Source organism: Peromyscus maniculatus, chromosome 6 (genome assembly GCF_049852395.1).
Source record: "Peromyscus maniculatus bairdii isolate BWxNUB_F1_BW_parent chromosome 6, HU_Pman_BW_mat_3.1, whole genome shotgun sequence".
NCBI lineage: Eukaryota > Metazoa > Chordata > Mammalia > Rodentia > Cricetidae > Peromyscus > Peromyscus maniculatus.
Window position 1 is genome coordinate 132084939 of NC_134857.1, and position 288358 is coordinate 132373296.

Consider the following 288358-nt stretch of genomic DNA (forward strand, 5'->3'; position numbering starts at 1 on the left):
GGCTCTAAAAGAAAACTGTTGCATTTTTTTCTCCTTTTCTCATACACAGAATCTAAGGGACATGAGAGGAGGAGGAGGGACGAGAGGAGACAGAGAGCAGTGGAGGAAGAGATGGAGAAACAAAGAGCTGTATGCACGAAAATGCCATAAGGAAACTCATAACTTTGTGTGCTGACTTTAAAAGGGGAATTGTAGTAGGCATGGCATTCGGCCACATTCTGGTAACCACAGCCTGTGACTTTGTCTCCAGGGATTTATACAGAAGTCATCCTTCCTCGACTTCCCGGTAAAGGAACTCACAAAACCTTGCGAGTCTGTCAAGTCCAAACGCCTGAGCCAAGCCCTCAGCACCTCGCTTTAACCTATTCATTTTGGAAGGAGAGCTTTCTCCTGTAAGCTTCAACACTCCCAATTTCTTTGTTCCACGCACTTAGGGAAACTCAGTCCTGCCCTTCAGAGAGCCGAATCTATTCACTGAGATGTGTGTGCACTCAGTTCCCCATACTTGTTAGTAACTCTATCCACCTCATGTCTCTAAGCTCTGAAGCAGTCTTTCACCTGACCCATCTGATTTCTACACTCAAGGCTCTTTAAAAAAAAAAAAAAAATGTGTGTGTGTGTGTGTGTGTGTGTGTGTGTGTGTGTGTGTGCGCGCGCGCGCGCGTGCGCGCATTCCTATGCACACCAGGGCATTTGGGACAAGAGTTTCTGAGGTTTCTCCTTCTCCACCTCCCATCACAGCCCTCACACTTGGACAAGTGCTTTACCCGCGGAACTATCTCTCCAGCCCAAGGCTGCCTACTTTTAAGGTACCTATTGATTTATTCCTCAGCTCCTGGGGCCACAGATGATCAGAACCACATTGTCCTCCTAACCTTGCTGTTCCCTCCAGTGACTGGTTTTTTCCAAGGAAGCATTTGCTGTCAGCCGATGAGCAGACTGTGCCCCACACTCCCTGAGACTGCGCTCCATGTACAGTCAGCCTGCGTCATCACCTGTCTACCCACCAGAAGCCTTAAGCGATCTGGCTTTGCCCCACCTCCACTTTTGCCAAGTTGATGCTTTCTAAGTATCCCCAGACTTATTCAGCCGTCCTCTCCCATCCCGTGCTCTCCCCTAAATGCCTGCACTTACTCTCAATTCCACAAATAGTGTTGGCCAAACCATGTGATCTGCAGTTCGGTCCAATAGGAAGGGTATGGTCTAAGGAAACTCTTAAGACTGTGTCAAACTGACCTCATTCTTTCTAGTGAATGTTTTCTCTTTATCCCCAACTAAAATGAATAGACCCAACATGCACTATGGTCCAAGTCAAGACATTTTTGAGTCATCAAACCAAATTTTTTCATCTCCTATCACCTCTCCTAGAAGCCCAGCCTTGAAAATCCTTGTTTCTCCAGGTAAAGTTAGTAGATGTTCTGGGGGGTAGGGTGGGGTGGGGAGAGAAAGGAGTCTGTGATTGTGACGTGGGAGTTGAAGAGATGGCTGTTAATAGTGTTTGCTGTGTAAGCAGAAGGACCCAAGTTCAATTCCCAGCACCCATGTAAAAGCAGGCCATAGAGAGTTTGTAACCCCAGTGCTAGGAAAGCAGAGAATGGACGATCCTGCAGCTTGTTGGCCAGCCAGTTGAGACAAATTGGTAAGCTTCTGGTTCAGTGAGAGACCCTGCTTCAAAAAATGAGGTGGAGAGCAATTGTAAAAGACACCTGACATTGACCTAGCCTTTGGATGCTAGGTCAATATACACACACATAGGCACACACACAGGGTATTGTGAACATATTGAACATTCTGGTTCATCTAAATGACTGAATCCAAGATTCTGCCACATGATCTCAGAGTTTGAACTTGCCTTTGAGGCTCTGATTTATACAGCACCAAATAGTATCATTTGGTCTTGGCCTAATAAGAAAAGAGGAAAGCCAGGCATAGTCGCAACACCTGTAAACCTAGCACTTCAAAAGCTAAGGCAGGAAATGTCTCAAGCGTGAGGCTAAACCAGGTGAGAGAAAGTGTTGTTGTTGTTGTTTTTTTAAGTAATAAGCAAAGCAAAGTCTGAATAAATGGTGCACCCCGTTCAAGTGAAAGCTGAAGAACTTGTCATTGCACAGCATGAAGAGTGACAGAGAAGTCTGATTTAATCAAAGCAGGAAGATAAGTCATCCTGGGGCGTGTGGTAGATGCATAGTGAGGATCTGGGGACATGGGATGTGAACCTCAGAAAACCTTTAAGGAGAAAAAGGTGGGTGTTTCTTTTCTTTTTTGCCTCTTACTCACAATTCTCCTGCCTCAGCCTCTGAACTGTTAGAACAGCAGATTTTTCTACCACACCCAGCAGAACAGGACCATCCAATAAAACACCAAAAGAAACAGGGTAAGGTGTTGGTGTCAGGTGGTCTGGGAATGTAGTTCAGTTGGTACATTGCCTGCCCAGCATACACAAGTAGGTAAGCATGCAAGCACACACACACACACACACACACACACACACACACACACACACACATATATAAATTTTAATTAGATGTTGGTAGCTGTGTGGGTTTATTTCCAGGTACTCTGTTCTGTTCTGTTCTGTTCCATTAGTCTAGATACCTGTTTTGTGCCATTATCATGCTGTTTTGGTTACTATGGCTCTATAGTGTAATTTGAGATCAGGTGTTGTGTTATCTTCCACATTGTTCTTTCTTTTAAGGATTGCTTTGGATACTTAAGATCTCTTCTGTTTCTATATAAATGATAGGGGTTTTTAATACTGCAAAGGATTTTATTGATATTTGCATCAAGCCTAGATTGGGATATCTATGAGAACACCATATAGCTGTTCTCACATTATTAATTCTGACAATCTATGAGTAAGGGAGGTCTTTCCATCTTCCAGTGTCTTCAATTTCTGTCTTCCATGTCTAAAGTTCTCATTGTCTTCTGTCTTTCCCCTCCTTGGTTTGGTTTATTCCCATGTTGTTTGTTTGAGGAGGGGTGTTTGTCTTGAAGTTACTGTGAATAGGTTACTGTGAATAGAAGTTTTTCCTTGATTTTTTTTCTCAGCATCCTCATCACTTATAAATAGAAAGGCCACTGGGTTTTGTATGTTGATGTCATATCCTGCTACTTTGCTGAAACTGCTCATCAGGTCTGAGAGTTTCCTGATGGAGTCTTTATGTTTATATACCCTGACTTTTCCCATGCTCCCTGCTAGATAGTTCTCAGTGGTAGAAGGCATTTCATATTTCTCTTTAGTGTCCTGTTTAAATTTTTATTGTGTTACATGTATAATAGATAACAGTAAGTATAATTGAATAAACTAGATTTCCCTTTGGTATGGCCTAAGATGAACTAATAAAACACAACTGAAAAGTATCAGGCTAGGTATATGGCTCAATGAGAGAGTGCTAACCTAAAATGCTGAGGCCCTCTGCACAGTAAAAAAAAAAAAAGTATTGGGTTTTCATTTTGCATCTAGGATTAGAGTGCAGCCCAGACCGCCCATCTTTGTTTCTTCCATTCACTGGCATTTGGCATTTCTAACAATATTAAAGTACCAACTGTAGAATCAAATACAAGTGAGTCATTAAAATTCTCAAATTAATATACTCTTATGTCTGTCAAAAGCAATATTATCTCATTATAAGGCAATATATGGCTATTAAATGAATCATAAGATAAATTTACTTTTTTCCCCAGAAAACATAGCCTCTGATTAAAACATTAGTTTTGAAGAAGCACACATGGTCCCCACCCTGTCCCACATGCCCACTGTGGATGGGTCCAACAAGCAAATACTTAGGAAAAAATAAACACAGGATTTGTTCAATGCCATGCAGCTTTCCTTGGCACTAAAGATAGCATGTTTTAGAGTTGCATGGCAACAATGAGCAACCAAAGATGACAACTAGAGGAAAAAATAACTCAGCTGAGATTCAAATAAAATTTGCCAGGAATGGTTGTAAATAGCAAACTGAGAAATGGAGGAAAGAGGGAGAAAGTGATGGAATGTGAAGAATGAAGTCAGAGAATGGATAAGCAGGTGCCTCGTGGGCCTACTGGGAGCTTGCTCTGGGTCACCTTTGTTGTGGGATAGAATATTTGTTTAACCAAGGAAAGATGAGTTGCATTTGTGTTGCAGAATAATTGTTTAGCTATGTAAAGGTGTGTTGCTTTTGTTTATGCTGCATTTGTTTAACTATGTAAAGATGTGTTGTTGTTTCACCTTGCCTCCTAAAGTACCTGATTGGTCTAATAAAAAGCTGAACAGCCAATAGCTAGGCAGAGGAGGGATAGGCAGGGCTGTTGGGCAGAGAGAAAAGGGGAGGTAGGCAGCCAGCCAGGGGCCAGAAAGACAGACACAGAGGAAGCAGGAAAGCAGGATGGACAGTACATAGATGAGGTAAATGAGCTCCAGGACAGCACATAGATGAATAGAAATGGGTTAATTTAAATTTAAAAAGATAGCTGGAAACAAGCCTAAAGTTAAGGCCAAGCATTCACAATTAATAATAAGTCTCTGAGTCATGATTTGGGGGCTGGTGGTCCAAGAAGACCTGCTTCATGGCTTAGTGCCAGAACTTAGTATGTGTCATCTCAGCCATGGCTTTGTGTTATGAAATATTAGTTTAGAATATGCTACATTTGTTTACACTGTGCAACATTTGTTTAATGATGCAAAGATGTGTTGAATTCTTTTATGTCGCATTTGTTTAACTCTATAAAGCTATGTTATTGTGCCTGTCTAAAACACCTGATTGGTCTAATGAAGAGCTAAACAGCCAATAGCTATGCAGGAGAGGGATAGGCAGGACTGCCAGGCAGAAAGAATAAATATAAGGAGAGAGAGAATAAGAATAAGAATATATAGAGAGGAATAAGAAAAGGAGAGAGGACATCAGGGGCCAGCCACCCAGCTACACAGCAGACCATGGAGTAAAAAGTAACAAAAGGTACATAGAATAGAGAAAGATTAAAAAAAAAAAGCCCAGAGGCAAAAGGTAGATGGGATAAATTAAGAAAAGCTGGCTAGAAACAAGCCAAGCTAAGTCCAGGTAGTCATAAGAAGGAATAAGTCTCCGCCGGGTGGTGGTGGCACACATCTTTAATCCCAGCACTCAGGAAGCAGAGGCAGGCAGATCTCTGTGAATTCAAGGCCAGCCTGGTCTACAGAGTGAGTTCCAGGACAAGCTCCAAAGCTACACAGAGAAACCCTGTCTCAAATAAACAAAACAAAAGAATGTCTCCATGTGATTATTTGGGAGCTGGGTGGCTGTTGGCAGAAGTTTCTGTCCTGCAAGCCACTCCCAAGTAACCACATAGAGGCTTAATATTAATTACAAATGCTCAGCCAATAGCTCAGGCTTGTTACTAGTGAACTCTTACATTTAAATTAACCCATATTTCTTATCTATGTTTTGCCACATGGCTTGATGCCTTCTCTCAGAACAGTATGCCCATCTTGCTTCTCTCTGCATCTGCTTGCGACTCCTCAGACTCCACCCTTCTCCCCCAACCCCAACCAGCATTCTCTGTTTGGCTCTCCTGCCTCACCTTATTCTGTTCAACTATTGGCCCATCAGTTTATTAAACCAATCACAGTGACATGTATTCACTCTGTGTAAAGAAATATTCCACAGGTGGCAGGCCCCCCAAAGAGTAGAGTGAAACAAACAAACAAAACTACATCTTTAGAGATAATGCTGGGACATGGAGTCTAATTACTCTGCTTCTCCGATGTTATGGCAAATAAAACATTAAAGGCAAGAATAAATGTTAATGGTGAACTACTTTTTAAAAACGTGTGTGTGAGCACACACCCATGTGTGTATGCGCAGGTGTGGGGCATGCATGTGGAGATCAGAAGAAAACTTCCAAGAGTTGATTCTCTCCTTATGGGATCATTGGGTGGAATTTCACTCATCAAGCTTGCTGGCAAGTGTTCTTACCAGCTGAGCTATCTCGCCAGCCCAAAGGGTAAGCTACTTTAATACAATGTGTCCTATCATAACAGACATAGGAAAAGACAGACATCCTCAGGGGAAACATATTTCAGCTATTCAGGATCAGACACAAAATTGAAAATAGAAACACTAACTGGTTGATACACAAGTCTTGGATGCCCCCGAGTCAGGCAAACGGTTTCCTTTATGAAAGCCGCAAACAGTAGATCGAGTAAAGCATTTTCACTGAAGGGCCGGGGAGATGGATAAGAGGGTGAAATATGGTGAAATGGATGGAGGGCAAGGGGTCCTTGTCACACAGATGAGCACTGGAGAAGCCAGGGAAGGTTAAACATGAAAGCTTATCTCTTCAGGGAAGGAGACGTGTACCTGTCCTCCTGGAATGCTGGGAAAGGACGCAGTTTACAACCTGTTTTGTTTATTCCAGACCCTTCCCCCTAAATCTGAGCGTTCCTTCCAGGCTGTAAACCCATCCTTATGAGAGATGTCACTTGTGCTTTACAACAGCCTCGGAGACTTCTGTGCTATCTTAAGGCCAGGCCAGTCCTGAGTCCCACAGGCCTTATGCTCACCTCGGTCCTTCTCCATGGACCCTTTTCTTAGGCACTATCTCTGCATCAACAGTGCCCATTTTTGTGGAAGAGGCCAGATGTGCTTTGTAAGGAATTTCAATGTAAGCATATCTTAAGCTTTCTTATACTCATGGGACTGAGTTAATTGTTATAAGAAAACTGTTTCCAAAATTGTACTGTGCTTAAATAAGGCTAGAATAAATAACCTAGTGTCTGACTCCAGAAGTCTGAACAGTGATGATGGCTGACAAAGTCAGCTGAACTGAGTTTCATTTTTACCTCATCCAGGTTGTTTCCCTGTCTGCCGTAAGGACTGCAGAGACTCCAGCGTAAAACACTGGGTAAGCATGAAGACTTGAATTTGAATCCCAGTACTCACATGAAGCTGAATGCGATAGCACACAGCGTGATTCCAGCACACCTCACAACAAGACAGGAGGGAACAACAGGAGAATCCCAGGAACTTCACAGTGCAAACAGGTCCTCTGTCTCAAGCAATGTGAAAGGTAGGACCAGCATCAGAGGTTGCCCTTTGACCTACACATATGTGCATGTGCTCATACATGCACCAGCATGCATACATGGATGGACACACACACACACAAACACACACACACACACACACACACACACACACACACACACGCAGATAAAATATTTTCAGTGAAAAGAACTAATGATTCTAAACATAACCTATACAGTGATTTTCAATTTATTTTTGACACAGTCTCCCATATACCAGGCTGGCCTCAAGCTGACCATAGAGCTGAGGATGACCACAAAATTTTGATCCACCTCCCTCCACCTCCCAAAAGCTGGGATTTCAGGCATAAGCCATGCCTGGTGTGCGCAGTGGTGGAGATTTAACCCTGGGTTTCATGAATACTAAGCAAGCACTCTGCCCACCAAGCTACATCACCAGCCCCATTGCAGTGAATCGTGAGGACAAGATACAGCCATGACAGAAAAAGAATGATGAACAGCCATGAGAAGAATTTCTTTAGCCACTATATTATGGTGCTTAAAATGTGAAATCTGAGGACAGTTACAGTAGTGCACATCTGCAATCCCAGCACTTGAGAAGCAGGAGCAGGAGGATTGCTGTACGTTGGAGGTCTCCCTGGTCTACACAGCAAGTCCCAGACCAGCCAGAATTACACTGTGAGACCCTGTCTATCAAAAATAGCAACACCCTAACGTTTCACATGAAATGCGGCCAACCCACTCTCCCTTTACTAGAGAAAGGGACAAGACTGCCAGTGACTAAGAGGTGTTGGGAGTGAGGAACGGAGAGATGGTTTTCTTCAACGATTCCACTTTAAACTTGAAATAAATATAAATGGCTAAGTTCTCAAATGCAGCCAAGTATGTCTCACTATATTTTCTGTTGAGGTTTTGTTTTGTTTAATCTTTTTGTTGTTTCAGGGCCTTTACCTGTGGCCCACGCTGGCCTTAAACTCCACCTCCCAAACGCAGGGGTTACAGGCATACACCATCACCCCAACTCTTCCATACTTGCATTGGAAAAACTGTACTAGTAAACATTATCCAAAAATATTTTTGCCACATTTGGTAATTAATTTTAGAACAGAAAATTTACCCAGTAAGCTTCTAAAATTAGAATTTGACCTGAAAATGAATCCTTGAAACCTCAGTAATTCAAGGTAACATAATTCAGATTTTGTAGTAACTTTGGTGATGTCAGAGCTCAGCTTGGGTCTGTCAATCAGAGTGAGAACAACGCTGATTTTCATGGGGTAGAGACAATCCAAAGGTCCAAATGGATTCCCAAAGGACACCCTACTCTCTGCTCTGTAGTCAGGCATAGAAAAAAAAATTAACTAGTGAGTACTTGGTTGCCGTGGGATGTCTTTCTGTATGCTGTGAATATGTGTTGCTCTCATTGGTTGATAAATAAAGCTGTTTGGCCAATGGCGAGGCAAAATAAAGTTAGGTGGTACATTCAAACTGAAGACGGAGATGAAGGGTGGAGTCAGGCAGACTCCATCCAGATGTCCAAGAAGCAACAAGATGCCAGCAGACCAGTAACTCCACGGCCATGTGGCAACATATAGATTAATAGAAATGGGTTAATTTAAGATAGAAGAGCTAGCTAACAAGAAGCCTGAGCCATAGTCCATACAATTTGTAATTAATATAAGCTTCTGAGTGTTTACTTGGGACTGAGTGGCTGCAGGACCAGGCAGGACACAGGGAAATGTGGGTCTACACTTGTTTTTTTTGTTTTTGTTTTTTATGTACGAGTGCTTCCCTACATGTATGTCTTTGTACCACATATGTGCACAGTGGCGGGATGGGGGCAGAATAGGGTGTTGGATGCTCTAACACCATCAGAACTAGAGTTACAGATACTTGTGAGCCATTATGTGGGTGCTGAGAACCAAAGACATACATGTCCCCCGTAAGAGCAGCAAATGCTCTGTACTGCTGAGCCGTCTCTCCAGCCACCCAGTCACTTTTTTAGAAGAAAATGATCAGGGATAAGAGAATAGTGCCTAACCAACACACAGTTGTTCGTTTTTAGTATTATCCATGGTTTTTTTGTTTTTGTTTTTTTTGTTTTTTTTTTTTTTTTGGTTTTTCGAGACAGGGTTTCTCTGTGTAGCTTTGCGCCTTTCCTGGAGCTCACTTGGTAGCCCAGGCTGGCCTCGAACTCACAAAGTTCCGCCTGGCTCTGCCTCCCAAGTGCTGGGATTAAAGGCGTGCGCCACCACCGCCCGGCTATCCATGGTTATTTTATTGAGGAAATCTCTCAGGATACCAGTTAGGAACATGGCTTTCAGTCAGGCACAGAGGCACATGCCTGCAATTCCAGCACTTGGAGGAGGCTGGCAGTAGAATTTCAATCAGCCTGAGCACATAGTGAGACCCTGCCTCAAAACAGTAAAATAAGGGGGTGAAGAGATGGCCCAACCATTAAGAGCACTTGCTGATCTTCCAGAGGACAGCTTCCCAGACTCCACACTGGGCAGCTAACTGTTATTCCAGCTCCTGGGGATCTGACATCCTCTGGCCCCTGAGGGCACCTATACACACACACACACACACACACACACACACACACACACACACACACACACACAAACACTTAAAAACAATGAAACATGATAGATTCAGAAACTTGCTCAGTCATCATGCTGTGACTTAAACCATGCACTATAATCTTGAGAATTCATCTCTCCGAGCTAACAGTTTCTGAGATGTTATATGAGGATTTATAGATCTGGTGACAGAGCCTCCAGCACATAGTAAATGATTAAGAAACATTAGTGCTAGGTATGGTGGCACACACCTGTGATCTAAGCACCTGAGAAGTGAAGACAGGAGGACCAGGAGTTCAAAACTAGCCTGGGCTACACGAGAGCCTGTCTCAAGAATAAACACAAAAAATATTATTATTGCATAATAGATGTACATAAGCAAATGAACAAACAGCATACGCCAAGATTACTGATCCTCTCTGAATCAAGTGCAGGTTCTGTGCCCAATCTATCTTTGATGACATTTCACTGCCGTTGGCTTTTTGTCTGTTTCTATGCTTTGAGTCAGGGTCCTGTACAAACCTGGGCTAGCCTCTAACTCACTCGGTAACCAAGGCTCATTTTGAACTCCTTGATTCCCCTGCCTCCATCTCTCAAGTCCTGGGATAGCAGGCATATGCCACTGGCCTAGCTTTCCCTACACTCTGAAAATAGGTTATCTGAACCTCAAGAATACACATAGTGCCAGTTGTTGGGAGTAAGTTCCCTGGACACTAAGCATATAGGTAGGATCTGGTATGCTCCAATTGGAAAAATACAATGTAAAATGTGGGATGGATGGATGGATCTTTACCATACACAGGAGCTTATATTGGTGGAAGAAGTGTGGTACAGTGAGATGGGAAAGGAGTGCTTTGTCAAGGTCTGACTTTTACAGAGATTGAGACATGGGACCCTCTTTAGCAAAGGGAACTGTACAAAAACATATCTTGCAGACATGAAAGAATTGTTTGGGTTTAAATATTGTCCTTAAAAGGATTGTACCCATGTCTATGACTTTGTAACTTTGTAACCACAATCCCTGCCAGCTGACATCAGTGCTGCAGAGCAGGAGGTGTGTTGTGGAGTAGTACTTTAAGGTGTGTTACTTCGGCTTATGTTGCATTTAACTCTGTGAAGCTGTTACTGTGCCTAAAACACCTGATGGCCCAATAAAGAACTGGCCCATAGCAAGGCAGGAGAAAGGGTAGGCAGGGATGGCAGGCAGAGAGAATATAGAGAGGGAGAAATGGGGGGCGGGGAGGGAGAAAGAGGTGGAGGAGTGAGGAGATCTAGGAGCCAGAGAAGGAGGAAGACTCCAGGGGCCAGCCACCCAGCTACACAGCAAGCCATGAAATAAGAGTAAGATTTACAGAAATAAGAGAATGGGAAAAGCCCAGAGGCAAAAGGTAGTCAAGATAATTTAAGTTAAGGAAAGCTGGCATTTATAATTAAGAATAAGCCCTCATGTGTTGTATTTATTTGGGAGCTGGGTGGCGGGGGCCCCCAAAAAGACCGAAGACCAATCAACAACAGATGTGTCTGGCTTGATAATTAGTTAAGGCTGCAAAAATGTATTACATGTCTAGAAGAAGGTTATGTAGGGGTGGGAAGGTATATTTGGGGAAGCATAAGGGGAAACAGTGGAGGCTTTCATAATGATCATAATATATTCCTTAAATTATGATGTCTTTCTTAAAGTCAACAATAGAAGCCAATAATAAAGCTGTTCATGTAACCTTGGTAAAGAAAAACTCTGTTTAAGTATAAATAAAGATGGCCTAAGCTCTTCAGGGCCATTTTGAGTGCAATCCACTTGGTTAGAATTTTTCCTTGCACCGATGCCCCTTGCCTGCCTTAGGACCTGAACCCGAGCCACGGCTGCACCCCAGCACACATAGGAATTCATTGGAATAACCTACAGGCTGCAGTCCAACAATCACTAGTTATGAATGGAAAGTCCAAGATCTAGGAGCCACTCAGTCCCACGAGGCTGGGTGTGTCAGCTGGTCTGCTGGGATCTTGAAGGAGAGATGATGGGCTGACGGAGGTGAGAGCAAGCAGGCAAAGAACACCCTTCCTTCTTCCATCGTCCTTATATAATAGTCCAACAGAAGGTGTGGACCAGATTAAAGGTGTGCTTTCCAGCCTCGGTCTGGATTAAAGCCGTGTGTCACTCAGCCTCAAGATCCGGATCACAAGTGTGCCCTTCATTTCTTGGATTATAGTTCATTCCAGATATAGTCAAGTTGACAACCAGGAATAGACACCACACTCATCCTATCAGTTCATCTGTGGAACACACATGGTGGACTTGCACACCACAGTTCTTTGTCAGAGGAAGTCAGGATCCTGGAGACAGGAGCTGACGCAGAGGCCATGGAGGGGACTTGCTTACTGGCTTGCTCCTTATGGCTTGCTCAGCCTGTTTTCTTATAGAACCCAGGACTACCAGCCCAAGGACGGCACCACCCACCATGGGCTGGGCCCTCCCCCATCAATCACTAATTAAGAAAATGCCCTACAGGCTTGCTAACAGCCTGATCTCAGGGAGACATCTCAATTGAGTTTCCCATCTCTCAAATGACTCTAGCCTGTGTCAAGTTAACATAAAATTAGCCAGCCAGCACATACACACATCCTCTCTCTCTCTCTCTCTCTCTCTCTCTCTCTCTCTCTCTCTCTCTCTCTCTCTCTCACACACACACACACACACACACACACACACATACATACACACATGCACACACAATTTAAAAGAAGTAAAAATAAATGTTAAATTAATAATGGACAAAAAATTCTAGCAACTGAGGTCTAAAACTAGGATTTTAATTCAATCCCTTTCAAACAAAGAGAGATGAATAACAGCAGCTGGTGTTAGTAACTGAGTCAGACCCTATTATAGTTTCTAGTGTCTGTAAAGGAGGTACTATGTAAAAAATGAAACTACAATCTCCTCCCTTGCTCTGAGTGGGAAAAAGAAAAGAAGCACACTTTTTTTTTTTAAATGCCCAATGCTGTTTATTGAAGGGGGTAGGAGGTCTTAAATACAGGCTTACAGCACAATGGGAGAACCCCAGAGGGCAGAAGTTTGCTACTGATGTTTACAATCTTGCATCTAAGCTGTTGACACCCATTATGCAGGATACACAGACAAGGAACTTCCCTTAAGCATTCAGGAGGGTGGAAACCGGCAGGGAATTAGCATAGGGAGGATATCAATGTCAAGGTCAGCAACCAAGGCAACAGTTACCCAAAACAGGGAAGAGTTCTACAGGTCCCCCTTTTACTAAAAAGTGAGAAGAAGCACACTTCTTTACAATGTTCACTATGTGCAAGGACTTGGCAACTATACCTAATGCCAAATATGTGCAGCCAATTTGTGAAAGAAAAGTAGTTTTCTCAGAGTCTATTCCTGTCACTTTAGGGGACAAGTAATATACACATACACACCACTTCATATAAATAAATTTTCTAATACGTTTTTAATCTTTAATTATGTTCTTTTGTCTTTATTGTTCACTTGTTTGTTGAAGTCAGGGTCTCACTATGCAGCTCAGGCTAGCCTCAAACTCACAATCCTCCTGTCTCAGCCTGGAAAGTGCCGAGACAGCAGGCATAGACCATCAATGCCAGCTCCAAATTGTTTAACTTTTCTTTGAACTGTTATCGGACTATTTCTTCACTGTTGCCTTGGAGACGGATGCATTTAGCCCATTTATTTAGATCCCAGAAGTACACTGTACTGTACTGAAATAGTGTTGATAAGGAGGACACTTATCTAATGGCCTCTGAATCCCAGTGTATAAATACTAAACAAAACGCTAATGAAAACCACTGAATGTAGGGCCAGCAAAATAGCTTCATGGGTAAAATTACTTGTGGCCAAGCCTGGTGATCTGAGTTCAATCCCCAGGATCCACGTGGTGGAAGGAGAGAAATGGCTTCTGCAAGCCACCATGGCACATGCATGCCCACACAGGCATAGATGGATACATGTAATAGTAATAAAGAAAACACTGGCCGGGTGGTGGTGGCGGCGGCGGCGGCGGCGGCGGCGGCGGCGGCGGCGGCGGCGGCGGCGGCGGCGGCGGCGGCGGCGGCGGCGGCGGCGGCGGCGGCGGCGCACGCCTTTAATCCCAGCACTTGGGAGGCAGAGCCAGGCGAATCTCTGTGAGTTCGAGGCCAGCCTGGATTACCAAGTGAGTTCCAGGAAAAAGGCGCAAAGCTACACAGAGAAACCCTGTCTCGAAAAACCAAACAAACAAAAAAAAAACAAAAAAAAAAAAAAAAAAAAAAAAGAAAAGAAAGAAAGAAAAAGAAAAAAAGAAAGAAAACACTGAAGGTAACAACTCCAGGAGACATATTTTTCCTTATACTACATTGGTGGTCACTGGTGGTGACCATAAAATTAATATGAAAATTCTGCCTGACTCTGTTTCCTAAGCCCTGGCATTAAAGGCATGGTAACACACATTACACTGTTATATTTATATCTTTATGTTGTGTGCAAAACACACACATACTCACCCCAGATGAGGATCCCTCAACAGAACAACGTACGGGTACCAGCAAAGGCCAGCTTGGTGAACCAGTGAGTTTTGTTGGGGTTATTTACAGGAATATGGGTGAAGGCTTCCTTACAGGAGCAGAAATGACTCAAAGTCAGCTGCATCAGCAGAGCCCACCAGGCACAGGTGACAGCTCACAAGAGCTGGGAACCTGGAGCACACTGCACAGCCTGCAGGCAGCTCAGCAGGTTGGAGAGTGTCCTTTCCAGGTGCCTCAGTTGGTCTAAACCTCCTCCAGGCAGCTGGAGAGGTTTCTGCTTCTTTCAGGCAGCTGGGCTGGTCTCAGTTTGAGAAAAACTCTTGGGTTTGTCTTCTTTTCTCTGTCAGGGAGGGGCTAGAGAGTCTGCTTGGTTTCAGGCACTTCCTGGGGATACTTTGAGTTGTTACCTTCCTGCTTGATATTGCTCATAGATAAAATTTTCATGGGCTAAAACATTCAGATAATTTGGGCATTAGATGTAGCTCAACTACCTTGTGAGCATGTATTTACATCCACAGCCAAATGCCTCGGTCAGAGAAGCCTCTCTTTGTGGCGAACAGAGATGTTTGGCTGCTCAAGGTGCTGAGGATAACTGACAGCTGCATGCTCACCAGGAGAGGTAGACTGTGCCCTCTAAGGCTCAGTGAACATTACAGGACAGAGGCAAAAGAACACAAGTAGACAACAGGAAGGGCTATAAAGTGCCATCTTCTGGGCACAACACAGCCGTTGCCACCATGAACTCACAGCAGCTATGGTCACCTTTACTGAGCCTGCCCAAGACTGGCCGTGGTCATAGTCAGTCTTGAATGGGGGTGGGGTGCCTACCTGCTGAACCATTGGCTACTGATGGATTCTGGGAGATCAGGAGTCATCGTCTTTAGTTATGTGCACACTGTGAAGCCCGCCAGCCTCTAACAGAGAGCTCCAAATCCATCGTCACACAGACAGCCTTGGTTAAAGCCAGTGGTTCTCAAAGCAAAACATGGCATGAACATGGGAAATGGATCTGTAGGGAAGAGGAGCCTTAGCAGGGGCAGGAGGAAGATGAGGGTGCAGTGAGACTAATCGAAAAGCATTAGAGACATTTATGAAATCCTCAAAGAACAAGTTTAATTTTTAAAAAAAAATTAAAAGGAAGAAAAAGGTGTCAATAAAAGGTTGAAGGATATTTGAAACACAGGCAAACTAACTCTCTAGTTTTATTCCCTGTATCAATTTTACAAATCATCTGCCGAGTCCTCTCTCCAGTCCCAGCCTTAAACTCTTGATCCTTCTGCCCCAGACTCCAAAGTGCTAGGATTGCAGATGTGCATGGCCACACTCAGTTTTATGTGGTGCTGGGAGTCAACCCCAGGACTTGATGAATGCCAGGCAAGCTCAAGTTACAGCTTCTGCCCACATTTTCTGATTTTCAACTGCTAAAATGATTAAATGTGGACAGTGGCTATGGCTCAGTGGTAGAGAGCTCTGCCTTGCACGCATGAGGCCCGGGGTTCAACCTCCAGGGCTACAAGCATTCCCCACAGGCAGAGAGCAAATGCTGCACCCCCCCCACTCCCCTCCCCCAACTCAGAACCAAATTCTTGGCCATCTCCCCCACCCTGCTTCACTACATCTCCTTGGTTTCCTCTTTCTAAAATGATCTCAGAGCTGTATGGGGTGGCTCACTCCTGTAAACCTTGCTAGCTCTTGAGAGCAGGGGCGACTGTGTTGAGTCCAGATGAGCATCACCTCCAGACACAGACTGTCTCAAACAAAACAAAAAAATTATCTCAAGAATGAATCAGCAATTACAACCACTCAACTCAAATTCTAGCAGCTCACCAACAAAGGCTTTGCTTTGGAGGTGTTACTGTACTGGCAAGTTACCCCAGCGCCTCTGCACTAGGATTGTAAACTTCTCTGGATAAAATCTGCAGGAGTGTTTCTCCTTCTCCCTTCCCATCCCTCACCCATTTCACATGGCATCTCTCACCTTCAAAATGGTTCACTGTTTATGTCCTGTGTTGGGGTGTGTGGGTGCCACAGCTTCAGTGTGGGAGTCAGAAGACAACTGTCAGGAGCTGTCTCCTTCTACATAGGTTCTAGAGATCAGCTTAGCCCATAAGGCTTGGCACAAAGTGCTGTCACCTGCTGGATCTCACAGACCCTTCTAAAATCTTAATTTGTATAGTTTAATAAAGGTTTGGATACAACCTTATAGTATGTTGAAAACAACATTGGAGTACATTTTATATATCAAGTTCCAGGCCAGCTTGAGCTACACACTGAGGTCTTATAGCAGAAAAAGTGTAAAGGGTTGAAATATTTATATTTATGAATTTATATTCTCATATTTTGAACTATTTAAAATATAAGATGCATTTTCCTATATTTCTCCATAAAGGGAAATCTCTCTCCTCCTCCTCCTCCTCCTCCTCCTCCTCCTTCTCCTCCTTCTTCTCTCTCTCTCTCTCTCTCTCTCTCTCTCACACACACACACACACACACACACACACAATCTGTAAAGATAGATAGCCATACTGCATTATATATTACTGAGTAAAAATCATGTTTGCTTTGACTCCATGAGACAGGGGAGACCATTCCTGAAATAGAAGTAGTCCCATCAAGGCCATTTACTGAGTCCAATCATTTATACTAATTTTGTTTTATCCATCACAACTATTCCAATGACAGCTTCCTAAAAACAAGAGGGAGCTTGTTCAACCCCTTGCTTACAAGTCAGACTAATAATGGCCCGGGGGATGAGCTAATGTGGACGTCAGAGCCCTGATGATTTCAAGGCCACAGGTGCTAAGGAGGGGAAAGGTGAAGCACAAGAGTGTGTATCTTGCTTAGAAACATCCTAAGAAGACTATTCTCAAACTGTTGAGCTGACCAGACTAAACACTTGCACTAGCAAGCCATAAGTATCCTTGGATATGTGTGTTCTTTTTAACATACCAAACTCATGCTTTCTTTTTGTAGAAAGGATGAACATCTTTAATAAGTAGCTTTCCTGGATTTGTTATACTGTAAAATGATTTTAGCTATACAAGGACTAGTAAATCAAACATTTCTTAAAGATTTTAACAAAGTTGTGTGTGTTTTGTCTGCATGTATGTTGATGCACCACTTGAGTGCCCGGTTCCCAGAGACCAGAAGAGGGTGTTCCCAGAACTGGAGTTACAGATGGCTGTGAGTCGCCATGTGAATGCTGGGAACTGAGCAAGGTCCCCTTGCAAAGAGCATCAAGTGCTCTTAACCTCAGAGCCCTCTTTCTAGCCCCTAAAAGGAACATTTTTAAAATCAAAAGTACTCTCATAATTTAAATCAGAAAAATTTAACACTTTACTTACTATTAATTCAACATTTCACAAACAGAAATTGGGCACTTGTTGCGCTCTGAAGCATTATGTCTCCTCTAAACTTATATAGCTTTGTGATTTATTCTACCATTGATCACACCCCAGCCCCAAGAGCTAGCTATGTACATTACTTTACTACTGGAATAATTGTCTACTAAAAAACATTTGCCTAAAAGATTGCTCATGTTTATAAACTGTTTGCCTTGGAGAAACGTTTACTCAGTAAGACTGTAATAACTGTTGGTTCAAGGCAGATGTGTGAGCAGTGCATGCCTGTCATCCCGGCACTCTGTGAGGCAGGAAGAAAGACTGCCATAAACTTTACACCAGCCTGAGCCTCACAGGAGCACCACATCAGTCAGGGCTAAACAGCAAGAGCCTACCTCAAAACAGACAAAATAAAGTCATAACAATGGTTACATGCTGTGGGTTTAAAATGTGAACTACAACACCATTACCCCAAGACTTGAGCTCTTTACATTTGTAAGAGAATTTCCATGATGTTCATTCATAGAGACACTGATTACCTCAACTCTCTGGCATTTTTTAATTTTCCATTTGCAACTAATGTATGTAGCTATTTTCAACAACTGCACTCTCAAGTATGGACCCCAGAGAATGTAGTCAGTTCTGCCTACACAAAAATTTGCTCACAGATGTTCATAGAATCATTCATTATTCATACAAGCCACCAAGTAGATATAACCCAAATGCCTAAAACACCAATGGAGAGGTAAACAAATGGTATTCCACCCAAGTACATGATCTGCCACAAAAGGGGACGCAGTGACTGATAGAGGCCAGAGTGGACCTTGAAAACAATGCTGTGCTAGGCGAATGAAGTCACATGAAAGAGCCATATGTTGATTGATTCTGCTTATATGGCATACTTAGGACAGAAAAATCCATCACGGAAAGCAGATTAGTGTTTCAGGACTGAGAGGGGAGAACAGGGAGGGTCACCAGCTTTTCATGGGAATCAGACAGTGGTGATGACTGCATGATTGCATGAATATACTAAATCCATTCACCGTACACCAGAGTCAGGGCACAGTGCCATGGCAGAGGCACTTCGTGCAGGAGGCTCTGCATGCGGTCACCAGCACCAACAAAACTGGGAGGACGGTTAGCATGAATTTTATCTTATGAGAACTCCATTTCAATAACACCACAAGGGGTCAAGATATATACTTCTTATGTTTACACCAAATTTCTAAATCACTTTACATTCTACTAAAAAGATTACAGGGCCCAGTATACCATATTTGTTTATGTATGAATATGTAATATTCTGAAAGTTGTTTTACAAAAAAAACCTCTATCTCATAACATCACTTTTGATAAACATAAAACAGAAGACAGAATAATTTTTAAATGTAAATATATTTAAAAAATTAAAACACCTAAGAAACACAATCTATATACATGAAAAAAGTAAGATATTTATATGCATAATAACTAGTAGCAACATGACCCATGAGGAGCAGCAGCGTCTATTCTGTCCATATTCTGTTTAATACCACAGTGGTAGCTCACTGTTCTTAGGAAAATTACGTAAGGTACATATAGCAGAGACTGTAAATAGAAAATTAATGCCAAGTAACAGTGTTTTCTCTATAAACAAATGTTATTAAACAAATCATCATAATCTAATTAACAACAAAATGAGCTTACTGTATTCAGTTCAAGATATTTAGTCAAACTTGCATAAAAGTACAGGTGGCCATTTAAAAACGGTCTGTTGCTAACCTATCAGTAACTCAGGCTATTGGGATTTCCACAGGAGATGAACTGTCATTCATTTTCTTTTTATGAAAAGGGCTGCTTTAAGAACACTACAACCATGCTCTTAAGAAATGCAACGGCATACTTGAGAAGTTACAATGGCAAAGCATATGCATCAGTACATTCTTCACTGGTACCAGCCCCAAAGAGCATTTCTGAAGGTGACCTAGATGGCATTTCCACGTACTTTGACTTTTATTCTCCTCCACATATTACATGTCCAGGTAAGGATTGTAATTTCTACTAAGGGAGTCTATCACATTGGTCATTTAAAGACACACACAATAAAGTACTTGGATGATCTAGTACTTTACTAGAAGTATATCTACTGACCACAAAACCAGCTTTCACTTATAAATGAAATACTAAGTTTCTGATTTGAGAGAAATGAAATACAATACAGTGAGTGAGGTTTTTTTCTTCATCTCTGCTATAAAAATCCACTTTGCCTATTTGACCCGTCTCTATCCATGCAATTTAATGAATCCTCAGAAGAGTTTACACATCTTTATACAGAAGTCACATCTGTCCACTGCCATTCCTTTTATATTTTCAGTGTCTTATCAAAATACGGGTAGCAAGGTTCTTCCTATTCTATGAGGCAGGGAGATGCTTCCTAAGGATCTCTTTGGATGATGAAGATATGGAATCTGGGAAGGACACATCAAACTCTATTAGCAGGTCACCACGTTGTTCAGGGTTTTTTGGAAACGGCAGCCCATATCCAATAATTCTTCTCCTCATCCCAGGCTTCACAATATCACTGATTGACATAGGTATGTTTCTTCCATCCATTGTTGGCACATTAATTGAGCAGCCACACAATGCCTAAAGTGGACCAAATAAAACAAAGTTAATAAACTCCCAAACTGAACAATATAAGATCTTGCTGGGTGGTAAAGAATAATACCATGAAGGTGATATTTTAACGTCCAAAAGGATTACAATAGTTTTAAAATCTTTTTCCTGTTCCAGAAAATCTGTTCAAGAGAAGCATAATCAGATGTTACTAGAGAGAGAAGAGAGAGGAAGGAAAAGAAAGAAAAGAGAAGCCAAGGATGTCTTTCAGAGCGCCTTAGGAAGTAAACAGTTTGCGGCTGTCAACACTCAAAGTGCAGGAATTTGAAGGGAGAAAAGGAAGAGCTCAGAACTGAACTGAACAAAAGGAGGAGCAAGACCTCCTTCTCTAGAAGACCTGGGAGTGTCTACTAGATGCCACATAGTTCTTGGTGAACCACTGAGGGATCATGAACCAAGACTTCCCCTCCAGAAATGCACAAGGAACTCCGAAACGTACACATGAATTAGTGACTTCAACAGAGCAGAGCATGAACAGAAAGGTATGGCAGAGGTCTCTCTGACAGACAGGGCACATGGATCATCCCCTCATTGACTGGAACTACCAAGTACCTACACTAAACTAAACAAGGTCTGCTCCAGTGAAGGCTGCGAGATCACAGAGGGTAGCTCTGACACACAGAGAACTATACAAAGTAATAACAGCAAATTCAGGAAAAGGAAAATTTGGGGGTGGGAGCCAGATTTCTACCTTTTAAGCCAGTTTGAAATATATGGTAGGGATATATTGAGCTATTTAAGGTTTTTTTTTTCCCCGAGACAGGGTTTCTCTGTGTAGCTTTGCATCTTTCCTGGAACTCACTTGGTAGCCCAGGCTGGCCTCGAACTCACAGAGATCCACCTGGCTCTGCCTCTCAAGTGCTGGGATTAAAGGCGTGTACCACCACCGCCCGATATTTAAGAATTTAAACAGGGACATGACCTCACATCATGGGTTACAACTGAATTTGCGAAGTAGTACAAATAAGGACTTGAGGGCTATAGTAAAGTGGTGGTATTATACACCATGTATACACTTGTTATATTTTAATACTTGTTATATAAATCTTACTCCAAACTAATCATATCAAAACTATATAAACAATTGGTTCTCAACCTGTGGGTCACAACCCCTTATGGGGGGGGGGGGCTGAAGGACCTTTCACAGGGATCTCCTGAGACCACTAAAAAAACACAGAGATTTACATTAAGATTCATAACAGTATCAAAGTTAGTTATAATGTAGCAACAAAAATAATTTTATGGTTGGGAATCACAACAACAAGAGGAACTGTATTAAAAGGTTGCAGCAACCTATTACAAAGGTTGAAAACCAGTGGTATAAACGGATTTAAGAGATGGGATTTCCAATGCAGATCTCACAGAGCACAACCGAAAACCAGAGCAGAGCTAATCCAACATGGCCGTGGAGTGGCTAATCAAGCCTGCACTTCAAACTGACAGTTAAGTTTAGAAACAATGATGTCATCCATAAGAGATGCAATAGTAGCACTTCCAGAGACCTGTTATGAGAAAGAGAACACTGGAGCAGAGCGCTGGGGAAAAGCAGGCTCCTGCTCAGACAGTTCCCTACCAGTAACCCACAGCACACACCTCTACTTACCTCCCGCAAGCTGATTTTAGCGGTATAGACTATATTTGATCCATCTCTTTTGAATTTGGGATGCTCTTTGTCTTTAATAATAAAAACAATGTCTGCTGGGATGCTATTTGGTGTTTCGTCCCCTTCCCTCGGGAAAGTAATTTTGGTGCCTTCTTTCCACCCTTTTTTAATCTCAATGGTGAGAATTTTGTCCTCAGATCTGTAACTCCTTCCATCAGGGTTTAATCTTTTCCGAGAAATCTTCATCCGTTTGGTGCAGCCACTATAGATTTCTTCAAGCGACACTCTAAGTTCATGAATAACAGGAGGGTCTTGTTTGAGACGGGAGGGTCCCACAGAATTCCTGTCTCTTGGATAACCATTCATGCTGAATCCAAAGGCACTGAAGGGATCTCCATCTATTTCCATTTCTTCAGAATCTCGACCTCCACCCATCCGTCTTCCAAAGAAAATTTCAAAGGGATTGGAACCCCCAAAAAAGGCTGCAAACGTGGCATGAGGGTCACCGTGGAAGGTGTACCTGAAGGTGCCTCCCTGTCCATCAGTGCCTCCTGCTCCTCCTTTCAACCCTGGTGAAGAGATAACATGATCAGAAAAAGGGCTGTAACTCTAGACAGTTGACCATTTGCTAGCTGTACCGCCAATAACCTTTGACTATCCCTTACGGTCAGAAACATTATAATTAAACAGCATGGTTACACAGCTTCTGAAGAGCTACCCTAAGTTAAAGGTTTAGCTTGCAAATCACTCCTCCAAATTCTTAGCTTTAATAATTTCTTCTTGAATCTGTTTCATAATAAATATGAAAAATAAAAGGAAACTGAGATTCTTTACCTCAAAAACTACTATTCCAGAATACTGTATTTAAACTGAAGAGTTTTAAAGACACCTATTGAAAGCAACTGAATAGTTAAACAAAGAATCTAGATCCTTAGGTGCCACTATAACTAATTAATGTGATCAATAGTAAGTAATATATCCATACTAAGTAGCTTTATTCTTTCTTTTGCTGTCTTCTAAAGACTTTCATTACTTTTAACTCTGTGTAGGCATGTGTGTCTGCACACGAGTGTAGGTGCCCATGAAGGCCAGAGGCATCAAATCCCCTGCAGCTAGAGTCACAGCTGGTTGTGAGCCTCCTGAAATGGGTGCTGGGAAATGAGCTCAGATCCTTGGACAGCACAGCAAGGTTCTTCTTAACTGCTCGGCCATCTTTCTAGCCCCCACCAGGTCTTTTACTGTTCAAGAACTAAACAGAACTATTTCTTAGCAGCAAGGGAAAAAGTTCTAATAAAGAGGGCAGTATGGAAAATGTTTCTGTGGACACTAGATTATTATCATCTTCGATAGTGAGACTTCTTAGGTCTACCTTTTCACATCCTGATTCAAAGCATTAAAACCAGACCTGAAATCGAGAGCCTCGGGTCTTTTTAGCATGTAACCCGGACCAGTTATTTCTGTCTGACAGCAGAACTGTGACCTTTTCCCCAAAGGTTCAACAGGACAACATGTGGCTGACAAAGATTATATATATTTGACATAGCATGTTCTACCACATCCCAAAGGAAGATCCAACTAAAATCCACAAAACAGTATCATGATGTTTTAGGAGGCCAATCTTGGCAAAGATTTCTATCATTATAAGGAAGCTTCTGGAGGCGCCTTAGAGGAATTCCTGACCAAAAAGTAAGGTGGGAAATGAAGATTACAGAACTGGGAAAAACTAGTTTAAACTGGAAGATTCTTATATCCAAAATTGAGTAATTTGAGGGCAGGGAAAGTATGTTACTAATTTTTGCATTGCTCATGCATATGGGGTTAATTAAAAATGACAGGCACTCCAGTCTACTGAATGAAGAAAATCAACTAACTCTTAAAGTCCTCCTAAGCTGAAACTAAAGAAGGTGTTTTAAGGGTCAGCCTAAAGACAAAGCAAAAGAAAAACAACACAGCAACATGAGACTTAATCACTGTAAACTCCAAGGAGACTCCACTTCCATATCTTGCTATATAGTTGGTTCCTATTATTAAAGGACGGACACGGGGACGGGGACACACACACACACACACACACACACACACACACACACACACACACACACACGCACGGTTAGGGGTGGAGGGGATGGATATGCACGGTAAATCCAAACAGTAGGTGGGTTTCCTTGCAGAAGGGGAGAGCGACAAAGCTGGGGAGGGGGAGCATGGTCAACAGGCAGCTCCTTCGGTTCTTCCTGACAACTTTCGTTAGTGCAACTGTAACTCCAAACGTGGAATAGTTAATGACAGACTTTCTCAGGTGACAGAGGAAGTCTAGAACTCAAAGTGAAATAGTTAATGACAGACTTTCTCAGATGACAGAGGAAGTCTAGAACTCAAAGTCATGACGAGGTAACTAAACGAGTACTTAAGTTACTTCAATAATTGTATCCTTCTTCCCACGGATTTCATAAAATAGAAGAATCTACCAGTTGGGTAAATGAGCTTGCCTACCCTTAGCTCTCGAAAAGGCAAAAATCTAAATGCTTTGGGCACAGAACAGAACAGAAAGAATAACATTTTCAGGATTACATCATAGGTTTGGCTTTTCCCTAAAACCTCTTCCTTTGCTCCCAAAAATGGTAATTCAGCCAGTATTATAGTCTGTGAGAAAATTTACACACAGCTCAAGTGACTTACTCATCAGAGCCGACAAAAATTCAGCCTTGAGATTTTCCTAGACATAGAACGGTCAGCTATGTAGGTCAGATAAAGAATGAAGCTACTTTAATAATGAGAAAATCCTACCAAAATGCCGCTGTAATATGACATGAACTTCTTCCTGTCTAACAAGCACATCATTTGCTAGATAGTCAGCCTTAATCCTGTACACTGCAACTCCCAATAAAAACAACCAACATCCAGCTGGATTCTCTCTGCTTTGAAATGTTTTCTAGACACCGTCTAGTCAGGGGATGGACTCTAATTCCACTTCTGCCTGAGCTTTAAATCAACTAGCCAATTTAACATGCAAAGCAAACACATTTTGGGGACACTATTCACAGCAATGACGTCTATTCATTATCTGACAAAAAAATTATGAAAAGAAACACAAGAGAAGAATTAGATTTGCAAGGAAAAATGATAAGACTTGCTAATTCTTACTTTAAGGAAATGGAGGGTGTAAATGTTTTGATTTGTAGCAAGGGTTCAGAGTTGTAGAAAAAGAACCTTCAACAGTTCAACTCACAAGAAGCTGAGTAGCGTATGTCTTTAGAACACAGAAAACAAAGAGGTGCGGCTGACTAACTGCATTAAAGAGAACAGCAAACCACATGAATGTTAATATACCAAATACTTAAGTCTGAAGACATAAAACTGCTTTTAGCATCCAAAAAAAAATTAGTGAGTAAGCAGTAATCAACAGGCAAAGTAAATAAAGGAGAAAAAAATGTTAGAAAACCAGAACCTTCTAAGGTGTGTTTTGAGGGAGATTTTTATTTATTTATTTTCCATTTTAAAGTTGCATTTACTGGTGGTCAGTCGGTCTGTCTGATGCCATGGTAAGCATGTAGAGGCCAGAGGACGACTTTCAAAAGTCAGTTCCCTCTTTCCACCACAGGGGTCCCAGGGACTGAACTCAGGTCACAAGCACCTTTACCCACTGAGCCATCTCTGTGGCCCAATAGAAAAAAAAGAGTTGTTTAATACAAACTTCTCTTCACGTCCACTTAGCCAAGCCTAAAACTTCAGGGCAGAGAATATGTCAGAATCCAGTCTTAAATTTCTGTAGCTGCATGGTTATTTTCAAATGTTTCAGTTGTGGAGAAAACTGATCTATTATTTCACATGTGATTACACTACAAAGCTGACTTCTAGGCAGTTCAACTGGAATGACTTACAAAGGTTTACAGTTTGTCACCACCCTCGTCCATCTGCGGAACATGCCACCGATCTGAAGTCCTCTGCTCCTCACAATGTGCCTATCTCTCCCTCCAGCCCCAGGAAAGCTGGCTCCGCTATCTATCTCTCCAAAGCTGTCTTGTCCAGACATCTCACAGAAACTGCATTACATAATTCTGCCTTTAGATCTGGGTTTCCACCCAGCGTATTTTCCAGGTTCATCCAGTTGTGACATAGTCCATTAAATGGGTATTTTTAACTGCTGAAAGGTGCCCACTGGGACATACACTTTCGTTTCCCCACTTCGTAAAGCATGTCACTCTGGCCTGTCTTGACGCAAGGCCCTCACTGGTGCTGCCTCAACAGTCAGGCACATGTCTCTGCATGAGCAAATGTTTTGTTTTGTTTTTCCGTTTATAGATTCCTAGGAATAGAACTACTAGATAACATAGTAACTTTAAAACATGGCTATTTAATTCATTAAAAAAAAAAACCAAAAGCATTCTAAATTTCAAGTGTTAAAAGAATTTCACAGCATGAACAAACAAGATTAATAGTTCTCTTAATTCCCACATACAGACATTCAGCATTATCTCACAGTTCTTACTTCTGCTCCCCTAGCCCCAGGAGGAACAATGGGACAGGGAGGGCGCTCTATCTAGTGCCTTAGTAGTTCCACCATCTCAGAGTTCAGTGTTTTCTTACTACTGGAGAGGCCTGTGCACCCAGGACTGTAAGCACAGACAATGAGAAAAGTGAGAGAAAAAAGAGCCTTCCTCATATTCTCCCACAGTGTACCTACCGGAGATTTCTGGGGGAAGGTGCTGAGGATCGAGAGCAGGGCTCCCACACTTCACAAATGCTATGACTCTGAGCTACACTCCCGCCCCTAGAGGGTTTTAAACAACTGTGTGCTGTTCTACCAAAAGGTAAATAAACGAACCACTTTTCTGTGAAGGAAGAATTCTAAAAGCTTAGTAATGTTCCTTCTCCTGTATTTTCAAATAGCTTATAAATGCACAGTGCCTCTGAATAATGGCCTGCAATGCTGTAAGAAAAGAATCCTGCCTCACGCTCCTTCTCTTGCTCACAGCACTTATCTGGGCTAAGAACACCAAGAATAAAAAATAAAAAATAAAGATTCAGGGCACACAGACAATCATGATTTAGTTTTTGGAAAGTTTAAGTCATTGGTAATGATTATTAAAAAAAACTATCAAAGTAATGTGACGGGGGAATTAGTCAAGAAAACACCGTCAAAAGGACTTAAAGAATTAAGTGTACCATCTGGTGACTTGAAAACTCTATCAAGTCAAACACGTTTAACAAACCTGACTCCTATGGCTTAGTCACAACAGAGATGCACCTGGGCCGTCCATAAGATGGAAGGAACCAAATCACCTGCCTTTACTGAAGCAGCTTTTACGGCAATTTAGGGAACCTCCCACTTCTCAGGTGAGGCCAGAGTCTGGCAATGTCTGAAGATGCTGCTGGCTCCTGAGACAGCCCCAGCATGGCATCAGTGCGACCACGGGGAGCAGAGAGGGGGCTGTCCACTACTTGCTGTTTTCAGTTACTCCATTTGTAAGAACCTGGCCGGCAATGCAGGTCCACCCCACCACTACCAAAGGTGGCAGCACAAGAAAATAAAGACAAGAACCTCCACACGACTGCACTGAACTGCAGTTTAGTTTGCTGACTGCAAAGCGAGTGGGCACTTCGAATAGGGAATCTGATGTTTAAATGCTATAAACAGAGGGGAAACAAAACTGTTTCCATAGCCACAGTGACTCGAAGACATTTGGGGAAAGTGATGAAAGAGTACGTTAGTCCCAATTTTTAGATTTGAAAACCCCAAACTCACATGAAGTGAAGCACTGCTGTCGCTGCTAATCAACAATGTACAAGTCCTACCGTACGTCCACATTTCATGGAGATGCTGGACAAACCTGGGTTAAGGTCCATAACATAAAGGAGACTCTCAAAGGTCTCCCCTTTACTGAGCTCACTAAGTTCTGGTCTCAGGAGGTTAAGGAAAAAAGTATGGCCGAGGAAAAAGGGAGGCTGTCACCTCTTCACGTATATAGTAAAATTTCTGAAGGGAATAGTTAACTAAAAGAAAATCAGTCATTGTTCTAACTAGGTGGCCATTTTAGGTTAAAAAAAATTCCCAGATTTTTCTCCTGGCACACAATCGCTATTTACAATTAAGCTGAGAAACTTGCTCTGGTATTTCATGACATCAGGAAAACTCGCTCTTCTCTAGGCAGATTGCCAAAAACAACTAGAAGCTGAACGCCTATGCCTTCTGCGGCTAAGACACACGACTGACTCCGTCTTGTTCAGTCTCAATTAGCGTTGCTCTAAAAAGGCAAAAAACTTCTTGTTTTTCTGAATAAAATATAAATGACCCAGAATTTGAACTGCCAGTCTTAAGATTTTAAATGATTGAAGATTCTATTAATTTTGGTCAAAAAAATCCATTAAAAAAAAAAAACAGGTTGCATAAGACTTTTAAACAATTCATTCCTTGGCACAGGAATTTAATGTTTCTTTTAAAATATAAGATGCTAAAACTGTAAGTATAACAGTAGAATATGTATAATACAGTATTATTTTTTAAAAACCCAAAAGACAAACATGAACATTTCATTCGTAGCTCACTCAAATGATCAAGAATTAGCCCTTGTTTTTATCTGTTATTTTTCTTTTTATTTTAGGTTTGTCTGACAATCTAATGTAATGATAATCAGAAGACTGAGAGAGAAAAAAAAGGAAAGATTCAGAGCCAAAGGAACAGAAATGTGCAGCTTACCTTCTTCCCCAAACTGATCATATATCTCTCTCTTTTTAGGATCACTCAATACTTCATAAGCTTCTGCGACCTCTTTAAATTTTTCCTCTGCTTGAGGGGATTTGTTCTTGTCCGGATGAAATTTGAGGGCTTGTTTTCGGTAAGCCTTTTTAATATCTTCATCTGTAGCTCCTTTTTCAATTCCCAAAATGCAATAATAGTCTTTCCCCATTTCGAATGCCTTGAAATGAACTTAGCTTTCCCTTTGTAAAAGAAAAGAGTGTCCCCAGTCTTAGCAAGACAATGATTCTGGGAAAATCAAGCAAGCTGGCTATCGTAGAAGTTAAAGCAATCAGCGAGCCGGCTCAGCTGTCTGGAGGCAGCAGGCAGCGTCTCTATTTAATTCCTTCCCCAGCAGCTCACTTACGGATAAATAGACACCACAGAGCCGGCCTCCCTCTAGACCCTCCCATTTCACTACGTGTCTCCGTACTTTCTAGAACAGCAAATGCTACAGGACGTCACTTTCCCAGCGGCCTCTAGGCAAAGGACTGAGCTGCGTCCCTCCTCCTCCATGATTAACTCTTCCCTTTCCTCTGGCTCTACCACTTTATTTCCTGTGGATTTAGCAAAGCAGTATTTCAGTTTTGTCATAACTACAAACGTATTTATCCATTAGAGGTAAAAAGGCAACAGAAATAATTATAGCCATTAGGTAACCCATCTTAAAGTAATTATACAGATAGAAAAGGCTTGAGCTTACTGTAGGTATTCCAATTTCAATTTCAAGCTACCTAGTTGTCAAATATGCAGAACTAAAATATGAGGTGTTTAAATTTAAAGTCTTCAAATAATTTGGGTCATTTTCAAAATTCCAAGGTCTACAATCTGAAAGGTGAGGAGGTCACTATATGAAGTTTCACATGGTACAAAGGCTACAATAATACAATAAAATTGAAAAGCAGTATTTTAACATAAATGACTTGAGAGTGATTTTTAACTAGTTTTTGGTAATATTTAAAAATTTATTATCTGTAAAAGCTCACTACCTGTGTTCATTACCAGGAGTGAACCAGAAGATTCCATTCGGAGGGTCTGTTTTCCTACTCTGGGAAGGTTGGGAAAGGATCAGATTTCAGCGTGCTCAGTTCAGAGCCAAACACCTGGATCAACTTAAAATCTGGATATGTACGTTCAAGGGGCAGCAAGGTAACTACTACTTTAAAACACATTTTCCCTCATTTTAAATATGTACTTACAAAGATTTTTGAAAACATGGGGGGAAATTCTCCCTCTTTTTGTATTCCCTGTTACTATTAGTATATTTTCTTTTAATTCTTTTAAAAAATATTTGTTGCTATTTGCTGTAATTTTTTTAATTAATAAAGTTTAAATCACCTTTACATTTATATGCCATGTGATGCTTTCTCCTACAATGTATCTTGAATAAATATGAGAGTATTTTGAATGTATGTAACTCATCTTTTCTCTCTTATATGGATTGTCAATCTGTTCTCAGCTGTTCCTGTTTCCAGGTGAGTCCTGACACTCAAGGCCTTGGATACAGTTACGAGGCAAGTTTTCCACCACTGAGCTGTGCTCCAGCCACCACTTCTGATAGGATATTGAAAGACAGATTACTAAGACGATGTCCAAAGAAATGCACTCACTTCACACTGCATTTAAAACCCCTGGGTGTCTGGAAACTTGAGGGGGTGTTCAGGTAGAAGAAAGAGAAAATGGACACACACGCTAAGAACATACTGAGAACCTGATGGGACAGAACTGCCCCCCCTCTGCCTGCCAACACTTGGATGACTCGGCACTTGGGAAGGCTTCCTTTTGCTCATGGCCATGACTTCCTAGCTCTCAAGGTCCCTCCCACAGCACCTTGCTGCGGGAATCTCCCACACTTGGCTTCCTACAGACAGAGGTTAGTGAACTGGCTCATTTTTTTAGTCTATCAACAAACATCAATACCAAAAGACTTTTTTCAAATCCAAAGAATCTGGGAGAAGTCAGTATCAAAAGTCACTTGCTTCTAGAAGTGTGTAGCTATGTGAGAGAATACAAAAAGAAGAAAAACAACAATTGGAATTGACATACTTTTCCCCTTCAAATGAAAGGTTAACATATTTTTGTCCATGTATTAAATAAGGGCTTGCACTTAAGATTTTTATTTTACTATTAACTAGTAAGATGCCACGAAGCTATAATTCTCTTTTTATTAAAAGTAGTGAGGCCAGATGTCCCACACCAGTAATTTCCATACTCAGAGCATGAATTGATTTTCCAAGTCTATCAAAAAGCTTAAATGTGATTATTTTATCAAGGTTAACAGCAACCAAGTTTTTGTGCACAACAGCATGTTAAAGGGAAATGTCACTTTGTCTCTTATCAAGCTTCCTTGATTGGGATATTATGTTTTAGTAACTATCGAAAAAGTATTTGTACACAGAAGATAGCAAACCCCCAAAACATAGAAGTATAACCATCAGCCCACTGACCCCATCTTCTTCTTCTAATTTGGTATTTCTACAAAACAGAAACAAGCCTCAGCTGTTGTGATGGTTCATGCCAAAATCCTAGCACTCGAGAGACAGAGGCAGCTGAAGGTCAGCCTAGGTACGTACACAATGAGCTGGAGGCCAACCTGAGCTACAGAAGAAAACACTTTTTTTTTCTAAGTCACAAATCAGTCTCAGTTTGTGGTAGATTACAGAGACTAGCAGGACTGGGCTGACTTCTAGGATTACTCAGAAGAAATTAATTTCAAATTAGGTCACTAAGAAGGCAGAAGGAGGAGGGTAGCAAGTTTGAGGCCAACCTGGGCTACAGAGAGAAACCCTATCTCAATAAATTATTAATTCAGATAATCTCAAATACTTTAGAACAAATTCTAGTATTTTACTGATGCACCTGTTAAAAACTTTTTTCTATCAGTATTTAATTTTTGACCAGGTCATGTTCAGTTCTGATGTTAATTCAGAATTTTTTTTTTTTTTTTTTTTTTTTTTTTTTTTTTTTTGGTTTTTCGAGACAGGATTTCTCTGTGTAGCTTTGCACCTCTCCTGGAACTCATTTGGTAGCCCAGGATGGATTAAAGGCATGCGCAACCACTGCCCCTGATGTTTCTCATAATGAATTTGTATCAGAAAATCATGACCTCCAGTCCCCCACACTTCCTACTCAAGATTAAGCAATTTTGGGCTATTTTATACTGTGTTCCTAGTGCTTCTGATAGCTGAATACCTAACCTCAAATCTAAGTGTGTCCAATAGTCATTGAATCTGCTGAGGTAGCCAGGTATGGCTGTGTACTGTAATTTCACAACTTGGCAGGCTAAGGGCAGAACAATTACTATTGAGCATTAGAATAGCCTGGGATATAGAATGAGTTGCAAGCCATCCTGGGCTACATGGCAAAACTAAACTTAAGGGAAAAAAAAAGGAAAGGAAAGAAGAATGGTGTAGGTCTCAGTGAGTGGTAAAATACTTGTCTCCCATTCATGAAAAAACCCTGGGGTTAAACCCCAGGGGAGGGAAGGAAGGAAGGAAGGAAGGAAGGAAGGAAGGAAGGAAGGAAGGAAGGAAGGAAGGAAGGAAGGAAGGAAATACAAGGTGGCACTAAGGACTATCTACAATGGTTTAAAATAGTTGTTTAAAGCACGGATTCTGGAGTCAAGACTTTCTGGATTCAAATTCTGATAATCCCACTTACCAGCTGTGTGGCCTGGGATCTAAACTCTGTGTCTTGGTTTCCTTATCTGTCAATTGGGGTTAATATCAATATTAACTTTGTAGAGCTACCATAAGGATTAAATATGATGTGCAGTGTATTTAAATATCGACACTGTGAAGATTAAAGGTGTTAGCTACTTTTATGATTTTATTATATGAAGACCAACAACTTTCTTTCAGAAAACAATCATGCCATGTGTAACACTTTTACTTATAAAATTACACACACATAAATGCAAACAAGGTTATGTTTCGCTCTTTCCAAATATTCCTGTTAAAATATGCTTACACACCTTGAATTTGTTAAAAATAAAACCATGCTGGTGATGGTGATGGTGCACGCCTTTGATCCCAACACTCCAAGGAATGAGGCAGGCAGATTTCTAAGTTTGAGGTGAGCCTGATCTACATAGCTAAATTCTAAGCTAGCCAAGGCTACAGTAGTGAGACCCTGTCTAAAAAGTCAAAATCATTAAACACTTCACACAGGTAGTATTTGTCATACTTTAAATCTGATTTATTGATTTATAAGGAGGGGTTTCATTGTGTTACCCAGTCTGGTCTCAGGGTCCTAGAGTCAGTCAGATGCAGTACACACCTGTACTCCCAGCACTTGGCAGAGGGAGGCAGGACAATCAGGAGTTCAAGGCCAGTCTTGGGTTACACAGCACGTTTGAAACCAGTGTAGGCTACATGAAACCCTGCCTCAAAACAACAACAAAAGCCCACAAATCAAACTCCTTTCTCCTCAACCTCCTGACGAGGTGAGGTGATGGAAATACATATTCTCAAAATTCTGGAGACAGGATCTTCCCAGCCTTGATTTCTGTCTATACTCCACACAGCTCAGTCATGATGGATCCCTTCACAGCTGTCCTTCCTGGTTAGAAGACAAGCAGAAAGAAGCTACAGATAAAGCTTCTTTATCTGATGTGGTGGTGCAGACTTTAATCCCAGGCCCAGGAGGCAGAGGCAGAGGCAGAGGGATCTCTGTGAGCTGGAGGCCAGCCTGGTCTACAGAGCAAGTTCCAGGGCATCCAGGGACCCCCCCCCAAACCCCCAAACTCCCCAAAATAAAAACACTCTTGAAAACACTGAAATTTATGACATATACATTAAAACTTTACACTATTTTAAGCTGTACAAACTACTCTGCGACAGTAGAAGTCTGCCTTTACTCTGGACTGTAGTTTGCAAAAACATTAAGCTACCGAAACAAAGAACTGCCAGACTGACCCTCAAAGGAGTCAGACATTCCCCATGCTATCATGCAGCAAGCCAAGGATCCTTTTCAGACTTTTATATCTGAATTCCATTCTCTTACACAGAGGAGCTCTTCTGAGCCTTTCTGCTAACAGCAATTATATAATGGCAGTTTAGAATAAAAACGCTTTCGCATGCTCTCTGCTGTCTATGCTCTGTGTGCACATGTCTGGTACTTAAACAAGAGAGAAATTTTCATGAAGCTTTTCTATAACTATAGTCTAACAACAAGCTAAGACATTCTTTCAAAAGTTTTTGTTTTGTTTTTAAGACAGTTTCCCTCCATAATGTAAGTGGGCTCTGAACTCAATGATCCTGCTGCCTCAGCCTCCTGAAGGTTGGAATTTCAGGCAGGAGCCATGATGCCCAGCTGCTATGATAACAATCCTTAAATAGACATTGCTTCAATATTAGCATAAAAAAGAACATTGGGCTGTGTTTTCTGCTATTTCACTCATTTCGGGGGGGTATCTAAAGTCTTCTATAAAATCAAAACTACTAGCCATCTAATAATGACTATATTTTACGTGTACATTTTATACTTTCCTTAAAAGCCTATAAACACTAGAGAACTGTTAAGTTTGAAACTCAGACTCCAAATTTTCAACATTATGGAAAGGTTTCAGACTTTCATAATGGCTAAAATATCAATAACTTCTGCCATGGTTATACTTACAGCTTTATTTTAAAGGAAAAAACAAATTTTAAATTATTTGGTTTTTCAAGACAAGGTTGCTCTGTTTAACAGCCTTGGCTGTCCTGGAACTCCCTCTGTAGAGCAGGCTGACCTCAAACTCAGATTCACCTGCCTCTGCCTCTCAAGTGCTGGGATTAAAGGAGTGTGCTACCACTGCCCAGCTGGAAAAATGAAATTTTAAAGAGATTCACCAATACACGCTGCAGGTTAGGCAAGTGCTCTACTACTAAAGGCCGCATCTCCAGACCTTACCTCATTTAGGTCACAAGGCAGAAGACAAACTTAAAGCCAGCGTCATTAGGACACTAACCCCATTTACTTAAGATTAAATTCTTTCTAGCAGGTGGTGGAGGCCAACTTTGGCTACATAATAAGAGCACCCATCTAAAAAATGTAAATTGTTCGGGAAATCCTACCTTCTCCTTATCTACAAATGCCCTTCTTTAGGTTACTGAAGTAGTTTGGAGTCCTTGTTAGCAACATCTAATCAACATTTCTTTATAGAATTTGGCGGGTACTCCAATTTTCTTTAAACATGTGATTGTTGTTAGGTTCAATTCCCAGCACCAGCAGAAAAAAGTAATTGGCCAGGTTGTGGTGGTGGTGGTGCACGCCTTTAATCCCAGCACTTGGAAGGCAGAGGCAGGCAGATCTTTGTGAGTTTGAGGTCAGCCTGGTCTACTAAGTGAGTTCTAGGACAGCCAGAGCTATTACAAGAAAAGTTTGCCTTGAAAAACAAAAACAAAAGAGAATAATTGTTAAAAGTCTACATTCCCCATAAAATATGAGCTGCTTAGCAAATACTTCAAATGCTCATTATGTGTTCCACATTGTTCCCAGTGCTGCAGAACATACACCACTGTTGCTCTCTCGTTCAGTGCACACTCCCATGGGGAAGACAGACAGTACACAGAAAAGAGGCGGGCCAGTGTCAGAGGAAACAATGTTACTGAGATACTAGGGAGAGGGTTATACTCCATCCAATAAAGGCTCTCCTTGGTTCTCTGGCCTAGCACACGACTGTACTAAGATGGGCTGGCATTTTTAACTGAAGATTGGGTATCCCACTTTTTGAGGGGCCCAGGCTCATTGTGACACTTTTGGAAAGAGAGACAGCCTGGTAAGCAGTGCTGACTCCTTCCTTGCATTCTGTTGCCTGTGTGTCATGCATCAAGGATGCTTCAGTCAACAGACTGAATCACACAGACCACAGCAACTGCATAAGATTTTATCACCTAGTAATATCACAGCCATTTTGTGTTGACACATTGACATTCACACAATGAAAAATCACCCATGTCAAGAAGAAATGTGTAATTCTGTTAAGAACTGTATTTAATTTTCATCTTTCCATCCTTTACTCTGCACAAATATAAACATATTTCAAGTCTATAGTTGACAATTAAGTTCAATAAAGTGTGGTACAAAACAAGTGAACAATTCAATTAATCACAGATAAATACTACTCAGTTGGGGCTGGAGAAGTGGCTCAGTGGTTAGGAGTCTTTGCTCTTTCCAAGGACCCAAGTTTGGTTTCCAGAACCCACATGGTGATTCACAATTATCCACATCTCCAGTTCCAGGGTATCCAATGCCTTCCTCTTGACTTCCATGGGCACCAGACATGAATGTGGTGCATATACATACATGCAGGCAAAATACTCATGAACATAAATTTTTCAAAAATACTGTTGTTATATGGGTTGAGACAACTGCAATATAAAAGAAAGAGCACACGATCTGAAATGAGGAGCTGGAGGGATGGCTCAGTGGTTAAGAGCACTTGCTGCTCTTGCAGAGGACCTGGGTTCAGTTTCCAGTACCCGCATGATGGCTCACAACCACTTGTAACTCCAGGTCCAGGGGACTCAACACCTTCCTCTGACCTTGGTGTGTGTTGCACACATGTGGTGCACATACATACATTTAGGAAAAGCACTCATATGCATAGAAATAACAAGCTGGGCATGGTGGCACATGCCTTTAACCCTAACACTTAGGAGACAGAGGCAGCCTTGAACTCTATGAGTTCAAGGCCAGCCTGGTCTACAAATCAAGTTCCAGGACAGACAGGGCTGTTACACAGAGAAACCCTGTGTCAAAAAACAACAACAAAATAGAAATAAAGTAAAATAAAAATAAAAAAATCTTTAAAAAAAAAAACAAACTTGGAAAGGAGTTGGTTCTGTATACTTAGCTTTGCCACTTAGTTTCCAGTATGAGTTCTAGAAAAACCATGTATCATTCTAGGTTCTGAATCCCTCATTTATACATTTGCTCTAATGAGGCTAACATTTTTTGCCTCATTAGAATGACCTAAGAATTAGAAAATAGGGGCTGGAGAAATGACTCCATAGTGAAGAGCATAAACTACTCTCTCGCAGAGTGCCTGAGGTCAATGATTCCTTGCAGCAATGCTGGGTGACTTATAGCTGACCATAACACCAGGGAGATCTGAAGTCTCTGGTATCTACAGGCAGATGCACTCATGTGTCACACACCTACACACAGATTCACATATGTGATTAAAAAAAATAAATCTTAAATGGTTGTGAGCCACCATGTGGTTGTTAGATAATAAATCTTTTTTAAAAAACCTTTAAAAGAATGAGAAAACCCATGGAAGTGAAGTGCTGCACAGATAGTAACTGTTATCCTCCCTTTGGGCTGACTGGTTGGTCTCGAAAAGGCTTCAGAATGCAAGGGCTGGGGATGCAGCTCCGTGGTAGAAGGTCCTGGGCTCAATCTTTTGGAAAAAAAAATAGGAGTAGGAAGAGAATGTGAGCAATGACTTGAAATTCTGATAAATTCTGAAAGAGTGGGAAGGGAGAAGGCTTAAAATTTGTATCAGGAACAAAAATCCAGGCGAAAAGATCACAATGTTACTCCACAGAGAAAGAGGCTGGTCAGGTAAAAATACAGGGATGAGAAAGAATGGTCAGACTCTTCAAAGTTTCAATGTTATTTTGACAACTGGACATTCATGCTCTTCAACAGGTACTACACTTCAGGGGCTGGAGAGGTGGCTCTGGGGCTAAGAGAACTTCTGCCTTCTAGAAGACCTGAGTTCCTTTCCTACCACCTACATCAGTCAGCTCACAACCAGCTATAACTACAGCATCAAGGGTCTGACATCCTCTTCTGGCCTCTTCAGGAACCGGCCCATGCACGCACACTCGCACACACCACAAATAAGTAATTAAATAAAACATCAATCTTGTTTTAAAAATGCCACTTTAAGGCCAGCTAAATGGTTTTTTGGTAAAAGCACTTGCTGCTGAACCTGAAAACCTGTCTCAATCCCCAGGACCCACACTACGGAGAACAAACTCCTGCAAGCTCTTCTCTGACTTCCACAAGAACGTGGTGGCACACACCCACACGTGTACACAAACACAGATGTGCTTTTTAAGTGCTAGGTCAAGTAGCTTGCATAGCATAGAAGAGGCTCTAGCTTCTATCCCGAGCTGAAAAAAGAAAAAGAAATCGAATTCTGTTCAATTGTTGGGTCATTCAAATATTAAATGACAATTTATTTTGAAGCCTGTGAAATTATTTTTTGGTTTTCTTAACAATGATTTTTATAAAAGTTTTATTAATATTTTTTAGCCACCCAAAAAGCACTTATAAAACAAACCCATAATGGTTAACAGGAGACAGAATTTTATCAGGAGCAGTTCTCCAGGGACTACTGTTCTCTTTTGTCTAAAATTTTCAGTCATCTACCACCATAGCTATGTAACTCCCAAAATTTTTAACTTTTGATACTATGTTATTGCTCAATTTTATACTTTCCTTATAAGAGTAGTTCTCAATCTTCCTAATGCTGAAACCCTTTAATACAGTTCCTCATGTTGTGGTGACTCCCAACCATGATTATTTTCATTGCTATTTCATTAACTGTAATTTTGATACTGCTAGGAATCATAATGTAAATCAAAATGTAAATCTGTGTTTTCCAATGGTCTTAGGTGACCCCTGTTAAAAGGGTTGGTCAACTCTCAAAGGGGTCATGACCCACAGGTTGAGAAATGCTGCCCTATACAAAGTGTAATAGAATATATACATTTACAATGATTGATTTAATTATCTTCAAAAAAGATACAAAGTAAAATTTAAAAATTTTTAAAGAACAAGCCTTTTAAAAATAAAGTAAAAATAAAATTGTTTTAAAAAGCTTACTAAGTATTAGAGTACTCAGGAGTGGTGGCACACACCTTTAATCCCAGCACTCAGGATGGGGAGGCAGGCGGATCTGTTTGAGGCCAGCCTGGTTTTACTGGGGAACAGTAATCAGAAATATTTCCTGCTTCAAGAATTTCTTTAATGGGAATAAATTTACTTTTCTTTTTTTAAATTTATTTTATGTGCATTGGTGTTTCACTTGCATGTATGTCTGTGTGAGGGTGTCAGAAGGCCTGGAACTGGAGTTACAGTTGTGAGCTGCCATGTGGGTGCTGGGCATTGAACCAGGGTCCTCTGGAAGAGCAGTCAGTGCTCTCAACCACTGAGCCATCTCTCCAGCCCCAAATTTATTTTTCTTTTGGGGAGTACAGACTGTATTCAAACTGTGACATTTAAATGTTTCCTAATACAATTTCCAAGTAACAATTAGCCCTTCTTTATTTCTCTCTTTTATAGGAAGTCCCCAAAAGTTTACTAGGAACTTCAAAACAAAAGGAGTTCTAGCATCTTGTGATCCAAATTACAAATCAAGTTCCTGGGGCCAGGGGGCAGGACTCAGTGGGTAAAGTGCTGAGCAGATAGATCCCTAGCACCCACATAAAAGCCAGTGGCATGTACCTGTAAGCTGTGGAGTGTGGGGGGGTTGCAGAGAGCAGATTCTGGGTGCTTGCTTGCCAGTCAACCTACCTAAAACAGCTGGCGTCTAGCTCCAGGTTCAGTGAGATTCTCTGTCTTAAAATATAAGGGAGTGACAGAGGAAGACATCGGCATTCAGCGCTGGTGCTTTGTCTTTAAGGTAGTGGCAATGGCCGTATTTACACATGCTCGGGCTGGGGGTTTAGCTCAGTGGCAGGGTGCTTGTCTAGCAAGAACAAGGTCCTGGGTTCAGTCAGTTCAAGGCAAAGGGGAATGGGGGTAAGAGAGAAGACAAAACTACAAACAAAACAAAACCCAACAAAGAACCAAGCAAACTCCATATGCTTAACTAGACATACTTGCATAGGTTCAGAGTAAATTAACACTAGGAACCAAACTGGTGTGGTTTTTATTGTCGTCGGTTCTAGAATTTCCCCCCGTCAAACAGGTAGAGAAGGAATTGAGTGGCTGTGCACAAAGTAAGAACTGTAGCTTCACAGGGTAGTAGTGGCACACGCCTTTAATCCCAGCGCTCAGGAGGCAGAGGCAGGGGGGTCTCTGAGTTCGAGGCCAGCCTGGGCTACAGAGCGAGATCCAGGACAGCCAGGGCTACACAGAGAATTCCTGTCCTGAAAAACCAAGAGAGAGAACTGTAGCTTCTAAGACAGTAGTACTTTAATTTAAATCAGTACCAAATTTTACTACAAGTCACACTGCATCCATGCATGCATAATCAAACTGATGCCACTAGGAGACTTCAAAGATTTATTGACAGCTACCAAAAATAAGCATTATGATATTCATAAAAATAAGCAAACCTATGCTATGGTATTCACCAGCTACTATAAAACTGGATAACTGATTGCTTAATTCCAAATACAATGAGCTCAAACTCTGGTGTTGTCTAAAAGACGGCTCAGTAGGTAAAGGTGCTTGCTACCAAGGCTGACGGCCTGAGTTCACTCACCAGAACTCACGATGGGAGAAGAAACAGCACTCCCACAAAACTCTTCTCTGACCTCCGACATCCACGCCATGGGCCCATGCATATAAACATACACCACATAAATGAATGTAATAAAAAGTAAACAGTCTTTTCGGTCCCTGGACTAAGTCAGCATATCAAGACATACTTAGGAGACCCCACTGGATGAAACGGTTGTCTGTGGACGACAGTGTAGAAGGCACAGTCACTGGCCCACAAGAGGCTTCTACTGGAAATACGTAAGGTACTTACTATCCTCGCTTTCACCAAGTAGTGGTAGAGGTGAGCAGTTGACGCCAGGACAAGATGGCTGATAATGCCTACAATATTGACTGGCTGGCCACTAACAGGAAAATGTTTGCTGTCTCTCACTATGTACAAGTTATTTCTCATGAAGGGACAGGGCAGCCTTTTAAAAAGCACTAAACAAAACTAAAAACAAACAAAAAACTCTAAATTCTGCAAAAATTTTTTTTAAAAATATACTTTATATTATAAACTATCAGCCTGGGCATGCCTGCCAGAGGGAGACATATATATTTATGTGTGTGAGTGTGAGTGTGTGTGTGTGTGTGTGTGTGTGTGTAGGTATTTGGGGTTTACGTAAGCTGGGCTAGTCTCAAAAGGTAGTGTATGTGTTATAAAAGGCTGAGAGGGACTGCTTCACAGGCAAACTTCTGGCCATTTCCCCCAAATCAAATCTGCTGTCTGTAACACTGCAGCAGATGCTGAGTTAGCAAATTCTGAGTCATTATCCCTAGAGGAAATACAGGTTCCTGCTAGCCTCTGGTCATATTTTCATAACCACCCCAATACACAGCCTCTTTTTTATACATACTCCTACTTAAAGATCCCTATTTTATATTGTTGATTTACTGACATTCACTCATGGCCAATAGCAGGTTAAGTCATGCTGGAATGAACTTACCTAACACATTTTCTCCATTAGGTATATCATAACCTCGTACTTAGAGATAAACCAAGAATGCACAGGACCTTGGGCTGGATAGCTGGCTCGAGTGCTGTGTAACATGAGGACCTGAGCTCAGATCCCCAGCACTCACACAAGGCTGCAAGGCTGTGTGCATCTTTAATCTCTGTGCTAGCTGCCACAGCTGATGCTCACCAGCCAGCTAGTCTGGCTTCAACAGCAAGCTCCAGGTTCAGTAAGAGGTCCCAGCTCAAAAAAGAAAAAGAAAAAAAGTACAGAATAAGAGAGGGAAGGACTCCATTTTAACCTCTGGCACATGTGCACACATGCACGCACACAAATTAAGAAAATATTTTGCTTGTTTTTCGAGACAGGGTTTCTATGTGTAGTTTTGGTGCCTGTCCTGGATCTCACTCTGTAGACCAGGCTAGCCTCGAACTCACAGAGATCTGCCTGGCTCTGCCTCCCCAGTGCTGGGATTAAAGGCATGCGCCACCACCGCCTGGCTAATTTTTTTTTTTTTTTTAAAGAATGTAAAGCCCTACTTGTTCAATTTTAGCTGGTTCATTAGATTCACATTGCTACTCTGTGTATGTGCATCTTCAAATGACCCAAAATCATCTTGAGTATTGATCTGGGGCTAAAAATAAATTTTGTGAAGAAGGCAGATTTATAAATACAGAATTGGCAAGAAATGAGGCTTAAATGTATAATGATGTGTCACTACCAATGACCCATGACCAGCTTTAAAAAGAAAAATTCTGAGCAACAGCAATATTACAAACCCTGCACCAAATGGTATGCTTTTGATATATTTGTTATATATAAAGCAAGTATGTTATCCTTTACTCCAGAAACCCTCCACATAGTTTAATTTCTGCTTTGAGGGCAGCTTCTGAGGACTGTGCTGTTGTGGACCCCAAATGAGGGTAGGCACCTAATCCACATTTGTCTCCAGAAATCAGCTATCACTTATTACTGTATAAATGAATGCCTTTCCCACTAGGCTGCAATCTCCCAGACGGTTACCTCCTCCCTCGTCCTCCCTTTTTTCCTCCATCCCACTTTCTATACCAGAACAAAACCATTGCACAACACAGTGATGAACTTTTGCTGAATGAACAGAAATGGTTAACTATAGGACCTAAAGTAGGATGTTTATGATATCAAGAGACAAATGGGAAATTTTAAATAGATTCTGCACAATTTTCCAAGCTAAACATGCAGATTAGAAAGGGTATCGGATGCTGGTTTCTGGGCTCAACAAAGGTGGGTACAACTGATACTCATCAAAGATAATAAAATGTTTGAAGGGAAAGCCAAGTTCATTACATACATGCTATGGTTCTATTAATAACCCCCAAATGACTAAATCAAAAACAATGCCCAAAGGAGTTCAGACTGGAGACAACAGGACCATAAGTGAAGTACTAGAGCTTCCGCATGTAAAGAGTTTGGGGCCAAAATGACCTGACAGGAAGTCCCCACTTGTGACTTGGCCAGGACTGAGCTCTTTACTCAGGGTTAAAAACAGAGCCTAAGCATTGAGATAACAACAATGAGCAGTCACGAAGTTATTTAAATACTGTAACTAGGAGATTAAGTGTTTGCTAAATGAGTGACTTATCTGATCATTAGGCTTTTCTGATCCCAATCTTTCAATCCACTGTCTACTGAACTACAGACTCTTACTACTTAGACTGATGGAAATACCTGTATGAAAGGGAGAATCGACAAAATGACTCATGATTTCACTGACATTGTGGATTAAGAGTATCTTCATGAAGATGGCATTTTTACTGTTTACTCTGCATGCCCAGACTCCAGAACTATGCCCAGCTCTTTTATGAATAAATTAAAAGTATTACTGAGTACCTACTAGATGTCAATCTTATCAATCTCAAGTTCAAGGTCAGCCTGGACTACACAAGATCCTGTCCTGAAAAGAAAAAATGAAAACAAATACTACCATTCTATTCTGAAGGAAAGTATTTATATCCTTAGTTGCTACAAGTAGGCAAAATGGCATAAGAAATGACTATGATAAAATCACAGGAAAACAGTAACTTAGATGCTTTGTGTAAAAAGTTTAATTCCATTTTCCTCTCAAGTATGTCTCTATACATTTCCAAAATGAAACGAGATTATCTATTAATATAAAATATAAAATCATAAGAGAATCAGAAGGCAAATTCCAGAATGATCATAGCTATAAATAGAAATGGAAATGTCATCAGAGAAATAAAATTCTACTAAAAACAAAACTGCTGTCCCAAGTGAATTTTAAACCTCACACACACCCATCTTTTCTTAAGGGTTTCTCTGGTTAAGATCTTCAGTTTTCTAAATCTATTTCCAGGAGGAAATGTTATAAAGTAAAAATAGAGGTCCTGATTACAAAACCAAGCCTTTGTGAACCCATAGTTACCTAAATATTAAGGCATGAACCTTTGGGAAAGTAGTCCTTTTTTAAAATTAAAGTTTTATAATTATTTCAAAATCTTCTCTTAAATTGCCTAACTGTTCTTTCTAGGACTCAAATATTATGGCATTTAAAAAAATATTTTCATATAAAGTTCAGATAAAAAACCAGATTTAATTACATGCTGCCTCCTTAAGCAGTACAGCTAGAACTCATCTTTAAAAACCAAATGTTCAAATCCTAGATGTTGAATAAATATGTATAACTCTGAGCAATATTATCAAAATACATGTATGAAAATGTCAAAAAAGATATTTTTTAACAGTTTGAACATAATGTATTAGGAATGTGACTTTATAACTGTACTTACTATATTAAAATATTTCTGCAATAAAGAAAAAAAACACTACTCTACCTTAAATTAGGAAGCTGGTAAGAGTTCTGATTGACTATAAACTTTGGCACATTATAATGGATATAGCTCAGTGAGAAAAGTAGATCTTTGCACAGGAGGCCCTGCTTTTGATCTTCAACATGGATAGAAGAAAAGCTCTTTGGCACTTTAAAATTTTAATTTACTTAAGCAGATAGTGATTCATGAACTAGGTAGCTTTACCTCAAAAGTGGTTCAGCACTAAAGGGGCAAGGAACTCAATTGGCAGCTTTCATAGGATGAATTCCCAAGTTCAGGCTAGCCTGGTCTACATATTGAGTTCCTGACTAGCCAGAGCTACCTACGATAGTGAGACCGTGTCTCAAACAAACAGGAAACAAACAAAAACAAATTACCCCAGAACAAAACTTCTCTGTATATAAAAGGTCTTATTGAATCTAGATTCATTATATTAGGACCAAGATCAGATTCTTTTCCACTACACTGGGCTACCTCCAGTTTCAGACACTGGTTATTAAAGTGCTTGCTCTTTTTCTGGCCTGTTGCATTTAACTTTTCTTAATTTAAAATTGTGCATGCATGCACATGTGTATAAATGCACACGTGCAGAGGTCAGAAGAGGGCATCTGGTATTGTGCTCCTCTGCTCTCTGCCTTACTCTCTTGAGACAAGCAATCTAGAACTAGGCTGGGTAGCCAACAAGCCCACGTGATCCTGTCTCTCCCACCCCCGGGATATGGTTTTAGGGGCCTGTGAGTGACTATGCCCAACTTTTTATGTGGGTTCTGTGGATTTGAATTCATCTTCAGACCAATGCAGCAAGAGCTCTTATCTGATGAACCAATCTGAATTTTACCAAGATTATTTGAACATAGCTATTTAAAGTGTACTATAATCCATGGAATTCCTTCTTGATCTTGAGAATACCAGATGAATTAACATATTTTATAGTACCAACTCCCATTTACATAGTACGATATGATTACTGAAGAGTTCAGAAATTCTTCTGAGGGTGATCACTAAGTAGATGAGAAATCTGAGACACAGATCAAAAAATGAACTAAAAATGTAGTTTTGGGTCAACATTTATTTACTCAACAAATAACCAGACTGTCAACATAGTGCTAGGAACTGATAATGATGGAGACAAAGTCACTGCTCTCCAGTTTACATTCTAATTTAAGAGAAGAAAGTAAACAAAGAACACAGACAAATGCTGTAAGGCACAGTAATAAGTTAGTGGTTGCAGAACGGCATGACCAGCCATCAGTGGTCCAAGACAGGTGAGGCCTGAACGAGGCAGTCAAATCCTGCATGCCAAGGGCTACAGAACATCCAGCAGAGGAAAAAGCAAGACTAAAGACTGAGGCAGGAAATGCTTGGATAGCAAAGTGGACAAAAAGCTAGAGGAAGACTAGCAGGAGGAAGAGGAAGAAATGTATAGAGAAACTAATTACATGGAGCTTTTCTAGGGAGAAGGGTTTAAAGTGTAATTGGAAATATATAGGTGAGAACTGTTTTCAAAACATCATGAAATGATGGACTACAATACAGTCAGGAAGAAGAGACACTTGAGCTATAAAAAGGCAGATATAGTATAGTTCTTGGATGGTATTCCTCTACACTGGGTACATTACTTTTGAATCCTTTTTTATATTCTATACATCTGTACAAATGTTCCTAATTTTTTTAAAGATTTTTTTTTTAATACATGTTCAAGTGATTTGTCTGTATGTGTATGTATCATGTGTGTGTCTGGTGCTCACTGAGGTTAGAAGAGGGTGTTGGTTCCCCTGGGTCTGGAATTACAGATGTTGTAATTACCATATGGGTGGGAGGAACTAAACCCTGGTCCTCCAGAAGAGCAGCCAGTGATCTTAACTGTTGATCCATGGCTCCAGCTCCACAAATTCCTTACTTTTTTAAAAAAGTGAATCACAATAATAAACAGGAAGGACCAAAACTAAAGTGTCGCCCTTTTGGTCTGGAATACTTGGGCCAAGGCTGGAAGCAGCAGAGGTAAAAAAGTAACTGACCTTAGAACATACATTGGCAATATAATCAATAAGGTCTTCCTGGTGGCCAGAGAAAAGGCAGGGACACAAATCAAAGAAACCAACGGCTCTCAGTGACTAAATAACTTTGCTTTTCAAGATGTTAAGCTCAATGTCTGAAGATATTTTCAGTTATCACAATTGGTGGTGCATGGGAGGGATGTGATTGGCATTAAGGGCAAGTATAGGCCAACAATGCTGCTAAGTAGTATAGCATGCAAAGTATACAGCAAGGGATTAAAATCTCAATAGCAGAGGTTAAGAAATCTTAGTCCACACTGATTCCAACATATTTGATTCTTGAACACCCACATTTCCAGTATATGTTTTTAAAAATTAGAAATGGAGGCCCTTTCAATACTTAGAAAAAAACTAAACGATGGTATATATGGATTAAGTTGTAGGAGAGTAAATAATACTCTTAATTATCTTAATCAGAACATCTAATTGATATAAACCTAATTAATAAATAAAAAATAATTACTGGTGAATAAATGCTATTTGCTGGGCAAACTTTCTTAAAAATACGACTGAAATTTTTTTTTTTTTTTTAGCAACTCTTCAAGAATTTTTACACCCTGGTATGATTAAATCTGTAGCCCAATACCTTTACTGTTTTCCCAAATCCACGAACATTCTGAGATAACTATGAACACACGTAAAAAGGACGAGCTAGCTATAAAATGGCTGAGACAGAGCTGGTTAAAAGAAAACCACTGGTTTTATCGGTAAGCACGTGACTTAACTGGTCTATAACCGGTCTTGGAAGTAAGGGGCACACTAGCTTCCGGCTATCAGGAAGGTGGAAGCATGTATTTCTCTCATTCTAAAACTGGTGATAAGAAAAATGCTTCTCAGACGGAGGAGAGGGGGAACGCCATACAAAATGTCATTCTTTCTTAGCTAAAGTGGGGACGGGGGTCATCGTGGGAAACTAAGTAGAAACAGAACAGGACTTAAGAGCCCCCACTGACCCCAGTAATTGTTAGCCTTAGGCAGACTGTCTCGGGCATGCTCAGGGACGGTCTGGAGAAATGCGTAGTTATGGGCACATAAAGCAAATATTAGAAACTGCTTCCCCAAATCATCTAATCCAGAAAACTACATTTAGCTGAGTGCCCGCAGGGGGTTGGGAGAACCAAGTCAAGCCAATTTGGGTCAAGAACACGGCACTGACCACTCTAAGGGACACACACCACGCGGCGTCCAGCGCCGAATCTCACAACACTCACGTTTTCAAAGGACAAAGGGCGGTCATAGTTTCACCATCCGCTCGCCCTCATTATTTTACACAGACACCCGGTAGGCAGAAACCAGCTCGAGAACTGAGGGCCCGCGCGCGGCCTGAGCTCATGCCCACGTGTGACCCGACAGCCTGCAAGTGCCAGGCGGCGGCAGCTCAGCACCCCGAGGGATGCCGGGCTCCCGCCGGGCCGCAGACGGTTCCGCAGCGTCGCCGCGGAGCCCCGCGCGCGCGGCCCGCCCTCGCCCTGGGGCTCTGCGGCGGGGCCCCGCGCGCGCGCTCGCGCGACACTGTTGCGTGACGCCCACGCCCGGCGGCGTCAGGCCCCTCGCACTACGGACCCAGGAAGGGGCGCCAGCCGCGAGGCCGTGGGCCAGCCACGCGTCTCGGTTACGCCGCGGCCCTCACGGTAGCCCCAACCCCGGGGGAGGGAGGGGAAGCAGCGGGGACGGCCAGCGCCGGGGAACAATAACCCGCCAACGCGCGGGGCCGGCCGCCAACGTGAGCCCCGCCCTCGCAGGGCCTCAGTCAAGTCTCGCGAGGCAGTCTCGACCCGGAGCCCCGGTCTCCGCACACGCCCCGCCTCCTCCGCTCCCCCGCGCGCCCCCCGCGTCCCGTTAGCTCTGAAACATCGCGGGACTTCCGCCTCCGAGTCCCCGCCCTTTTACGGCACGATGGTCGCACAAGAATGTGATCGCGCCTCGACGGCCGCCATTTTCTCCCTTTCTTAGCAGTTAGCGGAGAGGGGACCTCCGCGAGGGCACGGCCGCGGCTGCTGGAGCGCGGGCATGGCCGACTACTCGACAGTGCCTCCGCCCTCGTCGGGCGCGGCGGGCGGCGGCGGCGGCGGCGTGAACGACGCCTTCAAGGATGCCCTGCAGAGAGCCCGGCAGGTAGGCGTGCGGCGCGCGGCTGCCCGAGAGCCTCCGTGGACTAGGCCCTGCGGCCCCCCGGGCGGCCGCCCGACACGGCCGTCGGCCCCGGGCTCGCCGCCACTCGAGCCGGCCTCACGGGCCGGCCTGAGCCTCCCCCCTCCCTCCACACGCGGCCTCCGCGAGGCGCGCGGACCCCGTCCCCCGCGAGTCGCCGCGTGTTTCCGTTTCGCCAAGTGCGCGCCGCCGGGGTAGGCGGCAGCGTGGCGGGGTCTGGCGGCCAGGGCGAGCGCGGGGTCGCCTATCCCGGCGGTGCTCGCCGCGGCCGAGCTCTCCCGCGCCGCCGGGTAGCGTTCACCGTCCCGTTGACCGGGGAGACCTGCCCGGCGTCCTTCCTCGGGGCGGGATTGGTGTCTCCTTCCACCAATCCTTTCTTCCTCCTCAAAATGGCCTCAGGCCCCTGCGACCTGAGCCTTCCGTTTGAATCTGCCTCTCCCGAGTCGCAGCCCACGACCTCTTTGTGTTACGCAGGGACAGTGCTGTTGCCCCGAAGGCACCGCTTACCCAGATGGAAGGGGATGGAAAACAAAAGTGCTTCTCTTCTTCGGGAAAAATCCCTTCTCAAGTCTGAGTTTTTGTGTCTTCCGGGTAGCCCTGCCATTTCTTTGTCGCTTTAAATGTTCCGTGTTGCCTTGCCGGGCATGGTGGTGGAGGTCGGCTTTAGTCCCGCAGAGGCAGGCAGATCTCTTGAGTTTAAAGACTACTTGTCTCAAAAGTATGTTACGGAATTTGTATGTAAGCTAAAGTCTTCTTATGGCACTCTATTGAAGTTGTTAGACATTTTATAATAGTGTTAAACAAATGGTTATTAAAGTCGGTTTTGACTGTATTAGGAGTTTATTTTCTAATTTTCTCCCCTCAAGACTGAAAGATTACTGAGTCAAAGTTGATCAGCTCTACGGTGATGTAGATTGACTAGTCTCTCTCACTCACCTAGCATAATTAACTATGTAGTACATAGATAGTTTATTTACTCATGGAAAGGGCTCAATGAGTGCCATGGTGTGTGTATAGAAGTCAGGATAACTTGGGGGAGTTGATTCTCCTAACATGTAGGTCCCTTGAGTCAAATGAGAGTGGGCAGGCTTAGAGTCTCTTTACCTGGCCTCTGAGAAAAATGTTTTGATACAGGGTTTTTAAAGCACAGACTGGCCTGGGATTTAAGGCATCCTGCCTAAGCCTTGATAATAAGTGTTTATTATAGTGTCTATCTCACCTGGATTTGCAGTGTTCAGAGTATGCAGTAACTCCTTCGGGACCTTGCCTTGTATAAGGTACATGGTGTATTCAGCTGAATCAGTAAATATCCTTAGTGTATTATGATAGATAGTAAGAAGATTAAGGTCTCACTGCGTAGCTCTGGCTGTTCTGGAACTCACTGTGTAGACCAGGCCTGCCTCTGCCTTTACAATTAAAGGTGTGTGCCACTCATGTCCAGCTAAGATTTTGTTTTGAAAATAATTTTCTTTTAGGGTGTATTGTCTGTGGCTATGGTGACTCCTAGAGATACAGAGGTATCCTTGCTATCCTGTTATCCTCCAAGACTTTTCTGAGTCTTTGGGCCTAAGCTTCCTGAATATGGAATTGGAGGCCTGCACTAGTATGACTGGCGGAAGCACATTTTTCATTAAGTATAGTACAGCTTTGTCTTTGAGGATGGATAAAAACATTGTTAATTTTCCAAAACACTTCCAAAGCCACCCCAAGACAGAGTTTCTCTGTGTAGCCTTGTAGAGCAGGCTGGCCTCGAACTCAGAAGTTCACCTGCCTCTGCCTCCTGAGTGCTGGGACTAAAGGCATAGGTCACCCAAAACACAATTTTGGAGTGTTGCTGTGGACCCTGCTTTAGAATTGAATTACATGCTGTGATGAATTAGTGAGAGTATGGTATATGTTAGGATCTGTGCTAAACATGTCATGAGTTGGTTTCGCATAGTCTTCGTAGTCATCCTCTAAGGGAGGTGTGTAGAAGTTTCCCATTTGTGAAGTTGTGATGATCAAAGCTCAGAATGCTTGAGGAAATTTAACAGAGACACAACTCTAGAGCACTAGAAGTAGATTTGTGCCTCCAGCTTTAGACTACTAAGGAAAGTATGGATATTTTCAGGTCATTATCTTCTGAGAATCATTCCACTCCAAAAAGTATAAGGATGGATGGGGTCAGGGAGGAAGGTGATAAGTGCTGGTTTTGTTTGCAGTAAGAAAGTGCAAAAAGCTAAGTGGGAAGCCTGAATTATACCTGTGGATTGAAATCAAAGACATTACCCACACTTAATATATGCTTAATAATTTATCGTTGGTGCCGGTGGTGGCCCACGCCTTTAATCCCAGCACTCGGGAGGCAGAGGCAGGCGGATCTCTGTGAGTTCGAGGCCAGCCTGGTCTCCAAAGCGAGTTCCAGGAAAGACACAAAGCTACACAGAGAAACCCTGTCTCGGAAAAAAAAAATAATTTTTGTTGGTAGAGGTCGTAATTCCAACATGGGAGAAGTTGGGACAAGAAAGGCTAGCCTGGGCTACAGAGTGAGACCATATTATATTGGGAGTTGATATTCAGGGATTTTTTTTTTCCATCTTCGTGGTTACCAAGAAAATGAATTTCTGAAATTAATTTTGGAGAGTTATCTGCTTGGTGGTGTTCTGTTGTTTTTCAAGTTTTACTTGCTCTTTTCAATGAACCAAGTACCAACTTTGATTTTCTTTTGGATAGTTGTAGAAATAGTTAGTACATGGATGGAATATGCATAAGTGTACTTTCTTATGGATGTTTATGAAAGCTAACTGTAGAGAGTAGTCACATTCTACACCATTTTCCTCTAAGTCAGTATCTTCTCTGGTACCTGATACTTTTTAACATCAGTATCTGTCAGTCCCAGACAGTGCACTTACATCCCTAAGGTACGGTTTATAAATGCTATATTTTGAGGTCAAAGGGTAGGAAAGATTGGTTTACAGGTATGCTTAGAAAAGAGATTAGGCTGGGCGGTGGTGGTGCACACCTTTAATCCTAGCACTTGGGAGGCAGAGCCAGGTGGATCTCTGAGTTCAAGGCCAGCCTGGTCTATACATGGAGTCCCAAGACAGGTTCCAAAGCTACACAGAGAAACCCTGTCTGGAAAAAACAGAGGGGGCGGGATTGATTAGAGACCCACACATGAATTAGGCTTTTAATGGGGAAATGATGGGTAATCATTGATCAACACTGTACCACTGTAGACTTAAGAGCATTAGATTGTAGACAAGAGGAAAATCTAATAACCTGGGAGGTATAGTTGACATGTAGGATATGATCCATACTGACTAAACAGAGACCCATTTTTGATCTAAGGCCTGAGACCTTGAATATACCATTACCCTTCACTAGTTTCCTGGATATAATAAACTGATAATTGGGTTAGCTCCATATCAGTGTCTTAGAAATATACCAGTTTTCAGAAGTTTGGTTTTTATTTTTATTTTTTTCCCTTTTTGTGGTTTTGTTTTGTTTTTTGTTTTGAGACAGGGTTTCTCTGTGTAGTTTTGAAGCCTTTCCTGGAACTCACTCTATATCCCAGACTGGCCTTAAATTCACAGAGATCCGCCTGCCTCTGCCTCCCTAGTGCTGGGATTAAAGGTGTGCGCGCTGCAACCGCCCAGCCTTTTTGTGGTTTTTCAAGACCAGGTTTCTCTGGCAGCCCTGGCTGACTTAGATCCTGCCTTGTAGTCCAGGCTGGCCTCAGACTCACAGAGATCAGCCTGCCTCTGCCTCTGGAATGTTGGGATTAAAGGTTTGCACCACTGCCCAGTTTCTTGCATATATTTTAAAGAACATTGCTCAGTAGTAATATAAGCTATATACTTGAACTCCAAATACTCAGTTATATTTTGGTATGTGTTGAATATAGTTTCTTTGAGATGCTTTCCATTCTTCTGTTTGTTCCACATTTCTTGTGTCCAGTGCCTATTTTACAGAAGTTGTAAATTTGGAGTAGCCATGTTTCATGTAACCACGTATAATTTGACTGCTAACCATCTTATTTAGCAGTATAGTGTTAGCATCTCAGAATTGTCACACTGACCATATGTATCCTTGAAGGAGGTAATGTGACATGGAGAAGATAGAATTAGGATCGAGATTTTCGTCAAAGCTTGTTTCTCTCCTAGAGATGCCCTGGTGATTACTTTGTTGATTTTTTTTTTTTAATTTTATATAGAGATGTATCATGAACTTATACCAGACCATTATTAATTGTTAGCTCCTTAAGGTACTAATGGTAGTTTGAATTAATCTTAACACGTGAATATTCATAATGTATTTTTAAAAGAACAGTGTGTTGTAGGAAATTTAGTGTTGAGTAGTACATAAATGTGTTTGTATAGTAACCTTTGTGATGATTTTTGTTTTTTTAAGATTGCAGCAAAAATTGGGGGTGATGCTGGTACATCATTGAATTCCAATGACTATGGTTATGGGGGACAAAAGAGACCCTTAGAAGATGGAGGTAAGTTATAGCCAAAAATAATTACAGTTATCTCCCACAGTATTCAGTTGATGGGATTTTTCAATCTTATTTATTGAAATAATTTATCAGAATATTACTATATATTGGTCTCAGAAGGAAAGGGGGTCAAGGACAGACCTAGAAAAAAGGTAGGTATAATTTGAGTCTAGCAGAAAGTATTATTGTAATAGAAAAAGAGTTCATTTTCCCCCCCTGTTTTAGGATTATGGTTTGCCTGAGTTCCCACAGGTATCTTGTTAATGCTAAAAGTAAAATATAAATTGTTTAGGAAACACTTTCCTGAGTTTTCTCAATTATGCATGAGTCTTTGATATGCTGTTTCATTCATTTACTTGAAAATTCACTTTAAAGGCTAAGGTTTGCTGCAGGTTTCCTTTTTTTATATTATTTTAGTGCTTTGTTTTGTGTTTCAGATTTAACTTTAAACATGGACTAAAATGGTGGACTTATAGTGCTTTTTAAAAAACTGACACTTAGAAGTGTGTACTTTTTGTTTTAGATCTGGTGTGTGTGTAAATTTTGACACTTTTTGTCCTTTTTATAAAGGATTCTGATTGAGCATATAGAAATGTATTTGTAGCCCTGAGTGGAAATACGTAGTTTCCTTTTAAGTGTGTTTATATTTGCAAGTGAGGTTATTAATATGCAAGAAAAAAATGAGCTAATGATGCTTCAGATGTTGTGTGTACATGTGTTTATATTTGCAAGTGAGGTTTTTAATATGCAAGAAAAATGAGCTAATGATGCTTCAGATGTTGTGTGTAATGTATTCTTTTTATTTTATGTGTAGATGGCTCTTGGACAAATCCGAGCAGTACAACACACTGGGAGGGAATGCCCTCTCCTTTTAAAGGCAGGAATTTTTATTTATTACCTGTGTTTAGTATGTAAACGTGAAATGAACGAACCAGTGGATTCTTAAGTGGACACAACTATCTCTTGGTTTATGTGTCTGAATTTTTGCTACACAAAAGCCTTGAAGTGGGGAGAATAATAATAGTGCTTTGAGCTACAGGCTGTCTATTCTAATGTTGTGTGAGTTTTGTGTATTTGAGAAAGGCAATCATGTAGTTGCTTTGAGGTTTTGTTTTGTTTTGTTCTTTTTGCTAAAGTCACGTAGTGAAATGTTTCATTTGGGAATAATAGAGCAGTTTAGATTGAAACTGTCTTGTAATACGAGCTTTCCTTTTTGGTAAAGCTTTGTGATCAGATGTACTCATCTTTTGATATGTCAGATTTTTATCAAGTTACCCTGATTGTCTTTTCTTACAGTAGAAGAAGCATCATTAGCTTTTAGCATATGGTATTCACCAGCATGTAGCTAAATACTTTGTCTTGTATCATTCTAAAATATTTAAAGTGTCTGTGCATTGCTTAAACAAGAAGAGAATGAAAGAATTTAGGTTTTGTGGGTTGTTGGTTTTTTTTTTTGTTTGTTTGTTTTGTTTTTAGAATTTTGGGTCAGGTTGAATTGTGGCAATTTTGGTTCAAGTGGTAAACCATTATATCAGGTATTTTAATAAACATTGGCTTTCTTGCTTGGGGGGAGCTTTGTTTTTAATTGACAAAAAGTAAAAGACATTTAATTTTGCAGATCAACCAGATGCTAAGAAAGTTGCTCCCCAAAATGACTGTAAGTATTTTAAGCTGAGGTTTTGTTGCTACTTTTAAAATTATGTGTTTATTTATATTTATATATAAAATTATGTATGTATGTGCACATCTATGAGTTTATGTGCACCACTTGTGTAGGTACCCAGGGGCCAGAAGATAGTATGGGAATTCCTGAAAGTGGAGCTCCATGCAGTTGCAAGCCACCACATGAGTGCTGGGAATCCCAAGAGCCTTATGTGCTCTTACCACTTAGCCACTTTCCAGCCAGTTGTTCCTACTTTTGAGTGGATTGTGGGGTTTTGTTTTAGGGAATTATTGTTTTTGAGCCAGGCTCACTATGTAACCCTGACTGGCCTTGACCTCACAGACATTCACCTGCTTCTGTTTCCCCTAGTGCCTTGCCACACCTAACAGGGTAGGTATTAATAATGTCTAGTCAGAATTCGCCTTTTTCTTTTTAAAATAGTGATTCTCTTTTCATTGTGGCCATGAATGTATAAACACTGATTGACGAATTATATACATAATTTAACTACTCCAGTTCTTATTATGCATGTGCCACTGGAAAGAAAAGTGGTTGGTACACCATTGGTAGTGTAGTTGCCCCTTTCTTGGCTCTCTTGCCACCATCAGTGATGATTTGAATAGTCTGAAATTTTTTATTCTCTGCAATGTATGCATCAGGGAAAGAGTTTACAATATTTGATGTGCTTGTATTAAGTAAACTTGAACTTTGAATTTTTGTTTGAATTTGTTTTTTAGCTTTTGGAGCACAGTTACCTCCGATGCATCAGCAGCAAAGGTATAGTCGAAACTTTTTTTTAGTCTTAGTTGAATTGTGTATATAGCCAACCAAGTTTATATTGAAAATGTCTGCATACAATTTTGTGTGTATAGTTTATTTCTGTTCTATTGGGAAGATGATATAGAATCATCTTTTCAAGTAAGAAATTGATACTTCAGGAAATAGGTTGAAATTGACACATTTTAGAAAAAAAAACAAGGTACAGTGAATGATAAAGTGGCATTCACTCTGAACTCTTTCACAGATAACCAGTTCACTGTCTTGCTCACTTACACAGGCTGCCCTGCATACCTTATCTTTCCTTGAAGAAAAGATTAGTTTCTGTTGTTTCTTAGCAGGTCTGTAATGACAGAAGAATACAAAGTTCCAGATGGAATGGTTGGATTTAGTAAGTAACATCATTTTTAAATTTTCAAAAAACATAAACCATACTTCCGAAATTTAGAGTAAATAGTAACTTTTCTCTTTCTCTCCCTTACCTAGTAATTGGCAGAGGAGGTGAACAGATCTCACGCATACAGCAGGAATCTGGATGCAAAATACAGATAGCTCCTGGTAACAGTCTGCCTGTGTGTGTGTGTGTGTGTGTGTGTGTGTGTGTGTGTGTGTGTGTGTGTGTGTGTGTGTTTTGTGTGTTTTGTGTGTTTTGTTTTGTTTTGTTTTGTTTTTGTCCCCAGACCCCTTTATCCAGCCCTTGAAGTTTTTTGAGTGGCAAGAAAACTTGAGTATTTAAGTTTCTGAAGATGATGATGCTACTTTTAATCTATTCTTGACCTAAACTTTCCTTTTTAATTGTAGATAGTGGTGGCCTTCCAGAAAGGTCATGTATGCTGACTGGAACACCTGAATCTGTCCAGTAAGTTTAAAAATGTGAAGTCTACTTAAAGTAACAATGTGAAGACTAAACTTTGTTTCATTACTTCTGCACCAGCTTCTGCTGGTGGCCTTGAAAGTTTCACTTTGAAGTTTCTGTATCATGCCTTTCTTGAATAGGTTTCATCATCTAACCTCTAAGACACAACATTGTTCAGAACAGGGACTAAGGTGGTAACTCGGACATCCAGGTGCTTTTGCTGTTCAAGTAGGAAGAACTGAGCTTGAGCCTAAGATCTAAACCAGAACGCTTGGCCTGGTAATAGGAGCTTGTGCTCTCATGGCTCGGGTGTTGGGAACAGCAGGTTTGGGACTTGGTAGCCAGCCTACACTCGTTGATGGGTTCAAAGCCATTGAGAAGATGTGTCTCAAAAGGTGCATGTTATGAACGAATGGCACTGCTGGTTGTCATTTGGCCTACACACATTACATGAGTTGTGTGCACAGACAGACACAAGAAAAGTGCTAAAACTGAATTGTCTTGCATACAAATACGTTGAATAATGTCACCTAAAATGCTACTCAAATCTTCTTGAACACTCACCGTCTTTTTTGTTCTGGGGGTTTTGTTTGGTTTTTTAAGAAAAGGCTTCACTGTGTAGCCTGGCTATCCTGGAACTCTCTGTAGGCCAGGCTGACTTCAGAGATCCACGTGTGTGCCACCACTCCCAGCACCAGTGTCTTCATTACTTCTGTTGCTGTGGCAAAACACCATGACCAAGGAAAACGGCTTAGAAAGAAAGTGTTTTATTGGGCTCATGGATTCAAGCCACTATACCCACTTAAGCTTATTTGTTGAAAACTTAGAAACTATGAGAAATGATGACCTCATCCCACACTGAAATGTAACAGTTTCCTTTGTATTCATTTGCCATTTCTTCCTATTTCAAGGCATCATCTCTATGACTGAATTACTGTCTTTCTTTTTCTTTTTTTCTTTTTGGTTTTTCGAGACAGGGTTTCTCTGTGTAGCTTTGTGCCTTTCCTGGGACTCACTTGGTAGTCCAGGCTGGCCTCGAACTCACAGAGATCCATCCACCTGCCTTTGCCTCCCGAGTGCTGGGATTAAAGGTGTGCGCCACCACCGCCCGGCTGTCTTTATTTTTCTTAGGGTCACTTCATTACTGTCCCTTTCACATTGCTTTTGTTTTTGCTTTTTTTCCCCCCCCCCCCCCCCCCCCGCCTTTCAACATGGAAGTACATCCAAATTGAACTGCTGTATAACATACATGATTAGGAACAAACTGCTTGACTATTACATTGCAGTTTTAGGTATGATTGGTTATGCTAAACATTTTCATTTGAATATTAATATGTTAACAGATCAGCAAAAAGATTACTGGACCAGATTGTTGAAAAGGGAAGACCAGCCCCTGGCTTTCATCATGGTGATGGACCTGGAAATGCAGTTCAGGAAATCATGATTCCAGCCAGCAAGGCAGGACTTGTTATTGGAAAAGGGGGAGAGACTATTAAACAACTTCAGGTACTATTTATTATATTATAAAAGTTATTAATAAGTCTTTTAAAGCCACTTACTATTTTTTTTGTTAACTTGTATTATTTTCATGGTTTTAATAGGAACGGGCAGGTGTTAAAATGGTTATGATTCAAGATGGGCCTCAAAATACTGGTGCTGATAAACCTCTTAGGATTACGGGTGACCCATACAAAGTTCAGGTAAGCCTCACTTTGTCGTTTATATATAAAACTGCTGAGGGGGTAGACAAAATAAGCATTAAAATGTTTTGAGAATTTTTCTAAATTGGACAACTTTGTATTTTAGCAAGCCAAGGAAATGGTATTAGAGCTAATTCGTGATCAAGGTGGTTTCAGAGAAGTGCGGAATGAGTATGGCTCAAGAATAGGAGGAAATGAAGGGATAGATGTAAGTAACATACTGAATCAGGAATGGTTGTGTCCTAATCCGTGAGTGCAATAGTGTTCTGTTCTGGGTTGGGTGGACTTCTCATAACATCTGTCCCTTTTCTCAATTTCTTCCTTGGGGTATTTTTTTTATCTTGTTACTATTTGACATGATCATTTGCTGTATTTACTTTTATGATTTGATGAAGATGAATTTTTGAGAAATTTTTTTTAATATACTTCATCTTTTACTTGCTTAAGGTCCCAATTCCAAGATTTGCTGTTGGCATTGTAATAGGAAGAAATGGAGAAATGATCAAAAAAATACAAAATGATGCTGGTGTTCGAATTCAGTTTAAGCCAGGTAAGTAAGTAAGGTATATTTAATGTTCTCAGAATTAATAGCTGTTAATCTTGACTCATAATTGGTTTGTCATAATTCATTTTTTTTTTGGGGCGGGGTAGACGATGGAACAACACCTGATAGGATAGCACAGATAACAGGACCTCCAGACAGATGTCAGCATGCTGCAGAGATCATCACAGACCTTCTACGGAGCGTTCAGGTTTGAGAGGAAATTAACATTTTCGGCTCGCGTGAAAAAGTGCCCCTCCATGTTATGTCAGAATCTGTTGATTTAATAAAATGACAGAACATTTACATTGCTTTATGGTAAACATCTTAGGGTAGAAGAATTGCTGCACAAACCCTGCGGGGAAAATGATGTCAACGCTGTGTCATCACAGCCACAGGCAAGACAGCACAGGGACAAGTGTTCATGAGGGGGAGGAACAGCAGGGGCAGCGGCAGATGAGGGGTGTTCACAAAGATCACAGTTGGGATGTAGCCCCACGGGGTGTAATGACACATGGAGGGCCTTCTTAAATACATGTCACAATTCTGTGAAGAGATAGCCCGTGCTACACAGAAAAGCCCTGTCTCGGGTAAAATAAATAAACAAATAAAAACAAGCAAATAAGTAAATGAAAATTACTGCTTAATTGGATATTTTTGACAGCTAATTTATCTCTTAACTTCGTTGCTGAGAAGTATGAAAGTTGGGAAACAAACCTAATAATTTTATCAAAGAGTTTCTTTGTTCATTTTATTTGCTTGTTTTTTGTTTTTCCTTCCTTAGGCTGGTAATCCTGGTGGACCTGGACCTGGTGGTCGAGGACGAGGTAGAGGTCAAGGCAACTGGAATATGGGACCACCTGGTGGACTACAGGAATTTAATTTCATTGTGCCAACTGGGAAAACTGGATTGATAATTGGAAAAGGTAATGTATTTTAAATTCATTGTTTAATATAACTGATTTTTCTTGACACTTTGTTATAAACAATAGTGTTGCTTTATTTTTATTTTTTGAAGTGTTTTAGTAGGAAAGGGATCTTACTTGGCAATTAAAACAAGAACAATCTTTATGTTAAAAATGGAATTTGTGTTTCATTGGCTTCTAGGGAAAGGGAACCAGCACAGTTAATTATCAAAGAAATATAATAACTTGATCCTAATTAAAATGGCTTTTTTTCCCTTTTGTATTTAGGTTAATTTTTTTGTTACTTACACAAGCTGCTTATTGAAAAGTTTTCTGTTCTAACCCACATTAGGGTATGTGTATATATTTAAATAGACTTGAATTGAATGTGTTTGGTATGAGTTGTAGATGGAAGAACAGAATAAGCAGAAAATCCTAACATGTATTGTCCAATGGAATGCTACCAAACTTTAATGGCCAAATTAAATAGGTGCTTTTTGAAAATGTATTTCTTACATTCTTTAAACTGTGGAAAACTTAGTATCTTTTGATTTTAGGAGGTGAAACCATAAAAAGCATAAGCCAGCAGTCTGGTGCAAGAATAGAGCTTCAGAGAAATCCTCCACCTAATGCAGATCCTAATATGAAGTTATTTACAATTCGTGGCACTCCACAGCAAATAGACTATGCTCGGCAACTCATAGAAGAGAAGATTGGGGTGAGTATACTTGAAAGTTCTCATTTAACGTAGTTCCTGGTGCTTAATTCACCTGTACTGTGGGAAAATGTATAATTTCTAATCTGGTTATTGAGGTGTAGCACATGTGCATGTAACAACATAGGAAAGATGTCCAAAAATGTGAGTAACTTGATTAAGCATGCAATTACAAGTCTGTGAAGAGCTACCTCCCATTTGAGTGTGCCTAGTGAGTGTCCCTGGATCAGAGCTAGTGTTCGAGTTGACAGTAGTTGGAGAACCTAGCTAGTTACAGGAATTCAGTATTTCCAAGGTCCAAACTACCCATCCCTGCTTAGTCAGTATAGTGAGTTAAGATGTTTATCTCCCATTCTGCTGAAGTAATTTATAATTCTGGCTTTGGGGCTGAGTGCCTATCATCACAGATGAGAAATATAGGTTAGTTGGATGGTTCTTCTGGAGCTCCTAGGCCACCTAGCCCAGCAAAATTAATGAGCTTTGTGTTCATCGAGGCCAGTCAGTGAACAACACTGGGGTCAGTGATAATCCTGACTTCTGCAAGCACATGTGCCCTAACACCCACACTAACAAGTCACATGGAGACAACACACTCCGTAGACAGGTGCCTTAGACAGAAATGAAGTGAGGGTAGGATAGAGCCCGTTCTGCCTGCCTGTGGTGGCACACGCCTTTAATCCCAGAACTTGAAGAGACAGGTAGATCTCTGAGTTCAAGGCCAGCCAGGGCTACACAGAGAAACCCCATCTCCAACAAAACATAGAAGCAAAGATATTCCAAGTGATTTTGGTACATGATCAAATTTGGAAAGTTTTCTGATGGTACAACAAATAGAGACTTGACCACTATGGCTTTATAATGAACAATGCAAATTTTTTAAATGTGAGGGCTTTTTAAGTTAATAATCCTGTGGATGCATATAGTGGCAGCACAATTGGGTTTGATGAGTTATTTAAATAGGACACAAAGGGGGGGGGTGCACTTAGAGGGAGGTTAGGCATACAGATTGAATAACCAAGTTACGAAGTTATCAAAGAATAAAAGTATCTTTAAATTACTGATAATGATCAGATCTTCTTAGGAAGATTCTCCTTGGATGCTATGAGTGGGCACAAAGGAAGTTTGAAAAATGTCTTGAGTTTTATCATTGTGATTATTCATAAACTGAAGATGTTTGTAAGTTTAGTAATGTCAAAAGTAGACACCAAAGTGTGTCAAGCACATTTTGGTTTTTCATTTTCTTATTTTGTTTTTTGCGACAGTGTAGACTAGGCTGACCTTGAATTCAGAGGTCTGCCTGTTATTCCTCAGTGGTGGAATTAGGCACACACCGCTATGCCCACCTGGTCATTTTCTTAGCCTAATATACCTAGATCAGGGTTTCTGTTGGATCATTGAGAAACAGTATATGTTAATCTAATAGTTGGGTTTGGTGCTTAACTAAGCAAGCATAAATGGTTGAAATAAATGATGGGAAACATCAGTAGTGAGAAAATTGATCACCAAATATAGTTTAGATATTTTGTCAGGTTGCTGAGTTGACTTAATGTATAAAGAACTGATTTGCCACCAGAACTTATGTGGTTCCTGGAATCCTCATGGTGGCAGGAGAGGACCAGATACCAAAAGTTGCCTACACATTCACAGTGTGGCACGTGCATGTTCATACACAAAAGAAATACTTATTGGAGAAGCATTTTGTGCGGCTGTAGAGATGTCTGTCACAGCAAATAAAAGCACTTCTCTTCTAGAAGACCCAAACTGAGTTCCCAGAAAGCCTGTAAGATTTATTATGTATTACAGTGTTCTGCCTGCAGATATGCCTACATGCCAAAAAGGGGGACCAGATCTCATTGTAGATTGTTGTGAGCCACCAGTTGGTTGCTGGGAATAGAACTCAAAAACCTCTTGAAAGAGCAGCCAATGCTCTTTAATTGCTGAGCCATCTCTCCAGCCCTTAAAATAATTTTTAAAAATTGTAAGCATTTTGTTCACAGTGTTAACTTTAGTTGTTAACTTAAAAAGAACAAACGTTTTATTTAGGACATTTATATCTAATGGTTCTTGTAGGTTTCGCAGGGTGGCCTATCAGAAAAGAAATGAAGCAGGTATACTAACTAGCACATGTTTTTAATCCTAGCACTTGGAAGGCAGAGGCACACCAATCTCTTGAGTATAAGCCTGGTCTACATAGTTCAAGGTTAGCAAAAGCTAGGTAGTAAGACCTATGGTGATATTTTATTTGTACTGAAATGTTATTTTAATTTTATGTTAATAAATAAAGTTGCCCTGGGGTCAGAGCTATTAGAGCCATAGCAAGAGCGTGGTGGTTAGAAGAGCTAGGTAGATTTCTGTGTGTTCAGGGATACAGCCAGTATTGGAGACATATGCCTTTAAGACCTGGAGGGCGGTACTTACAGGCAGTGATGAGGCAGTCATGTGGTTGGGTTTACAACCAATGAGAAGGCAGAACAGAAAGACTATTTAAACATAGACAAACAGGAAGTAGCTCTCTCTCTCGGAAGCTAGGAGCACTGCAGGAGGTAAGGTTTTATCTCTGAGCTCTGACCTCTCGGCTTTCTCTTTTACATTGGCTCTGTGTTTCTTATTTTAAAAAGACGATTGGTTACATCTACAAAGACCCTATCTCCAAATAAAGGAAAAAGTGATAAAAAGTGTTGTGAAAATGTTATATAAAATAACCCCACCAGGCAGCGGTGACACACACCTTTTAATCCCAGCACTTAGGAGGCAGAGCCAGGCCTCTGTGAGTTCAAGGCAGCCTGGTCTACAGAGTGAGTTCCAGAACAGGCACTAAATAGCCCTGATGTGTTTTATCAACTGTAAAGGAAAATTGCATGCCATTTAGAATGTTGTAGTGGGCGCAGCTGGGGACAGTAATGTAAATAAATCACTGGTTTAAATGGGATTCCTATGACAGAACAGTTTGCTCAGGAGACTTTAGGTTGAGAGTTACATGTTGTGTTCCCTAGACAGCATACATACAGTTGGAGAAACAAATTGTCAGAAAGGTTGTCTGACACTAGAAAAGTAAAAGAACTAGGCAGTCTTATTAAAACAAAAATGAGAAATAGCATTGTTTGAGAACGAGTAAAAAGCTAAAGGGAATTTGATAGTGCTCATTTTAATGAATGTTACATTTCAGAATCTGATTTTATTTTTTGTAACATAAAGGAGAAGGTACATTTAAACTTGTTACTTAAGAGTAGAAATGAAAAAGAAGGTTGGCCTTTGAGTTTCTCAGTCATTATACTGAGTGTATTTTGTATGTTTTGAGTGTCTTTTTTGTTACTGTTTGTTTTTTTTCTTTTTGCAGGGCCCAGTAAATCCTTTAGGGCCACCTGTACCCCATGGACCCCATGGGGTTCCAGGTCCTCATGGGCCTCCTGGGCCTCCAGGGCCTGGAACTCCAATGGGACCATACAATCCTGCACCTTACAATCCAGGACCGCCTGGCCCAGCTCCGCAGTAAGTACTAAATTTGCTTAGTTCTGTGCTTTCCCTAAAGACCCTAGGTTTGGGGGGCTGGAGAGATGGGATTTGGTTCACGACTATCCATAACTCTGGTTCCAGGGTATCCAACTCCAACACCAGGCATGCATATTGTTTTTGCACATACATGCAATACATATACAGGCAAAACCCACACATAAATAAGTAAAACTTTTTTTTTTTTTTTTTTAAGATTCTGGCTTTTGGTAAGTGGTATTTGTGTTTTTTTTCCCCCAGTGGTCCTCCAGCCCCATATGCTCCCCAGGGATGGGGAAATGCATATCCGCATTGGCAGCAACCAGCTCCTCCTGACCCAGGTAGAAGAAGATAACCTACTGTTAATACATTGTCTGTACTGGTCGTCTACTACTTACTGTTAGTCTTGAATTATCTATTGATTCTGCATTTATATGTGTTATCTTTGCTGTATTTCAACAGTGTTAGGCACAGTGTAAGACTGATACAATCTATTAAGAAAAATATTTCTGTCTCTGCATTTTTTGAGATAAGGTCTTAGCCTGTAGCTCAAGGTGCCTCTCACCTTCTCTTAGAAGTGTAGTCCAGGCCAGGCAGAGGTGGCCCATGTCTTTAATCCCAGCAATGAGCTCTAGGTTCAGGAAGAATCCTGTCTCAAAAAATTAGGAGGGTGCCAGACCAAGTGGCTTAGCAGTTAAAAGCACTTGCAGCTCTTTCAGAATGAACGTTCAGTTCCCAGCACTCAGGTCAGGCAGCTCACAACTACTTAGAACTCCTTTTCCAAGAGATTCAACACCTTCTAGACTCTTCACTGACCTATACATTGTGTAGACACACACATAACGCATAATTAAAAGTAAAATAATTCAATTATGTAAAAAAAGATGAACAACTTAGGAGAACATCCAAAGTCAATCTCTGGCCTCCATGCCCATGTATGCACATGAGCAGACATGCTCCCACACCCACAAGGGTAAGCTTTTGTGCATACCGTATCATGGAAGACATTGACAGCAGAGGCCACACCTGTTACAGCAGTAATTGTGGCTTTTGTGTAATATAGAATCTTTGTTTCTTGAACAAATTAGCCTGAGGAAGTATTGCTCTTTGCAGCTAAACTTATTTTGGGGGTGCTGGTGGGGTGTAAAGATACAGGATTGGACTGAGACATACATTGGATTTGAAGCCAGAAGATCATCCCTTCATATCCTGGTTCCACCATTCACTAGTTTTGTAATCTGAGGCTCAAGTTTGTGAACTAAAAGCCAAGTGTTGAGAATGATAGTTTTAGAAAAAGTTGAAAGTTTCCATTTTGCTGTTGTTAATTTTTCAGTCTGTCAGGGATCCTCAGAAAAAGATTAATTTTAGAGTTTACATATAAACCTTGAAACTTTTCTTTTCTTTTTTAAATTCTAGCTAAGGCAGGAACAGATCCAAACTCAGCAGCTTGGGCTGCTTATTATGCTCACTATTACCAACAGCAGGCCCAGCCCCCACCTGCAGCTCCCACAGGTGCACCAGCTACAACCCAAACTAACGGACAAGGTAACTACGGTAATTAAACACTTTATTCTTCTATTTTAAAGCTTGTGTTTAGATTTGTGTATGAAATATATTAGTGTGTCATACCAAAACTTTCTTTCTTTTACTTTCAGTCCTGGGAATTGAACCCAGGGCCTTGTGCAGGCTATGCTAACACTATATCACTAAGTTAGATCCCTAGACCTAAGATTTTGAAGATTCACTTGTGACTGTGGGTAAGCATACTAAGTCACTTTGAAATAGTAACAAATTTTAATAAAAATCTGAGAAGTGGTTAATAAAAATTAGAGAAATTGCCGGGCGTGGTGGCGCACGCCTTTAATCCCAGCACTTGGGAGGCAGAGGCAGAGGCAGGCGGATCTTTGTGAGTTCGAGGCCAGCCTGGGCTACCAAGTGAGATCCAGGAAAGGCGCAAAGCTACACAGAGAAACCCTGTCTCGAAAAAACAAAAATTAGAGAAATGGTGCCCAAAATACCAAAACCGTCACTGTTTTGTCCCGTTTATTCCATTACCCTGATAGGTCTGTTACTAATTATGAAAAAGAACTAGAAAACTGCATTTGGAGACATGAAGTCACATTATCCTCATACATACTGTGTACTCATTCCAAAAACCATAACTAACCATCGTGGTCTTTGAAGTCAGGTACTCAGTATTGACACAGCACTGCTGTACATGGCCCCTGCTTATAGTCACCAGTTGCCCCAGAGTTTTCATCAAGATCTACCTAGTAACAGACAACATATTTATTAGGTCTGTTAAGTCTCATCAAGCTGGAGCAGTTCCTCAGTCTTTTATGTCTCTAATAGTATAACTCAGTTGTTATCTTAGGTCCCTTGACTTAGTTTACCCTGAGAACTTGGTCATACTGCTACCTGCCATGTTTTTTGTTTGATTGTTTTGTTTTTGGGTGTGTGTGTGGGTGTGTCTGTGTCCGTCCGTCCCCGTCAGTCCGTCCTATGATACCACCACTTATTGTATGAATTAACTAGTATTTTTGGTACATTTTGCTGAATTATGTTACTAGCGTGTTCATCAGACTTCTCCCTCTGCCTTAGTCTGTATTAATAAGCCCTGCCTTAGTAAACTACTATTACTATAACTGTTGTTGGTTGCTATCATTGTATATTAGTTGCTATTTTACTGCAAGGAATAGCTTTTCTTTTTTTTTTTTTTTAACTGCTTTTATTATATTGTCCTAGATTTGGGTGGTTGGGATTATCTTCAAGGTGGCTCTGGTGTCTTCTGACATTCATCAGGTGCTTCCTTAGTACCTAAAACAGTAAGATACTTTGTCTTCTGAGCTCCAATCAATGATTCATTCTTTTTTTTTTCAAGGATAGACTTTAGAAACCAGACTAAGTAATACTGATTGCTATATTTAAGTGTCACTGATCATAACCCTTTCCAAAATAGAACTAGAAAGTATGTTTTGGGGCTGGCTGTTAATAGTACTTGTTCCTGCAGAAGAGCCAGGTTCGATTCCTAGCACCCACATGGTGATTCACACTGTAACTAATTCCAGGGGCATCCCCTCTGACCTTTGAGAGCACCAGACACCTCCAAATAAAATAAGCATGTGGGCAAAACTGTCATACAGAAAATAAAACAATCTAGAAAAGTTTTTATAAACATACAGGACCACACATATCTACTAAAAACCACATGACTGCCTTTTTTTTAAACATTCAAATTCTATTATAATGCTTCAAAACTATTCTTAGCTTTTTAACTCTTCATATATAATAATAGCCAGAAACCTCGTGTCCTGTATTTCTTTCATGTGTGTTTACTTAATAGCCCATGCCACTAATTTCTCTGTGCACCCCTTCTGTACCTACTGTTGTGTGTCCCCATACTAGTGCACTCTAGTATACAGCTCCGTAGTAGACAGTGCTAATTCCCATGTTCGTGGTGCAGAACAAAAATTGCCTTCGAAAACTTAAATCTTGTTTTGTTTTTATTTTTTGTTTTGTTTTGTTTTCTTAACAAGGAGATCAGCAGAATCCAGCTCCAGCTGGACAGGTTGATTATACAAAGGCTTGGGAAGAGTACTACAAGAAAATGGGTATGCTGTATATTTAATTTCATTAATTAAATTGAAGAATTTAGTAAATATACATTAGAAGGCTTGATTTTGGTTTAAAAGGCATTTCTTCTGTTTTTAATACTTTATATTTTTATAATATTAAAGTTAAGAATATGAAACTAGAAAGGTGACATTCTAAAATCATTGGACTTATATAGCATATTAAGGGCATTCTAGGAAATTCTTAAAGTAGTGCTTATATGGCAAGGAAATGTTCATTTGTCAGCAAGTTAGTAATTACAACTAGAAATTGCCTTACTAGGAAATAATAATCTGGCTTTAGTTATTACTATACTTTGGTGTAGTGGTCTAAATGGAATAAGGTTACATTTTAGAAGCCCAAGCAAAGCAGTTGTATGTGGTATCACTGGTTTTACTCTACATTGAGCAGGAAATTAATGTTTAATATTAAACATTTGTATGGGTGCATTGAAAAGGAAAAATGATGGCCTTTAAGAAGAAACTTGCATTTGACAACTATTGAATGTATACCCGACGCAGCCGAAGTGACTGTGTCTAAGTGCTTCTAGTTGGAGATACAGCTTTCCACAAAGCTGCTTTCAGATTCAAGAGGTTTTCTACTTGAACAGCTATTTAGAGAAGTGATGTGTCATCATACTCCTAAGACTAGCAGATGTGCTAGCTTAATTTTTTTTTAACCTCACTGATTTCAGGTTATGACAGTTAAACCTTTGCACTAGAAACTTTTAACCTTAAAAGAATGTTCTATGTGATTGGCATGATTAATTAAATAACTTATTTCAACTGAGATACTTTAGAGAATGAATTGAAATGTATTAATCATTCTGTGATAACCAGTGGTCAAGGCAGATAGCCATCATAACTGCTGAAATAACTACTTTTTTATTTAAATAAGGAATTTAGCATGATGAGGCCAAAGTACATTAACTCCAATTTGTATTTTCACCATGTGTAATATACCAGATGTATCTATGTATTGATTTGGTAAAACCCAGGCCTGCTAACTGACGTAGATAGTCGGGGTGGAATGAGTTTGGCGTCTCTGCTCAGTTATGTCCTGTTGTTTGTTTAACATGACATAAGTTTTGTTTAGGTATTTGTCATTCTGTATGCTTAAAATGTTAATTGTAGCTTTTATTGAACATAGATATTTTAACTCACTTTGGATTTAGTGTTTTACTTTGTAGTACTTCACACACACAAAGTAACTCTTTTAGTAATGACTTTGGGGGCCTGTTTTCTTCATTTGTTCTGTAATAATTAGCAGGAGGAGCCGGGCGTTGGTGGCGCACGCCTTTAATCCCAGCACTCGGGAGGCAGAGCCAGGTGGATCTCTGTGAGTTCGAGGCCAGCCTGGGCTACCAAGTGAGCTCCAGGAAAGGCGCAAAGCTACACAGAGAAACCCTGTCTCGAAAAACCAAAAAAAAAAAAAAAAAAAAAAAAAAAAAAAAAAAAAGAATGTTCTATGTGATTGGCATGATTAATTAAATAACTTATTTCAACTGAGATACTTTAGAGAATGAATTGAAATGTATTAATCATTCTGTGATAACCAGTGGTCAAGGCAGATAGCCATCATAACTGCTGAAATAACTACTTTTTTATTTAAATAAGGAATTTAGCATGATGAGGCCAAAGTACATTAACTCCAATTTGTATTTTCACCATGTGTAATATACCAGATGTATCTATGTATTGATTTGGTAAAACCCAGGCCTGCTAACTGACGTAGATAGTCGGGGTGGAATGAGTTTGGCGTCTCTGCTCAGTTATGTCCTGTTGTTTGTTTAACATGACATAAGTTTTGTTTAGGTATTTGTCATTCTGTATGCTTAAAATGTTAATTGTAGCTTTTATTGAACATAGATATTTTAACTCACTTTGGATTTAGTGTTTTACTTTGTAGTACTTCACACACACAAAGTAACTCTTTTAGTAATGACTTTGGGGGCCTGTTTTCTTCATTTGTTCTGTAATAATTAGCAGGAGGAACCTTAATGTTACAGACAAAACAGACAGCAATTTTCTGTTACATAATTCTTTAAAGACACTATCTTAGGTAATTTAGATACGTACTAAATAATACTTTTAATTGTATGATAGTTAGGTAAACTAATTTTCCCTATAAAAGTTCTTTTTACACATGTTTACTATAATCTCTTTTGAATGTATTGTCCTCAATATCTTTTTAGGATAATCACAGATAAGAGACCTTAAAGCAAAAAGTTCAGTTTAGGGGCTGAGGAGTAGATGAGTAATAAGAGTGCTTAAGGACCTGGGTTCAAATCCCCACTACATCTTAAAACCAAACATGGCAAGTTGCATGTCCTGGTAGCCTCCGTTGGAAGTGTGTCCCCAAGGGGCTTGCTGACCAGCTTTAAGTTCAGTCTTTGTGTGTTTGAAATAGAAGAAGGGAGAAGAAAATTGGGGAGAAAAGAATCTTGAAAGCTCATGGTCTAGTTTAGTTAGCGTGCTTGGCTAGCATACACAGGCTCTGGGTTCAGTCAGTGGTGTAGGTGTGTGAATTTTTATCTCCAAAGCCATTTTTCTTACTTTCCCAAGTAGCCTGACAAGATATCCTGGTTCCTTGAGTGTAGTTCTTGTTCCCAAGTCCCTTCTTCACAAACTAATAAGCAAGCAGAGCTGTTGTTGTTTTTTTGTGATAAAAGCTCACGTAACTCAGGCTGTGGATGCAATTGAAGCTATTGTGTAGCAGAGAGGATTTTGGACTCGGATACTCCTTTCTCAGCTTGTGCCAATATGCCCAATTTATTCCCATAGATTTGGAACCCTCATTCTACCTTTTACTCTTCAAAGCAAAAAACACTTAATAAACTATAAATTTGTCATCATCTCAGTAGCAAACCTCTACTAAAACATCTGAATTTCCTGAGAATAACACTTTGAAAACTTCTATCACAACTCCTCTCCCCCCAGGGTTTCTCTGTGTAAGTCTGGGAACTTGCCTTGTACCTTGCAGACCAGGCTGGCCTTAAACTCACAGAGATCCGCCTGCCTCTGGCTCCCGAGTGCTGGGATTAAAGGTGTGCACCACCACTGCCTGGCAACTCCAAAGATTCTTATAGATGATAATCTAGTTTGAAGGAAAAGATGTTTTAAGTCATGAGGAAGAGCAGACTATAGAGTGGTAGAGGTTGCAGGTAGAAGAACTTCTGTATTCAGTAAAGAATTATACATCAGAGTTAAAGGTAAGGTAATTCCTGTTCAGAGAAGAGTAAGTGAAGCCATTTTGGGTAATGTTTTTAAGAGCCCTTGTAGGACATCGAGATGGCTCCGTGGGTGAAAACACTTGTGCAAAAGACTGACCTAATACTGAGGAAGGCATATACTTATAATTTCTGACATCTACATACACATGCGTGGCTTGTGTGCCCGAACACACATAAACCATATACAAAACTATTTTTTTAAAAAAAAAACCCTTACACTGTTAAGGACTGATGGTGGATTCTGAAGGCATCTAATAACTTGAAGCTGTAGAACAAATGCAGATCTGTCGAGAGATAATTGAGCATTGGTGATCTGTTTAATAAGGATGGCTCTTACGCTATTCTATTCTAGAAATAGTAAACTTTCTATTGAGCTACATGTAAATGATAGGTAGTGTCCTTTTAAAACATAGACCAAACAGGTAGAGAGACTAAAGGGTGGGACATGGGGATGGGCTGATGCAAAGGATATTGTATGCTTTTGAATTCTATCTCCTTATGAGGTCTAAATGTTAAACTCTGAGAAGTTATTTATGAAAAGTGAAAATAAGAATTTTTGTAATTCTGGAAATGTTTTTACATTGCCCAAACAAGCCCCAACGCCATTCTAAGTTTGAGTCATAGATCTCAGTTTTTATTCACATAGCTAGGCTTTATTCTGTGAGCAGTTTTACAGTGTGAGGCTGCTTTCTGAAGCTATGAAATGCAAAAGGTGTCCCTTTGTCTTCTCTTAGAGCTCTGTGTTCATATAGCCACATACGTATAGCACGAGTTCTTTCTTTAGTTTTTGCTTTCTTTGGCCATTTCAGAAAATTGGGAAATTATACACCAGTCACAGGTTTGGCCAGTGTGTTTAGCCAAATGTATTTCATTTATATTTTATGCCTGAGCCATTAAAAAGTAAGTTTGTTTTAAACATATTGAATAATACCCTCTGTACTTAACTGTTGTAATGTCCCTATCAAGAAACTGTCTTCTGCAATTAGCTTGTTTTTGTTTACAGAATCTGTCCAGCATTCCTATGATTTGATGATTATATTTGTCATTTGATAACTCAAAAAGGTCACTCTTCTCAGAAACAAAACTACGCTTGGAAGCTGAGTTTTACATGTTTCATTGATCTTGTTCTCTATGTCAGCTGTCATATTTTTAGCAAAACTGTACTTTGATCTGAACATAATAGATCTTTTGTGTTGCGGCATATGTGTTTGTTCTATAAATATCTTTATAAAATATTAAATATTTATAAATATCAGTATTTCTTTATTGTAGTTTAGACCAGTAGTATAACTGATGACCAAAATGGATAAAAGCCAGGTATGGTGGTTCAAGCTCAGGAGGCAGAGGCAAGTACATCTCTGAAGATGAGGCCAGACAGACTGCATAGTGAGACCCTGTCTCAGTTTCAAACAAACAGAACAAAACCCCCATGTTGGTGTCACGCTCCTTTAGTCCCAGCACTGGAAAGGCAGAGGCAGACAGATCTCTGAGTTCAGGACAGCCAAGGCTTCATAGACCAATTGAACAAAAGAACAGTCCTTCCTTGTCAAAAAGTATGTCTGAATCTTCACCTTTGTTTAAAGCTATGTGAATTTGGATTGTTTTGTCTTTATGGATAGGGTGGTGAACTAAAAGGCTGAAATTTGTGATCAAGATGAAAAATAGCATTTTTTTCTTTGTGTGCTGCACTTTTTTCTCATCTTCCCTCCCTCTCTCTTTAAGGCATACTTAAGATAAACAGTAACTGAAGGGGCAGTGATACACACATGTAATCCCGGCACTTGGGAAGTTGGCAAGAGGATTACAAGTTCTGAGCCAGCCTGTGCTGCATAGGTGAAACCCTGACTTAAGATAAACAAGAACCTCTATGCCTGTCGTTATAAGCTATACAGACAGTGGATGGAAATTTGTATTAAAATTCAGGGGGTTTTTTTAGGTCAACATGGGCAGACACAAGGCTTGGGAGGAATATTACAAGAAGCAAGGTATTATCTTTACTAGACAAGAGATTCTATGAGATTTTGAATTATAGTTGAGCAATAAAGTTCCTCTGTTTTCCTGAAGGTCAAGCAGTTCCTGCTCCTACTGGGGCCCCACCAGGTGGTCAGCCAGATTATAGTGCCGCCTGGGCTGAATACTATAGACAACAAGCAGCATACTATGCCCAGACAAGTCCACAAGGAATGCCGCAGCATCCTCCAGCACCTCAGGTATAATACACTTGCTAATTGGTTTTTGGTTGTTTGGTGTTTTTTGTGTTTCGTTTTTGTTTTTTTCACTCCAACCATGTTTTCTGCATGTTTGTCTGGGAATGTTTTGCTTTTTATTTGGTAAAGTATAACTGCGATATTGTGTGTTTGGGGATTTGGTTTTTTAATAATGCTTTCTGGCATCTGAATGCTATTCTTATAATGCCTTTGATTTTAAAAATAAATTTTCTTCCCCCAGGGATTTGCAAATCATGCAAGAAGCCACCATCATTTATATTAACCAGTTTTTCTTTCTTAAAGGATTCACTCCTGAATTAGCTCCATTTAAAGGATTTTCTTTAACTTTTTGTGTATCTCTTATGTATCTCTTCTGCACAGGGCCAATAATAAGAAGTGGACAATACAGTATTTGCTTCATTGTGTGGGGGAAAAAAACCTTTGTTAAATATATGGATGCAGACGACTTGATGAAGATCTTAATTTTGGTTTTGGTTTAAAGTAGTGTTTTCCTCTCCTTTTTTTTTTTATTTTGAAAATGTACAAAATATCTATCACTACTGATAGGAGGTTAATATTTCTGTGTAGAAATGAAAATTGGTTTGTTTTTAGTCTTTAGTGTAGATGTACACATTCCAGCAAATGTATTTGCAACTATTATGTGGTCAATGCTTTGTGATATAAATGTACTTTTTCAATGTATACTTTCACTTTTAAAATGCCTGTTTTGTGCTTTACAATAAATGATATGAAACCTCCTGTGTCGGTAAGTTGGATATGTGGGTAAAGGATTCATAATTTCTTAGCAGTGATAAATTAAGATACATATACACAAATATATAAGCTTTCCCCGTGAATTACTGAGTTTTTAAACACTGGCATGTTTTTCCCCCTTGCAGTATAGTGGTAGATTGGAGGATCTTTTCTGTTGTATTTGGCTATTTCAGCACAAGTAATCCTGATATCTTCATTTTTTTCCCTTCTGTTTGATTAAAAACTGCATGTGTATACAATGATCTTTAGTATACTTCCATTGCATTAACAGTGAAATTTCCTTTTATATATGAGCACTGTTTCAGACCTGTACTGCTGCTACAACAGTTAACCTTTCTGTTCTTCACTTATTTCCAAGACTGTTTCAGCATAACTAATTTTGAACAGTTTTCAGACAGTGATTTGAGTAGTTTCTAAGAAGCTTTTTGTTTTTTCATGTAAAGCAACTCTTTCAATGTATATAATAGTGTGTTTCTTTCTAAATTTAGGGTAGAAAAGTAAATAGTGTGCAAAAGTAGAGCTACCTTGTATCTGCCATTGAAACATTTGGGGTATGAAAACGTTCAAGCTTTTTTCTTTTTGCAGTATAGATAAGCTTTGTCTTGTAATTGCACAAGTCCAGTCATTGAATCAAAATAGTTTTTTATGTACTTGAATCATTTTATTACTCTAACATTCATGCTGAAGTTCTGATATTTTGTTGAAAACCATTGTTTTACTCTGCATATTTGTTGGCTCTTTGCATATTAATATATTAGACTACATGCAAATACAGTCTGTCTTGCCATTGTCTGTTGAAGTGCAGGTTTGATCCAGCCAGTATAGAACTAGCTCTGTAGGGGTGAGGAGGACTGTGCTGTGTATCATCCTTGATTGTGTTCCTTCAAGGAGCATTGCACTGTAAGTACATCAGAATGACAAATTGATGAACTGCAACAGTATCTTTTTGTCGATGTTCCACATAATGCAATTGCTATATTTTGTGTGAATATTATGTTGGAATACAGTGCTGATATCATGGGAAAACATAACTGCCTTTTAACAGAATAATACATAGTTCTGTATTTTTTTTTAAAGTGAGCTTAATGGGTAAGTATTTTTGATACGCTTTAGCTAATAGCTAAAGAAATTTGATGATTAACAAAGTTGAATAGTATTATCTATCGGTGCTCCTAAAATGCCGATTTTCAGTGTGAAATAATGCATCTTTTATAGTGATATGAAAAACTTGAAATGTGTAAGACAGAAGTGTTTTTCAGATTACAAATTATAAGCAATGTAGCACTTAACACCTTTTTATAAATATGTCAGTTCTGTCATCTGTGGGGAGCACCGTTTGTTTTGCATATACTTTAAAGGAAGAAGTATGAAGACAAAAACGTTGAGATAATAGGACAGAAAACAGTACAGCTCATTGTGGATGTTTTGAAATGTTTGATTGTTTTATGTAACGTAGAGTGACTTCCCTTGCCCTTATTTAGATATGGATACATAGTCTAGTCTGAAGTTTAATAGTTAAGGAGTTATCTTAAGTGTAGGGTACTGACATGAACAATTTCAGTATTTTGCATGATGTTGTTGCATAGATGACCTAGGAAAGTGGTGCATTTAGTAATTAAACTGAAGGAAATAGTTGGATTCAGTATCATAATTCACAAATTGGAGGCTGTTGATTTTGATTCGTTTAAAGTTTAAAATCTTTATTAATTGCAAACAGTGCAATTATTTATACTTCACAGTGCCTTCCCAGACCTTCCACCTTAGGTTCTGCTGCAAAAAGCAACAGGTAAGCACAACCTAAGGACATATATATAAATATATCAGTACATTAATGTTGTCCCTGTGAGGTTTTTTGTGGTTGTGTACTCAAAAGCAATCTGCTACTGCTTCCCCAAATGTATTTTGTTATTTATGCTACCATTCTAGTGGAAAGTCTGTTAAGTTGTTCAAGCAGCTGTTTATAATTTTGGGTAATGGTTTTTATTTTAATTTTTTCATTAAAATAAAATGAGTAGATTGCTGCTATAACTGAAAAAATCCAAATCTTTTTGTGCCCCCCTCCCCCAAGTTATAGAAGTGTTGCAGTAAGAACAGTTTAATAGTTAAAAGACTTAGAAAATCATTTGGTCAGAAATTTCAACAGCCTTCACAGCCTGTTTGTGTAACTGACAGGACATTTTGTCATCCAAACCTATGGGGTTTTTGTTTTATTTTTCCTCCTTTATTATTACTGCTTTAAAGTATAGTAATTCAGTAAGAAAATTGTGGGTTAGTTTCCTAGACAGTTCTGTTTTTATGTCTTGTTTGCTGATAAGGAAGAATAAGGAATACTGGCAGTAAGTTTTGAAAAAAGGCATGTGCATCAGTGAAATGTTAACTGTGTAACAAATAACCTTTCATAGTCTGCATAACCAGTTTCTGATTTACTATATTTTAATATAACTGACGCTGCATTTACTTTTTGCCAGTTAAAATGTTTGTGTTCTTAGGAATGATGTTTAACTAGTACATATTTTGACTTAAGATGACTGTCTTAAAGCAGCACTATATCAGTTTTGTTTTTATTCAGTTTCTAAAATGTGCTGATCCTATTAAAAACTCCTGCTTATCTTTACAACAAAGAAAAATATTCAAAAATACTGCCTTCATTTTCACACACAGTGCTGAAGATGCTGCAAGCACCAAATCATAGCTCATAAAATCAGGTCCTGAGATAGTTACCCATAAAGAGGAATCCTTTGAGTGTATGCCATTGGTGAGCCGATGAGCATGGACCATAGAAGGGCTCAATGTAGAAGGTAAAATTGGCAAATCATAATTGAGAAGTATGAAATGTATTCCCATACATAATATGGTATAGGGTGTAATGTACCTGCTCTTGATCACTTTTCATTTTAAAGTGCTATTCACTTAAATGTTCCATGAACTGTTAAGTTTGAATTTATATAGTTATTGCACACACACACTGTGTGTGTTGTGTGTTTGGTGGGTGGTGTGTGTGTGTGTGTGTGTGTGTGTGTGTGTGTGTGTGTGTGTAAGAGAGAGAGAGAGAGAGAGAGAGAGAGAGAGAGAGAGAGAGAGAGAGAGAGAGATTGGGTCAGTATTTTCAAAGCAGATTTAGAGCCTGTGAAGTTTTGGTTAGTTGTAGTTTGGGTTTGGAAATCTGGATGAATGATTATAGATACTGGGGATTGTTTCTATCTTGTGAGAAATTTTAATTCATTACCATGAACCTTCACTGGTACTTTAACATTTTAAATAACACCAATCTTAACCTTGAAGTAACTGGAAAGCAGAACAGGTGAGCCAGTTGATTGAATCCAGCAGATTTTAAGGGTGGTAGAAAAATTGAATGGTTTAGATTGAAATTAAACTCATTTAATACTTAAACAAGTTTACAGGTTTTTTTTAATGACATACATGTTAGTGTAGTGGTAACTTAGAATTCTTTGCTTTCTTTGATGTTTGTTTCAGAAATGCGTGTGCTTGTTTTTTAGTAATGAGAATCCTTTTAATATTAAACTAGTGATTTGATACTAGTTGTAAAGTGTATTCTTAAACAAATATCCTGGTAGTTAATTCATTAAAGTGGGTTGAGATAGGCGTAGTGAGGGCTCTCAGAGGGAAGTTTTCATTCACTTGAATGCTTTGCCAATACAACCAGTTCTTCCTGAAAGTAGTTGTATGTTGTCTAGAATATTGATGTAGAATTAACTGATCGCTGGAGATGTCTCATTTTTATTTCTTCAAATTCTGCCTGGCTTAAAATGCATTCTCATAATACTTAGAGATAATTTGACCAAAATTAACCTTTTTTTTTTTTTTTAATTAGTCAGTTGGCTTTAGTTGAGGAATTTTTAATTGGTACTTTAAAGAAGCAAAACCCAGGGTTTTATTTTCTTCAGTGATACCCTAAAGAAACTCTTTAATGTATTTGCAAATATATACATATATATATATTTTCTTATGCATGCTCGATGCATTTTCGTCCTGAGAAAAGTGTTCTCTACAGAAACTACCCGTGTGTTAAAAGAAGATTGGCTTAAAATGGCTACTGTGATGGGAACAGTGTCTTAGGGAGATGCAGCTTGGACTTGAGGTAAATTGAATACTTTACAAACTGGTTTAGAGTTTTGCTTTAATGACATTGTATGTAAAAGGGCACGTGATATTGTAATTTTGTATTCTTCATGGTTTCCTTAATTTAAAAAAATAAATGTACAGTGATGACTACTCTGAGACTGCTTTTGTCTTTTTGTGTCTTAGATATGATTACTGAGTTAAAATTTTTTCTCCTTTATTCCTGTCATTAAAGATTTACTGTGAGAAAAGTACTGGTGGTTGGCTTGCCTTTAATTAAAAAGAATTAAGTAATGATAAGAAGTTCTTTAAACCTAAAAGAGTAGATAACTCTTGCACAGCTTTTCAAAGAAGGAAAAAGACCTTTTAATGCACAGGTAACTTTATTATGGTTTCACAATGTAAAATAAAATTGTTTTCCAGGAAACTGAATATAAATATAAAACAACCAAATAATAGAACGTTTATAGTTATAATTATTTACAGACTTTGTTGTTTTGAGACAGTTTCACTATGTAGTCCTGACTGTCCTGGAACTCACTATGTAGATCAGGCTGACCTTGAACTCATAGAGATCCACCTGCCTTTTTCTCCCAAGTTTTGGGATTAATGGCATGCACTGTCACTCCAGACATTTACAGACTTATTTTTAAAGCAAGAATTATTATTTTTTTCTGAATCTAATCCTCCTAGGTCTTGAAACCTTCAGTGATGTTAAAAACATTTGTTCTTGCATGGAATACTAGTATTTTCTCATTAAAGTATAATTTGTTCAGGCGGGTAACAGCATAAACTTAAGTGTGGTCGTTACACATTTGAAATGCATGTGTTAAATAACTGCCATCTTGGAACACTGTAAGCTTTGGTTTCTATCAAATTTAGTTTAGTTTATAAAAAATATCCCACTTGGTTTTTTTTTTCTTTTCAATGCTCCACCTTTCTCATGAAAAGAATGCTACTCCTTTTGTAAGTATATCTGCTTCATAAAAACTTGGAATCCACAGCAATTACATGCTACAGAGGAAGACTGATCAGTTCCAATTTCATTGTCCTCTCTGGCTAATTTTAGATGTAAAAACTCTTAAATTCTTTCATGCATACAATGTATACTTGAAGCATAATTGCTATAAATATGGAAAATACAAAGCTTTTGTTTTAGATTCTCACATAATAAGTACATTTCCCTTCCTGTCAACTACATTTTGACTGGGCACAACATGGTAACCTGATGTGCATTAGAAAAGGCAGTCTTTGGATGAGCTCCTATTTTGAAGATTTGGGGAAGGGTATTTAGTCAACAGAGTGGCACCTCTGGTCTCCTCATGGCCCCTCCACAGAGATGTAGCAAGAGAGTTGAGAGAGTGAGTTCCAAGAAGAGAAGGAAGCCTAGTAGTCATCCACTAAAAAAAAAGAGAAGAAGAATGATATTTTTCTTTGCTATTTATTTCCTTAATGAAAGAAAGGGTCAAAAGCCAATTAATTCTTACTTTCAATGGTAAGAATGCAGGTACTTGCTGCAGAGCCTTTATTGTTGACTGCTTTACACATATATTCACCTCCATCTTCTGGGAAAGTTTCTGGTAAATAGAGGCAGTAAGTTTCGCCTCTTTCAATGTACTGGTAGTCTTCTCCGTCCTGCAGCATTTCTCCTTCAAACCACCATGTGATTTCTGGTTTGGGTTCTCCTGTTACTTTAACAGTGAATCTGACTGGCTCACTGTCTACAACTGAGGTATTTCTTAGAGGCTTTTTGAACCATGGAGCTCCTGATCTTGTTTGCTCTTCATCTTCAGTAGTGGAGCCATTAATGATGCTACCTTCTTCTTCTTCCTCATCTTCTCTTTTCTATATTAAAATAAGTGCATTTATCAAGTTGTCATTATTTTTAGTAATAGAAGTTTGACGATAAAAAAGATTAGGATACTGCTCATTGCTAGAGCATTTAGCTAGCATGCATGGTGCCCTGGGTTTCATTATTTTTCTAAACCATTCCAATGGCTTGAAAACTATGAAGACAATTTAATTGCTTGCAAATGGGTTTAGAACTCCCTCTCTGTTAATGTAGATGCATACCTTCTGTAGTGCTGCATCAATTTCTTTCTGTTCAAACTGCATTCGTAGTAACTTCTGTTCTTCTATTCTCCGTTGTTCTTCCTCTTTTCTTGCCTTAGCCATTTGTTCAAATCTGGCTTTCATGTTCACTTTATGAGTAAAGGGGGATTCACTTTTTTTTGCAGGCTTTACATCAACATCATCTTCCTTAAAAAAAAAAATAAAAGTTGCTTGCTGAGAACTTAATGCGTTAATGTTTAGAGACAAAATATTAATGTTTAATTTGCTTTGATACTGTAGCCGTTTAGGCATTTAGGGAAAGTGGGTTAGTAGTTGTAAAACAATTTATAAGCCGGGCGTTGGTGGCGCACGCCTTTAATCCCAGCACTCGGGAGGCAGAGCCAGGTGGATCTCTGTGAGTTCGAGGCCAGCCTGGGCTACCAAGTGAGCTCCAGGAAAGGCGCAAAGCTACACAGAGAAACCCTGTCTCAAAAACCAAAAAAAAAAAAAAAAACAATTTAAAATACTTTAGTTCCACTTCAAAGGTCAGCATCTTACTGGACTCCTGGCCTGTTGTGCCCAGCTCACTCAGTACTTCATTTAATAGTGCTAATAGTAAAAGTGTTATTTTGCATTTTTATGTACACACACCTCTTCACAGAGTATCCTATACAATGGCAACTTTAAAATACAAGTTCTTAAGTATTTCTTCACCCTATTCCATAAGAACTAAAATACTCCGTTGCTTCTGGGGATTTTAGAAGTGAATTTATGTAAACTATATGTCAAGGAAATGGAGAAGCATCTGGCATATGTTGGAAGTGTGACTAAGGTGAGTCATCTGTTTAGAGGTGAACTTTGGAAGCCAGGAAAAGAAAAGGGCAGGGCTACCTATCAAAAGTTGTGGGTGTAGTGTAATCTTTGATAAGATGGTATCAAACAGACTGGTTCCAAAGGTTACCTTTAAGGCTTTTCTTTTTGGTTTTGTTAACTTTTTTAATCAGTTTGTGTGTAGGAGTGTTTGCCTGCAGCACTGTATGTGGACGCCAGAAAAGGGTGTCATTCAATGGAACTGGAGTTAACAGTTACAGATGATAGTGAGCTGTTCTGTGGGTACCCTGAAAACAGACTCAGTTCTATGAAAAGAGGAGTAAGTGGGTTCATTTAACCTCCAAGCCGTTTCAGCATGTGAGACCTCCGGTTTATGTTATGCTAAGGGCTGAAGCCAGGGCTTCCTGAATACTGCACACATACTGCCAACTGAGCTACATCCACAGCCATAAATTAAAGCCTTCATTGGTCTCTGAAGAAATTCACTGTTATCATAGTACTGTGGGGAATTGTGGTAGGGGGTGGTGGTTGTAAAATACCCAACTAAAGGGAAATTGAGAAATGAGCTATAGATTAATTACTTCTATAAGGAAATCTTGGCTCATGGACATGTACATGCTTTCATTGGTTTGGAAGTTTCTTGGTTTCGCAGATCATACTTGAATTATATTTAGGGAAATCCCAGAACATAAGATAACTTGATAGCCTACAGGTGCATTATTTTTGTGCTGTTTGTTTGCCCTCAGATGTTGACTAGTTACCAGTGATAACTGATTGTGTTCTGGGGCTGGTAACACACCTACCTAATATGCACAGGGCCCATAGCATGATCCTAGCACCACCAAAGTGGAAGTGAGAACAGTCAAGGCCAGCCTGAGCTGCATAAGATCTAGTGCTTTGATAGTGGTTTGCTTTCAGTATCACAGATCTTGCAAAATATGTGAAAATACTTAAGCCAGTATATTAACTACTGTTTTAACTGAATCCTAATAGGATATTTAATTTCCTTTCTACAACTTAGCACAAAACTTTGTGCAAGTTCATTACTTCCCATTGCTTCCTCAAAACTGCATTTAGAAAATGCGGTTTGACTAGGCAGAAGAATTGTTCTTGACTTAACAGAATGTCAAACAGTTAAACATCAGTTTATCTTTTCTAGAACCTTAGGGAAAGTAGGCTAGTGTTCTGGGAAAGGAACCTACTAAGAAAGTTATGTTTTAAATGAGTGTCACAGAGCACTGATAACCAGGATGTTAAAGCAACTGTTCTCTTGATACAGTAAGACATTAGAAGACCAAGTAAGAGGCTGAGAGTGTAGCTCCATTGGCAGAATGAGTGTCTAGCATGCATGAATCCTCAAATGTGATCCTTTTCTTTATGCCTGCATGTGGTGGCCTAAGGCTTCATGAAAGTGGAGATGAGAAGGTGGTATCTTTTGATGCCATCTTGGGATACAGAAGACAAATACTATAAGGCATTTAATTGGTTAGCCAAATAGGTGATATAAAGCTATAAGAGAGGATGTTTAATTCCCCCTATCCCCACAGGGTTTTTCTGTAACCTTGGCTGTTCTGGAACTCCCTCTATAGACAGGTTGACCTAGAACTCGAGATCCACTTGCCTAGTGCTGGGATTAAAGGTGTGCACCACCACCACCCACCTTGACATTGGATTCTTTTTGTTTTGTTTTGTTTTGTTTTTCATGACAGGGTTTCTCTGTGTAGCTTTGCGCCTTTCCTGGAACTCACTTGGTAGCCCAGGCTGGCCTTGAACTCAGAGATCCACCTGGCTCTGCCTCCCGAGTGCTGGGATTAAAGGCGTGCGCCACCACCGCCCGGTGACATTGGATTCTTTAATCAAAGGTTACAATGGGTGAATTCAACCTCGAAAAGAAGTCTGGAATACTAGTTTTGAAGACAATTAGTAACCCCCACTCCAAGATAAGTTCTCACTGGCTAGCCTGGAACTCGAACATTAAGAGCATAAATCTGCCTTTGGATGAAAGGAGTGCACTACCACTCCCCTACAAACATTGATAGTTCTCAACAGGAGAACAAGATGTGGGGATGGGGGAGTATTGGAGGGGAAGTCCATCACTGGAAGTTAGCTAAAGTTCTTAAAGGCCCTTAATGGCCTTTAATCCAAGGTGGATAGAATAGACTTATACATCCTTCAGTAGAAACAATTGATAACACCCTAATCTGACATCTAAGACCCAGAAGTGGTAAAGCATCAAACATACCGGTTTTATTCTTACTGATTTTATAATGGCTAACAAAAGAGCAACTGCTTGGTAGACTGAGATTTTGTTTAAGACATGGTCTCTTACTTTGTTTTGTACCACATGGCCAGTGAATATTAGTGTTCTCCAATCATAACCATTCCCACGGTTACCCATAATTTTACAACATACACATGCTTGCATCTTACTAAGCTCAGAACCAGTGTCACACTCCTTTTACCTTGATGAACACAATTTTAATACCTCACCAGACCTGATAAATCAGCTGGTTTCCCTGGTGATGGTGGCACAACAGTGAGGTCCTCAATAACCATCTAGAAGAAAACTTTCAAGCTAGTGGTGCATTCCTGTAATCCCAGTGCTCAGGAGATGGAAGCAGGAGAATCAAGACTTGAGGGTTTACCTGTTACCTAGCTCTTGGTCCTGCCTTTATGACTGTTTTCCACTTCCTCCATCATGATCCTAGAATTCTTTAGTAGCAGTATTTAAGATTTCTATTATAACGTCATTTTTGCTGATTACAGTTCCTGTAAGGTGAAGTGCTTTCAGCAAGCCACAAAGTACTTTGACAACTTCATAACCTACTTAGTTGAGTTATGCCATTATAGAGTCCTTGGGATCTTTTTTCTAGTCCCTCAAATAAGTTAGTACAATCTTTGTTAACTTCCATTGTCTCTCATTCTGGAATTTTCTTACTGCAACATTTCTTAATTCGAGAATACTTTACAAACAAGAAGAGAACCTTTGACCCTAAAGGCTGAACGTTATTTCCACAGGATAATAGGTAAAACATTCCCTGCAGAAAGCATTTCAGAAACAAAAGCAGGTATTGAGGATACAGCCTGCCTAGTTAAAGCATGGAGTCTGGAATGGTGTAGAAAGGCAGGACACATGGGGTAAGGAGCAAAGCATCAGCCGTCTAGAATGCTAAGGTTGAGCCATCTATGGCTTGGATCACAAGGCATTGTGGAAGGATTTTCTGCATAAACCCCAAAGGTGGCCAGGTAGCATCAGAAGAGGCTAGGACAGTGCTGTAACTTCCATTAGGCTGAAATGCCTCAGACCCCTACAAAACTTGAGTATACTATATCCATGGAATTACACAGCAATAGATGGATGGCATACCGCACAATAGGTTGTTTTTAGTCAGACCCTTGTGTGTCAACCAAAACAACTTGCCTGTCACCCTGCTTTGATTATTTCTAAATTTTATTTGCTACCATTCCACCTTTTTCTCTCCCTTTTTCACCCTTTCCATTCCTCCCTCCTCATCCTTTTGGACTCTTAAGTGCAATTTGAGCTAACTGGTCTTTTGCTATTTACTTTCCATATTATTGCATATATACCAATAAGGAACTGTAAATACTAAGACTTACGATCAAGGTTATAACAAATAAAACAATAATGTACCTCGTGGAAGTTTTCTGCTTCTCGCTCTTTAATTTCAAGGTCAATTGCTCTCCTCTTTGCTCGTTCTTCTTCTATCTTTTTCTGTATTTCTTTTTCAGACAACTGTCCAATTTTTTCAAACTTGCTTTTTAGACTTTTAGCTTGAATAGAACCACTTCTTTTTAATTTGATTAATTCTTCGTATTCTCTACTCAATCCAAAACTTTCATTTTCTTCTTCTTCCTTTAAAAGATTAAAATTTCTGTATGTTGAATATCAGCAAATTACAATAGATTGCCCTCTCCAGCTGTGTGTGTGGGGAAGTATGTTCCAAGACAACCAGATGCCTGGAAGCCACAGGTCAAACAGAATCCTATACATACTATGTTTTAAGAGTTTTATTTCTGGGTTTGGAGAGAGGGCTTAGTGGTAAAGAACACTGGCTAGTCTTCTAGAGGATCTGGGTTCAATACCTAATACTCACAATGGAGGCTTACAACCTTTAGCTCCAGCTCCAAGAGATCTGACACCCTCTTCTGGCCTGCTGGCACTGCTTGCATGTGGTGCCACACACACATGCAGTCAAAACACCAATACGCATAAAATAAGTTTTAAATAAGAAAAAACTTAAGAACTTCCAACCTTTCACATAAAGGAAACCCTGTACAACTCTGGCAGCCAGATAGGCTCCCAAGGTGGATTTCTGAGTTCCAGGCCAGCCTGGTCTACAGGGCAAGTTCCTGGAGAGCCAAAGCTACACAAATCCTGTCTCAAAAAGCAAAACAACGCAAAAAAACTTTTCTTTGGCATACTATCTTTTTGACATTGTATCAGGACACTTACCTACAAGGTTCACACAGGAGAAACAGACAATTTAGTTACAATAAATCAATAACTAAAATCTCAATATTTTAAGTGAGTTTTCAGTTTTGTTTCAGGCAACATTCTACCATATACCATAAGTGTATGTGTGTGTGTGTGTGTGTGTGTGTGTGTGTGTGTGTGTGTGTGTGTGTGTGTATGTATGTGTATGTGTGTGTATGTATGTGTGTATCATAAGAGTATGTCAGATATCCTTATGTGGTTAATAATACATAAAGGTCACAATAGAAAAATATAAGGGAAACAATTAGATCTCTAAGTGAATATTCTTCCACCTCACCTCTCCCATTTCTTGTCTCAGTTGCTCAAATCCCTGTTTCTCCATTTCTAGTTTATGCCTCCGTTCCTCCTCCGTTCGTCGTCTTTCTTCTTCCATTTTTTGTCTTAATAATTCTTCAAAATTAATCTCCAGTTTTCCAGGCATCAAAGATTCTTGAGAAACTGTTTTATATATCTCTGGAGAATCATCATCTAATACCTATTTAAAATAAATTTTTTTTTCAGAATTGTGCATACTAAAAAGAGTATTTTTTGTAGAAACAGATTTCTTGAATAAAAGTGTTTTATGTTGATCTAAAAATTCAGAAATCATAAGTTATTTTATAACTCAAACCAATAAACAAGGGAGTATTATCAAAAATGTAAGACTAGGGTATCCGGTGTGGAGAATAGTGACCATCTATATCTATTCTCCATTCAAATGAACAAAAAACTATTTATACACTGATGTTTTTTAATGACATTGAGAACATTTTAATTGGATTGAAGTGAATCTCCAAATCTGGTCACTGAAATAGGACACTTTAGTTAAGTCATAGTCTTGTTTTAATGAGTTGGTTACCTCTGGATCATCATGAGCTTTTACCAGAAAAACAAACAAAAAGCCTTAAGCCATAATTTTATTGTGCAGAAGTTTTGCTGCCAAGATGTTTTAAAGAAATAATACTTAATATATTCTTAGAACTGCCAGGTCCACTTATAGATACATATATTTAGTTAACCCTGTAACCATAGAAAATAGCTCAAAATACATATCCTTGCTTTACATGTGAGGAACTGACTGAAAAGTAACTTGTCCAAAGTCAACAGGAATACCAGCTAGCAAAGCCAGAAGCCAGGCTTCAGAATATTTCCAAGAAGATTATAAATGATGTCATACCTGTAGAAAAGTGTCATGGTGAAGCCTATTGTTCTGTATGCTACAAGAAATTCATTAGAAATGTGAACAATTAATAGACCGGTTTTTTTCATAATTTTGTACATTTCTATGGGTAATTAATTTGTGACCTTGGGCAAGCCACTTATCTCTCTAAGCCACCCTGTGACAACTTTACAGTTCTTATAGCATTAAATGAAGCTTAGAAATAGAGCGGGCATGCAGGTATCAGAAAAATATTTTCAGGAGTCAGTTCTCTCTTCCTAGCATGCAACTGTTCATCAGGCATGAACTAGCATGAACTCAGGTCATCAGGCTTCGTACTATCTTTATCCAGCTGAGCCATCTTCTATCCTCCTGGTCCCCAATAACAGTTTTATTATACTATCATGTCCTGAATAGCAACAGTGATATGGATTACAGCAGTGAAGATGGGAGAGTAAGTCAGGGGGTTGAATAAATGGGAGTTTATAGCCACTTACGCATGAATGAAAAGGTGAAGGCACATGTTTCAGGCTCCCGAGTTTCTGTTTTGAGTGAATGGGCCAATTGGTTGATCAGTCATTTTACAAACATTAACATGGCATGGAAAGTTTACCTTTGTGACAAATTATTAGTATATAAGAGAGAATGATGGGTATTTTAAAGAGTTAGATATTTAGGATTAAATGGCTTTGGTCATCTAAAATAAATGGAGTGGGATAAAACTGGCAAGAATAAAAGAGAGGGCCAGCAGAGAAGGGAATGGAAGGAGAGAAGGAACAGGAAGGAGGGAACTACATGGGAAAATTCCTTGCTTTTTCTATTCTTGACCTCAGATCTAGTCTAGAATACATATCTTTCTAAAGAGGGATGATAGTTCCCAACCTTTTATGCCAGACATGGAATTGGTAATCAGAACCCTTTCAACACAATTGAAGGAAATGCTGACTGGTGCCTGGTGTTTAAAACCTATTTGGCATTGAAACGCTTGCTATGGATTTGCAAGATAGGGTTTTCCTCAGAGTCTTTCTTTTTTTTTTTTTTTTTTTTTTTTTTGGTTTTTCGAGACAGGGTTTCTCTGTGTAGCTTTGCGCCTTTCCTGGATCTCACTTGGTAGCCCAGGCTGGCCTCGAACTCACAGAGATCCGCCTGGCTCTGCCTCCCGAGTGCTGGGATTAAAGGCGTGCGCCACCACCGCCCGGCTCCTCAGAGTCTTTCTAATCATTTCATTTACACCCTCTAAAAGCTGAATTCCTAGGCTGGGCTTGATAGCTCAGTCAGTAAAGTCCTTGTCTTACAAGCTTGAGGATCTGAGTTCAATCCCTGGAACACATGTAAACGAGGTGCACACCTCTAATTCCAGCACTGAGATGGCAGAGACAGGATTCCTCAGAGGACAGCATTTCTGAGGATGACACCCAAGGTGGTTGTCTGGCTGTTCATAGCTTGCACAAGTACACACCAGATGCACACACATGCTGAATCCCCAAATCCTGTTCAGTTAGCTGCTGCTTACCATGCTTCTCCTTGCTTCAGCAAATGCCGCCTTCTCTTCCTCGATTCTCCTGCGGGCCTCCTCCTCTGCTTTTCTTTTTTCATCTTCTCTCCTTTGCCTTTCTATTTCTTCAAAACTCAGTTTGAGTTTTCCAGGGCGATATTCTTTAAAAACTTTTTCTGCATCTTGGTTTTCATCCTCCTCATTTACCTAATAAAGAAACTATGCATTACTAAAAGTTGAGATTCATTGGGACAGAAATGGACTGCCAGTGAAAGGCATGTGGTTAGCAACTTGACAGAGTATTTCTATGCTCCCAGAATACTTACTCCAAAGCCTCTTCCTTTTTATTTTGTGTCTTTATTTTTTATTTTTTGAGACAGGGTCTGTCTAAATAGCCCTGGCTATCCTGGAACTCACTATGTAAACCTGGCTGGCCTTGAAGTCAGAGAGATCTACCTGCCACTTCCAAGTGCTGGGATTAAAAGCCACCGTGCCTAGCCAAATTTTCAATGTCCTATATGATAAAATAATAAAATGTGGAGAAGTTACAAATAAAAATATTCAATTAAATAAGATTTCTCAAGCTTTTGAATAAAAGAGACTGCATAACAAATTTTAAAGGGCTCACCTGACTTAATTGTCATAAATGGTTTGTATTTAGAGCTCAGGTGCAGAGAGAGAGAGAGAGAGAGAGAGAGAGAGAGAGAGAGAGAGAGAAGAGTGTCTGGAGAGGCTGAGACACTTTAATCCCAGCTTTCACAGAGGCAGGTGGATCTCTATGAGTTCAAGGCCAGCCAGGTTTACATAGTGAGTTCCAGGGCAGCAAGAGCTACAGCAAAACCCTGACTCAAAAAAATTTCAAAAGAAAGAAAAATAAAATTTCCTCACTTTGAACTATGTTGATTTTCCTTACTAATCAGATAAAAGACTGCCATCTAGTATTATTTTATATAAAATTCATTTCACAATTATTTGCTCATCTAAATATTAACTGAAACCTATTATTTATTAACTATTTTATTTAGCTGATTACCAATTATATTAAAATGTGTAGATATTATCTAAAAATGAGTAACATTTTATTCGATTTTTTTTTCCAGAGCTGAGGACCTAATCCAGGGCCTTGTGCTTGCTAGGCAAGCGCTCTACCACTGAGCTAAATCCCCAACCCCTATTTATTTGATTTTGAGACAGTCTTACTTTACAGACCAGGCTGGCCTGGAACTCAGAGACCTGCCTGCCTCTGCCTTTCAAATGCTGGGATTAAATGCATATACCACCACACCTGGCCAAAAGTAATAACATTTTAAATAAATGTCTAGAAAATTTGAAATGGTGAGCTGTAATCATTTTATTAATGAAAGCTGATAAAGAAAGTCATGGTAACTTTGAAATGATAGCTCTTCATTTTCAAATTCTCAAAATAAGACCGGAATCCACACTTCCTTTTTTTTTAATCATAGAGAATTAGTGGGGATTAAATCTCTGGACTGTGCATGCTAGACAAGTACACTATCACTGAGTATATTCACTAAGTTACCCACGTTGGCCTTTAACTCTGACTGTGTGGTCCTGGCTAGTCTTGAATGTGTGTTCTTCCTCACCCTCCCAAGCAGCTGGAATTACAGACCTGTGCTCCTCAAATGAAATTCATTATTTGACTCATTTGATTTGAAAATGTCCTACAACCATACCCTTAAATATACTGCTTAACTTACACATGAAGAGAAACCAGATGCATTGAGTAATATCTGTATATTAATATAGTATACAGTATTAAAATAAATATTTGAAGCATGTTGGACAAAATTCCCCAAAGTTAAAGCTCAAAGAAAATACAGATGAGTTATAGGTGTATATATTGTATATAAATATATCTATGGTTTCAAAGCCATGCCTGGGATTTGAATAGTGTCAGTGGTAGAGCACCTGTTTACCATGCACAAGGCCCTGGATCCAAGCCATATACTTGGAAAAATAAGACAATGAAATGAGTTTTCCCCATGTAGAGAGAGCTGCAGTCAGCCTCATGCGAAGCTTCCCGGTGAAGGGCAAAGCTAGTGCATATACACTTGCCATGTGCCTCCTGGCTTCCTCAAAGGCACGCCTCTCTTCCTCTAAGCGCCTTCTCGCTTCTTCTTCAGCTTGCTTCTTGCGATTTTCTTGTCTTTGTCGCTCCAGTTCTTCAAAAGTTAATTTCAATTTTCCAGGAAAATGCGATTCTTTTTTGGCCTCAGTTTCATCATCCTATGAAAACAATCTTGTTACCCAAAGGACAATTGCTATTAACTAAACTTTGGATTTGTTCTTATAAAAAAAAATTACCATGACTAATGAAAGACACTTTGCTTCCTTGAGAGATCGGCACTCTTCTTCATATCTTCTTCTATCTTCTTCATAATTAAGCCTCTCATTCCCTTGTTCTTTCTCCAGGTCCTCAGGATTCTTTATTTTTCCAGATTTTTTGTATGATTTTGCAGGCACCACTGTTATAAGCAGTGAGTCATCACCTTCCTATATATAAGATAAACAGCATCCATTTTCTTAATAAAAATGTAGGTGGTAGGGTACTTCACCTCCATAAGTGGTGACTTACATTGCTGTCAAGGCTATAAAGGATAAAAAAAAAACTTATTTTTAAACTAGTTACTCTTAAATACATCTTTCTCTGAACTCACTGTGCATTAATGAAGTTTACTGAGATCCGTTGATGGCAGTTTCAAGAAACATTCTGTGTTTTGGAAGACTGTAGTAACATTGCCTGATTTTAGACAATCTGTACATTAATTGCACAAAAGGTAATGTGCATGTGAGCATACTTCAAACCAATTTGATGGTGGATAGTTTGGGCTTAAACAGCCAAGATTTCTCCACAATCTGCTTCTCTATCCAAGTGTCTCAGTACTTAATATAAAGTAGTATTCAATGAGAAAATCCATTGAATATTCACCCAAGTGATGTACTAAAATAGTATAGATAAAGCTGTAAAGGCTAAATTTATCCTATTAAAGTTTAAAACAAATTCTGTTTGTTTGTTTGTTTGTTCGGAGACAGGTTTCTCTGTGTAGCCCTGGCTGTCCTGGAACTTGCTATGTAGACCAGGCTGGCCTCTAACTCAGAGATTCGCTTGCCTCTGCCTCCTGAGTGCGGGAATGAGCTATGCACCACTACACCTAGCTAAAATGAATGCATTATCTTAAAATTGATTTTAATTGTTTTTACTACAAATTTATCATTACCTCAAACTTTTTTCAAAAATAAAAATTATAAACTGTAACACATGCTCCTAAAGTAAAATTTTTTCCAAGTTTTGTAGTATAATTTTAGGCACACCATCAAATTGGTTGGTGGGATTTTAACCTTGCTACTTAATTGATCTATGTTTTTGTGGTTATTGGACATTCCTTCATGTGATACACACTGCCTTCTCCACTGGTGTGTGAAAATAAGAACTCAAGCTCTTAGGGACTCTGAGGGAAGAAGACAAATGATGAAATGGAAACTGCCTTTTAAAAGTTTCAGCTTTCAACAGCCTCAGATGTTAGTTCAGGAAACATAGCCTCACGGGCCCTATCCTCATGACCCAACTGTGTAAGCAGAAGCATACTTTTTTTAAACACATGACAGTGTTGGAAAGTGCCCAAGTATGCTCTTGCCTTTACAGAACATTCTTGACTTTTGTTATTGTGAGATTTATAATCAATAGTGAAATAAAAACCCCTGCATGTCCTTCTTGGGTTACAAGATAATTTGTGAATCATGTAATTTTCAGTGAATGTTTCATTAAAGGAAACGTCTGTTACCTCTGATGCAGATTCGGTTCCCGTATTGTTTATGTCCTCAATCTATTGAATGAGAATTTCATATCGTTACATTACATTGAATTTTCTGCTTGGTGCTTTTAAACATACAACTGAAAAGTAATTTAGCCATGTCTTCTGGTAAAATTTCAACTTTTGACTGTGAGCTTACAAGGAACAATTTTTAATTTAGTAGCAATTTAAACTGAGATACACAAAAATGCCCCTCCATCCTCTGCCCCTGCAATAGCAGAAGAAAAAATCTATCATAAGCAATCAAATGGTTGTGACCTTATGTCTTAGATCAAAAAATATCTGGCAAAAATGTAACTGATACAATAATAAAGTGTGGTAGAAATATCAGCTAGATTGGAAGAGAGGGTAATTCTGGTACATATTTTGGCCACATCGATGGGGAAAAGGCCATCATCTAAAGTTAGAGCACATTTCTCTGAAGAAACATCATTAGGTTAGCTTGGTAGGCAGGCTGATACCTTAGCCAACTGCTGAAAGAAAGAAAACAGGCGATTTTAAGGATGCAGTGCTTGAAATTTCAGGAAAAGGACACAGACAACAGACAAGAAGGATCACAACGGCCGGGGGGTCTACAGAGTAAGTTCCAGGACAGTCAGGACCACACAGACAAACCCAGCTTGAAGAACAAACAAACAAAGCAAAAAAGTGAACATTTAGCCAGGATGATCTCTGTGAGTTTGAAATCAGCCTCATCTGTGTATCAAGTTCCAGGCCAGCCAGGGCCATATAGTGATACCATGTCTCAAATAAAAAATAAAAATTTAAAGTAACATATTTTAATAATGAATAGTTTTATCAGAATAATTTTATACTACAAAATTTAATTTTTGAGAATAATTTGTTTTATTACAGAATTACTCATTAAACTGACTTGCCGTCAGTTTATAAATGGAATAGATTTTTTCAATGATGTATCATACCAAGTAAAATTTAATGGCTCTCTAATAAGATAATTACAGAATAGGTTGTTTTCCAATGAATAATCAAAGTAATTCCTCAATAAAAAGTTGCATGAAATGTGAGAAGCCAGACCCTGAGAATGCAGGAAAGAGAAACAATTCATTAACCCAGGCTTCTATTCCTAGATCTCTCCCAGGGCCTCTTGTTTTGCCTAAAGTGGACAGAACACTCACAGGGCTTTCACATTTTGTCTGCTTAGATTTCTGTTGTCATTGTTTTATCTTTGTTCACTTTAAACCACTATAAGGCAACAAAAGTTAGAATCATGTATTTTTTTCAACCAACATGGACAATGATGAATTTCTTTCAGGGGGCTATGCTACTAGTACAGTCCAGGGGAACAGATGTTCAGAATTCAGTTAGTGTTGGCTTTCACAAGTTAACAGTAAAAAACTGTTTCTAAACTTTTTTCTTTTTTGCTTTATAGAAAGCAAATTTGTTTCATCCCCAGATTTCTTTCCTTGCCTCTTTTGAAGATCCTATTTCCCACCAATATCTGTCCCTAAATGGATGGACTTTAATTTTGTCTATCAGGGTATCTTCAGTTAACCAGATAATGCATCCTCAGGATTTTCCCACACATTTTTTTTATTCTGGTATCTAATACACAAGGTATATTCCTTTTTAATTCTTTGTAAGATCCTACAATCTTAAAGTGGTAATATCTTGGTGATCACTTCAACCATTCTCGACTCAGGAACCCTCTTGCATAGTGATTTGTACAAGTAAACTGTAAACAAACATTACACTACACTGCATTAAGTCATATTAAATGTGAGTGGAAAATGTACTTATGTTTTAAAATTAAACGTTACACGTTTATAAGAAGTTACTATTATTACATTGCTGTTGTATCCTCGATTTATAGGGCTAACACATCATTAGCCAGGGTTCTGTGGCTCCCTCCACACAGCAAGTGTTGGGTGGAAAGACACGGACTTTTTTCATGATCATGTTTATCTTTTGAGCATCCAGTCTTTACTCTAGTCAAGCTCACTCACAGGTCTTTTTGAGAAACCACTGCCTGCCATTCCATTCTTGGGTTTCAAATAGGTCAGTAAGCACAGGAAATACCAGTGCTTTGGAAGTACAGAAGAGTGAAAGAAGACTAATTCTACATATATACACAGTATATTGTACAAGATGCCATTTTTATATACTTTAGTCTTACTTACTTTAAAATTTTAACATAACTATATTCTTAAATCATATATCTACAAACATATAATTTTAGTAATTATGTATGGCAATAATTAAAAACTCAATAGTTCTCATTTTATAATTCTATTTCTTTATAAAGTTTCAGTACAAAATGAAAACTTATCTTTAATGACCAGAAGAGGCAACACTGAAGTACACAGCATCCTTTCTTCAGATAAGGGTACCATAAAGTATAGGAAAGTTCTCATTCTTCTTAACATTTAATCTGCCATATATCATCATTTGCTACCAAGTAAGTAGTTGTTTGTGTCACAGAAGTTATTTGCAAAACTGAAGTTAATGGATTTCTTGGGCATGTAAGTATAGGGTATGCTCTCTTTTCATGAGCACTTTTCTCTCCAGAAAGGTGGTGGACACTCAAAGGAGCACAGCGTCCCCATTTAAGGAACTTAGAATACTGCTGTAAGAGGCTGGGGAGGCAGCTCGGTGGTTAAGGACACCTCTGCTCTTGCAAACAACCTGGGTTTGGTTCCTAGCACATACATGATGATGGCTCAGAACTGTCTCTATCTTCAGGTCCAAGGGATCCAGTGCCCTCTTCTAGCCTCTGTGGGCACTGCATGTACATGGTGCTCAGACACACATGTAAGGGAAACTCTTACACATAAAATGAACATAATCTTGTTTTATAAGGGGTAGCAATGATAAATATTGCCATTAGAAAGCCATAATGTGCTTTGTGATGATAAATAGTTTATGTGTGAAAATGTCTTATATCATTGTAAAATTCTCAAAGATACCAAGAACAGTTAGGAATATAGTCAGTTTAAGGAATGTAGAAACAATTGGTAAGATCATTTATAACAAAAGCCATCATCATCCTCCTAAGGCAAGCAAATTCTGCCTATACTACTGGGCATCTGATACTGAATATTTCCCCTTATGTTTTTAGGCTAGCCACTATTAATAAGCTGATATTGTGTTAATTAGACAACATCCTGATTAGTTCTCATTTGTTCTGTTAGGTCCACAAACAAACACCAATGTAGCATTTAGCATCTACCTGCTCAGCTCTTTTTGCTAATTCACGCTGTATTTTCCTCTTTTCCAACAGATCCTGCTCAAGTCTGCGTTTTCTTTCCTCTTCCGTTCTCTTCCTTTGTTCTTCCTGTCTGTGTTTCTCCATTTCATCAAATTTACCTTTAACTGTCCCTAAGAATACACAAAACATATTGTCTATTTTGCTATGTTTCTTTCTCTTGCACTCCCTCCCTCTTACGTTTATCCCTCCAGGTTCTTACCTGTTAGCTTTGGGACATAAGCCTTTTCTATTTTAGCAGAAATCTCTTCCTCATCATCAGAAGCAAGCATTTCTTTAATCTAGGTGGTTAAATAAATTAATTTTAATAAATAAATATTTTTGTAATAATAATAAATAACTATTTTAATAAATAATTGTAATAGTTAAATAATAAATAAATTAATATGAACACATGTCCCAACATCAGACTAGATTATATTAGAATAGCTGCCCAGCTGCAGGAGAACCCACTAGGATATCTAATGGATTCCTGAAACACGGATAAGTCTGAGCCCTGTGCATGCTGTTTTTTCTTGTATTAAATCATAATATATTCAAATAAGAAAAATAATTTTTCATAGGTCTTATAGTTTAGGTAAATTTCAACTTATACATTAGTTACAGTAAGAAAATAAGAACAAGTAATTATAAAAGAATAATTATGAAAACGTATTGTAATGAAATTTATTTAAAGCTCTTGTTTTCTTCTGGAAACTTCAATTTACTATTTTAGACGATGGTTGACTGCAGGCAATGAAAGCAGTGGGGAGACTGCAGAGAAGGGGCTGATGCACACAGTGGGGAGACACTGTAGAGGAGGGGCTGATGCACACAGTGGGGAGACACTGCAGAGGAGGGGCTGATGCACACAGTAGGGAGACACTGTAGAGGAGGGGGCTGATGCACACACAGTTTAAATTAGGTTAAAAATATAGACAAGCATTTTTATTATAGTTTATATGAAATGTTAGTGTCGATAATGCATTAAAATGAAGAAAATTAAGTTTTCACAAGAATAAAATAAAATGACCTCCTGCTTTCTCCTGTTCCATTCTCTCTCTCTAATATATTGTTCTTTTCTTCTTTGCTTTTCGTCTCTAGACCGCCTCTGATTTCTCTCTTCCCTGGCCTTCTGCATGGCTTCAAACTTATCCTTTACATCACCCTTGCCCAGCTTTGGCACATAGGATTTGGGGACAGGTTTAGATGAAGAAAGCAGAATCTTCGTTAGATGAAAATAAAGAGAAGGAAGTTTAAAAAGAAGAAGAAATTAGGCAGAGATAAGAGTAAGACACATTAAAATAATTATCAAAACAAACAGAAACAAGTTCAAACCTTTATTTGGATCACCACAGCCTGATTAGATGGTCTCTAAAACTTCAGTTAATTTGAAGTTACAGTAAACATAAGAACAGAAGTTTTGTTACATCAAAACTTTGGAAACAAAACCCCAGTAGAGGTAGCATTCTACTGAGCCTGACGGCCAGTAAAATATAAAAATTAAATACTCAACTCTAAAAACGACTTGTATTTTATTTTCCCACCCTATTATTAAAGATTCGGATTGGGGATTCACATCACTCCCTCACAAATTAACAAGGTCAATCTCAGTAAAGTGTATGAATTCGAAACAAAATATAAGATTGGGCTTTCAAGGTAAAGCCCACATTACAAATAGGATTATTGCTGTTTTATTAGATAAGATAGTCAAAGCCGAAGGCCAGTTTAACCCCGCAAGAGATGAGTCATGTTTCATGCTATGCTGCCCATGTGTAACTTCCTAGAACCTCACTAGAGTGTGCAGGGTGGCCACACCAACTGAGTAGAATAGGCTCTAAAAGGAAAACCCTAAAGAAGGGAAGTCTGAGACTAGAACAATGGCTTCTCCTCATCTAAAACTAGGAATGTAGATTCTTCTCATCTTTTCAGAAGTTAGTTTCTAAGTGTCAGAATGCCAAACTCTCCTAATGACAAGGACAAGCGGCTTGCTGATCGGTGACAGATCTGGTTCACACTTATCTACTATGTGTCACTGGCCCATTCAGGTTTCTTAGCTTGTCACTTCTGAGTGTCAGCATCGGGGGTCTCTCAATTCTCAGTCACTATAGCAAAGAAGCTGAAAAGGGGTGAAGCTAAGAGGACTTTTACTGAGGTGCTTGAAGATGCTAAGAGTCCTCCTTTTCAGAGTGAATTATCACCTCTAAAGGTCCCAGCCTCAGTAAAACTACATTGAAGGCGTCCTTTCTAAGACCAATGTATTTAAAATTCTATGTAATATGCTAGCCCTTATCACTCGCTTCACTGCCTTCCAGAAGTTCAATATGCATGCTTCTCAGAATCCAGACTAAAGTACTAACCCAAAACAGTGTGTGAACTTAACTTTCTCTCATTGTACATCCTGATGTTACCAATTACAAACACCTAAAGATGACCCTTCCCACAACCCTCCAGTCAGTCAACTATACATTGTTCATCTCTTCCTCCCTTCCCTTCCAAGTCTTTTCCTGCCTCCCCCTCCTACGTGTACACACACACACACACACACACACAGCTTTTGAGATTAACTTACCTCTGCCTTTTGTGAAACGTCATTCATGTTTGCTCTATGTGGTTTGGGGCTGAAGCTTTGTATTTATTTGTACCTGTAAAATAACAATAACAACATTACTGGGTGTGGGTAGCACACACACCTTTTTCTTTTTAATTTATTGATCTTTATTTTATGTGCTTTGATGTTTTGCCTGCACGTGTGTCTGTGTGAGGGTGTCAGATCTTGGAGGTACAGACAGTTGTGAGCTGCCATATGGGTATTGGGAATTGAATCCAGATCCTCTGGAAGTGCTCTTAACCATTGAGCATCTCTCCAGCCCCAGCATAAACACCTTTAATCCCAGTACTTGGGAGGCAGAGACAGGCAGATCTCTTGGAGTTAAGGCCAACAGGGTCTACATAAAGAGCCCCAGGTCAGCCAAGGCTACAAAGTGAGATCTTGTCTCAAACAAAAAAACAAGTTAATATTGTAGAAGAATTTCAATAACCTTCCCTTTGATATATTGCATATTTTATCAATATAAATTTATAAACATAGGATTTATATACTTATATAGAAATATATAATTTTTAAATTATAAATTTCCCTTCAGAAATTCAAATAAGTAATTATTGTAATAATCTTCAGCTCCTTTAAGATTTGTGGTACAGAAAGGGCCTTTAGAAGGCCCAAGAAAGTGTATAGCCCAGAGGAGCTTGGTAAGCCTGCAAAAGCACTTGAAAAGTGTGTACTATGTATTTACTCAGTAGATGAGGCTATAAGCACCAGAGAGATGGAGGTTGGTTGGCCACATTTCCTTTAAATCCATCCTTTTATTTCCTGTAATTTGACTCTTAAAATATGACCACACTTTGATTGTAATATAGCCTCTAAAATTGTCCCTTTCAAGCTGCTGGTGGCATACACCTTTAATCCCACTGAATAATAGCTGGTTATATAATTGTCCATTTACCTAATGAAAAATATTTTGGCTATGTCTGTTTTGGTAATTGTAAATAAAACTGATATTAAACATCCACGTGCAGGCTTTTACATGGACAAACTTTTAAAATCCCTCAGAGTAAATACCAAGTCATGATTGCTGGATGGCATGGTAAGAGTGTTTATCATAGTCAAATGGCAAACTGACTTTCAAAGGGGTGCAAGGTGCTGCATTCTCCTGAGCAGTATAGGAGAATCTGGTGGTTCTCCCTCTGTCCCTTGATGCCAGTGTCTGGGCTGTGGTTATTGTAATACTGAAGGCTATCTCATCTTAATTTGCATTCTCTGATAACATGATACATTTTCCATATGCTCACTTTCCATGGGCATATCTTCTTTACTGAGATGTCCGTAGTCTTTGTTGATTTGCAGGAGGGTTTTTTGTTTGTTTTGTGTTTGAGACAAGGTCTCACTACATGGCTAAGGCTGACCTGGAACTTTCAATCCCCTCTAGTCTGCCTCCTGAATGCTGGGATTATAGGCATGGCCACTATACCCATAACATGATAATCACCATTCAATGATAGCATAGAAATTGGGGTTCTGTTTATTACACTAGTACCCTATGCTGAGGAATGGAGCCTTGAGGAGACACTGTCCCCATCCTCTGTTCTTAACAACTGCCTTGAACCAGGTTGTAGTAGTCTACTTTTATCTGAACAGTTTCAAAGGCTCCAACCCAGCTCTGCTAGGACGAGAAGGCAGTAGAGTTAGACACCTAGTGACCTGCATTCTGCATTTATGTTCTGCATTGCTCTTCCTTCCGTTCCTGGCACACTCTGTGCTCCCTGCCCAGGTTATAAGGAATCAGGTGCTTTCTGGAGTCACCTTCCCATCGTGGAAATCTTCACAACACTCATGCAAAAACTGACAAGTCTGAAGGATTGGTAGGAGTTGGGAGCACATGTAAGTGTGAGTGCTTGTGTGTTCACGTGCCTGTGTATGCACATGCATGCATGTCTGTGTTTAGAGGTAGAAACAGTCTCTCATTGAACTGCCTGTTACTGAATTCTGGCCAGCCAGTGAACTCCAGGGACCCACCAGCTCCCTGCTAGGGCTGTGGGTGTTGTACGCACTGCACTCATCTTTATATGTGAGAGCTAGGGATCCAAACTCAGACGTCCAGGTTTGTGCAGCAGATGCTTTGCTGGCTGAGCTGTCTCTATAGCCCTCAGCTTCCATTCTCATTATAAACTATCTGTACAGTAATTTTAAAGCAGTCTTTTAGGGCCCTCTTCTCAAATTACGAGCATCACACATTAGCCACATACAACCTTGGTACAACATTCACATGTCAATAGGTAGCTGTGACAATCTGACTCATTTACTATCTTCTTCTCCGCTTCTGTACATTACAGCCAACGTCATGAGGAGGAACTTGCTTTCTTTTGCAGAGGAGCTGCTTCTTTTTTTTTTTTTTTTTTTTTTTTTGGTTTTTCATGACAGGGTTTCTCTGTGTAGCTTTGCGCCTTTCCTGGATCTCACTTGGTAGCCCAGGCTGGCCTCGAACTCACAGAGATCCACCTGGCTCTGCCTCCCGAGTGCTGGGATTAAAGGCGTGCGCCACCACCGCCCGGCCTATAGGAGCTGCTTCTTAATCCAACATAACCATGCTTATCAGAATTGTTCATATACATCCTATAAATTGATAGTACTCATTTAGCACTTTATTTTCCTCCAGAATCTCTGCCACTATTCTCATACTATCAATTCCTTTTCAATTGGTGCCAAGATGCCATGAAAATATAGTCACCTCACTGCTATAGGGCTCCTGTTCTAATATAGCTTCTGTAAAATGGTTAACTAATAGGAAGTCCAGCATAACAATTACAAGTATACATTCTTGGTAATAGAGTGTAGAAGCTCCACAGTAATGCTTAGCAATGGTTCTTCTGATCTGTCTCTAGAGTCAGATTCTGTGTCCAGGTTCTCATGCAGTCCTTTCTCTGTGTTCCTTATCTCTGGTCTGTCCCTGAAGGTAATGGCAGCAAAGTGCCCTCTGGGCCAGAATGAAGAGTCCTCAGCTGGCTAAGCCTCTTGCAGGTTACCGCAGACTCCAGGATTTCCTTCCTCCATCCTGAAAAATACATTCAGTAACCGATACCTACCTCCAAGACCTTTGGAAAGTCATTTCTTTACAAATGACGTGTTTTCCAAAATTAAATAATAAAATTGATATTCTGTATGTTACCCTTAAACATGGTTTCTCCTCCTTTAGTATAAGATTTTTAAATCTACTTAGGTTTTTAGGTATATCTGACAAGTTTTAAATATATATTGTTAAACATACACTATAAGCCTATATTTTTTACCTTTATATTTGAATTTTTTCTGCATATAAAATTAGAAACCTCTGATATGAATCCTCACAGATCCATACCCAGGTTCCAACAGGGGTCAACTTGTCTTAAACCAGTCTGTTTTCATGTATCTTGTATAACGTGTATTTCAGCACAGTATATTCTTCAGATGCCTCTACTTTATACATGCTTTCATCTTATCCAGTTACCACAGCACATGCTCACATCATGTGTGCAGGACACCCTCCTATCCAATCATGTCCCTGCCAGGGAAAAGACTAAGTTAACCACTCAAAACAGGTGGTAAGGTCCATTGGATGATGTTATAAAATAAGCAATGAAAAGGTCCTTTTTTTAAAAAAAGACAAAAATACAGGGTCTAGCTACATTGCCCTGGCTCTGCTGGAACTCACCATGTAGACTAGGCAGTCTTGAACTCATGGAGATCTACCTGCCTCTGCCTCCTGAATGCTAGGATTCAAGAGTGTGCCACCACACCCAGCACAAATATAAGGATGTGTGTGTGTGTGTGTGTGTGTGTGTGTGTGTGTGTGTGTGTGTGTGTGTGTTTCGAGATAGGGTTTCTCTGTGTAGTTTTGGAGCCTGTCCTGGATCTCGCTCTGTAGACCAGGCTGGCCTTGAACTCAGAGATCTACCTGGCTCTGCCTCCTGAGCGCTGGGATTAAAGGCGTGCGCCGCCGCCACTACTACTAATACCACCACTACTACCACCACCACCACCACCACTACCACCACCACCACCACTACCACCACCACCACCCTGGCTTAGATATAAGGATTTAAAACAAACACAAACAAGCATGTCAGGAAAGACTGAGAGCTTCTGTGCTAAGTTAAGAAGAAGGATGGAAACAATGTGTGTGCTGTGTGCTAAGTGATGGAAACAAACCACGTGACGTGTATGCTGTGTACCAAGAGGCTCCCATTTTATAGTTTTAAAGCTGATGAATATGACAGAACCAAGAAATGAGGAAATTGGCTAAGGTGGAGGCTTGTGAGAGGACTCAGGGGTAATGGCCACCTGAGTTCCAGTCCTGGAACCCACATAAGGTGGGAAGAGCATTGATACCAGGAAGTTGTCCTCTGACCTGTACCCACACACTGTAGCATGCCCCACTCCCACTGACAATGACTGTTTAGTTTTTCAAGACATAGTGATTTTTAAAAGATAAAATAGATAAACATGGGTGCTGGAGAGATGGCCCAGCAGTTAATAGCACTGTCTCTCCTGCAGAGGACCTAGATTCAGTTCCCATCACGTATATTCCTGCCTTGAACCATCTGTTAACTCCAGTTCCAGAGAATCCAACACCCTCTTCTGGTTTCTGCAGACACCAGGCATGTACATAGTGCACAGACATACATGTACGCAAAACACTCATACACATAAAATAAAATAAATCTTTAAAAAATTAATAAACATGTAAATTCAGAAATGTTTGCTGAGCATCTTTCTACAATCTGTTAGGATCAGTCCATGGTCCTATTATACAATGACAAACAGGATAAGCTATCTGTTCTCATAGAATTCAAAGTCTACACAGGATACCAAAGAACTATAAAAAAATATAAGGCTCTCACAGAAATTATTTATTCACTTATTTGTGTATGACTGTGGGCATGCCCGTGCACAGGACACATCTGGAGGTCAAAGGACAACCCTCAGCTCTCTCCTATCATGTGGATCTCAGGCATGGAAGTCAGGTCCCCAGGCATGGCAGTGAGCAACTTTATCTGCGGAGCCATCTCTCCAGCCAAAGTTTCTGTTCTGAGATCAGAAAATACATTAATAATATAAAGATGTCACAGTGAAGCCCCACATGAAGGAGGAGTTTGAACATCTGTGGCTAGGGTTCAAGTACAGGCCTGTTTTTGAAGATGCTGGATAAATTTCATTTATATAAATTTATCTACAAATATGATGATAAAATATATACTTACTAGTTCACTGAAATAAAATTACAAACATTATTATCACCATAAAACACCATGAAAGTAACTATTTTCCAAAATAAAGATAGCATGGGAAGCAGTATTGTTTTATAGTTTTGAAAACAAGAGAGAAACATTCTTTTATCTGCTTCTACATTGAATTACTATGATATCTTGTCTTAATTGAAATCTATAAAGAAAATAGTTGGGAAATGGTGGTGTCATTGACCCTGTGGTACAGGTTTCTGAGAACACCTTTTAAAAGGCACCAAACTACAGCAAAGAGCATCCTATCAAGTCAATTCTTATTCTAGAAAGGAAAATCTGAGACTGAGATCTACTAACTATATTTAGAATGCTAAGTGAAAATTGGTTTAAATTCCTTTCTATGCTCAGTAACTAAATACCAAAGGACTTTATATCTAGGAGCACACGAGTTTTTCTGATGCTAGTGTTCAAGTGACTTTTGTGTTTGAACAGACAGGTGCAATATCGTTGTCTGCCACACAGGGGCAGCAGCAGTACGACAGTGTCACCCTATGTAGTTATAAATGTAAACACACACACACACACACACACACACACACACACACACACACACACACACACACCCGCAAGCCCCGGGGCAGCCTTCACTTTCTACTTTGTTTGAGATGGCTTTCTTATTGGCTACTGCATGTGCCACACTACCTGGCCCTTGGGCTCCAAGGATTGGCTTGTTTCTGTTGCTTCCCACCTCCCTGCAGGAATGCTGGGAGTACTGATGTGAGCTACCATGGGCTCTCCATGGCCTCTGGGGATTTGAACCCAGGTCCTCCCTCATGCTTGCGCAGCCAGTGCTTCACTACCCGGCTGCAGGTCATTGTTCCTCAGGCTGTGTGAGCTCAGGGCTTCACATACATGCACTCCACCACTGAACTTCACTCTCACCCCACCTCTAACAACTCCTGTTCCAGACTCGCTGGACCTACATTTTATTTTTTTTAATTTTTTTTTTTTTTTGATTTTTTGAGACAGGGTTTCTTTGTGTAGCTTTGCCCCTTTCCTGGAACTCACTTGGTAGACCAGGCTGGCTTCGAACTCACAGAGATCCGCCTGCCTCTGCCTCCCGAGTGCTGGGATTAAAGGCGTGCGCCACCACCGCCCGGCTGGACCTACATTTTAACCTCTTGGTTTTCTCTGTTTCATTTCCTTTCACGTTTTAGATATGCAACCAAAGCATTTCAAGAACAGCAAATAATGCACACAAAGAATTTGAAATCATAGCTGTCCATTATGTACTGTGATTGTATTGCTAATTGTTCTTAGGAGAACAAAACTGTCCAGACAATGGCAGCCACAGACATCCCTTGTCTCAGGGCCCCACCTCCCTTGGATGCAGGGATGCAGGGGTTTGCTATGTCAGCCAGGCTGGCCTGTGACTTCTTTCCTTTTTTATTTATTTTGGAGGCATGGTCTCACTTTGTAGCACTGGCTGGCCTGAACTCATTTTGTAGATTAGACCTGGCCTTTCAATACTCCTTCATCCTCCCAGTGTTGAGATCAAAGTATCTACTGTCATGCATGGGTTTGTCTCAACTTTTCAAGGAAGTTTTAAATGAAAAACTTAACTATATACAAATAAATGTTAAAATCTAACTCTTTGAAAAACACAACAAAATTGTTTTGAATGTCACAAAATTTAAGACTAAATGTGTGATCATTTTTCACTTGTACAAAAAACCATACATTTAGATAGCCATAGGTAGTGCAGGTCTATAACTGCAGCACCTGGGAAGCCAGGGCAGATGACTCTGTTACCTCCAGGTTAGCCTTGGCTACACAACAAGACCCTGGCTCAAATGTAAACAGAAAAAGACCATAAATATAGCCGTTTCATATTTAATTAGTAAAAATTACAAACAGGTAGGACAGTGCATGCCTTGTTCAGCACTTAGAAGCCTGAGGCAGAAACCATAAGTTCAAGGCTGGTTAAGGACTTTATAGCTAAGACCCTCTCTTGGTAAAAGAACAATTATAAAGTAAAATGAAGGCACATATGAAACCTGCCATATACTTCATCACAGCTCAAAAGGAGGAAATCAGGTCTTACCATTCTGGTGTCCTGTTGTTTCAATAAAACACTGACCAAAAGCAATGCAGGCAGGAAAAGATTTAACTTAGCTTACACTTCCGGGTCACTGTCACCAAAGAAAATTAGAGCAGGAACTCAAGCTGGGCAGGAGGTAGAAACAGCAAACACTGCTGCCGTCTTGTCTTGGCTCTCTCAATCACAGCTAGCTTTATACCGCCCAGGACAGCCTGGGACCTTGTCTCGACTCTCTCAATCCCAGCTAGCTTTATACACTTGGGTCCTCCTACGTCAGTTAAGACAATCCTCGCACAGACATGTCCACAGACTGACGTGAGGAAAACTCAACTGAAACTCTTTCCAGGTGACTCCAGGCCATCAAATTGACAGCTAATGTGAATTAGGACATATTGTAAAATAGTGAGATGTCCAAAACCCCCCATAAAACCAATTGCAGCTTGTTTTAACATTCTTCTGTAATAACTGTAACATCGGCCTTTACGTGGCTGTGATACTTTTCAACATGTTTTTACCACTCTGGAGCCCTGATAAGTAAACCTCATGTGCCCCTCAATGCTGTGAGTGTTTTCACACCACTCAGGACACAGGACAAGCTCATGTCAGACGAGCAAGTAGACAGATGGTAGAGGTAACGGGACAGCGATAGGATCCACGATCAGCCGATCGAGACGTGAGTAACTCTGTGAAGGAGCCCCAAGACAACTACTCCCCTATGGTGACAGAAATAAAATGGGCTGGGCTTTTACCCAACACAACATCACAATCAGAAACCGGGACAGGAAATTGCCTTCAGGAAATTTGGGAGTTGTGGTAACTGCTGGAGAGGTTTGGGCTTCCTTACCCTATCTAAAATGGAAGACAGTCTTCGCCCAGGACCACAGTTTGGATGGGAAGACCTGGAATCCTGACTAACAAGTTGGGGGTAGCAGGATAGAATAATAAGTACTTCCTTTCATGGCCATTTTAAGTTTCATTTTGTTACTGTGATAAAACACTCTGACTGAAAACAACTTGGGAATGAAAGGGTGAATTTGGCTTCCCTGTCCAGCTCACAAACCCTCCCTGAGGGAAGTCAGGGCAGGAACCACTGAGGACATACGCTTTGCTAGCATTCTTACTCAGCCCAGGAGCACCTGCCTACCGTGGATGGGCCCTCCTGCTTCAGTAGTCAGGATAATGACCCACAGGCTTTCCCACAGGCCAACCTAATCCAGGCTCTCCTCAGATGACGGACTCCAGCTGTGTGGCATTAACAGAGGTGAGACAATGAGCAAGCTCTAGAGGACACACACACACACACACACACACACACACACACACACACACACACACACACACAAGAAATAAATAGAACAAGGACTAGAGGTCCTAGGAGGGACTTTCCTTGCCAAAATCCCATCCCATGCTTTCTAAATTCCACAGTTAAAATCATTTGACTTGTTTTAGCTGCCAATTCATAGCCATCTCCTGCTCTGGGTGACAAACTGACAGTCAGTCCACGAGTGTTAGCTTCCTCTCCCCACTCCCTAACACTACCCAAGAAGGATTTTTTTTTTTTTTTTTTTTTTTTTTGAGGCAATGTCTCTATCCTGGAATTTAATGTACAGACCATGCTGGCCTCAAACTCAGAGATCCACTGCTTCTGCCTCTTGAGTGCTGAGATGGAAGTTGGGAACCACCACGCCCATCTTTCATCATCATTTCACCCGTGTGTGTGTGTGTGTATGTGTGTGTGTGTGTGTGTGTGTGTGTGTGTGTGTATGTGTGCACGTGTGCATCTTATTTTTTGATATAATTATGATGTATAATTAACATAGATTTCTGAGTTTAAATCCACCCATTTTAAAGTGTAGAAAGCACACTGCCACAGGCAGCAGCCAGGTACAGGCCAGGAATGTGCAAGGCACTGATTTCTGTCCCCAGAATAGCACCATTACCAAAATGTACACTACCAGGAGCCGGAGAGATGGCTCTGCAGCCAGAGCTCTTGCCCCTTGCAGATATCAGTTCCAGGGGTTTGGACACCCTCTCCTGGCCTCTGTGTGCACTGCATGCACACAGTGCACACATACACATACACACACACACACACACACACACACACGGAATCAAAACACTCATAAAATAATAATAATAAAAACACTACCATGAGATAAGCCACACTACACTGTGGATGTTTAAAAAGCAATTTCAAATGTATGCACTATGTAACTAATAAAACCAGAAGAAAGACTATGAAAGAAAATACACAGGTGATGTCAACCAGAGTGGTCCAACAAGAGCAGCCACCTGCGGTTGTTGGTCAGAAGCAAGTCTTCCCCTCTGAATTATAAAGGGAACCAAGATGCTTTGTGTATAGCTACATAACGACAGGACACTGAGAGACTTCTATAAACACACAGGCATGCATGCCACATGGTCCGCTGTTTTACAGTCACCCTGTCTTCACTCTCGGAGGCCTCTATAACTGATGCAGTTTTTAAATATTTTATATTCTTTTAGGAGTTTCAAAGATAACAGAGCTCTCTCCCCACAAATGGAGACTATCATTTCAGAAACTTCGGTCTAAGCGAGCTAAATCTGCGGTTAATCTCTCCCAAATGTACACACACAGTTTCCATGCTGCTCACAAATGCAGCTCTAACCTAAAAGCTTCAAGTGAAACCCAGATAACGCATTCCTCGCCTGATGCTAAATATAGTCTTCTCAAGATGACATACATTTTGACAGTGATCAGCCTTACATGTCAAATTTTCTAAAATAGCACAGATTCCATTTTAAGGTAAGCAGGAAAAAATTGCTCCTCACTCAGCATCACTGGAAATCTATTAAATCTATTAAAACCGGATTGCATCAAAAGCTGCTAGAAGGAAAACAAGATTTAAAATAATTTTGTTGCAGTTTTTGCATTCTGCTCTCTAAGTCAACTGTTGCAGGTAAAATTCAAAATTGCACACATTTCTCTTTAAATGATTCCTCAGAAGCATCAGGCAAGAGACAGAATGCTGAGCTGGGTCTGAGGGTACAGGCCTGTAATTCCAACTACTCTGAAGGCTGAGACAGGGGGATCACAGTCCTGCCTATACTACAGAGTGTGTCCGAGGTTAGCCCGGACAACCTAATAAGATCCTGTATCAAAAACAAAAAGAGGGATCTGAAACAACTCAGTGGCAGGAGCGCTAGCCTAGCAGGAACCAGCTACATCAGTCTATGTACTACAGCCCCCTCCCCAAGAAAAGAAAAGACTTCCCTTAATTAATATGTGCTTTTCCCATACAAACACCCCAAAACGGAAAAAAAATCAGAGATGCGGTTTGAATTGTCTTATAGCAGCAGTTTAACCTATAAGACAATACTGGGGAAACTTGTAGGTAGTTGGTTCAATTTCGTGTGACCAAGCCACTCTAAAAATGTGAGTTCGTTTCATCGAGACATACTTCTGCTGTGACTCGCGCAATAGGCCCTTGTTGTATAAACTCATTAACAAAATTTGGTTGAGGAATGTCCGTCCGTCACTTTGGTCAGAGGGGTGGTCAGTGGCTTCTTTTCTCTGCCTGCCTGTCTTTTTCCAAGGGCAGTCACTTGTGAGGGCGTACCATATGCTATTTTTACCACATTATCTACGCTCAACTCCTTGACCACATTGTGGCCTTAAAAATAAAATGCGTATCACCTAACCTCTCAGCTTGATCATTTTTCACTCACTCTCTCTTTCACACACACAAACATACGCGTGTGTATGTATATATATTATGCATACATTGCACTTGAACATCTCACAATTTATTCACACGGTGTCTTCACTGACTCCTAGAGCTAGCAGCTCAACCTCCAAGCATATCCCAGTCTTGGCGATGGGGAGCAATCTGGAGACCGGGGATGGCAGGCTATAAATCCCTCGTTCCCCAGTTTCCACGGGGACCCATCAGCAATTTCTTTAAAACCACAGCCAGTGCTGGCGGAGACCGCGGTGGGCACGTGTTGGGTGCCACAGTGAACTCACCCGCTCGGACCCTGAGGGTCCCCGACGGAGGAGTGGACACACACTCGGCTCCCTGGGGACGCTCTCGCCCAGACTCAGCCGTCCAGATGCAGGTGGAACAGAAGCTGGTCAGGGACACCCCCCACCCCCCGGGCTCCCCGCAGCTGAGGCCGGCCCGGCCGAGCGCACTGCTCCCCGCCGGCCCGGAGCCCCGCCGTGTCCGCCCCACCCAGCCCTCCTACCCGCCTGCCGCCGGGGCGCCGCACCGCTGCTCCCGCTGCTCCTGCGCGTCCGGCTCTGCGCGCTGCCCACGCTGCTCCAGCCACCCTGAGCCCTCTGGCCGCGGCGCGCCAGCAGCAAGTTTCCATAAAAGTCCTGGTGCGCAGCCTGCTCCCGCATTCCAGACGGGCCCAGCGCCCGCTGCAGCTGTTCCGGGACGCCAGGCCAGTCCCCAACCCCCACCGCCGCCGCAGCTCTCCGAGACGGGTGGAGAGTCACCCAGAAAGAAGAGGGGCGGTGGCTGCCACTCCAGGCTGCCTCCTGGCAACCGGCCGCCGCTGCACTGGGGTTCTCTACCTGCCCTAGTAGCCCATAAAAACTCGGTGCCTTTGACCAGCTTCTCCCTTTCGACTGCTGGAATGGGGCGGCACTGTGGCAACAGTGGATGTGGTGCTCCTCCTTAACTCGGAAGAGAGCGGTGAAAAAAGACGCTTAGGTAGTGGGATATGTCTACACAACCGCTCTCCTTTCCCCAGGTGAAGGCAAACCATGAGTCTACGCAACTGCTCACCTTTCTTTAGTTGAAGGCAAACCAACTCCTCAGCTCTTTCCCACCATCCAAAAGCACGGGAGTGTTAGCTCAGGCCTGCAGGGAAACCACATTTGACTGTGAAAGGTTAGCCCAGCCGAGGCCTGTTTGAGTAAGTAGAGGCCCTCAGTTCCTCACTGCATTAAAAACAACAAACCAAACTGGAGGGGTGCGTGCGTGTGTGTGTGTGTGTGTGTCTGTGTCTGTGTCCGTGCGCGCGCACGCTTTTGTGTCACACAAATAAGGCCCCAGGTTCAACCCCCCCAAGTACTACACAAAACAAAAACAGCATTAACGAAACAAGTTAGCCAGGTGTGGTGCCCCATCCCAGCTCTTAGGTGAAGGCAAGACCAGGGGTTCAAAGTTAGCCTTCACTACACGGAGAGTTCGAGGACAACCTGGGCTTCCATAGGCCATCTCTTGGAAATCCATAAGGTAAAGAAAAGTCAGAGGTAGGTAACCCAGGGACAAAGGTAACCACTTCTGGTTTCGCCTCGGGCGCGGGATCCAAGGCAGGTGATGTTGCCTTCTATTTGCTCTCCCATCCCTCACCACTCAGCAGGAGGGAAAACCCGACAGGCGGCCTGGAGGAGCAGGCTTGCCTCTTTCCCCTTCAGTGGCCTCACCTCTTCAGTTCATGGGACTCTCCACAGCCTCACATAAGCTCCTAAGGAACATTGCCTCCTCCAGGAAGCCTGGCCTCCCACTGCTCTCCATGTCCATTGTAGACACTGCTGGCGTTTTACCTCGATGTGCACCTAAACTGTAATTGTGTCTTTCTTCTGAGATTTAAAGGATGAGGTTTTGTATTTCTGCCCAATAGCCTCATCAGACTAAGTTTTTCATTCTCTCCATAAAACACCGAGAGAATCCTGCTGTGCCGCCGTGAGTTTTATTGTGAGCAGAATACTCTAGAATAGTGGTTCTCAACATGTGGATCCGGACTCCTGGGAGGGTCAAAGGACCCTTTCACAGGGGTTGCCTAAGACCATCAGAAAACACAGATATTTTCATACGATTCATAACAGTAGCAAAATTAGTTATGAAGTAGCAACAAAAATGTTATGGCGGGGGTCAGCACAGCATGAGGAACTGTAGCAAAGGGTCACAGCATTAGGACGGTTGAGAACCACTGCTCTAGAATCACCTGGGAAGAGTTAATGAGGGATTGTAGATACAGTCGGCCTGTGGGCCCAGCACCTGTGGGAGTTTAACTGGGTTACTTTCGGTGGGGAGAAGCACCTTCAAGGTGTGTGTGTGTGTGTGGGGGGCATTATGTCCGGGGTTTGAGTAAGCATACATACATTCACTCTCTCTGACTTAAAAAAATTGTCTTTATGTGCATTGGTGTTTTGTCTGCATGTATGTCTGTGTGAGGATGTCAGCTCTTAGAGTTATAGACAGTTGTGAACTGCCATGTGGGTGCTGGGAATTGAACCTGGGTTCTCTGGGAGAGCAGCCAGTCAGAGCTCTTAACCACAGAGTCATTTCTCTTATTTCTCTAGCCCTTTTTGTCTTTTTTAAAAGACAGGGTCTCACTGTGGGACCTTAGCTGGCCTGGAACTGGATATGTAGCCCAGGTTGGCCTCTGCTAGGATTAAAGGTGTGTCACCACAGCTGCCATGCCCCAACTTTCTCTGCACTCAGCTGTAGATATGACTATGACTACCCCAAAATGATGGACTGGAACCTGGAACCGTGAGCCAAATAAAGCCTTTCTCCCTAGGACTGCTTTGGTCAGGGTAGGAGAGGAGCCCGTGGCACAGCAGCAAAGGCTGCCACGTCATTCTCCCAGCGTTTTGTCATTCATCCAACATCAATTGACAAAACTCCTGTTCTCAAGGGGCAGATTCCCATGCAAGGAGGAGATAAGCACACTAGTGAACTACAGTAGCACTTAGCCTGCTCCACGGGGAAGAAGGAACTGGCTGGGTGCATGTCATAACTCTATGGGCTACACAACGTCTCCTGAGAGAAGTCTCAAGGAAAGCGAGGCACTTATGTGTGTATTCTGTCACTGTAACAAAATATCCGAGGATGCTGGGGTCAGCTTGAGTCTGATGTGGACATTATTTCAGATGGCACACTGGCACAGAATTTGTAGGAGAGATCACTCATGGAGACAGGAAAGCGTAGTGTAGGAGAGCCAGTAACGACCTCTCTAGACCCCAACTTAATTTTTAAAATTTTTTTATTTAATTTTTTTGTATGTGTGTGGTGTTCATGCATGTATGTGTTGGTATATGTGTGCACAAGGAGGTCAGAGAACCACCTCAGGTGTTTTATCTTAGGAAAACCATCCACTTCTTTTTTGAGACAGGGTCTCACTGGCCTGGAACTCACCAATTACGTTTGACTGGCTGAGCATCCAGCTCCAGGACCGCCGTCTCCCCTTCCCCAAGTGAGCACTGCCATGCCTGACATTCTTATGGGTAGGTACTGAGGATTGGTCATGGAACATTTTTCTGACTGCGCTCACTCCTCAGCCCCAGCAACTCCTTTCCGAAGGCCTTAAAGGTCCTCCTACCTCCTCTCACCACACAGTTCATATGAATGAAGAGAGCCACGTCACCACAGGAGGCAGTGAGCCATGCAAAGAATTTCAGATGTGAATATCTGCAGAAGAGTTAGTCCACAGAGGGGTCCTACCTAGGAAGTGCTAGGAAAAACAAGGAGCTTGCGTGGGTGAAGGAACCGGAAGGTGCATACAGGACAGCTTGCAGGGGAATAGGGGAGGGAGAGATGTTATAATTAAAATATAGTTTCAAAAGTGACAACAAACAAGATACGCTGGGTATGGGGGCACGTGAAGTGGGGAGACAGAGGCCATCAGACACCTAAAGCTTGGTCTTCATAGTGTGTTCCAGGCTAGCCTGGGCTAAATAGTGACACCTTGTCAAAAAAGAAAGTTAGAGACTGTAGGGTGCAGGATGCACATTGGTAGAGCACATGCTTAGCATATGTGAGACCCTGAGATATGCATATATATACATATACATACATATACATATTTCTGAAACTCCAAGTGATGACTGAAAGGGAGTGTAGCTTATGCAACAAATTCACCTTGGAACAGTGTGGACCAATGCTCCAATAGTCTTGAAGCTATAACAAAAGACCTGCCAAAGAATATACATTTACTCATTTAAAATTAAAGTAGCAAGCATGTGGTGTGTACCATGTTAACCCCAACACCCAGGAGGGAGGCAGAGGCAGGTGGATCTCTGTAAGTTGGAGACTAGTCAAGTTTATATAGTGAGTTCCAGGCCAGCCAGGCTACACATTGAGACCTTGTTTTGATAAAACTAAACTAAAATTAAGCTGAAGTTGCTATGTTACTTTTATATGATTTATTTTGAAAGATTGTGTGTGTGTGTGTGTGTGTGTGTGTGTGTGTGTGTGTATGCACGTGGAGGTCAGTGGACAACTTTCAGTAGTCTCTCATTTCCCAAAGGATCTGGGGATCAAATTCAGTTGGTCAGACTTGAATGGCAGGTGCTTTTACCAGACAAGCCATCTCTCAGGCTGAATTTATGCTTCTGTACTGTGGTTTTCAGCCAGCAAGAACCTTCTGAATGATCTTGCCTCCTGGCAATTAGACTGCGCAGTGCTCTCCCACACTGTCATGGTTGGCGTCCGGCAGAGGATGGCAGAAGCAACAGCATCGCAAGTCTAGGCATTGCCAAGGCCGGGAGATGTCAGTGGGCAGAGGCTTGCAGTGCTGGTCTGACCACCTGAGCTCCGGGATCGCCGGACTCACAAGGGCATGGGTCTGCTATCCCGCCAGAACTCACAAAGGCATGGGTCTGCTATCCCGCCGCCGGAACTCACAAAGGCATGGGTCTGCTATCCCACCGGAACTCACAAAGGCATGGGTCTGCTATCCCGCCGGAACTCACAAAGGCATGGGTCTGCTATCCCGCTATCCCGCCGGAACTCACAAAGGCATGGGTCTGCTATCCCGCCAGAACTCACAAAGGCATGGGTCTGCTATCCCTGTGGCTCCTCTGCTAAGATAACAGAGCCGCTGGAAGTTACAAGCCCCTAGCCTGTGAATAAGGAGCCCCTGTCTCACAGTGGAAGGTGAGGACTGGCACCTGATGCCGTCCTCCCACTTCCACACATGCACCGTGGGCTCCATGGCCCGCCCGTCCTAAACACTGCCTGTCACACAAATAGTGCCTTTCACCTTCCTTTCCTTGTATCACACTGGAGAAGTTGCCACTTCCATGTTCTAAAACACCCAGGAAACTGTGTTGAGAGCTCAGTCAAAAGGAATTATGGTCTCCGGCCAACAGCCAGCAATGGGCAGAGAGAGGCCTACTGAGAGCAGGCCTGAGTCAGCAAATCTCCTTCTTACTATTTTGTGTTGCTACCGCAGACACTTGATGTGGGGTAACATTTTAAAAAAGATTTATTTGGCTCATAGTTCTGGGAACTTGGATGGCACTGGAATACAGGTAAGGACCACCTGCTGTGTGTGCTCCTTTAGAGCACCCTGCTCTCAGGAAGTAACTCATGCAGATCATGCGGGCTGGCTGCACTGAGCACCCCCCAGAGGGCGGAGCCTGACTGCCCAGAGGGCGGAGCCTGACTGCCCAGAGGGCGGAGCCTGACTGCCCAGGGGGCGGAGCCTGACCGCCCCAGAGGCCACACAACTTCTTTGCTTTCAGTGAGGCCCCACCATCTGAAGGTTCAATCAATCACCTCAACAGTGCCACATGAGAGAAGCTTCCAGCACGTGAACCTTTGGGGAGCTCGGCAAATCCAAACCAGTTATCCCCAGTCCAGCTTTTAGTTTCCTGCGTCCTTAGGAGAGAGACCCTGAGTCAGAAGCAGCACCGGCCCTCAAAGCGAGGGAGACTGAGCATCCCCTAGACCCAGGAGTGTGTGACAAGCCTTGGTCAACACCTGAGACCCTGTCTCCAAAAGCAGTAAGAGGCAGAGGGAAGGCAATGCTCTGTCGCCTGCCTCCTGCCGTGTTAAGTGTAAGCACGGCTCCTTTTTCACCGCTCTTTTTCCCATTGTCTTGAGGAGGTTGAGCAGCATCCGCCAGGCTGGAGGACCGCTCGGTCCCAGTGTGCTCTGGCACTGCGGTGTTATCTCACAGCCAGTTACCAAGCTCTGAAACTCCCTGTATAAAAATGTGCCTGTGGAAGCTTCTGGTGGCACGTGGACAGTTAAAAGCAGGATGCTGAGGTGACATTTGACGTGGCTGGAAGCTTCTGGTGGCACATGGACAGTTGAAAGCGGGATGCCGAGGTGACATTTGACGTGGCAGCTGCTCTGCTGAGCCTTTTAAGCAAAGGACAAAAAGCGCCATCAGGAAGGTGTGCTCTTTTCCTTTGCTGTATTAGAATCCAGCCCTTCCTTGCCGGAATGATGGTTACTGCAGGGTTCTGACCGTTGTGATGTACAAAAGTCAAAGAACCTGAAAAGACCCCAAATCTGTGCAGCCCGATCAAAGTCGGCAGAGCAGAGCAAGGAAGAGCAGAGGGTGAAATAGTACAGAAGACAGGAACTGCGCAACCCCTGCGGGAAAATGATGTCAGCGCTGTGTCATCACAGCCACAGACAAGACAGCACAGGGACAAGTGTTCATGAGGGGGAGGAACAGACAAGACAGCACAGGGACAAGTGTTCATGAGGGGGAGGAACAGACAAGACAGCACAGGGACAAGTGTTCATGAAGGGGAGGAACAGACAAGACAGCACAGGGACAAGTGTTCATGAGGGGGAAGAACAGCAGGGGCAGCGGCAGATGAGGGGTGTTCACAAAGATCACAGTTGGGATGTAGCCCCACGGGGTGTACTGACAGACCGGGCGAGATGTGCGCACCTTTAATCCCAGCACTCGGGAGGCAGAGGCAGATGGATCTCTGAATTTCAGGCCAGCCTGGTCTATAGCGTTCCAGGACAGCCAGGGCTAAACAGGGAGACTCTGTCTCAAAACAAAAACAACAAACAAAACAAAAAAGAATTCTGTGAAATTTTTAAGGTGCCAAAACCTTAAGCTTAGCTAGGAGAACCAAAGAGGGCAAAAGAGACGACAAAGAATAAGCCAGACAAGGACATGAGGGACAAAAAGGGAGACCTCAGCACCGGAAACTCAGCTCATGCCTGTGTGACCTGATTATTAAGTAACAGACTTCAGTTCATATATTTAACAAGTTTAAAAATAAAACAGGAAAGGTAGTGCATGCCTGTAATCCTGGCCTTCGGGAGGTAGAGCCAAAGCCAGCTTGGGCTGCTACATCAGACCCTTTTAAAACAAACCAAAGGAACTTTAAAAATAGGACCCAGGAGAGCAGCTCAGTGGTAGAGCACTGCCTAGCATGCATTAAATCCTGAGTTTACTGTCCAGCACTGGGAAATAAAAGCACCAATGAAGAGGGACCGGTGCAGGATAGCCACTCCATGAGCTATGCTGCTGGATGGCTTTGTTCACCCAAGTGTCTTAACCAAAACACGAATACCGGAACTTCATCCATCACAATGCTATCTTTATTTCCATGTTACCACATACAGATATTTGATAATATTTTACACTTGATTTCAGACCTCCCAGAGTCCTCTGCTTCTCTCTGCCTCCATATGTGGTCTATGTCAAAGCACGAGCCTACTGAGGCGACTGTGGCCTCACAATCATATAGAACGTGACTTACAGTAGCCAGCACATCACCAAGACACCATCACTTTTTTATTTGACTGGAACAGAGACATGCTGGTCCTAGTGCCGGCAAGGGGCCAGTGTGGCCGGCTGCTTCCGCGGTGCTGGACTCTTACACAGACTAATGAGTTCAGTCCTTACACCGAAGAAACAGATTTGCTGACGCCAGTCAGGGAATGGTAACACAGCATGATCAGTAGGAACAAAGTGTTTTTCATGTCCATTTTCACAGGGTACATAAATTCTTACATCTCACACACGTATTTGTTAGTTAAAAATTTATAGATTTTAATTTGGTCTAATCCTTATAGTCAGTTTGGAATTACAGGCCAGTTAATTTCTGAATCCACGTTCATAGTAAAAGTAAAAACAGAGTTACAAACACAACTTGGAGCAGTTCACCACCGCTCTGTCACTTTGGTATTCCTCATTTCCAGGCTAACTGCTGGGAATTAAGTAGAAACACTACATCTTAAAGCAAGGAAACATTTGTAAATACTTTTCTATAGTCAGGTAACCCAGCAAATCAATAGAACCATGGTGAACAGGTGCAAATGATGGGTATTACTGCAGGAGACAGACGCAGGTCTTCGGAGCTGACTTTAACAGAGTAGAAAACTTGGCTTCTTGTCAAAAAGACAGCTCCATTTTGTCATTTCACGAACATATTGTTAATCTTTGGGAAGAAATTCTACCTTTTTAGTTGAACAAGAACAGAGAAACAAAGGAAAATAAATCAACTGCATGCTTTTCCTTCTTTTTGGAAGATTTTTCTCGGCATTAACTCTGCCCTCTTACACCCCACAAAACAAGGCTACAGCAGGCGATCTCAGTAGACACCGTGAGTCCCGTTAGCTGCCCGTTCCCCAACAGGCTCAAGCCTAACTTAATCTTTTGTTTTGTTTTATTTTGTAAAGCATCGCTTCTCTGTTTAGTTTTATATATTTTATATTTTTAATATATATGTTAAGTATTTTCAACAGTCAAGTCAGAGATATTCTTTTTAAAGAGGCATTTTCTTTTAAAAAGTTAAGTTCCCATCCCCTTACACCACCCCCCAAAGACTTTTCTCCTGTATTTATTGCCCCCAAATCTTTTTTTTTTTTTTAAAGATTTATTTATTTATTATGTATACAGAAGAGGGCGCCAGATCTCATTACAGATGGTTGTGAGCCACCATGTGGTTGCTAGGACTTGAACTCAGGACCTTTGGAGGAGCAGTCAGTGCTCTTAACCTCTGAGCCATCTCTCCAGCCCATATTGCCCCCAAATCTTATTAGGTCGTTCTTAACTGTTTTTGCCAAAGGCCACAAAGAAGGTATCTGGTAAGTGTGCTAGATGATTCGCTCACCAGAAACTAATCGATTTAAGCACTTCAGTTTGACAGACTGACCCTTTCTTTCTTTTTGGTTTTTTTGAGACAGGGTTTCTCTGTGTAGCCTTGGCTGTCCTGGATCTCGCTCTGTAGACCAGGCTGGTCTCGAACTCACAGAGATCCGTCTGCCTCTGCCTCCTGAGTGCTGGGATTGAAGGTGTGCACCACCACCACCCAGCCAAACCAACCCTTTCTTGAAGATGGGCAATTTACTTATTTTTAACTGAAATTGAAAAGCAGGGAGAAATCCAACACTTTTCGGAAAGGCCACCCACCAAGGTGATCTCATTGTAGCAGCAGCATCGCCACATACAGTGCAAGTCTTCAAAACTACTCCAAACAGCACTTTCCCCAAGAGGAAGTTCACTTATAAAACCCCGGCATAAAATATTTAGCTCTCCAATGAATAAACTGATGCAATCCATAACTGTCTTGCGTATGGGGTAACCAGAATGTGTAGGCATGTACTCTTGTCTGTCACTCACATCCAGTGACGTCGGAAGGTAGACACGCTAATGTAAGTAAAAGGGAAGCAGGGTAGAATGCATTTTGGTACTTGTCATCGGGAAGAATCACAGGCAGGTAATTAGGAAATTAAAAAGTGATGTAGGAAAAGGCATTGTAAATCAAAACAGGTGTAAGGCCCTAATAGCCTATACACGCTAATGGCACAAGTCTAAATTTTACATCTTGTAATTAACTTACATAACCATGATGTATATATAAAAATTTAAAATCTTAAAAAAATTAAACTTACTTTTACTTTTTATTTGCTCATCATTAACCTTAATCTAGGCACTTTAATCTAAAAATGCATTTTTTAGAAACGCATTTCAGATCTTTCTGTATAACACACTCTTAAAACTAATGCAGCCCACGTTAGGACCACAATCAAGAAATCCAACCCCCTGATGTACAAGTGGGTCATGACCTTAACACAAAATTGATGAGGCTTTGAAAATATATAACATACTTTGCCACTGTTCATATGTTTATCATGAGGACATAAAATATATTCCCATATCATTTAAAATATTTATTCTATTTCTGAAAGGAAAATTCTTTTAAAACCCAAGCTCAAAGTATGAGTATTTTTAAAATTTGGGCATAACATGGCAAACTTCCAGTGTGCTGAGCTCTCTGTGGGGGAATTGTTTGTTTTGTGGACAAAGGAGAAGTTATTTGATTCTATCAGGTTTAGTTACATTTAAAAGAGGATAATTTTTAAAATTATTTTTCTTGGTAAATAAATTATATTTTCAAATTTAGTATTCATCTGAGGGAAGCTGTTCCAATTTATAAAAAGATAAAAATACTTCACCATATTATAAACAGGACACCAGTAACATACTCTGTAGACTACAGGCGATTCTCCACAAGGCACACACCAGAAACTGCTCAGTTTCACACATTCTGGTTCTGCCCTCCAGTCCTCGGGGACTACAGTTTCTTTGATTCAAACACAAAAGCAAGTATACAAGCAATAAGGCAAACAGTACAGCTGAACACCACTATTGCCTACATTTGGTTAAACGAAGCAGTAACCTAATGGTTAAGAATACATTTCAGGCAAAGTTAAGTATGTTGACACTAGAAGTTATAAACTCTTACACACGTGAACCACAATCGTCTTGGGTTAGTGTCTTTTCAAGGTGCAAAGCATTGAGACATATTTCGAGAATGATACTGGACATTCCAGATAGTGTGAAGACAATTAATAAACTCCTATGTGTTGGCTTCAATTCACGAAACAGCCACAAAATATGCAACATTTCACAACTTCAATTATTACCTAAAGATTATTAAGAAGTCACTCTGGACACATCACACATGGATTCAATGACAGCATTTCTGCATAAATACAGTATGACCATCCACCTCTGAGACTTCCTTTCTCCCTCCCTGAGTCCACATCGTCAATTCTGTGGATTCTGAGGCACACCTCACAGTAGTTCCTTGAAGGTATTGGCGAGCGCTCACTCTCAGTCCTCTTCCGGGACCTACTGTACTTTGGCTTCTAACAGTGCAGTGGGCACGGCGTGGCACTGTCCACTAGTACAAGCAGAGGCGTGCCTCAGGGCATCCGCGCCAAGACAGGCAACCAGCAGCTCTGTGCGGCGGATGAGTAAACGCATGAGGTCCTCCGCCAACGTGTCTATGCTCGAATAGCGCACCTTCTCAAAGTCAAAGATGTCTTTGAGAAAGAAAAGAACTTGATTCTGGAAAATGAACAGATGAGAAACTGGTATTTATTAAACCACAATTTGTTAAGTCTATGAATTGCTAACATTGGAACAGACACTGAACCAGGAGTCAGACACCTTAGTTCTGGGCTGGTTTCACATCTCATGGGCAAACTTTGAACAAGTTATTTAATCTTTTGGGTTGTTGTTTTCTACGTCTGTAGAATTTGGACAAATACTACTTGTCCTGTTTTTTGTTTGTTTGTCTGTCTGTCTTTTTTTCTTTTTTCTTTTCTTCTTCTTGTCATTTTTGAGACAGGGTTTCTCTGTGTAACAGCCCTGGCTGTCCTGTATCTCTCTTTATAGACCAGGCTGGCCTTGAATCTGCCTGCCTCTGCCTCCTGAGTGCTAAGGTTAAAGACGTGCACCATCACATCCTGTCTAGTACACAGAGCTAGCAGAATGATCAAAAGAGGTCATCTATGAGAAGCCCCCAGGTACTGTGTAACTGTGAGGGCTGTTTCCCAGTCTTTCCTGTCAGGTCGCCCCTGAGCACTGGGCCATATAGGCATAGGAAAAAGAGCCACTCTCAATAATCACAATATTTTTAAATGAATATATTTCTGTTTTAAAAAGACATAAATGAAAAATAATAGTTTCATCTCGAGAGTCAGTGGCAGGCCTTGAAGAGTTTCATTTCAGTGAATTAATACAAAGCACATTTTAAGTAAGTCGTGGACTATTAAAAACTAAACCTCAACTACTATGAAATGATGGGAAAGAGTGAATTGTGAAGAGAAAACCCAGTAACATCAAACTTTAATCCTCTAGCAATCGCATGTTAAGAATTACTAGGAAGGCTTTCACAGAGTCACTGCAGGGTCACAGGCCAGTGACCTGCTAGTGCCCCAGTCCACAGAAAGGAAGGAGGGCGGGAGTCGGAGAACTCAAGGCCTTTTAACCACCAGCTCTACTGTTCCCACTGAAACACACACTTCACAGCTGGAGGGTTAAGTAGACTAGAAACAAAGTAATGAGTTTTAAACGACAGTAAAATAAATACTTCCTAAATCATTTATACAAACACTGTATTACTAAAGCAAAGAAAATTTTTTAGGAATTCACAGTTCCGTGAGGCATCCAAGCGTTCAAATTCGTTCTCGTCTGACTGCCCCTTGAGATTTACCCACCTCGATACTGAGGTCTTCCTTGGCATTTCGCCAGCCAGAACAGTGTGCAGTGGCCTCTAACAAATGTTTTGGCAAACACAAACTTCTGACATGAGGACACAACTTTAAATTCCCATGTGATTTCTTATAACTTGATTTCACCATTCATATCATCTTGTTCAGAACTTGGTTCTACACCACACCACCACACAGGTGCCACGGTAACACAGTAACACTGTTCAGGACCCTAACAGGAAAAGTGGACGCAGTCCGTGGAGCTGTGGCATCTACTCTACAGTACGGCCTCAGCTCTCTGAGGCACTGGTCCAGTATATTAACGTTGGTGTTAAAAAATACCACCAATTTAACATTGGCATTTAGATACAGAATTTAGGTGATTTTTACAACTTTATATGCTATACAAAAGTAAACAGCTTTGTTTTATTTTTTAAGGCAATGACTCAATGACTGAACCTACCTTAAAGAAGCAACACAAGTCATACAGAGAACTTCTCGGACCCAGGAAGCCCCAGGCTAAGACAGGGCTTATGTGCTCGCAAATGGCATAAAAATGGGCGAAGAATCCGTCTGAGATCTGTTGGGAAGCAAAAGGGAATCAGGTCATTTTTATCTTCTTTTTTTGTTTGTTTGTTTGGTTTGGTTTTTTGAGACAGGGTTTCTGTGTAGCTTTGCGCCTTTCCTGGAACTCACTCTGTAGCCCAGGCTGGCCTTGAACTCAGAGATCCACCCGCCTCTGCCTCCCGAGTGCTGGGATTAAAGGCATGCGGAACCCCTGCCTCCACCCCCCCCCCTCCCCCGTATTTTTATCTTCTTAAAATTTACTTTCTCTATTAATGAAACAAACTGCTGGGCATTGTGTGGACAGCAGTCTTTGGGAACAGACTAAGGTTCCATATGGAGACAGCCTACTGGGAACATTAATAAACGTAACAGTAACTAAGAGTCAGTGGGTTTATATAGGTTTCATACTCTAGCCAGCAGTTCTAGATGAGAAACAACTTTCTAAAAGGCAGATTCACCTCATAAAAATACATTTTGAACCTTCCTTATCCAGGGGCTCCAGCCAGGAAAATTTCAGATTTTTTTTTTTAAATTCTGGAACATTTCTTCCAACAAGGCCACACCTCCTAATCCTTCCCAAGCTGGGAACTGAGCATGCAAAATATGAGTCTATAGGGGCCATTCTCAGTCAAACAACCACAGAGCATCTTGGTTTTGCATTTAACTTCTACTTCCTAAGAGCAATCACCACACTGCAGCCAAGTTCTAACAGTGCCACAGTATTCTTCCATGTAATTTTTAGGGGTATTCTGCCCACTGTTATTTTTAGGATTTGAAAGTCTTACTCAACTGTAGTGACCCAAAAACTCCCTCTAAAATGGGTTTTTTGAGACAGGGTTTCTCTGTGTAGTTTTGGTTCCTGTCCCGGATCTCACTCTGTAAGTCAAGCTATCCTCGAACTCTTAGAGATCTGCCTCGCTCTGCCTCCCGAGTGCTGGATTTAAAGGCGTGCGCCACCACCGCCCAGCTCTAAATGGGCTTTAAGTGACTAATCACTAAATGATTAAGCATTAGGGATTGGGATGTAGCTCAGTTGGAGGAGTGCTTGCCTAGCACGCACAAAACTGTGGGTTTGACACATAAGCCCAGATGTGGGGGAACACAACTATAATCGTAGCACTCGGGAAGGAGAAGCAAGAGGATCAAGGACTCCAGTCACTGCTGGCAGCACAGGTCCCAGCCGATAACAGGTGAACACGCACAGCTCTAACCTGTGCTTACTACAACTCCAACCTTAGTTAGGAAAGTCAATGTGAGTAAACTTAGTCATGTGACTGACCTGCGGAATCCTGCCATATGTATTTGCATTTGAGGACAATCTCTAAGCTTGCCGATAACAAGACTTTCTAGTTTAGTGGTGTATGGATTTTAAAGCTATGTCCTTAGGAGTCGGAGTCCCCGTGTCTGCTGTAGGGTTACTTTCCCGTCTCCAAGTTTATTAATTTGGCTCTTACCTCTCTTTTAGTTAATTTGGCAATGGTTTGCCAAATTAAGATGGACAATGCTGTCCATCTTAAAAAAAAAACCAAAAACATAAACAACACCTCTGTTTCATTGACTCTTTTGAACTGTTCTTGTTTCCATTTCATTTTGATTATCTCGGCCCATCTACTGATATCGGGCATCGTTTGCTCCTGTTTTCCCAACCTTCAGACGCATCATTAAGTCATTACTAAGATTCTCTCTCTCTCTCTGGCATAAGAACTTAGCACTATAAACCATAGGTTTCTGATATATTTTCATTTTCATTCTATTCTAGGAATTTAAGATTTTCCTTTTCAGGCTGGAGAGATGACTCAGAAGTTAAGAGCACTGGTTGCTCTTGCAGAGGACCTGGGTTTGATCCTCAGCACTCACATGGCAGATCACTGTGCACATACATACACTTGCTCACAGAGGCCAGAAGATTTCAGATCCCCTGGGACTGGTGGTTGTGAGGTTCCTGACTTGAGGACCGGGAACTGAACTTGGGTTCTCTGCAAGAACAGCATATGCTGAGTCATCTTTTTAGCCCCAAACAGTCTGCTTAGAAATGTCAAGTCCTTCTTCTCTTCAGACCAAAGTCTTCTTTCCAGTGTCCTCCACAGAGCTGGCTTGGTGGTCATAAATTCCTTTCATCTGTTTTCATCATAGAAAGTTTTTCTTTTTCCTTCTTTATGACTGATAGCTTTTTATTTTTTGGCTTAGTACAATAGTCTAAGACGTCATCTGTGGTCTTTCAGGACTTGTAGAACATCCATTTGAGCCACAGTGGCTCTTTAAATCTCCTCTAAAAAGCAGATGTAGCTGTTATTCTGGCCTGCCTTTATATGGGACTTGGTCTTTTCTCTCTTGTAGTTTTCAATATCGTTTGTTTGGACATTTCATGTTTTGACTATTATATGACATGGAAAATTCTTTTTCTGGTCCCAACCATTTCATGTTCTATATGCCTCTTGCATCTTGATAGGCAACTCTTGCCTTTAACTTGGGAAATTTTCTTCTATGACATTGTTGAGCATATTTTCTGTAATTCTGACCTGCGTTTATTTTCTTTCTTCTGTGTTTCTCAAGTTTGGTCTTTTTATAGTGTCTTAAAATTCATGCAAGTTCTGTCCATGGGTGTGCTGGTCGGCTGGTTGGTTTTTGTCAACTTGACACGAACTAGAGCCATTTGGGAGGAGGGAACCTTAATTAAGGGGCTGCCTCCATCAGCAGGCAAGTCTGAGGGACATTTTCTTGATTCATGACTGTTACGGGAGAGTGCTGGTCACGGCAAGTGGGGCCATCTCTAGACAGGTAGTCCTGGATGATATAAGAAAGCAAACGAGTACACCGCGAAGAACAACATTCCTCCATAGCGTCTTCTCCAGTCCCGTCTCCAGGTTCCTGCCTTCAATTTCCTTGACGGTGCCCTGTAACGTGGAAGTATAAGCCTAAGAAACCCTTTCCTCCTCCAAGTTCATTTTGGTCTTTTATTTTGGTCCAGTTCCTTTCTCTTATCTTGATATTATTCCACTTGATCTTTTAATTGGTGAAGCTTTCCACTGAGTTTTTGTTTTGTTTTTGGCTCAGTGGGTAAAGAGCTTGTCATGCAAGACTGATAACCTAAATTCAGACCTTTAGAACCTACATAAAAGGCAGACACACGGCACAAGTATCTGTGATGCTGATGTGTCCCTCGGGGGCGATGGGAGGAAGGGATAGGAGAATTTTCACTGAGCCTGGCTTACACAGCAGCAAAAAGACCCTGTCTCCGAGAAGGTGGAAAGGTGTAGACTGATACCCAAACGCTGACTTTTAACTTCCATAGGCATACTGTGGCATCTCCCTGAAGAAGCATGCATACACACACAGTCATCCACCCACTCATCTCATACATCCACACAAACTCATACCACTCCCCGAGAGAGACAGGCAAACATAGTATGGTTTCTGGGATAACCTTAGACTAGAATTATTACTGACAGCACACACTGAAGATGCTGGGAGGAACACGCTGAGACACGCTGTGGTTGGCCTTCAGGGTCAGTGTTACAATGTTAGATTGGAAAACATGGCCGTGGTAAAACAGGCCACTGGGAAAATAACAGAATAACAGCTGGAACTGAACTGAAGGCCACTGAGCTAGATCTGAGCCTTTAGCACTTTACACTGGACCTTTTAAGAACTGTATAAAGTAAACAGTGGTGTTATCCTCTTTCTCAGAGATGAAGACATTGAGGTGTCAAGATGAAGCAGCTGGCCAAGGTCACATTGTTAGTGACATTTCAACCCAGGCCACTGCACTTCAGAGTCAACACACTTTACCACCAGCAGGGCGCAGTGAGAGCAGTGCTTTGTGGGTAAGATGGACTGGAAGAGACATGGGAAGACATGTTCATCACGGATGTAGGGCCCCCATGGTTTATCAGTGCCTTTCTGACTGAGTAAGCCATCACCTGGCCAGGCTGTGAGGTGCTCCTGTGAGGGTGCGCTGCTGGAGAGCAAGGCTGTCCCTGATTTCCCTCTCTCCACACAGGCCTGCTTGTTCTGCGGGTGCTGGCGCAGCACAAAGCCTCTTGGACTCCGTGGCCTTCACTGCGGTCTGGATCCGCCCCCCTCCTTACACATTCTCCAGTCTCAGTTCAGAGCAACAGAACATGCACTAAGGCAGGGGTCCAGGGCGTGGTGTGCTTACCGTCATCTGCTGCCTCTTCTGCTTCAGCACTGACCAGCAACTCGAAGCCACAGCCTAAACACGGAGCAAAGCAAGGTTGACATTCACAGCTAGCATCAATGTTTCCATTTAAAAGCAGTGGTCTTTTATTGGAATTCAAAGTTTCTTGGTCTAAAAATATTCCAAAGATAACAGTAAGTGACACCCCAGGTTCCTTGTATTGTTTACAAACACCAGGGGAGACACTTCACTTTTATGAAATTAAAAATTAAATACAAAGCCAATAAGAGAAAAAGGCTGAACTCTGGAACCAAGGACCTTAGCAATTACAATGATGAACTCAATTGCTTTCTTCGAGACAGGGTTTGTCTATGTAGTTCTGACTGGTCTGGAACTCACAGAGATCCACCTGCTTCTGCTTCCTGAGTGTGGGATTAAAGGCGTGCACCACCACTCCTGACCTCTATGTGACTTTTTAATCATTGTCCGTGTCTGACCATTTTCCACCGAACGTGAGTGGCTAAGAACGTCAGCACCACTTACCGTTTCTTTGAAGGAGGAGTTGAGCCAGCGATTGTTCACCACGTTTTGTATGGATGTCGGCGGGTTCTCTAAATCTTCAAAGGAATCCATTAAAATAAAGTCCAGGACCACATCATAAAAATTTACATTTTTCACCTGTATTAATTGCAAGATAGAAGTGGGTGTTACAGAGAGCCGAGGAAAGTCTGAGCTTTGCAATGCCAGGTTTTTTAGTTGTTCAGATTCTTTTTCTCCGCAAAGAGAAGGTAAGCACAAAACTGTATTTCCAGGGCATTGGCTCCTCCCTGGCCCGCAAGGTCAGATCAGTCTCTCCTTACTATTCTTTTCTTCCTGCTTGTGTCAGAGCGGGGGCAGCACTCGTGGGGTGCTGCTGCTCACTCACCCCAGATCTGCCTGTCTTACCCACGAGGCCATCCATCCCGCTTCATCCCTCACTCACATGCACTAGCTGCAGCCTAGGGTTCAGATAGCTACAGTACGCAGATTGGAAACCTGGGGAAACTGAGGAAACCCCAAGAAGAAAATCCCACAGGCATCCAATCACAACCCCCAGTAAGCACAATAAAGTGTCAAGAGCTTGCAGGAGAGGCTGATTTTGAGCTGGACATTAGAGACAGTCTCCCCGGGGGAGTGGGCCTTCCCAGGAGCAGGGAATTCCTATCAGACTTTAAGGCCAGGGGACACAATGGTGTGGAATGGAAAAAATCCCTGAAAGGGTTCCATGGTAAAGCAGGTGGCCAGAAACCAGGACCAGATCCTGCAAGGATCTACACCTATGTGAAGGACTTCCAGTTGATTCTCACAGGAGAACGGAGTTGGTGGTGATGGGAGATAGTGACATCATCTGTTTTAAAGATGATTTTGGCAAGCTAGGCCTAGTGGCATGTGACTGGGATCTCAGCACCTGAGAGGTAGAGGCAGGAGGATCAGGAACTCAAGTTTATCACTAGCTACACAGAGTTCAATGCTGGGTCACAATGAGAACAACAAGAAGGTAATTTTAGCAGAAGTGTAGGTGGAACCGAATAGGAGAAGAGAAATGTAAGGGAGGAATGCAGTGGGTAGGGAGTCACGGAATACAAAGATATGAAGTCGGTTAGGAAAAGGCAATAGAGATTTAGGCCGAGATAAAGGCAATGGGAACCGAGAAAAACTTAGGGGTTCAGATTTACCCAGCGTAGAGATGACTGAGGAAAACTGGGTAAAAAACAGGAAGGCTGAAGGCTGAGGCTCAGGCTTCTACTGATTCAGTCCACGCAGTGAGAGCGCAGCAGAGAAGGAGCGATGCTCTCTGGGTCTGTGCCTGCTGTTCCCTGGCTACATGCCTCTCGGCTCCTGTAAACTCACCTACAAGCTTCGGCCATAGCAAGCTGTTCCAAGCTCAGCATGGACTCTCCCTGCCCAGTGCTGGAGTGGCCATTTTCTCCTCAATGATTCTTATCTGCTTCCGTGGCTGCTGGTTAGAAGCCAAGAACTGTGAGCTGGGAATAATATTTCTGCACTGCTGCTGCTCCTAGTGCCCGACATAACCAGAGCTGGGAAGTGCTTGTATACCCAGACCTTTCTGTCTGTATCAAATCCTACTACCGTGTGTATGTTACAGTCTATGACTCACATGTACAGCTGCAGTTTAAGTTCTTGGCTTTTATACCGTCCCTGACAACAAGAACCTGCCTCTGATTCCTCTCGTACATTTCCTCTTCAGTCTGTCAGAGCCTCCTTCCTTGGCTCTCCTGAGGTGCCCTGTCTCCTGCTCATCTAAGACTGCTCTCACACAGGACCATTACTGCCTTGCTGGATGAAGCACTTGATTTTCAGATGGAAGATGTGAATGAAGAAAAAGGCCTTTAAAAATCATTTCTTTACAACCAACCAGTGAATAGAGAATGTAGTTCCCACTGTTTATGAATGTCAGAAAGAGGACAGTGCCTGCCACCACACAGCTGGATACAATGATGCCCTGCCACCACACAGAAATTCTGTCTCAACAAACAAACAAACAAAAGACAAACAATGCCTCAATCAGGTAAATACATGTAGATAACAGGAATAAGGATTATATAAAATTTGAATTTACCCCTCTGGCAGCAAGTTCCATCTCAGTACTATCCCAGTGATCAGTCTGCTCTAAAAAATAGATCATTTCATCAAAAACATCTTCAAATTTCTTTGGATTCTGAAAAAAAAAAAACACATATTGCAGTCTAAATTTAACTTTATAACAAGACTTAAGTCTACTAAATAAGTTAATTACTTTTCAAGTAAGTTAGTTGGGTCTTAATTATTCTAGAAAACACTTTCAAAGCATGACAATTTACCTTTTTTTTAATGTCTGTAGTATCCCAGGCTAGCCTCAAATGAACTATATAGTGGAGGATGGCCTCAAAGTTCTGACCCTCTCTACCTTCCTTCCCAGGGCTGGGGTCACAGATGTGCCCTATACCTGGTTTATATGGTGATGGGATTACAGATGTGCCCTATACCTGGTTTATATGGTGATGGGATCACAGATGTGACTCTATACCTGGTTTATACGGTGCTGGGATTACAGATGTGCCCTATACCTGGTTTGTACGGTGCTGGGATCACAGATGTGCCCCATACCTGGTTTATACAGTGCTGGGATTACAGATGTGCCCTATACCTGGTTTATATGGTGCTGGGATCACAGATGTGCCCTATACCTGGTTTATATGGTGATGGGATTACAGATGTGCCCTATACCTGGTTTATATGGTGATGGGATTACAGATGTGCCCTATACCTGGTTTATATGGTGATGGGATCACAGATGTGACTCTATACCTGGTTTATACGGTGCTGGGATTACAGATGTGCCCTATACCTGGTTTACACAGTGCTGGGATTACAGATGTGCCCTATACCTGGTTTGTACGGTGCTGGGATTACAGATGTGCCCTATACCTGGTTTATATGGTGATGGGATCACAGATGTGCCCTATACCTGGTTTATATGGTGCTGGGATTACAGATGTGCCCTATACCTGGTTTACACAGTGCTGGGATTACAGATGTGCCCTATACCTGGTTTATACGGTGCTGGGATTACAGATGTGCCCTATACCTGGTTTATATGGTGCTGGGATCACAGATGTGCCTCTATACCTGGTTTATATGGTGCTGGGATTACAGATGTGCCCTATACCTGGTTTATATGGTGCTGGGATTACAGATGTGCCCTATACCTGGTTTATACGGTGCTGGGATTACAGATGTGCCCTATACCTGGTTTATATGGTGCTGGGATCACAGATGTGCCTCTATACCTGGTTTATATGGTGCTGGGATTACAGATGTGCCCTATACCTGGTTTGTACAGTGCTGGGATCACAGATGTGCCTCTATATTTGGTTATACAGTGCTAGGACTGAACTGAGGCCTTTTACATGTCAGGTTAGGCGAGTAATCTACACTCTCGCCCTTCATTTACCACCTGTCACTCTAGTTCACAGAAGCCAAGAATGAGAATGTTAGTAAAGGCTCAAAGCGAACTGCTGCTCCGACTTTAGGATGAAAACAGGGCTCCAGCAGGAGGCTGAAGTCCTTCCAGGCACCTCTGCTCCTCCTGGAGGCACTCTGGTTCAAACCCCTGGGCTTGTCTACCGCAGGAAGGCCAACCAACTTTGATGCAGGGAGAGGAGCTTGGTCTTCAAGTTGATGTGCCATGCTGTGTTGAATCCCATGGGAGGCCTGCCCCTTTCTGAATGGAGACTGAGGAGGAGTGGATGGGGGGGGGGGGAGAAGAGAGGGGGAAGGGAATGGAAAATTGGTCGGAATGTAAAATAAATGAAAAAAAATTAAAAAAAAAAGGAAATCCAAGAAAGCAGCCCACGATTTATACGGTGAGCTGGAAGGACACAGTGTCACCTGTGAGTCTCTCCGTACTGTGCATTTCAAGTACTGTCCCACAGATCACTAATTCAATCACAATAGTCTTCCGAAGTAGAGTAAAATGAACGCAGTTCTGCTACACAGAAGAGGAATTGAGGGTGGATGGGACTGGAGCTGAATACCAGGTAGGCAAAGGGCTAAAGGCAGGCCTGTTTGTGTTTGGTTTTGGTTTTGGTTTTTGTTTGTTTGTTTGTTTGTTTTAATCTGGACAAGCCTGCATCAAGTAAAGTGGTTCCTTCCAGTCTGAATGAAGTTCTTCTAATGTCTCTGCTTCACTCAGTCCAGTGAAGATGAACACCAGGCAGCTGAGTCTGTCCAGGCTCCTCAGTGTTCCTCCTGACCAGGCTGGGGGGAGGTTACACCTGGTTACTGTTCCTCCTGACCAGGCTGGGAGGAGGTTACACCTGGTTACTGTTCCTCCTGACCAGGCTGGGAGGAGGTTACACCTGGTTACTGTTCCTCCTGACCAGGCTGGGGGGAGGTTACACCTGGTTACCGGCACAGCTCTAGCGACAGCTCTCTCCAGAGACCTCCAGATGCCACAGGCAACGGTAAGTTATTAGAAACATCACGAGCTTTACACACTCTTTGAGGAGACGGGGTAGTCACATCTATAATTCCAGCACCCAGGATGTAGAGGCAGGAGAATCAGCACACATTTGAGCCTAGCTTCATCTACAAAGTGAGTTCCAGGCCAACTAGAGAGCACAGAGGCTGTTTCAAATAAAGAGAAATCAGCACTGTTTGGTGGACCTTTCCAATTGCTTACAAAGACCGCCTCCACTATTAAAATTTTAATATATTTTAATCTTAAAACCTTGGTGGACAGGTGGCACATGCCACCACCTGTGTGAGAGAACAGCTGCTGGAGTTGGCTCCTGGTCATGGGGGTTCGGGGCTCAAACTCAAGTGTCTGCTTGGTGACAAGGACGTTGCCCTGCTGAGCTCTCTCCCCAGCCCCTTGTCTGACTAGTTAGTCTCAGCCAGAGAAACCAGCACAAACGGAAGCGCTGAGAGAACAAACACACCTTCCGCGCTTTCACGATTAAAGCCGACAAAATCTTCCGTCCACTCTCAGCAAGGAATATCCTGTTGGCTGCTTCCGAGAGAACGACCTGAAAAATACCAACCCGAGCGACCCCAGTGACACGGGAAGGCCCGAGACAGTTCGCGTACTCACTGGAAACGGAGGAAGTCCAAATTCACAGAGACAAAAAGAACTCAAACCCAGAGATCAAAACAGAGTAAGGGCAGATATATTCGAATCGAAATTCTGTTTTAGACAATTAGGTATCTAGGGTGAGGAGCTGGAAGGATGGCTTAGTGGTTAAGAGCATGCACTGGTCTGGCAGGGGATGAAAGTTTGGTTCCTTGCACCGGTGCTGGGCATCTTACAACCACCTGCAATTCCAGCTCGACACCCGCACTCATGGGTACCTACCTACCTACACACACACATACACACGTGTACACGTAAAAATAATAAAAATAAATCTTGAAGAAATTGTTTTGGTTTGTTTTTTGTTTTTTCAGACAGGATTTCTCTGTGTGGCCTTGAACTCACAGAGATCCGCCTGTCTCTGCCACCACCACTGCCCAGCAAATCTTGAAATTAAAAAAAAAAAATCTAAGGTAGGTTGGGCGGTGGTGGCACACACCTTTAATCCACGTACTCAGGAGGTAGAGCCAGGTGGATCTTGGTAAGTTCGAGGCCAGCCTGGTCTACGGAGTGAGATCCAGGACAGGCACCAAAACTACACAGAGACCCTGTCTCGAAAAACAAAACAAAACAACCAACCAACCAACAAACAAAAAACCCAAAAACTAAGGTAAATTTTGTTTTTCTTTTTTGAGACAGGGTCTCACTATGTAACTCTGGCTGGCCTGAAACTCCCTAGGTAGACCAGGCTGGCCTTGAACTCACAAAGAATGTTGCAATTAAAGGTGTATGCCAGCATTTCTGGCTTTATTATTAACAACCTCATTCCTCTTTAGGAAATCAGTACTTTTAGGATTTAGGAAATCACTGATTCAAATTTTAAAAACCTAAATATACACTGCCTGATAACAACCAAGAGTCATTTTAAGCAGCCATTTCCACACACTCACACAGGTACAGTCTCCCTTTAGATACAGTGTGGCGGCCATTTCCACACACTCACACCGGTACAGTCTCCCATTAGATACAGTGTGGCAGGCCTGGGAAGGTGTGGAGAAGGACAATGGAAATGGAGACAGCAGTATGGAGGGAGAATAAACTTAGCTGACTGCCTATCTGCCATGAGTAGCCAGAATAATGGAAAGGACTGTCCTGTGCACAGGTAGGGATGCTGCAACCTGAAGGTACACAGCTCCTGACAGCTGGGCGGGGCATCACTTAATGCTATGAGAAGTACCTGAAAAGCCTGCCGAATACAGTGAAGTTTGGCAAGAAAATCACTGTCTCCCAGGCACTCCAGCATTTCAGTTCTATATAATAAAGAGCAGAGAGGAACTGTTAGGTTTCATTCCAGATCAAGCCTTCTACAAATCTGGACTTGAACAAGGCTTCACCACAGGACCTTAATAGAAAACACATGTCCTCTGCATACTGACAGGCTGCGTAAAACATTTACTTGGACCAAAAATGTATTTTTCCCATATTCATAAGCACAATTTAATAACTGTCACACAAAAAGAGCAACAGCACCTTAATACATTATTTTATAATTTTATATTATTATATATTACAATAATAATATATTAGGCTCTAAAGTAAGCTATCAGCCATTAGCTAAACTGGAATACTACCTCAGTACTCTGGAGTAAATTTTTCCCTCTTCAACTAGATGCATAGCTTCTTCGTAAAAAGGGCAGCGGCAGAAGGAGTCCAGGCTGTAGCTGTGCCGTACCTCTCTGTGTTCCGTGAGCTAAGAATACAATGAGTTACACTGAAGTAAGAACTACGAAGAAAACCCTAGACTCCATATTACCAAAATATGCTAAATGTGACTAAACCCACAAAATCAGTAACATTTTATGTAACAAAAACCTAAATTCATTTTACTTCAAATTTCAGTTGTTCAAGTTCAAGGTGAGCCTGGACTAACATAGGCAAGCCCCTGTCTCAGCAACGAAAGGCAAACAACAAAAGCTCAGGCGTTGGGCTGGAGAGCTGGTTGCAGGGTAACCACCGTGTGCTCAGGTCCCAGCACCCACAAGGGAGGCTCAGAACTCCTTAATTCCTGCTCCAGGGGCATCGCAATCGGTAGTTCTGACTTCCGTGGACACTTGCACTCACATGCCTGTATCTACTCACAGATACACACACACACACACACACAATTAACAATAGAATCCTTTGCAAAAATTCAGTTGTTAAAAAAGAGTAGAATTGCTGGGTGGAGGTGGCGCACGCCTTTAGTCCCAGCACTCGGGAGGCAGATGCAGGCAGATCCCTGTGAGTTCGAAGCCAGCCTGGGCTCAGGATAAGTTCCAGGACACCTAGGACTGTTACACAGAGAAACCTTGTCTCAGAAAATTAAATAAATAAATAAATAATAAATAAACAAATAAATAAACAAAAGAGTAGAATTAGTTGGGCACAGCGGCACACACCTTTTATGCCAGCACTCAGGAGGCTGACCTTGCTACATAGCGAGCTCCAGGCCAGCCAGAGTTACATGGTGAGACCTTGTCTCAACCCAAATGAGTAGAACTTAACAAGCTTAGTTCATTTCGAATCTAACTACTTAAATCCACAAGGTGTGCAACAAAGTAGTGACTGACGAGGAAGAGGGATTTTATCGTCTAAAGAACACTTCCAACTCCGTGGCAAAGCCTATGAGAACACAGAAACAGATTAACTTGCTGTCGTAGGAATTCTGTCTTAAATGCGGCTTTGGTTAGCTTTCACGTAACTCAAAGACAGCTAATGCTCATTAGACTCTACGAATAGAATCTAACAACTCTAGAAATAAAATTCCAGTCTGACAGTTCAGTAAAAAAAACAACTGCAAATACTATTAGGTGGCCAGCTACACAGAAACCTGGAGTAATTTGATTTTCAATACTAAGTAATCCACTTACTGGGACACTGTATTCTTTTTAATGGTGCTATGGGGAGAGAACCTAGGATCTGTGCACAGTAAGCAAGCGCCCTACCTCCTCAGTTATATCCCTAGCTCTAAGCTTTTAAAAATAGTATTACTGAAATTTATTCCCTATACCAAAATCAACCCCGTTAAAGTGGACAACTTGCTGGGTTCTGGAACACTCCGAGTTATGCAACCAGCAGTACTTTCAAGAACATATTTGTCACTCTACCAAGAGGCCTCTTTTCCATCAGCAGTCTCCCCACTCTCCTTCCTTGTGTCTGGAAATCATTACTTGGAAACCAGTTTCCTCCTGAGAAAATGACATATGAGTGGAATTAGCCAGTATGTGGTCTTTGTGTTTGGCTGCTTTCATTTAGCGTGCTTTCAGTGTTCTACCGTGAGTTCACTCTTTTTTATGGATCAATAAAACTCAAATGCATGGGAGCTGGAGAGATGGCCCCATGGTCAACAGCACTTGCTGTTCTAATAGAGGACCTGGGTTCGGTTCTCAGTTCATACACCAGGCGGCTCATAACCACCTGTGACTCCAGGTCCACTGTTCTCTTCTGGCCTCCATGGGCACCAAGCAGCATGTGGTACACATACATACATACATGCAGGTTACTCATGCACACACATAAAATAAAATATGTAGATAAATCTTTACAAACACAAAACTCTGGTGAATGGACATACCACATTTTGTTTATATTTCCTCAGTGACGGACACTGGGTTTTCCCACTTTTGGGGGATCATTAACAGGCTGCTATGAATATTTGTGTACAAGTTCAAAAACACATATGTTTTCAACTTTCCCGGTATATAAAAATAGAAGGGTCAGAGGGTAAGTCTGTGCTTTACTGTTTGAAGAAACTCAGACTGATCTGCAAAGTGGTCATCCACGCTCCCAGCCACCATCCACGCTCCCAGCCACCATCCACGCTCCCAGCCACCATCCACGTTCCCAGCCACCATCCACGCTCCCAGCCACCATCCGTGTTCCCAGCCACCATCCGTGTTCCCAGCCACCATCCATGTTCCCAGCCACCATCCATGTTCCCAGCCACCATCCATGTTCCCAGCCACCATCTGTGTTCACTCATCTTCCATAACTGCTTTCCTACCTTTATTGTAACAACTAGAGCAGATGAGAACTGATTTGCATTCCAATATGACTGATAATATTAAGCAATTTTTCATCTTATTGGCCATTTGTATATTCTCTTTGGGGACATGTCTATTCAATTTCTATTTAATTTGCCCATTTTTATATTAGGCTACTTACCTATTTAGTATTTAATTGTAAGAGTTCTTTATATAGTAGACATACAATACTTTTTTTATCAGATACATAATCTGTAAACTTTTTTTCTTGTTTTACTATCTTTATATGATTTTGGTGTCTTTGTGGATAGCAGATCTCTGTGAATTCGAGGCCAGCCTGGTCTGCTTAGGGAGTTCCAGGACAGCCAGGGCTATATAGTGAATCTTGCCTCAAAAACCAAAACCAAACCAACCAACCAACCAACCAACCAACCAACCAAACAAACAAAAAAGGCAAATGCAGAGAACCCAGCTGTTGGAAGCTGCCACACAGGTCAAACTGTGACTGTTCTTTCCTGTGGTGGCTGAGCGGTGGTGCAGAGACTACATGGAAAGACTTGGCTCTTCAGCTCCTGAGAGCCAGAGCTGAACAAAGGGGAGCGCCACAGCTCACTGCTCCTCCGAAGAGCCTGCTGTTATCTGAATAAACGCTGTCTGGACTGGCAAAGTCTTCTCAGAGGTCTGGAATTTTTGTCTTCGACAATTTATACCAAAATATTCTCACTGTTTCTCTGGGGGAGCTTTTCCGTCTTCTTCCTCGTGCTTAGGATCAAATCTTGGGCCTTGTACATGGGAGAAGCATCGTATTCAGGAGCTGCAGACATAGCCTCTGGACATCTGCACTAGAAACTCCAGAAGCACCTGCAGGCTGTAGCATCGCATTTCACACGCAGCTGGTGCAGTGTTAAATGCTTTAAAGTAAATGATCTCACTCATTCCTTCCATCAGATCGAAAGTTGGGTAAGACTACTATTGGCAACATACAGGCAAAGGAGCAGAGATTTACATGAACAGGAAATATGCTTTAAGTCCTATAAGCAAATCACTGAATTTAAACCCAGACATAATATTCTAGAACTTAGGCTCTTTTTGCTGTGTGTGCATGTGGAGGCTGAAGATTAATGTCTGGTATATACCTCGATCATTTCCCCCTATTTTTAAGACAAGGTCTTTCACTAAACCTGGAATTGCTGCTTTAGCAAGACTGGCTGGCCAGCAAGTCCCAGGATCCCCCTGTTTCTAGCACCCAAACTCTGGGCTTATAGGTGCTTACACCTGCATTTCTGACACAGGTGCTGGGCTGGAACTCACATGGTCGTTCTTGTGCCTCAGGTACTTAACTGAGCCTCAGACCTTCTGCTCCCAATCACCTCGATGCCGTATCTAAATGTCACAGAAGCTGTCACAGCACCAGCAACATCCAGGCTAATATAAACATGTGGCTTAGGGCCAGAGATGGCGAGTGGGTAAATGTACTTGCATCAGGGCTGATAACCTGAGGTGGAGCCCAGGACCCCTTAGAAGGAGAGAACCAACCTCAAGCCATCCCCTGACACCCTCAGGCTTGCATGTAGTTCAAAGTGAGGTGATGGGGAAGGTGGAATTTAAATCTCTCGGCAGTTTATGGTAGAACAGCCACAAAGGAGCATACGGCTCCCTTCCTACAGAGCTTTAGCTCTCCTCTCACTTCCCAAACACGGCTGCACTCTCCTGGAAACTGGCCAAGATGATTAAAGCGAGAGACAAGGAGCAAAAGAAGAAACAAAATGTCAAATATTACAAAATGCAAATGATTGAAAGAAGATGGAAGGATGATGGTTCTCTGCAACCAGAGGAAAACCCTTTGGACACTGTGCAGCTTTACAAAGATGAAGGCTTCTTTAACTTTTACTGTAACATTATTTAGGACATTCAGTCTGACCACAGAGAAAAACCAGGTCAGTTCTGATCTCAATACTATAGCACTTACTGGCTAGGAAATAGATGTGGTGTTGGAGCTGAGAGGGCTACATCTTGCAGGCACAGGATGTTGACTGACAGTCACACTGAGTGAAGCCTGAGCAAGAGATCTCAGAGTCCACCCCACAGTGAGATTTCCTTCAACAAGGCCACAACTCTTCACAGTGCCCCTCCCTTTGGGGACCATTGGCTTTCCAACCCCACAGCTGTCCTTGGGTACAACAGTCATTATCATCTTAATCAGAGAAGGTGCAATTTAATTGCCCACCACAGACGATCAACAGGATCAGACCTGTTGATGTTCCCTCAAAGAGAGGACTGAATGAAGAGTCATTAGGCCCTCCCGGGATATTCCAGCCGCTCCTCCCTGTACTCCATTCCCATGTCATTCTGCACCAGCTCCATGTGGTTTCAGAGGTGCTAGAGCATTCAAGAAAGAGAGTCATCTGAAGAGGGGCTCTATCTAGAGCTCTATCATAGGGGCAGCTATGGGGAAGTCATCATCCATGCTGAGGTGACATGTCTCAGTGACACAGCTGTATTTTGGGGGGATGGGTCTCTCACAATCCTCACACGTATTTTCTGGAAGCAGGCCCAATAAGCTCTTTGGTTCAATACCTAACAATGGGGGGAAAGTTCTGGAAGCTATAGGAATGGCACATGCCTAGAGTCCCATAATATTAGAACACAGAGACTGAGATGGGATGGCTTTCAGTTTGAGGCCAGCCTAGACTACATAATGGAACCTTGCCTCAATTTTTTTTTTAAATATTGGAATTATAAAATAATGTTAGTCCAATTATGAATATACTACAAAATACCAAATTGTATATGTTCAAGAGTTTATATTATGGTATCCCCATAAAGCCATTGGTTATGATAAGACAGAATTTCATTATCCCAGGCTGACCCCAAACTTTACAAGGATGGCTTTGAACTCCTGGCCCTCCTGCCTCTTCCTTCCAGGTATGCTGTTTTTCGGCCGTCAGAGCAGCTGCACCAGAATCTACTGCTGTTTCAGCCTGAATGCGGCTATGCAGTAATTGGCCACAGTGACTTTTCCATCTCCCCGGATCCGCCTCCCTTCTACTTCCTGTGTGTCTCTCTATCCATCTTCCAGACTCCCTCTGACTCTCTGTGATTACTTTCTGTCAACTAGCTGCTGGCTCTGCCTCCTAACCCAAGACTGACTTTATTTAATTAATGCAACTTCAAACTCAGGGTTCACAGTGTGATTGAATTTCCCCAAAACAGGTATGATCACATTTCTCAAAAAGAATCTTCAGCTGAGAGACAGGCAGAGCGGCGGCCTAGACTCGGTTGTAATAAAGACCAGAAACTAAACTTTTACCCTCTGAGGAGTTAGTGAAAACAAGGGAGATTAAGAGCTTGGAACAGGGATGCCTTTAATCCGAGCACCCAGGGAAGGAGCCATCTCTGTGGGACAGAACCAGAACAGACCCGAACACTCTGTCTGAGGCCAACCCAGGGCCCAGCTGCCGATCCTGTGAAACCCAACAACTTGGAGGTGTTGGTGAGATTACTCTACTGAACAACCTGCTCAGCTGAGATCCATTCGGGAGAGGATTCAGAATCCTACAGTCTGTAGTCTGAGGAAACAAGATCAGCTGAGGAGTTGACGAAAGAGCAAACCGTGACCTGAGAACACAAAAGAAGGCGCCGCCCAGCCACCGAACCAGATCACCACAGGTAAGCCCCCATCTCCGGACTGGCAGGGCAGGTCTCTAGCCCCTAGGCCCTACCCATTGGAGTCCCAGGGACCAGACAGCTAACTTTCCCTGCTCCCCCACCAAATAATAATAATAATAATAATAATAATAATAATAATAATAATAATAAAAAACCTACAAACCTAACAACCACTGGAACCATAAGCACACCCTGCACCAACTAGGAACAACTGCTCCCTGAGACAGAACCCACTAACACTGATTGGACTAAGCTGCTCCCGAAGAAACAGAGTCCAACAGCACCGATTTAACCAAGAACTCCTAGAGGACCAAGACTAACAATTAGAACAAGAGAGGCATCTTCACACACAGACACTGCCTACACCAAGCAGAGAAAGAGATGAGTAGACGCCAGTGCAAACATACAGGCAACAACATAAAGACCTATATGACACCATCAGAACCTAGCGATTCTACACCTGCAAGACCGGAACATACCAAGGCAGAAGAAGCAGAAGAAATCAATCCTAAAAATGACTTTAAGAAGATAATAGAGACCCTTGAAGAGGAAATGAAAAACCCCCTTAAAGAGGAAATAAAAAATTCCCTTAAAGAGATGGAAGAAAAAACAAACAAAAAATTGGAAAAAATCAAAGAAAGCCAAGAAAAAGTAATTAAACAGATGAAGGAAACATTCAAGATTTGAAAACTGAAATTGAGACAATAAAGAAAACACATGCTGAGGGAATGCTGGAAATACAAATCCTGACTAAACGAACAGGAACTACAGAAACAAGCATAACCAACCGAATGCAAGAGATGGAACAGAGAATCTCTGACACTGAAGACACAATAGAGAAAATAGATTCGTTAGTCAAGAAAACACTAAAGAAAAAAAAGTTGCCGGGCGATGGTGGCGCACGCCTTTAATCCCAGCACTCGGGAGGCAGAGCCAGGTGGATCTCTGTGAGTTCGAGGCCAGCCTGGGCTACCAAGTGAGTTCCAGGAAAGGCTCAAAGCTACACAGAGAAACCCTGTCTCAAAAAACAAAAACAAACAAACAAAAAAAAGTCATAACACAAAACATCCAAGAAATTTGGGACACCATGAAAAGACCAAACCTAAGAATAATAAGGATAGAAGAAGGAGAAGAATACCAACTCAAAGGCACAGAAAATATATTCAACAAAATCATAGAAGAAAACTTTCCTAACCTAAAGAAATAAATACCTATGAAGATACAAGAAGCTTACAAAACACCAAATAGGCTGGATCCAAAAAAAAAAAAAAAAAAAAAAAGTCCCCTTGCCACATAATAATCAAAACACTAAACATACAGAACAAAGAAAAAAATTAAGAGCCTCAAAGGAAAAATACCAAGTAACATATAAAGGCAGACCCATCAGAATAACACCAGATTTCTCAATAGAGACTATGAAAGCTAGAAGGTCCTGGACAAATGTTATGCAGACACTAAGAGACCATGGATGCCAACCCAGACTATTATACCCAGCAAAACTCTCAATCACCATAGATGGAGTAAACAAAATATTCCATGATAAAACCAAATTTAAACAATACCTATCCACAAATCCAGCCCCACAGAAAGCACTAGAAGGAAAAATCCAACCTAAAGAAGCTAAATACACCCATGAAAACTCAGGTAATAGATAATCCCAAACCAAAAAGTACCAAAGAAGGAAAACGCAACATGACCACAAAAAATAATAGGAATTAACAATCACTGGTCATTAATATCCATCAATATCAATGGTCTCAACTCACCTATAAAAAGACACAAACTAACAGAATGGATAAGAAAACAGGATCAATCCTTCTGCTGCATACAAGAAATACACCGTAACTTCAAAGATAGACACTACCTCAGAGTAAAGGGCTGGGAAAAGGCTTTATCAATCAAATGGACCTAAGAAGCAAGCTGGTGTAGCTATCCTAATATCTAATAAAATAGACTTCAAACTAAAATCAATCAAAAGAGATCAGGATGGATATTACATATTTATCACAGGAAAAATCCACCAAGATGAAGTCTTGATTCTGAACTTTTATGCCCCAAATACAAAGGTACCCACATTTATAAAAGAAACATCACTAAAGCTTAAATCACACATCAAACCCCACACATTAGTAGTGGGAGATTTTAACACACCACTCTCACCAAAAGACAGATCTACCAGACTGAAACTTAACAAAGAAATAAAGGACCTAACAGATGTTATGACTCAAATGGACTTAATAGATATCTACAGAACATCCCATTTTAACACAAAACAATATACTTTCTTCTCAGCACCTCATGGAACCGTCTCTAAAATTGACCACATGCTTGGTCACAAAGCAAATCTCAACAGATACAAAAACATTGGAATCACCTTCTGTATCTTATCAGACCACTATACCTTAAAGTTAGAATTCAACAACAACAAAATTATAGAAAGCCTACAATCTCATGGAAACTGAATAATGCCCACCTGAAACACCAACGGCTCAAGGAAGAAATAAAGAAAGAAATTAAAGAATTCCTAGAATTCAATGAAAATGAAAGTACAACATACCCAAACTTATGGGACACTATGAAAGCAGTGCTATGAGGAAAATTCATAGCTCTAAATGCACACATAAAGAAGATGGATAAATGTCATACCAATGACTTAATAGCACAACTGAAAGCTCTAGAACAAAAAGAAACAAATTCACCCAGGAGGAATAGATGCCAGGAAATAATCAAATTGAGGGCTGAAATCAATGAAGTAGAAACCAAGAGAACAATACAAAAAAAAAAAAAAATCAATGAAACAAAGAGTTGGTTCTTTGAAAAAAATCAACAAGATAGACAAACCCCTAGCCAAATTAACCAAAAGGCAAAGAGAGAGCACCCAAATTAACAAAATCAGAAATGAAAAGTGAGAAATAACAGACAACGAGGAAATCCAGAGAATCATCAGGTCATACTTTGAAAACCTGTACTTCACAAAATTGGAAAATCTGGAAGAATTTTCTGGATAGATAACGCATATCAAAGTTAAATCAAGACCAGATTAACTATTTAAAAAGACCAATAACCCCTAAAGAAATAGAAACAGTCATCAAAAGTCTTCCAACTAAAAAGTCCAGGACCAGATGGTTTCAGAACAGAATTCTACCTGACTTTCAAAAAGAACTAATTCCAATACTCTTCAAATTGTTCCATACAATAGAAACAGAAGGAACATTACCAAACTCTTTTTACGAGGCTACAATTACCCTGATACCCAAACCACACAAAGATGCAACAAAGAAAGAGAATTACAGACCAATCTCCCTCATGAACATTGATGCAAAAATACTCAACAAAATATTGGCAAACTGAATCCAAGAACACATCAAAAAAAATTATCCACCATGACCAAGTAGGTTTCATCCCAGGGATGCAAGGATGGTTCAGCATATGAAAATCTGTCAATGTAATACACCATATAAACAAACTGAAAGAAAAAACCACATGATCATCTCATTAAATGCTGAAAAAGCCTTTGACAAAATCCAACACCCCTTCATCATAAAGGTCTTAGAGAGATCAGGAATACAAGGAACATTCCTAAACATAATAAAGGCAATTTACAGCAAGCCAACAGCCAACATCAAATTAAATGGAGAGAAACTCAAAGCAATTCCATTAAAATCAGAAACAAGACAAGGCTGTCCACTCTCCCCATATTTATTCAATATAATACTAGTTCTAGCCAGAGCAATAAGACAACAAAAGGAGATCAAAGGGATACAAATTGGAAAGGAAGAAGTCAAACTTTCAGTATTTGCAGATGATATGATAGTATACATCACTGACCCCAAAAATTCTACCAGGGAACTCCTACAGCTGATAAACTCATTCAGTAAAGTGGCAGGATACAAGATCAACTCAAAAAAATAAGTAGCCCTCCTATACACAAATGATAAAAAGATAGGTAGAATTAACATAGTAAAAATGGCAATCTTACCAAAAGTAATCTACAGATTCAATGTAATCCCCATCAAAATCCCCACACAATTCTTCACAGACTTGGAAAGAAAAATACTCAACTTCATATGGAAAAACAAAAGACCCAGGATAGCTCAAAGAATCCTGTATAATAAAGCAACCTCTGGAGGCATCACCATCCCTGACCTCAAGCTCTACTATAGAGCTATAGCAATAAAAACAGCTTGGTACTGGTATAAAAACTGACATACAGACCAATGGAATTGAATTGAAGACCCTGACATTAACCCACACACATATGAACACCTGATTTTTGACAAAGAAGCCAAAACTATACAATGGAAAAAAGAAAGTATCTTCAACAAATGGTGCTGGCATAACTGGATGTCAATATGTAAAAGATTACAAATAAATCCATATCTGTCACCATGCACAAAACTCAAGTCCAAGTGGATCAAAGACCTAAACATAAATCCAGTTATACTAAACATAATAGAAGAGAAAGTAGGAAGTACTCTTGAACGCATTGGCACAGGAGATCACTTTCTAAATATAACACCAGCAGCACAGACACTGAGCACAACAATTAATAAATGGGACCTCTTGAAATTGAGGAGCTTTTGTAGGGCAAAAGACACAGTCAATAAGACAAAAAGACAGCCTACAGAGTGGGAAAAGACCTTCACCAACCCCACATCTGACAGAGGGCTGATCTCCAAAGTATATAAAGAACTCAAGAAACTAGACATTAAAACACTGAACAATCCAATTTAAAAAATGGGCTGAAGAGCTAAACAGAGAATTCTCAAAAGAAGAATCACAAATGGCTGAAAGACAGTTAAAGAAATGCTCAACATCCTTAATCATCAGAGAAATGCAAATCAAAATGACTGAAATACCACCTTACACCTGTCAGAATGGCTATGATCAAAAACACTAATGACAGTCTATGTTGGAGAGGATGCAGAGCAAAGGGAACACTCCTCCACTGCTGGTGGGAATGCAAACTTGTACAACCACTGTGGAAATCAGTATGATGGTTTCTCAGAAAACCTACCTCAAGACCCAGCCATACCACTCTTGGGCATATACCCAAGGAATGCTCAATCATACCACAAAGATACATGCTCAACTATGTTCATAGCAGCACTATTTGTAATAGCCAGAACCTAGAAACAACCTAGATGCCCGTCAACTGAAGAATGAATTAAGAAAATGTGGTACATACACACAATGGAGTACTACTCAGCAGAGAAAAACAATGACAGCATGAAATCTGCAGGCAAAAGGATGAAACTAGAAAAAACCATCCTGAGTGAGGTAACCCAAACCCAGAAGGACAAACATGGTAGGTACTCACTCATAAGTGGATTCTAGATATAAAGCAAAGAACAATCAGACTGCAACCCACAGAACCAGGGAGGCTATATAGCAGGGCGGACCCTAGGATGACTGTGACTTATAGTAAGTTTTGAGTTTACTCAATTACTGGGCAAGCCTCAATGAAACCTTTCACAATTAGGATAAGAATTTATACTATATCAAGCTGATAATAGAAAAATAAATAAAAAAGTGAAAAACAAACAAAAAACAAAAACAAAAACAAATACAAATAGGCACCATCAGCCAAAGCGCCAGCAAAAACTCAGGTTCAAGTCAGTGATGTTGCGTTAGGGAAGCAGACAAGCAAAAGCCACTTTCCCGTAGTTCCCAGGAAAGGATGGCCTGCGCAGGCTGCCACCTCGGCCCAGAGTGAACCGGAAAGGATGCTTCCTGGGTTGCTGTCTCATGCATGCCTGACCACAGGTTCCTCTGTCCCTTCAGACGAGCACACCCACAGGCATGGTGTTTGTATCGACTTCTGAGGAACTGCAAATATAGGTAGGTGTTTTCCCATGAGAGAATTCAATTTTTGTCAATTATGTAAAGTACAAATATGTGACGGGTTCAATAAAACCTTAAACACTTTAAAAAAAAAGAGAGAGAGAAGAATCTTGAGCTGTCCTTGGAAACAAGCTAAATCAATGTGCAGCAAAGCTTACATACAGGAGATTTTTGTCAATCATTTGTCAAATGATTGGCCTAGTTTATAGAGAAGCTTAGTGCAGTAATTGTTTTATTCTAAACAGGCAAAAAAATCGATTAATTCTGAATAAAGATATCAAGTTATCACACACTGTTTAACTCCTCAGGATTCTGATCCACCCTTCTTTCATTGTCTCTTTCTTTCTTCCCTTTTTCCTTCTCCTGAAGCAGGATCTCACTATGTATCTCTGGCCTGGAACTCCATCTGTAGACCAGGCTGGCATCAAACTACGAAATTTACCTGCCTCTCAGAGTACTGGGGTTAAAGGTGAGTACCATCATGCCCAGCTACATTTCTTACAAAAGAATTTATCTTGTAGCATATTCTGAGTTCATACATTTATACCTTAGAAGCAATGCTTAAATAGTTCTTGATTACTGAATCCTTCTTATATATATTCATGCATTCTTTCCTATGAGAAGTTAAAATGTATTAAACCTTTGTAATCTAAACAGTAAATTCAAGTGCATCTGATGAACACCTGAAGAGATGTTCTCTGTGTGGTAAGCTCTGGCCCAGCACCTGGTGTGTGGTGTGAAGGCATTATAACACCAACATGTTTCCAAACTAAAAAGTATTTTCAAGTTATATATTAGAAAGCAGTTTAAAGAAAATATTCTGAAATTGTATTGTATTTGGGAATTCTGCCTACATGTGCATCATGTGTGTGCCTGGTACCCACAGAGGCCAGAAGAGGGTGTTGAATTCCTTGGGACTAGAGTATATTTTATGGTATCTCCATAAAGATATATATTTGGTTGGTTGTTATGAGACAGAATTTTACTATCTCAGGCTGACCTCAAACTTTCTAAGGATGTGGGCCCATGTGAATGCTGGGAATAGAATCTGAGTGTTTGGAGCAAGCAGCCAGTGCTCTTAACTGCTGAGTGATCTCTCCAGACTCAAGAAAGAAAATGTTGTTAGGTTACATACCTAATTCCAGTCTCAGGAGGGTAAGGAAGGAGAATTGTGGGTTTGAGGCCAGAATGGGCTATAAAGCAAAAACCCTGTCTCAAGCAAAAGTGAAAAATAAGATGACATCAGGCAGGGTGAGAGAGACGGCCTGGTGGTTGTGAGCACTGGCTGCTCTTGCAGTGGTTCTGGGTTCAACTCCCAGCAACCATATAGTAGTTAAAAACCATCTGTGACTTCAGTTCCAGGGCATCTGATGCCCTCACCTGGCCTCTGTGGGCACCAGGCACATATGTGATGCAGAGACATATTTGTAGGCAACACACACACACACACACACACACACACACACACACACACACACACACACACACACGGCAACTGAGCTGAATTGCAGTGCAATGGTAAAACTACCTCCCCATGAACATTGACCATATCTTACCTCTGCTACCGAAGCAAAGAGATCTGCTGATTCAGTGTTCAAGGTGTCTTGCAGACCAAATTCATCCATATTCTCCTTCCCGCTCACATCTGTATCTTTATCTTCAAAGTGAAAAGGTGGAAAGTACAACATTGTTACTCTTTGTCTCTGCCACATTCCCTTTGAGTTTAAAAAATAACTATAGTTAAATTATTTACCATACTTGGTAAAGTATGTAAACACCAAAACTAGTTTAAAACAATTTATTTGCAAGTGGTCTTGCCTAAATTTGAAATATTGTAAGGTTCATTCAAATCAACTGGAAAAAATTTTTTGAGACAGGGCCTCACTATGTAGTCTGGGCTGTCATGGAACTCAGTGTGGAGACCAGGCTGGATTTCCACTCACAGAGATCCCCCTGCCTCTGCTTCTTGAGCTAGGAGTAAAGGCGTGCACCACGCAGATTGTGGTGGCCCACACCAGTAAGAGAAGCTGAAGAAGCAGAGGTGTGAGAAGCATGAGTTCAAAGCCAGGTAGCTATGGAGTGAGACCAAAAAGGCATGCGCCACACACTTGTATTAATTGAATTATTAACACAGTAGTTTTGGCTAATCACCGACAGGAAGCTGCTCCTTATTTGCGTCATCTTCAAAGGCTGACTTTAGCAAACAGAACAGTCAACAAAGATCAGACATCAGTTTCTCATGTTTATTCTTTTAACTTTTGTTTTGTTTTTCCAGGCAGTCCTGGCTTTCCTGGAACTCACTCTGTAGATCAGGCTGGCCTAGAACTCACAGAGATCCGCCTGCCTCTGCCTCCCGAGTGCTGGGATTAAAGGTGTGGGGACCAGTGCTTCAGTGGCTTTTTAAACCATGATAAAGCCAACCTTCCTGGAAATAATTTATCTGGCCATACTAGGGCAGGCAGGCCATCTGTTGGCAACACACAACACCCTGAATGTGGGTCTGAAGAGCCTCCATACCATCAATAAGAATCCATTCCATGACAGTACATTTTCAAGTTAAAACTACTTATCTATGTGATTCAGCAAATAAGTAATGTACTTGCAAATGCATCATGGGTACAAAAAGCAAAGAATAAAAAAGATTCTCAATCTGTTAAACTTGTCAAACGCTTTATCTCCTTTAATAAGAAGTCAGGAATTTCCTTGGTTTCATTTATTCAAATTTCCATTCTACTAAGCCTTCCTTAAATAAATGTCATTAACTTTGCCAGAAATCTTTCAAATTTTCTTGAGAACCCCTACATATCAGAAAAACCTTTTGTGATTTTTATTGGAAAACAAAAACCCAAACTCCATTAATTCAGTTTAAATTCAAAAGTTGTGCGACCGATTATATTTTAAGTCCTATGCAGAACAAAAGGGATGATGTGCAGTGTGGAGGCCTCGGGTGGGTTGTGGGGAACACCCACGGGTGCTGAACATGGTCCCCGTTTCATGTTTGCTGGGACCAGCTTTTACATTTTAACTGTTTACCTTCTAAGATTTAAGTTATAAAGTTTCATATTAGGCTTGTATTAACCCGTTGAAAGCACCTAACCTCATCTTAAAATTCTACCCAGCCAACTTTGGTGGCACGTTGGTATAATCCTAGCGATTCAGCCAGACCCCATCTCAAAAAACAAAGAAAGAGATAGAACCCTTCTGCTAAATGACCATTATAAACCAAGGCTAAATTATTCTATTTAAAAATAATAGCCTGGGCATGTAGCTCAGTGGTAAAATGCTTGTAGCATTCACAGGGCCTAGAGCCCTGGGTTCTCTACCTAGCACAGCCAACAAGCCAACAAGCCAACAAACAAACAAACAAACAAACAAACCACCCCAAATCAAACCAAAAGGAAATCATGAAACCTCAGAAATTTATTGTATCCTACTAAACCAGAAAATAAAACAAGGGTCTTAGTACTTAAATTTTTGTTATTATTTATTTGCCTTTATGTGTGCCTGAATAAACTTATGTGAACCATCTACATGGAGATGCCCACAGAGGTTAGAAGATGGTGTTGATTTCCTGGAACTGGAGCTACTGGTGGTTGTGAGCCATTAAGTGTGTGCTAGGAACCACGCCCAAGTCCTCTGTGGGAGCATTTTTAACTGCTGAGTCATCTTCCCAGTCCGGTTGTTTTACACTTTTATAAATAGTTTCACAACTGGCAAATGGTACCTTTGGACACTCAATTTTGGGGGAAATTCCCATAATTTTCATTTCAATACATATAAGACACTTAAAAATGTACATACACACAAATGCACACACACAAATGCACACACATCCACATATACACATACATGCACAGAGACACACATATATGCAAGCACACAGACATACACACACTTGCACACACACAAATGCACACATAAACACGCATGCAAGCAAACACACACATGCAAGCACATAGACATACACACACTTGCACACACACAAATGCACACATACACACGCATGCATGCAAACACACACACACACACACACACACACACACACACACACACACGCATGCAAACACACACATATGCAAGCATACAGACATAGACACACTTGCAATCCACGTCTGCACTTGAGCTGTTTAAGAGTCTGAGCTCTGAAGTTGTTTTTTTTTTTTTTTCTCATCTTCCATTGTTAGTGCTGCTGGTGTAAGAAAGTACAACCCCATTATGCCCCGGCAGCTTTAAAGCAGGATTAACTTTACAGTCTGTTAACTGGGTTCCATGTGCCTGTTGTCATTGTCTCAGAACACCACATTTATCCAGAACTAGTTTACTTGCGCATCTTACACAGGGACTGTTAAGCCTGGTTAGCTTCATTTGACAGTAACTAGCCATCCAATGTCATCTAGATCAACTATGGTTGTACTTTATTTAAACAAAGAAAAGAAAATCTAACAAAGCTGACTCAGTTCCACGGGGGTTGGATTACTCACTGAGTCTAACCCTGCTGTGGTGATGCAACATCATGAAAACATCGTCTGCACTCTAACAGACTGGAACATCCGCTGGACCTCAGACAGGGTTAATAATGCACCCGAAGGCCACTCAAGACTGCCGTCCTACTGTGTGCCCGGCCTGTTTCTGTAGTCGGCTCCTAAAAGAGCTGTTACAATCAACCTATCGCCTTGGATTTCCCGTGTAATCAATGTTTACAACCTAAGCTAATGCACAGCTGTGATCTCGGATATGAACCATTCCATGCCCTGACTCAGAGCCATGTATGTGTGTCATGACAATCATTTGCTGGAAACAGCAAGCAGCCTTTTCAATGGATGTCTGTGATATATGGGGTCAGCTGCAGTCAGTGACTTCATCCCTGTGAACTTCTGTCAAGTATCCCTCATGTGGTGTTTTCTGTGCGGTTCAACAAATGCAGAGCAAAGTCCTTATTAGGGACAGACACATCCAGACAGACATACACAGACCTAGACAGACACACATACACAGTGACTGATTCACATGTCGCCTTCAGGCAGGAACAGACAGACAGACAACAGACAGACGATAGAAGGCCTAGGGAAAGTGGAGCAGAGAATTCAGATCTGGGCTCGGTCATGGTTAGACACACCAAGGGGAGTGCTTTGATCTCCCTGCAGTGCCGACAAATTACTGGTGACTCTGAGCTCCTCAGTTACGTGCTCTATCTACGTGCCGAAAACCACCGACTGTGCCTCACTTCAGTGATGGTTAGGATTCCTGAATGGCAGCTTAACGACGAGGAAGAGAAATAACACATCTGCTTCTTGGATGAACCAATAAAACGTATAGAGAAGAAAGCCAAACTCACTGTTTCCACACACCCAATTAAAATGTACAACATTCTTTCTAAAGAGTCTCAACTCTTGACTGTGCCACCCAAACACAAGGACAGCTTAACAATTTAAAAACGAAAGCTTTCGTCTGAGCAGTTTCAGAAGCTGCTCCCTAACTTTTCCCTATTGGCTGTCTTAGTTAGGGTTTTTACTTTACTTCATTTATTTACTTTGGTTTTCCAAGACAGGGTTTCTCTGTCTGATCCTGGCTGTCCTGGAACTGGCTCTGTAGACCAGGCCGGCCTCAAACTCATGGAGCTCTGCCTGCCTCTGCCTCCCAAGTACTGGGATTGAAGGTGTGTGCCACCACTAAAGCAAGCTGGTGAGGAAGGGTTTATTTGGCTTACACTTCCATATCTTAGTCCATCACTGAAGAAAGTCAGGACAGGAACTCAAGCAGGGCAGGAACCTGGAGGCAAGAAATGATGCAGAGGCCATGGAGGGGTGGCTGCTTACTTATAGGCTTCCTCACTCCTCATGGCTTGCTCAGCCTGCTTTCTTACAGAACCCAGGACCGCTACCACCCACAATGACATGGGCCCTCCCCATCCATCACTAATTAAGAAAATGCCTACAGGCCTGTTTATGGCCCATTTGTTCTGTTCTCTCTCTCTTTCTCTTTCTCTCTCTTTCTCTCTCTTTCTCTCTCTTTCTCTCTCTCTCTCTCTCTCTCTCTCTCTCTCTCTCTCTCTCTCTCTCTCTCTCTTTCCTTCTTTCTTACTATCCCCCCCCACTCCCGCAACCTGCCCCGGGCAAAGTGGCTTCATGAGAGTGCCAGGATCACAACAGGACTTAGGAGTTAGCATTGGGCCCTTCTTGCCAAAAGCGGGCATGGCATTGGCGGTGATGGTTGTACTGATGTACTGGTGGCACTGGTTCGCCACTCGGCCCAGCCTGTTGCCATTTTTTTCATTGTGTCCCCCATCTTCTCTTCCTCCTCTTCCTCCCCGTCCCCTCCTGTTTGGACACCTTGGAGTGTGACCTCTCACTTCTCCAGCATAAGCCAGGGAACCAGGAACTCCATCTCCCAGCATTCAGCCAGCTCCTTCCAGAGTGGTCCAGGCTTCTGTGCCACACTGGCCAAGGGTGGCCTCATCCTCCAGCGGTGGGCTTTCATTTGGGTGACTGTCTCCTGCCTAGTCACCTCGAGGTTGTATTGTTCCTGGGCCCAGACAAAAAACGCCCAACTCATGGATGCCGCCACAAAGATTGAGTCATGAAAGAGCTATGGCCTGTTCTTATGGAGACTTTTGCTCACGGAAGCTCCCTCCAATCTCATGGCCCTAGCTTGTGTCAAGTTGACGTAAAACTAGCCAGTACAGTGGAGAAATGCCACAAGTACAATGAGCTATCATTACATACCTACCAGAATGTCTAAACTGGAAAAAAGAAGTGGTCCTTCTTTCCTTTCACAGGAAAGGAGAGCCTAATGCACCAATCGGGAATTGCAATTGGTACTAAGTACAGAGTGTAAGGTTATGGGGCTGGAGAGATGCTGGCTGTTCCTGCAGAGGAGGTTCAGTTCCCACCACCCACAGCAGCTCACAACCTTCTGTAATTCCAGTTCCAGGGCATCCGTCTTAGTCGGGGTTCTGACTGCTCTGATGAAACACCATGGCCAAAGCAGCTTGGGCAGGAAAGGGTTTATTGGGCTCAGACTTCCCTGTCACTGCTCATCACTGAAGGAAGTCAGGGCAGGAACTCAGATTCGCAGGCACCTGGAGGCAGGAGCTGACGCAGAGGCCGTGGAGGGTGCTGCATACTGGCTTGCTCATCATGGCTTGCTCAGCCTGCTCTCTTATAGAACCCAGGACCACCAGCCCAGAGATGGCACCACCCACAATGGGCTGGGCCCTCCCCCATCAATCACTAATTAAGAAAATGCCCAAGAGGCTTGCTTACAACCCAATCTTATGGAGGCATTTTCTTAATTGAGGTTCTCTCCTCTCAGACGGCTCTGGCTTGTGTCAAGTTGACATAAAACAGGATCCAAAGCCCTCTTCTAGCCTCTGAGCACACTGCACATATGTGGTACACATACATGCAGGCAAAACACTTATAAACATAAAATAAAAATAAATCTTAAGAAAGTTAAAAAATGCATCCCTTGTGACCTAGCAATTTTATACTAGATATATTTTATATAAATGCATGTTATAGGCATAAACATCCTTCCAAATCAACTCATACACAAGGTAGTGTTGAAAGGGTTAAAACCGTGAGTTCAAAGGCAGACAGCCTGCACGAAAGTCAGGACCCTATTGCTTATTAGCTGTGTAACCTTGAGAGAGTTCACCTTCTCTGTTTCTCAATGAGCTCATGTAAACACAGGAGCAAAATCTACCTCTAAAGTATCAAAAGAATTAAATGTTAGGTCTATAAACATCCAAAGTTAGCAATTCATAAATGTGTACCATTTAATAAACTGGTTTCCGGCAACCATTGCCTAAACATATAACACAGAAGAATAAACCAATCTGTGGTCCAGAAGAAGCCGCTTTAGCAGAGAATGTTTTTCTTCTTTCACTTCCCAATAATTTATACAGTTCTTGAGAGCATCAAGGACATTAAAAGCACTTAAATGTTGGTTCACGTAAACTAACATTTCTTATTTGTTGATATAAAGACATGATAACCACAGTTAACATTAATTTCATTTGGGTCATTCTGTCTATAATAAGACTTTAACATGTTTTTAGAGCCCTGTTAAATTTCTGATGTTTCTAATATGGAGACCTAAATTAACTATGAGAAATTAATTTATAAGCCTGAAATATACAGCTTATGCCTTGTAATGAATGAAAACAACCTTCGAAGTCCTTAAAGTGTCCCACAAACGATGATCACATGTTAATGACGTTCTACAAATTACCAGTGGCTACACTGGGGCTCAGTGGAGTAGCTTTTTTGTTGGGTTAGTTGATTGGTAATCTCTAAAAAAAAATAAATAAAATAAAAATAAAAAAATAATTAAAAAAAAAGCTAATCTAAACATTTCTTAAGATGTGTTCTGCCTGTCTCTGTCACCAGGAACTTTAAAAAGATTCATGCGGAGACACTGACGCGTCCTCTGGGGGGGCAGCGACACCAGGATGTTTAATTTTAGCCCAGTTATCCTGCTGCGGGCCAAAGATCTGCCTGGACCCGGCCTTCCTCCTCTTTTCACAGCCTCATAATTCATACATGACTTAAGGTTTTTCCAAAGAAGGGTTTTCTTTTAAAGTCTTGGCTTTTTTTCTTTGTTTGTTTTAAAGGACGGAGAGGGAAAGAGAACTAGAAGCGATTTCAGCCTTGACCCTGGCCCTCAGGCCTTGCTTTATTTCCTACGATGAAGCCAAGTGGGTTTTCTGTGTCTCAGTTCTGCTGTCCTGGGCACATTCTATTCCCGTCGCTGAGCCGGCCCCGGTCTATTTTAACCTCTGCAGACGCTGGTGGAGATTCCAGGGATGCCTCTCCTCTTTTCCAACTCTGCAGAGAAGAGGGAGCCTGCCTGGGGTCTCAGTGTCACCTGACTGCTGCTGGCTAGTCTCCAGAGGAGACTTCACTACAGCTTGGAACCTTGTCCTTTCTGAAAATGGACAAGTTCCTGCTGCCAACAAGTATTTTGTAGCCTTAAGCTGTTCACATTATCAGCCGTCTAGAAAACTACTGTGGCTCTTGTGTGTGTGTGAGGGTTCGCTGTTGTTGTGAGATGGGGTCCCACCCTGTAGCCCTGGCTGGCATAGAACTCGCTATGCATAGTAGGACAGCCTCCGCCTGGGACTGAAGGCACGTGCCCCACACCGGCACTCTTTTGTATGACAGTCTGCTACCCATATTGTAAGCCACCCCCACCCTGGTTTTAAGATGCTAGAATATAGTTTGGAAGAAAGAACAAAGTTGAATTTACAGGTCAAACATGATTTCAGAAAGGGAAAGACCGAGTCTGAAATGTTTTCTTGATTTACCCTTGAGTGGGCCTCTGCATTGCTAAGAGTAGCACTGAGATCCACCGGCCCAAGACTGACGCGTTCTGACTCCTACAGCCCCACCTCCACTAGAGGATGAACAGAGACAGCTTGCCACCATGGCACAGTGCAAGAACAGACTGCCCTCACAGTTGAGTCTGGCTCCCTATTTATCAAGACAGTCCCACACCAGGACGGCACCACAGAACAACTGTGACTCCTAACTGGGGAATACAGCTGCCGACACACACCGAGGGACGCAGGGAAAAGAAACGGGGCGGGGCACCCACACTTTAGGTGGTAGCATTCTCTCTTCCTTAAAAAATGACTGAAATAGGATATAATTAAGGCTAGGCAGAGGGGCGCACACCTTTAATCCTAGCACTCGGGAGGCAGAGGCAGGCGGATCTCTGTGAGTTCGAAGTCAGCCTGGTCTACAGAGGGAGTTCCAGGACAGCTAGGGCAACACAGAGAAACCCTGTTTTGAAAAACCAAGAACCAAAACCAAAACCAAACCAAAACAAAACAAAACAAAAGAATGAGTCGGCAGTTAAAGAGTTATAGACCTTAATAGGGCCAGTAGATACAATTGGTCTCTAGAGGGACAAGTGAGGACAGAAAACTAGCCAAATACTAGGCCAACTTCCTCCTGGGGGAAGGTGACTCTCAGCCTTATGCGGGCCTTTTCCTAATACTACAAAAGCCGTATATGGCCGAGGGAAGTCCTCAACAAGTAAATCACAGCTGTGAAGATATAGTTTGGATTAGGAACAAGGGCAGGCATCGGGCACCCCTTTGTTCCGGGCACCCACAGTGACTATGACTGTACTGGTCTTCTCTGAATCTCCTCTGACATGCAGAAATGACGTCAGCACAGCTTCCTTTCCTGGTCTTACTATGTTCTCTGAAATTAAGACTAGGAGTCTTGACACGAGGGGAATTACTAACCACATTTCTCCAGCATGGGGTCATTTGCTCTGTTTATTTAGAGATCTGAGTACAGGACTTAAGCCTGCAGTTCAGATCACACCCTAAAAGTACAGCCTCAGAGACGGTCTCTTCCCGTCACAGAGCTCTGCAGGAAAGAGGAGGACACCAGTCTCACAGGGTCAACTTTGGGCCCTTTGATAAGAGAAGAGTCTGAGGGATTTCTGCTCACAGCCAAGCTCATTCGTGTTTCTGAATGTTCTTTCTGGCTACTTACCAAATCAGAGAAATCCCTCTCCCCTGGACAGGAAGTCCCATTTTATAGTTTCTGGTTGTTGTTTTCTCTGCCACAGAAATTTGTGTACTTAGTACTAGACTAGAAAAAATATATTTTTATTTTCCCTTAGAGGAATGTCCATCAACTCAAAACAAACAAACAAACAAACAAACAAACCTAAAGAGACACAGGCATTTCTACAAACAAAGTAGCTACAAGAAAGGAAGAAAATGCTGAGATTATATCAGCCACCCTTCCACAGTCTCCTTCAAACACATGGGTTTTGACTTGACATCAAAATAATTTTCAGTGGCTCACTTTTGTCTAAAGAAACCACTTCTGCAAGGCTTCCCTGGCCTCCCTTCTGGGTTACTCTTCTGTGCACACTGCATCCACAAAAAGCCCAGTCTCTTCTGGCTCCCTCTGCCAGCAATGTCCTTACTCAGCTCTGTCTCTGGCAGACCTACTGTCTGTTTTCAAGTTACTCCTTCCATGAAACCTTCTCTGAAGTGCCCCAAAGAATGTTTACACGCTTTTTCTTCGTGTTTCCACAGCGCTTTATAAACACAGAGCAGGGCTTACTCCACTGGACAGTGTAATCTGTAATGCTTCTTACACACAGGACTCTACTTGACTAAAACTGCAGTAAGAGCTTCCTTTTTTCCCCTCTGACATCTTTATGCCATGCTTACTATACACAAAGAAATGACATGTTTGGGCTGTGTGTGCTGGAACACGCCTGTAAAGCCAACATGCAGAAGACATTTTTTTAAAGATTTATTTATTTATTATGTATACAACATTCTGCCTGCATGCATGCCTACACGTCAGAAGAGGGCACCAGATCTCATTATAGATGGCTGTGAGCCACCATGTGGTTGGTTGCTGGGAACTGGACTCAGGATGTCTGGAAGAGCAGCCAGTGCTCTTAACCTCTGATCCATCTCTTCAGCCCCTAAGAAGACATGCTTTTTACATGTATTTATTGTGTGTGTACGTATGCATGTGTATGGGCACATATGCCATGGCATGCCTATGGAGCCAGAGGACAGTTTGTGGGCTTCAGTTTTTGCTCTCCACTGTGTAGGCTCCAGGGGTCCCAAGTGGTCAGGCTTGTGCCTTTATCCACTGAGCCATCTGGCCAGCTCGGATCTTGCCTTTAAGGCCAGTCTATGCTATACAGTGCTGTGGGATGTTCTGTATGTTGTGAATGTGTTGCTCTGATTTGGTTGATAAATAAAACACTGATTGGCCAGTAGCCAGGCAGGAAGTATAGGCGGGATAAATAGACAAGGAGAATTCTGGGAAGCGGAAGGCTGAGTCAGGAGATGCCAGCCTACTGTCCAGGGAGCAGCATGTAATGGACATAGGTAAAGCCACGGAACACATGACAACATACAGATTAACAGAAATGGACTGAGTTTAAGTATAAGAGCTAGTCAGTGGTAGGCCTGAGCTAATGGCTGAGCAGTTTTAATTAATATAAGCTTCTGAGTGATTATTTTATAAGTGGTTGCGGGGGTCCATGGGACTGCGCAGGACCAGAAAAAACTTCAGTTACAATACAGTGAGGCATCCATCTTAAACTAATCAAACAAACGAACTAAACAACAAAAAGAAAAAAATGTCTTCTAAATATGTATTCCAGACCTAAGATCCTTAGTTCATTATGTTTAAAAAACAGATCGCCAGGTGGTGGTGGCGCATGCCTTTAATCCCAGCACTCGGGAGTCAGAGGCAGGTGGATCTCTGTGAGTTCAAGGCCAGCCTGGGCTACAGAGTGAGTTCCAGGAAAGGAGCAAAGCTACACAGAGAAACCCTGTCTCGAAAAACCAAATAAAAATAAAAATAAATAAATAAAAAACAGATCATGTAGAGGCCTAATATCTAAAGTATGCATCTTTTATATCAACACTTTTGAACAGTAGAACATTCCTGGTTTGTTTTTAAGGTTTAGATTTGTTCCTACACATCAGTGTAAAAGAATCTCAAAATCTTTGCATCAGCCAAAAAAAAAATGCCCCCCAAAACAAAAAATATAGTCAACATTGATCATATTCACGGCTCTAGAGTTGCTTCTAATATTGATGTTGCAATACATACTGTTATAAAAAAAAGTAAGCATATAAAATGTAAAGCCTAATTATTATAAATGTAACTATGGGTTAATAAGCCAGAGCTTTATTCATGTAAGCCCTATCAATTAAATAATGTCCACAAACTCCATATGTTATAAAACATGCTTATTTTTAAACTGGCATTAAATCCAGCAATTTGGTCCTACACCAAGAATCAAGAAAGAAAGTGGAGACTATATTGAGCTGGAGTGTCTCAAGGTTAGAAATTCTCCAGCACACAAGACCCTGCACTTGATTCCTAGCACAAGAAGGAGAAGAGAGACACCACTAATTCCTGAATAGTTTATGTGATTCTCAGTCTGAATGTTTAGAGATGAGGATATAACTAAACTCTATGATTCATATCACTACCTAAAAATAAACCACCACTGAAACAAATAACATGCTCCAAAAAACATAGAACACACTACCAAAGCCTGAAGTGACACATACCCAGTGGCAGATGCATGACACAAACTTACACACATGAAGCCAACAGAAGGAACCTTTCTTAAGTGGATGTCATTCCTGGGTGTCAGGCTTTAATCCTATATCCTACCAATCCCACAGTTTTGTGATCAACTGAAAAATAGTTTCTATCAAAATATATGAAAGATAACACAATAATGAAGATAATAAAGGTCTCTATTTATTCTAAGATCTAGACATACTTTTCTTGTATATTTGGTATATGAAAATTGACATACTTATCACATATACATATAGACAGAATAAAAATAGTATTTCTGAATCTACAATCCACTTGTACCACTTCTTTCAAAGTTTACAATATTATTTACTTATTAAAGAAAAATGTAATTATGTATACTATTATATAGCTACTACTTGATATCTGTGGTATTTGAGTCTGTAAATGAACCCACAAATCCTCAGGAATAGCAGCAGATAAGCCAAGAATTAACTCACGTCCCAAACCAGGTCTGTTTACTTTCAAGTTCTTTATCTTAGGCTCTTGAAGAGGCAAGCTCCAGTTACAAGATATGGAAAGAACAGGCAGGCGGGGAAGCTGAGGGAATTGCTCTGGCTCCGAGTCAACTCTAAAAATACACTGTATTATTCGCCAATTGTTTCATATGAGGAAGACTTAACTGGTCAACCAGATTACGTGCAACCAAAGACCTGGCCTGCTCTTACTTCACTGAATCACATAACACAAAAGGTGCACGGTAAAGAGTTCAATAAACACTTGCAAATTTATTCACTTACTTTTCTTATATTTATTTATGGGTTTGTTCATGTGGGGGTCAGAGGACAACCTGTGGGAGTTCAATTCTCTCTTTACAGCATGTGGGATTCAGGGATTGTATAGTGTCAGGCTTAGCAGCCTGCAAACACCCATATTCTCTGAACCATCCTGGTAGCCAACAAATTGCCTTGTTTTTTTTGAGACAGGTTCACCGTGTAGCCCTAGCTATCCCAGAACTCCCAATGTAGACCAACCAGGCTGGTCTCAAACTCAGGGATCTACCTCCCTCCGCCTCCCAACTGCTGCATTAAAGGTATATGTCACCATGTCTAGCACAGACCAGAAAATCTTAATGTCACCATCTTATCTACTGATCCAAGTGCATGCAAAAATCACCTGCTTTTGTAAAAAAGCTAAACTCTGAAATGTGAGTTTCACAGTTTCTCAACCCAAGGCTTCCTTCAGCAGGTCTAAATCAATCTCAGGAATATGCCTTGTGTGAAAACAGCAAGGGACTTGTTTCTTTCTCTTGCCACAGTCCCCCTAAGCAGTCCAGACTGGCCTCCAACTTTAGGCTTTGTGTGCCGCTCTGCATGGATGCCATGATGACAGTGATACACATCTTTGATAAGACTCACAGACCGAGTGATGTCTACAGCTAGTGGATGTGACATCAGGCAGTGATGAGCCCAAAGTGCAGAGCCCCCAAGGAAGCACCTGTCCCCCACTTGCCTAATGCATTAAAGATGGGTAGAAATACATCTAACCGTTCTGCTGCATTTCTTTTGCAAGCCTTTGTGTGTTCCTGAGCATGTGTGTTTGCAGGTGTGCACTTACGTGGAGAAGCTTAGATGTGGGGCCAGAAGCTGATGGCAGCTATCTTTGCAAATCATCCTCCACCTTTTATTTTATCGTTTAAATTTGTTCTTTGACAATTTTATACAATTACATAGTGCCTTCTATTTCCTCTTACCTTCCCATGCTCTCATTTCCCCTCCTCCGTACAGGTCCCTTTCCCGGATTCATGCCCCACCTCCCTTTTTTTTTTGGTTTTGGATCTACTGATTTTAGCCAAGACCTGCTGTGTGGGCAAGCGTTGGAGCCTTGTGAACTCCCCACTTAGTACACAATGGAAAGCGATAACTGTCCCTTACCCAGAATCAATTCATTGCCCACAGTTCAGTTGGGAGGGAGAGGGTCCCATGAGTCCCTCCCCATCCATGATTGGTGGTTGACTGGTCGAGGCTCACGCAGGCCCAGTACAGGCAACCACAGCTGCTGTGAGCTCATATTTGCTAGGGCCATGTCATGCCCTGACAATAGCATTTCCTGTCTTCTCTCTTACAGCTCTGACATTCCCTCTGTTCCCTCTGCTGTCCTGTTACCTAAGCCTCGGAGGGACAGGTCTAAGTACCCTGTTTAGGGCACCTGATTTTTGGAGTTAGGGCTTCTCTCTGAACCAGGAGCTCACAGATTAGTAAAGCTAGCCACTGAGCTTCAGGGCTCTGCTTGTCTCCACTACTCCAAGGTTACAGGCCCAGATCAACCCAGATGGCTTCCACATGGGCGCTAGGGATGTACACTGAAGACCGTCCTACCAAGCACGCTCTCTGCTTGCATTTCAAGTTGCTTCTCCCTGTGAAAAGTGTACACTGGTGAACCCTGAGGACCGGACCTTCTCTAAGCAGCTGGGGAACACAATGTAACCAACTAGTCACTGCACAGCTCTGACTGTGCTCCAGGACATGTAGCAAGGTCTGGGTTTGCAAGCTCATCACTGCTGTGCAGAACCTGACCTCACTCTCCTAAACTAGACTGTAAGGAGGAGTCTCAACAGCAAGGCTAGATGAGTACCACCAAGACTGGAAGACAGGGGTCTCAACAGCAAGGCTAGATGAGTACCACCAAGACTGGAAGACAGGGGTCTCAACAGCAAGGCTAGATGAGTACCATCAAGACTGTAAGACAGGGGTCTCAACAGCTGCATGGGTAAGGCTGGTAGGAATTTCTCTCTCATCCAACCTTCTCTCCAGGAGGAAGTTATAGGTAGCCTCACCGCATTGTTCAACCCAGCTTACAAGAAAAGGGGGTCAAAAAAATTAATACAATTCAAGAGCCAGGGGAGATGAATCAGTCAATAAAATATGAGTCAATACGTTTTTTTTTTTTTTAAATGAAAAGAAATGGACAAGTTTGCTGGAGTTTGACAGAAAAACAAGGCAGGCAAGCTGGAGACCTTGGCAACGACCAGCGGTAGGGAGACAGATAAAGGAGAACAGGCATGTGGCTTCACCATGAAAGTCTATGAGCAGCTGGATCAGGAGGAGGGATCTTGAGACACACACACATACACACATACACACATACATACACACACACACACACACACACACACACACACGAGAGAGAGAGAGAGAGAGAGAGAGAGAGAGAGAGACAGAGACAGAGACAGAGACAGAGACAGAGACAGAGACAGAGAATGTCCAGAGTACCATACAGAAAGAAAGTTTACTATTTTAGCCAGCATTTGAAAGGGAAAAAGAAACAGTGATCCTTTCGGGGCTAGGAAACCAGGAATCTCAGCAATGAGAGCTCTACACAGAGGCATGGGCTTCTATGGCGTATATATCATCAAGGGATATTTATTCCTCTCATGCTCTTAACTTGTCCTCATGTACCTCACGCTATGTCCAACCTCTCCCATTTCATATGATGTTTCAAATCTAAAGGAGGGCCAAAATTGTGACGACTCCTCCCTCACTGCACATGGTGCTTCAAAGTCTAAGGAGGGACAGCTGGGATAGTTCTCTCTCTCTCTCTCTCTCTCTCTCTCTCTCTCTCTCTCTCTCTCTCTCTCTCTCTCTCTCTCTCTCTCTCTTCCTTTCTGGTTTTTCAAAACAGGGTTTCTTTGTGTAACATCCTTGGCTGTCCTGAATTCCCTCTGTAGACCAGGCTGGCCTAAAACTCACAGAGATATGTCTGCCTTTGCCTCCCAAGTACTGAGATTAAAGGTGTGTACACCACCGCCCAGCTATTTCCCATTTCTTAAAATAAGCGTGTTAACTGGGAAACAGGAGGTGGGGTCCAAAGCTGATTATAAAGAATAGAGGTCTGTCCTCCACCTCTAGGTAGAGATTTAAAACTGCTAACAAGACACATGATACACAGGAAACTGGATCCTCTCTGGGGGTGCTCACCAAACCCCAAGACCAGAAAAAAAAAATTAATAGAAAGAATAAAGTGTGAGTCAATAAAGTGCTTGTCGCACAAGCTTGAAAACCTTAGTTTGGATCCCTGGTGTCCATGTATCAAAAAAAGAAAGAGTTGGGCAGTGGTGGTGCAAGCCTTTAATCTCAGCACTCAGGAGGCAGAGGATCTCTGTGAGTTCGAAGCCAAGCTGGTTTACAGAGTGAGATCCAGGACAGATAGGGCTACACAGAGAAACCCTGTCTCCAAAAACAAACAAGGCCACTCGCTGTAGCATGTGTCCACAAGCTCAGTGCATGGCGAGCGGAGGCAGGAGAGTCTCAAGCTGGCTAGTCAGCCAGCCTAGCTACACACACACACACACATCAGTATATCACCATGGTGCACACACCACACACATACATGCACACACACACCCAGTACATCACCACAGTGAACATACCACACACACACACACACACACACACACACACACACCAGTACACCACCATGGTATATACCACACAGACACACACCACACACACACATATACACAAACACACACACACCTCTCTATAAACACGTATACTGAACATACACAAAGAACCAGGTAGAGACTGATAGTCACTCCACACTGATCTTTGGTCTCCACATGCACACCCACACAAGCACATACATATAAACGTCACATAGACTTACCTAAAATAACCCCGTTTTGTAATTTTTAAAATCAAAGAAAAAAATGTAAACTTTTTTGTGCCATAAATTTACTCAGAACCTAGAAACGAGTAAGTCTTGGAATGGCATCCCAAAGACCACAAATGTTCCCTGAGGTACAGAGGAAGGTGCCCATGCTTTCTACTGCCTTCTATGAACAAAAACCAAAAGCGTGAGAAGGTTCAGATTGTGCATTGAACTGTGCACAGTGACAGTATCAGCAAGAGAATTGAAAGACAAAAACAGGGAAATACAAAAATTCAGAGATGATTTTAAAAATAAAAATCTTAGTGAAAATGTTTAGTTCGTGTACCCATAACGAAAGTGCAAACGTACACACGTACACACACACACACACACACACACACACACACACACACACACAAAGAGAGAGAGAGACATATCTTCTTTTAGTAAATGCAGATGTTATTATTATAAAAATATAAAATTAATTCACAGGAAAGATACTATGGTCTAGAAAATAGGACTGAACAATATTACTGCAAAGCAAGTTACAAACATATTACATTCATCTCCCCACAAGTATGCACTTTGTAAAATCATCTTAGAATAGGCCTTTTAAAGAGCTGGAATAAAATACAATAATAAGCAGAAGCAAGGGCAGTGTTTGCCTTTCTCAAACATGTGATCTCAAGCGTTCTATGAATTACCGTCAAAGGCCTTGGTCTTCTATGCTTGTTTTTGGTACTGAAGCTGCATGCAGCGGGCCTCCCACGAGGTAAGCTCCCCACCTGCGAGCTACAGCACTAGCCCTCCTTCTGCTCTTTTGAGACAAGGCTTCACCAACTTGGCCAGTCTGTCCTTGAACTTACTCTGAAAGCCTAGCCAGGCCTTGAAGTTGTGTCTTCTTGGCTTGGCCTCCCAAGCCGGGATTACAGGCTGGCAAAACCTGGCCAGGCTAATCCTACATCTTCTAGATAAACTAAGTCTAAGGAAAGGTCGAGGCTTGGGGTGGAGGCAGGATATTAGCCCATGCCTGTTCAGCTTCAAAGCTTATATTCATAACTAACTACTAAACTATACTGGTCATTTTACCTAGAACTAAAATCATCCTGGGCTTTGGCTGATTGCACATTCAGACATTGTTTTTTTGTAATATTTTCTCTATAAAGTTTAAAAATATATAACAGGGCTGGAGAAATGTCTCAGCAGTTAAGAGCTCTCGCTGCTCTCCTAGAGGACCAAATTCAGTCCCCAGCTCCATAGTCCTGGCTCACAAGCTCCTGTAACTTTAGTTCTAGATCTGATGCCTCTTCTGGCCTACACAGGCACCCACATACAAATGTACACCCCAACACACATATAAGTAAAAAAAATTTTAAAAAATCATAATATATAACGCCTTTAATCCCAGCATGCAGGAGGCAGAGGCAGGGGATCTCTGGGTTTGAGGCCAGCCTGGTCTACAAAATGAGCTCCAGTACAGCCAGGGATACAAAAGAAAACCCTGTTTTGAAAATTAAACAAAAATTATAATAGCTAGCCAGACATTGTGGCACATGCCTGTAATTGAAGCATTTGGAAGACTGAGGCAGGAGGATTGTGAATTGGAAGCCAGCCCAAGTTAAACAATGAGTTTAAAGCCTGCACTGGATATATAGGGAGACCCTATCTGAAAAACAATTTGTACAATTATAAAATCACCACCGTTAATAATCTAAAAAACAGAAACTATGAATAAACACAGTCCTAAACATCTGGACGCTGTGAGGTAGAAGCCCTTACACAGTCATGTACATTTTCTCTATTATTTCAAGTGTTTTGTGAATAACTGTCAAGGTCTTTTTCACTCTGAGTTACAGTGGCAGGTGTATGCAAAATGTGCCAGAAGTGTTGGCTTAAAATTAACTCTCAGTTCAAGAGGCAGCACAGAATGGCATTTATGAGTCATTGGTCTCCCAACTGGAGGTAAGGTGTGCTGCCCCCTAGCGGTTTCAGCAGCACATTCAACAATAAGCCTCTCGGGAGTGAGTGAGGAACTGTCTCGTAGACCTAATTCAAACCTTCACTTCATCCGTTGTGACTAGTCTGTAACAAGAAGGGTAGAACAAACACCTACTGTTTACATTAGTACATAAGGGTTTAGAACTGTGGAGGGCTAAAGAGATGGCTCAGTGGCTAAGAACACTGTCTGCTCTTCCTGAGGACCTGGGTTCAATCCCCAGCATCCACAGGTGGCTCACAACCTTTGTAACTCCAGTTCCAGAGGATCTGACATCCTCTTCTGACCTCTGTAGATACCAGGCACACCCACGGTACACAAAGAGACACACAAGCAAGCAAAACACCCATAGACATTAAAGAAATAAAAATTTTAAAAAAGCTTAGAAACATATCTAATGACGACTTGCTAATTCAAAAAGGAAATGCCAGCACAAAACCAGGGAAAAAAAGAAATCAATCATAGGAGATGAGGTGGTTACATTCATTGGAGGAACAATCTCCCCCCCCCCATGTGTGTGTGTTTGGTGTGTTTGTGCGGTTTATATGTATGTCTGTGTGCTTGTGTATGGGCCTATAAGCACATATGGGTGCTTGTATATGGAGGGCAAAGGCTGGTGTCAGGTGTTTTCCTGAGCTATTTTCCATGTATATGTTTTCAGTCAGCATCTCTCGCTGAACCAGGAGCCCACCAATTCAGACAAGCTAGCTAGCCAGTGAGTCCAGGGTTCCACCTGTGTCCACTTCTCCAGATCTTGGATAACAGGCCCACACTTTCATGTAGGTTCTGGGAATCCAACTCAGCCCTCATGCCTGGCCAGCACTCTACATCAAGCCATTTCCAGCCTCACTCCAGCATGTTTCTGTTTCTGTTTTTGTTTTTTGATACAGGGTTTCTTTGTGTAGCCGTGACTGTCGTGGAACTCCCTCTGTAGACCAGGCTGGCCTCAAACTCACAGAGATCCGCCTGCCTCTGCCTCCTGAGTGCTGGGATTAAAGGCGTGCACCACCACCACCCAGCTCAAGCACGTTTTTTAAGATTTATTTGTATGTTATGTGTATGAGTGTTCTGCCTACATGTATGTCTGTGTGCATGTGTACTGTGGTTGTTAGCTTCCATGTGGGTGCTGAAGCAAAACCAGGGTCCTCTCCAAGAGCACCAAGTGCTTTTAACTGGTGAGCCACCTCCTAAGCCCTCAAATATTTTTTTTAATTTATTTTCTGTGCATGGGTGTTTTGCCTAAAAGTATGTCTGTGCACCATGTGCATGCCTGGTGCCCTGGAGACCAAAGAGGACATTGGATCCCCTGGGACTGGAATTACAGAGGGGTTGTGAGCTGCCATCTGGATGCTGGGAATTGAACTTGAGTCCTCCAGAGGAACAGCCAGTGCTCTTAACCACTGAACCATCTCTCCAGTCCCTCAAACATATTATTAATGAACAAATTATTATAATAAAACCTGATTTGAGCTTTTGTTCTTGTTGTTTGAGATAAGGTGTTGTCATATAGTCCAGCTGGCCTAGAACTTGCTATGTAGATCAGGCTGGCCTAAACATTCAGATATCTGCCCATCTGTCTCCCTGGGAACTAAGATTAAAGGTATGCACCCCATATCTGGCTTACGTATGTTTCATTTACTTTTTTTTTTCATTTTATGTGGCAAATGTTCTTGCCTGCATGTGTGTCTGTACACCACAAGCAATGATAACCCTCAGAGGCGAGAGGGGGCGTTAGATCTCTTGGAAATGGAGTTACAGACAGTTACTGGCCCTCATGTGGCTGTTGGGAGGTGAACTTGGGTCCTCTGGAAGCGCTCTTGACCACTAAGACATCCCTCCAGCCCTTAAGTATGTTTTTAAACCACAAAATAACGGGCTGGAGATGTAGTTCAGTTGGTAGAGTCTTGTCTAGGATGCTCAGGTCTCTGAGTTTTATTATTAGCACCAAGCATGGTTGTGGATACACAGTGAGTTCAAGACCAGCCTGGAATACATAAAACCCTGTCTTGTGTTAAAGAAAAAAAAATGGAGCTTGGGATGTAGCTCAGTGGCAAAAGGCTTAGTATAGGCATCGTTTCTCAATAAACACACTGTTATCTAAAAAGCAACATGGGGCGTGAGTGATGCCCTGTGGTTAAGAGCACTTGCTGCTCTTGCAGAGAACGGAACCTGTGTTCAGTTCCAGCACTTACATAGTGGGTGATATCCACTCGTAACTCCAGTTCCTCGGGATTTGATCTATATACATAAACACTCAGGCACATATACGTACATATGAAAATAAATAACTATTTTTAAAAAGGAACATGTTAATAAACATACGAAAATGATTGTGCTAAGAAGATCTGAACACCTTCTTTAACGGTACTCACAGTATTAAGGTGGCATCAATAACTGTTGCAGAGATGGCCCAAATGTACAAGTACAGTTCCTGTTGGAACTCTGAATCCCACTACTGTCAATGAAACCTGACCCACGGGCTCTCCTCTCCAGATCGAAGAGACTTGTGAGTGAATGTGAATCAACTCTGACCTGCTGAACCAGCACAGGCTCCGAAGGATGTGACTGCACATCGGCCTCCTCTTCAACAGAGCCCACAGTTCCCTGAGTCACAGCAGATAAATACACTTACATTCAGCAGGACTTGTACTGCAGTACAACAGAGTGCCCTGCCCCATGGCCTCTTTACTGGTCAAGGTGAAACTATGTGAAATGAGCGCATGTTGGGTTTACAGCTGGTTGATCAGGAAGTGTCGTGTGCTGGCTGACAGACTGTCAACTTAGCAGGGTCACCTTAGAGACAAACCTCCAGGCGCGTCTGTGAAGTGGTTTCTAGACTGAGTGAAATGAGGAAAGAAGATCCACCCTAAACGTTAGCAGCACCATGCAAGGACAGGTCCCAAAGTGAACTGGGAGAGAAAGTGAGCTAATACCAGCATTCATCTCCTTCCTGCATGCTCCCCGGGGGCCATGTGTGCTCAAACTGTGAGTCACAGCCCTTCCTTCAGGTGTCTTTGTCAAGTACGTCACAGCGACAAAAAATGCAACAGTCTTTCCTCACTGTCAGCACACAAAATTATACGTATTCAAGGTACAAGACTATTAACACATCTATTATGCCTACATAATAATGGTGGGGGCGCTGAAAAGATTCTTCTTACACCTTCAAAATGTATAAAATTTCTTAAGAATTCTAATTTTCTTAGTTTGTTCTAAAATCCCTTTTTTTAGAATTGCATTGATTGTGTGTGTGTGTGTGTGTGTGTGTGTGTGTGTGTGTGTGTATGTGTGTGTGTTTCAGACTGCCAGGGTGATGTTCAGAACTTGGCAGCACAGGAGACAATAGAGCCTGAAGTTAAGAATGGTACCAATGTCACCTGAAGCTGAAATTTGACTTTAAAGCCTCTTTTTTTAATTTGCAAACTTTTTTGGCAAAAGTTTAAGTCTTTGTCTAACAATCTTATGGTTTTTAAAAGCCTCAAGTTGCCAGAATGCTGGAGGGAAAGGGGATAGGAAGGAAAACAGTAGTTAAGGTAGCTTCCTGGTTGACTCGTCCCCAGCACCACATACGGCAAGCACAGGGGTGCAAACCACTGAGGAGGTAGAGGCAGGAGGATGAGAAGCTCAAGATCATCCTCAGCTGCCTCAAAAGACAAACAGGCCTGGCTCAGAGGTTGGGAGCACTGGCTGCTCTTCCAGAGGACCCAGGTTCCATTCCCAGCACCCACATGGTGCTTTACAAGTTTTTGTGGCTCCATCCAGGGGATCTGACACCCTCTTCTGGTCTCCTAGGGCACTGGGCACACATGTGGTACACAGACATACATGCAGACAAAATTCCCACACACATAAAAGAAAAGCATAAGACAGGAGAATAGACAAAAAAAAAAAAATATTTCCACAAAACATGTGAAATGTGCCCTGGAGACTTGAGGGCCTGACAGAAAAGAGGCTCGAGTTAACCAGACTCCCACCCACATATGGAGGAAGAAAATCTTTGTTAAAAAGCAGGGGGTCTGGGAAGACAGCTCAGTGAGAGAAGTGCTTGCTACACGGGCATGGAGACCCGGGTTCGGATCCCGAGCACCCACGCGAAAGCCACGCGTGGTGATGTGTGTCTATAGCCCTAGCACAAGGGATAAGGAGACAGGCAGATCCCTAGGGCTCATCGGCAAATCCGCATAGCCAATTGGTGAGCACCAGGTTCGCAAGAGACTTTGTCTCCAAGAATCAAGGGGAAAACAATCGAGGGAGACACCCGGTGCTGACTTCCTGCCCACAGGCATATAAGTCCGTGGCAGAGCATCCAACCAGTGTGTACAAGCCCCATGCTACATCCTCAGCACTGGAAAATTAAAAAAAAAAAGAAGAAAGTAAGACCCCCACAAAATACTATCACCCGCAGAAATGAGTCTTCTTGCTTCTGCAGTACGTGGTTCCCAGGGTGCCTACCTGCTCCAAGCTTTATACCACCCCACAAAGTTCATAGTCAGCCTTCCTATTTAAAGACGTTGCTCAGTCTTACAAGCAGTTAGGCAACACAATACACTGATTAAGACTATGAACTCTTTCTTGTTCTTTACTCCCTCCTTTTCTCACCTGAACATAAGGATGATTCCGCATAGGGTTTTATGAGCATCCTTCTACTTCAGTTCTTTATAAGATAGGGTCCTACTACTATGTATCCCAGGTGGCTTGCTGGAAATTGGCACTGGACAGTTGGCCTTGATTTCATGCTCCTGCCTTAACCTCCTGGGTGCTGATGGCACTTGTCACAGATAAAACTATTTTCACTGAGAATGGTGCTTGACTCAGAGCAGAACGTGTGCTCACATAGAGTGCTCAGCAAAGATCCTGGCACAAGATGGCTAGTAGTACGCAAGGTGGCTGTCATAGGCTCAAGCAATCCTCCTGCCTCAGCGTACCAAAGTAGCTAGGACTATAGATAAGATACAATCAGATCATGACCTAAATTACTTTAAAAATTTTTTTCCAGCACTTGGGAACAGAGGCAGGCTGATCTCTGTAAATTCCAGGACAGTCTGGTCTACACAAAGAGTTCCAGGTCAGCCTGAGCTACACGGTGAGTTCCAGGACAGCCTGAGCTACACAGTGAGTTCTAGGACAGCCAGTGCTATGTCCCAAAAATACATCAACAAGAACAAAAACAACAAAACCAAACCAAACAAAATGCATAACATAATTTTGCCTTTTTTCAATCTCTTAAAAAAAAACTTTTTATTTTTACTTCCTGCATAAGAGTGATTTGCCAGCCGGGCGGTGGTGGCGCACGCCTTTAATCCCAGCACTCGGGAGGCAGAGGCAGGCGGATCTCTGTGAGTTCGAGGCCAGCCTGGGCTACCAAGTGAGCTCCAGGAAAGGCGCAAAGCTACACAGAGAAACCCTGTCTCGAAAATCCAAAAAAAAAAAAAAAAAAAAAAAGAGTGATTTGCCTAAAAGTACGTCTGGGCGCCAAGTACATGCCTGGTGCTTAAAAAGATCAGAGGACAGTGCTGGATCCCTCATGCTGGAGGTTGTAAGCTGCCATGTGGGTGCAGGCAATGGAACCTGAGTTCTCTGCAAGAGCAACAGATGCTCTTAACCACTGGACCATCTCTGCAGCACCAGGCCCCTCCTTCCCTTATTCCAATCTTAGGAGGAATTTACAGAAAGGAACACTGTTAAATCATTCCTTTCTTCCAAATGTCATTCACAAAATCTCTCAGGCCTTTCCTCTCAGTGCTTGGGAGGCTGAGACAGGCAGCCGGTCCAGCCTGGTTTATGAGCTCTAGCCAGCCTGGCTACAGCAGACACTTTTTCTCCTGGGACATTTCATAAAACATTTCTAACTTAACACATAAGACACTTAAGCAAATGACTTCAATATATAAAAGAAAAAACCCACAGGTTTCAGAAAACCATAGAAACCTCTCTCTACCTTACCTGTATCGTTTGCAAGAGAGTTAGGGTCAGATCCCCCAAGGGTAGCTTCAAACTCCTCCTGGAGGCGATAGGCCCTTTGCAGCAGGGCTTCAAGCTTATGGATGAATTCTGCACTAATTATATCCTACGAAGAGAGAAGAACAGTCACACACAGCAACTATCACACTCATGTTAACACTCTAAACACAGAATGTGACTTCCACAGAGAAACTTGCCGTGTAGACAGAGCTGGTGCTAAGTTCATGGGTGCCGGTGACCAAACCTAATGATAAAATTCCAGCCATACCTATTGTTTTTGTAATACAGAGGCAGGACTGAATGATTCTTTAAGTAGATAGACTAAGAGTTTTCAGACTTGAGCTTATATAAAAATTGCCTAGAAGATTTGCTAAATTAGATTTAGTGCCCCTTGTCCTGGCTCCTGATTCCACAATCCACTCTAACTTTGAAATGATCAATAAAGACCCAGTTCTACCTTCTGTATTACAAAACCAATGGAAATTAATTGCATCTGCTACGTCTACACATCCTAGGGAAGTCTGCACACTTGAAGGTTTGGCACTGGAGTGTTGGTCAACAGTTCGGAGTACTTGGTGCTTTTGCAGAGGACCTGGGTTTGATTCTCAGCACCTTCATGGCAGCTCACACCGGTTTGCAATTCTAGTCCCAGAAGACCCAACTCTCTTTTGCATGCAGCTGGCACACTCATGGTACATGTACATACATGCAGGAAAAACACTTATCTGTATAAAATAATAAAACAATTTTTTTCAAAACCAAAAGTGCTTAAAAGCTCAGATAGAAAATGCCCGGCCAGAAGCCCTTCATGCTGGGCATGATCCCAGCCCTGGGGAAGCAGAGGCAGACAAGCTCTGAGTGTTTCAGACCAGCCTCGTCTACTAAGAGTCTTAAGTCAGCAGGGGCTACATAGTGAGACCCTATCTCAAGTCAAAACAAAACAAAAGCCCACAAATCTCTCACGTAGTCCCAAGCTGGAAAAGCAAACAACTTGTATTAACTGCCCAGAAAGAGGCTCTCCCAATAATCCAAAGCAGGCCGTCCTTACATCTACGCTTTCTTCAGCAATGGCATCTCCGGCTCCCAGCTTAACGGAGCTGCAGGCTTCCTCTTCAGCCTGTCTACTGCGGAAGGTCAGAGCTTGTTCCCATCGACGCAATGCCTCTTCAAACAATTCCATGCCTAAAGGTTAAGAGCAGAGTGACTGTAAATGAGCAAAACCATGTTTCCTAACATGTAAAATGACAAAACAGAAACTGGAAGGAAAGTCACAGACAGGGACTATTATTGCTGGGATAAGTATGATCATGCGGTTTGTAGGCTTGCAGGAGTGTGTTTATGCCACAGGCTAAAGATGCCCTAAAATGCTGTAAGCAGAGCTTAATGGGCCATTCTGGAGGAAGTGTGGAAGACCAGAATGCAGAAAGAGCCAATGGAAGCAGGCTTGTGAGGTTTCAGAAAGGAATAAGGACTCTCTTGGGAACTGTGCAAAGGGCTATTGAGTTTACATTCTGACAAAGAATCCAGTTGCTCTCTGGCCATGATCCTTTGTGAGACTGAATCAATATGTAATGAACTAGAGGGATGTAGTGGGACACACCTTTAAGCTCAGCACTCTGGAGGCAGAGGCAGGTGGATCTGAGTTCAAGGCCAGCCTTGTCTACAGAGTGAGTTCCAGGTAAATCAAATTACAAGTATAACAGAGAGGTTTGGGCAGATGGGACGCACGGATAAGAGTGTGATATAAAGAGTGATGTCATGGAGGAGTGATGTTGTCACAGGCCCAGGGCATGCTGGGAGTCACGAGACATGGAAGAGGACAGTACTGCATCCTCTCATAGGTCTCCTAAGACATGCGGCTGATTGACACCTTGATTTCAGATCAGTAATAATGATTTTGGACTTCTGGCTCCAGAACTCTGAGTGAACTGATTGCTGGGTTTTTTGGTTTGTTTGTTTGTTTTTTAAAGTTTCTGTATTTAAGGTAATTTATTATATCACAATATATAATATAACTTATTATATCTCAAGAAACTAGTACAGCTGATGATGTTATATAGCATAGATTCAACAGACATAGGCCATTTTAAAATTACAGTCGATTCTCTTAGGAGAAATCACTGGTTTTGGTTTTTCTTTTTTTCTTTTTCCCCCATAGGGATCAAACCCAGGACACTAACATGCCAGCCTAGCTCTCTGCCACTGAGTACCTGCCCAGCCCCAACTAACTTTCCTTTTACCTTCTAATGAAACCTGGTGACAGTATCTTAGAACTCAGAACTTCTATACCCACCCATCAGGTACAAATTCTCGGGAGTGGTCACAGGAATGTTAACAAGTTTGATGTCATCCTCATCTGCTTTGTCCCAGGAATTAGAATTTCCACAAGCACAGCTATGACAGGAATTGACACTCTGAACCTGAAATGAAGACCAACGAAAGTGGATCATCGCGTGTGGATCATCGCGCATGCATGAGTGTGTACACACACACACACACACACACACACACACACACACACACACACACACACGTGCGCGCGGTCTCCTATATAGCCAGCAATGACCTGAATGTTTCATCCTTTTGCCTCTACCTCCCAAGTGCTGGGATTGCAGGTGTATGCCGCTATACCTGGTTTTTATACAGTGCTAGGGTAGAGCCCAGGGTTTCCATGCCAGGAAAACACTATCCTGATTCAAACCTGCTATGGTAGTTTATATTTACCAATTACTTACATATGTTCTATAATTATAGTTCAGGTAAGTTCTACCTGAAGAAATAATTCTGATTATATTCAAATTTAGTACTCACGGGACTCTTAACTACTCTGGCCCTGTTGTTAAAAAATATATAAGTAGAACAATATTTTGAAAATAAATCAGTATTTTCACAAAAAATCAGGTGACTACTTGACAAACCTTTACTGTGTCAGCACTTATAAATGCTAACTACACCAGCCTAGGCTCTGTCTTTGGGGATTCAGACAATGTTAAATGATAATGTAGAGGTGCAGTTCATGCCCCTTCTCTAATAAAACCTGCTGTGCCAACCATGCCAGTCACTGCCTGCAGATGACCCCAGGCTCTAACTCCAGCGCTGTTCTCTGGAGAGAAATCCAAATGCAGATCTCAACGTGCCTTTGGTGACTCCACTTGCTTTTCTGCTGGCATCATAAACTTAATATGATGAGTCTAGCCTTCTTCCCACAGTAAAAATTCCTCCTCCAAGTTCATCAATACCTCCATTCCCATGATTTCTCAAATTTTAAAAAAGGAAGTCATTTTTAAAACAACTCTTAACACATCTTTAGATTTCATTTTTTTAATTGATTTTTATTTTTAATTATGTGTATGCATGTGTGCCTGTGTGGAGTTATTTGCACGTAGGTGCAGTTGCCCAAGGGAGTCAGGAGATTGTGTTAGATCCCCTAGAGCTGGAGTTACAAGTGGTTATGAGTTGCTCAACATAGGTGCTGAGATCCAAACTCAGGTCCTCTGCAAGAGCAGGACATACTCCTGGCTATCGAGCTATCTCTCCTGCTCCCTTGACCTCATTCGTCAAGTTTTGTGGACCTAGATCCCGACTGTCTGAGTCACAACCCCGATTTAAGTACTACCTGCTGTCTAAAAGGCAGAACCCGCCTCACAGCCTGTAGTGGAATGGTAAGCTGGCTGAGCAAGAGCAAAGGGGACTGAAGTAGTCCCCTGCAGCTACTCCTGCTAAGGGAGGTGCCGAGGCTAAGGGTGTCGAAGATACAGGAGTCTTATCTGCGCCATGCTGTCAGCTCACAGAACTGCAAGTCTGCAAACCCCCATAAGGTGTTCCTACTCTGCCACAGGTCTCCAAATTTTAGCGACTTTTCACTGGGCACAGGTGACTCTCTGACTCCACAGTCTAGCTACTCAGGAGGCTAAGGTAACAGAATGACTTGAGCCCAAAAGTACAGGGAGAGCTCGACAAAGCAAGGAGACCCTCTCACCCACATACTGGAATTACAGGCATGAGCCATCACATCCAGTCCAGGAAAAAGGATGCCTGCACCTACTTTTGAATCAACACTACCACATCAAAGCTGTTCTCAAAGGACCAAATGGACCGTATCACTTACTCAATGAAACTGGACACCAGCAGCAAAGGAAACAGACTCAACCAGACTGTCCCCTAAGAGCAGCAGATATGTGATACTTAAGCTAATAAGAGATACGTAAGCAAATGTAAGAATAATAATAAAGTATGTTTTCCTTACAGAGGCTAAGCTCTGGGCAGAACCCGAGTATTTGCTGAAAAGTCCTCCATTAGCGTAGTTACAAGACTGAGATCCTTTGTCCTTGGTGGAACTTAGTGACAAGGTCAAGTTCTGTCTACTACTGGAACAGCTGGAACCTGGCAAACAAACACACCAAAACCAAAAGCATCAGCAATTCCAACAGTAACTTCCAGGGAAAAAATTCAGGTTATAGTCGTTCAGAAAGCACCTGAGTTTTCTTTTTTTTAGAACTCATTTTATTCAGGCACATAAATCATTAAATGTGCAACGTTATTAAAATATACATTCCTAATGTTTGTATGTTATACAAATACCAGATTTTATAACCAGGTAAAATATTCAGCAAACGATTCAGGCCAGTTTTGAATGACTTACTATAATCAGTGTAAAAATATCAGCAGCTACCTCACAAGCTGTCAGTTTAAAATGTAAGCACTTTGTTCCCTAAATTACAACTTCCCCTTAAATGTGTTTGCTTCTGTGCACTTCTGAGCCCTCCACCACTTGCACACTCATCTGCAGAGTACACACCAGGCCTAGCTTCTCTCAGCAAGACAGGGCAGACTCTGTTTCAAATTCCAGTACATATATGTTATATGACCTTGGTAACATCTTCATATGCTAGTGTTTTAAATACATAAATGAGAAGAACATGGCACTGTAGTCATTCATAGAGCTACTATAAAAAATATATAAAATGCTGAATATAATGCTTGTCTGAGATCTAATAAAATCTCAATAAAAAACAAACAGTGGTTCACTATGTATGCTGATGAATAAATCACAAAACCATAAAATACATGACACAGTAAAATACTAAGACATCTAGCCTGGTCAAAAAATTATTATTATTATTATTGTTGTTGTTGTTGTGTGTGAGAGGATCAAAAGTTCAAAGCCAGCCTCAGAACACAGTGTTGTGGAATAATTCTTTTGTTCACCATGAATATGTATTACTCTAATTGGTTAATAAAGAGTTGACTGGCCAACAGCTAGGCAGGATTTTCAGGGCTGAGAGAACCCTGGGAAGAAGGGCAGAGTCTGAGGAGTCAGAGGAGATGCCGTGAGACACAGAGAGGGAGCAGGATGGGATGTACATAGATGAGTTAAACAAGCCTCAGGGCAGCACATAGACAAACAGAAATGGGTTAATTTAAGTTATAAAAGCTAGCTAAAAACAAGTCTAAGCTATTGGCTAAGCATTTATAATTACCATTAAGTCTCTGTGTGGTTATTTGGGGAGTGGCTGGCAGGACAGAAAAGTTTAACTACAACATAGTGAAGTCAAGGCCAGCTGGGGCTACATAAGACTGTTAAAAAATCTCATAAAAAATCACAAACACCATAAAGATAACAGAGACAGAATTCAATTATAGTATATTTGTACAAATGTAATAATTACTATGTTTTACAAATGACAGCATGCACTATTGACTTAGAATGATATTCTCATACATTATCAAATACATCAAAAGCAGGTTGTGAATGTAGTCTCATGGTTCTATGGTTTTTTTTTTTTAATTTTTATATTTTTAAAATACGTGTATATGTATCAGTGTGTGGGTATGTTCACATGAGTGAGGTACTCAGAGGCCAGTTGTGTCAGATCCTTTGAAGCTGCCAGATGTGGATGCTGAGAAGGGAAGTCAGTTCCTCTGGAAGAACGGTTCTCAGTTGTAACTGCTGAGCCATCTCTCCAGCCTCTGAAACTGTATTTTACTATATAATTTACTGACACATACTTTTTGTTTTGTTTTGTTTTTCAAGACAGGGTTTCTCTGTGTAACGACAGCTCTCGCTGTTCTGGAACTCGCTCTTGTAGACCAGGCTGGCCTTGAACTCGCAGAAATCTGCCTGCCTCTGCCTTCGGAGTGCTGGGATTAAAGCCACTAAGTGGCTTTAATGTATCTGTCTTTTCTCCTGCATACTTTCTAACCCTACAGACCGGTGCTCCAGCTGTGATACATAGTATCTCATGGTTCACAGATTTAATCTGGAAATTTCCACAGACCTTTGTCCGATGCTGCTCTTTTAGTGTGTTCAAGTAGGAGGTGCTCTGGTTCCCACGGTAGTATTTTTTCTTTCTTTTTTCCACGTCTTCTTTTAAAGTGATGGGCAAAAAAAATTACAGATATAGCACTCACAGCAGTTACCACAAACAATCTTTTAGCTACTGGTGAAAATTTGATCTGGAAAAGATTGGAAAAAAAAAAAAACTCTTATCTTTTCACTAAAAGTAAAAGCATAAGAACTAAAATTAGCTGTTGCAGGATATTTGATTACCCCATGAACCCTGAGATTGCGTTATTTACTGGAAAAACCTGTTTCTAGTTCTGGCTCAGCCCTAGATTATACCTTTAATCCAAGAGCTTTCCGCTTAAATACTGTAAACAGGATTAAATAAAGTCAACCATAGGTCAAGAGGTGGCGCAAGCAACCAGTGGACAAGAAGTGAACATAGGGTTATTAAGAAAAAATTGCCAGGCGGTGGTGGCGCACACCTTTAATCCCAGCACTTGGAAGGCAGAGGCAGGCAGATTTCTGTGAGTTCCAGGCCAGCCTGGTCTACAGACTGAGGTCCAGGACAAGCACCAAAGCTGCACAGGGAAAAAGAAAAAGAAAAAAGAAAAGAAAAAAATCTTAGAGAGTCAGAAGGCGTCAGGAGGGCAGACAGAGAGATGCACAGGAAACAGAAGGGAGGGACGGGCACTTTGAGGAGGGTGTTTCGAGATGGCCTAGGAGGAAGAAGGCTTCTGGGACCTCCGCTGAGGAGGAAGGTCGGCTGGGTGCTTCCTCTGCCTCTCGGATCAGCAGGCTTTCACCCCAGCATCTGGCTCCGGAGTCTTTACTGGTAAAAATCAAACGATTCAGTGTAGCATGAATCTTAGAAGGTCTTATTAATAAAATCTAACCTGGAGCCAGGTATTGGGGTGAACGCTGGAAAAATCAGAGAAGCAGAACAAGCCACAGCCACCTCACCTCACCAGTTCCTCAGCTGGTCCTGTTTCCTCAGACTGGAAGCCTCTGAGTCCTCATCCAGAATAAATCTCAGCTGAACTGCTGCTCAAAAGCCTGAAAGTTTAACCAGCTAAATGCTTCTAGTTTCTGGTCTTCACGCCTTATATATCTTTCTGTTTTTGCCATTACTCCCTGGGATTAAAAGCTCACTTCTTGGGATTAAAGGTGTGTGTCACCATGCCTGGCCAACTCCAATGTGGCCTTGAACTCACAGAGATCCATGCCTCCAGAAGGCTAGGATTAAAGGCGTGAGTGCCACCATTTTCTAGTCTTTGTATCTAGTGGCTGTTCTGTTCTTTGACCCCAGATAAGTTTATTAGGGTGCACAATATTTTGGGAACACAATACCTCCACAATTCAGATTTTGTTCAAAACAATAATTAGCCTTTGATTCCAGCACTCAGGGGGCAGAGGCAGGCAGATCTCTGAGTCTGAGGCCAGCCTGGTCTACAGAGCCAATTCCAGGACAGCCAGGGCTACACAGAGAAACCCTGTCTCGAATCCCCCAACACACACACACACACACACACACACACACACACACACACACACACACACGCGTGTGCCCCCCCCCCCGCAAAAAAAATAAAAGTAGATCTTACTTATCTGTAAACATTATAAAGAGCCTATGTATCCCTCTTTCAGCCCCAGCCAGTCTGTTTTAATTTAACAGGCTATCACTCACTGCTCTGAAGTTATCTAAGTTTGAAATACACATTATTATTTCAAAGTCAATAGATACATACAGTAATTCAACCCTGTGAACATTTCTTGACCAAATGATGATTAACCCGTGAAACTGAATCTTTTTTCTTAGAGAGGAGGGGAGAGGTGGGGTGTTTGGGTTTTCTGTGTAGCCCTGGCTGTCCTGGAACTCTGTAGACCAGGTTAGCCTCAAATTCAGAGATCTGCCTGCCTCTGCCTCCTGAGTGCTGGGATCAAAGGTGAGCGCCACCACCGCCTGAAACTTCTACATAAACAATCAGCAAGATTTTTAACTATAGAAATGATTAAATCAGACTTTAAAAGTGAGCTCAATTTTTAAAACATATCCAGAATTTTAAGCAAACAGAAGTTAACTTATTTATAAATACCACAGGAATAAGTGATTTTATTCATAAATTAATTAGAAAATATTTTTAAAACCCTACAATCTAAACAATCACACAACTTAGCACCAATGCCCTCTCCTGGTCTCCATGGACCAAGGCATATACACAATGCCCAGCATACACACAGGCAAAACACCTGTAAACATAAAATAAAAAGGGTTTTAAAATAATTTATTTATTATTTTACATGCATTGGTGCTTTGCCTGCAGGTATGTCCTTGTGAGGGAGCCAGATCCTCTAGAACGGAGTTACAGACAGCTGTGAGCCGCCATGTGGGTGCGGGGAATTGAACTCAGGTCCTCTGGAAGAGCAGCCAGTGCTCTTAACCTCTAACCCATCTCTCCAGCCCCAAAATAAAAATATTTTTGAATTAGAATAAAAGATATTGACAACAGACTACAACCCACAGAAGGAGAGAACGATCTGGAAAGTGCACACCTGAAGGACGGCCGCCATGGTCAGACAAGACCATAAGGTTAGCAAGGCTGTGGGATGTCAAACAGCGCCCCTGCTGTGGGAACCAGCACAGCAGCTCCCCACAAAACAAACAAACATGTGGTTTAGAAATTCTACCTCTGAAAAATAATTCTGAAGAGAACTGAAACGGGATCTTTCTTGTCTTCCTTTCTTTGTGTCCGGGTGCCTGTGTGTGCCCAGGGGCTCTCATACTTGCGCTGAGACATCTCCCCAGGCCCATTTTTGTTTCCACTTATTATTATTATTATTATTATTATTATTATTATTATTATTATTATTATTTTAAACAGGAGTCTCTTTATAGTTCAGGCTGTCCTTAAATTCCTGGTCTTCCTGCCTTTGCCTCTGGAGTGCTGAGATCACAGGTGTGTGACACCGTGACTGGCTAAAGCAGTCTTCCAGAGATTATTTACACATCCATGATCATAGACGCTTTATTCAAGATAGCTAAAACATGGAAACAACCCAAGTAGTTCACAGACAGATGGAAATACAAGCAAAAATGTGTATATGCATACAGTGGAATATTTATTCCATATTAAAAGGAAATTCTAACATGTGCTACAATGTGGATAAATCTTTACAATATTAAGCTATTACAATACACGAGTCATTAAAAAATAATGAATAAATAAATGAATGGGATTAAAGTATATGTCACCACACCTGGATAAGAAAGGAAAACTTTTTAAAGTAATACAGTGTATACATATACATATTTTTAATGAAATATATTTATATGTATATAATATAAAATATTTACATATAAATATATTATGAAAATACGTATATGCACATATACATATACACAAAATAATTTTTAAAAGTAGATATTAAACTACTTTAGCATTTTGGGTTTTTTTGTTTTTGTTTTTTTTAGATCTATTTACTTATTATGTATCCAGCATATATGACTGTAGGCCAGAAGAGGGCACCAGATCTCATTACAGATGGCTGTGAGGCACCATGTGGTTGCTGGGAATTGAACTCAGGACCTTTGGAAGAGAAGCCAGTGCTCTTAACCTCTGAGCCATCTCTCCAGCCAAACTTTAGCATTTTGACTACGCTGTGTGAAATCCTCAGGGCAGTCAGTCCGCCTGCTTCCAAGCTCTGGGTTCAAATCCCTAGTATCAACAAACAAAACAACCTCAAGGAAAAGAAAAATCACAAACAAATTACACTGAACAACATAAACACACTATTCAAATTCGGTTCACTTCTGTTTACCTGGGAGAGAGAACAGTACCAGGACACAGGGACATCCAACACTCTGAGGGCGGCCGTCTTCAGGGAGAACTGCGATTCTCTGACTGTTTCTTCCGACATGACTCCCCTGTCTGATCTTAATTCAGCGAAACAGAAATTCATCAGCCATAGGGATTTCCGGTTGCTTTATCCATGAAAGATGCAAAGTTAAATTCTTCCCAGGTGTGATGGTGGTTCATGCCTTTGATTCCAGCTCTTGGGAGGGAGAGGCAGGCAGATCTCCGTGAGTTTGATGTCAATGTGATTTACATGGCGAATTCTAGGCCAGACAGAGATAAATAATGAGGACCTGTCTCAAAAAAAAAAAAAAAAAAAAAAAGTTAAACTCTGGTAAAATCAGAGAACTGATTCATGCAAATTGTTCTCTGATGCCCACCAGAGCACCTAATAAATAAATATAATAAAAATATTTAAACTCTATCAGTTTTGTGGGTAATTATGCAGGCATGATATTGCAATGAAGCTAAACCTGCATTTATCAGTTACCAAAATAGCAAAGAAGAACATGAGCTGTGTTTAAACTTAATCGTAACCAAAAGGCTAACAGTGATGAAAATGGGGAGACTGAAACTTCAAATGCAAGTCATAAACTTTCCTTAGAAAACAACAGGTCCTCCCACTGAGCAGGATGAATGAGAACACACCGTAAGTACATACGTGTATGAAGATTCCATGAGCAAAAAACCTTCACTTTGTATGTTAACCTAAAACAATTATGGGGAGAGAAGAGGGGGCATGGTGAGAACTGCATGTTCTAGAGCAGTGTTCTCAACCTTCCTAGTGCTGTGACCTTCAAGACAGTTCCTCATGCTGTGGTGACCCCCCACAGTACTACTGTTATGAATGGTAATGTGAATGCCTGTGTTTTCTGATGGTCTTAGGCAACCTCATGAAAGGGTTATCCGATACTACAATGGGGTCACGGCCTACAGGTTGAGAACCATTGTTCTAGATTCTCTTTCTAGCTAAAGTTTATCAGTGTTAGTATCTTAAAATCTAATTCTTCTTGATTTCCTTCTTAAGTGTGCATGGGGTGCTGACTGGAATCTAGCATACATTCTTGGACACGGAAAGAAAACTCAGAATTCAGTAGCTGGACTAATTTTCATACATTTATCCTCACATTGCTTCATTTAAACAAGATTCAACAACTGTCATATATATATATATACATATACATATATACTATATTACATAATATACAATAAATGAACGATTATTTATTATATGCATGTGTATCCACGCATATAATAAATAAAGTGTCTCAGGGCAACCTGCAGGTCTCTTCTACCACATGGGTCCCAGGGATCAAACCTAGGCAGTCAAGACTTTTGGCAAGTTCTTTAACCTGCTGAGCCATCTCACTAGCTCTTAACATTCTTGACACCGAAGGTCAGATACTGAGCTGGCCAGTGCTGGCGCACACCTTTAATCCCAGGGAGGCAGAGGCACTTGGATCGCTGAGCTTGGGGCCAGTTTGGTCTACAGAATGAGTTCCAGGGCACATGGAGAAACCCTGTCTCAAAAAACAAAAGCAGAGTCAAATATGTATGTGCTTATGTATTATATTAGAAATGAGGTGTCTCTTCTGTACCTGAGCTGGCTGTCTACCACTGGGCTGAAGCACTCAGTCTCTAAAGAACTGAGACTACATGCACTGGCCACCACACCCAACTACAAAGAGTCTGATACGTAAAAAAGCAGACGCTTGGAGACCCAGATTAAAAACATGATGCATGCTGGGGACAGAGCTCAAGCACTTGTCACAGAAGCATTAGGACCAGAGAACCCATGCAAACCCTGGTTAGGCTTACAGGATTGCCTGCGATTCCAGCCTCTGATTTAGAGACGCGGGATCCCTAGAGCAAGCTTGCTAACAAGACTAGCTGTGCATGGATCTGGGTCTGACTGAGAGGACCCGACTCAATGCAACAAGAAAAATCAACCAAGGATGGTGATGCTCAGCGTCCAACTCCGGCCTCCACAGGCACACGCACTCACATATACACCTACAAACTTCCACTTCCTCCCACAAATGTTGGGGAAAACAAAGGTTCAGAACAACCCTTTAATACAGTTTTTCTTGTTTTTTTTTTTTTTTTTTTTTTTGGTTTTTCGAGACAGGGTTTCTCTGTGTAGCTTTGCGCCTCTCCTGGAACTCACTTGGTAGTCCAGGCTGGCCTCGAACTCACAGAGATCCACCTGGCTCTGCCTCCCGAGTGCTGGGATTAAAGGCGTGCGCCACCACCGCCCGGCCAGTTTTTCTTGTTGTAGTGACCCCCCCCAATCAAATTTTCATTTCCACTTCATAACTGCAATTTTGCTACTGCTATGTATCATAATATAAATATCTGTGTTTTCGGATGGTCTTAGGTGACCCCTGTGAAAGGCTTGTTCAACCCCACAAAGGGGTCACAACCCACACTGCTGAGAACCACTGGTCTAGAGTCCAGGCATCTACAGAATTACCAGCTCACTGTTGTTATTAGTACAACTAGTTGCACACAGTAAATACATTTATAAAATACAAATCAGCTCACAACTGTAATTAAGAAATGCTCTGTCTGGCGTAGAGAGATGTTCAGCAGTTAAGAGCACTGGCTGTTCTTCCAGAGGACCTGGGGCTGATTGTCAGCACCGACGGTGGGTGGCTCACAACCATTTCTAACTCTATCCCAGGGAATCTCATGCCCTCTTCTGGACTCCATGGGCACTGCATGTACCTAGTGCACAGACGAACACGCAAGCAAAACACCCGTGTATTTAAGGAGCTAAACAAACAAGCAAACAAAGCAAAACAACAACAACAACAACAACAACGACAAAACCCAGAAACACATCTGGTGACGAAAACGCTTATTTGAATTTGCTGCAGTACTTTGTTTTTGAATTCTGGCTCACTCGTTTCATTTCACCAAGGAAAGCTGAAAATCACGAAGGAAGCTGAATCCAAGTGTAATCATTACTAACTGAAAAACTTCAAAAGCAGGCATTTCAACGACTCACAGAAGTATAATTTAAATAAACATGAAAGCAGTTTCATGACTATTCAAATTTGTAAAAGAAATCTTCCAAACACCGGCCTGTTAGAAGTGTCGTCAACAGAGTTTCCATTTTAAACATCCTAAAATTCGATTCTACAACTCTTGACTCTTATTGTAAGAAGTAAATCTAAACTACTGAGCCAATTTGACAGGAAGCAGAAATCTACACAACTTAAGACTGAGGAGGAGAGAGTCTCTCCCTCTCCCTCTCTCTTTGCGGGGCGGGGGCAGGATTCCTTGGAAGGCGGTCAGGCCTGGAATTCACTATGGAAGAATGACCTTGAATCTCTGATCCTCCTGCCTCCACCTCCCTAACTGAGATCACTTACATGCGTGCACCAGCTCCGCTGAGGAGATGTTTTCAATGCAGTAGAAATCATTACTGACAATAACCTGATAATAAGAATAGTCTGTGAGTCTAAAACAAGACCGTTAGTGGGCACACCCGTAATCCCATCACTTGGGAGGCTGAGGCAGGAGGATTACCATCAGCTGGAGCCTGATGTCGTTTTCACAGTGAGTTCCAGACCAGTCTACAGGGTGGGATGCTGTCTGAATAAAATAATCACAATAAAAACAAGCTGTCTGGGGCGTCTCCCCGTAGAGTAGGTGCTCAGCGATTTTGGTCAGTGGGCCAAGGCTTCTCTGCAGGCGCCCGGCGACAGGCCGGTCATCTAGCACCTAGGCAGCTGCTCAAGGTCCCCGCCGCCCGCGCTCTCTGCTCCGCGATCTCCTCACCCCGCACTTGCTCCGCGCTCTCCCCACCCCGGATCTCCGCCCCGCACTTGCCCTGCTCTCTCTGCACCCCGGATCTCCGCCCCGCACTTGCCCTGCTCTCTCTGCACCCCGGATCTCCGCCCCGCACTTACCCTGCTCTCTCTGCACCCCGGATCTCCGCCCCGCACTTACCCTGCTCTCTCTGCACCCCGGATCTCCGCCCCGCACTTACCCTGCTCTCTGCACCCCGGATCTCCGCCCCGCACTTACCCTGCTCTCTGCACCCCGGATCTCCGCCCCGCACTTACCCTGCTCTCTCTGCACCCCGGATCTCCGCCCCGCACTTACCCTGCTCTCTCTGCACCCCGATCTCTGCCCTGTACTTACCCTGCTCTGCCCGCACCCGGTTCTCTTCCGCGCGCCCGCACCTGCGCCTTGTCTGCTTCCCAGCCGCAGCCCCCACAGAGCAGCCTCGGGTTGTGGGAGGCGGAGTCCTTCCGGGGTCAGGACGCAAAGGTAGGGAAAGTGGAGGGCCACGGGCGGGCGGACTGCGTGAGGGGCTACGTGCGAGGTCGCTCCCGCCATATTTGTAGAGGGCAGTGGGCTCTATCTAGAATTGCAGCCCTTTATACAGCTATTAATGGGTAGTATGGGAGTTGGTAACCTTTTAGGAGTATAGGACCACGCAGCGAATCTGGTTAAGACTATGGAGCTTTTCTCTGTAAAAATGGTTATGATTGTTCATTATTAAAGAAAATATAATAAACACACAGCATGCGTGTGCATGGACACACATGCACACCTTTTTCAGCCCCAGAAACCCATCATGGATCCCAAATCAAGAATTTCTGGGGGCTGGAGAGATGGCTTAGTGGTTAAGAGCACTGGTTGTTCTTCCAGAGGACCCAGGTTCAATTCCCAGCACCCACATGGCGCCTCACAACTGTCTGTAACTCCAGTTCCAGGGGACCTGACACCCTCACACCAATGCACATAAAGTGAAGTTAAATAAATTTAAAAAGAAGAAGAATTTCTGGCATCTATGAGGCTCTCCAATGGATACCCCCCCCCCACACACACACTCACATTCACACTCCCACACAACCAATCTATCTTAGACCCCGAGTCCTCAAGTGAGCTAGGTTACAGGTAGGGTAGATGGACCTATATAAACGGTGCATTTATTATTAACTTAGATTCCCTACGGTTGCCAGGCGGTGGTGGCAGCAGTGGCGCACGCCTTTAATTCCAACACTGGGGAGACAGAGGCAGGAGGATCTCTGTGAATTCGAGGCCAGCCTGGTCTACAAAGTGAGTTCCAGGAAAGGTGCAAGGCTACACAGAGAAACCCTGTGGTGGGGGGGAAGAACTCTTGTCTCTTGTGCAGACTCAGCTAAGGTTCCCACTATCCACAACAGGCAGCTCACAACTGCCTGTAACTCCAGTTCCATGGGGATATGATGCTCTCTTCTGGCTTCGGTGGGCACTTGCATAAAGGGGGTACACATACAAACATGTAAAATAAATAGTCTCTTGTGGTGATATATTGTGTACCCTAATAAACTATGCCTGAAGATCAGAGGACAGAACAAGCCACTAGATTAAACATAGAGGCCAGGCAGTGGTGACACACACCTTTGATCCTAGCACTCAGGAGGCAGAGATCCATCTGGATCTCTGTGAGTTCAAAGCCACTCTGGACAACATGAGATTGACCCAGTCTAGGAGAGAAACAGAACCAGGCAGTGATGGCACACACCTTTAATCCCAGTACTTGGGAATCACACGACTTTAATCCCAGCACTAGAAAGGAAGTAATATGGCAGGGCAGAGAAAGGTATATAAGGCCTGAGGAGACAGGAACTAAGGCCTTTTCAGGCTGAGGAGTCCTAGAGGTAAGATGAGGTAGTGGCTTGTTCCTTTGTCTCTCTGATCTTTCAGCATTTACCCCAATATCTGGTCCTAGGTTTTTTATTTAAAGACTAATTTAGATTTTGAGCAATAGTCTCTCTTCAAAGCCGAAGTTGTTTAAACATCTGTTTAAACAGCTGCATCAGAGGCTTGCCTTTTCTGACAGTACTCTGGAACCCTTTACCCCCAAGGTAAACTCAAAGAGGACCTTAGTTACTGAGCAGGATGGGAGGTAACATGGAGCTTGGTGGAATATGCTAGAATGATGAAACAATCTCAAGGCAAGAAGTTCTGTAGATGAGATTTTGTCAGGTGTGTGTGTGTGTGTGTGTGTGTGTGTATGTGTATGTGTGTGTGTGTGTGGTGTGTCTCTTACTGGTTTTTAAAAAATATGTATTATTTATATAAGTACATGTCTGCATGGCTTTTATCAGCTTTACATATATTTCAAATATTTTCTATTTGTTAGCTTGACTCTTATTTATTTTGAGATAGAATCTTATGTATACCACACAGTTCTTGAACTCTCCACATAGCCAAGGATTGTTGCAGAGTGTTTGTGAAGATGTATCTTTGCCAAGGTGCCTTCTTACTGGTTTAATAAAGGGTGAATGGTCAATAGCTAGGCAGGAAGAGGTTAGGTGGGACTTCCAGGGACAGAAAGGACTCTGGGAAGAAGAAAGGGGGTCGCCAGCCAGACCCAGAGGAAGCAGGATGGGCAGTGCAGAGATGCCAGTGAGACTCTGAAGAGGTCAGACATACGGACAGAACAGAGGTAGCTGCGCCACGTGGCAAAGTGTAGATGAATAAAACAGGCTAATTTAAGTTATAAGAGCTAGTATATATATAAGTCAAGGCCACTTTCATAATTAATATTAAGTCTCTGTGTCGTTATTTGGGAGTTGACTGGCGGGACAGAGAAAGACTTGTTACAAAGGATGACTTTGAATTCTTCTGAGCGTCCTGCCTCCAACTCTGGAGTGCTGAAATTACTGGCATGTGAATCCATGTCCCACCCTGCCTCTAGTGTTAAAGGTAGACTCTGGGACTTCATGCATACCAGGTAAGTTCTCTACAAATCAGTTTCTTCCCTAGCTCATTTTAAAGTTTTTATTTCATTTTTAAAAATTTGTGTTTTTCCTACTTTTCTGATAAAAGACCATGATCAAGTCAACTTATAGGAGAAAGGGTTTAATTGGGGCTTAAGGTTCAAGGGGGAAAACAGTGCATGATGGTGGGGTACAGGTGCCAGCAGGTGGCCAGAGCAGTAGCTCAAGCTCACACCTTGAACAGCAATCAGGAAACTGCAATGGAAAGGGCATGAGGCTTTTGTAACCTCTGAACCTGCCCCCAGTGACATGTCTACTCTGGGAAGATCACACCGCCTAAGCCTCAAACAGCCACCAACTGGGCATCAACTTTTTAAATACTAGAGACTTATGGGGATGTATTAATCAACCACAATGTGTATATGTGTGTATGCATGAAGCAAGTCTTTCTCAGTACCACCAGCTCCCAAATAACGACACAGAGACTTATTAATGAATTATGAAAGTTTGGCCTTAGCTTGGGCTTGTCCCACTAGCTCTTACAACTTAAATTATTTATTTTAATCTACGTTCTGTCAAGTGGCTTGTTACTTCATCTCTGTGTATTGTTAATGCTGCTTCCTCCACGGCTAGCTGATGACCCGGCCTTCTTCTTCCTACAGTTCTTTTCTCTCTCTGCACCTGGAAGTTCCACCTATACCTCCTGCCTAGCTATTGGCTGTTCAGCTTTTATTACACCAACCACAGCAATAATCTTCATACAGTGTGCAAATATTCCACAACTTGTGTGTGTGTGTGTGTGTGTGTGTGTGTGTGTGCGCGCGTGTGCACGCGCGCATAAGTTTGTATGTATCCCATGCATACAGTACCCAAGGAGGCCAGAAAAGGGCATCAAATCTCTTAGAACTGGAATTACAGGAGCTAGGAAGCGAATTTGGGTCTTTTTGGGTGCTGGGAAACAATCCCAGGTTCTCTTAAAGAGCATCAAGTGCTCTTAATTGTTGAGGCTTCTCTCCAGCCCCTCCCCAGCTCATTTAAAAATTATTATTATTGCCGGCTGATGGTGGTATGTCTTTAATCCCAGCACTCGGGAGGCAGAACCAGGCAGATCTCTGTGAGTTTGAGGCCAGCCTGGTCTACAGAGATCCAGGACAGGCACCAAAACAACACAGAGAAACCCTGTCTTGAAAACCAAAAAAAAAATATATATATATATATTATTATTAACATTGTGCATGTGTGTGTGTGTGTGTACACCCTTGGTATGGAAGACTGTCAGCTTTCCTGGGCTAGAGTTAAAGGTGTTTATAAGCTGCTCAACATGGGAAAACATACACATGCATACTGTGTACATACACAAATATTAATGAATAAAGTTTAAAAATACTTTTTCTCTGCTTCCTGACTTCTACTATTGTACAAACAGCCAGATCACACTTCCACCACCACAACTTTCTTGCATGATAGACTGTACCCTCGAATTTCACAAGTCAAAATGAATCCTTCCTCCTCTGCTCTCAGAAATCAGGATGGAGAGTCAGGAGAACCAAGAGTTCAAGGCCAGTCTGGCCTACATAGCAAGGATCTGTCTTAAGAACAAAATATCAGGACTAGAGAGATGGTACAGCAGCTGTAAACACTGTCTGCTCTTCTGGAGGAATTGGGTTCAGTTCTTAGCACTCACAGGCCAACTCACAACCATCAATAACTCCAGTCCCAGGGAATCTGACACCTTCTTCTGGCCTCCTGGGGCACAGATAGGAAGATGATGTACAGACACATATGTAGACAAAATGCCCATATAAACAAACAAACAAACAAACAAACAAATAAATAAACGAATGAATGAATAAATGAAATTAATTAAAAAAATCACCAAAACAAAGCAAAACAAAAACAACGCCCCCCCCCCCCCCAAACCCTTGTTATAGTAAATATGCACCACAGTGTGGCACTGTGTCCTTTGTCATCAGAGAAGCCCTGGTTAGCAGCAAGAATCCCTCCCCAGGTTGGACCCATTAGCATTTCCCCATGGAAGGAGGGCACAGCACCCAGGCTCATGTAGCCCCTCCCATCTCTGAGGATATATATGTCGTTTACAATTGCTAGAGGCATAAGAGATACTCATGGTCAGTGTAGCTGCCCTTAAGAGGTCCATGCTTCAATAGCCCCAATTAAATTCATTGGTTCACCAAGTTGCATGTGGATGGAAACATTTATTTGGTCTGCCTGTTATTCTATCTGGGTGACTAGAAATGGACTCCCTGGAAAAAGTCATTCAATAAAAATTGAAAATATTATTAATTTGGGTATTGGTGAAAGCAAATAAGCAATGTTTGAAATAGGCTGAAAGTAGAGCATTGTTTCACCAATAGGGATGCTCCTGACTGGGAAGCTTCCAATCCCTCAGTGTCGAGCCCCGCACAGAGTGTGTGGATCAAGGTTAATGTCCTCCACCTCCACCAGAAGCATAAGTAGAAGCCCCCGTATTAGTAACCTGCTTCTGATGGAGACGGGACATCTTGCACAACACTTGGATACATGCTCCCGCATGGAGGTAATCAGATAGACATGCCTCCCTCTGTAATCCAGGCTGGCCTGGAACTCACAGTTCTGTCACAGCTTCCCAAGTGCGGGGTCTACAGGGGTGCACCACCACATCTGGCTGACAAACCTTTTCAGTTCAGCAGCTTTTATTCACATCTTTTAAAATCAATCCAATGAATTGTAACAGTCACACAATTAGACGTTGTTTTTATTTTTCCAATGCTCTCAGCACTGAGAAGATCCCGAGGCTTCAATAAATATTTCATTTGATCTTGATTTTGACCTAGTGGAAAATGGTAGAGATTAATTTCTTCTTTGTATATGTGGAAAAGAAATGCAATTGCTTCCTGAGAATGTAGGTCCTGAAGCTGGAAGAAAAACAAGGCTCAGGACTGGAGTTGAACTGAGGTAGGTCTAACATTTCTTTAACATTTTTTTTTTTTTTAAATGACAAAGCCTCACACTGTAGCCCAGACTAGCCTCGAAGTCATGGCAATCCTCCTGCCCCAGCCGATCAAGTGCCGAATTTATAGGAGCTAGCCATCTCAGATTGCAAACCCGAGACCTTTCAGTGGTTTTCCGTACTGCAGAGTCAGTAATGCACCTCGACGAGACCTTGGGACGTCGTCTTGTGACTGCAGAGGGTGGGAGACTACGAATAAAACCGAGAAATACAGTCAAAGCAGTGTACACGTCAGCTGCGGGTCCCTATCAAGGCCCCAGGCAAGCGCAGACCTGCCTGGGGACGGAGGCCAGATTAGAGGCTCCGCCCCGGGGCGTGCCCTCCGCGGGGCCCCGCCCCCAGACGCCCGCTGCGGCCGCCGAGACACCGGAAGGAGCGGCAGCCGCCGAGGGAAGCGTCGGGCTGCGGCCGGGACCCCGCGGGCCGCGCTACGCTGCGGAGCCCATTTGCAGCCCTGCGGAGCCGATCGCGCAGGGCTGCAAGGAGGAGCGCTCGGGCGGCGGGCGGCGGCGGAGGTGAGCGCGGCGGGAGGGCGAGCGGGCGCGGCCGGGCTGTGGCTCGCTCCCGCGCGCGGCCCGGGCGGCTCCTTGGGCTGCGACCCGGGTCCGGGGCGCGGGTCGGGGAACGCGACCCGTGCGCGCCGCCCCGTTATTCATTGCTGCGAACGGGAAAACCGAGGTGTCATCGTCCTAGTGGCGTGTCTTCGGCCGACGCTGCGTTTGGGTCGAGTCCAGTCCTAGCGTCTGTCGGTCCGCAGCTTTTGTTCGGGTCACATTTCCACCGTGTGTGTGTGTGTGTGCTTTCCCTACGTGCTTAAGTATTTCTCAAATACAAAACGATCTTCGATGGAAAATTCGTAATGTTGACCTGTTAGGCAACGAGATTGATTGTCTTAGGGGTTTTGCACTCAGCCTAAAGATTGTTAGGGTTTACAGTCTCTCGGAATCAGTATTAGGCCTGCAAAATGGAGACAGGGAATGACATCCTGGCTGGAGCAGATTCTAAACTGAGGATGCATTTTACCAAAGGTCTCTAGACTTAGTGATTAATGTAGAATTCTAAAGTATTCTTTATTTCTTTTTTTCTTTCTTTCGAGACAGATCTATGTCTGGTCTGCGACCGCTCAAGTTGTTGGGATTCTAAGTGTATTGCATGCAACCTCGTCAAGTTAAATGTTTTTTCGTTTGATTAGATCATTTTTACTTTAAGGAAAACCTGTTACCGAAGATAATGAGAGCCAGGCTAGATAGCTCAAGCCTGGAGATGCCAGCCAGCATTTGGGAGGTGGAGGAAGAAAGAAAAAGGCTTCAAGACTAGGCTGGGCTACAGTAGCCCCTATTTCAAAGCAAAAGCAAACACTCCCCGCCCCCAAATAAAAGAAGGGGACCACTGCTCCTCTTTCCTTCTGAGGTTCGAGGGCATCATACATTTGGAAAGGTCAGAGCAAGTCAGACATTGCAACAGGCAGTTTGATTTTAAGATCTTATAAATGGCAATAGTGAATTCATACTGTTAATATATGTAGGGAAAAATGAGAATCTTACCGGTTGATAATGTTGACTTCTTTTTAGTAACTTACACTGTGCTGACAGTTTTGCTGTTTCATTTACTTTGGCAAGATGAGGAAAACTGCTACAATAATATTCCTACAATAATGCATTTGACCTGCTAAACAAACACACAAGGGATATTATACTTATAATTACAGGTTCTTTTTTATCTAGTTAATTACCAACTTTCAGTTGTTTTCTTTTTCAGTTCTTGTAAACTATGAATAAGCAAATCTTTTTGCATAGGTGCAGTAAAGATGATTTGCTATTTTTCAGGAACCTTTCACATACAAGATCTTATTTGATCTTACCCCAGCCCTCTAAAGAATGCCAATAGCCTTTCCCCAAGTCAGAAAGATTTCAAGATTGTGTAAGGATCAGCATTTCCTTCTGAAATAATATTGCCAAATCAGCCAGTGGGAAAAAAAGTTGGAATTAGGGTAGATGAAGATTAGAAGATTGAGCGGGCCATGGTGGTATACTCTAATCCCAGCACTTGGGAGGCAGAGGCAGGTGAATCTCTGTGAGTTCAAGGCCAGCCTGGTCTACAGAGGGAGTTACAGAGAAACCTTGCCCCGAAAACAAAATGGATGGATGGATGGATGGATGGATGGACGGACAGACGGAAGGATGAGAGACAATTTGATTTACTACATAAGAGAGACGGAGACAGGCTGTTCTTGAACTTGTGATGCAGTTGAGGATGACCTTGAACCTCTCTAATCATGCTCCGTCAAGTGCTGGAACTACAATGCTTCCTTCCCTGCTGGGGCGAGACTGTATGCTTCGAGAAGATGATGTAAAGTGCTGGAATATTTTTAATGGAGGAAATATGAATTATTTAAAAAATAAGGAAATAAGGAGATAATTAATGTGCCTTACTCTGATGCCCAGATTGGTCTGGAACCTTAATTTTTTCCTGTTCCAGCCTCCCCAGTGGCTAGGACTGGAAGCATGCACTACCACCACACCTAGCTGCAGATCTATTCCATTATTATTTTTAAAAAAAATACTTATTTTTATGTGCACATTTGTCTGTGTGAGGGTGTCGGATCCCCTGGAACTGGAATTATAAACAGTTGTGAGCTGCCATATGGGCGCTGGGAATTGAACCTGGGTACTCTGGAAGAGGAGCCAATGCTCTAACCATAGAGCCATCTCTTCAGCCCCCATTAGTGTAGTTTTAAAACTGCTAAAAGTCCACATGGGAGTATTTTGATAGTAGAAAGCTCCAAAAGTTCCTTAAGAAGGTACACGAGGCTGAAGAAATGGCTCAGTGGTTAAGAGTGCTTGCCAAAGTTCTGAGTTAAATTCTTAGCTAGGTAGCTGAACACCATCTCCTGGCTTCCACTGACACCAGCAAACACACAAACACATAAAATAATAAAAATAAATCATACATATAGGGCACATGAATTATGTGCAATATGGTGTCTATATATGTAACCGGAACTCATATTTAAGAAACAGTACATGTATCAAAGCTTGCATTTGTGATTCTTCCTAAGATCAGGTAGGTTAATAATGGGAGTCTATTGGAGGCAAGGCTCCTTATGTGAAAGGCATGGAGCGGGCCATAGCTCAGTGGGAGATCACTTCATCATGCACAAGGCTCTGGACTCTATTCCCTAGAACCAATGAATAGGAAGTGAAAAGGATGCATGGTGTTTTCTGAATCTCAGTTGACTGTGGTCTTTGCTGGATTAACCCCAGGTCCTTGCACGGACCGGGCAAGACCCTTATTTCCCTGCTGCTTATTTGCTGGAGCTGAGGATCGAACCCAGGGCCTTGCACTTGCTAGGCGAGTGCTCTACCACTGAGCTAAATCCCCAACCCCACTTATTTGCCTTTTAAAGTGCATAGGCTGATCTTTAACTTACTTTGTAGCCTTGAACTTTTTACTTTGTTTTTCTTCTTCTTTCTTTTTGGTTATTTGGATGGAGTCTCATGTAGCCCAGACAGAAACTTACTATGTAGCCGAGGCTAGCCTTGAACTTGAGAAGCCTGCACCCATTCTAGGGTGTATACTTACTCCTCCCCTCCCCCAGACAGGGTCTCACTATGTAGCTCTGGCTGTCCTAGATCTCACTGTGTAAACCAGGTGGTGGCTGCGGCGGCAGCGTATGCTTTTAATCCCAACACCTGGGAGGCGGAGGCACACTCTGTGAGTTCCAGGACAACCAGGGCTGTTACACAGAGAAACCCAGTCTCATAGAACAAAAACAAAACAAACAAAAACCAAAAAACTCACTCTGTAGCCCAGGCTGACCTCGGATTCAGAGATCTGCCTGCCTCTGCCTCCCGATTGAAAGCCATGTGCCACTGTGCCTGCTGGCCTCTCCCTGGCTTGCTTTCTTTTCTGGTTTTTCAAGACAGGGTTTCTCTGTGTAGTTTTGGTGTCTGTCCTGTGCGGTGATATTTTATTTGTACTTTGATAAATAAAGCTTGTCTGGAGATGGGGAGGGGGAAGGCCAGCCATTTTAAGTAAACAAAGTCAGGCAGCACACGCCCTTAATCCCGTCACTTAGCAGGCAAAGTCTCTGTGTGTTCAAGGCCACACTAGGGAACAGAGCCAAGTGTGGTGACACACGCCTTTAATCCCAGCACCAACCATAGAGACCTGGAGGTCTGTACAGACAGACAGTGACAAGGAAGTGATGTAACTGGGCTAAGAGCCAATGAGAGGACAGAAAAAAGCAAGGCATATAAAGGCGCTGGTAGACAGGAAGTAGCTCGCATTTGGAAGCTGCAGAGTTGGTGAGGTAAGGTTGGCTGGTGGCTCTCCCTATTTCCCTGATCTCTCTAAGGCTTTCACCCCTATATTTGGCTCCATATTTTTTATTTAATAAGACCATTTAGAAATTCGTACAGAGTCCTGGATCTCGCTCTGTAGACCAGGCTGGCCTTGAACTCACCAAGATCCCTGGCCCTGCCTCCCGAGTGCTGGGATTAAAGGCATGCACCACCGCCGCCCGGTGCCTCTCCCTTTCTTGATGACTGTACTTAAAGCACATTCCGACCTTGTCTCCAGCCTTGCTTCATAATCAATAACTAACAGAAAAGGTCTTTTGGAAGTTCAGTCGAGGGAGACGTTCCATGTTGCTCCCCACCCCTGTACAGAGTGAGTTCTTAGGGAGGTCACAGAGACTGGAAGATTAATTTGGGTAGCTTCAGGTTAAACTAAATCTTGACAGCATCGACTTCTTTAAATGAACATGAATTGGTTGTCTAAAGCAGTGGGGTTCTGCGTGATGTTTCAGTGTGTGCATACCGGGATCACCATCGTTTTTTTTTTTTTTTTTTTTTTTGAGGCTTTTGCAGTGTCTGTTGAACGAAGAGCTTTCAGTAACAGTATGGGTGTGGGTGCCATTCCAGAGAGTGTGAGGAAGTGAGCGGAATTAGCCTGTAAAGGATGGGCAGCCTGGGCTTAGTGCTGCAGACTCTGGAGACCTGTCCCCAGGGTAGCAGGGCGTGGTGTTTTGTAATTACCTCTGTCCTTGATGGCTGTGACTGTTCCAGAAATGTTCTCTTGTTAGGGCCAGGCAAGCTCCTGAAGTGCTAGGGAGAGAAGCAGAGTTGAGACGTGGCTCCTGAGTGTGCCCGGAAGCTGTATATAACCTACTGAGGTAGGTTCAAAAGGTATTGTGGCTAGGTAGCAGTGGTCTTAGCAGGTTTTCTCATTCAGTAGTCCTGACATGACTTACCAGGAAGTGAGTTGAGAAGTGGTGAAAAAAACCAGAATTTGTCAATAGAAAGTGAGGGAATTTAAGAGAGGGATGATGTTGGAAAGCCACCTGTCACGGGCTTTCAAATTAGTTATTATTTCAGGAGAATAAAGGAGTGACAGTGTAGTTGGGGGTGATTGGGTAGAGAGGAATGGTCATTCAGAGACAGTGTCAGGTGGGGTGATTGGGTAGAGAGGAATGGACATTCAGAGACAGTGTCAGGTGGGGTGATTGGGTAGAGAGGGATGGTCATTCAGAGACAGTGTCAGGTGGGGTGATTGGGTACAGAGGGATGGTCATTCAGAGACAGCTGCCAATCCCACTGATTGTTGGTGTCTGGCCCAGATGTCATTGCAGGCCTTCATTAACAATCAGTCTGTTCCTAGGCCTTGTAACAACCCTGAAATACAATGAGATGGTGAAGGTGTGGGGCTGGATGAGAAATACATGAGACTCATGCCAACGGTTTTCTATTGATTACGAAATCCCAAAGAAGGAATTTTTGATAGGTTGGGTGGCAGCATTATTCAGATGACTTAAAATTTTTATTTACTCTTTTGTTTTGAGATTCTCCCGGTGTAGTCCAGAGTGGCCTTGAACTAACAGTCTTTTGGCTTCCAGTTCCAGGGCAGGGATTACAAGTGTGTGCTAACACTCCTGGCAGGGTTTATTCCTTTATGATCTCTGATGTTATCATCCAGTGGACAAGCTCAGCCGTTTTCTTCATAGTGGCCGTCACTGGAATGTGGTGGCGGCGTTCATTTTTCTGTTTGTACCTGTCTGAATAAGTAGTTAGTTTGTGGTGATACTGGGGAAGGAACCTCAGGTCTCATGTATGCTGGAAAGACAGGACCACTGAGCTGCACTCTCCGGATAAGTATGTTTAATGACTGATCTCTTGTTTCTGTATGTGTAGCTCTGGCTGGCCTGGAGCTCACTGTGCAGACCAGACTGTCCTCAAACTGGGGGCTGGTCACTTGCCTCTGCCTCCCCAGTGGTGTGCAGTATAGGCGTGAGCTGCTGTGTTGGGTCCATGACTGTTCTTGGTTTTTTTCTGAGTTAAGACTTAAGGCTCAAATTACTTGGGGTTTTTATTAGACCTCTGTCAAATTTGTTAACCCCTTCATGCTCTCTCCCCCATGTCTGTCACAACTAATTCAACTAGATAAACTAAAATTGACCATGCCTTGTCACTTATTGCGTAGATTTTTTTTTATTATTTCTTTTTATTTTTAAGATGATCATATAATTATATCATTTACCCCTTCCCTTTCCTCTTGCCAAACTATTCCACACACTCCCTGCCTTGATCTCCTTCAAATTCATGGCCAGGTTTTTTTCAGTTGTTTTTACAAGCATACATACATATATATCCCTAAAACTAACCCGCGGAACTGTATGTTACGTGTATGTGTGTTTTCAGAGCTGGCCATTTGGTATTGGTTAACCAATTGGTGTCCTCTTTCCAGGGAAGGCTTTCTCCCACTCAGCATTCCTTAGGTGCCTGTAGTTCTCTTTGCAGTGCTGAGGTCTTGTGGATTTTCCCCAGTCCACATGGGATGTCTGTAGTTGTTGTCCTTATGTACTGCTCATGTTTAGGCAGTCGTACTGGTGAGACTGGGGGTGGCTTCTGATGGTACCAGGGTCGCAGTCTCACAGAGAAGCCCTGGCCCTCTGGCTCTTGAGTCTTCCCACTCCTCTTCTACAGTGTTTCCTGAGCCTTAGGTACGGCAGTGGTTTTATAGGTTTGTCAATGGGGACTGGGCTCCACAGCTCTGCACTTTGATTGGCTGTAGTTTTCTGTAATGGCCCCCTGATGCAGAGAGAAGTTTCCTCGATGAGAGGCGAGGACATTTGTCCATGGGTACAAGGACAAATGTTTACAATGTCGTTAGGAATTAGGCTGGTTTAGTAAAGTGGTGGTTGTGGATTCCCCAAGGCCCATGGCTTTACTAGCCCCAGTAGTGAGGCTTGATCTCTTTCTTGAGTAGATAGATCTCCAGTCAAGAGAGCTGTTGGTTCCTGCCAGGGTGCGTGCGTGCGTCACTGTGGCGCCCACGGTTACTGTGCTTCGATGGTCACTGTGGTTCACAGGTGTCATAGTTGGCTGAGGGTGTTTTTTTTTAATTGGATAGATTTTTTTTTTCTTTGTAGGAAATACTACTTTATAATGACAAATCTCAAAGGATTTTGTTTGGAGTGAGGGTTGGTGTTTTGGAGCTAGGCTTTGGTTAATTGTGTCAGTGTTAGGAATGGATTCCAGAACAGATGTAAAAGTAGGACACTATGGCTGCGTGGTGGTGCACACCTTTAATCCCAGTACTTGGAAGGCAGAGGCAGGTGGATCTCAGTGAGTTTGAGGTCAGCCTGGTCTACCAAGAGAGTTCCAGGACAGCCAAGACTGTTACACAGAGAAGCCCTGTCTCGAAAAAACAAAAACAAAAAGTTTTTTCGAGACAGGGTTTCACTGTTTATTCTTGACTGTTCTGTAGCATGGATCTTAAAGGTACTTATTAATAAAATCAAACCTGAGGCCAGTTATTGGGGTGAAAGCTGGAAGATCAGAGAAGCAGAACAAGCCACAGCTTCCTCACATCTCCAGTTCCTCAGCTGGTCCTGTTTCCTCCGACTGGAAGCCTCTGAGTCCTCATCCAGAATGAATCTCAGCTGAAATCTCTCGAAAGCCTGAATGCTTAACCAGACTAGTTCCTGGTTTTCACGCCTTATATACCTTTCTGCTTTCTGCCCTCACTTCCTGGGATTAAAGGCGTGAGTCATCATGCCTGCCTGTTTCCAGTGTGGCCTTGAACTCACAGAGATCCTGATGAATCTCTGCCTCTGGAGTGCTAGGATTAAAGGCATGTGTGCCACCATTTTCTAGCCTCAGTATCTAGTGGCTGTTCTGTTCTCTGACCACAGATAAGTTTATTAGAGTGCACAATATTTGGGGGAACACAATACCACCACACTGTCCTAGAACTTGCACTGTAGACCAGGCTGGCTTTGAACTCACAGAGACCCACCTGCCTCTGCTTTCCCAGTGCTGGGATTAGAGGCGTGAACCACCATCACTCTTTAATGGAGACTCTGTTCTTAACAGAGGTAGACTCTCTCTAACTGGACTGTCTAACTAGACAGGCATTTCTAGGAAGAGAGACTAGAGATTTTTACTAACTTCTTTAACTAGGTTAAGGTTTGACTCAGAGTTAAGGATGATTTGGAGGTTTTAGGACTGCTTATGTGAGCTGCATGTGTTCATACAGTTGTGAAGGATTTGCTCCGTAGGACATTTGTATGAAGTACAAGAAGCAGCTTTAAAATGTGTTTGGATGTTGTATTTTGTGAGTGTGTGTGCATTGTGCTGCCGAGACTCTGTGGAGGTCAGAGGGCAGCTGTGGGAATTAGTTCTCTCCTTTCACTGTGTGGGTGCCTGGGTTTGAACTCAAGTCCTCGGGCTTGGCAGTAGACATGCCTTCTTTTCTCTTGGTGTGTTCTTAGGAAGAGGCCGAACTAAAGAACTGAGTTATTTTAACTGCATCCGAATACACTATAACCAACACATCTTCCTTAAAGAAAAGAATCATTTTGTTGCCAAGCTGAATAAACTTACTAACCTGAGGTAGCAGGAACACCAGAGACTTGTTTGAGGTTGGGATAGCTAATTATAGGGAAGATGGAAGTACGGTGTGAGCATGCATTTACATGTACTGATTTTCACTAAGTGCCTTAGATACTAGGGAACTGATCACAGAACGGACAGCATTTTAGGTTTTTTCTTCTTTTTCCTTGAAGGGAAAGCCCATTTTGGAAGTTCCTTTTCAGTCCCCACCCCTTATTTCCTCTGAGGCAACCTTCCAGTGCTATTTAGGAAGCCACGAGAACTTTCCCATTCTACTAGCCAACAGCAAGAGTACTTACGGGAAATGCACAGCTTGTTTTTGTTTCCTTCTTGTTTCTTTCCTTTTTTCCTTCCCCTTTCTTTCCTGTTTTGGTTAAGACAGGGTCTACTGTGTTGCCCAGGCTGGCCTTGAACTCTTGCTTTTCCTCCTCCATCTCCTGAGAGCTCGATTATAGACATGTAACACCATGCCCAGCATTTTTTAATTAAATGCTTTTTATTATGTGTATGAGTGTTTTGCCTGCATGTATGTGTGTCTGTGTCCCATGTTCCTGCCTGGTGCTTGAGGAGTCCAGAAGAAGGTGTCAGGTCCACTGCAACTGGAGTCACAGGTAGTTGTGAGCTGCCATGCAGGCTCTGGGGACTGCGCACCGGTCCTCTGCAAGGCCAGTGAGCGCCCTCAGTGTCCGTGTCGTGTCTCTAGCCCCGAAGTTTAATTTTTACTATGGCTGAATCTGGCCCTGTCATCCAAGCTGGCTTTCAAATCCTGGGCTCAAGTCATCATTCTGCCTCAGTTTCTCATGTAGTTGCGTGACAGATGTGTGTCAAGATGAGTAAACCTGACCCGTGAGCTAAACATTAGAATTTGCAAGTATCTTGAAAGGACTGAGAAGACGGTTAAGGATCTGTCTTTGGGGCTGTGCATGGTGGATATGCCTTTAGCCCAGCTCTTAGGAGGCAGATGCTGATGGATCTCTGAGTTCAAGGCTAGCCTTGTTTACATAGTGAGTTCCTGTCTCCAAAAACTCAAAACCAGAACGAAACCAAAGCAAAACAAAATCCTCAATGACAAAAAAAAAAAAGAATTTGTCTTTGAAAACAGAGGCATAACAGATGGTTTTCACTTAAGAATTCATAAGGAACCCCCTCTCTCCACCGTTGGAGATGCTGCTCCGTGAATACTATCTAACATACGCTTTCATCTCTGAAAAATGCTACCAAAACAGGAAACACACATTTATAAGTACAGTATTATCCGGTTGGGTGTAAACATGAAGCAACACTGTTTGGCCAGTGAATATGTTGTCCCAGCGTGAGGATCATTACTTACCAGATCTGATGGTAGATTATATCAATGAGTGAAGCAAGAAAGATGGCAAGCTGTTAGTATCCTGAGAGGTATTTGATCAAGGTCAAGACCATTTTTGAAAGACACCTAAGGCGCTGGAGAGATGACACAGAGGTGAGGCACACTTGGTGGCTCTTCCAGAGGACCTAGGTTCAGTGCCCAGCTGGTCACTCAGGTGTAACTCCAGCTCCAGGGGACTGACACCTGATCTGTTCTCCACCAGCACTTGACACACTGGCATACGTACACACATACACACACATACACACACATACACACACATACACACACATACACACACATACACACACATACACACACATACACACACATACACACACATACACACACATACACACACATACACACACATACACACACAAACACACACAAACACACACACACACACACACACACACACACACACACACACACACACACACACATTTTTAAAACCAGAATAACCCTAAGTAAGAGTAGAGGGGGAGAATAGCAGATCAGTGTCAAAGATGGTTAGGAACTTGAAGAGTTAGGACTAGAGAATGAGAGAAAGACCTGTTGTCAGCCGTGCATCTGAAGATAAGTTCTAGAATTGACGAAGAACCCCCAAATTCACATTCCCCCAATCAGCCACCCATTAAACCAATGGGCAAATGAACAGACAACTCTCAAAAGAAGAAATACAGATGGCCAGTAAATATTTGAAGGAAGTGTTCAACACGAATGTGCTGCGTTACCAGGGAAATGCCAATTAAAACTGCTTTCAGATTGCTGACAGTCAGAACGGCTGTCATCAAGAAAACAAGGAACAGATGCTGGGAAGAATGTGGCGAGGGATGGTGCTGGGGATGTGAGCTGCAGCTGTTACAGAAATCAGGATGGAGGTTCCTCCACCTGTAAGATAGGATGTCCAGCTGTCCAGTGCCGGGCCTCTACCTAAAGGACTCTAAGCCAGCGTGTCACACAGGGGCCTGCACTTCCTTAACAACTGAAGTACTAGTCACAGCAGCCAAGTATGGAACCAGCCCTGATGCCCATCAACAAATGTGGTATATATGCAATGTAGTTTTGTTCACCTGTTTAAAAAAATGAAATTATGTCGTTTGTAGAAAAACGGATGATCCAGAAGTCATCGTGTTAAATGAAATAAGCCAGACTCAGAAGCCAAATACCATATTTTCTGTTCTAATCGATTCTAGGTTTTTATATTATATAGAAAAACCCGAACTTTCAATTAAAGCCACATTTCCCAAGCTCCTTCGTCTGGTAGATGCTCGATTATGTACTGGGAAGATGAAAGAGGTTACCAGCATTTTAAATTGTGCAGGTTGAAAGAACAGGCAAAGGCTGAGCTGGCCTGGTCCTCAGCCGTACGGTCTCGTTTGTGTGTGCCACACCTTGATTGTGTGCAGAAAGAGGTTTTCCTTCACTTGTTGGTGGAGTAGATGTTGTCACAGCCCCCTTGGAAAAGAATCTTGCAAAATCTATATTAAAGAACCAGCCTCACGCCTTTAATCCCAGCACTCAGGAGGCAGAGGCAGGCAGATCTTTGAGTTTGAAGCCAGCCTGATCTACAGAGCGAGTTCCACACAGAGAAACAAAACAAAAACCAAAACCAGCCCTTGCCGACTGGGGCTCCAGCTTCCTGGTAGAACACTTGATTGGCATGTGCAAGGTCCTGTGTTTCAGTCCCTCTAGAACCAAACCAGCAAAAACAAAAGCCCCTATAAAGTTCTGTTTATAAGGGTTCTTTTATGTTTGTGTGTGTAACATGTGCAGACCAGAGTCCCATGTTGAGTGCCTCCTGCTTATTATTTTTTAAAGATGCCGCTAGCTGGGGTGGCACACAGGAAGCAGAGGCAGGAGAATCTCTGAATTCAAGGCCAGCCTGTCTTACACAGTGGGTTCCAGGGCAGTTAGGTCTACATAATGAAACCTTGTCTCAAAAATCAAACAAAAAGTGATTTATTTATTTGTTTTGTGATTATGAGTGTTTGCTTGCATGTATTTGTGTGTCTTATGTATTCCTGGTATATGGAGCAGCCAGAAGAGGGCATAGGATGCCCTGGAAAGTGGAAGTATGGACAATTGTGAGAAGCCATATTGATGCTGGGAACTGAATTTGGGACCTCTGGAAGAGCAGCAAGTGTTCTTAAATGCTGACCCACCTCTCCAGTGCCCTGCTCCTGCCATTGGGTATCTATCTATCTATCTATCTATCTATCTATCTATCTATCTATCTATCTATCTATCTATCTATCTATCTATCCATCCATCCATCCATCCATCTATCTATCTATCTATCTGTCTGTCTATCTATTTCAAGACTCCCCTTTGAGCTTTTAAAAGGCAGTACCAAAACAAAACAAAACACAACAACAACAAAAAGCTTTTAGTTAGTGCAGGACAGTTTTTATTCCTCACTGCAAGGCACTGCATCTGAATGCTCTATGTCCTCCCTGTATTCCCAGCCTTCCAGCCGTGGCTGGTGGCAACACAGGCAGCCTTGTTAGGCTGTGAGAATGAAGAATCTTCCCTGCTCCAGCCTGCGGTCTGCTCTTTCTTCATCCAGCTGTGCACTCATCAGTGCTGGGCTGAGTCTATGATGGCGGCCCCTGCGCTTTCCAGAGCTAGGTTATTGTCTCTGTTCTTTTTTCTGGGGTACTGTACCTTGCAGGCTCTAATCACCCCGAGCTTCCTACGTTCTCTTTTGTCCCTTCACCTCTGAGACTGCTTGTCCTGTTAGCGTTTCCCCTCGCTGCTCTGAAGCCTACAAGTTCTTGCCAGGCTCATAGGGGCAGTCATAGAGGTTTATCTCATTTTCATTTTGTTCGGATCACTGTTCTTACACTGTTGTTAGTACCTAAAAATTGCTTTATATGTTTTGTTTGTTTACTTCTGTAGTTGAGAGAGTAATTGAATCCAGCTCTCCCCTCTTGACTGGCAGTACATGTTCTTAGGTATGAAAAGGAGAGGAAAGATGAGGCATGGGTGGAAAAGGTTGCTAAACATTATCTTAAATACATGAATAAGAACATTAACAAGTGTTTAAATTGAACTTCCTGTCCTGAAGTCCACAGTGTGATTTTGCAAATTTTAAAAATTATTAGTTGTTTTTATTTGTTTTCTCTGTGTGTGTGTGTGTGTGTGTGTGTGTGTGTGTGTGTGTGTGTGTGTATGTATGTGTGTATGTGTGTGTGTGTAGGCACACATGTGCCACGGTGTATGTGTGGAAGTCGAGGGCAACTTTTTGAGTCAGTCCTCCCCTTCCTTCTCACTGAGACAGGTTCTCTCTGGTTGATAAGACCCAATTGCTGTAGACACCACATAAACTTGAGTAACAGAACATGGAGAGATGCTCCAGTACCTCCATGGATGCTTCATCCGGCTTTCCTCCTGCTGGAAGCTCCTGTGCGTGCTACTGAAGGAGAAAAGCATCAGTCTTACCCAGCCGTGGACTGTATGAGCGATAGCCTGGCAAGACATGCCCACCCGTGAAGTTGTCGTATGAACATTGTGAGAACCAATTTCTTCCTGACTGAATTGAAGGCTCTTTCCACAAGATGAATCTCATAAGGTTCCGTTATTGGGACAAAGAACCTCTTGCTAGATAGTCGTGGGCCCTTGCTGCATCCGACCATTCTTTTTGCTTTAATCATTTTTAGCTTGTTAGCATTTTGTAATTAATTTTGGGTCACTTTTCCTGTAGGTATTGCCTGATTTGGAAAACTTTGAAAAACAGGGACAAAATTGTAGGAAAATGACGACTTTTCGAAATCATTGTCCACATTTGGATTCAGTTGGTGAAATAACAAAAGAGGATTTGATACAAAAATCTCATGTAAGTTATATAGCAATTGTCCTTAAAAAACCATACTCACTTTTCTCTTTAATACGTATTTGAGTAAGTTAGTAGAGTACTCTGTGTCATTTATAAAAATATACGTTGTTAGAGTGACCTGTTTGTGTTTTTGCCAACACAGCAAACATCTCCTGTGTTTACTTTCCTAGGGTGCTTGTCAGGACTGCAGAGTCCGAGGACCCAATCTGTGGGCATGCCTGGAGGTATACATAGACATGTTTTTCTTAAAACGTTTGCTACTGTAAATTTATACATATCAATAACAATTTTTGATGCATACAAGAATTTTATGTGAGTATACTTTTAAAACATAATAACAAAAAAAAAATTAAGGTTCAAACTGGATGGATTTTAATTTAAGTATGCTTGTAGAGTCTTTAGTAAACTACTCAGATATTTTTATGCTCACTTTTTATTGAAGGTGAGATAACCCAGTTTTGAAATATTTAGTCTGGTCTTCATGCTTGATACCTTTTAGCTATATTATCTAACTATGGAAAGTAATTTAATCATTGAATTAAAACATAAAATCAGAACTTAAGTGTAAGTATTATTGTAATGCTATTTGTAAACTTAATGCATCTGTGATAAAATACTTTCCTTCTTATTTATAGAATAGGTGTTCCTATGTTGGTTGTGGTGAATCCCAAGTAGATCACAGCACCATACACTCACAGGTATGTATATAATTATTGGATACATGGCAATTGTTGGTACTGGGAATTGGGTCCAGGACTGTGCAGATGCCAAGCATGCACTTTATCACTGAGCTAAATCCTGGCCATGCAAGAAAACTGTCAGAAGAGCTTGAAGGAAAGGGGAGTCAATATAACATTAGTTCAGGTTGCGCCTGGAGTTGTGAGGTGTTTGTGATCTGGTCTAGCTGTGTCACCTAGCCTGTCCTAGAATTTGGAGTCCTCCCTGGGTCTCCTAAATGTCACACTACAGATGTGTGACACCACACCAGCCTAGAGGTTTTGCTTTTTAGAAAATGTGTAAGCTAAAACTTCGCTTATTCTCAGTGAAAGGGTTGGTAAGAAAATTGGTATTAATGCATGACTGTAGTTGAGTGTTGATAAAAGAATTATACAAGGATGTGTGTGGAGGCTGTAGGTATAGCATCAGATAGATGTGGAGGCTGTTTCTGTTTGCTTTAAAATTTAATTAATTTTTATTAGTGTGTGTGTCAGAGGCATGTGTGTGCCACAGCATGCGTGGAGGTCAGAGGACAAGTTCTGGGAGCTGGTTCTGACCTTCCGCTGTAGGCTGTAGGTTTGAACTCAGATCGTCAAGCTTGTACCAGGTACCTTTTCCTGCTGCGCTGTCTTCTGATCCTGTCCTTCCCTGGATTGACTGCCTGGCTCCCTGCCTTGTGTCCCGCCTCCTGCCCTGTGCTTGCTCTCCACACCGCTCTGACTGGAGGGCCCTTCTACACTGTTCCAGTTGTGTGGCGCTGCCCATGTGACTCTGACATGAATCTTCAGTAGTGATAGGTAGCTCTTCCAGTCTAAACTCCAAGTTTCTCTAACGAATGCTATCTTAAGATGCCCATTGATAATCTGCAGCAACTAGTCTCAACCAGGTTTCCTCATGAGGTTGAATTAAGCTCAAATATTTGAAGCCCTAAGGCAGCATTATACACAGTTTCCTCCCCTGTGCATTTTCTAAGGCCCTCCCTTAGTAAACTGAGAAATTAGACAGTCCTATCTTGTATATTTCGTAGGGCTAAGCCCTCACACAGAGCTCCCTTTGGGAAAGGCTATCAACTTATCTGAGAGCTTATTTTTACTATTGCTTGAGTTCTGTTTTGCTCCCACTTAAATAATATGTGTTCTTTTGCAGTTCCATTTTCCTGGATTAAAACAAATAAACACTCCCCAACTCCCTGAAAAACCTCATGTAGTCCAGGCTGGGCTTAGGTTTTCTATGTAGTGGAGTTTGACCTTGAACACATGATCATTTGGCTGCTTTGGTTTATAGGAGTGTCATTGGACTGGCTTGCTCACCATTTCCTTCTATTCTTGTCTGTTAATTGCAGAACTGACGAGCTTTCCACTGTTGTGTTTATCTTTGTCTTATGAATGAGAGGAAACAGATGCTAGAGTAACTGTAGAGTAGTTAGGTGGTGTTACTATGTAAGATCTTATAGTTAGTCTGTCTCTACAGTGTTGGATGTGTGTATGTGTGTGCTCTAGATTAGATCTTCTGAGTAGATTTGCTTTGCAGAAGCATTTTCAAGGATGTTTAATGGCAGCTCCCTTTTCCCTCCTGTGAACTGTGTAGGAGACAAAGCATCATCTGACTGTGAACCTCACCACCCTTCGAGTATGGTGTTATGCCTGCAGCAAAGAAGTGTTTTTGGATAGAAAATTAGGAACTCCTCCTCCATTGCCTCACATAAGACAACCTCAACAACCACAAGAGAACAGTGTCCAGGTAATCTGAGCTTAGATAGTGTGTGCTCAGGAAGTCATTTCAGAGTTTGTCACGAGCCGGGATTTACAGAGCAAGCCTGTGCACCTTACTTGTCCTTTTAGAGTTCCTGTGCTGGGCCCGGACGAAGCACTCAGGCCTCGCCTTGTTCTCTTTTAGCATAGAATGGATGGGAGGTGAGGGTGGAAGTTGAAGTGGAAAACACCTAAGAATTACAAAATCTGTTTAAGAAAAGTTTGAAAGGGATATCCTCTGCCAGGTACGAGGTTTTCATTAATAACTCGTGCAGAGTGCCTGTGTTCAAGTTCGCTAAAATTTTTTTTAATTAGCTTACAAAGTAGTAAGTTTCCATACAGCTTTTTGTAAATCTTTTTTTTTTCTGCACACCTGAATCTAGGAAGAGGGTAGGACTCCTCAGCAGCTGGTGCGGACACAGCCCCTTTCCTGTTCTCTCCCTTGGCAGCCTGTTACTTGCTGTTAACACTGAAAACTAGTAGAGACGCTAAAACTTAGCAGCAGTATTAACTTTCTCCTTTGGGCCAAGAGATTTAACAAGCAAGTTTGCAAAGATGGATGACTCTTGTTTACAGAAGTCTGTGCTCTGTGTGTTGTTACATGTTGTATGGCAAGCACTTCAGGGCCAAACAAACAGTGGGTCTGTGGATGGACTCAGCTGTTGCATTCTTTGTATCTGTAGAAGTTACAGAGACCAGAACAGACAAGGCATGTCACTAATTTAGGTAAAATTAATTCTTGAGCTTAAATTCAGAAGTGCCATTTATAAAATGTTTTTTGGGGGACTGGAAAAGTGCCCCTGGTTAGGAGCGCATACTGCTCTTGCAGAGGACTTGAGTTTGGTTCATAGCACCTATCCTGGGTGACTCAAAACTGCCTGTAACTCCAGCTCCAGGGGATCTGGCCTTCTCTGCAGCTGTACTCACATGTACATATGCTCACATAGCTCTACGAATACATAATTAAAAATAAAAAGACATGTTTTTATAGATACTTGTTTTCTACCAAATATAAATGTAAATTTTATAATAATTGCCATTTCATAAATTCTTAAGGCTCTATCTTTATCATTGTTATGTTTACTTTATTTTTTAATTTTTTAAATTATTTGGGTGTGTGTCCATGTGAGGGTGTGTAAACGTGTAAGTGCAGATACCATAGGAGTTCAGAAGAGGTGTCGGACCCCCGAGAGCTGGAGTACAGGCAGTTTAGAGCCACCTGATATAGGTGGGGATCGACTTAGGGTCATTTTGCTCTTAACATGAAGCCGTCTTTCCAGCCTGCTGTTACGGTTGGTTTCTGGGCAGGGTCTCATGTGGCCCAGGCTGGCCTCTAACTTACTACCAGCCAGGACTAGCTTTGCCTCTTGAGTGCTGGGGTCACCAGCAAGTGCCGCCATGCTGGTCAGTTTCTGTTGTTAAGGTAATGCCTTTTCACAGTTGTGCATTGTAGATATCATGTAAGTTAAAATTAAAGTGTGTTTTGATATTATAAGAATTTATGCCGGGCGGTGGTGGCGCACGCCTTTAATCCCAGCACTCGGGAGGCAGAGCCAGGCGGATCTCTGTGAGTTCGAGGCCAGCCTGGGCTACCAAGTGAGCTCCAGGAAAGGCGCAAAGCTACGCAGAGAAACCCTGTCTCGAAAAACCAAAAAAAAAAAAAAAAAAAAAGAATTTATTCAAGTGTGTTATATCTTTTCCTTATTAAGGATTTTAAAATACCCAGCAATACAACCTTGAAAACCCCTCTGGTTGCTGTGTTTGAAGATCTGGATATAGAAGTGGACGAAGAAGATGAGCTGAAGGCAAGAGGTAAAGACTCCTGTGTGGCATTGCCACTCCGTTAGGAAGCTCCACATGAAAGTTCAAAATCGAAAGAGAGTTCAGAACAGATTCGGAGGTTCGCCGTGAACTCTTGTTCGCAGGCCCTGCACACTTGGTTTGTCCAGTGTTGGTTTCTCAACTGGATGCCGCCTTTTGCTAGTCTTGCCTTTTGGGAGCCATTTGCTCTCAGCCAGTGATAGGGGTTTCTGGGGAATGGGAAGGTACTGCCTCAGCAGGCGTCTAAGGGAAGCGAGACGGGGAGCCTGTAGTCCAAGCACTCAGGAGGCTGAGGTCAGCCCTAAGCCACTCTGTTTTCCTCCTACCCACCAAAAACAAACAAACGAATGAACACTAGAGTAGCATTTTCAAGGGCCAGCATTCATTTGGAAAGAGCGTCAGGGGATTCCAGTGGACCTTTTGCCCTACTCATTGTGAGACGCTCCATCAGTGTTCCCATGTTTTTAAGGCTTAGAGTCTTTAATAGGAACCTTGAATTTTCTGCTAGTTCTTGGAACACAGGGGTTATGTACATATTAGACAAGCACTTTTCCACTGAGCTACATTATTAGCCCTAGAATTATATTTATTTTTGTTAGGGTTGTTGTGTTTTTGCTTTGCGTTTTGAGACAAGGTCTCTCTGTTATATAACCCTGGTTGTCCTGGAACTTGCTATGTAGACCAGGCTAACCTTGAACTCACAAAGATCCACTTGCCTCTGCCTCCTGAGTGCTGGGATTAAAGGCATGAGCCACCATGACTGGCTTATAATTCTTTTTGGAAATATTTGCCAGTGTGTGTGTGTGTGTGTGTGTGTGTGTGTGTGTGTATTGGGACTTGATCTCAGGGGCTCAAAAATGTTGAGTACATGCTTTGCCTCTGAGTTAACATCTACACTGACTGTTTTCTCTTTAAATGATGAGATAAAATAAAAAAGTACAGCCCCTGGGAAGCGGGGAGCAGCTAGGAGGTTTAGCATCAACATCAGGCCAACTTCCCACTTGGGCTTTGGTAGGAATGAAAATTGTAATCTTAACTCAAATTGTTTTAAAAAATGTATTCCTAAGCCAGGAGTAGTGACACACAGTTTTAATACAAGCACTTGGAAAGCAGAGGCAGGCCAGCCTGGTCTACATTGTGAGTTCTAGGATAGCCAGTGCTATATAGTGAGAACTCGGTCACCTCCTCCTCCCAGGTACCCACCACCACAACCCCCTGCCCAAAATAAATTCAGCCAAAAAAAAAAAAAAATTACTTTTCATTACATAACAGTAGGAAAGGGTTTTATTTTCTTTTTTTTTTTCAAGTGCAGATTTTTGAGCTTAAATTAACAAATCCTTGAACTTATCTCAAGTTTACAAATTTGCAAGGTGAAAGATTTTCAAGAGCATGGCCTCTGAGTTATTCAGACTGTTGCCGTGTATTCCATGTTTTGTTAGTAATCTTTCTTGCCTGGTGGGGGGACCCTCCCCGTGTGTGTGTGTGTGTGTGTGTGTGTGTGTGTGTGTGTGTGTGTGTGTTCAGGGTTGTGTGCACAGTATGCACATGCCTACTAGTGAGCTATTTTTAACCCATTTCTATAGCTTTAACATTTGAAGTTGCTGTTTTCAATAAACACCCAGAAAATTATGCCATTTATGTCTTATTGAATGATGACTTAATTTGTTCTTCATAGGCCTGACCGGTCTGAAAAACATTGGAAACACTTGTTACATGAACGCAGCTCTCCAGGCTCTTTCCAACTGGTGAGTAGTGAGACCAGTACACATTTGCTTAGCTTGTTACGGCAGTAGCTGACTAACTCCCAGAGGTAGTGAACCTGGGTGTGGGGTTGCTGTGCATGCAACTAAGTTTATTATTTTGTTTTCTTTTGAACGTGTCTTATTTTAGCCCAGGCTGGCCTGGAACTGTATAGCTGGGGATAACCTTGAATTCCTGATCCTTTTGTACCAGTTTTCCTTCTTTCTTTCTTTCTTTCTTTCTTTCTTTCTTTCTTTCTTTCTTTCTTTCTTTCTTTCTTTCTTTCTTTCTTTCTTTCTTTCTTTCTTTTTATTAAAGGTTTATTTATTTATTATGTACACAGAAGAGGGTGCCAGATCTCATTAAAGATGGTTGTGAGCCACCATGTGGCTGCTGGGAATTGAACTCAGGACCTCTGGAAGAATAGTCGGTGCTCTTAACCTCTGAGCCATCTCTCCAGCCCACCAGTTTTCAAGTACTGGGATTACAGGCATCTATAAACATACCCAGTTTATGCCTGTAGTTTTCTAAGACAGATGATCCTGGTTTAGACTTCCAGGAATATGTCCTTGGGCAAAGTATTTGTGTTGTTCTTTGCAGAGCTTGGCCTCAAACTTAGGACCTTAAGCCTGCTGCTCCACTGGGTATCTCTGGCAGTGTATTTATGTACAGAAGACGAGGAGCTCACACTTATCTGAGATCATTTTAGGTTAGAAATCTTATGGAAGTGTTTATTACATATGTCTGTAGACGGAATACTTTGAATTAGAGTGGTTATATTTTCCTCCTTATTTGTGGCATATAGATTGGTGATTATTACTTTTTAGGTTGATGGATTGAGTCAGGATAGAATTCAGAACCACTGACTTCAGCATTGTCAAAGCATAACCTGAGTTTGTAAGCAGCCTTGGGAAAGAGCTTAACCCTGAGAACCTGGAAGAAAATCTGTATGGCAGACATAGGAATTGAGGAGTGATTCCATAGTTCCATGTGTAGTCCCCATCAAAAGTGAAGTCTTTGGTGTGGTAAGAGACCACCAAAGTCCTTTTCCTGCAGGGTAGTGAAGTAGCATGTCTTAGAGCACTGGTTGCCATGTGGACAGTGAGCTGTAGGAGATTGTAGGGAAAAGTATAATTGGGAAAAATAGAAAGCTTGCAGCAATCTAGGTAAGAAATAGTGGTGTCTTGTACAATCTTGGAGTGCAAGGACATTTGTTAGGAGATGGTTGCTAGGATACGGTTAGAGTAAACGGGGAAAGGAGGAGATAGGAAGTTTAGTAACAGGCTTGTGTGATGAAGGAGCTTTTTATTTCATGTGTCCGAGTGTTTTGCCTGCATGTGTGCTGGTCGGTGTACCGTGCGCATGCCTACTGCTCAGAGTGCGACGAAGGGCATGGGACCCCCAGGAACTGGGGCCAGAGGTGGCTGTGAGGGTCCATGTTGGTGCTAGGAGTTGGACCTGGGTCCTGGAGGAGCAGCAGGGTCTCTTATCTGCTGACTCCATCTTCTCTTTCTTACTCTCTTTCACATGCCCACACGATGATGGTAATAAGATGCAGGAGATTATTGGAAGAGCAGGTTCACTTGAAAGTAAAATTTTGAGCATGTTAAATTTAAAATGTCATGATAGCTGTCAGTTTGGGCATTTAATATAAATTCAGTTGAGATTAGATGGTTGAAGGCTAATGTTATATGAATTTGGCCATCACTGGTGTATTGGTGGGGATTTAAAATGATCCAAGAAAGAGAGTATTTAGAAGAAAAATCAAAGAATCAGTCCAGGAGACCCGCTGTGCCGAAGAACAGAAAGAGGACTGAGAAAAAAACGGGGTGCGGGAGAGGGATAGTAGAAAGATACACGGACTGAGATTTGTTTAGGAACGAGGGCAGCTGAACGTGGTGCATGTCTGCTCCTTATGTAAGCAGTAAGAGGCCGAGGCCGAGTGGTCGTGAGTTTGAAGACAGCCTCGGCTGCATAGCAGCCTCTCTCCCCTCCCACCCTCTCTTTCTCTTTCCCATCTCTTCTGGCTCCTCGGCCTGGCTCAGTCCTTCTCTGCCTCCTTCCTCCCTTGTTTTCTCAGATAGGAACTCTCTGTAGCTCAAGTTAGCCTTGAACTCATGGTGTTCCTCCTGCTCCTGTCTTCTAAGCACTGGAATTATAGGTTTGTGCCACCACATCCAATTGTAAGACTCTTCTTAAAAACAGAAACAAAAACAAATTTAAAAAGAGATTGGGTGCTGTGGTTCAAACATTTTATCCCAGCCTTCAGAAGGCAGAGGCAAGTGGCTTGGCCTCCTTAGCCAGAGTGACCTAGTAAGACCTTGACCTTGAATGAACAATATTCAGCTTTATATGGAAAAACAAAAAGTCCAGGATAGCTAAAATCCTGTACATTAAAAGAACTTCCAGAGGTATCACCATCCCTGATTTCAAGCTCTAATTCACAGTTATAGTAATAAAAACCACATGATATTAGCATAAAAACATATAGGTTGATCATGGAATTAAATCAAAGATGCAGATGTAAATCCATACACCTGTGAGAACCTGATTTTTAATAGAGAAGGCAGAAATATACGATGGATAAAAGACAGCATCTTCAACAAATGGACTTGGGTCACGCTGGCTGCCAGCATGAGGTACCACCTTGGCCACCTCTGGAACACAGCTTCTCTGTGCTCTCAGGAAACATTTCCCAGATTTCACCTCAGTGATGCTGGTCTCTTCTTAGTCACCACTAATTTCTTGGCTCTAGCCCAGCAGCATCAAGTATCCCAGCAAAGCACAGTCTCACTTTAGTGAGACCCTTTCCTCCCCAACCTGCTTTTGGGTCACGGTGTTTTGTCACAGCAGCAGAAACCCTGACTAAGACAGCAGTGTTTGGTTGATATCCCCGGGAGGCCTGCTCTTAAGGGAAGTGCAGAAGGAGTGGATCTGGGGAAAAGGGGGGTTTGCGAGGAAGTACTGGGAGGAGGATGGAGGGAACACTGTGGTCCAGATGTGATATAGGAGAGAAGAATACATTTAAAAGAGAAAAAGTATAACTAAATAAATAAAAGATGCCATGAGGGGGCTCACAGGTGACAGATGCTACTGAGACAAAACTGATAGCTGTTCCCTGAGTTGGGCAGGGTAGAGGACTCTGATTTGTGGATCTAAACATGAGTGGTTGGACTTACTAATGATATCAAGGAATGAATATCAGACTGTAAAAGAGAGCAAAGGTTAACATGCTGTCAATTCATTGAGCAGCTAGAAATGAATAGGAATTCAGCTTTGATTCCACTCTGATATATATTTTTCTCTTTCTTAATTAGCCCACCTTTGACACATTTCTTTCTTGATTGTGGAGGACTGGCTAGAACAGATAAGAAGCCAGCAATTTGTAAAAGTTATCTCAAACTAATGACAGAATTATGGCACAAGAGCAGGTATGTACTTACCATAATTACCTTTAAAAACCAGTATGATGAATATGGAAAGAATGCAGACCTGTTTGGAGGGCTGAAAAAAAGTGTGGAAATGGGATTTGGCTAGGTCAGGTGTTACATGTGAAAGTGAATGCAGATGAAGGAGCTGGTGCCAGTGTCAGTGCCAGTGTCAGTGCCAGCGGATGATAGGCTGGCTGCAGCGCCTGTTACTAAGATGTAGAGTTGGGGGCAAAGTCTTCCTTCCCAGACTGTGGGCCTAACAGGCAGCCTAGGCTAGCTGTGCCCTGGGGCTAAGCATCTTGGTAATTATTTGATGTACTATGTTAGTTTTGTGTTAGAACTGTTTAGAAGTTGTGCTTTTTAAAAGTACTGTGCATTGTGAGAGTAATAAAAATTCTAAAAAAAACTACAAAAATACCTGTTTAAAACTGTTTCCTTTTGCCGGGCGGTGGTGGCGCACGCCTTTAATCCCAGCACTCGGGAGGCAGAGCCGGGCGGATCTCTGTTAGTTCGAGGCCAGCCTGGGCTACCAAGTGAGTCCCAGGAAAGGCGCAAAGCTACACAGGGAAACCCTGTCTCGAAAAACCAAAAAAAAAAAAAAAAAAAACTGTTTCCTTTCCAGGCCCGGATCTGTTGTGCCTGCTAATCTGTTCCAAGGAATTAAAACTGTAAACCCAACTTTCCGAGGCTATTCTCAGCAGGTTAGTTATCCTTTAAAAACGCCTTACTTTTTTTTTTTTTGGATTTATTTTATTTGTATGACTGTTTCTCCTGTGTGTATGTTTGTATGTTCACCACGTGTGCCTGGTGCCTACCGAGGTCAGAAGAGGGCGTCAGATTTCCTGGAGCTCAGGTTGCAGATGGCTGTCAGCCAAACCTTGTGGGTGCTGGAAACAGCCTGGTCGTCTGGAAGAACTCTTACCGAGTCATCTTCACTGTGAACCATCTGTCCAAATACGTAGAGAATGTTATCATACTTGATTATTTCCCCGTTGACCTTTTTGACGATTGCTCCTCTGTGTCTGTCGTGTGTGGGCTTTTGAGACAGGTCTCCTGTAGCCCTGGCTGGTCTTGACCTTGCCATTAGCTGAAGATGACCTTTGGTCTCTGATCCTCTTCTCTCCACCTCTCATGGGCTGGGACCCAGAGGTGCCCCACCACAGCAGGCTGTTAGTTTATTTTTTCATTTCTGTGGATCCAGTGAATGAATGCAGTGCCTGTTGGATGCCAGGCCAGTGTCTGTACCACACTGCACCTTCTCCCTTCTGGGCGCTTTCTCCTTGTCTGTCCTAGGGCAGGCTCGGTTATTTCAGCGGTGTGTAGTACCTTGAGCATTTATAGCAGGTCCTCACACATTCTCTTTTCTCAAACTATTACTTATTTTCTACTAACTTTTCCCATGTAAATTTCTGACTCTTCAGAGATTATAATTTAGTACTGTGACAAGGAGCTCAGGAATTTGTATTTTTAAATTTTGTTATTTAACACTATTTGTGAGTGTGTGTATGTGGGGGGTGTGCACATGCCCAATGCTTGTGTAAAGGTCAGAGAACAACTTTGTAAAGTGGATTGTCTTTCCACAGCAGGCTCTAGGGATTGAATTGGGTTGTCTGGCTTGTGTGGTAAATGCTCTTACTTGGCTGAAGCATCTTTGCAGTTCAGAAAGTCATATTGTCAACAAGTTCTTAGGGTCGATCAAGGTTTTCTCTCTTTCTTTCTTTTTTTTTCTGGTGTTTCAAGACAAGGTTTCTCTGTGTAACCCTAGCTGCCCTGGAACTCACTACGTAGACCATGCCGTCCTCTAACTCATAGAGATCCGCCTGCCACTGCCTCCTAAGTGCTGGGATTAAAGGTGTGCACCACCACTAACTGAAAAAGAATTTTTCTTTAAGATACAGTCCATGGATGGGAAAAGCTCTAACTTAAACCCATCTTACATAATATTTTATTTTAGGACATATATCTGAATTCTGATTATCACCTGAGGAGAATCCTTATTTTCTGTTTCATCCCATTTCATTTTAATTTTTTTTTTAATTTTATTTTTTTTTTTAAGCCTACAGCACCTGGTATTCCAAGGCAGTCTCCCATCCAAGTACTAACCAGGCCCGACCCTGCTTAGCTTCTGAGATCAGACGAGATTGGGCGCGTTCAGGGTGGTATGGCTGTAGACCCCATTTCATTTCAAAGCATTGCTTTCTTTGCCTCGCTTTTGGGATGCAGTGTGGGCTGCAGACGTACTCAATGTGACACTGCACACACATTCATCCTCCCTAGGGCCCTACGGGCATTCGCTCTAGACTGCTCATGTGGCTTTGTTGTCGGTCTGTAGGATGCCCAGGAGTTCCTCCGCTGTTTAATGGACCTGCTTCATGAGGAGTTAAAGGAGCAGGTCATGGAACTAGAAGAAGACCCGCAAACCCTGGCTTCTGAGGAGACTGTGGAGGAGGAGAAGAGCCAGTCGGATGTGGATTTTCAGTCGTGCGAGTCTTGCAGCAGCAGCAGCAGCATCGAGAAAGCCGACAATGAGACTGGCTGCAAAGGCGTTGCTGAAGACAGCAACGAGACCACAATGCTCATCCAGGACGAGGAGGACCTGGAGATGGCCAAGGACTGGCAGAAAGAGAAGATGTGCAACAAGATCAATAGGGCGAACTCCGAAGTAGAACTGGACAAAGACAGAGACACCGTGTGTGAGACGGCTGACCGGAACAGCCAGGAGACTGTCAAAGTGGAAATACACGGCAGAGCCTCAGGTGACGATTTAGTCATCGGGTTGGAGATGATAGTGTTTCCTGTGCAGGAGTGAGCACTTCACTAACCGTTACTTTTGGAACAATTTATTTCTTTATGTTTGAAGCAGGAGCTCAGTGGGTAGCCCAGGCTGGCCTGGAACTTCCTATGTAGACCAGGCTATCTAAACACATCCACCTGCCTCTGCCTCTTGAATGCTGAGACTAAAGGCGAGTGCTACCATATATGGCTTCCTTTTGCGATCTTTAATTAATAGACTTGCAGTTTAATGCTGTCTGTTTGAAGTGTTAAAACCTTAAAATTATGAAACTAAAAAGATAATTTTGTGGATCATTTACTTAGGAATTCATTTTTTTAATTTTTATTTTTAAAGCAAGGGCTCATCAGAATCCCTTTATGTGGTCACATAGTAATCTAGAAAATTAGTCCCCTTGGTTCTGTTGAGATCCTGAGAAAAAGAAAAACAATCCAAATTTTTTTTTCTTGCCAGAAGAGGGCATTATAGATGGTTGTGAGCCACCATGTGGTTGCTGGGAATTGAACTCAGGACCTCTGGAAGGGCAGCCAGTCCTCTTAACCACTGAGCTATCTCGCCACAATCCAAATTTTCTAATCATGCATGTTATTACATTCCAGTGGTTCTCACTGTAGACATAGTCAACATGTAAATGAACTTTGTCAGGATATATTATATCATAACATTGGATGGTGTTCCTTTGAGACAGGGAAAATACCCAAATGAAAGACACGAGTTAAATTGCTTTACATACCATATTTATCTCTTTAAGAGCTAACTTATCTTGATGTGGTATTGACTACTATAAATTCTGTAAAATTTGATGATTAGGAAATCAGATGATGTGACTCAGTGGTCAAGAATAGCATCAAGTCTATCTCTGTTACTACTGGAGAGGACCAGTCAGTAGGTTAAATGTCTGAGTGACTAGTTTATCTCTGTAAGTACTGGAGAGGACCAGTCAATTAGGTTAAATGAGTGCACTAGTTTATCACTGTAAGTACTGGAGAGGACCAGTCAGCAGGTGAACTGTCTGAGTGACTAGTTTATCACTGTAAGTACTGGAGAGGACCAGTCAGCAGGTAAAGCTCTTTCTTGGATATTCCCTTAGCTTAGGAAGACTGCCTTGTGCCTTCCAACTGGGAAGCCCAGGAATGCTTAGGCTCTTTACAGACTCACTGTGGGTAGAAAGTTCTTGAGTCAGTAAATGCCTGAGCATCAGTTCTGATAGCCAGACTTCCTGTGAGAAGCCACAGGGAAGCATACTCCAGGGGCAGACGGCTCCTATACTGCTTGCTTGTGGGCTTGTTCTTACTTAGCACATAATAGGAGATAATGAACTAAAGTAGGTCTGAGCATTCTGTTTTACATTCTGGGTGAAAAACTATGACCTAGACCATGTAATGCACAAAACCTGAAATACTTACTCACTAGCCTCTGAAACCTTTAGCTGCTTCTGTTTAGGAAGTCCTATAACAAGGCTTTCACCACCAGTATTTTGCTGTCTTCTATAGTCACGGTTGACATGTTTTTTTAAAAAAATTAAATTTATATTTATTTTTTGTGTATGAGTGTTTTGACTGCATGTATGCATGTGCACTACATGTGTGCCTGGTGCCCAATGAAGCCAGAAGAGGGTGTGGGATTCCCTGGAACTGGAGTTATGGATGGTTGTAAGCCTCCACCATTTGGATTCTGGGAACTGAACCTGGATTCTCTGCAAGAGCAGCAAGTGCTCTTAATGGCCGAACCTCTCTCCAACCCCGTGGTTGATTCTTTATCAACAGTTTTCCCTCTGTCTGTTGTTCATTTGCACAGTTACACAGTGCCGTGTGCTGGAAGATAGGCTAGGCACTGAGGCTCACAACACTGTTGGAGTAGCAGTCATGAGATCTAGCTCACTTGATTCCTCTTACAGTTAAGTTCTGAAGAAAGAGGTTCCTGAGAGATAAATCTCATTTTTATCACAGTAAGAATAAGTATGATTAATTTATACCAGCATTTTTAAAAAAGATTATGTGTCTGTGTGTTTACATGCATGAGTTGTTGCACCCCTAATGTGTGCAGGATCCCACAGAGGCCGGAGCTGGGCATATGATCTCTTAGGATTGGAGTAATAGGCAGTTGTGAGCTGCCAGGTGGGTGCTGGGAACTGAACCTCTGTCCTCTGTACGAGCACTAAGTGCTCGTGTGCACTGAGCCATCTCCAGCTCCCAATGCCTACATGTCTTGTTTGGTTTTGATTACCAAGTTTATTTGGGACAATAATCCTTTCATCCACTTGGGCTGAGGGAGCATGGCTCAGTGATCGAGCACATGTTTAGCATTTTTTAAAGTCTTGGTTTCTCTCTCCGTTAAATAAAAACGAAGTGGTAAGATCTACACGGATGGGTCAACACTTCAGAGCCTCAGCCGCTTTTGCAGAGGACCCAGCTTTGGCTCCCAGCACCCTTACTGGGTGGCTCCCAGCTGTCTCCGTCTCCAGCTCTCCTGGCCTCCAGTAGCATCTCCATGTACAAGTGTACTCTTCACACAGAGACACAGACACATATAATTTGAAAAAATGTCTTACAGACATGGCAGTGCATACCTTTAGTCCCAGCTTTTGGGAGGTGAAGGATGACCTCAACTTGGGCTACATAGAGTTCAAGGCCAGGCTGAGCTACATGAGATCTTGTATCAAGAAAACAAAGAATTCAAAGAATTCTTTTTGTAACTTGTGGGTGGATTTTTAGAAATTTTACTAAATTTGGGAGATATGATCACCTTTGGTTTTGTATTACCACTACTCATCTGCTGAACCGACGATAGCAGTGACGTGTTAGACATTAATTGAATGCCTAGGTAGGGAAAAAAAAAATCACTGTTATTTTGCTTAGCAAACACTTGGCATTTGTTAACATGTACTGTCTTCAGTATATCAAATGAAGGAGTCTTTACATTAATGAACATGATTGACCATATGGAATATGACTTTACTTAATAGTTTCATTTATAATTTTAATTGAAGGTAATAATAAAAATTTAAATATTACAGAATATATCACTGATGTCCATTTGAATGACCTGTCTACATCACAGATTCTTCCATCAAATGAAAGTGTTAATCCACGTTTATCAGCAAGCCCTCCTAAATCAGGCAATCTGTGGCCGGGATTGACACCTCCACACAAGAAAGGTAGAAGAATTCCCTCTCCAGTTCCTCTGCTTTATATCTTAGTTTAGACTCTGATTCTAATGTTGATAGAGTGTTAGGAAGTAGGTAATCTCTTAAAATTGATAGAATTATACAATGACGATTAGAATTTTTTTTGTCTGTGGTTCTCTACATTAAAACTTTCTTATAGTTTAGTTCACTTTAACATTTTATGTGTATGAGTCTCTTGCCTACATATATGTATATGCACCACATGTGTTCTTGGGGCACAGAAGTTAGAAGAGAGCATCAGATCAGCTGGAAGCATGGATGGTTGTGAGCTGTGATCTGAGTGCTGGGCAAACCTGGGTCCTCTGTAAGAGCAGCAAGTGTGCTTCCCCGCCGAGCCTCCCTAGCCCCTTCAGTCTCTTTTCCTGTGCCTTTTAACCCATTCTGTCCTACAATTTCATAATCAGATTGTCACCCTACGCCAAGGCCTGACACACTGATGCTCTGTTCCTGATGGACCCCTAAAGTCTGCTCCTTCTCTTGTTTCCCCTTTTCCCAGAGGCCCCTGTAATGATGCCACACGGTATGGAGGTATAGGAAACAGCCTTCCTGTTTCTTTTCTTAAATCCTGTAGCATAATGTATTTCAGAGTTGGCTGCATTATTGCACATCTGAGCACTTGTTTCTTTTCCTTACCGTGCTGTGTCTCAATGGTATCACCAAGCGACTGCTTGTTTATTCACTCATCAAGGGATTTCTGGGTTGTTTACAATTTTTGGCAATTATGAATAATACTGCTGTAAACACTTATGTATAGTTTTTGTATGATCCTAAGTTTTTCTTTATCAAAGATAAGGTCTGAGGATTATATTTCCTGGGTTCAAAATTATGTTCATCTTATGCTCAGCACTGTACAAAGCTGCCCGTCTTCCAGAGTGTACCATTCTGCATTACCACCTGCTTTATGTCAGAATGCTAGCATTTTAACATATGAAACTAGAGAGGGACCCATGTGGTAGTGCATGTTTTTATTCCCAGCACTCAGAGGAGGGTTGATCTGTGTGGAATTGAATTCAAGGACAGCATGGTCTAAATAGAGGGTTCTAGAACAGTCAGGGCTGCATAATGAAAACCTGTCTCAAACAAACAAGTGAACAGAGAAACGTAGCTGAAGGTCTTAAAGACATTCTTGTAGACCTGAAAACATGGGCCAGCGAGGTGGGCCAGTGGATAACAGTGCTTGTTATATATGCATGATAACCAGAGTTTGATCTGCAGACGCACGATAAAAGGAAAGAAACTGATGTCACCAGTTTGTCTTCTGACCTCCATACGTCACCTGCATAGACCCTTTGCCCCACATACAAAACAAAGACACCATCTATAAAAGAACTAAGATGTCTTGGCAAAGGACCTTCCTTGTTAAGATTTTTTTTAAAGGGGGAGGGTAAGATTGGAAATAAACATTTGTAGGTTGACAAAGAACCTATATCCAGAAGAATACATATAACAGACCTCACTAACAGAATCCTTTCTTCATATGAGCCCTACTGCAAAACAAGCAAGTGCAGCTGGGACTGTTGGAAGGAGCAGTGTGTGGGCTGGGCCCTCCTGCTTTATCCTTTCATCCTTACCCTGCCCCTCCCAACTTCTTCTCCTTCCTCTGACCTGTTGAGCATAAATATCCCAGTGATGGGGGCTAGCTCCTCATTTACACATGGAACAAATGAGTAAGTTGTTATGCTGTGTAATATTAACTAATTTCAGATTGTTTATAAAATTAACTAATTTCATATTCCCCATGTATATTTTATGTGGCCAAGAATCACAAATAATTTAAAGCCAGCTTAAGCCTTATTTGATTTTTGATTGACTTCTTTAAGTAATGAGTTTTTAAGGATTCATTTTTTTTTATTGTTCATGTATATGTGTTTTTCTGTGTATATACATGCCATATATGTTTGGGTGCTTATGGGAGCCAGAAGAGGGTGTAGGATCACCCGGTGCTGGACTTACAGGCAGTTATGAGGTGCCTTATGTCGGTGCTGGTCCTGTGGAAGAGCAGCAAGTGCGCCGTCTCTCCAGCCCGTGACACACATGTGTGTGTGAGCGCACATGCCACAGCATACTTGCAGAGGTTAGAGGACAGATGGCTGGTTTTCTCCTTAGATCATGTGGGTCTTGGGGGTCAAACTCAGGCCTGAGGCTGTACGGGAAGCAGCATCTCTACCTGCTGAGCATCTTGCAGGCCGAGTAATTTCTGCTGTTGAAGATGCTACAGGGCCCAGTGGCTGGGATGGTATGCGGGGTCCAGTACCCAGCAGTTACGTCAGGTAGCTGTCACCTGCTTCTGACTCCAGCTCAGGGAATCAGTGCCGTTTTCTGGCTTCCAGGGCTACCCACATGCACAGACACACAGACACATAACACACACATTAATAAATCAATAAATCTTAAAAAGGAAAAGATTCTAGAGGAAGCCAGGCATGGTAGCACTCTTCTAAGCCAGTGTCATGGAAGCGGGGATCAGGAGTTCAGAATCGGTCGCGGAGTCCTAGTGACTTGGAGGCCATGAGATCCCAAGACAATGCAAAAATATTTTAGAGAAAAATATTCAAGGAACTAATGATTGTTTTTAATGTTGTTAATTCTAGCTCAGTCTTCTGCATCTCCAAAGAGAAAAAAGCAGCATAAGAAGTACAGGAGTGTGATTTCTGACATATTTGATGGAACAATCATTAGTTCAGTGCAGTGTCTGACCTGTGATAGGGTGAGTATGCGGGAACCATACCACACAGAAAAGTTCTGTCAAGTGATATTTTTAAAAACCTGAAAAGTCTGGAGAATTAAACTGTTGCTTTTGCAGACCATGCATACATTTCTTGTGTTTATGTCAATTATACGTTGATATTAGGTGTAAAGGTGCATGACATGTCCTTTGTAAAGGACCATGGGCTCTCTCTCTGCTTTGGTAACATAGAAAAGTGAGACGTTGCTTAGCAACAAGAATTAACAGTGCTTTTCTCCCAAGGCTGATGAAATTAGGTATGCCTAGAAACTGTTGTGTTTACAAGCAGAAGGCAGTAAGTGTATTTCTTATATTTGGCCTTGTAGGTAGCTTGTAAATGACATAAATGCTTCAATAATAAAGATAATGCCAAATTCAAAAAAAAAAAAAAAAAAAAGTGACCCAAGACCTTGTCTCAAACATAAACTAAAATTATTGTGAGGGTTTTTACCAACACCTAATCCTTCGGAATTTCTTAGTTTTTTTTTACTTTAGTACAGGAATGAGTATAGTTAATGAATGTGAAATAATGTCTCAGGAACAAGAGAGAAATAAGTTTTCAATTATTGTTGTTAAGTCAAATGTCAGACATTCAGTCGGATCATTTACACATAGACTGTATATTACCCAGAAATGTTTTTACTTACAGTGTATAGGTAGTGCTGCCATTAAGGACAGACTGCATGTGACTGTCATGTAGTGAGATTGTATGACCAAAGGCATCATAGTCATCTTAGTGTCGGGTAATTACACTTCATGGTCGCCTGAAGCAGTGTATCTCCCATGATGCACCCCTGCTCTTAGGTGCAGTCGATGTCAGGTTTGGTTTCCTCTTCACCCTCTTTTAAACAACGTTTCAGACTGTTTGCAGCCTGCAGTTTCTGTACTTGGGAGGCTGAGGGGAGAGAATGACTTGAGGCCCAGCGTTTGACAGCAGCCCGGATGATGTAGCATATAGTAAGACCCAGTCCCGGGTGCCCCGCCCTCCCGACATGCCCAAAGAATCTGAACACCAGTCTTCAGTGGCCAGGTGGCTGGGTTTGCTGTGCTTCTTAACACTGACATCTCTGATCCATAGAAATACTAGTGGCTTATAGGAAGATTGCATTTGGAACAGCACCTGGTCCAAAGCAAGCCAGGATCTTTTCTGTCTGTAGTACTCTAAAAGCAGTTTGCTTGTTGTTTATATTTGCTTATTATAATAATTTGCTTTCATCTTTGGAAGAAATCTAATCTTATAAATAACTGTGCTGGATTCTTTCCATCCCGTTAAAACCAAACACTTGCAGGTGTCTGTAACCCTCGAGACCTTTCAGGATCTGTCCTTGCCGATTCCTGGCAAGGAAGACCTTGCCAAGCTGCACTCCTCCAGTCACCCAACCATAGTCAAGGCAGGGTCGTGTGGGGAAGCGTACGCGCCACAAGGGTGGATAGCGTTCTTCATGGAGTATGTGAAGAGGTGCGTATTCATTCTCTTTGCTTGGCCTGATTGTCCACCCTGATGCTTCTGCTGTACTAGCAGAACACTTCTTTTTCTTCTGTCAACGATGTTTCAGGTTTGTTGTCTCCTGTGTCCCTAGCTGGTTTTGGGGTCCAGTAGTAACCTTGCAAGATTGTCTTGCTGCCTTCTTCGCCAGAGATGAACTTAAAGGTAAGAAATGTAATCATATTCATGATTGGTTTTTGTAGTGAATCTAATGCTGAATTTTTGGATAGCTTAAATAGTACTTGCTCATATTTGCGTGGAGATACCTTCCATGGCAGTGGAAATATGAGAAAAGTCACGTCCTGAAGGAATTTATATAGATTTCTCTAATACAAGTGACACATTTTGAAGTTCTGATTCAGAGAAGGAGGAACTCAATGAAGATAATGGATGTAAGATGAGTCTTGAATTGTCTTTACATCTTCAGCTTCATTGAAGGTCCTACATGTTTCTTGTGTGTACAGCATCATGCTGGGCATATGGCAGGATGAGCAGTAAATTCTGACTAGTGAATAAATGAAGAGACTGTTTCTTGAGTTAGTCCATCAGACTGAAAGGAGAGGGAGGGTGCTGGTCATAGGGAAGAAGACATCATGAGTTAGTCACTGTCCCCGGGGAGTGAAGTCCACACTGGGCACACCGGGGATTGCAGAGGAATTTGCTGGTGATTAGATGAGTGACTGATCTGTTCTGTTTGCAGGTGACAATATGTACAGTTGTGAAAAATGCAAAAAGTAAGTAACACTGACATTGCTTTCAGTTCCCTAGTTTGTCTTTTTCCTAGTTATCTGAACTGGGCACACTCGAGTTATACTCGATGCTGTGTCTGGTAACTCTAGGAAAGATTGGTTATTTTGTAAAATACGTTTAAGGGAAATGTTAGTGTCTGATGTGAGATGGTATTAATTGTGTGGATTCTGAGGAATGAAGTGAGTGTGTGAGTTGGCATGGTGACCGGTGGCACTCAGGAAGTGAAAGGTCTGCTATTATGGGGCAGAGCAACAGGATGGCTCAGCCTCCTTTTGTTCACATCTACTACCAGCTTCCTTTTCTGTCTGTAATCATTGACTTTTAAAAGCCTCTTTTTGGGCAGGGTGTGGCGGCACTACCTTTTAACCCCAACAACTTGGTATAGGTGTAGTGTGTTCTAGGCCAGCCAGCAGTCAACAACCACAACAAACAAAAGTAAACACCTCTTGATGATATCAGGAAAAGCAGAGATTTGATAAAGTATTTTTGATGTAGAGGGAATTGGAAAATTTTCCTGAATCTCTGTAATAGAAAAAACTCCTAAGAAAAGCTGGAATCTTTAATTTTTATTTTATGTGAGTGAGTACTCTGCCTGCTTGTGTGTATTTGCATCAAATATGTGCCCAATGCCCATGGAGGTCAGAAGAGGGCATCAGATCCCCTGAAATTGGAGTGTGAGTGCTGGGAGCCGAGCCCGAGTCCTCTGCAAGAGCAGCAAGTGCTCTTAACCGCTGAGCATTTCTTCAGCTCCTAAAGCTGGACTCTTAATGCAGACTAAGCAGTTACTGCCCATAACAACACAGAGATCTCAGTCTTCAGTTGTTGGCCCCTTTTATGGTAGAATGGTGTGGAACAGTGTTTAGACAATAAATGTAAAAATAAATAAATACCTCTCTTGCCCATGTAGAAAGATTTTCCTTGTTTTGTCTGGAAGCCCTGTCTGATAGCTGAAAAGAAACTGAGTCTAGAAAGGTACCGCCTTGTGAAGCCAAACCTACCAGGTAGAAGAAACCGTGATGAGGGGGAAGAGCCAGTGTTCACCCCAGATCCCAAGTGGAGATCTGACAGGTGTACATTCCTATTGATTAATTACAACAATCACTCTTTGGCTCAAATTTTTCTCCAATATTTAAGAATAAAGATTTCCAGTCCAGGTGTGATATTTATATATTATGTCATGGGCCAGGTGTGATAACTCATGCCTTTAATCCCCGCTCTTAGGAAGCAGAGACTGATTCATCTCTGCGTTCAAGACCAGCCTGGTCTACATAGTGAGTTATAGGAATGCCAGGGCTATGTAGAGTGACCCTGTCTCAAAAAAACAAAACAAAACAAAACAAAACAAAAACAGAAAACAAAAAAAAAAAAAAAAAAAAGAATAAATGTTTTTAAGCCAGGTGTGTGGTAAATGCTGATATTCTCAGCATTGAGACTTTGTCTCCAAAACAAAATAAAAAGAATAAATATATGACCCTGAACTACTGATTTTGCACTATGCAGTTTTGCTTAGTATCTGCATGTTATAAAAGTATAGACAATGGCATGCTCATTTAGTGCTCATTTTTTACAAGCAGGATCTCATGTATCCCATGCTGGCCTCAAGCTTGTCATGTAGCTGAGGATGACCTTGAAGGTCTGGTTTTCCAGCTCCCACCTCCTGAGTACCGAGGCTATAGGCATGTGCTACCAGCTTGCCCTGTAGTGCCAGGGATGGAACCTGAGGCGTGTGTATCCTAGGCAAGTGTTCTGCCACATCGCTAGTCCCTAATTTCTCTTTTTAAATCAAAGCACTGGCAGTGACTTTTAACTTTTTATTATCTTGATATTAGTTATTTTTATGATAAGTGCTATTTTATTGTTAAGGATATTTAGTGTATAAATATATATAACATAACTCAGGACTATTGCTACTCTGATACCTCTTGGCATTTTCTGTGGTCTGTTTGAATGTATTAAATGTTTTGTAGATTGATTAGTTTTTTTTTTTGTTTATTTGTTTTTTCTATCTTTAGGTTGAGGAATGGAGTAAAGTTTTGTAAAGTACAGAAGTTTCCTGAGGTATGACTTCATTTTTATTCGTTTATAAAATGTGGTAATGCACTAATGTCCCATGCTGTGGTAAGCTCAGCATGGTTGAAGCATAGAGCTGTCGTATAGTGATTTTCCATGTGTACCTTTAGGACTGATTTGAGGAGGCTGGGTTGAATATACAGACACCTTTTACAGTGTGCTGTTGAACATGTCATCAGTCACTGCAGGGTCTTGCAGGTCTGAAGTGTGCAATCAGAAACCAGTAGCACTGAGCTTAGGAAGAGCCGTGCTCACTGCCACATTGAAAGTGTATCTGGACCCATGGTAGAATTCAGGATGATATTTAACATTCCTACTTAAATAATATAAAAACCTCGTAGACTCTTTTATTGAGAATATAAACTGACCCAGGCATTGTGGCTATGCAAATCCCTCTGAGTTTAAGGCCAGCCTGGTCTGCATAGCAATCAAGTTCCAGGCCAGTCAGGACTATATAGTGAGACCTTCCTTGTCTCATAAAAATGGAAAGAAAAAAAAAATCCAAAAACCAAAACACAGTATTTTAAAATGCACATTTAAATTACTATAATTTTTGAATTTTCTTGTTTATAAAATAAAACTTTATTGTACTTTTTAACCACTTGTAATCTTTTTTAATAATTAATTTGGATGTTGAATTACACTCTTTTAGATTTTGTGCATCCATCTTAAAAGATTTCGACATGAACTGATGTTTTCTACCAAAATCAGCACCCATGTTTCCTTCCCTCTGGAAGGCCTGGACCTTCAGCCATTCCTCGCAAAGGACAGCCCAGTTCAGATCGTGACATACGACCTCCTCTCCGTCATCTGTCACCATGGGACTGCGAGCAGTGAGTCCAAAGACTTGACATCTGATCTTGATTTAAAAAATGTATCTGAGTTGATTGCTCAAATAAGTACCGCTTGACCAAGGGAAGAAAAATTTAAAAACAGATTTTAGTCCTTCTTATTAGAAAAATGACAGACTTCATGCAAGGGAATAATAAAGGTTAGGAAAACAGCTGGTTGTGGGGGCACGTGCCTCTCATTGCAGTACTTGTGGCCAAAGCAGGATGATTAGGAATTCAAGGCCAAAAAAAAAAAAAAAAAAGCCAGCTGCTTGAAAAAGGTACCAGGAATACAGATTAGCTGTCTAACTTGATCTTCCTGGCAAACATTGAATGCCTGCTCAGTTCAGGGCCAGCCTGGGTAGCAGAGACTGTCAAACAAAAACCTCTCCCAAGTTTAAGGTAAAAATTACATTAGTTGCCCTAATTATGAACTTCTGCCCCATAAATATGTACAGTTATTATGTTCATTTGTGACGTTAAGTTTTTAGACACTAAATATCTTGCTTAGAATATTTAGAATAATAGAAATTAGTTATAAGGGCAAATCGTAACAGCTTTAACAGGGTGGGTTTGTACAAGGTTTTCAGGGCTACGTGGTCTAAGGTGAGTGTGGCAGAGCACACTTGTATTTGCAGCACTTGGGTAGCTGATGTGGGAGGATTGTCAGTTAATGACCACCCTGGGCTACAATAGTGAGACCTTATCTCAAGACCAGAATAAAAGATTAAAATTCTTGCCCTTCCTGTCTTCCAGTGGTAGTGCTGAGTGCAGAATGACCCAGTGAGATCAGATGCTGTGCAGGTGTGACATGTAGCACCCTAACGAGCTCTTTTCCTTGTGATACAGGTGGGCACTACATCGCCTACTGCCGCAACAATTTAAATAACCTGTGGTATGAATTTGATGACCAGAGCGTCACTGAAGTTTCAGAGTCCACTGTACAGAATGCTGAGGCCTACGTCCTTTTCTATAGGTGATGGGGGAACTGTCGTGACACTGTGAAGAGCATCTCTTTGTAGGATCTGCACTTCTGAGACTTTCAGGGTTTATGAGTGAGGATAAGAAATGTACTCCTAGGAGTAAGATAAAAAAGCTGTTCACAGAATGATCTTATGTTCAGAAAATCCAAGATTCATAGACAGGCAAAGAGATATTGTAGGTGGAAGTTTCTGTCCTGCGAAGGGGTATTGTAGACAAAAGTTTCTGTCCAGCCAGCAACTTCCAAATACCCAGCAGCTGCTTCCCAAATTACCACACAGGCTTGTATTAATTATAAATGCTGTGTCAATAGCTCAGGCTTGTTATAGCTAACTCTTACACTTAAGTTAACCCATATTCCTTATTATGTGGTGGTATCTTCATTAGCATGGCACACTCATCTGCTCCATCTGCATCTGACTGGTGACTCCTGACTCTGCCCTTCTCTTTTCCATCATTCTTAGTTTGGTTGCCCCACCTATACTAGTTCTGCCTAGTTCCTGGCCAATCAGCGTTTTTATTAAACTAATTTGAGTGACAAGTCTTTACAGTGTGCAGAGGATTATTCCACAGCAGGATATATTTTGTTTTAGATATTTTTTAAGCGCTTATTTTTTTAAAGGTTCACTTAAATTTATTTATTTTATGTATATGGGTATTTTGTATGTATGTATCTCTGTGCACCACATGTGTGCTTGATGCCAGAGGAGGTTATAAGAGGCATCTGTAACCGGAGTAAGATGGTTGTGAGCCACCATGTGGGTTCTGGGAATCTAACCCAGGTCCCTGCAAGAACAGCAAGTGCCCTTAACTGCTGAGTCATCTCTCCAGCCCCTCATTTCTTTCTTTAGCATTTATTTATTTATTTATGTGTGTATGCATGTATGTGCCTGTGTGTGTGCACTAAAGTTTGTTTGTGGAGGTCAGGGAACAACTCCAGGAATTGGTTCCTCCACCATCTGGGTTCTGGGATTAAACTCAGGTCCTCTGATTTTGTGGCAAGCACGCTTACCTGCTGAGCATCTCACTGGCCCAGGATTAGTTTTTTTGTTTGTTTGTTGTTGTTGTTTTTTAAAAGTATATAAAGTTGGAATTAAATACCAAATTTCTTCTCTAGATATCCAATAGTAAAAAAGGTATTACTATAAAAATCTTTGATATATTTCAGTATCTTATAAAAGAAGATGCCAGATACTGAAACAGGAACCAAGAATGCAGCTTAGCGGGGCTGGAGAGATGGCTCAGAGGTTAAGAGCACTGGCTGCTCTTCCAAAGGTCCTGAGTTCAATTCCCAGCAACCACGTGGTGGCTCACATTCATCTATAATGAGTTCTGGTGCCCTCTTCTGGCCTGCAGTGATACATGCAGACAGAGCACTGTATGCATAATAAATGATCAAATCTTTTAAAAAAAAAGAATTCAGCTTAGCTACTTGACTTGATCTTATTAACAATGAATGCCTACCTTGTACCAGTTGTTACATGGATACCCATAGTTACGATTCAGTACTAACCCCCAGGGTAATGTATAGTGTATCAAGCTGTGGGACAAAGAATATTTCTCTTGAAATTCCTTAGGGCTGATAAGATCTGTAGTAATTAGTAGCACAATTACTACATTACATTAAATCTAATAATGAAGAGAAGAGTCATGCTGTTGTTTAACGTAGTAAAATGTGTATTAACTTCAGTGAATCGTTGTCCTTGATAGGAAGAGCAGTGAAGAGGCACAGAAGGAGAGGAGAAGGGTGTCAAACCTGTTGAACATGATGGAGCCCAGCCTCCTCCAGTTTTACATATCTCGACAGTGGTTAAATAAATTCAAGACCTTTGCTGAGCCTGGCCCTATTTCAAATAATGACTTTCTCTGTATTCACGGAGGTAAGGAGCACTGTTATGTTAAACAGTGTTAGATGGTTGCTGTTAAATCATTTGCAAATTAGTTAAGAGCCAAGAATTCCCTCTTCTCCTTATTGCTCATCCCCATCTGGAGCTGAGTCTAGTTGATTCCTTATGGTTTCAGAAATGAGTGCTAGGTTTCACTTTAGAATACCAAAGACTATTTCGGTGTTGTGAAAGCTTTAATTTCATGCCAGAGTCAGACACTTGGACACTTCTGGTGAGGGCCGTTCCTGTGCAGCGTGTTTAGCTCCACCTGCATCTGTAGTTCTCATGAGTAGCTAGCTGCCTTTTAAAGTATGCAAGCATATTTGGGATTTGTGAAATTGATGGGGTATTACTGTCTATTCCTGCAGTAATAAGTAAGACCTTTGTGTGGACACATTGATTGAACTTTATGGTTGGAGATTTGCTATCGTTAATTATTTTTGTAATGAAAATACAGGGGTGAGAATACCCTGTATTGTTGATAGAAACCTACAGTCATATTATTTCTGAGTCTGATGGTGCTGGTCAATGATTGAGCACATGCTTGGTTTGCACAGGGTCCTGGTCTCAAACTTAGTGCTGCCAAATCAATCAGTAATCCTGAATGTGTATTTTAAGATGTATACTGTGCTCACTTTTAGGAAGCATGGTTACCAAAAATGCTTTTTACTTCTGCTTTTGTAAGGAGAGATTTAAGAACAGTGATTGAAAGCCAGGCGTGGTAGTATACTCCTGTAATCCCACTATTTGAGAGTCTGATGCAAAAGACTTGCTGTGAGTTGGAGGCTAAGCTGGGTTACAGAGTAAGACCTATCTAAAAAAGAGAGGTGTGTGTGTGTGAGAAATGGCCAGTCACCTTTAAAAATGACTTTATGTGTTGGGTGGTGGTGACACACACCTTTAATCCCAGCACTCTGGAGGCAGAGGCAGGTGGATCTCTATGAGTTTGAGTCCAGCCTGGTCTACAGAGAGAGTTCCAGGACAGCTAGGACTACATGAGGAAACCCTGTCTCAAAAAAAGCAAAGAAAAAAAAAGGGGGGGGGGGCTTTATGTGTGAGAGAATGCTTGCCTTACTTCAGTAAGCTCTTGGTTTAGTCTTTAGCACTGCAAAAGTTAGCCCTTTAAAGTCACATAAAGAAATTAAGGAGTGAAAAATTAAGTACACTTGTTAAAATTGTTTTTTAGGTATTCCTCCACGAAAAGCTAGTTATATTGAAGACTTAGTTTTGATGCTGCCTCAGAATATCTGGGATAACCTCTATAGCAGGTTTGTTCTTGGAATCCAACATCATAGTATCATAAAACAAACTGAGACTAGTTACAAAAGTGTTGGGCTATGTCACAAATACCCAGTGTGTTATTTGATGCCTATGAAGAATATTCCTTTATTCATTTTAAAGTATGAGCAGGAAGACTTTTAGGCCCTAGTCTAAATAATGGGAATTTTTATGATTATCTGTAAGATGTGCTGTAGTATATAACTTTATGTATCTTATTTAAAGGTTGTTACATCTCCCCAATACTAAAATTTCTCATAATTGTACACTATTAAAAGATGTTCTTATTCCCAAATTTAAAAATTTTAAATGTTATTTTCCATACTAAGTATTTTAAATTAAATACTAAAAATGCACTAAGTGCTTTTTACTTGAGTATGGAAAGACTTCGTTTGATTAAAATTTGCTTACATAACTAAGAATATTTTGTGCTAAGTTTTGAACCTGGAACTTCCACTTTGTTGTCACGTCTCATACTGAAGCAGAAGCAGCTCTAAGAGCGTTGAAATGCAGGTGCAGCAGGGGAGGCAGCACACTGACAGTGCTGCCCGCCCTGTAAACACAAGTTGAGTTCCTGTGTGACTTTTTTTGTATATTACTTTGAGAATTTTCTTGTAGGATTTATTGTTTAAATTTTTATTATTGTTTAAAAGTAATTTTGTGTACGTGCGTTCATGCTATGACAATTTGAAGGAGACAGTTCTGATTCTGTCATGTGGGTCCTGAGGAACAAACTCAGAGCTTAACTTATTTTAAGACCCACTGAGCCATCTTGCCAGCCCCGGGATTGATTTGTAACTGGCAATTTAAACATTGATTAAAAAGCTAGAAACAGTTTCCTAGGACATGGGCCTCTTCTGGGGTGTGACTTTCAGTCTTAACTTCATGTTTAGGTATGGAGGAGGGCCCGCTGTCAACCACCTGTACATTTGTCACACTTGCCAGATAGAGGCAGAGAAGATTGAAAAACGAAGAAAAACGGAACTGGAAATCTTTATCCGGGTAAATAAGTTACACTTTCAAATTGTAAATGACGTAAGACAGAGATGGCGACCCACAGTCGTTAGAGAACGACGGGTGAGAGAGAGCCACAGTGGGAGTCAGGTCCTGCCTGCTCAGTTCTCTCCAGTGCAATGGGAGTCAGGTCCTGCCTGCTCAGTTCTCTCCAGTGCAATGGGAGTCAGGTCCTGCCTGCTCAGTTCTCTCCAGTGCAGTGGAGTCAGGTCCTGCCTGCACAGCGCGATGACCCTGCTGGGTTCTCTCCAGTGCAGTGGGAGTCAGGTCCTGCCTGCTCAGTTCTCTCCAGTGCAGTGGAGTCAGGTCCTGCCTGCAAAGCGCGATGACCCTGCTCGGTTCTCTCCAGTTCTGTTCCCTTCTTCTGTGGCTGCTTTTCTCTCTTCTGTGTATTTGCCATGGCCTGAAATCTTATTCCCCAAATTGCATGTTTCCTCATTAGAGTTGTCTGTAGTCTGTTCAGGCTGCAGCTGATTATGGCTATTGATTGCTGAAGGGACCTGCACTTTCATTCTCGAAGGGTCTGGACCCTCAATTCTCAATAGTCTCAGTTGTTAGATTTCTGTAAGGTTAAGTTTTAACCTTGAAGATTGTAGAAATACTGAATAGTATCTGTAGTCAATTGAATTTTGGATCCTAAAAGAATTTTCTATCTTGTGCCTTTTGTGAACTGACCTTAATGACAAGTGTGACCTTGAATAGAATCTTTTCGTAGGATTTTGGGTTGAAATCATCCTGAGAAGTTTGTGTAGAACCTAAATCCAGTCAGTGTTCCTTTCAAGACACACAGAGAAGGAAGAGCATGCTGTGGAAGGATGGAGGGTAGATTGAAGTGACAGCCACAGGCAGCCAGCTGTGAAGGGGGCAGAAGTGGGGTCTCTCTAGATCTCCAGGGAACGGTGTTCTGAGCACCTGGATGTTGGATGCTTGTCTCTAGAACTGTGAGAAAACAAATTTCCCTTTTCAGTTACCCTTTTCAGTTGTGGTCATTTATCATTGTAACATTTTATAGCAAATGCAATGGGTATAATCTCTTTCATTTCTATTTTTTCAAGACAAGGTCTTTTTGTTGTTGTTTTTTAAGACATGGTTTCTGTGTAGCCCTGGCTGTCCTTGAACTCACTCTGTAGACCAGGCTGGCCTCTGGCTTCGCTACTACCACCTGGTTTAAGACAAGTCTTTATGCAGTCTTGGCTGGCCTGGAACTTGCTGTGTAGACCAGGCTGCCTTCAAACTCACAGAAGTCTGCTTGGTTCTTCCTCCCAAGTGCTGCGGTTAAAGGAATGTGCCAGCATCCCTGACCTAACATCACTTGTTTTCTGGATCTGAGTTTCTTTGCTCCACTTGTGAATAGTCATTCATATAATTCTGGTTTGTAAAGCAGTCACCGTACCTGAACTTAATCATTTTAGCCAGTATTTTGAACCTTTAATTCCTCTTTCCCATTTGGGTCAGTGACATGGAAAACACAGTATAGTCAAGGACTGTATCAGACCAGTCCCATTGAAACTACTTTTTCCCTGTGGAACTAAACCCTTTAAGGTAGTAAAGGGTAGAGTTCTGGCAATAGGGAGCAAAGTTTTTGTGAGTGTCAGTATAGGAAGTTGCAAATGGGTTTTCTACATCTTTACCCACTGTTTAGCATTGTAAATTCTAGTGATGCTGGGGTTGTATGTCACCATGCCCAGGTCTTGATTTCTTTAGAAGCATCATACATAGACCCAGAAATTTTCCTATCCTGTATTGGTGAAATTATTAAGGCCATTCCACGTAGTTAAAAAGGAAGATTTATTTAGTGGGTAACTTACAAATAAAGGAATAGGTAGGTCGTGTGGTCTGGGGAAGGTGTATCTCAATCCAGCGGTGTTCTCTGGAGCTCTGCTGGGTCAACCTCCACCGTCAAGGGTCCAGGAACAGAGAGAGCGCTCGCCCATCCAGATCTCGGATCTCCAAGCGCCTCCCTTGGCCCTGCCTTGGAGGCGTGACAGTTGCCAAAGCCTCAAATGGGGTTGGAACTTCCAGATCAAAGCTGGAATGGCTACCCAGTACATCTCCCCCTTTTTGTCTAAATAAGAAGGTTCTAATCTAATACAAGACTATATACAAAGGAATGGTTATCAAATATTGTCCAGAAATAATGAAGGATAATGACCTAGATAAGATGGAACTACAACCAATGCAAACAATATCAAGCAAGAAACACATACTAAAATCCAGAGAAGTATAGCGCATAGGTAAATGCATGTTACAAAGATCATTCCAAAAGGTGTCCTATCCTAAAGAACCTGAATCTAATACTTAATATGTTCTATCTAAGATTATATATATATATATACATATATACATATGTACATATGTATATATAACTTGTAACTATAACTGCTAGTCTTCAATCCCATCAAAGACCTGAGAAGGAATATAATGGTACCTGAGAAATGGTAGATGGATGCAAGCAACTTTCTTGGGATCAAATTGGTGCAGCCAGAAGCAATTGTGTCTCACATCAACAGAATTCTAAGTTATTCATTTAATTGCCATATTCTCTAGGTCTATGAAGTGTTTGAAGATTACCTGTCCATCTGACCTATGTATCTGTAAATCTGGATAACCTAACTAACGTAACTATAGAGATGACAAGCATAGGTGACTATAAATCTATAAGTCTTATCTACCGAAATAACCTATGGACTAAGGCTTCAGGTAACCAAGGTAAACAGTCTATAAGCAAATGTATGGTAAAGGACAATGACTTCAAAATTGTGACAATACACAAGATATTTATAACAGAGTTAGGAATATATAGTGTGATACGCAATATGACAATAATCTTAAATATATATCAATATACTGAATATCCTAAACAGAAGTAGAACATACATAAAATATGACAGATATAAATTTACATTTGCATCAACATACAGATATTTCAAATAAGAGTAGAAATATATGTACATTATAACAAATATAGTTCTGTATTTGTATCAATATACAAATTATCTTAAACAGGAATATAAAAATAGTTTACATTTGTATCAACATGTAAGAATATAACAGTGCAAATTATCTAAGGCTGCTATTTTACTATATTTGTTTACTAGTATATACAATAATCTACCATATTATCTTATACCTATCCATTCTATTTTTTCTTTTCCCTTTTTTTTTTCTTTTAGGAGAATACTGAGGCTAATATTTTTTGCCATCCCCAACCCTATACCATCATCTATAACCCTGAGAAATATGAAACCTAAGGGAGAAGGGGCATTGTTTTCTTAGAATTGCTTCCTGCTGTTTAGGGGGTGATGGTATCTCTGTTGGGTACTGTGTGAAAGCTCAGATAGTTAAATCTCAGACTAACTGTAGGTTCCTCAGCAAGTCTTAGAGTAATGGGTAAGATTGTCTGAAATTCTGGCAAGAAGTGTAGTATGATGATGATTACCATGGCATCATTCTGGATTGGGTAGAGTTGTTTTTGGGGCCCCATCTTCCTTCTGGAGACTTTAGAGATTGCTATTGGAAAAGCTTATTTGTTATCAAAATGGAAAGTTTGCATTTAAAGAGGATATAACATGTAAGAAAGGATTCTGAGAAAGCAAGAGTAAGCATGGAGAGAATTAGAATCTTGAAGACAATGATCCCTTTTTATTGGTTTCCTTCTGTCCCACACCAGAGGGCTCTTCTGATATGGGACTGAAGAATCTCTCAACCTTTTCTTTTAGCAATATGCTTGGGTTTAGAGAAGGAGTGAGCCAATTCCATCTCCAAAGCCAGCGTGGCTTATAGTTGAATTAGAACCACAACTTTTTTAGATTGATAGAGATATAGATGTTAGACAGTGAGATTTTACCCTGTGTAGATTGTTACCAATAGATTCTTTCTTTCTGCTGTATACATCCGGATATCCAAGGCCTTATGATTTCTGGAAGATGGGTATTTCCATTATCCTGGAAAGACAAAAACAGAACCCTACCCCAACCTTTGATTATTAAATTTTTCTTACAACTTGTAGAGATGTCACATTGGCGGATGATCTTTTACTTCTCATCAAGGTTTTTTTCCTGTTCGAATCGAATTTTTATTAATTTTATTGGTATCCATAGCTTTTCTTCTCCTGCAGAAACAAAAGCAAAACCCCTCCCCCAACGTAGAACATATCTAGGTTTCCATTCTGAGGTCAGCACATCCTTGAAATAAACCAGTTGGTTTAGCTCAGGAGTTTTGTCTGTTGTCCAATGTCTCTCCGCAGCTGTTGTTCCTTTCTCATCAGCATTGAGAAAACTGAAGGTTAACAAAGCACTATGCAATCTATTTCTAGGAGTCACTGTTACCTGTTGCTGTTTATTTAGCATATCCTTTAAAGTTCGATTGGATCTTTCTATGACTGCTTGGCCTGTGGGTTTGTGCGGTATACCTGTAACATGCTTTATACTGTAATAAGCAAAGAATTGTCTCATTTTATTGGAGACATATGCTGGGGCATTGTCTGTCTTAATTTGTACAGGTATTCCCATGATGGCCATAACTTCTAATAGGTGTGTAATCACAGAATCAGCCTTTTCAGAACTTATAGGAGTTGCCCATTGAAATCCTGAATAGGTGTCAATGGTATGATGTACATACTTTAATCTTCCAAATTCTGCAAAATGAAACACATCCATCTACCAAATTTCATTTCTTTGTATACCTTTTGGATTACTCCCTGCAGGTAATGTAGTTTGGTTATAGATGGAACAAGTAGGACATTTTTTCACAATATCCTTAGCCTGTTGCCAAGTGATGGAGAAATCCTTCTCTAAACCTTTGCTATTTACATGGTATTTCTTATGAAATTCTGAGGCTTCTAGCACATTACCTATTAGTAACTGATCAATCTCATCATTACCTTGTGCTAGAGGTCCTGGCAGACCTGTATGGGATCTGATATGTGTTATATATATAGGATGTTCCCTTTTTCTGATGATTTCCTGCAATTGTATGAATAATGAAGTTAATTCTGTATTATCAGGAATAAATTCAGCAGTTTCAATATGTAAAACAACTCTCTCTGCATATTGAGAGTCAGTGACTATATTAAGGGGTTCTGTGAAGTCCATCAGTACCATAAGAATGGCATACAGTTCTGCCTTTTGTACAGAGCTGTATGGACTTTGTATCACTTTACTTAAGTCTCCTAATTTATATCCTGCTTTCCCTGATTTATTTGCATCAGTATAGAATGTGAGGACTCCCGAAATTAGCTTTTGTCGTACAATGTGAGGAAGGACCCATTCAGTCTTCTTTATGAATTCTATTCTTTTGCTTTTGGGATAGTGGTTGTTAATCGCTCCCAAAGTTACTGCAGGCTCTCCTGCAAGTATTCATTATCTTTCCATAGTGATGACATTTCCTCATTAGTTAAAGGTACTACAATTTCTGCTGGGTCCATTCCTGTCCACTGGCGAAGTCTTAATTTATCTTTTTGAATCAAGTCAGAGATCTTTTCTATATAAGTCTTTAATTTATTTGGTTTACGTGGTAAGAATACCCATTCCAATATAATATCTTCCCTCTGTATCAAAATACCTGTGGGGGAATGTCTGGAGGGGAATATGACAAGAATGCATTTAAGTTCTGGATCCACACAATCCACGTGTGCTTCTCGAATTGTCTTTTCTACTAGAGCCAATTCCTTCTCAGGTTCAGCTGATAGTTCTCTTGGACTATTTATTCTTTGTCCCCTCCTAGAGTATTAGCCAAACTTTGTAGTCCATCTTTGGGTATTCCCATGATACCCAGTAAGTTGGAAATGCTTCCTAATAACTTTTGAAAATCATTAAGAGTCTTCAATCGATCTTTCCTTAGTTGTACCTTTTGGGGTCTAATTTTTTGTAGCTCTATCTTATATCCTAAGTAATTAATAGAATCTCCTCTTTGTATTTTTTCAGGAGCAATTTGCCGTCCCCAGTGAGGCAAAACTTTTTTTACTTCTTCAAACATGCTTTCTAATGTATCTAACTTTGGATCAGCTAATAGGATATCATCCATATAGTGACAAATTATGGATTGTGGAAAGTTTACACGAATTATCTCCAATGGTTTCTGCACAAAGTATTGACACAAAGTAGGGCTGTTTAATATTCCCTGTGGGAGGACCTTCCATTGATATCTCTTGACTGACTGAGAATTGTTATAATTAGGTAATGTGAAGGCAAATTTTTCTCTATCATTTTCTTGTAAGGGTAAAGAAACAGTCTTTTAAGTCAATAACCATTATAGGCCATTCTTTGTGTAGCAGAGAGGGCAAAGGCATCCCAGTCTATAGGGAGCCCATTGGCTGAATTACTTTATTAATAGCTCTCAGATCTGTCAGCATTCTCCAATTACCAGACTTTTTTTTTTTTTTTTAATAACAAATACAGGAGAATTCCAAGGGCTGGTAGATTCTTCAATGTGTTGAGCATTTAACTGCTCTTGAACCAGCTATTCTAAAGCTTGTAGCTTCTCTTTTGTCAAAGGCCATTGTCCAACTGAGTCAGGTTTATTTGTTAGCCATTTTAAAGGTGAGGCAGTTGGTACTTCTGAGAGGTCAGCAGCATTCGTGCTCTGTTTTTGAACAGCCTGAATGGTTGGTGACTGTTTTTTTATAGCAAGTTATGATATTATTCCTAGAAACCTACATTTGTCTGTATTCCTTATCTGAGAGTGTAGGAATTTTAATCTGGGTATTCCACTGTTGTAACAGATCTCGGCCCCAAAGATTTACTGCTACATTTGCTGCATATGGCTTCAACCTTCCTTTCTGTCCTTCTAGCCCTATGCATTCAACCCATCTCGAACTCTGTTTTATCTGAGATAGGGTGCCAATCCCTAACAGTTGGACATCTACCTCTTGAAGAGGCCAATTCGGATGCCATGATTGTGGTGTAATTATAGTCACATCTGCACCTGTGTCTACCAGGCCCTCCAGAACCAGGCCATTAATTCGAATTCTAAGCCTTGGTCTTTGTTCATTTATGGAAGTCTGCCAAAATATTTGTTTTATAGTGTTCTTTGTAAACTTTGATCCATCTATCAGAGCTGTTTTATCATCCATTGCAGTATCGGTTTTTACATTAGGCATTGGTTTATTCAGTTGTCCTGGAGAGGAATTTCTTCCACAGTGGCTGGGAATGTTTGTACTATGTTTGATTTGGGGGCCTGCAAGAGGCCCCCTGAGGCGTTTCCCGCCAGTAAAGGGTTGCCTCGTATATCTATTTTTGATCTGCACTCACTGGTCCAATGTTGGCCTTTGCCACACCTTCTACATAATCCAGGAGGTGGTTGGGGTCTCCTGTTTAGGCTATTCCTAAAAGGAGTATTACTTCTAGGAGTACCCCACGTACAGTTTTTACTTACATGACCTGGTGTACCACATTTAAAACATTTGGTACCATGGGGCCTTCTTTCACCTCTGGGATTTGTCTCTCCTATCCAAGCCTCATTACTGTAGTTAAGAGACTCAACACCATTAGTATACTGAATCCATTCTTCCAAAGGTGCTGATCTGATCTTTAATGGTGTAAGTATTCTTCTGCATTCTGCATTAGCATTGTCGAACGCCAAGGACTCAGTTAATACTTTTCTTAATTCTTTATCTGATACAGCTCTTGTTATAGCTGTGTTCAGCCTTTGTAAAAAATTGGTGAGGGGTTCGTGCGGTCCCTGAAATATCTTTGTGTATACCTCAGTTGGTTTTCCAGGTTCTGGAATTTTTTCCCAAGCATTTAGAGCTGCTGTACGGCATAGGGATATTGTATGTTCATCATAAGTGGCTTGTACATTCCTGTCAGCGAAACATCCCTCACCAAGTATTTGATCTTGGGAGATCACAAAACCTCTAAGTTTACCTTGTTCTAAATTTTTTGCCTCTTCTCTCAAGCTTTTCCACTGTAACTGCTGGCTATATTCTAGAACAGCTGAAATTAACTGATGCCAGTCATCTGGAATGATTCTATGTGAGGTAGACCACGAATTTAACATCTGTTTTACGTATGTGGAGTGTATCCCATATGTAACTACTGCTTCCTTTATATTTTTAAAGTCCCTTGTTGAAATTGGTTGTAATGTATATGTCATATATGGCTCGGGGTGTGTGTCATGTGCTGGCTTCTCATGGACGATAACAGGATAAATCATTGTATGAGAGCCATTTGGAGATGTTACAACCTCTATGGTCTTGACCTTCTGCTTATTAGGTCCCTTGTCATGTTTACTGAGAGTTTCTTCTAGGGCTCTCAAATGAGCACCTAGGGTCTGTTCTAGGGAGTGAACCTCCTCTCTTGCAAGGGACTCCAGATTTCTCATGGAATCATCGTTTTTATGTTCCTCAGAAACACATGATTCCATGGACCTTATCTTATCCACTAATGATAATATTTCTTCCTTATATAGTGTCTGGAGAGTTAGTGTTCTGTCCATTAAATAGTCACATTTATTATCAATAAGATCAGTTTTCAGTACAAGCCTGTTTTGTAAATCCTGATCAGCAGATTCCAGAGAAAGAATCTTTTTCTGTAAGCCTTCATTGCTATCTTTTAAAGTCTTTATCAGTCTCAATGACTCACTCATCTTTGTCCTTGTTATTAAACCAGTGTTTGAACACTGTGTGAATTATTATGATGAATGCCAAAATGGTACAGGCCAGATATGCCTTGGGAAGGTCGTATATTTCCAGGAAGATGTCATTCATCATACAAACAAAAAGGTTTTTAAATTCTTGTGAGGTAATGTTGTCGGCCATATTACAAGAATTACTCAAAATTTGTTAGTCAATTTTAAGGTGTAAAATGATCAAGTACTTTTACTTGAAACAATACGTTTGTTTGCCTTGCTTACCTTTCGTGGTTTTGGGGAGTGTAGTAGCACTTTTCAGCCAGCAGGTGGTGTTGGTACAGCTTCAAAGCAGGGCCTGCTGGCGACCCTGGCTGACTGCAGGAATCGAGATGGTGGGAGCCGGAGCCGGCACTCAGGGAGCAGGGGGATGCCTCGCAGCGGTTTTTTTGCTGGACTCAGGGCTAAGCTAGGGAACTGAGACCGGACTAGCTGCTCCCTTTTTCGAGAATGGAACCATGTAGGCGTTCCCTGGTTATATGGAACTTTGCAGGCAGGTTTAGGTACCTGCCAGCTGGGGAGGAGGCTGAGGGTGGGAGCCACCCAGGCCTTTGGAATTTGCCCCACGTGAGCGCCAGATATTGGTGAAATTATTAAGGCCACCCCATGTAGTTAAAAGAAAGATTTATTTAGTGGGTAACTTACAAGTGAAGGGATAGGTAGGTCGCGGGGTCTAAGGGAGGTGTATTGCAGTCCAGCGGTGTTCTCTGGAGCTCTTTTCAGTCAACCTCCACCGACTAGGGTCCAGGAACAGAGAGTGCTCGCCTATCCAGATCTCGGGTCTCCAGGTGCCTCCCCTCGCCCCGCCTCGTAGGCGTGACAGTTGCTGAAGCCTCAATGGGGGTTGGAACTTCCAGATCAAAGCTGGAATGGCTACCCACTACAATCCTGTATTATGGTTCCTCTGTAAGTAGCTTCAGAGTGTCCTAGGAAGACTTTCCCTCAACATACTTGAATTTGGAAAATATTAAAGGGTCATGAGCAGCTGGGTATGGTGGCACATGTCTGTAATCCAGCCATTGGGAGGTGGAAGCAGAGGTGTCTGGATTTCGAGGCCTCCTGGGCTACATGAGATGTTTTCTTAACCCCTTCCTTTGAAAAAAGCAATTGGAAAGGACAAAATGTTGAGTTTTTAAAGAGCTTGAGAGTGTGAGGAGTTAAAGTGATTAAGATAGGTCTAGAGTGGAGTTTAAAAAAAGCCTTATAGGTTATGTGGGAGACAGTCACATAAACAGTTGTAAAAAGTGTGTGTGTGTGTGTGTGTGTGTGTGTGTGTGTGTGTGTGTGTGTGTGATTACTGCAGAAGCCTGAGATTGGAATGTACCAGGGTGGTTTCTGGGAATAACTAAGGTCCTGTGATCACACATGGAAAAAAAGGAACTGGATGAAGTCAGACCATGGGAGTGCTTCTGAACCAGTAGTGAGAACCTTTGGGGCTAGGTATGTAGCAGTGGAATGCTTCCTTAGCGCGCTACTGGGTTCAGTCCCTAGAACTGCGTAAACTTGGCATGGTGGTGCTTGTGTATAATCCTAGCACTGGGGAGGTAGGAGGATCACAACTTTAAGATCATCCTTGGTTACATAGTGAGGCCAGTCTGAGATACATCAAACTGTCTTAAAGAAAAATGGCACTAGGGATGTAGCTCAGTGGTACATACTTATCTAGCAAACAGAAAGCAGTTGAGGGAGAGCATAACAAATCTTTGCGGATGATCATTGTTTTGTATGTATGAATACAATTTAGATCATACCAACACCTTCCTGCTATCTCTCCATCTGTACTTCTCTCCCCCAAGTTACAGGGTTTTCATTAAATGCAGTTAAAGAAACAGGTCTGTTTAGATGGTTCTGTGGGTAAAGGCCCTTGGTGCCAAGCAGGATGACCTGACTTCAGTACCCTGGTTTCATGTAGTGACAAGGAGAGAACTGATCTCTACATGTTTGCACTGGCATCACTAGTGTGAGTGCGCACGCCACTCCCAACATAATTTAAAAGTTTTAAAGAACTAGCAATCTGAATTTGGCTATGCCTGTCCTTTTCTAGTATATATCAAGGGCATTTTGTTGCCCAACAGGAAATGCCACTGTAATTAGACAAATTCCAAATATGCTTTATTCTTTTGAGACCCTGTTACTTGCACCTTTTTTCAATACCAATGTTTCTAGCCGTTTGGTCTTTACTTTTTTAAGTTGGCTGTGGTGAATGAAGTATTTATTGACTCCTTTTCCTCAGCCATCTTCTCTTAACCTGCTCTTTATGCTTCCCTTTTGTATGTGCTGGTTATATTTTGACACATAATCCAGTCATTCATTGATAGACTACACTCTGTCTCTTACAACTAAGATAACCTAGTGTGTCAGTCTTAGTGGTACCTCATGTGTGTATGAGACATTATCTTGTTAGATGCTGGAGGAGAATATCGCAAGTTCCAGATACTAGGTGCTTGACTTTTTCTCTCTGTAGCTCAACAGAGCATTTCAAGAAGAGGACTCTCCGGCTACTTTTTATTGTATCAGTATGCAGTGGTTTAGAGAATGGGAGAGTTTTGTGAAGGGTAAAGATGGAGGTAAGTGGTTAACTGAAATGGTTTCTTAGTCATTTTTTGTTTATTAATTTTATGAATATTTGATATTATACCAGTGAACAAAAAGACCCATGACTTCAGGGAACTTATATTGTAGTTTGTAGTCTTATTGCTGTGAGCTTATAATTATTACTCATGGCAAGAATGAAAGAATTGAACAAAAATTGTCATTAATTTTAATACCAGTGGCTAGAGAGATGGCTTGGCAGTTAAGAGCACTTGTTGCTCCTCTGGAGGACCTGAGTTTCTCTCTCAGCATCTCCGTCAGTCAGCTCATCACCTGTAACTCCAGCTCCAGGAGATCTGGCACTCTCTAGTCTCCACTGGCCCAGATATCCCATACACACAGATACATAAATAAAAATAATCTTAATGCTGAAAAACTTTAGAGGCCGGGGGTTATTTGTGAGTTCAAAGCTGGCCTGGTCCACATAGTTAAGTGCTGTGTATGAGAGAGACTTCATCTCAAAAAGACCACCCCCCAAAAAAAGAAAGAAAAAACTTAAAAATACTGTACAACAGGATGGTGAGTAAATTATAATTTATCCAATACATGGAACACAATGTGGACTTTTAAAAATAATTGTATGATAATTTGAGTAGAAGGCATGGTGGTGCACGCCTTCAATCCTAGCGTTGGCAGAGGCAGGCCAGCCTCTTCTACATAGCCAGTTTCAGGCCAGCCAGGACTATATAGTGAGAATCTATTTCAATACTACTACTATTAATAACTTGAAAATAAAGTGTTCATGAAATATTGAGTTGATTTAAAAGAAGTATGTATTTGAATCTTTTGGTCTATTTTTCAAGTTAGCAAACAAAGTGATGGACTTAATTATGGCATTTTCAAATATATGGCATTATTCTTTGTTCTTATTAGTCTTCCCCGACTGCCCTCTTTCCTTAAACAATGTATTGTGCAAAAGCAAAAGACCACACAGATATTAAAACCATATGCCTACTTTTCTGTAAGATTTTAGTAATTCTTCTTCCTTGTGCCTGTTGGGAGCTTTTGAGGATGGACAAGTATTATACTTTCATGTTCAGAAAAAAAAGGCTTTTGAATATTTCATTTTATAGTGATTTTGGTTTAAATAACAAATTTGGAACTGAGAATATGATTTTTTTTTTAATAAAGGGGTTGTTGTTTTGTAGCATTAAAAAAATATTTGATCTGCAATTCCCAAATGAGCAGTTAAGAAATTGTTTCTGTTAGATTTTGGTGCTGAGTAACCTCTCACCTTTCTTGGTTGTTTTGGGTCAAATGAAACCCCCAAAGCTGAGAAGATACTTAAAATTGATGGTATTTGGTTAAAAAATATCTACCTTGATTATATTGGTAGTTCTCAATTATTTCAGCTATAAAATGATGTAGTTCCTTGCAGCATATCTTTGAAAGTGTGCATTTTATAATTCTTTTATCCTTTTGACTTAGATCCCCCAGGTCCTATCGACAACACTAAAATTGCAGTCACTAAATGTGGTAACGTGATGCTCAAGCAAGGTGAGTGTTTAATAAACACATACAGCTTTTTCTCTGAAACATGTACCCCAGACTGGCCTTGAGTGTGCTATGTAGCCAAGAGTGGCAGCATTGACTTGTGATCCTCCTGCTTCTGCCTCCGAAGTGTGGGGATTACAGGTGTGCACCATCTTGCTTTAATTAGTATTGAAACCCTTACTTGCTGAGATGTCTCACTGATAGAAATACTAATCAGCCATCATGTTATTTTTTTTATTAACCTAATTCAGGGATGTTCAGGCTTACAGTAGAACAAAGGGTGAGAAAGCAGTGTGTTATTTGTGGGAAGGTTTTAGAGTTGTTGGTTGGAACTAGGAATATGAATCTCTAGAAATTTTAAAAACATTACATATTGTAGCTTTTATCTATGCAATATAAACATTCATGTTTGTAAACATCATTCTTTCTGCATATACACAATTTTAGGAGCAGACTCTGGTCAAATTTCAGAAGAAACATGGAATTTCCTGCAGTCTATCTATGGTGGAGGGCCTGAAGTAATCCTCCGACCTCCAGTTGTTCATGTTGACCCTGATGTACTACAAGCAGAGGAAAAGATTGAAGTAGAAACTCGATCTCTGTAGTTTTGAGGGTGCAGAGCTCTAATGAGAAGTCATCCTCACTTGATGCACACAAATTCAAAACATTCCTTAAAGCATGTTTATTTCTTTGATTTTCATCTTTTATCACATTTATTCCTTTGTACTGGGCATTATGGGATGGTATGTTAAAATGTGTAATATAAGTTGGTAATATTTAATGCTAAATAACTGACCATAATGTCTTTCAGTGTACTGTTTTTGAAAGGAAAGGGACACTTGGTAATCGGGTTCTCTGACCTTTGTTCTACAGGCAGATGCAGGTACCCTCCTCAGAGCTGTAAATACTTCTGCTTGAAAACTTTTTCTTTACCCTAAGCCATCATAGCTGGCCAATCTTTTCAGTTCTCAAAAAACCTAATTTAATTGTATAGTTTTGACATGGCTTTGCATATTAAGCCGCCTATTTTAAATTGAGAGTAGTGGTCCGAAAATCGTTAATTTCCTAAAGCTCAGGAAACATTAGGTGTTACTTCTTTTGCACTGCAGCATACAAAATTGCTTATTAAAATTTACAAAATGTCTTTTGAATGTAACAGGATGTATTTAGTTTGAGTGGAATTTGTCACCAGATTATCAGTAACTTATTGTCGCTTATAATGTAAAATGTTAAACTTTAATACTATAGACCTGAATGGTATTCATTAATGTCAGTAACCTAAAAAAAAAAAATCTTAGTTTTAGGCCACTTTTTATTTTGAGAGCATGAAGTATGGAATGTGTCAAATGAGATTGTGGATAAAGCTGAAACCACTTGCAAAATGATTTTTTTAATGAAATGCATAAAGTCTTTTTGAGTAATAGAGTATGCACTGCTGTTTGCTTGATTATGATGTCAAACACTTAACTATATTCCACGTGCAAACATGCCAGGTGACAGAGGATGTGTAACAGCATTCACAATGGCTTTGTTTCTGTGTGGGGTAGCTGCACCATCTACAAGCAATGTTAAAATTCACTCAATAAAAATAATTTTAAGATGTGTAAACTGAATGTTGAATTTATTTGATAGACTTTAAAAAGGGCATGAAGTTTGTTAATATTAATGGCTTTCATTATATCTTATTTGAAAACATGCAAAAAAGTTCTTTGCTGTAGTAAAGGTTTTTAAACCATTTCAGGTGGAAAGGAATTAAGGTTCTCAAAGCCTCTATTAGCCACTCCAGAATGGCTCTTGGAGTCTCATCCTTACCTTGAACTACCTGTCCTACCTTGGATAAATTTGTGGGCCATCTTGAGACCTCATGGAGACCCCCATCAGAATCTGGTGGTAGACCTTCAGCTGCTCCCTGTCTGTGGGCCGTTATGATCCCATTCTGGGCCAGTCAAGGGTCATGCCTCATCAATATTGGCCTGAATAGCTGTGGGCTGGCCATGTGGCCCTGGAACCACTTTACGGGCAGCAGCCAGGATATGCTCTTGCTCCTCAGTTGTGAACAGCAACTGTAAAAGCTGCTGACAGTCATCCCACATGGGATGATGTGTGATCATTACAGAATCTAGAAGGTCTATTAAGGCAGATGATTTTTCAGAAAATTTGGGGTTCTGCATCTTCCAATTGTACAAATCACTAGTAGCAAAGGGTATGTGGGACATGTATTGATGACCTGCCTGATTTGGTGACCCAGTTGCCCACAGAGGCAGGGCCACTGTAGCAGATTTGCCTGTCTCATGGTTCTGGCACCAGGTGTGAGGGTGACTGACCGCACCTTCTGCCCCTCCACCCCCAGCCCCAGGCCTGGTTTGGCAGCAGCTATCTGTGGGGGGGAGGGGCAGGCGCTAGTGTTGGGGTTGGCACCGGAGCATAGGCACTGGAGCATAGGGAGGCTGGTAAAGGTCCTCCTCATACAGAAGGGGGTGGGACTGCTGGCTTATGGTCCTTCAGCCATTCTGCTTCTTTCACCTGCAAGACTGTTGGGACCAGTGGCAGGAAGGGCTTCAACCAAGAAGCGGGTCTCTCCACTAGATACTGTCACGTGGTGATGTATGAGACCTAGTCGGGATGCCCAGGTTTTCCACACATATCTTTAACCTGACAGATGGTAGGGAGGTGGAAGGTGCCGCCATCTGGCCATTCATTCCTGCAAAATATGGTTAGTTTTCTGGCTGTACAAGCAGCCCCAGATTCTCTGCCTGGTGTTTGGAGTCCTTGAAATGTGACTGGATCAGGCCCAGAAGAGTGGAGCTGACTGTCCCATGGTAGTATGTTTCAAGAAAGTAAAAGATGAACAAAACACACATGTGGTGATATTTTGTGTACCCCAATATATTGTGTACTGTAATAGTGTACCCTAATAAACTTATCTGGGGGTTAGAGAACAGAAAAGCTACTAGATTAGACATAGAGGCCAGACAATGGTGGCACACACACCTTTAATTCTGACACTCAGGAGGCAGAGATCTGTGTGGATCTCTGTGAGTTCAAGGCCACACGGGGAACAGAGCCAGGTGTGGTGGTACACACCTTTAATCCCAGCACTTGAGATCTCATGTCTTTGCTTGGGAAGTAATCCCAGGAAGTAATGGCAGGAAGCAGAAAAGTATATAAGGCGTGAGGACCAGGAAGTAGAGGCTTTTAAGCAGCTCAGCTGAGATCTATTTGGGTGAGGACTCAAAGGCTTTCAGTCTGTTTCTCTGATCACTCAGTTTTCTGGCCCCAGGTTTTTTGTTTTTTTTTAAAATAAGACCTTTTAAGATTTGTGTTACACACACACACACACACACACAGACAAACTCACCAGAGTCTGGGAAAGAGACTAGAATGTTGTAGACAGTGGCCTATTCTGCAACCAGGCTCTGCCATACAAGAGCAACAGTCATTGACTATCAAAACCAAAGTCAGGCTGGAGTTCTCTGGCTCCACCAGAGCGGAGCTTTTGGGTTCCAACAGAACCCCTCCCCTCTAGGAAGAAGTTAACGCCACATCTGCCCTATCTCCCTAGGCCTCCAGATTGTGTCTGGACAGCAGACTAGACACAGACAACCCAGACTCATCAATCAGCGGAGTACAAAATGTACTCCGCTAAAACGCTCTACTGTAGAGGTGAGGGTCCTCAGTGATCCCGGATGAGCCCCCAAAGGTAAGGATCTGCAAATTGCTGAAGGAAGACTCCAGACTAGAATAATATGTAAAAACAAAGAGTGTTTATTCTGCAGAACTTACCAGAATGCAGAGTCAACCATTTGTACAAAATGGCACTCCGAGAGGAGCACACAGGCTCCCTTCAAGCACAGCTAGGGATATTCCAGGAACAGTTAGGTCACCTTGAGTGTGACTGGTCAAGCAGGCAACAGTTACACTAGTATACTTTTGATTGGCTGAGGTTAGTTTTACTATCTTTGGACATGTTTTGAGAGGTTTGCAGGAACTGTCCTTATTTGGTCATTGCTTTGAGATACTGTAGGGCGGATTCAGGCCTTGTATGTGCTCCCTTCCTCATCCCTGCTGTCTGTGGTGGTGTTGACCAATAGTCCTTTGTTTAAGAAACTGAAATTTAGGCCTGGTTTGTAAATGGAGAAGTTTAGATCTCTCATCTGTCTTTCTCTCAGACAGGGCCTTATGTAGCTCAGGCTGGCCTCAATTTTGCTTGGTAGCCTAAAATTCCAGCACTGTGAGGCAGAGGCGGAAAAATCAAGAGTTCCAAGCTATATTATGGAGCTGTAAATCAGCCTGAACGATAGAAGGTGTTGTCTCAATGAAAACAAACTCCAAATTGTAATATGTGTTTTGTCAACAAATGCGAGCAAGGTCACAGGTGGGGTTTCTCTGATAGCAGATGTTTACATACTAGTGTTAACTTAAAAGAGACTTAAAAGGGAATGCTCTTGGTATCCTTGGAGGAGAAAAGAAGTTGACCTAGATCTGAACAGAGTCCCTCATCTAGTCCACTGGGTTATATAGATGGGATGCTCCTTCAGAGTGGATGCAAGCTGGAATAAATGACGAGACTTGTAAATTACAGGTGATCAGTTCTCTTGGAAACAGATGATGCAGTGTGACAATGCCGTGGCTGGAGCTGTCTACTGGTGGCTGGCTCTGGGCAGCAGACAGGAAAGTTCTGACCATCCCAATAGTAGCTATCCTATGTCGGCAGCATACTGCCCTGTACATAAAGCTATTATGGACAGAATTTGTTAGGGAAACCATGTTATTTTTGTATCTATGCCTATTCCAACAGAGTTCACTAAAAAGTGTGGCAGGGATGCGCTCCGGTGAGGCCTTACAGACCCAACTACTAAAAAGACTAAGGCAATGTAAGATTATAGGTGTGATTATCAGTACAGTATAATTGGTACCCCTTTGGGCAGATGTTACTTTGAGCTGAATTGGAAACTAAACAAATACATGACACATGAATGATTTAATAACTTACCAGTCATTGAAAAGAAACCACAGATAATCACTTGCTTAGAACAAAACTACTGCTTCAGCTAAGGAAAACACTGGCACTGAAGCAGTACTTTACTGTTGTGAAGAGCCCCAATTAACAGATTCCACCCGTGGACTTGGTGTTTTTGGAACATAATCAAACAGCCAGAGGTTTAGGTCAGCATTTCCACGGCTCAGATGTGATGGCTGATGGTGCTATCAACCCAGAGAAAATGCTTACCTCCACTACTGAAGGTGGGCATAGTGTATTCAAAGGCAGGCGTTAGAGATGAAACTCTCGGGCTTCAGTAGGGTAAGGGCACGCTGAGGTACATAAATACACCCGAGTTCCATACTTGGTGCTAGACACAATTGTCGGGAAAAGGCACGGAGAAAAGTTTGGACGCCCTGCCATTGGAGATACTAAGTTCTTGGTGGGGAGAACACTTACAAATAATGGGTAGACGTGCTGTTTAGAAGTACGCAGAGGAAAAGCTGTAGTGCTGGTGTGCTCTTCGGAACCTCGGAGTGGTCTGGACAGCCCCTCTGAGGGAGACTCCAGAAGAGACCTGAAACACAGGAGACGCGGAGGAGCTGGGACTCTGGGCAAGCGATCTGCCTCAGGGAAGGGCCTGAGCAAAGGCTGGAGGGGGGCGCTTGCGCGCGGGGCCGCGCGTCCGTGCGCGCAGAGCATCGCGGGGCCGCGGCTGCCTCCGGGCCAGGGGAGAGGGCTCGGCCCACGCTGCGAGCCGGCCGGCGGCGCCCTCCTCGCTGCAGCGGCCGCGGCCACCGGCAGGTGGCGCGGCGAGCGCCCGGCACCACGCGTCTCCAGCCCGAGGAAGGAGGGGACCGGAAGGAGCCGTGGCTGCTGCGGGAAGTGGAGGAGCGGGAGGCGGGGACCCACCTGGAAGCGCCGCGGCGCCGCTGTGGAGCTTCCTGCGGCGGAGGGAGGGCGCTCGAGCCAGCGCGCGGCGGGGGCCGAGGGCGGCCACGCGGGCGGCGCCTCCCCGAGCGGCCGGCCCGACGCGGGAGGTGAGCGGGCTCCCGGGGCGCGCGGCGGGGCGGCCGAGGGGCCCGGAGGAGGGGCGCGCGGGGGCCGCAGCCGCCCGGTCGAGCGCCGGGAGGGGGGTGGCTGCGGCGGCGGCGGCGGCGGCGCCCCCACGTGGTCCGGGCGCGCGCGTGCGCGGCCGAGGGGGCGGGGAGGGCGGCGGAGACGCCGGGCGCGCGCGCGCGCGGCCCACGTGACGGCCACGTGACCCGCGGCGGGGCCGGCTGAGGTCGCGCCGGGGTTCGGTGTGTGTGGGGCGCCGCGGCCGGCGGAGGGCTCGGTGTGGCTTCCGGCCTCCTGCTGCCGCCGCGCGGCGCTCGGAGCAGACGCGCGGGGCGGGGAAGGCCTGCCCCTCCGCCGGGGCGTCCGCGGCGCTCCAGGCCGAGGAGGAAGCACACTTCCCCCCCCCCCAAAACCCCGAAGTAGTGTGATTCTCGTCCCCCCTCGCCGCCATGTTGGTGCCCGAGCACGCCCGCGAGATGCTAGTGGGTCTGTATCGCGAGATCTCCCGACTCTCGCGGGACCTTGTTGGCAGAGCGGTTGTGCTGGATGGCGGATCCCCGGGTTCCGGGGACCTGGGACCTGCAACTCTTTTTCCAGCAGGCAAGTGGTCAGGGAGGGGCCGGGGCGCGCGCCCGGCCGCCGGGAGCCGAGCCGCGCGCGCCGCCCCGGTGCGGACCGGCCGTCGGGGCCGCCGCGCTCCTCCCGCCCCCGGGCGCCCGCCACCTGCCGAGCGCTGCCCCGCCGGCCCCGCGGCCAGCCCGCCCCGGCCGACACTGCCCCCTCCGCCCAGGTGCTGCCAGCTTCTGCCCAGTTGCCCTTTTCTAAAGCATTCCAGCCCCGATCACTCCTCTGTCGCCCAGCAGAACGCCGAGCATCTCTCCGTGTGTCTGGGCATCACTTACTCACCTGGCCATTGAGAAGTTCTCAGTGTCCTGGCTGTTGACAGTAGCTTTGGCAGTGTTTGGAATCCCCTTCTTCCCTGACAGTATCTGAGGTCAGAATAAAATCGTTGTTATGTTCTGCTTATTAACTCCCACCAGTAGGGCTTTGCTTTTTAGTGTTATTGAGGTTACCATTTTGATATTCTGGGGTGGTGGTTTTAGGTTGCATAAAATAGTACAGGATTGTTTTAATTAAAATCCTGCTACTCTTGCTGCTTAAGTTTGAGGTGTGTTTTCGTAAGTGAATCACTCTCTCCACTTCAAATATCTACTCTTAAGTGAGTTTACTATATTCGTTTTCGTTTGTTTGTATTCAGAAGTGTGGAAGTTGCGCAATCGGGAAACCAGTTAATTCATTCACAATTTATCCCCCCCCCCCTTTTCCTTTTCTGAAACGGGCCTCATTTTGTAGCCCAGGATGCTGTACAGTTGTAGAGCTGACTAGATAGGCCCAGAACTTGCAGGAGTCCTCCTGTCTCAGCTTGCCTAGTGGTGAGGTGAATGGCATTTGCCATCACACCCGGCACACAGACTATTATGGCCGCTGTATGGGAACATGTGCGCGGTTGCCTATAGAGGCAGGAGAGGCTGTCGGATTCCCCAGGAGCTGCTCAAAGTAGATGTGGGATCCGAACTCTGGACCTCCAGTAGAGTAGTAAACACCCTTAACCACTAAGCCATCTGTGTTGGTTTTGCTTTGTTTTTCAAAACAGGGTCTCTCTTTATAGTCCTTGCTGTCCTGGAACTCAACTCTGTAGACCAGGATGACTTCCAACTCACAGAGATCCTCCTGCCTCTGCCTTCCAAGTGCTGATTCTAAAGTTGTGCGTCACCACCACCTGACTGATCTGTTTTTAAACTACAAAAGTATAGTTATACCTTTTACCGAAAGGTAGAGTAAAATGTTCCTTGTTACAGTTTACCAGGCTCAGTTTTTTACCCTGTACCTGGTCACTGTGTTCCATGCTTTAAGTAGTCTTTTAGGAGGGGGAGCTAAGTTGGAGGGCTGTTTTTATAATAAACTACCTCAGCATTAGCAAACAGCAAATTATCTACTAGAGAAAAAAATTTTTTTAAAAGATTTATTTATTATGTATACAGTGTTCTGCCTTCATGAATGCTTGCAGGCCAGAAGAGGGCACAAGATCTCATTGCAATGGTTGTGAGCCACCATGTGGTTGCTGGGAATTGAACTCATGACCTCTGGAAGAACAGCCAATGCTCTTAACCGCTGAGCCATCCCTCCAGCCCTAGAGAAAATTTTTTTAGTGACAAGTCTGTCAGGACTCCTGGGCACACTTTCTTAATTGAGTGTAGATGCTTTGGTGGTATGTGTTGAATTTCTCCAAAAACAGCTATTTGTAGTGGAAATGTTCTGGGGTGCTGGGAGCTTTGCACAGAAAGTCTGTCTGTAAAACAAAGATTTAAGGAAATTATTTTGTCACTTGAGATTTATAATTTTTAACATTTATATTTTGTAATTATATATTATATGTTCTGAACTAAAATCATGTCAATCCTTTGGAGGTTTCCAGAAATTTTGTTTACTAGCACAATTAAAGTAGTGGTTCTTTTTAAATTTTTTTTAAGTTTAAAGAAAATGTGTATTTTAAGTGTATGTGCCTCTTTGAATGTTTATGCACCAGGTGTGTGAAGAGGCAATGAAGGTCAGAAAGAAGAGGGTGCCACACACAGTCCCTGGAGTTACAGGTGGTTGTGAGCAACCATGAGAGTGCTAGGAGCCAAAGGGCCTCTGGGAGAGCAGTAAGTACTGAGCTGTCTCTTCTAGCTCCTCAGAGTAACAGCTCTGACCATCCATTTTAGTGAACTCACTAGAATGATAGACCTCAGTAGTTAATACTAACATCTACCTAAATTAGAAGATGCTAAGTATCTATTGTTTTTGTCATTGTTCTTCTGAAAAAAAAAAAAAAAAAAACCTTAGCAGCCATAGAGTTTTATTTTACATTTTTAAAAAACTAGCTAATATAGCTTAGGCTTTGCTGGGATTTAAGAACCTCTTGCCCCAGTCTCTGGAATTCTGAGACTGCAGACATTCATTACTAAACATAAATTCTCCTTTGTTTATCAAACCGGTTTCAATAACGACTCTAGTGGTGTACTTGTGTTCGTTTTTTAAACTCAGTCTAGTGCAGGTTGGAATGTTGAGGAATAAACCTGTTGAGTTATGATATAGAAAAGATAAATATAGTTTGATAGTGAAATAGAAATGTAAAAGTTGTACAGAAAGGGAGAGACATAGATAAGCAAGAGCTAGAACCCAAGAATAGGCAGGGTCATAATAGAGGGGGAAACTTGAATTGACAAGTTCTTCCATTTTGGGTAGAGGTGGGGTGTGGGAAGATTGTTAGTTTATTTGGGGGCAGATTCTCACGGTGTAGCATTGTTTAGCTTGGCATTTATGTGCAGACCATGCTGGCTTTGAACTCATGGCAATATTTCCACCTCTGTCTTCAAAGGGATGTGACTGTAGGGTGTACCATTATTCCCAGCTCTTGATGTTTCTTAGACAGTTCTGCAGTTCATCTTCAGATTACACTAGGTGTCACTTGTGATAATGGTCAGTAGATGAAGTAGATATTTAATTGAAATTGTGTGGAGTATTTAGTTAGGTAGACTATTGACTCGTGCTTGTAATCCCATCACTCAGAAGGGTGAGGAAGGATTGGATCACTGAGTTTGACACTGACAGAGTGAAACCCCGTCCTTGAGATACCCAGAGGGAAGAGAAGAAGGCAGCAGTGTCTTGTAGGTCACACTTGTGCCATTGCTTCTGCAAAGCTGTCTGCCTAAGTTGAGCATAATTGTGATTGGTCTGTTGTGTGGGTTGGAGAATAAGAAACCTTCCTTGGGACATGATGATGCATGACTTTAATCCCAGGATTTGGGAGGCTGAGAGAGGTGAATCTGCATTTGAGGCTGGCCTGGACTACAGAATGAGTTCTAGGACAGACAGGGCTACACAGAGAAACTGTTCCTCGAAAAACCTTAAATAAATAAGAAATCTCTTGCAACTGTTGCTTTACAAACTGTTTTTGGTGGTAAATTTTGTAAATTATCTGTCTTTTACAGATAATTTATTTTGCAGTTGAGAAAATTTAAGAAAGAGGAGAAAAGTATTTTGCGTGCAGTCATTGTTCCTGCAGATTATAGTAAAGTACATGGCCAAAAATGTCAATGAAAATGTGGCAGGTGCTTTAAAAAGAAAACTAATTTCAAGTAAAAATTGAGTTTGACATTAAACTGTAAGTGACAATTGAGTATTATGGTAGTGTTCTGGCGGTATTTAGTATAAATGTGATACTTTTTTTTTGTATAATTTTCTGTAATTAGTACTTTGGTAACCACTGTCATACTAGAGAAAAATATGTGTGTGTCTGTCAGTCACCACTGCAAAGGCCCAGAAGGTGTGTGGCTTCTGAACCTGGCTGTCTGGACTTGGCGTTTGTTTGACCTTGCATTTCTTCCTTCCTGTTGTCTACTCAAGTCGTCACTCGTGTAGTGCTGTATAGTAACTTCTGTCTGTCAGAGAAGTGAGTGTCGTGACTTTCCCTGAGGACAGCATTGCATGACAGCTCAAGCTAGTTGTTTCTTCCCCCTGCGCCCCGTTTTTGTAGTGCTGGGAATTGACTCGAGGACTTCAAGCATGCTAGATATGTGTTACTGTACTCAGCTCTGATCCCAGTTTTCTGCCCCTCCTCTCCCGCTAGTGTTTTGCGGAAGGGCCTCCACTGGAGGCTGGCCTGGAGCTGCTTTTCCTCCAGTGAACAAGTGATGGGGCTGCTGGTGTGTCCCTCCCACTTGGGTCTTTTGTATTATTGTAGTTTTTCGAGACAGGGTTTCTCTCTGTGGCCCTGTGTCTTTTATTTTTTAAACTTAGCGTTCTTACATGTTAAGAGTCCTTCATCTAATGTTTATTAAGCAACAGGGAGCTCAGTAATTTGTAATATGGCAGAGATTCTGGGCCCTACCTAAACCATTGGTGAATCAAGTATTTCACACATCACTTAATAAGAGAGAGGCCTTGTATGTGGAAGTTACAGGACAGCTTGTGGGGGGAGATGGTGGTTCTCTCCTACCATAGGGGTTTCAGATTGAATTCAGGTTGTCAAACTTGATGGCAAGTGCTTTTATCCAATGATCCATCTTGAAGGCCCAACTAGTTGTTTTTTAGTTGATAGAACCTGTCTGTTATATTTCTTTCTTTTTCCCCTCTTCCTCCTCTTCCTTTAGTGCGGAGGGTCAAACTTTACCATTCAGCTAATTCCCCGCCTCAAGCTTTCTTACACACTTACCACTTAGAAATCAAGTTTATGTGCTTGGCGATGTGGTGCACACCTTTAATTCTAGCATTTGGGAGGCAGAGGCAGAGGCAGGCAGATCTGTGAGTTCAAGGCTGGCCTAGTCTACAGAGCTAGATCCAGGAAAGCCAGGACTAGACAAAGAAATCCTGTCTCACCCCCCCCCCCCAAAAAAAAAAAAAAAAAGAAAAGAAATCAAGTTTATGTTCTTTATAAATGAAGTGAAATATGGATGTGTTACTTGTCAGGATTATTTTCTTGGAAAAGAGGTATATTTTGTGAAATTACCTTATTAGCATCTCTTTAAGAACTTTCTGATTACCTCCCTGTTAGGTCTCAGGAAGCCTGGACAGATGGCTAGCTGGGGTGCCTATTTAACATGTCAAAGCAGACCTGCCCCACCAGGTTCTTCCAGCATCCCTCTATCCCTGCCTGTACAGGGAATGGCTGGCAAACCCTACCCCTACCCTAAACTTCTCCAGCCCAGTAGCCAGGCTGCTCTTCCCCCAGCTGCCCTTCCCTGTATAATCCAGCCATTTTGGTAACCTGGTCCTTTGGTCTAATCTTTATCCTCTTGGTGTTCTGGCACTCTCCTCTCCCTTCCCCAAATTCACACGGCCTTGCTCAGGGACATGTTCTCTCAGACTCCCAGATGTTTCTGCCTGTGGCTATGCTTCCCCTTCATCTATAATAAACATTTTGCTCCACCATACCTAGGAGTAGTCATGCCCTTCCCTTTTTGTTTCTTTTTTTATTCCCCCCTTCCCCGCCACCCCCAAAACAAACATGTCCCTCACGCTCCCCCCCCCCTCTTTCCAGGGTCGTGTACCCCAGGCTGGGTTCAAACTTGCCACATAGCTTAAGGTCTACACTTTTTTGAACCTCATGCCTCCTCCTCCCAAATGCTAGGATTATGAGCCTGTACTTGCACTTAGTTGTAATACTCTTCTGAACTATCCAGCCTTTACTCCAGCCTGTCATCTCCCCACCCCCAAGCCTCACCCGTGCTAGCAAGTGCTCTACCACTTAGTACTAACTAGTCTCTCTCTCCCATACACCTAAAGTTCTTACCTGAACTATTCCCACTAAGTATAAACTTGTTTTTACAGTAATGTTTCCTTGCTTGTGGGGAGACATTTTGTCTTTTTCCCCTCCCTGTTTTTGAACATGTAAAAGTGTGATATACATAGAAAGTTTTCACAAGTGTACAGCTAAGTGGATTTGCACAGGCTAGGCATACCGGTAGTTATCCCTGAGAAGCAGGGTATTCGAAAAACCCAGAAACTCTTGTACCCTTCCTCTGGCTATTAACCATCCTTTCCTCCCCTGGAGAGAACTATAATTTTGATGTCCAGGACCACACAATGTCTTGTTTATTTCTCAGCGTAGAGTGTGTGCTTCGTTGTGTTTGGCTGTTTTCGCTCAACATGGTGAGATTCATCTACTTTATCATTACTTCATTGTGTAACCTGCGATGGGATCTCAACACTAACTTAGACGTTTTCTAAAGACAGTCATAGTTTCCAGGAAGGATGAGGGTCTGCAGAGAAAAGCTGCCTGTGCATTTGGACTGGTAGAACACGTTTGTTTTAATGGGGTTTAAGTAAACAGTGTATTTTTAGTTTCTGTCAGTGCTGCCTTACATCAGTACCTCAGCTGCTCCCCCAGCTTCATGTTGTTCTGAAGATTTGAGTCTAGCAGTCCTGAGCAGCTAGTGCCTTTTCATTACTTGGTAGCTTGCTTTACATTCTTGGAATTCTTCAGGTAGTAGTGATTCCTGTGCCAGTTTTGGGGGTTGCTTGTAGAATCTTCAGTTATTATAAAGACTATTGAGAGATTCCACCAAGAAAAAGTCCTAATATAAATTAAAGCTGTTCTGCATTCAAAATATTTATGTACATAGTAGTTTGCAGATTATAAAGTTGCATTGTAAGCAGCTATGCAAATGTGAATCATGGGAGACCCTTACCAAGTTAGTGTCTCTTTCAGGTTACCTTCTGATGTAAGTGCAACTTTCTGAGTAGAAACTATTCTTTTGTAATTTCCTACCACTTTGCTTTCTTAATTACTGTGTTTTTGCACATAATTTAAGCACTCTTGACTGCTGAGCTCTCTCCAGCTCTGTCAGGTTTTGATGGAACATTTAGGAGAACATTATATTATGGATAATAGAGGACAGAGTGACATTTGATTGTTACAGAGTTGTTTGTCAATCTCAAATAAATGTGTGTGTTACTATCGATGAAACCCTGGTCTTTGAGCAAGTGTTTTTCTCTTCAGCTATACTCAGTTAATAAATGCCTTAGGGGTGAGGGGTGGCAGCTCATGTTGCCCAGGCTAGCCTCAAACTCATTGTGTAGCTGAGGATGACTTTGAATTCCTGATCTTCTTGCCTCCGTCTTCCAAGTGTTGGGATTCCATATGTGTACTATCATAGTCGGCCCACAAATGCTAGTGTTGGTGAACTAGTCACAGCATTTTCTGGCTTGACCTTAGCTACTTGCATACTTTTCTTTCTGTTAGCCGACTTTGATTTGACCAAGACGTTTTTGATTAATTTGTAACTATAAGGCACAGGTTCTCCAAGTTTGCCATGCTTCATAAATCATTTAAAAGGTTGGTTTGTTTTACTTTGTTTTGTTTTTGAGATGGAATTTTATTATGTAGTCCCAGATGGTTCTGAACAGAAAATCTGCCCCAACCTACCAACTGCTGGATCATGGCATGCACCACTGCACCCTGCTTGGCTCGAGAGTTTTTGTCATTTTGTGTTTTGAGACAAGGTGTCTCTAGACACCCAGACTAGCCTCAAGTTCCTCTTTGTCGTCGTCTTTGTCAGCCTCCCATGTGCCATGCTGAGATGACAGAGCTGTGCCACCAACTCCTGCCATACCTGACTTCTTACATCTTTGAACTCCTGGGTTTTTATGGCTCTGCTGTCAGTGTTTGGGGGTAGAGAGGCAGGCACGATTCCCACACTGTTATCCTCAGCAGCCTGAGGAGTTCCCCTAGAATTTCAGGGACCTTGAGTCCTGTTGAACTAGGATTTGTGGCTTTTGACACTAAAGAATTTCAGGACTAGCCAGCTAGTGAAACAGAATTGTAAATTTTGTTACAGATGTTTTACCACAGGTTTCAGCATGACAGTCAGGCCAAAAAGTAAGTAAGAAAGTAAGGCATACTGGAGCGGAGCTCACGGGTGGGCTGCTTCAAGATGAATTCTTGGTTTTTGTAGGATTTTGGTTGCATTGAAAGTTACTATATTATCACTGATTTGTCCTTAAAAGGTGCCTAATAGAATTATAATTGATAGAGAAGTCTAGTCCATGGGGTTACAGGAAAGTAGATACCTTGCTGTTAATAGTTTTTTTTTTTAAATTATTTTAATTTATGTGTACCTTGGAGGCCAAGGAGGGTGTCAGATCCCCTGAAACTGGAGTTATAGAGTGTTATGAAGTATATCATATTGGTGTTAGGAATTGAACCCAGGTCCTCTGGAAGAGCAGTTGGTACTCTCAACTACTGATCTATCTCTCCAACCCTATTGTAAACTGTTGTGTAGATTATCTGGCCCTGTGTGGGGAAAGGAATGAGGCCTTGCCCAAGGTCCTGGATATTCAGGCCTCAGGCTTAGGTCATTGCTACATCAGCATAAACTATCTGTATATGAAAGATGTGTTGGCAGCCTTAATAGCAAATGTTAACTGCTGAAGTTGCTTCTCAGCTAATAAGAGACTCCACTCAGACTCTGATGGTGGACTCCTTTTCTTCCCATGTCTCCATAATTTGTCTTCTATCCTGCTTCAGTGCAAGAGTTTCCTTAAAACTGAAGAATTGGAAGAGTAGCTTTGGCATAGTTTTGAGATTTTTAGTTTGTGGATCAAATAACAATACACTACTAATAAAAATTATCATAGCATTTGCTAAGTTTTTATTTTTGCTGATAAATTTAAAAATTGAAAAGAATTGGGATTGGAGAAATGACTCTGAGGTTAAGAGCTATTGCTCTTGCAGTTCAGTTCTCATCACCCATATGGTAGTTCACAATCATCTGGAACTACATTTCCAGGGGACCTGGCACCCTTTTCTGATTTCTGCAGGCATCAGGCTTAAAACTCATAATAAAGCTTTTGTAAGAATTATTTGCCCCTTTTCTTTTGTGTGTATGTATTTTTGCCTGCATGTGTGTCTGTGCATTTGTGCATGCAACGCCTGCAGAGACCAGAAGAGGGCATCAGATCTCCTGGGGCTAGAGTCACAGATGGTTGTGAGCTGCTGTGTGGGTGTTCTGAAAGGACAGCTAGTGCTCGTATACTGCTGAGACATCTCTTTAGCTTCAAATAAAGCTTAAAAAAAAAGAATTGCTGGTTCTGATCACTGATGAAGAGCAGTGAGAGACTTGGAATTTGCCATTATTGAACACCTGTTTGTGGGCAGGTGGGCCCTTTTTTAGTCATGGTTTTGGGTGGTATAATGTAAAGAACATGGGCTTGAAACTTGAATTTAAATTCTGACTTTAACCCTTATTAGCTTTGTAAGTTTAAGCAAATTTCTTTATCTCTAAGCTGTATTTTCCTTATAAATAAACTTAGTGCATTCTGGTTGGAATCTATAAAGCAGAGGCTTGTGAGTACTGATGTAGAAATGGGCAGTCAGGGTGGGTCACACAGTGACACGTGTGACTGCATGGCTCACAGCTATTCACTGAAGTGTTTCAGTTAATAAGTAGTGACCATGTCAGCTTGGAGTTTTAGTTGGAGTCCTCAGAAAAGTGGGTTTCAGAAAGTTGAGAAAAAAGACAGTGACTATGACTAGTATAAGCTGTCAGTACTGATAGATAACCTCTGATAGTGCAGTGTTACTGAATGACAACAGATTTCTATTGAGTTTAGAAAAATGGGTGAGTAAGCCAAAGAAATTATAACTTGGGTTGCGTGTGGTGCTGCATGCCTTTGGTCCTAGCACTTGGGAAGGAGAGACAGGCAGATCTCTTTATTTGGAGCCCAGCCTCATCTGTATAAGGAGTTCGAGGCAAGCCAGGGTTACAAAATGACCTACAAAACCCAACAAAACCACAAAACAACACTTCCCTACCCAAGCAAATGAAGTACCAGGCTACCAGTAGGATTCCATTTTGGCTGGTATACATTTGTAGTGTTGGCTTTGCTTTGAAAGCTATTAGGAAAGGTGAGCTTTGGGGTGGTGGTGGTGGTGGGAAGAACTGGAGCATTGACTTGAGCTTCTTCTTCTAAGGATTCCAGTACCAATATCAGGCAGTTCACAGCCACAGATAACTCCATATGGCATCATAGACACACATAGAATTAAGAACTTGAAATAATAAAAACAAATATTTTTTGCTTCTATTACTTTATTTTATTGAGGGAGGATTTTTGATTTGTCAAAAGGAGAGGAAGAACTTCTGAGGAACCTGAGTATGCTTAGCAGAGAGAAGAGAAGGAAGATCTGCTAGGAGCTAATAAAGTCTTTGTGGAACAGCTGTTTGCATGGAGCAAACAGACTAGATTCAGTATACTGCTAGCTGCTTTCCCTAAGCAATATGGTTCTTTTTTTAAAATTTATTTATTGGTATTTTATGTACATTGGTGTTTTGCCTGCATGTATGTCTGGGTGAGAGTGCGGAATCCCTTGGAACAGGAGTTATAGACAGTTATGAACTGCCATGTGGGTGCTGGGAATTGAACCTGGGTCCTCTGGATGAGCAGCCAGTGCTCCTAACCGCTGAGCCATCTCTCCAGCTGCTGCAATATGGTTCTTTCAAATTCCATTAAAATGAACAAAATCAAGGAATTAGAGTGAGGTCTTAGTGGTTAAGAGCACCTACTGATCTTGTAGAGGATCCAAATTCAGTTCCCAACGCTGATGTCAGGTGATTCACAACTGTCTGCAACTCTAGCTTGAGGGGCCTTGTTGCCTCTGACCTCTTCAGGCATCTGGACTCCTGTAAACATAGCCACACAGACAGGGTTTGTCTTTGAGATAGTCTCTCTAGCCCTGACTATTCTGGAACTCACAATGTAGACCAGGCTAGCCTCAAACTCAAAAGAGATCTTCCTGTCTCTGCCTTAGTAGTGCTAGGATTTTAAAGGTATGCACCACTATGCCTGGTCTACCGTTAGATTTCTTTTCTTTTCTATCTTTTCATTTCTTTTCTTCCTCCCTTCCTCCCTCCCTCCCTCTTTCCCTCCCTTCCTTCTTTCCTTCCTTCCTTCTCTAGTCTTCAACTACATCAAGACCTCAGAAAGATGTAATACTATCTAAGTAAACAGGAAGTGCATTGTAAGCAACTTCCAAAAATCTAGAACGACAGCGACAGCTGGCTTGGGGCATCCATTTTCAGCCTATAGGCCTAGAGTTTCTCAGTTACTTTTCTCTGTGTCCTGTAGAATGTCTGGCAGTTTCTTCTGTGAAGCAGGAACCTGAAGGACCATTTTGCCTTGCAAAGTTCAGTGGTCACTTTCCTATGGGTCCTGCATGTCCAGTTGATACAACATTTTGTCAAGCAGCCCAAATGGCTATTTTTGCCAAAAAGAAGATAAACTCCATATAGAGTGTCTTTGACACCCATCTTTCTCTCTGAAGTAAATCAGTGCTGCCAGGAACAGACATGCCTCATTGTCCAGGAAAGTCTTAAGTTTTTAAAACATTTTAAATGCCGTATTCTGTAAGTTTGATGATTACCTACCTAGTTGAATTATATCTATGTATACCTAATTGAATTATATCTATGTATATCTAGAAAACTCAATATGACTATAAGTTTGACTATCCAAGAAGATTAATTATTAATCTGTATTTCTTAATTATCCATTACAATTTAAATGAATTATATAAACAGTACCATAAATGAGAGTAGAAATATATATAACATAACAAAATTGACTTTGAATTTGTATCAATAAACTAGAATCTATACCAATGTAAAACATTTTAAACAAGTTGCTGTTTAAAAGAAGGTTCAACAATCCTTTTATTCTATCATATCTATATCCTATATTCTCTCTTATCATATCCCCCTTTTGTCTTTTAGAAAGAGATTGACTATGACCAATAACAGTTGTAACCAACAACCTAAACAAAGACATAATTCGTTTTTAGTAACATGGGCGTAGTTTTCTAGGCTACTTCCTGCTGATAGGGGGCGCTGGTAGTCTTATGAGAAAATTCGAGATAATGGTCAAGTCCTAGGAAGACTGGTTATAACCTTTATTGATAGGTACTATCTGTTAAGGTTCAGGAGGTCTGGCAGAGCCTCCTTTCCAAAACAACATATCCATAGATCCAATTTTGAAGTCAGGATGCCTTTAAAATATACATATTGGTTTAACTGAGCAGCCTTTACAATCAAATGTCTCTCTGTAGTTAAAAATCCCAAAGACAACACAATCTAGATTCTCTGTGTCATATCCATCTTTATGTGACTTATTTATTTATTTATTTGTTTGTTTGTTTTGTTTTTCGAGACAGGGTTTCTCTGTGTAGCTGTGTGCCTTTTCCTGGAACTCACTTGGTAGTCCAGGCTGGCCTCGAACTCACAGAGATCCACCTGGCTTTGCCTCCCAAGTGCTGGGATTAAAGGCGTGAGCCACCACTGCCCGGCCAATGACTTATTTTTTATATTACCTTTACTGTCTCTTTAAAGACTTTATTTTTTAAAACTATTTCTTTATATAACTGTCTATATTCCTTTTCCTCTCTCTTCCAAACCTACGTACATTTTTACACACACCATAAACTGTTGAGAGGTTTATTTAATCTGAATCTGACTTACTGTAAATCTGTTGCTTTAAACTGCAGTATTACTAGGACTGAAATGGCAGCTTTGGCTGCTGGCTCTGCCTACCTCAGCTTCCCAACATGGTGGAACTACGTTTACAGGCAGCACTGGGAACCATGCTCACTGCTGACTCTGGGAAGCAGTGGGTCTATGCTTCCATCCAGCAGTGTACAGCCCAGAAACCTCTTTTCTTTCTTTCTTTCTTTTTTTTTTTAAGTAGCAAAAGCTATATCCACCATGCACCATGTTGTGTGGCTTGCAAAAACCTCTGTGTAACTCAGTGGTAATCTGCCATGCTGTAGCTCCAGCCCACATGATGTGAATTCGCCACAGCCAGGGGAAGAATGGGCAGCCAAATTCCGAAAACACAGCAATTTCCAGAATTTAAAATCCTGAGTCATGACAGGACACTGGCTGAATTCAAGTTTATCTGGTACATGGAACATTCACACTGAATGTGAGGTCAAGCTATAGGCCTTGTGTACATCCTACTTCACAAATGAGTCTGTCAGATACGCTAAGCCTGTAGGCCGAAGATGATGCTCCAACATGCAGAGAAACCTCGGGTAACTGCCCAGGCAGCTGGCTGTTTCTGACAACTCACATTTTTTTGGAAGTTGCTTGTTTGCACTTCCTGTTTTACTAGGTAATATTATTTCCTTCTTGGGTCTCTGAGGGAGCTGAAAATTAGATAGTTGGATTAACAATTTTCCTTGTTAAGAAATTCAGAAAAGAAACTCACTAAGAAGGTGTAAAGTGTATAAGTTTGAAAGACATCGTAAGATAGTTTTCTCTTGGTAATATAAGTTAGGATAGAAAGTGGATTAGGTACATTTTGGACTCACCAAAATAAGATAGATAATGGAATATTTCTTCTGAATTTGTCAATGCAAATGGACTAGACATTGTTGATGTATTTATTGCTTGTATATATTGTATATAGTTATTGTACTTATTGTATATAGTTTTTCTTATAACTTTTTCAATTTTTTTATTTTTATTAGACAAAAAGGGAAAAGTGGTGATACTTTATTTGTGCATTAATAAATAAAGCTTGCCTGGAGATCAGGGGGCAAAGGCCAGCCATTTTTAGTAGGCAAGAAGTCAGGCAGCACATGTCCTTAAACCCTTCTTAGCAGGCAGGGTCTCTGTGTGTTCAAGGCCACACTAGGGAACAGAGCCAAGTGTGGTGACACACACCTTTAATCCCAGTACCAACCATAGAGGCCTGAAGGTTTGTACAGACAGGCAGAAAGTGACAGAGCTGTGTAGGAAGAGGAAATGAGGTAGCTGGGCTAAGACAGCCAGTGAGAGGGTAGAACAGCAAGGCAATAAAGGTGTGGGTAGACAGGAAGTAACTCGCATTTGGAAGCTTCAGCGTTGGTGAGGTAAGGTGGCTGGTGGCTTTCCCTATTTCCCTGATCTAAGGCTTTCACCCCTGGATGGCTCCATTTAGAAATTCGTCTGCAGAGGAGAGCCACTTTTCAATTGGGTGTGACTCCTGCTAGATTGACCATGCTGCAGAAGTGGCTACTGTACTCAGAATCTAGGGACAGCAGATATTGATGAAGCTGATGGGTCACTAAATTAAAAAGAAAAGACTCAAACTTGGGGGTAGGTAGGGAGGTAGAGTTAAGGGGAGGAGTTCATACATTATATGAAATTCTCAAAAAATTAACACAATATTTATAAGATAATATAATTATACTTTAATTAAAAATCTTTAAATAATATAACATCTAAAAGATAACAACTGTGAAACTCCCCTTTCAACACTGTGCTGCTCCTTCAGTAGTTAAGTAATGTTGCATTCAACTTCTGTTGCATTCAAGTTCTAGTCTAAAATGGGAATAATGAAAGTCTTAAAAATGATGTTTATGTTTTGTTTTTGAGATAGGATCTCACTATGTAGCTCTAGCTGGTCTTGAACTTACAGAGATCTGCTAGTCTTTACCTCCCAAGTGCTGGGATTCATGTGCCTCCACGCTCAGCCAGCCATAGATTTTTGACAGCTTTAAAAAGAATGAATATAGTATCTAGTTGTCATACATAATTCATACTAGCAATTGTTATTATTGCCTCCCCTTAGTAATTTCTGCTATAATGCTTTTGATACTTGGTATAATTTGTTTTATGTAATACTCAGGATAATTGTATATAATAGTTTTTTCCTTCCCTTAAACCAGCAGTTCACAACCACAGGTTCCCTTAAACCACAGGTCAGAATGCCTTTTGGGGGTCGAATGACCCTTTCTCTGGGGTCGTATATCAGATATTCTGCATATCGGATATTTACGTTACAATTCATAAGAGTAACAAAATTACAGTTAAGAAGTAACAACAAAATAATTTTGTGACTGGGTTTTACCACAACATGAGAACTGTATTAAAGGGTCACAGCATTAGGAAGGTTGAGAACCACTGCCTTAAACAAATGAGAAAATATGGGCTGGAGAGATGGCTCAGTAGTTGTGAACACCAGCTGCTCTTCAAGAAGACCTGGGTTTGATTCCCAGCACCCGCATGGCAGCTCACAACCATCCATCACTTCAGTTCCATGGGGTCTGACACCTTTTTCTGACCTCTAGGGGCATCAGGCATACAATCTGATTCACAGATATACATGTAGGCAAAACACCCGTACACATAGTAAGTAAAATATAATAATTAAAAAATGGTTAAATGGATGTCAGACATTAATTTTTCAAGGGCACATGAGTTACATTTTAGTTTGGATTAGAAACCAAAACCTATGGATGCTTTTCAGAATTCTAAGATGCTTCTCAAATACATGCTGTAAGCACCTTTGGTTCTTGGTTAGAGTCTTAAAACTGAGTTTTGTATCTTTCCATTGTTTCCAGATTCTTTTTGATTCTTCCTAGTTATCTGTTTTGCTTAGTAGTATAGATTTCACCCATGGAAAGAAAAACTAGTCTGGTTTTATTCTGTGTTTATTAAGTGCTTATGTCAAGCCAAAGTGTGAAGCTGGGACAACTTTCTAAGCAGGGCCAAAAGGCCATCACAGCCAGAAATAAGAAAATACTTAGGATGAAATATTCCTGTATAAAGTTTAGTTTTCTTTTTTTAAAGATTTATTTATTTATTTTATGTGTATGGATGTTTTGCTTGCATGTCTGTCTGTGCACCGTATACATGCCTAGAGGCCAGAAAGGGTCATCAAATTCCCTGGAACTAGAGTTATAGACAGTTGTTAGCTGCCATGCATGTTCTGGGAACTGAATCTGAATCATCGGGCAACAGCAGCCAGTGCTTTTAACCGCTGAGCCATCTCCAGCCCCTATATGAAGTTTTTAATACTAAATCTGAGGAAATAGAAATAGACAGTTGGGACGGGTAGTAATATTGGTTATCAGTTGGATTGCATCTGGAATCAAGTAAAAGGCAGGCCACTGGGCACTCCAATAAGGGACCTACCTTGTTGATCAAATTATGTGAAGTGGGAGGGTCCACCCTAAATGTGGGTGGCATTTTCAGGTGGTAGCCTAGATAAAAGATGGAAGAAGTTCATCAACTTTGCTGCTGCTACTGCTGCCCTTGTTCACTGATATTAGGAGTCGTCCAGGTCAACACATACCAAACTGATCCAGCATTGGTTCAAGATTAGGGACGGGCAGCTACCTCTCAGGCTGACAGCTGAACTTGGCTATGTTGTCATCTGTGTGGTCCTAGTTATACCACGGGCCAGCCCAGTTAAAACAATTCCTCACTGGGAATCTACAAGGAGATCCTAGATTGGGCCAAGATGACAATTAAAACCAACCCGACACAAATGTATTCAAAAACATTTGGGGGAGCTACCCAGCAGTTGGTTCTTTTCCTTGTCCCCATCCACCCCTCCAACCCTGCATCTCTCCCCCAGAAGCTGGCTAAAGGAAGTCTTATCTCAAACATGATAACCTCGACCTTCAAAAAATTGGGAAGATGATTGAGAAGACAACAAAAAATGAGACAAAATTGTAATGAGATAGTTATGGTATTATTTCTAATTTAAAGTGCAGCAAATTTTTATTAAATCTAAAAAATTTTAAGGAAACAAAAATGATTCGTATTATTTGACTTCAGTAAGAAATAAGAGCATACAAACAAAAAACACTTTTGTGGACTAGGGTGTGGCCCAGTGCTAAGGACCTTACCCAGCATACACAAAGCCCTGAGTTCAATCCTCAGCAGCTGTCAAAAAAAGTTTGTCTATGGTCAAAATTTCTGCATTAAGTACATAAAACAAAAAGCCAAACTGTGTACTACTGTTCCCCTTTCCACAGCTCCCAGAATTTAGTAACAAGTAGCATTCTCTAGCTTGTCTATTACAGTGACAAGCCCTCCTGGGCTCCCATTTCTGCTTTAACACCAGCCAGCACCGAGATCACAGACAAACTGCTTCAGCTTTGTCACCACTAAAACGAAAGTACTCAGAGAAGACATAGAGGGCACTGTAGTCAGGAGGCGATGTATATTAAGTGCTCGTTACCATGCGTGGCATGGTACGTGGTCTTTCTTTCCACCGTTTGTGTCCCAAGGATCCAACGCAGGTTATCAGGTTTGGTGTCAAGCACCTTTACTCGCTGAACCACCTCACTAGTCTTTACCGATTTTGAGATAGGCTCTCAAACCACAGATTAGACTGGAGTTAGAATCTTAGCAATTATCCTGCCTCAGCCCCTGGAATGCTAGGATGACAGACATGTAACCCCACGACTATCTAACATGGTAAGCTGTTAAGAGTTCATTTGTTGATTGGTACAGGGGTATTTGAGTAATGAGACCCTGTGTCTTCTTTCATAGAGCTTTCTAGAAGGAATCTGAGGAGGTACCATAGCATGACCTTAGCGAAAACAGCACCATGGTAAGGGAGGAAACCTTACACTTAGGAAAACTTGCTAGAGAAAGTAATATGGGTATTGGTGAAATTATTAAGGCCACTCCACGTAGTTAAAAGGAGATTTATTTAATGGCGTAACTTACAAATGAAGGAATAGGTAGGTTGAAGGTTCTGGGAAAGATGCAACAGTAGTCCGGCAATGTTCTCTGGAGAACTCTCCTCTGTCCACCTCTAGCGTCCAGGCTCCCAGCAGCAAGAGAGCGCAGCACGTCCCGATCTCGGATCTTTAGGCCCTCCCTTGGCCCCGCCTTGTGGGTGTGATAGTTACCAAAACCTCAGTGGGGGTTGGAACTTCCAGACCAAAGCTGGAGTGGCTACCCACTACATATGGGTATCCTTAAAAGTTAGGACATCATCTGGGGAGGGGGACCTACAGGAAAGTGGTGGCGTGTTTACCTGGTGTTTGAGAGACTGAGTGAACTCTGACTGAAGTCTCCAGCCCCACATTAAACCCATCTCTGTGTTTCGGGTTACTGGCTCTCTGACCTTGAACCTTGGTCAAGTTAATCTCTCCTTGTGACTCAGTAGTAAACTAAGAATTCTAATAGTAATTGTGATGGGTACTAAATGAGATATAGAATGCATAAGTATAATAAAAAGTTATAGAAAAATTTGGGGGCTGTGGGGTGGGTGCCACAGTTTGTGTGTGGGGTCAGAGGGTTTCCCTCCTGCCAGTATGTGGGATGCAGGCAAGCACCTTTCTCTGCCGAGCCAACCCACTGGCTCTGACCCTTAAACTTTATGTTTAATACATGTCAGGAAACAATATTTGTTGTTACGAATTAGAAAAAAGTAGGATGAGATTTGCTTAGATACATAGGTTGTATGTAGGATGTTAAGGCATTTTATGTAGGAAAAATTACAGAAATAAACCCTCTGGAGTAAATTGGAGTGCGGAATATTAACAGCCTGGAAGACAGAATAGTTGGCTTGAGATTGGAGACGTTTGCTGGTAAATTGGCAGTGGTAGACTGGAAAGGTTAAGTAGGGCCCTTAAAAAGGGCTTTGTCAAGCCAGGCATGGTGGCACATGGCTTTCGAAAGGTGGAATTGTGATTTCCAGGCCAGCCAGAACTACATAGTGAGATTCTGTCTCAAGAACAAAACAGAAAGGGCTTTGTCTCAGTCACCCAAGAGATTAAGGTGCTGATGTGATTAGTTACACAGATTCTTACCATTGTGGGATGAAGAGATTGGAAGCTGTTGGGCCAGTCCAGGCTCACATTATATTGGTAAGAACAGCCACAATCTATGTAGGAATAAGTTAAAGGAATGTGAAATACTCTTTACATTCCCACTAACATAGTCTAATTGTGTTTAAATGTAAAATATCTCCCCAAGAAATGAAAGAAGACACTGAGAAGTACAACAAAAGATGGCCGCAAAGGCCTGAAGGAGAGTTTGAAAGGAAGCAGATTTAATTACCTTCTTCAGAAGCTGGCCATGGTGAAACATGCCTGTAACCCTGCCATTCCAAAGACAAGGGAAGGAGAGTAAGTTTGAGGCCAGCCTGGGTACCTAGGGAGACCCTGTCTCAAACCAGAACAGTAGTTCTCTTCACTTTGTGACAGGTATCATAATGAAATGCATATTACTTAACAGGAGTGAAGTTAGCTTGAGTAATTAGGTCTGTATACGGTGTTAAGTAGGTTGAGTGACAGGAAAAAGGAATAAAAAAGGTTACTTCGAACTGGCAAGATAGGTTAGGAGAAGGCACCTGCTTCCAAACTTGACAATCCCTGGAGCCCATGTGCTGGAAGAAGACGTGGCCTGCTAGTACCCACACATGTACACAGCCAGTCTTCTAATAGTTACTGTGACATGGTTACTTCCTGGGGCTTTAGTTTGGAATAGAAGGTGTTTTGCAATGCCAAACGTTCACATACTTAAGAAGGTAGGACCAGGAAGGTACTAGAACTGACAGGAAGGTGGTACTCGGGGTTTGATACTGGCAGGCCGTTTGCTCTATGGATCTGAAGCTCAGGAAGGAAGTGTAAAGCTGTCATTTAGACTTTAGCAAATGAAATCATGGTAGAGTTGTGAGAGTAGGCCCTGGAAGAGCACTGCCTAGGTAGGAGAGTTAGTTACAGCCTCGGCTTTGCTCTCTAGCGCTTTAGTGAGCTCTGTTAGGCTTGCCTTTGAAATCTAAATTGAAGTGGGTCATTTCTTACCTCGCCCACTGAAAACTTGGCCAATGCTTTTCCTATGGCGTAATGACCCTCTAAAAGCCATCTTTTCATTTCTTCTATTCTTTTGATGTGCAATTTGTTTTCCTGTTCACAGTCTGAATTGTGACTTTAAAATATTGAACTGTGTTACTATTCTCTTGATCAGAAGTCTCCCAGTGGCTTCTGTCTTACTTAGGAAATCCCGAGTCCTTACTGTGGCCCAGCAAACTCTGCATGATTGCAGTTGAAGTGTGTCATTAGAGGGAACCTCCTTGGCACACTATTATTCTTCAGTCATTATTATTATTGTTGTTGTTATTTGTAGAGAGAACATCTCAAACCAAAACAACACACTTTTATTCAGTTTATGATATCAGAGCATACACAGTATCTATTAGAAGTATCTGTTAACGTATATCGTTTGCTTATTTGCAGTATAAGCTTTGTGAAAGCATGAGATTTTTGCCTTTGCAATTTCAAAGCCCAAAACCACTGCCAAGAACATAGTTGGTTCTAGTTAATTAGTTTTGTTGAATGGATGTGAGAGAGTGACAAAATTGAATCATGACATTTTTCTACCTAAAACTTGTTATTCTTCGACCATGTCTTGTGTTATATTATTGTATTATTCCTTTCCTGTTAGGCATGAGTCCAAATTCATACAGCAGCCAGTATAATCTTTGAAAAGTATTTATTAGATTCTGTTCTTTATAATTCTGTAATAGAATAAATAGGCCTCTAAATTAACATTTGAGAAGTAAAGAAACGTGTCAACTATAGAATAGATTTCTACGATAGCCTACAAAGTCCTTCCTAGTTTGGTTCCTGGCTTACTGAAAATTTATTTCATGATACTTTACTCTTTGCCCACTAGGTTTCAATCTTATTTGGCATAATTTTTAAATGCCTTATCTCATTTCAGGGCTTCTGTTTATATTGTTCCACTACTCCAAACAACTTCTAAGATCTCATTATATAACCTAGACTGGCCTTGAACTCTTAATTTTTGTGCCTCAGACTCCTGAGTGCTGGGACTATGGGCATGTGCCACTATATTTGGCTTTGTGCGCTTTTCTTTATATATACCTGTACTTCATGAAATTATAAAATTACAAAAATATATTACACTTAGATTAAATTTCACATTTGTGGAACTACAAATCTCTCTCTCTGTATATGTGTGTGTGTATTTCATTAGATGACTGATACATAGCTGTGCTTGAAGACCTGGTTTATGTTGTGTAATCCAGATTTAGTTAGTGTGGTGGTTAGTTTTAATTTTCAACCTGGCACAATCTAGAGTCACCTAGAAGAGCGTGTCTGTAAGGGATAGTCTTGATCAGATTTTCTTAACTGTGTTGAGGTAGGAAATTCAACTCACAGTGAGTGACCTCTATTCCTCAGGTAAGGGATCCTGAACTGTATGACTAGAGAAATTGAGTTGACATAAGCAAGCATCCATGTGTTCATTCTCTCTGCTCCTGACTGGATCTGACTGGCTATTTTTGTTCCTGCTACCCTGCCTTCCCTCACTATGATGGACTGTAACCTGGAATTAGGAGCTAAAACAAATCCGTTCTCCCTGAGTTCATCTCCCCTGAATTTGTTTTGCCAGGATATTTTATGACAGCCAAAGAAGCAAACTGGCAGTGAACAACTGGGGAGATGTAGACTGGAAGTAAGGACAGATGGGAAGGCCAGGTACAGTTTGTATCCCTATTAAAACACTCTAGGTCTTGAGTATTTGTGATATAGAATCTTACGTAAAACTCAAAAACTGACAAAAACAGTTTGATGTTGAATGTCTAATTGGTGGTTACTTTAGGGAGTAGAAATAGAAGGGAACAAGATGGATTCAAGAGGGACCATTAGTATTCATGATGTGATTGGCTCACTTCCTTACTATATTACAAGTGTGTTTAAAAACATTAATCTTCATTCCACAGGTGAAACAAATAAGGCTCCCAGAAGCTTAAAAATAAGGTTGAAGTACTACAAATTGAGAATATTGTCATCCCCCACTACCTGCCCAGCTCTTGGGTATTTTATTTTCCTCTTAGCAGTCAAAGTGAGTCGATGGTCGATGTGTGCCATTTTCTGCCACAAGCAGAGGGATGGAAGATGAGTACTGCTATTGTGGTCCAGATGTAGAGTAAAGGTCGTAAGTTGGGTCTGTGACTTTCTTTTTTTTTGGTTTTTCGAGACAGGGTTTCTCTGTGTAGCTTTGCGCCTTTCTGGGAACTCGCTTTGGAGACCAGGCTGGCCTCGAACACAGAGTGATCTGCCTGCCTCTGCCTCCCGAGTGCTGGGATTAAAGGCGAGCGCCAACACTGCTCGGCGGTCTGTGACTTTTTTGTCCAACTCTTCATGTAAAAGTATGGAGTAGAATCCAGGAGGAGTCTGGACTTAATGCATCAGTCTCACATGCTCTCCCTGTCTAGCTTTGGATGTAGCTCAGGAAAGTGTTCAGTATGCTTACTTTGCCCCAAGAAGCACGTTTAATAAGTGAGGGCCTACCACATGGAAGTTTCTGCTTAGTATCGGGTTCAGCTCAAGGTGGAAGGAATACATTGGTAGGTTTTCTAGTCTTGTTCCCATTTGGGGACTCCAGCTCCCATGACCTCCCCAGGTTTTAGAGCTTGATCTTAGCTCTAGAAAGCCATTGCATTTGTCACTGATTAACTGATTAGCCCCTTCAAGCAGTGCTCCAGGATAGTTGTAGACATGATTATTTTTGTTCGCTCATCACTGTCCTGTAGTGTCTTTTACTTGTAAAGTAATTTGCATGCATTTTTGATCAAATTTTTAGTTGTTTCAGGTAGGAGCCAAATTTTACTCCATTTACTCTGTGACCAGAGATGAGTGGGAGTCCTTGATAGATATGGGGCTAAAGAGATGGCTCGGAAGTTAAATCTGCCTGTAACTCCAGCTTCAGGGGCATCTTACACTTCACAGTCACACGTACATACACACATACATAATTAAATAAAAAGTTTGGCCCAGTGGTGGTGACACACGCCTTTACTCCCAGCACTTGGGAGGCAAAGGCAGGCAGCTCTCTCTGAGTTTGAGTCCAGCCTGTTCTAGTTCTAGGACAGCCAGGGCTGTTACACAGAGAAACCCTGCCTTGGAGGGGGAAAGTTTGAAAAAAAGTTTAGGAGAGTGAAGTAGTCAAATGTATATTTCATACTATTTTTTTCTTTCCTTCCTTTCTTTTTTGATAAATTGCTTTGAAAGGGACACGATTTAAAGGAGTTGTCTTTAATTTCAGTTTTTGTTGCTGTGATAAAATACTCTGATTAAACAACTTCAAGGAGAAAAGGGTTTATTTAAGCTCACAATTCCAGGTTAAAATCCATCAGGGTAGGGGAAGTTAAAGCATCAGGTCATGTCCCCAGTCACACAAAGAGCAATGAACACATGTATGCCATTTCTTGGCATGTTTTTCTCTGCTTTATAGGGTCTCCAGCCCAGGGGGTGGTCCAATCTATAGTAGGCAGGTCTTCCCGCTTCAGTTAGCACAAGATAATCCTCCACAGGCAGCTCAGTCCTGTTTCCCAGGTGAGTCTAGAATTTATCAAATTCATAGAGAACACTAACTATCATACTTAGTAATCCACATGATTGATGATGCAGGCTTACATAGGAAAATGATCATGAGTGACTGTGTTACAGAAGTGAGAAACAGTTTGAGAACTATATAGGAGAAAAAATGTAGTGCAGAATTTTTAAAAGGATGAATTGTGCGTCTGAATCAATCCCCCATGTATTTGATAAAATGAAGATTTTTGTTGCCCCTTTCAGTGTGAATTTCTATGGATGTGGTTTAGAAATAGTCTTTATAACACATACTCGGTTGATGCTTACGGCCACCATAAAGTTTTAGAAGCTGATGTAAAATATGGCCATCATTGTAGTAGCAGCCCTGCATTGAGATGTGCTGAAGTAGAATGAAGCTTTATATAACTAATGTCTAGACCTGCTGAATCTGTGTTTCTTGATGGACTGGGTCTGGAATAGAAGCAGATTCATGAAAGTACTCCACAGATGTGGTCTCTTCTGAACTTCACAATAGTTCCCTGAGGTGGAAGCAGGTGGTATGTCCACATTTTACAGATGAAATGACTGTAGGCAATGTGACTATCCATAACAGAAAATCAAACATCTATCTACTCTGGGTCTGATATTCCTCTCTCTGCTGAGCCATACTTCTGGACCTGTAGAGGGCATCCAGTTTAATCTGTGGCTTTGAACATTCTGGGGACCAGGGGAGTAGGATTTTTTTTTGGTCAGACTTTATTTATACCAAATAGTAATTTTCTTATTTTTTTTTTAATGGAAAGTAATTATGAAAGAATGCCTAGGAAAAGTGTTTATATCTTTGACCATTATTTTAATGGTTTTTACAATTTTAAAAATCATGCTATACAACACATACTTAGTATTTTTACTTAGAATAAGTAGGGAATTGGGTATTTAAAATGAGTTTATAGTATAACCTTTTATTTGATCCCCCCCCAAGCCTTTAACAACACAAAATATTGCAGTATCTTGCAACTCAAGTTAGTTTAGCCTGAATTTTGTAGTTTATTTTTAATACTGTTTGTGCTTATCCCTTTGCTTTTGACCAGAGCTGATATTTTGTAGGGAAGTTGCTGTAGTCTTTTTGAAGGACTCTCGTATGTCATGAATCTAAGGTCCTATAATCCAATGAGCACAGTAGTTCTAGTGTTCAGTGGCAAGTAGTAGAGAAGAGAATTCTTTGCAGTGAAGATTGATTTTTAGATTTGCTGTTGAATGCTTGAATAGCCCATGAATTTATTAGTACAGGAAAACAACCGAGGCTTTGTAGCAAGGATCGAATAAAATAAGGCTTTAAGAACAAGGCTTACATAGCTTGTTTCTGTTTTGTGCATTTAAAAGACAAATAGCTATTTTTTTAAGTGCCTAGACCTTTTTACTAAAATAAAAGAATCCAAATGAAAAATGTCGTTGTAATTCAAAGCATTTTCTCTGCTTCAGAAAATAATACAGCATTTTTAATTTTTATTTTTTTGGTGGAAAGCCTGACTTTGAAATCTATGTGAATAAAGGAAGGGCATCATGAAGGTGGTGTGAGTATTTGGTTAGTTGAATTACTTTGAGTTTTAGGAAATAATTAGGCTGATGTTAATTTTTTTCTTTTGTTAAACACAAGGTCTCATTTAGCTCAGGCCATCTATCTATCTGCAGATGTAGCTGAGGATGACCTTAAACTTGTTACCCTCCTGCCTTTACCTCCTAAGTGCTGAGACCACAGATGTGCGCCACCATACCTGGTTTGACAATTCTTTTATCCACAAAACAGGTATATAGTTACCTATGCTTTTTTCTATATGGCTTTTGACTTTTCGATAATGTGGGAATTTGGAGTGGCAGTATAGGCATTTTTCTTTGGTATGTATGAAATAAACATTAAATCACACATACACACACTGGTACAGGGATTGAAGTGACTTAAGACTTTGGAGTGCAGTGTTTACCAGGGCTCAGGCAGTCAGTCCTCCTGCTCTGCCTCCTGAGCAACAGGACTGGGGGTGCTCACCGTTGAGCCTGGTAAAACTCAACTTCATATTCTTCCTGCCATCCTTCTGATCACAGGGATGCATCTTAGGTATGTGATCAGCAACGGCTGTTTTAAGTGAATTCATCCATCCATCCATTCATTCATTCATTCAGTTTTTAGGACAAGGTTTCTCTGTAGCCCTGGCTGTCCTGGAACTCATCTGTAGATCAGGCTGGCCTTAAACTGAGAGATCTTCCTGCCTCTGCCTCCCAAGACCATGCTTAAAGGCATGCGCCACCACTGTCCAGCATTAAGAACTTGATTTTTAGGAAAAAATACCTGGATTTCAGGGGTGTTTTTGAGTGACTTCAGAGTCCCACACATGCTAAGTCCGTATCTTGTCACTGAACTATGTCCTTGTCCCCTTAAGTTAGTGATTTTGAGACAGGACTCCTATGTCCAGAGTGGCAGGATCTCTGCATCCTTTTGCCTAATTAGACTCCTGAGTGTTGGGGTTACTGTCAGGAGCTACCACACTAGCTCCACCTTTGTTTAAATCATTAGTTCCCTGTCTGTTCTGATACATTAGTCCTGTAGAGGGTGTAAGACTACTGTAAAAGAACTATGTGCACATGTGCATGTGGGCTTTTGTGTGTACATGTGTGTGATGCCTGAAATCAGACCTAGGACCTCATACATGGTAGACAAGTGCTATACTGTTGTCCTGAACAACACTCCAACTGGACAGGGCCTGGACAGCCCCTATCAAGAATTTTCAAGTTATATTTAAGAGGAACTCCCCCTCCCCCTACTTTATTTCTTTGTGGGGCAGCATTAGATGTCCTCTTCATTGGCTTTCAACCTTATTGAGATAGAGTCACTCACTGAACCTGGAGCCTTAACAGTTTGTTATGCTGGCAGGCCATCAAGACCCATCAATCTCCCTGTTCTCTTGCCTCCCCAGCTTTAGATTACAGGCATATATATATTGTGGAAATTATTAAGACAACTCCACATAGTTAAAAAGGAAGATTTATTTAGTGGGTAACTTACAAATGAAGGGATAGGTAGGTTGTAGGGTCTGGGGAAGGTGTATTGCAGTCCAGCGGTGTTCTCTGAAGCTCTGCTAGGTCAACCTCCACCGTCTAGGGTACAGGAGCAGGGCGCATTGCCCATCCTGATCTTGGGTCTCCAGGCGCCTCCCTTGGCCCCGCCTTGTAGGCGTGACAGTTGCCGAAGCCTCAATGGCGGTTGGAATTTCCAGATCAAAGCTGGAATGGCTACCCACTACACATATACCCCTGGGGAATTTCACCTAAGGTCCTTTGTCTGTGTGGCAAGCTGTTATTAATGATGCCATCTTCCTGGCCCCATCACTTCATTTTTTTTTCCACATTTATTGTGTGTGTGTGTGTGTGTGTGTGTGTGTGTGTGTGTGTGTGTGTGTGTGTTTTCATACTTTGACCTGTTCAGCCATCTTTCTGGCCCCTGTCAGGTTCTAAGTATCGTATTGATTTCTTAATAGTATCATAAAACACCAAAAGGTGCTTTCTTGTTAAAAACTGATTGATTGTGAACTTCAAAAATGAGGTATGTCTTCAATATAAGGCCCTCTGCTTTACAAAAATTTAAATTGGGAATACTTGACAGAAATGTAAGAATGTTAACAAATCATCTCTCTCTGGTAATATATATCATGGTAAATAGAAGGAATTAGTTAAGGAACTTAGAATGATGTCTGTTACATGTATCTTGAAGTATTTTTGTTATTCATAAATCTGTAAACAGTAACATAGTCATAGTGACCATATTGTGATTTCCCTTCACAGATAACAAGTGCTAGTGCAGCCGTATAAATAATTCCTGAAGTCTCAGTGTAACATGGACATTAACAGTGATGACACATAAATACAGATGCTTGGGAATTAAGTACTAGGCGAAACACTTCAAAAGGTAAGAAAAGAATATGATATTCTCTAAGGCCAAGTGAGATAGAAGTCATCATTGGCTGGTGTTTCCAGTGTATCAGGCTTTAAATGTCCACAGGAGCCTGTCTAAAACTAGAACTCAGCTATAACTTATGAGTTCTTTTGTGAAGATAACAATAGCAGATATTCTTATTTGGCAAGTACAGTGAATGATACCCTGAACTGAGCCCCCCTGAGAAATGACTAGCAGTGTCCCTGGGATTTTAGAGTGCTTCAGCCCTTCAGTGTGCATGGAGCCTCAGGTGCTGATGGTGGTCATCACTCTATGGATTGTGTCCTGCTCTGTGTTGTGATGGACATCTGGGGAGGGCAAGGAAGTTATGAGTCGGAGTCTTCAGTATGAGGCTAAACTTTCAAGTCAGCTTACTTTTTGTAGAGTCATATTTTCCCTGTGTACCCCTTCATGCTAATTTAGAGCTTTAAACAAATAGAGGGGAAAATAGCAGGTTTTCACTTCGTACACTGTAGAATTTATAAGGAGAGGTTGCATTTATAGTTGGTAGGTCATACCTCTGTTCCTCTCTGAGAAGCAATCTCTTCCTACTTATTAATTTATTAATATAAGTAGGAAGAGTAATAAGGGATTTCAAGGGTAAAAATGTAGAGTACAGTTCTTTTTTTTATTTTAATTTTACTTATTTATTTTATGTTAATGGGTGTTTTGTCTGCACAGCAGAAGAGGGTATGAATCTCATGGGAATATAGTTAGTTATAGATGGTTGTGAGCCACCATTGTGGGTACTGGGAATTGAACTCAGGATCTCTGGAAAAGCAGCCAATGCTCCCAACTGGTAATCCATCTCTCCAGCCCTAAAGTCAATTCTATAGGATATTAGAATGAGAGGGCACGCTTAAACACAAAATAAATAAATAAGTAAATAAAATCTACTTTAAGTATTACAGAAGTTCTGGATGTGGAAGTGCATGCCTTTAATCCTTGCATTCAGGAAGCAAAATCTACATCCTGAGTTCCAGACAACCAGGGCCTAGAAAGACCCTGCCTGAAAACCAGCAAAAGAAACATCAGGTGTGATTATTTGTGCACCCCAGCCCTTGGGAGTTCAAGTTCAGCAACATAGGGAGGTTTGAGGTCAAGCTGGGCTACTGGAAACCCTATCTCAAAAAACAAAGTAACAGTCTAGGTGTGCTGGCTCCCATGTTTAATCCCAGCACTTAGGAGTCAAAGGCAGATGGATTTCTGTGAGTTAGGTTAGCCCAGGTTATATAGAGAGACCCTGTCTCAGCAAAACAAAAACAAAGACTCAAACCAGCAGAATACTATAGCATTTACAGTAATGCAAAGCTTATTATGTACATTAAAGTAAGTATAGCTGGCATTGGATCATTATACTTATTTAGATTCTGTTGGCTATGCTTAAATAGATCTTTAACATCACCTTTAACACTAATCTATTCATTTTACTAGATAGAACCCTGGTTTACAAGATTTGATAATTGCATCAGCCCTTAATTATAATACTTCACTTAAAATAGTACCTATTTAACAATATCTAATTTAATGCTTAAAATAAAATGGCAAGGTTAGTCAAAAACATCTGCTTATCTCTTTTCTAGTACTGTTATATGCGGATGGTACTCCTAAATAATCCAATTAGTTACAGCATATATTCTCTGAAAAGATATCATTAACATACTAGTAAACCTGCAGTTAATTATAATATGCCAAGAATTGGAATGTTATTAGGTTAATTAAAATATCAGACTGAGTATTTAACTCCGAAAACTTTTTCTTTTTTTTTTTTTAACTTTTTATTGATTCTTTGTGGATTTCATATTATGCATCCCAATCCCATTCATCTGACTCCAAGTTTTTTCTTGTTAAGAATCTGTATGGCCGGCTATGGTGGTGCACACCTTTAATCCCCACACTTGGAAGACCTGAGGCAGGAGGGTCTCTGAGGGTCCCTGATCTACACAGTTAGTTCCAGGACAACCAGGGCTGTGTTGGGAGATCTTGTCTCAAAAACAAAAACAGAAAACCAACACCACCACCAAAAAACAAAAGGAAGAAGAAAATGCATTGGCAAAAAAGTAATGGACTTAGTATCACGGGTGCTATGGTGCAGAGGATTCATGCTGTATGCATAACCTGTGGTTTGTGTTGTTTAGGCCCTAGGTTTATATTCAGTCCTAAGTCTAGGAAATCCTCGAGAAATCCTTTAGGTCATCTTTAAGAGGGGGAAAATGCCTTAGATTAGAGCAAATTGCAAGAAAGGGTTGAGTCATATTTTACTCAAATTAATAATTGAGTTGTTTGTAAGGATTTGTTATATTTCAAGTTTCTTCCAAGTTCTGTCCTGGTTGCTTAGTGCCCCTGAGGCTACTTAACCAGGAAGCACAAAAACATCACTGTGAAGATGCTGCTGCCTCTGTGTACTTCTGTAGTCACAGTAAATTGTTAGCATAAATTAATTTCCTTATTTAATGTCTTTTTTTTTATCATTTTATTTTAAAGAGAGGCGTTTAAGAGGTTCTAGTATTCCCCGAGGCTGAAGCCCAGAGCCTGAAGCTTAAGCGCTATTGTAGATCATAGCTTCATCTCCTTCAGGATAGAAGGAAAAGAAAGACTGTTTCCACAATGATAGATCTTTGGTTATGCAGGTAAGTTACTCGGTTGTGCAGTAGAGAAGACAACTGTGGTTTGATTTTATCTGCTTTGGTGGGAGGAGACATGTTACTTGACATCCTTCTTTCTCTGCCTTCGTGTTTTATGGCATCCTCGAGCTGTAGGGAATGGACTGAAGATTAAATAGTTTTCCATTTCTTTTTTCTCGACAAATGAATAAATGAAATGATTGTTGGTATCTTGAGACTAGACCATTAAACTTGTCTTTGAAATGTACTTATTTAAGGAGCAGTGTGAAATTCTTTGACTTCTCTTCTCAGTTGTCTTAAGCGTGTATTCATTTGAATCTATTCTCTGTCTTCCTGTGTAGCTGTCAGTCTTATCAGTCATCTCTTATATCACTCTTGATAACAAAGAAGAGATCCCTTTATTTATAACTGCATGATAGAATTTCCAGACTTCAAAGTGGTGACTGTTAACCTTTTATAAATCGAGTGGAAAGGGTCACAGGTGCTGTTCTGCTACAATAGTGTTAATTGTACAATTGAAATAATCTGTCTTTTAAAAGAGTTGTGTAACTAGTTGTGACAGTACACACCTGAAATCCCACCACCAGGAATGCAGGAGGATTGGTAGAGTTTTAGGGCCAGCCCAGGGCTACATAGTATGCTTCAGGCCATCCAGGACTGCACAGCAAGACCGTGTCTCAAAAACTACATCTCAAGAGACTTGTATGAGAAGCAAAGCCTGAGCACAGCTTATGCTATAGACTGGCAAGAAAGTCATATTGGTGACACCTCTCAGTTACCCTTACTCGGTTTTTCTTTTGACTTTGGCCTTTGTACCTGAAAATATAAGGTTATTGTGACCAGTTTTCTACAAGTTGTTCTCTTAATAAAACTAATATGATGATGATAATATTGGTGTTACTTAGCGGGGTGTGGTGGTGCACACCTTTAATCCCAGCACTCAGAAGGCAGAGGCTGGTGAGTCTCTGTGAGCTGGAGGCCAGTCTAGTCTACATAGTGAGTTCCAGGACAGCCAGAGCTACATAGCGAGACCCTGTCTCAAGAAAAACAAGGTAATAAAAATAAAATAATATTGGTGTTAATTGCCAACTCCTCAATTCCTAAAGTAAACTGGGACACTTTTGGTGAGTAGAGCAGGAGCCAAAGATTACAGGTATTAGAAATAGTTTTTGAGTAAAAGTGGAGCTGCATCATGAGCTGTTTCTAGTGGGTGGGCCTTTCTTGTTTAATCTGTCCTGTTTCTTTGGTTCTGATTCAGTTATGTGGGTGTAGGCATGGGGACTAGAGGTTTATGATCAGGAAGAGCTAACACTGTCTCAGTTTTATAGTTTTTATGAAAGTACATTCAAGTTTAGGGGAGGGTGGTTCAGTGGAACTCTGATAAGAGTTAGGATGTGTGGATTTAGGGAGATTTGGAACTCAGCGTAGACAGGCTGAAAAAGTTTGGTTGATTGTTCCTTTTCATTCTCTTCAGTAGTATGAGAATGTAGGAGGATGGGGGAGACTAGAGGACAAAGTGTGCTTAATTCTAGTGAGGGTCATATTCTCTCCCTGTTTTCCAGAAAATGCTGCTGCTTATTAGTTGGTGGGTACATAGACCAGTTTAGTCTCATTACTAGGTTGGGTTTTTCCCACATGAGAATGTGAACTCAGGTTTCCCTTATTTCTATAACAATAATAATTCAGTTTCTATTAGCAAATGGGCATGGCTAAGTCTTTCACCAGGTCTCTTAGTTTATTAGTAAGGGTGTTCCTGAGCTGATTGGCAAATGGGTTCACTTCTATTCCCATAGCAACTTCATAGTTGGCAAGAATAGAATTGTATGCCCAAACCTTTTTATTGGATTTTTTAGTGACTTTGTATTTAGCTAAAAATAAAGAAAATAACAGCTTTAGTCTGTACTACTTTGCTAAATAAATCAGCTTGTCACAACAATATTGAAATTTGGTTGGAATAATGTAGACATACTTCATTAAAAGTCCCTTATTGAATGGCTTTTATATTCAGTTTATCAGATAATTGCAAAATGTATGTATACTTCATGTATGCTTATGCAAAAATAGGAAAGAGGAAGAAAAATATAACAGATTTGTTTTACTTGGCCTTCATAATTTGATTAGGTTTTTACTTTAAGTGTATAAGATAATTGTACAATCTGTTGTTGGATGCTTCTTTAGCCAAAGTGATCATGGCCTTATTTATAATGTTTTGTTTTAATCATTAGAATCTAGTAAAATATTAAAGAGAATTATGTATCTAATTTGGTTTGCAACCTGATGATTGAATTATGATGTTAGGCTACTGCCTGAGTGCAGTGATCTTGGTGTTTCTCATACTCCAGCATGTATGAATTGGTTGGATAGGGCCTCATATTCTGCAGTTCTTTCTTTTTTCTTGCCATTTTCCCTTCGGTTCTAAGTATCAAATGCAAGTCTGGGTTTCTATCGAGCTTCAGGACATGCTTCTAATGTGAACTTTCAAGGCTGTGTGAATTACAACAGTTTGAAATGCCAGAAAATACTCCCTGTAAGATGAGCTCTTCTCATTGGCCTCCAAAGATGTTTTGTTTATTTATTCTAGCATTTTACAGTTTATTAGTCCTCTCCTAAGACAGCTGCTTGGTGATTGCAGCCCAGTAGTTGGGCTTAATTGTAATCGGTGGCTAGAACGAAAACCTTTTTTAGGGAACAAAAGACACAGAAAGAGACTTAATCAGTGTTTTAGTTTTATAACTGGAATCATGAAGAAAAACACAGGCTTTCATAAGTTCTATTTGATAGTGTTTTATTTGTGTTTGTGTGCATACACACATTTTTATATATTCACTCATATATACATACACTTTTAAAGTAATTCTCACTATTAATGACAGATGTCTGATTCAGTAGTCTCTTTTGTGAAGTTGAATTACTGAATCACAGAGAAAGATTTTGTGCCTTGTTCAGATTGTTGTGTAAAGAAAAGAATGATTAAGGAAGCCAGTTAACTGAAATCACTTCAGAGGTTTATAAGCTTTAATGAGCATTGCTTATTAAAAATAAAGCTTAATGAATTTCTCATATTTTTCAATCACAAATCATGAATATAATTAAATTTGCATTGTATTTTATAGTTTTTTTTATAAAATTAACTTATTTTTAGTTTTATATTTGCATTTACATAGGTATTTAGTATATAACCTTCAGTTTTGAGAGCTCCAGGCTTTGGTACATTAAAGAAATAAATTGCTTTAAAATTTTTTCAGTTTGTGTTCATTTAACACATTGAAGTTTAACTTACATTTATTGTAATTGGAAGTGAGAACTGATGAGTATTTATTACCTATAAGTAAAGCAGAAAAATAAACAACAGTCAGACCGCTACTGTGAGTCTTTAGATAGTAAAGTTCATGGGAGACGCTGTCTCTGCTCTGATGGTGTGTCCATACTTACTGTTATTCTCTAGAACAAGTAGTTGTGCTTTCAAGATTTTAAAGCATGCCCGGCTTTGGAACAAAGCTAAATCCAGCCGACTTAACATATTTCACAGGGTACTTTCCTTCCTGTACTCATTGTCAGCAGCCAGAACAGGGCAGCAGTTTTGTTTAGTGTTCCTTGTGTGACAAGTTGCTGTGGTCTTCTGTAGTTCCAGTAGTAGGTAATGCAGTTGAGGCCTAGAAGGGAATGTGCTTCTTTGCATGGGGAGGAGATGAAATGGTGTTAGAAGGGTTCTGTGTGAGGGGGGCCATGGGCAAGTGACAAAGGCAGAGGCGAGCGTGGTGAAGTTGCATTATAGCTGTTATTGATCCTTTCTTTATCCACTCTGTACCCCACTTGAATTGAGCAGCAAGTGAAGTGGTAAATATCTAAGAAAAGTAGCAGGGGGGGAAAGGGGGATGAGACTTGGAATATTAATAGTGCCTTTGTTCTGGATAACATGGAAGACCTGGAGAATATCATTAGCTCTTCAGAGTTTACCCAGGTAAATCAATGAGGACATTTTCCAGTAGGCTTCCTAATTCTCCTAGAAAGTTCAAGCATCCTTACCAGAAAACTCTCTTATCTCCCAAGCAGTAAGTTAAAGCTAGCCTGCACTACATATAGAACTCAAAGGAAGGAAAGTATGTGTGTGTATGTGTGTGTGTGTGTGTGTGTGTGTGTGTGTGTGTGTGTGTGTGTAAGTACACACACATGTGATATATGTGAAATGATATTCCTTACCTCTGAAGTGACTATTTCCCGTTGAGGATAGCTCTTGCTTTCTGCCCTCCTCAGAATACTTTGACATAGTAGGTGCCTTTCTCTAGAGACTAAAGCTTTGATTGACTGTTGTTAGCCAGTGCAAGCTAGTGTTGGGACTTCTGGCCACTGTTTAATTACAGAAATTTCATAGCAATGTGCCAAATAGCTTGTTATCAAGGGACTTAACCTGAAACCATTTTTGTAAAAACCTCAGGCTGATTAGAATGTGTTCTATAAGATAACTAGCTGATCTATAACTTCAAGAGTGTTACTTTATTAACCAAAATGGAATCTTATGTTTAGGTTCATCATTTCTGGTTACCTTGTGCCCTTCTGAGAGGCAGAGAGACCTTGAACATGGTCTCTAGAGTTCTGTATGAACTGGCTATATGACCGTCAATAGATTATTGAGGCTGTTTGTGCCTCAAGTCTCCTCAGTTGTAAAGTAGGTACAATAGCTATTCCTGTGTGAGTTGTGAGACTTCAGGGAGAAGGTATGTTAAACATAAACATGGAGTCCTAGAATATATTAAATGGTACGTAATTGTTACCTGTTACTAATGTCATTATTGGAAATTTTAATAAAGTAACCTTTGTCCCATTATTAATAATGGCTATACTTGGATAAAAAGTTATAACTTTATACTTTTGTTTTAGATATATTAACTATTACCTCTTTCTCATTATTTTGTTTACATTTTTGAAGGTTTCCCAATGAGTGGATCATGATGACCGTATGGTAGGGACTTGCCATAGTATGGCTGCTTCCCGATCTACTCGTGTTACAAGATCAACAGTGGGGTTAAACGGCTTGGATGAATCTTTTTGTGGTAGAACGTTAAGGAACCGTAGCATTGCTCACCCAGAAGAGATCTCTGCTCATTCTCAAGTACGGTCAAGATCACCAAAGAAGAGACCAGAGCCTGTGCCAGTTCAGAAAGGAAATAATAACGGAAGAACCTCTGACGTAAAGCAGCAGAGTGCTCGAGAAGCATGGGTAAGCCCTAGGAAAAGAAGACTTTCCTCTTCAGAGAAGGATGACCTAGAAAGGCAGGCCCTAGAGAGCTGTGAAAGAAGGCAGACAGAGCCGGCACCGCCAGTCCTGAAGAACAGTAAACGCTGTCTTAGAGCTGAAGCCACAAACAGTTCAGAAGAAGATTCGCCTATAAAACCAGACAAGGAGTCAGTAGAACAGAGGAGGACAGTAGTGGACCATGATGCCGAGTTTCAAGGGACTAAACGAGCTTGTCGATGTCTTATATTGGATGATTGTGAGAAAAGGGAAATTAAAAAGGTGAATGTCAGTGAGGAAGGGCCACTTAATGCTGCCGTAGTAGAAGAAATCGCAGGCTACTTGACTGTCAATGGTGTTGATGACAGTGACTCAGCTGTTGTAAACTGTGATGACTGTCAGCCTGACGGGAACACTAAACAAAATAGCACTGGTTCCTATGTGTTGCAGGAAAAATCAGTAGCTGGAAATGGGGATTCAGAAACCCAGACTCCAATGTTCTTTGGTAGTAGGAAGGAGGACAGTTGTATAGACCATCTCGTGCCTTGCACAAAGTCAGAAGTGCAGGTCAAGTTGGAGGACCACAAACTAGTAACTGCCTGTCTCCCCGTGGAACGCCGTAATCAGCTGACTGCTGAGCCAGCATCAGGCCCTGTTTCTGAAATTCAGTCATCCTTAAGAGATTCTGAGGAGGAAGTAGATGTGGTGGGAGATAGCAGTGTCTCAAAAGAGCAGTGTGATGAGAACAGCAGTGACCCTCTGGACACAGATACTGAAAACATGCCAGTCTCTGCAGAGCCGGAGCTGTCCTCTGTGCTAGACTGTGCTTCAGCTCAGATGTCGTCTTTATCTGAACCTCAAGAACACCGATATACCCTGAGAACTTCACCTCGAAGGGCCGCTCCGACCAGAGGTAGTCCCACTAAAAACACCTCTCCTTACCGAGAAAATGGACAGTTTGAGGAGAATAATCTCAGTCCCAATGAAACAAATACAACTGTTAGTGATAATGTAAGTGAGTCTCCCACAAATCCTGTTGAAATTTCTCAAAATGAAAAGGTTCTGTGTTGTGACTCTCAAAACTACGCAAGTGAAGGACTAAGTCAGTCACCCTCAGAGGCCAGAATGAATATTGGACATTTGCCATCTGCCAAAGAGAGTGCCAGTCAGCACACTGCAGAAGAGGAGGAGGATGACCCTGATGTTTATTACTTTGAATCAGATCATGTGGCACTGAAACACAACAAAGAGTATGTGTAAATATGGTAACCATGAGTTCTGCTTGTTTATCACTTCCCAGGTTTCAGTATTTATTCCTCATGTTTTTGTTGCAGATGAAGTTAACACTTAAGCATGAGTTTAGATTTAACTTACATTTTTTAACGCAAAAAACTCAGATGCGACATTGAACTTCATTACTCGTCTCTGTAGTAGTGCAAATTTTCTAGTCAGAGCTCCCATGTGTCTAAATGAGAAAGGGCAGGTGAAACCCCGGGGGTGTTGCAGGAAGATGAGTGGAAACATGAGTGGTAGTGCTTTTTTTGCTGCTGAGTTAGCACAGTCCACTTTGGCTCATACTTGTAGAGATTTATAGCATCTGCCTTTAAATGCGGTTGAAGTAAGTCATGAGTATGTAGCTGTCATCTGGGTACTGGATATCTGGCAAACTAGAAATGATTTGCATTTAAACCCCATTAAAGTTTTGACTTAAGACCGTGCTTGAGCCATCACCCCTGCAGCTCAGAGAAATAGATAGTGCTGTTGACACTGCGATGGAGGCCTTTGAAACAGCCCGAGCTGCAGTGACTCTCACTTTGCAAGCCTTTGTTGTAAAGGTGCTTTTGCAAATAATTCTGTGTCCAAAATTTTCATAGTTTTGCCCACTTGACGTATTCTGGAAAATACTATAAATGACTCAGTTAACTGCCTCAATAACCCTGGAAAACTATGCAAGTACTCACAAAACTACCTGAATGGGTAATAGTGACCAATGTATAGGTTAACTCCTCTCAGAGGTCAGCTTTTGAGCTGTTACCACAAAGCCAGATTATATTGGTTGTACAAAAATAATTGGATTTGAAGAAAATTGCTACCGCTTTTGTTGTGACAGATGCTTGAT

The 288358-nt window shown here is 41.7% G+C and overlaps 6 protein-coding genes, 1 long non-coding RNA gene and 2 other non-coding genes across 70 annotated transcripts in view; 3 read left to right on the forward strand and 6 right to left on the reverse strand.

Moving 5' to 3' along the window:
* Positions 1 to 18829: 18829 nt before the first annotated feature.
* Positions 18830 to 47199, reverse strand: Dnajb4 (DnaJ heat shock protein family (Hsp40) member B4). 3 transcript variants are annotated; one of them, XM_016007871.3, is made up of 5 exons: positions 46927 to 47196; positions 28881 to 29004; positions 28409 to 28650; positions 21712 to 22280; positions 18830 to 20078 (listed from the first exon to the last, which is right to left on the reverse strand). In XM_016007871.3, the coding sequence occupies exons 3-5, from the start codon at positions 28617 to 28619 to the stop codon at positions 19845 to 19847; spliced, it is 1014 nt and encodes a 337-aa protein (XP_015863357.1). In that variant the 5' UTR covers positions 28620 to 28650; positions 28881 to 29004; positions 46927 to 47196; the 3' UTR covers positions 18830 to 19844. The 3 variants fall into 3 exon arrangements, with proteins under 3 accessions (XP_015863357.1, XP_006989555.1, XP_076431360.1); XM_006989493.4 differs by lacking the exon at positions 28881 to 29004 and having other exon boundaries at positions 46927 to 47199; XM_076575245.1 differs by lacking the exons at positions 28881 to 29004; positions 46927 to 47196 and having other exon boundaries at positions 28409 to 28878.
* Positions 47200 to 47243: 44 nt separating this feature from the next.
* Fubp1 (far upstream element binding protein 1) lies at positions 47244 to 77050 on the forward strand. Of its 41 annotated transcripts, none has more exons than XR_006073578.2 (23): positions 47594 to 47830; positions 52259 to 52349; positions 53161 to 53223; positions 53965 to 54003; positions 54747 to 54786; positions 55125 to 55177; positions 55273 to 55344; positions 55588 to 55645; positions 56986 to 57148; positions 57244 to 57342; positions 57449 to 57550; positions 57790 to 57892; positions 57994 to 58094; positions 58668 to 58809; positions 59346 to 59506; positions 62841 to 62992; positions 63254 to 63333; positions 64409 to 64546; positions 66529 to 66603; positions 71901 to 72046; positions 74557 to 74603; positions 75479 to 75615; positions 76830 to 77050. XR_006073578.2 is itself a non-coding variant. In XM_042280149.2 (22 exons), exons 1-22 carry the CDS (start codon positions 47726 to 47728, stop codon positions 75507 to 75509), a joined length of 2061 nt encoding a protein of 686 aa, XP_042136083.1. In that variant the 5' UTR covers positions 47594 to 47725; the 3' UTR covers positions 75510 to 77050. The 41 variants fall into 41 exon arrangements, 32 of the variants coding, with proteins under 32 accessions (XP_015863341.1, XP_006989561.1, XP_042136088.1 ...); XR_013052433.1 differs by having other exon boundaries at positions 64409 to 64537; XR_013052432.1 differs by having other exon boundaries at positions 55128 to 55177.
* A 798-nt stretch (positions 77051 to 77848) lies between these two features.
* On the reverse strand, positions 77849 to 108202 carry Nexn (nexilin F-actin binding protein). Of its 5 annotated transcripts, none has more exons than XM_076575239.1 (13): positions 108069 to 108202; positions 96537 to 96609; positions 94998 to 95189; positions 94188 to 94266; positions 93950 to 94098; positions 89255 to 89443; positions 89006 to 89176; positions 86948 to 87136; positions 84574 to 84771; positions 83433 to 83654; positions 78971 to 79156; positions 78385 to 78742; positions 77849 to 78297 (listed from the first exon to the last, which is right to left on the reverse strand). In XM_076575239.1, the coding sequence occupies exons 2-13, from the start codon at positions 96561 to 96563 to the stop codon at positions 78284 to 78286; spliced, it is 1974 nt and encodes a 657-aa protein (XP_076431354.1). In that variant the 5' UTR covers positions 96564 to 96609; positions 108069 to 108202; the 3' UTR covers positions 77849 to 78283. The 5 variants fall into 5 exon arrangements, with proteins under 5 accessions (XP_076431354.1, XP_076431355.1, XP_076431356.1 ...); XM_076575240.1 differs by lacking the exon at positions 108069 to 108202 and adding an exon at positions 107848 to 107981; XM_076575241.1 differs by lacking the exon at positions 94998 to 95189.
* A 6914-nt stretch (positions 108203 to 115116) lies between these two features.
* On the reverse strand, positions 115117 to 183967 carry Miga1 (mitoguardin 1). 7 transcript variants are annotated; one of them, XM_076575249.1, is made up of 17 exons: positions 183852 to 183945; positions 182244 to 182426; positions 179665 to 179962; positions 175841 to 176018; positions 173809 to 173945; positions 171856 to 171982; positions 170611 to 170744; positions 169545 to 169668; positions 145457 to 145557; positions 131997 to 132115; positions 131603 to 131675; positions 130235 to 130321; positions 127372 to 127470; positions 125295 to 125429; positions 124773 to 124826; positions 120510 to 120626; positions 115117 to 118898 (listed from the first exon to the last, which is right to left on the reverse strand). In XM_076575249.1, the coding sequence occupies exons 3-17, from the start codon at positions 179803 to 179805 to the stop codon at positions 118680 to 118682; spliced, it is 1845 nt and encodes a 614-aa protein (XP_076431364.1). In that variant the 5' UTR covers positions 179806 to 179962; positions 182244 to 182426; positions 183852 to 183945; the 3' UTR covers positions 115117 to 118679. The 7 variants fall into 7 exon arrangements, with proteins under 7 accessions (XP_076431364.1, XP_076431361.1, XP_076431363.1 ...); XM_076575246.1 differs by lacking the exon at positions 182244 to 182426 and adding an exon at positions 180348 to 180407 and having other exon boundaries at positions 179665 to 179992; positions 183852 to 183918; XM_076575248.1 differs by lacking the exon at positions 183852 to 183945 and adding an exon at positions 180361 to 180407 and having other exon boundaries at positions 179665 to 179992.
* Positions 183968 to 189773: 5806 nt separating this feature from the next.
* Usp33 (ubiquitin specific peptidase 33) lies at positions 189774 to 246297 on the forward strand. 7 transcript variants are annotated; one of them, XM_076575256.1, is made up of 25 exons: positions 189783 to 189949; positions 202963 to 203192; positions 203386 to 203517; positions 203688 to 203741; positions 204153 to 204215; positions 205822 to 205974; positions 207695 to 207797; positions 209482 to 209551; positions 212864 to 212977; positions 213600 to 213678; positions 215310 to 215733; positions 218785 to 218925; positions 221547 to 221662; positions 222970 to 223139; positions 223237 to 223331; positions 223867 to 223900; positions 225929 to 225974; positions 226639 to 226819; positions 227666 to 227792; positions 229508 to 229677; positions 230870 to 230951; positions 231855 to 231963; positions 243068 to 243170; positions 244624 to 244692; positions 245137 to 246297. In XM_076575256.1, exons 2-25 carry the CDS (start codon positions 203184 to 203186, stop codon positions 245292 to 245294), a joined length of 2802 nt encoding a protein of 933 aa, XP_076431371.1. In that variant the 5' UTR covers positions 189783 to 189949; positions 202963 to 203183; the 3' UTR covers positions 245295 to 246297. The 7 variants fall into 7 exon arrangements, with proteins under 7 accessions (XP_076431377.1, XP_076431374.1, XP_076431371.1 ...); XM_076575257.1 differs by having other exon boundaries at positions 189800 to 189949; positions 223261 to 223331; XM_076575262.1 differs by lacking the exon at positions 202963 to 203192 and having other exon boundaries at positions 189774 to 189949.
* On the reverse strand, positions 192744 to 192818 carry Trnaa-agc (transfer RNA alanine (anticodon AGC)). Its single transcript has one exon. It is a non-coding gene; the product is annotated as a tRNA-Ala (tRNA).
* LOC121830668 (5S ribosomal RNA) lies at positions 215032 to 215150 on the reverse strand. The gene has a single exon (XR_006073880.1). It is a non-coding gene; the product is annotated as a 5S ribosomal RNA (ribosomal RNA).
* Positions 246298 to 248438: 2141 nt separating the features above from the next.
* Positions 248439 to 251718, reverse strand: LOC121830369 (uncharacterized). The gene is made up of 2 exons (XR_006073582.2): positions 251636 to 251718; positions 248439 to 250247 (listed from the first exon to the last, which is right to left on the reverse strand). It is a non-coding gene; the product is annotated as an uncharacterized LOC121830369 (long non-coding RNA).
* Positions 250572 to 288358, forward strand: part of Zzz3 (zinc finger ZZ-type containing 3) — a 68868-nt gene continuing 31081 nt past the window's right edge. For all 4 annotated transcript variants that reach the window (XM_076575251.1, XM_076575252.1, XM_076575253.1 and 1 more), the window contains exons 1-4: positions 250572 to 250710; positions 278232 to 278355; positions 280867 to 281012; positions 285934 to 287489. In XM_076575251.1, coding sequence (XP_076431366.1) covers positions 285964 to 287489 — 1526 coding nt within the window. In that variant the 5' untranslated portion in view covers positions 250572 to 250710; positions 278232 to 278355; positions 280867 to 281012; positions 285934 to 285963. The remainder of the gene's footprint in view (positions 250711 to 278231; positions 278356 to 280866; positions 281013 to 285933; positions 287490 to 288358) is intronic.

Coding starts and splice junctions, on each gene's coding strand:
- Dnajb4 (XM_006989493.4), bottom strand. CDS start 28,619: ATGGGGAAAGACTATTATTGCATTTTGGGAATTGAAAAAGGAGCTACA. Junction 22,281..28,408: donor TGATCAGTTTGGGGAAGAAG/GTAAGCTGCACA, acceptor TCTCTTCACCAG/GGTTGAAAGGAGGAGCAGGA. Junction 20,079..21,711: donor CTAAAATCAGCTTGCGGGAG/GTAAGTAGAGGT, acceptor GGTCCACTTTAG/GCATTGTGTGGCTGCTCAAT.
- Usp33 (XM_076575256.1), top strand. Junction 215,734..218,784: donor AATACACGGCAGAGCCTCAG/GTGACGATTTAG, acceptor TAAATATTACAG/AATATATCACTGATGTCCAT. Junction 226,820..227,665: donor TCACCATGGGACTGCGAGCA/GTGAGTCCAAAG, acceptor CTTGTGATACAG/GTGGGCACTACATCGCCTAC.
- Fubp1 (XM_042280149.2), top strand. CDS start 47,726: ATGGCCGACTACTCGACAGTGCCTCCGCCCTCGTCGGGCGCGGCGGGC. Junction 53,224..53,964: donor AATGCCCTCTCCTTTTAAAG/GCAGGAATTTTT, acceptor TTAATTTTGCAG/ATCAACCAGATGCTAAGAAA. Junction 63,334..64,408: donor ACCAGCTCCTCCTGACCCAG/GTAGAAGAAGAT, acceptor TTTAAATTCTAG/CTAAGGCAGGAACAGATCCA.
- Nexn (XM_076575239.1), bottom strand. CDS start 96,563: ATGAATGACGTTTCACAAAAGGCAGAG. Junction 94,267..94,997: donor GGAACAGGAGAAAGCAGGAG/GTCATTTTATTT, acceptor TTAACCACCTAG/ATTAAAGAAATGCTTGCTTC. Junction 89,177..89,254: donor AGTGTCTTTCATTAGTCATG/GTAATTTTTTTT, acceptor TTGTTTTCATAG/GATGATGAAACTGAGGCCAA.
- Miga1 (XM_006989504.4), bottom strand. CDS start 179,805: ATGAATTTCTGTTTCGCTGAATTAAGATCAGACAGGGGAGTCATGTCG. Junction 176,019..179,664: donor GGTACTGTTCTCTCTCCCAG/GTAAACAGAAGT, acceptor AATCTTTTCCAG/ATCAAATTTTCACCAGTAGC. Junction 130,322..131,602: donor GTATTCGGCAGGCTTTTCAG/GTACTTCTCATA, acceptor GGTATTTTTCAG/GTCGTTCTCTCGGAAGCAGC.